This window comes from Parasteatoda tepidariorum, chromosome 5, assembly GCF_982258835.1.
Source record: "Parasteatoda tepidariorum strain Cologne lab strain chromosome 5, Ptep-v5.0, whole genome shotgun sequence".
In the NCBI taxonomy this organism is placed as follows: Eukaryota; Metazoa; Arthropoda; class Arachnida; order Araneae; family Theridiidae; genus Parasteatoda; species Parasteatoda tepidariorum.
Genome location: NC_141759.1, coordinates 100,512,109 through 100,800,466, shown reverse-complemented (window position 1 = coordinate 100,800,466; position 288,358 = coordinate 100,512,109). Strand labels below are relative to the sequence as shown.

General features: G+C 30.5%; 9 protein-coding genes and 2 long non-coding RNA genes across 16 annotated transcripts; 7 read left to right on the top strand and 4 right to left on the bottom strand.

The window, feature by feature from the left end:
• Window positions 1–26,913: 26,913 nt before the first annotated feature.
• LOC147809910 (uncharacterized) lies at window positions 26,914–30,590 on the bottom strand. Its single transcript, XR_015433878.1, has 3 exons — window positions 29,688–30,590; window positions 29,040–29,178; window positions 26,914–27,022 (listed from the first exon to the last, which is right to left on the bottom strand). It is a non-coding gene; the product is annotated as an uncharacterized LOC147809910 (long non-coding RNA).
• A 1,700-nt stretch (window positions 30,591–32,290) lies between these two features.
• On the top strand, window positions 32,291–51,027 carry Bet5 (blocked early in transport 5). Of its 2 annotated transcripts, none has more exons than XM_087164637.1 (5): window positions 32,291–32,581; window positions 39,160–39,262; window positions 40,546–40,616; window positions 42,861–42,999; window positions 50,791–51,027. In XM_087164637.1, exons 2-5 carry the CDS (start codon window positions 39,164–39,166, stop codon window positions 50,917–50,919), a joined length of 438 nt encoding a protein of 145 aa, XP_087020763.1. In that variant the 5' UTR covers window positions 32,291–32,581; window positions 39,160–39,163; the 3' UTR covers window positions 50,920–51,027. The 2 variants fall into 2 exon arrangements, with proteins under 2 accessions (XP_087020763.1, XP_087020764.1); XM_087164638.1 differs by having other exon boundaries at window positions 32,378–32,581; window positions 39,163–39,262.
• A 9,675-nt stretch (window positions 51,028–60,702) lies between these two features.
• Window positions 60,703–63,771, top strand: LOC147809908 (uncharacterized). The gene has a single exon (XM_087162929.1). It carries the CDS (start codon window positions 60,703–60,705, stop codon window positions 63,769–63,771), a length of 3,069 nt encoding a protein of 1,022 aa, XP_087019055.1.
• On the top strand, window positions 63,768–66,201 carry LOC147809907 (uncharacterized). Its single transcript, XM_087162928.1, has 4 exons — window positions 63,768–64,357; window positions 64,460–64,974; window positions 65,114–65,787; window positions 66,187–66,201. The coding sequence occupies exons 1-4, from the start codon at window positions 63,768–63,770 to the stop codon at window positions 66,199–66,201; spliced, it is 1,794 nt and encodes a 597-aa protein (XP_087019054.1).
• A 21,875-nt stretch (window positions 66,202–88,076) lies between these two features.
• Window positions 88,077–176,257, top strand: LOC107443472 (blocked early in transport 5). 4 transcript variants are annotated; one of them, XM_021145238.4, is made up of 3 exons: window positions 88,077–88,209; window positions 137,258–137,304; window positions 171,483–173,099. In XM_021145238.4, the coding sequence occupies exons 2-3, from the start codon at window positions 137,292–137,294 to the stop codon at window positions 172,565–172,567; spliced, it is 1,098 nt and encodes a 365-aa protein (XP_021000897.1). In that variant the 5' UTR covers window positions 88,077–88,209; window positions 137,258–137,291; the 3' UTR covers window positions 172,568–173,099. The 4 variants fall into 4 exon arrangements, with proteins under 4 accessions (XP_021000897.1, XP_087020760.1, XP_015909081.1 ...); XM_087164634.1 differs by lacking the exons at window positions 88,077–88,209; window positions 137,258–137,304 and adding an exon at window positions 148,154–148,343; XM_016053595.4 differs by lacking the exons at window positions 88,077–88,209; window positions 137,258–137,304 and adding an exon at window positions 150,693–150,890 and having other exon boundaries at window positions 171,483–175,498.
• On the bottom strand, window positions 141,883–150,186 carry LOC147809906 (uncharacterized). The gene is made up of 2 exons (XR_015433880.1): window positions 150,005–150,186; window positions 141,883–142,172 (listed from the first exon to the last, which is right to left on the bottom strand). It is a non-coding gene; the product is annotated as an uncharacterized LOC147809906 (long non-coding RNA).
• Window positions 176,258–177,957: 1,700 nt separating the features above from the next.
• Window positions 177,958–203,198, bottom strand: LOC107440608 (thioredoxin-related transmembrane protein 2 homolog). The gene is made up of 9 exons (XM_043049092.3): window positions 203,049–203,198; window positions 199,473–199,533; window positions 197,022–197,141; window positions 193,233–193,309; window positions 190,580–190,686; window positions 188,430–188,495; window positions 185,302–185,431; window positions 181,509–181,660; window positions 177,958–178,264 (listed from the first exon to the last, which is right to left on the bottom strand). The coding sequence occupies exons 1-8, from the start codon at window positions 203,196–203,198 to the stop codon at window positions 181,556–181,558; spliced, it is 816 nt and encodes a 271-aa protein (XP_042905026.1). The 3' UTR covers window positions 177,958–178,264; window positions 181,509–181,555.
• A 132-nt stretch (window positions 203,199–203,330) lies between these two features.
• On the top strand, window positions 203,331–218,948 carry LOC107440590 (coiled-coil domain-containing protein 43). Its single transcript, XM_016053568.5, has 5 exons — window positions 203,331–203,886; window positions 206,115–206,205; window positions 209,427–209,571; window positions 214,297–214,340; window positions 215,774–218,948. Exons 1-5 carry the CDS (start codon window positions 203,725–203,727, stop codon window positions 215,959–215,961), a joined length of 630 nt encoding a protein of 209 aa, XP_015909054.2. The 5' UTR covers window positions 203,331–203,724; the 3' UTR covers window positions 215,962–218,948.
• A 3,615-nt stretch (window positions 218,949–222,563) lies between these two features.
• LOC107440581 (uncharacterized) lies at window positions 222,564–237,311 on the top strand. Of its 2 annotated transcripts, none has more exons than XM_087164631.1 (6): window positions 222,564–222,902; window positions 227,362–227,516; window positions 230,032–230,266; window positions 231,183–231,262; window positions 234,546–234,628; window positions 237,077–237,311. In XM_087164631.1, exons 1-6 carry the CDS (start codon window positions 222,811–222,813, stop codon window positions 237,251–237,253), a joined length of 822 nt encoding a protein of 273 aa, XP_087020757.1. In that variant the 5' UTR covers window positions 222,564–222,810; the 3' UTR covers window positions 237,254–237,311. The 2 variants fall into 2 exon arrangements, with proteins under 2 accessions (XP_087020757.1, XP_087020758.1); XM_087164632.1 differs by having other exon boundaries at window positions 222,686–223,100.
• On the bottom strand, window positions 237,258–249,765 carry Cox11 (Cytochrome c oxidase copper chaperone COX11). The gene is made up of 6 exons (XM_043049090.3): window positions 249,627–249,765; window positions 244,849–245,171; window positions 242,740–242,895; window positions 240,654–240,779; window positions 237,841–237,882; window positions 237,258–237,443 (listed from the first exon to the last, which is right to left on the bottom strand). The coding sequence occupies exons 2-6, from the start codon at window positions 245,149–245,151 to the stop codon at window positions 237,303–237,305; spliced, it is 768 nt and encodes a 255-aa protein (XP_042905024.1). The 5' UTR covers window positions 245,152–245,171; window positions 249,627–249,765; the 3' UTR covers window positions 237,258–237,302.
• Window positions 249,766–249,852: 87 nt separating this feature from the next.
• LOC107440567 (DNA excision repair protein ERCC-6) lies at window positions 249,853–283,911 on the top strand. Its single transcript, XM_087164623.1, has 19 exons — window positions 249,853–250,624; window positions 252,505–252,619; window positions 255,702–255,804; window positions 257,758–258,381; window positions 259,818–259,962; window positions 262,162–262,296; window positions 263,269–263,421; window positions 265,057–265,192; window positions 266,246–266,416; window positions 269,289–269,465; window positions 270,666–270,782; window positions 270,853–270,948; window positions 271,955–272,173; window positions 275,294–275,404; window positions 276,424–276,638; window positions 277,478–278,004; window positions 279,041–279,163; window positions 280,428–280,611; window positions 283,313–283,911. The coding sequence occupies exons 1-19, from the start codon at window positions 250,062–250,064 to the stop codon at window positions 283,767–283,769; spliced, it is 4,371 nt and encodes a 1,456-aa protein (XP_087020749.1). The 5' UTR covers window positions 249,853–250,061; the 3' UTR covers window positions 283,770–283,911.
• The last annotated feature ends 4,447 nt before the right edge of the window (window positions 283,912–288,358 follow it).

Genomic DNA, 288,358 nt, shown 5'->3' with positions numbered 1-288,358 from the left:
AATTTTGATACAGGACTGACTGATTGAGCCTATGCCTGCCTGACTGATTGAGCCTATGCCTTCCTGACTGATTGAGCCGCTGCCTGCCTGACTGATTGAGACGCTTCCTGCCTGACTGATTGAACCGAAGCCTGCATGTATGAACAAGAATAAATCTTTTTTAAACATTTTCTTTAAATGCATTTTGCATTATTATTATTTAGGAAGTTTTGGCTAATAGATATAGTAATAAAATGGATTTTAATACAGGACTGCCTGATTGAGCCGATACCTGCCTGACTGATTGAGCCGATGTCTGCCTGACTGATTGAGCCGATGCCTGCCTGACTGATTGAGCCGATGTCTGCCTGACTGATTGCGCCGATACCTGCCTGACTGATTGAGCCTATGCCTGCCAGACTGATTGAGCCGATGCCTGCCTGACTGATTGAGCCGATGTCTGCCTGACTGATTGCGCCGATGCCTGCCTGACTGATTGAGCCTATGCCTGCCAGACTGATTGAGCCTATGCCTGCCTGACTGATGGAGCCGCTGCCTGCCTGACTGATGGAGCCGCAGCCTGCCTGACTGATTGACCCGATGCCTGCCGGATTGATTGAGCCGCTTGCTGCCTGACTGATTGAACTGAAGCCTACGTGTATGAAAAAAAAATATTTCTTAAGCATTTTCTTTGAATGGTTTTTTCATTATTATTATTAAGGAAGTTTTTTCTAATAGATATAGTAATAAAATGAATTTTCATACAGGACTGACTGATTGAGCTGATGCCTGCCTGACTGATGGAGCCGCTGCCAGCCTGACTGATGGAGCCGCTGCCAGCCTGACTGATGGAGCCGCTGCCTGCCTGACTGATTGACCCGATGCCTGCCGGAGTGATTGAGCTTCTTGCTGCCTGACTGATTGAACCGAAGCCTACATGTATGAAAAAAAATATTTCTTAAGCAGTTTCTTTGAATGCTTTTTTCATTATTATTATTAAGGAAGTTTTTTCTAATAGATATAGTATTAAAATGAATTTTAATACAGGACTGACTGATTGAGCTGATGCCTGCCTGACTGATTGAGCCGATGCCTGCCTGACTGACTGAGCCGCTGCCTGCCTGACTGATGGAGCCGCTGCCTGTCTGACTGATGGAGCCGCTGCCTGTCTGACTGATGGAGCCGCTGCCTGCCTGACTGATGGAGCCGCTGCCAGCCTGGCTGATGAAGCCGCTGCCTGCCTGACTGATTGAGCCGCTGCCTGCCTGACTGATTGAGCCGCTGCCTGCCTGACTGATTGAGCCGCTGCCTGCCTGACTGATTGACCCGATGCCTGCCGGATTGATTGAGCCGCTTGCTGCCTGACTGATTGAACCGAAGCCTACATGTATGAAAAAAAAATATTTCTTAAGCATTTTCTTTGAATGCTTTTTTCATTATTATTAAGAAAGTTTTTTCTAATAGATATAGTAATAAAATGAATTTTAATACAGGACTGACTGATTGAGCTGATGCCTGCCTGACTGATGGAGCCGCTGCTAGCCTGACTGATGGAGCCGCTGCTAGCCTGACTGATGGAGCCGCTGCCTGTCTGACTGATTGACCTGATGCCTGCCGGATTGATTGAGCCGCTTGCTGCCTGACTGATTGAACCGAAGCCTACATGTATGAAAGAAAAATATTTCTTAAGCATTTTCTTTTAATGCTTTTTTCATTATTATTATTAAGGAAGTCTTTTCTAATAGATACAGTAATAAAATGAATTTTAATACAGGACTGACTAATTGAGCTGATGCCTGCCTGACTGATTGAGCCGATGCCTGCCTGACTGATTGAGCCGCTTCCTGCCTGACTGATTGAGCCGCTTCCTGCCTGACTGATTGAGCCGCTTCCTGCCTGGCTGATTGAGCCGCTTCCTGCCTGACTGATAGAGCCGCTTCCTGCCTGACTGATTGAGCCGCTGCCTGCCTGACTGATTGAGCCGCTGCCTGCCTGACTGATTGAGCCGCTGCCTGCCTGACTGATTGAGCCGCTTCCTGCCTGACTGATTGAACCGAAGCCTGCATGTATGAACAAGAATAAATATTTTTTAAACATTTTCTTTAAATGCATTTTGCATTATTATTATTTAGGAAGTTTTGGCTGATAGATATATTAATAAAAGGGATTTTAATACAGGACTGACTGATTGAGCCTATGCCTGCCTGACTGATTGAGCCTATGCTTGCCTGACTGATTGAGCCGCTGTCTGCCTCACTTATTGAGCAGCTGTCTGCCTGGTTGATGGAGCCTCTGCCTGCCTGAATGATGGAGCCGCTGCCTGCCTGAATGATGGAGCCGCTGCCTGCCTGACTGATGGAACCGCTGCCTGCCTGACTGATTGACCCGATGCCTGCCGGAGTGATTGAGCTTCTTGCTGCCTGACTGATTGAACCGAAGCCTACATGTATGAAAGAAAAATATTTTTTAAGCATTTTCTTTGAATGCTTTTTTCATTATTATTATTAAGGAAGTTTTTTCTAATAGATACAGTAATAAAATGAATTTTAATACAGGACTGACTGATTGAGCTGATGCCTGACTGACTGACTGAGCCGCTGCCTGCCTGACTGACTGAGCCGCTGCCTGCCTGACTGATGGAGCCGCTGCCTGCCTGACTGATGGAGCCGCTGCCTGCCTGACTGATGGAGCCGCTGCCTGCCTGACTGATTGATTCGATGCCTGCCGGATTGATTGAGCCGCTTGCTGCCTGACTGATTGAACCGAAGCCTACATGTATGAAAAAAAATATTTCTTAAGTATTTTCTTTGAATGCTTTTTTCATTATTATTATTAAGGAAGTTTTTTCTAATAGATATAGTAATAAAATGAATTTTACTACAGGACTGACTGACTGAGCCGCTGCCTGCCTGACTGATTGACCCGATGCCTGCCGGAGTGATTGAGCTTCTTGCTGCCTGACTGATTGAACCGAAGCCTACATGTATGAAAGAAAAATATTTTTTAAGCATTTTCTTTGAATGCTTTTTTCATTATTATTATTAAGGAAGTTTTTTCTAATAGATACAGTAATAAAATGAATTTTAATACAGGACTGACTGATTGAGCTGATGCCTGACTGACTGACTGAGCCGCTGCCTGCCTGACTGACTGAGCCGCTGCCTGCCTGACTGATGGAGCCGCTGCCTGCCTGACTGATAGAGCCGCTGCCTGCCTGACTGATGGAGCCGCTGCCTGCCTGACTGATTGACCCGATGCCTGCCGGATTGATTGAGCCGCTTGCTGCCTGACTGATTGAACCGAAGCCTACATGTATGAAAAAAAATATTTCTTAAGTATTTTCTTTGAATGCTTTTTTCATTATTATTATTAAGGAAGTTTTTTCTAATAGATATAGTAATAAAATGAATTTTACTACAGGACTGACTGACTGAGCCGCTGCCTGCCTGACTGATTGACCCGATGCCTGCCGGAGTGATTGAGCTTCTTGCTGCCTGACTGATTGAACCGAAGCCTACGTGTATGAAAGAAAAATATTTCTTAAGCATTTTCTTTGAATGCTTTTTTCATTATTATTATTTAGGAAGATTTGGCTAATAGATATAGTAATGAAGTGGATTTTAATTCAGGACTAACTGATTGAGCTGTTGCCTGCCTGACTGATGGAGCCGCTGCCTGCCTGACTGATGGAGCCGCTGCCTGCCTGACTGATGGAGCCGCTGCCTGCCTGACTGATTGAGCCTCTGCCTGCCTGCCTGACTGATTGAGCCTCTGCCTGCTTGTATTTTTTTACTAGAGTATTATATGAATATTGAACGTTATCAAAATGTTTACACTTTTCTTTCACTAAATTGCTGTTATGAACTATTATTATACGGATGCTTTCTATGCATTAGAGGGACAGTGATCTGCAGCAGCAAAGTGTGTAGGTGTGACTCGGAAGTTTCGTAATGACTGATTGAGCGTGGGGCATGAAATGGAGGTGGTAGACGGCCGTTCTGCTTCGTCTTCATGTTTCACACTCCTCCAGCCGTTTCGGAACTTCTCGATTCACGCGTGCAAGTTTAAGCTGGGAAACATTGTACTCGTTCAGGGTCGAAACTTTAACGTTAATTCTTTTACATTGCATCCTATTTCAATTGTAGAATTTAAATTTAAAAGCTTTTCATTAATGCACTATTTGCGGTAATTAAGCCAGCCTGACTGTCTGATGATTGATAGAGCCACTGCCTGCCTGACTGATTGAACCGCTGCCTGCCTGGCTGATTGAGCCGCTGCCTGCCTGGCTGATTGAGCCGCTGCCTGCCTGGCTGATTGAGCCGCTGCCTGCCTGGCTGATTGAGCCGCTGCCTGCCTGACTGATGGAGCCGCTGCCTGCCTGACTGATGGAGCCGCTGCCTGCCTGACTGATGGAGCCGCTGCCTGCCTGACTGATTGACCCGATGCCTGCTTGTATTTTTTTACTAGAGTATTATATGAATATTGAACTTTATCAAAATGTTTACACTTTTCTTTCACTAAATTGCTGTTATGAGCTGTTATTATACGGATGCTTTCTATGCATTAGAGGGACAGTGATCTGCAGCAGCACAGTGTGTAGGTGTGATTAGGAAGTTTCGCAATGACTGATTGAGCGTGGGGCATGAAGTGGAGGTGGTAGACGGCCGTTCTGCTTCGTCTTCATGTTTCACACTCATCCAGCCGTTTCGGAACTTCTCGATTCACGCGTGCAAGTTTCAGCTGTGAAATACTTGCTTGTAATATATATTTGCTTATATTATATACTTGCATATACTCGCTTATATTACATACTTGCATATACTCGCTTATATTATATACTTGCATATACTCGCTTATATTATATACTTGCAAATACTCGCCTATATTATATGCTTGCAAATACTCGCTTATAATATACACCCATCTAATATATGCTTGCATATACTTGCTTATATTATTTAATTGTATGTACTTTCTTATAATATATACAAGTATATAATATATACTTGCATAGACTTGCTTATAATAAATGGGGGTGGTGGTGGTGGTGGAACGTATTCTTCTTGGGCCGGAACTAGGCTAGACCTCGTCCAGGAGACCGTTCACCGACAGAAAATTAATCGGATCCTTCAAATTAATCTATGATCTTATAAAATATACTGGCTTATAATGTATACTTGCATATATTCGCTGATATTAGATACTTGCTTATTATATATACTTGCTTATAATATATACTAGAATATACTTGCTTATAATATAAACTTGCATATACTTGCTTATAATATATACTTGCATATACTTGCTTATAATATATACTTTCTTATACTTGCTTATAAAATATACTTGCATATACTTATAATATATAACTGCATATACTTGCTTATATTATATACTTGCATATACTCGCTTATATTATATACTTGCATATACTCGCTTATATTATATACTTGCATGTACTCGCTTATATTATATACTTGCATATACTCGCTTATATTATATACTTGCAAATACTCGCTTATATTATATACTTGCATATACTCGCTTATATTATATACTTGCATATACTCGCTTATATTATATACTTGCATATACTCGCTTATATTATATACTTGCATATACTCGCTTATATTATATACTTGCATATACTCGCTTATATTATATACTTGCATATACTCGCTTATATTATATACTTGCAAATACTCGCTTATATTATATACTTGCAAATACTCGCTTATATTATATACTTGCAAATACTCGATTATATTATATACTTGCATATACTAGCATATAATATATACTTGCACATAATTGCTTATAATACATACTTCCATATACTTGCTTATAATATATACATGCTTATAATATATAATTGCTTATATTATATACTTGCATATACTTGCTTTTAATATAAACTTGCATATACTTGCTTATAATATATACTTGCATATACTTGCTTATAATATATACTTGCATATACTTGCTTATAATATATACTTGCATATACTTGCTTATAATATAAACTTGCATATTCTTGCTTATAATATATACTTGCATATACTTATAATATATACTTGCATATACTTGCTTATAATATATACTTGCATATACTTATAATATATACTTGCATAGACTTGCTTATAATATATGGGGGAGGTGGTGGTGGTGGTGGTGGAACGTATTCTTCTTGGGCCGGAACTAGGCTAGACCTCGTCCAGGAGACCGTTCACCGACAGAAAATCAAACACCATCTGCGGATCCTCCAAAATAATCCATGGGCTTATAATATATACTTGCATATATTCGCTGAAATTAGATACTTGCTTATTATATATACTTGCTTATAATATATACTAGAATATAGTTGCTTATAATACATACCAGAATATACTTGCTTATAATATACATTTGTTTACAATATATACTTGCATATACTTGCTAGTAATATATATTTGCCTATATTATATACTTGCATATACTCGCTTATATTATGTACTTACATATACTCGCTTATATTATATACTTGCATATACTCGCTTATATTATATACTTGCATATACTCGCTTATATTATATACTTGCATATACTGGCTTATATTATATACTTGCATATACTCGCTTATATTATATACTTGCATATACTCGCTTATATTATATACTTGCATATACTCGCTTATAATATACACCCTTATAATATATGCTTGCATATACTTGCTTATATTATTTAATTGTATATACTTGCTTATAATATATACAAGTATATAATATATACGTGCATATACTTGCTTATAATATATACAAGTATATAATGTATACGTGCATAGACTTGCTTATAATATATGGGGGTGGTGGTGGTGGTGGTGGAGGAACGTATTCTTCTTGGGCCGGAACTAGGTTAGACCTCGTCCAGGAGACCGTTCACCGACAGAAAATCAATCGGATCCTTCAAATTAATCTATGATCTTATAAAATATACTGGCTTATAATGTATACTTGCATATATTCGCTGATATTGGATACTTGCCTATTATATATACTTGCTTATAATATATACTAGAATATACTTGCTTATAATATATACTTGCATATACTTTATTATATTATATACTTGCATATAATATATATTTGCTTATACTTGCCTATATAATATACTTGTATATACTCGCTTATATTATATACTTGCAAACACTCGCCTATATTATATACTTGCAAATACTCGCTTATATTATATACTTGCATATACTAGCATCTAATACATACTTGCATATACTTGCTTGTAATATATATTTGCTTATATTATATACTTGCATATACTCGCTTATATTATATACTTGCATATACTCGCTTATATTATATACTTGCATATACTCGCTTATATTATATACTTACATATACTCGCTTATATTATATCCTTGCATATTCAAGCTTATATTATATACTTGCAAATACTCGCTTATATTATACACTTGCAAATAAATACTCGCTTATATTATATACTTGCATATACGAGCATATAATATATACTTGCATATACTTGCTTATAATATATACTTGCATATACTTGCTTATATTATATACTTGCATATACTTGCTTATAATATAAACTTGCATATACTTGCTTATAATATATACTTGCTTATAATATATACTGTCATATACTTGCTTATAATATATACTTGCATATACTTATAATATATACTTGCATATACTTGCTTATAATATATGGTGGTGGTGGTGGTGATACGTATTCCTCTTGGGCCGGAGCAAGGCTAGACCACGTCCAGGAGACCGTTCACCGACAGAAAATCAAACACCATCAGCGGATCCTTCAAAATAATCTATGGGCTTATAATATTTACTTTCTTATAATATATACTTGCATATACTCGCTGATATTATATACTTTCATATACTTGCTTATAAAATATACTTGCATATACTTATAATATATACTTGCATATACTTGCTTATATTATATACTTGCATATACTCGCTTATATTATATACTTGAATATACTCGCTTATATTATATACTTGCATATACTCGCTTATATTATATACTTGCATATACTCGCTTATATTATATACTTGCAAATACTCGCTTATATTATATACTTGCATATACTCGCTTATATTATATACTTGCATATACTCGCTTATATTATATACTTGCATATACTCGCTTATATTATATACTTGCATATACTCGCTTATATTATATACTTGCAAATACTCGCTTATATTATATACTTGCAAATACTCGCTTATATTATATACTTGCATATTTAAGCTTATATTATATACTTGCAAATACTCGCTTATATTATACACTTGCAAATACTCGCTTATATTATATACTTGCATATAATATATACTTGCATATGCTTGCTTATATTATTTACTTGTATATACTTGCTTATAATATATACTTGCATATACTTGCTTATAATATATACTTGCATATAATTGCTTATAATATATACTTGCATATACTTGCTTATATTATATACTTGCATATACTTGCTTATATTATAAACTTGCATATACTTGCTTATAATATAAACTTGCATATACTTGCTTATAATATATACTTGCTTATAATATATACTTGCTTATAATATATACTGTCATATACTTGCTTATAATATATACTTGCATATACTTATAATATATACTTGCATATACTTGCTTATAATATATGGTGGTGGTGGTGGTACGTATTCCTCTTGGGCCGGAGCAAGGCTAGACCACGTCCAGGAGACCGTTCACCGTCAGAAAATCAAACACCATCAGCGGATCCTTCAAAATAATCTATGGGCTTATAATATTTACTGGCTTATAATATATACTTGCATATACTTGCTTATAATATATGGTGGTGGTGGTGGTGGTACGTATTCCTCTTGGGCCGGAGCAAGGCTAGACCACGTCCAGGAGACCGTTCACCGTCAGAAAATCAAACACCATCAGCGGATCCTTCAAAATAATCTATGGGCTTATAATATTTACTGGCTTATAATATATACTTGCATATACTCGCTGATATTATATACTTGCATATATTCGCTGATATTCGATACTTGCAAATACTCGCTTATATCATATACTTGCAATTACTCACTTATATTATATACTTGCATATACGAGCATATAATATATACTTGCTTATATTATATACTTGCATATACTTGCTTATAAAATAAACTATACTTGCATATACTCGCTTATATTATATACTTACATATACTCGCTTATATTATATACTTGCATATACTCGCTTATATTATATACTTGCATATACTCGCTTATATTATATACTTGCATATACTCGCTTATATCATATACTTACATTTACGTTCACCGACAGAAAATCAATCGGATCCTTCAAATTAATCTATGATCTTATAAAATATACTGGCTTATAATGTATACTTACATATATTCGCTGATATTGGATACTTGCTTATTATATATGCTTGCTTATAATATATACTGTCATATACTTGCTTATAATATATACTTGCATATACTTATAATATATACTTCATATACTTGCTTATAATATATGGTGGTGGCGGTGGTGGTGGTGGTGGTACGTATTCCTCTTGGGCCGGAGCAAGGCTAGACCACGTCCAGGAGACCGTTCACCGTCAGAAAATCAAACACCATCAGCGGATCCTTCAAAATAATCTATGGGCTTATAATATTTACTGGCTTATAATATATACTTGCATATACTCGCTGATATTATATACTTGCATATATTCGCTGATATTAGATACTTGCAAATACTCGCTTATATCATATACTTGCAATTACTCGCTTATATTATATACTTGCATATACGAGCATATAATATATACTTGCTTATATTATATACTTGCATATACGAGCATATAATATATACTTGCTTATATTATATACTTGCATATACTTGCTTATAATATAAACTATACTTGCATATACTCGCTTATATTATATACTTACATATACTCGCTTATATTATATACTTGCATATACTCGCTTATACTATATACTTGCATATACTCTCTTATATTATATACTTGCATATACTCGCTTATATTATATACTTACATTTACGTTCACCGACAGAAAATCAATCGGATCCTTCAAATTAATCTATGATCTTATAAAATATACTGGCTTATAATGTATGCTTACATATATTCGCTGATATTGGATACTTGCCTATTATATATACTTGCTTATAATATATACTAGAATATACTTGCTTATAATATATACTAGAATATACTTGCTTATAATATATGGTGGTGGCGGTGGTGGTGGTGGTGGTACGTATACTTGCATATACTTGCTTATAATATATACTTGCATATACTTGCTTATGATATATACTTTCATATACTTGCTTATAAAGTATACTTGCATATACTTATAATATACTTATAATATAATATACTTGCTTATTATATATACTTGCTTATAATATATACTAGAATATACTTGCTTATAATATATGGTGGTGGCGGTGGTGGTGGTGGTGGTACGTAAACTTGCATATACTTGCTTATAATATATACTTGCATATACTTGCTTGTAATATATACTTTCATATACTTGCTTATAAAATATACTTGCATATACTTATAATATATACTTGCATATACTTGCTTATATTGCTTATATACTTGCTAGTAATATATATTTGCTTATATTATATACTTGCATATACTCGCTTATATTATATACTTACATATACTCGCTTATATTATATACTTGCATATACTCGCTTATATTATATACTTGCATATACTCGCTTATATTATATACTTGCATATACTCGCTTATATTATATACTTACATATACTCGCTTATATTATATACTTGCATATACTTGCTTATAATATATACTTGCATATACTTGCTTATAATATCTACTTGCATATAATATATACTTGCATATGCTTGCTTATATTATTTACTTGTATATACTTGCTTATAATATATACAAGTATATAATATATACGTGCATAGACTTGCTTATAATATATGGGGGTGGTGGTGGTGGTGGTGGTGGTGGAGGAACGTATTCTTCTTGGGCCGGAACTAGGCTAGACCTCGTCCAGGAGACCGTTCACCGACAGAAAATCAATCGGATCCTTCAAATTAATCTATGATCTTATAAAATATACTGGCTTATAATGTATACTTGCATATATTCGCTGATATTGGATACTTGCTCATTATATATACTTGCTTATAATATATACTAGAATATACTTGCTTATAATATATACTAGAATTTACTTGCTTATAATATATACTTGAATATACTTGCTTATAATATATACATGCTTGTAATATATACTTGCATATACTTTCTTATATTATATACTTGCATATAATATATATTTGCTTATACTTGCCTATATAATATACTTGTATATACTCGCTTATATTATATACTTGCAAACACTCGCCTATATTATATACTTGCAAATACTCGCTTATATTATATACTTGCATATACTCGCTTATATTATATACTTGCATATACTCGCTTATATTAAATACTTGCATATACTCGCATATATTATATACTTGCTTGTAATATATATTTGCTGATATTATATACTTGCATATACTCGCTTATATTATATACTTGCAAATACTCGCTTATATTATATACTTGCAAATACTCGCTTATATTATATACTTGCATATACTAGCTTATATTATATACTTGCAAATACTCGCTTATATTATATACTTGCATATACGAGCATATAATATATACTTGCATATACTTATAATATATACTTGCATATACTTATAATATATACTTGCTTATTATATATGGTGGTGGTGGTGGTGGTACGTATTCCTCTTGGGCCGGAACAAGGCTAGACCACATCCTGGAGACCGTTCACCGACAGAAAATCAAACACCATCTGCGGATATTCCAAAATAATCCATGGGCTTATAATATATACTTGCATATATTCGCTGAAATTAGATACTTGCTTATTATATATACTTGCTTATAATACATACTAGAATATACTTGCTTATAATATAAACTAGAATATACTTGCTTATTATATACACTTGTTTATAATATATACTTGCATATACTTGCTAGTAATATATATTTGCTTTTATTATATACTTGCATATACTCGCTTATATTATATACTTGCATATACTCGCTTATATTATATACTTGCTTGTAATATATATTTGCTTATATTATATACTTGCATATACTCGCTTATATTATATACTTGCATATACTCGCTTATATTATATACTTGGATATACTAGCTTATATTATATACTTGCAAATACTCGCTTATATTATATACTTGCATATACGAGCATATAATATATACTTGCATATACTTGCTTATAATATATACTTGCTTATAATATATACTTGCATATACTTGCCTATAATATATGCTTGCATATACTTGCTTATAATATATACTTGCATATACTTATAATATATACTTGCATATACTTGCTTATAATATGTGGTGGTGTTGGTGGCGGTACGTATTCCTCTTGGGCCGGAACAAGGCTAGACCACGTCCAGGACACCGTTCACCGACAGAAAATCAAACACCAACTGCGGATCCTCCAAAATAATCCATGGGCTTATAATATATACTTGTATATATTCGCTGAAATTAGATACTTGCTTATTATATATACTTGCTTATAATACATACTAGAATATACTTGCTTATTATATACACTTGTTTATAATATATACTTGCATATACTTGCTAGTAATATATATTTGCTTATATTATATACTTGCATATACTCGCTTATATTATATACTTGCATATACTCGCTTATATTATATACTTGCATATACTCGCTTATATTATATACTTGCATATACTCGCTTATATTATATACTTGCATATACTCGCTTATATTATATACTTACATATACTCGCTTATATTATATACTTGCAAATACTCGCCTATAATATATACTTGCAAATACTCACTTATATTATATAATTGCATATACGAGCATATAATATATACTTGCATATACTTGCTTATAATATATACTTGCAAATAATATATACTTGCATATGCTTGCTTATATTATTTACTTGTATATACTTGCTTATAATATATACTTGCATATACTTGCTTATAATATATGCTTGCATATACTTGCCTATAATATATACTTGCATATACTTGCTTATATTATATACTTGCATATACTTGCTTATAATATAAACTTGCATATACTTGCTTATAATATATACTTGCATATACTTGCTTATAATACACTGGTTATCATAAATTAAGGAAAATTCACAAAAATCGCGATAACTCAAGAAATTACACATGGAATTTTATGAAACTTACCCACAATATACAACACATAGTAAGGTATTAAACAACATAAAAAGAAATTATCAGACATTAATAGTAGTATAGAAATTAGCACATGTATAAAATAAACAAATTGGAAGTATCGGTTTGCAATAGAAAAAGTACCTTTAATATGGAATATGATTGCCTCTAGAAGCAATACAGCACAAACAGCGATGTGTGATGCTTTCAATTATGCGGTCTATCAGTTCAATAGGAAGTGAGAGCCATTGCTCTTGTAAAGCAGTTGCAAGCGTGGCAAGGGTCTGAGGGGGCGGATTGATGGCAGATACACGCCTCCCTAGAGCATCCCAAACGTGCTCGATAGGATTCAAGTCCGGGGATCGAGCTGGCCACTCCATGCGAGTAATTGTTTCCTGTTGAAGATAATCATCAACAATGCGAGCTCTGTGTGGTCTTGCATTATCGTCCTGTAACAGGAAGCAATCACCAATTGCCCCGGCATATGGGCGCACATAAGCATCAAGGATGTTGTCTCGATAAACCTGAGCATTCACGGTTCCCCTTGGAAAGACATGGAGGTATGTGCGCCCTCCTAAGGATATGCCTCCCCAAACACAGACACTGCCTCTTCCGTATGCATCTCTTTCACGGATGTTTGATGGATGATAACGGGTCCCAGGTTCTCTCCATATCAAATAACGTCTACTGTCACTTTCTAGACTAAACCTGGACTCATCCGTAAAGAGAACAGGCCTCCATTGATCTGACGTCCAGTGGACATGTTGTCGGGCCCACTGCAAACGGTCTCTCCTATGGCGTGATGTGAGCGGCACGCAAATGGCTGGTCGTCTCGCATACAGACCACCTTCGTGGAGCCTTCTGCGCACAGTTGACGTTGACACCAACCTTCCGGTGGCTGCAGCAAGAGAGGATCTAAGATGTGTCGGAGTAGCGGTTCTATTCCTGCGTGCACTTAATGTCAAATATCGGTCATCGGCACTGGTCGTAACAGTTGGCCGTCCTTGACTGAACCTCCTAGATGCCGAATCTGTGGTTTGAAATTGCCTCCAAAGTCTATGAACCACAGATGGACTCACATTTAGCCATCTGGCCACTTCTGATTGACTCTGCCCTGCCTCTAGTCTCCCGATGGCTCTCCATCGTAGTTCTTCAGGCAAATGATGCCTAGAGGTCATTATTACGAATTGGCTATCTCAGATTTTCAATGTCGCAGTCACAGTAAAATTTGTGTGCTTTCTCTCAAACTTGGACTTTTATGCTCCAGGCAGATGACGTAAGCCGAGTGCAGCGCCACTAATTTGCATATTGCAATTTTACTCAGCTACTCTTAGTGGACAACATATGCAAATTTTGCACGGTTTGGCTTACTTTTGAAAGAGTTATCGCTATTTTTGTGATTTTTCCTTAATTTATGATAACCAGTGTATATACTTTCATATACTTGCTTATAATATATACTTGCATATACTTATAATATATACTTGCATATACTTGCTTATAATATATGGTGGTGGTGGTACGTATTCCTCTTGGGCCGGGACAAGGCTTGACCACGTCCAGGAGACCGTTCACTGACAGAAAATCAAACACCATCAGCGGATCCTCCAAAATAATCTATGGGCTTATAATATTTATTGGCTTATAATATATACTTGCATATACTCGCTGATATTATATACTTGCATATATTCGCTGATATGAGATACTTGCTTATAATATATACTAGAATATACTAGCTTATAATATATACTTGCTTATATTATATACTTGCATATACTTGCTTATATTATATACTTGCATATACTTGCTTATAATATAAACTTGCATATACTTGCTTATAATATATACTTGTATATACTTGCTTATAATATATACTTTCATATACTTGCATATATTTGCTTATAATTTATACTTTCATATACTTGCATATACTTGCTTATAATATATGGTGGTGGAACGTATTCCTCTTGGGCCGGAACAAGACTAGACCACGTCCAGGAGACCGTTCAAGGACAGAAAATCAAACACCATCTGCGGATCCTCCAAAATAATCTATGGGCTTATAATATATACTGGCTTATAATATATTTGCATATACTTTCTAATATTATATACTTGCATATAATATATACTTGCATATACTTGCTTATATTATTTACTTGTATATACTTGCTTATAATATAAACTTGCATATTCTTGCTGATAATATATACTTGCATATACTTATAATATATACTTGCATATACTTGCTTATAATATATACTTGCATATACTTATAATATATACTTGCATATACTTTCTTATAATGTATGGTGGTGGTGGTGGTGGTGGTGGTGGTACGTATTCCTCTTGGGCCGGAACAAGGCTAGACCACGTCCTGGAGACCGTTCACCGACAGAAAATCAAACACCATCTGCGGATCCTCCAAAATAATCCATGGGCTTATAATATATACTTGCATATATTCGCTGAAATTAGATACTTGCTTATTATATATACTTGCTTATAATATATACTAGAATATACTTGCTTATAATATACACTTGTTTATAATATATACTTGCATATACTTGCTAGTAATATATATTTGCTTATATTATGTACTTGCATATACTCGCTTATATTATATACTTGCACATACTCGCTTATATTATATACTTGCTTGTAATATATATTTGCTTATATTATATACTTGCATATACTCGCTTATATTATATACTTGCATATACTCGCTTGTATTATATACTTACATATACTCGCTTGTATTATATACTTACATATACTCGCTTATATTATATACTTGCAAATACTCGCTTATAATATATACTTGCATATAATATATACTTGCCTATGCTTGCTTATATTATTTACTTGTATATACTTGCTTATAATATATACTTGCTTATAATATATACTTGCTTATAATATATACTTGCTTATAATATATACTTGCATATACTTGCTTATAATATACACTTGCATATACTTATAATATATACTTGCATATACTTGCTTATAATATATGGTGGAGGTGGTACGTATTCCTCTTAGGCGGGAACAAGGCTAGACCACGTCCAGGAGACCGTTCACCGACAGAAAATCAAACACCATCTGCGGATCCTCCAAAATAATCCATGGGCTTATAATATATACTTGCATATATTCGCTGAAATTAGATACTTGCTTATTATATATACTTGCTTATAATATATACTAGAATATACTTGATTATAATATACACTTGTTTATAATATATACTTGCATATACTTGCTAGTAATATATATTTGCTTATATTATATACTTGCATATACTCGCTTATATTATATACCTGCATATACTCGCTTATATTATATACTTGCTTGTAATATATATTTGCTTATATTATATACTTGCATATACTGGCTTATATTATATACTTGCATATACTAGCTTATATTATATACTTGCTTGTAATATATATTTGCTTATATTATATACTTGCATATACTCGCTCCTGCAAGATTGATTGAGCCTCTGCCAGCCTGACTGATTGAGCCGCTTCCTGCCTGACTGATTGAACCGAAGCCTGCATGTATGAACAAGAATAAATATTTTTTAAACATTTTCTTTAAATGCATTTTTCATTATTATTATTTAAGAAGTTTTGGCTAATAGATATAGTCATAAATGGATTTTAATACAGGACTGACTGATTGAGCCTCTGCCTGCCTGTCTGATTGAGCCTCTGCCTGCCTGCCTGACTGATTGAGCCTCTGCCTGCCTGCCTGCCTGACTGATTGAGCCTCTGCCTGCCTGCCTGCCTGACTGATTGAGCCGCTGCCAGCCTGACTGATATAGCCGCTTCCTGCCTGACTGATTGAACCGAAGCCTGCATGTAAGAACGAGAATAAATATTTTTTAAACATTTTCTTTAAATGCATTTTTTAATATTATTATTTAGACACTTCAGTTTTTCTTTTAAAATCAAGTTGATCAGGAAGTTTTGGCTAATAGATGTGGTAATAAAATGGATTTTAATATAGGCCTGACAGATTGATCTGCTGCCTGCCTGACTGATTGAGCCGCTGCCTGACTGATTGATCCGCCGCCTGCCTGCCTGACTGATTGAGCCGCTGCCTGACTGCCAGACAGATTGAGCCGCCGCCTGTCTGACTGAGTGAGCTGCCTGACTGATGGAGCCGCTGCCTGTCTGACTGATGGAGCCGCTGCCTGCCTGACTGATGGAGCCGCTGCCTGCCTGACTGATGGAGCCGCTGCCTGTCTGACTGATGGAGCCGCTGCCTGCCTGACTGATGGAGCCGCTGCCTGTCTGACTGATGGAGCCGCTGCCTGCCTGACTGATAGAGCCGCTTCCTGCCTGACTGATTGAACCTAAGCCTGCATGTATGAACAAGAATAAATATTTTTTAAACATTTTCTTTAAATGCATTTTGCATTATTATTATTTAGGAAGTTTTGGCTAATAGATATGGTAATAAAATGGATTTTAATGCAGGACTGACTGATTGAGCCGATGCCTGCCTGACTGATTGAGCCGATGCCTGCCTGCCTGACAGATTAAGCCGCTGCCAGCTTGACTGATTGAGCCGCATCCTGCCTGACTGATTGAACCGAAGCCTGCATGTATGAACAAGAATAAATATTTTTTAAACATTTTCTTTAAATGCATTTTTAATATCATTATTTAGACACTTCAGTTTTTCTTTTAAAATCAAGATGATCATGAAGTTTTGGCTAATAGATGTGGTAATAAAATGGATTTTAATATAGGACTGACTGATTGAGCTGCTGCCTGCCTGGCAGATGGTGCCAATGCCTGCCTGACTAATTGAGCCACTGCCTGCCTGACTAATTGAGCCGCTGCCTGCCTGTCTGATTGAGCCACTGTCTGCCTGCCTGACTGATGGAGCCGCTGCCTGCCTGACTGATTGAGCCTCTGCCTGACTGATTGAGCCTCTGCTTGCCTGCCTGACTGATTGAGCCTCTTCCTGCCTGCCTGACACATAGAGCCGCTGCCTGCCTGACTGATTGAGCCACTGCCTGCTTGTATTTTTTTACTAGAGTATTATATGAATATTGAACGTTATCTAAATGTTTACACTTTTCTTTCACTAAATTGCTGTTATGAACTGTTATTATACGGATGCTTTCTATGCATTAGAGGGACAGTGATCTGCAGCAGCAAAGTGCGTAGGAGTGACTCGGAAGTTTCGTAATGACTGATTGAGCGTGTGGCATGAAGTAGAGGTGGTAGACGGCCGTTCTGCTTCGTCTTCATATTTCACACTCCTCCAGCCGTTTTGGAACTTCTCGATTCAAGCGCGCAAGTTTCAGCTGTGAAACATTGAACTCGTTCAGGGTCGAAACTTTAGCGTTAATTCTTTTACATTGCATCCTATTTCAATTGTAGAATTTAAATTTAAAAGCTTTTCATTAATGCACTATTCGCGGTAATTTAGCCAGCCTGATTGACTGATGATTGATAGAGCCACTGCCTGCCTGACTGATTGAACCGCTGCCTGCCTGACTGATTGAACCGCTGCCTGCCTGACTGATTGAACCGCTGCCTGCCAGACTGATTGAACCGCTGCCTGCCTGTCTGTCTGATCGAGTCTCTGCCTGCCTGACTGATTGAGCCGCTGCCTGCCTGACTGATTGAGCCGCTGCCTGCCTGACTGATTGAGCCGCTGCCTGCCTGCCTGACAGATTGAGCCGCTGCCTGCCTGTCTGATTGAGCCGCTGTCTGCCTGTCTGATTGAGCCGCAGCCTGCCTGACTTATTGAGCCGCTGCCTGGACTTATTGAGCCGCTGCCTGCCTGTCTGATTGAGCCGATGCGTGCCTGACTTATTAAGCCGCTTGCTGCCTAACTGATTGAACCGAAACCTGCATGTATGAAAAAAAATATTTTTTAAGCATTTTCTTTGAATGCATTTTCATTATTATTATTTAGGAAGTTTTTTCTAATAGATATAGTAATAAAATGAATTTTTATACAGGACTGACTGATTGAGCCGATGCCTGCCTGACTGATTGAGCCAATGCCTGCCTGCCTGACTGAATTAACCGCTGCCTGTCTGACTGATGGAGCCGCTGCCTACCTGACTGATTGAACCACTGCCTGCCTGACTGATTGAGCCGCTTCCTGCCTGACTGATTGAACCGAAGCCTGCATGCATGAACAAGAATATATATTTTTTAAACATTTTCTTTAAATGCATTTTACATTATTATTATTTAGGAAGTTTTGGCTAATAGATATAGTAATAAAATGGATTTTAATACAGGACTGACTGATTGAGCCGATGCCTGCCTGACTGATTGAGCCGATGCCTGCCTGACTGATTGAACCGAAGCCTGCATGCATGAACAAGAATATATATTTTTTAAACATTTTCTTTAAATGCATTTTACATTATTATTATTTAGGAAGTTTTGGCTAATAGATATAGTAATAAAATGGATTTTAATACAGGACTGACTGATTGAGCCGATGCCTGCCTGACTGATTGAGCCGATGCCTGCCTGACTGATTGAGCCTATGCCTGCCTGACTGATTGAGCCGATGCCTGCCTTCCTGACAGATTGAGCCGCTACCTGCCTGACTGATTGAGCCGCATCCTGCCTGACTGATTGAACCGAAGCCTGCATGTATGAACAAGAATAAATATTTTTTAAACATTTTCTTTAAAAGCATTTTTTAATATTATTTATTTAGACGCTTCAGTTTTTCTTTTAAAATCAAGTTGATCACGAAGTTTTGGCTAATAGACGTGGTAATAAAATTGATTTTAATATAGGACTGACTGATTGAGCTGCATCCTGCATGGCTAATGGAGCCCATTCCTGCCTGACTAATTGAGCCGCTGCCAGCCTGTTTGATTGAGCCACTGCCTGCCTGCCTGACTGACTGATTGAGCCTATGCCTGCCTGACTGATTGAGCCTATGCCTGCCTGACTGATTGAGCCTATGCCTGCCTGACTGACTAATTGAGCCTCTGCCTGCCTGCCTGCCTGCCTGCCTGCCTGACTGACTGATTGAGCCGCTGTCTGCCCGCCTGACAGATTGAGCCGCTGCCTGCTTGTATTTTTTTACTAGAGTATTATATGAATATTGAACGTTATCAAAATGTTTACACTTTTCTTTCACTAAATTGCTGTTATGAACTGTTATTATACGGATGCTTTCTATGCATTAGAGGGACAGTGATGTGCAGCAGCAAAGTGCGTAGATGTGAGTCGGAAGTTTCGTAATGACTGATTGAGCGTGGGGCATGAAGTGGAGGTGGTAGACAGCCGTTCTGCTTCGTCTTCATGTTTCACACTCATCCAGCCGTTTCGGAACTTCTCGATTCACGCGTGCAAGTTTTTGCTGTGATACATTGTACTCGTTCAGGGTCGAAACTTTAACGTTAATTCTTTTACATTGTATCCTATTTCAATTGTAGAATTTAAATTTAAAAGCTTTTCATTAATGCACTATTCGCGGTAATTTAGCCAGCCTGATTGACTGATGATTGATAGAGCCACTGCCTGCCTGACTGATTGAACCGCTGCCTGCCTGACTGATTGAACCGCTGCCTGCCTGACTGATTGAGCCGTTGTCTGCCTGACTGATTGAACCGCTGCCTGCCTGTCTGTCTGATCGAGCCGCTGTCTGCCTGACTGATTGAGCCGCTGCCTGCCTGACTGATTGAGCCGCTGTCTGCCTTACTGACAGATTGAGCCGCTGCCTGCCTGACTGACAGATTGAGCCGCTGCCTGCCTGTCTGATTGAGCCGCTGCCTGCCTGTGTGATTGAGCCGCTGCCTGCCTGACTTATTGAGCCGCTGCCTGCCTGACTGATTGAGCCACTGCCTGCCTGTCTGATTGAGCCGATGAATGCCTAACTGATTGAGCCGCTTCCTGCCTGACTGATAGAACCGAAGCCTTTTTTTCAAAATCAAGTTGATCAGGACGTTTTGGCTAATAAATGTGGTAATAAAATGGATTTTAATATAGGACTGATTGAGTGAGCTGCTGCCTGCCTGGCTGATGGAGCCGCTGCCTGCCTGACTGATTGAGCCGATGCCTGCCTGACTGATTGAGCCAATGTCTGCATGTATCAACAAAAATAAATATTTTTTAAACATTTTCTTTAAATGCATTTTTCATTATTATTATTTATACCCTTCAGTTTTTCTTTTAAAATCATGTTGACCAGAAAGTTTTGGCTAATAGATGTGGTAATGAAATGGATTTTAATATAGGACTGTTGGTGCTTAAAAATATGCTTTGTATTCCAAAACTTTCTCGCAAATTTGCTAACAGGTTGCTTAAATTTGTATAAAAATATAAGTTTATTTATTTAAAACTATTATGTATAAAATTGCATTGTGCTTGATGTAGAGTTAAAACGTGGATTTTGAAAATTAAATATGTTTTAAAATTTTTCTTTAAATGCTTAATTCAGTATTATTATTCATAGTTTAGTTTTTCTTTTAAAATAAAGTTGTAATTGTTTTCGTATAATTTCATGCATACTTGTACTAGAACAAAACTGTTAATATTCCTTATTTTAGTACTGTACTGCTCTGATACAAAATTTGTTAACTGCTTTTATGTTAAAATAAGGATTAAAACAAACCATGACAAAGTTTAAGTCAGATTTCTTAATAACAAAAGAAAAAAGTTAATGTTGAAGGTGTGGAAAAGCTTCATACTGTGTATTTTACTAGTTTCTTTTCGAAAATGGCAGTCAGCAAATTTTGCATCTAGAAAATTTCAAGTCTATAGTTATAGCTATTTAATAGTTCTTGAGTAAATGAGAGATAAATAATTTTCAGGTAAACAATTTCATTTACTGATTTTATTTTAATTTTTAAAAAATTCCCGCAGTGAAGTTAAAGTTGCAAGTTCGAATTTTGGATTGTCGTTTTGTTTATAAGTATATGGGCAAATCTCTAGAACCTTTAACCTATGGTGTCTTTAAGCTTTTCTTATAAATATATAACATAATAAGGGAAAATATTAATTCTAATAAAATTACAGGAGTAACTATGCATTATTAACTTTAAAATACGTTTAGTTTTGATCGCGAATAACTTGCTTTTATCTTTCATTTCTTACTTCAAACCTACATTTGACAACTTTTCATGAGTGTTGCTTAGAGGGTTTAACATACTTTTTATTTTATTTTTTTTTTCATTATGTATTCCGTTTAAAAAAATCTGAAAATCACTAACGACGTAATTTAGTAGCTCAGCTGTACTATCATATTTTCTTGAATGATATTTTTCGTGAATATTGGCTTTTGCAAACACTTAAAGTTTGCCGCGAAATTTTGGCACGTCAAACCGTAACCATCGAAAATTGAAAAAAAAGGTGTACAATCCAATTCTGCGAGTTTTATGTTAGTGATATTCCAAAAGCTTATTTAAAGTAGAACAAACTTGTATCATTATTATAGATAAATATTTTTATTTGCAGTAATTATAAATTAATCGAATTTATCACAAACTGTCATTCGGTGAGGTAACAGCAACGATGTCAAGACCGTAACCCGACGCAGATCTAAAAAGTAAATGTAAAATCAATCAAAATTTTGAGCACACGTTTGTCACTGCCTAATTTATTTTCTGTGTTGTGTGCATCGCATTGCGTTGCATCTGAGTAAAGTTTTCGATCTATTCCGTAGGTTGTCCAGACCGTAACCCTGTCAAACCGTAACCTCAGGATTAATTAATTGAATTTAACATATCAGAAATTAGTTTTTTCCCTATGTTTTGCTAATTGAAGATATTTTTTGACTGAAAATAATTAAAGTAAGCCTTTTTATACATTTTATAACAATTTAACTTAATATTAAAATTTTTCAATTTATTTATGATACTAATTATTTTTGATGAAAAATAAAGGGTAAATATGGAAAATTCAAAAATTTTAATTTTTTGTTTATACTTATAAGGGCATCAACATTTTCGATGTTCACGATTATTTTCTGATGTTTCATACATTCTGGACAATTCTGGAGATGTAAAAATAGTGTGCCTATATTTTTTTTTTAATTTTTTATTTTTTTATCAAAAGTTAAAGGTTCTAGAGATTTGCCCATATGTATACAAGGGAGATTGGAGATTTGCATGGAGATTGTATGGAGATTTGCCCATATGACAAGCAATTTTGACTGCATCAGGATCGGTCAATCCACATGCCTTAAAATGATTTTTAATTCTCTTCATTCTTCGGGGGAGGCCGTTTTACTTTGCAGGACTGATATACGCCCACCCCCGTAGTGGGCCAGCATTCAAGGTTTCGTGGCCAAAATTAGTATTTCGATAAAATTTGTTTCAAAATTTGAGAGTTTTTATTAAGGGGTTTTTATGTGCAGGTAAATTGAATTCATAGTTGAAATACACTAAAAATACCCAAAAAAACAAAATGGCGGCTGAAATATGGCGAGCAAAAACAAAAAATAATAATATAGTACTTTTAAATAATTAAATATAGCAATGAAAATATAATAATTTTCGTAATTTTATATTAGAAATGAAAAGCAAATTATATTTCCGAAGTGATCTTACAAAATAACGCGAATTAATTAAAAAATAACTCGAAAACATGAAAAAAAAAACATAATTTTTGTTTTTCGGTATATTTAGTCCGCCTTTGCAATACAAACGAAATGGGGTAGGTTTTTTCGAAAGAAGAAACATCAAAGAAGACAACAACAAAAAAGTTTAGCTAGTTACCTTGTGGAACTTTTTGGAATTAACTTTCGAAACTCATTCAAACATTGTAAAATGTCAAATTATAAGATATAAACTATAAGTTTGTCAAGAGTATTAACTAATCCAACAAATTGAAAAATTGTACTATAATTTCGGACTAATTACTCTGATAAAAATATAACACTAAGGTGAAATTCCTATATATATTTCTGAAATGAAACTTTAAAAGTTACATTTAAAAAACTATTTGTAACATATTTTTCATTACATTGTACTCTCGTCCGTCCAAAAAGTAAATTACAATGTTTGGAATGATTATGAATTATTAATTTGGACTATATTAAAACTGCCTACACATATTTGAGTTGAAAATGTAATTTTTGACTTTTGGCCAAAGATTATGATCTTCTGGCTCACAGTGCGCGGGTGCATTGACATTTCCTTTTAATACATTCGTCGGCGTTTAGATTCGTGCAGGCGGCAACATTTATACGCATATGCAATTGTGAGGTAAGTGAATGTACTAACTCTGAACAAGCTTATACAGTAAAGAAAACTTTAAGAACAAAAAAATTCTTTTTTGAAAACGAACTTAATGAATCAATACACAAAAAGAGTTGATTAAAATATCGATTCCTTCGTTTATCTCAGATCCACTATAAATCAGACGATATCATTGAGAGTCTACCATGTAAAAGAATATGGATGGTTGACTGAATGTAAACAATAACAAACTTCTTAAAACCAGAAGAAATTTAGAGAACTTCCAGTGTATCTTACCTAAATAGCAAAATAAGGTTTATTTGTCACTCGGCAAAAATCTTTTAATGCAAATCTAATAAAAAATTTTATACGGTTTACATGTAAACTTTCTAACCTTAAAACGAGATCTGAGATAGTCTGCTGTATTCTATTCACTTTACTGTTGTATTACGCTGTTCCCCAGTCCAAAGCCTTGGAAAACAACCTTTTATATAAAAACCTTCAATCGAGGTTGTCTTAGGGTTTTAAAGCATGAAAAAATCTTTAAATGAAGCCAGTCTAATGGTGAAAACAATCTTAAATCTAGGTAATTATAAGGTTTCTTTTCGCAGCGTTTTGTACTCTCAAATAAAATCCACCTTGTCATAGAATTCGATCCTAGCGCTCGTATGACGTCTGCCAAAACATCATTCTGGACATGACGCCACTTTTCCATGATTCTGCACGCTTCATCTGTTATTAGTTTCATATTATATTCTTTATAGCTTTTAGTTCCGTGTGAAAATTATCTTTTTCTATACCATTTATGTGTCCGTTTTCATAAACACACATTTTCAGATCATGTCCATTTTCTTAATCACATATTTTTAGCTGTGTCCATTTTCTTAAACATGCAATTTGTGCTGTGTCCAGTCTAAGAAGTTCATCGACAGGAAATATTTCCCTTTCTTTTTAAATCCATTTAGTGATTACGTGAAAACCTTAAAAGAAGGTTTTCGCACAGTATAGTTTTGCAGGACATTAGAAAACAATAAAAAATTTAGGAATTTCGTTCGTTTATTTGCTTTGTCTTAAGTGAAGTGTTTTGCATACAATATTTTTAATATTTTTGTGCAAAATTTTTATATTTGCATTACCTCGTTTCCTTGGAAAAAGCCTTTATCTTTGTATTTCTGTTTCCCTTATGAAAAAATCGAGGTATAAATGAGGTATAAACAAGGTATATTTTAAAGGTATAAAGGAGGTTGTTATTTAAATACGTCGTTGAGGTTGAAAGGGGTGCAAATGAATACCTCAAAACCAACCTCAAATATACCTTAAATATACCTCCAGAGGTATATATGTTTCAACCTAAGGTGTTTAATTTTACATCTGGGGAGAGGTAGATATTTACTACTTTAAAGTGTTTCATTTTCAACCTTAGGTTATTACTTATCAGCCTGAAGTATATTTTTTTACACTTGCGGAAGTATTTTTTCAACAACCTAAGGTGTGTCATTTTACACTTCAGGTTATTATAAATCAACCTCAGGTGTGTTTTGTTCGACTTCAGGTAATTATTTTTCAACCTCAGGTATCTAATTTTATGCTTGTAGAGGTATATATTTTTCAACCTATGGTGTGTCATTTTACACTTCTGGTTGTTATAAATCAGCCTCAAATGTATTTTGTTCTACCTCAGGTAATTATTTTTCAACCTCAGGTATATAATTTTATGCTTGTAGAGATATATATTTTTCAGCCTAAGGTGGGCCATTTTACACTTCTGGTTGTTATAAATCAACCTGAAGTGTATTTTCAACACTTGGAAAGGTTATTTTTTATTAGCGCCATGTGTTCCATGTTCTACCTTGAGTTATTATTTCGTAACTTCAAGTATATATTTTTCTATTTTTAGAAGTATTAATTTATTTTACACTTCAAGCTTATGTAGCTCAACTTAAATCTGTTCTTTTTAGCACTTACGAAGGTGAGGTGTTATACGGACCACCTAGTTTATTAATTTTTAGACTCACTATATAAAAAATATAATATATATAAAGATATTATTTATATTATATGAAGAATAATGTATATCATTATATTTTTTTCACTAGTAGAGATCATTTATCAACCTGAAATTTTTAATATTAGACCTTTGGCAGTAATTGCTTTTGTTAAGCTATAAAAGAAAGTTCCAAATGCATAATTCTTCTATAATTTTGATAGATTGATTTAAATCATCTTAAAATAACACTTATCCAAATTCTACAGTTAGTAAAAATTATTTATGGGAACTCATACTTATATTTTTAGAAGATAGTTGTCTAAGGTGCTTGAATTTTTAAAGCTATAAAACTACAAATTTAAATAATTAGTCAGCTGAAATTCAAAGTACTACTTTTATTTAAAACTAAAATGTCATTTTTTTACAAACCAACAAAATTATTTTAAAAACTGTTTCCGTCTACATGTTGAAACTTGTAATTATTGGAAACTAAAAGAAAAAAAAATGAATTAGTAAGAAAGTCATATTTACAATAATAGTGGCAGGTTTTAAAATATTAGAAATTGTTTTTTTTTTTATGATTTAAATTAACTGGATGAAATTAATTTTCTTTTTCAGATAAATAGTATTACTCTTCTGCTATTTCAACTCAATCCTCGTAGCTAAAAAGCATGGTATGTATCACAGCCACAAGATAAAATACACTGAAGACAGTATAACCATTAACAACATATACAGAAATTCAAATATACAGGGTGTTTATAAAGTCCCGGACTAATTTTGATGTTTAATAACTCATAAAATAATAAAGATAGATTAAAATTAATAATATAAATGGTTAGATAGACTCAAAAAGTTTCATGACCCTTGTCAATGAATTTCCACGTGTGCCCCATTCGTCGCATGGAGAATATCAAGTCGATAGTCAATTTCACGCCAGGTAGCGGCAAGCATGTCGGCATCCACAGAGGGTATTGCGGTTGCAATTCTGGCTTTTAGGTCATCAATGTTCGACACGATCCTCCTGTAAACATTGTCCTTTATAAATCCCCAAAGAAAAAAGTCCAGTGGCGTTATATCAGGTGATCTGGGTGGCCAAGGGATTGGACCTCCTCGCCCAATCCATCTTCCTGGAAAATGGTCATTCAAAGAACTACGAACGATGATACCCCAATGAGGTGGTGCACCATCTTGTTGCAAAAAGACATGTGGCTGAAGCTCTTCTAGTTGTGGAAATACGAAGTTTTCCAACATGTCTAAGTATACGCCTGATGAGACCGTCTTTTCTGTAAAAAAGAAAGCTACCTGGCGTGAAATTGACTATCGACTTGATATTCTCCGTGCGACGAAGGGGGCAAACGTGGAAGTTCATTGACAAGGGTCATGAAACTTTTTGAGTCTATCTAACCATTTATGTTATTAATTTTAATCTATCTTTATTATTTAATGAGTTATCAAACATCAAAATGGGTCCGGGACTTTATAAACATCCTGTATAATTCCAATCTTATTATGCAATTCTAACACTTTTTATTTTTCTATACATCTGTAACATTATGGTACTTGTAAGTTTAATAATTAGATTTTCTATTTTGTCTTTTTTCAAAAATCTCTTAACTCAATAAACCTAGTCTATATTTTTAAACTTTTTGTCAGACTTCATGAAACTAACAGCTTTTTTTTTAAATTTTTGACGTTGATTCTGAAAAGGACTTACGTTATTGTCAATCACATCAGAGTTTCTTAAAAAATAGTTATTTTAATATTTTTTAATCTATGTAATCAAGAATCAACAATCGTTTAATAAATTAAAATTTTAAAGTTATGTACCAATTTTTATTCTTTTTTTACACTCGAATAGAACAAATTACAAATTGATAAGGAGCATTTATTTTAAAGTTGTGAGTAATTTTATGTGAGGAAAATGTCTAAGAGAGAATGATTTGAAATAATACTTTTAAAATAAATTGAGTATAATATCTCCTATATAACTTATAATACCGAGCAGAATAAAACTAATAGTTAGTTGTTACAAACACTTGTTTAAATATAAATACACATCCCATAGGATTCAAAACAATGCATATTACTTTCAACCATATATGTTTTTATTTGCAATTGATTTTATTCAATTCAGGATCAAAACTGCATACTATACTGACTTATTTCTAAAAAATTTAAGATTTCCGAAATTCGCAAATTTTTGAAGTAGTGAACCCTAAACAGCTGCATGAAAATGCTCATAACCTTGAAACAAATTGTCATATAAACTTGAAATCGGAATTAATTTAATTCTGCTCAATATTCTAATAAGTAATAACAATCTGCTTAGTAAATAATTAACGTGGGCAAAATGCGAGAAAATAACATGTAGTGAAAATAGCAGTTTTGTGATCAAACATGAAGAAGTGAGCTAGTACAGTTACTAGTTTTCAATCATCAAATATCTAGCAAACCATTGTTATCAACAATTACATAAATTCTGTAGTTTATTAGGAGAGATTACTTTTTCTTTTAGTTACAAATTCAGAACTATTTCCTAGGGGAAGGCTGAGTAGCTTGCTAGTCTCTTCTTCTGCGCCGCTGCGCATGTGCTATTTACAACCTAGGTCATCTCAGCAATATCAGGGAACTGTGGATAAGCTCTGTAAATATATATATAAACTTTGTACATATATAAACAATATAAACTTTGCAACAAATATCCAAAGATAAGCATACAGCTATAGTAGAATTTCAAAGCAAAATTGCTATTCTAAAAATCTTTCAATTTTCAATGACTTATTTATAAGAGAAATTCTGAACATTTTTCTCAATTAATCAGCGTGCATACTGCTACGTTAAAACATATACATTTAAGCAAAATAAAAAGAATAGTTCTATTTGAATAAATTACAAACAATAAAATATACTGTGCATAACCTGCTATAACGATTCACCAGTAACGTTATCCTAAACAGCGACGAAAAATATTTCGGTTATTCTCTGTTATTGCTAAGCCTACAACGATAGCCTCTAAGAATATCCTCCAACTTAAATTATTTAAGATCAGGAAGCGTGGTTAAAACAAAAATAATAACATTTAAGTTTAAAAATTGAAACACATTTGATTAAAAGTGATAAAACTAAATTAATAAATGTCAAGCACACTTACCGAATTTCAAATAGACTTTCGATTGTCAACACACACGCCATTTACCGGTTCGCATGGAACTCTGGGAGGTGAGCTAGTTAATATGAAGTGCACTTTAAACAACCTTAAAACAAGCTTAGGTATAAATAAAATGACTTCATACACCTCAATAAATACCTCACTCTCTTTAGTTGAAATAAAGTATATTTTTTTATACCTCATAAATACCTCACTATCGTTAGTAGAAAAAGGGTATATTTTTTTATGCCTCGTAAATACCTCACTCTCGTTAGTTGAAATAAGGTTGATTTTTTTATACCTCATAAATACCTCTTTTGTTACAAGTGTAAAAAAAACAGCCTCGTATACCTTAAAAATCACTTTATCAGTCTGGATGATTTGAAGTGAATTTAAAACAACCTCAAAATAAGCTTAGGTATAAATAAAATGACTTCATATACCTCAATAAATACCTCACTCTCGTTAGTTGAAATAAGGTAAAAATTTTTATGACTCAAAAATACCTCTTTTGTTACAAGTGTAAGAAAATAAACCTGGTATACCTTAAAAATCACCTTATCAGTCTGGATGATTTGAAGTGAATTTTAAACAACCTCAAAACAAGCTGAAGTATTTGTAAATCAACCTCGTACACCTTAATTACAACCTTTACAAGGTATAATTTTTATTGCTGTTTTCTCTGCAACCTTAAATATACCTCAAAACAACCTTAATACCTCAAAAATACCTCAAATCAACCTTAAATATACCTTAAATTTTCGTAAGGGTTACCTCATCATGACAACTCAAGGGCGCCGGCAGCGGGGTGCACTTGCACTCCCCTGGCTTTGTTTTTTGTATTTTTAACAATTAAAGCGATACAGAAAAACAATTTTGTTATAAAAAATTTTTACTAAAAATATTTTTTTTCAAAAACAAATAATTGATACATAACAATTAAAAAATTGTTTAATCAAACAAGAATTGTAATCGTCTTGTTTGCTGTCCAAATCTGTTTATAACTTTTTCAATAAATTCTGAGTCGTCTTTGATTCTTTTCTAATGTACACTGAGCATGCTCAAACTTGGCAGATATCTAAGCTATATTTTGAAATTTCATTTAACAAAATATAAATAATATAATATTTTTTATTAGTTATTTAGCTTAACAAAGGTGTATAACACAAACTGACTTCTCACAACTGTAAAACTTCATCAACACAATAAATACCAATGTTAAGCGTGCACAAACACGTTAGTATACGAAACTACTGTTTGTAGTTATTTGTGTCTCAAAGTCAGTAGCTATGCCAGCGTCATCAATACAGTTTCTGGTTTCAAAATTTGCAAGTACAAGAATTTCGTACCTTTTTTAAAATATCTTGTTAACAATGAAGAAATGTATCTTGAAGAAAATTAACAGATGAAAGTATATGTAATAACAAAACAAAATGCAATAGCAGAACATTTTAATTTTTTTTTGGGGGGGGGGCTTGTTTGTTAGAGGGTTGCACCCCCTTTTATATTATTCCGCCGGTGCCCTTGTGACAACTATAATAAAAAGGTTTACCATTTGCTTTTCTTTTTTACCTAAGTGACAATATTTTTCAAAAGAGCTTTAAAAATAATTTTTAATCCTTTTAGGATGAAAGGTTTGAAATTTCAACATTTTTGCTCTATTGAAAAATGCTTTTTAGTGCAAACATTTTCGTGACAATGAAAAAAAAATTTAGTAAATGGCTGCCGTAAGGTTACATGCTTTCTGTGCTATCTCTTATGTAATGCTTACTAGGTGATTAAAGAACAGGCTTGATATTCTATGAAGTTTTATTATTGTGATATTTTTATCAAATTTGAGTGAAATTTTACCATTTATAAGAGTTTTCTGTAATGAGTCATGATGTTTTCTACACTAGGGAACGCTGCAGGCTCGGTACTGCCTAAATTTCCAGGTTACTGTTTCCGTTGTATTTTAAAGCCATTTGGCATTGTTGTGTTTTGAGATTCTTGCAAACAATGTATTTGATTACTTATAACTTGTGTTTCCAGTGCTAACAATACTTTGTTTACCATGCTAAAAGTGTTAACACTAACGTAAGATGGTGCACAGCTTGCAACAAGAACAAACAGTAATAAACTTATGGAAAGAGGCCAAATCAAGGCTGCTAAAAAAGCGAGTTATTCAAAATCTAGCAAACATGTCACCTTTTTTAACAATATAGCTCTAAATAACTAAAACAAATTTTTACTTCAAACTCACCAGAATTACATAATAACATTAATATCCTATGAAATACGGCAGATTTGAGCTCAGAAATTATCTAATTTACTTCTTTTATTGAAAATAAAATTATCCGTTTGAAAATATCGCCTCACAGAATAACATGTAGTAAACAGCTGCAAACTTTCTAACCGGAACTAGAGCAGGCATACAACTCGAGATTGTTATTGTTTACATTTCTACGGAAAACACCATCCATAGCATCACGGAAATTTTAAAAAATATTTTTATTTAATAAAAAAGGAAAATATCGTAGTACATTCCTACAAAACTGAAAAGAAGGGAAGGGAGAATGGCTAAAGACATGAAACCGGTCTCTCCCCAGATGGCGTATTCGAGCGTTGTGATCGCAAATTAGCTTACATTTTTTATTGATAAATTCAATATAATTTGAGAAAAAGACTAGAAGAAATAAGTAGTCAAAAACGTTTCAATTCACTAACTGTAAATAAATCAAATACAATAACAGATACTCCTTAATTTAGTTTAGATGTTAAGTAATAGACTGTTTTCTATTAATAATTTTTCAATTTTGTAATGGAAATTAGGTGATTGGAATTCTCTAAACAACTTGCATAATTCTGTGCCACAAAAGTATTTATATATATATATTGAATTGCTAACAAGCTTAAATGTAAGATAACTCATTTCTACTATTTGTGACTAGAACTTTTAATAACTAAGAATAATTGTTTAACAATATAATAAACTGTAAAACCTTAAACTTTAGACCGTTTGCTTTTTGGGAAGATATTTTAATAAAATATTGAAAATTAATTCATTGAAATCTGGAAATTCTATATCTAATCTATAATTTGTTTGGTAAAAATACTTTTGTTTATTTTTATTTTCTTGCAATAGGGATTTAGGATAGCATTTTTGCTTTAAATAAAATTTATATTGGTTTTATTTTAATGTAATAAACATTGTTATTCCTACAAAAGACATGTTTTTTTTATCCTTTTTCTAACCTTTATGTTAAACTTTGTTGCCAGAGGTAATCATATTTAATATTACTCAGTAGATGATAGTAACTTTTTAATATTGCCCCTTTTTGGGGATATTTCCGTATCGTGATCTGTTGCGCCAACTACAATCGCCAAGGTGCGAAATATATTCTAAATTTGAAATATTCTTGGAAAAAAAACTTGTAGATGCCTGGGGATGACTACAAGTTATACCTTTCGAGTTGGTCCCTTTCAGTGATGTTTTTTTTTTTTTTTTAGTTTCTCGTATGACACTGCCCGGAAGTTTCCAAGATTTGGCGATTATTCTGCCACAGATCACGATATGGAAATCTCCCCTTGCTTTTATAATTCAACATGTGTGAACAATCATTTAAAAGCAAACACTTGACATGAAAGATAAATTTTAACGATTTTTGCATTTTCTGAAGAATTTTTTTTTTATGTTGCCTGTTACCAACTTTTCAAAAATTAATTAGTGAAGCTTTAATAACTGCTTCTCTGTTAATCATATTTGAACTATGGTGTATTTAGTGTAAAAAGTTTACACATAGTTGTGAAAGAAAAATTTATTACAAGGGTATGTCCAGGCCAAATTTACTACCGTTTAGCTGTACCTTCATAAATTCAACTTTAGGGAAACTGGTAGTTTCACAAAATACGTTTTATTAAAATTTTATTTTTCTATACCTTAAGAAATGATAAATCCATATTTTTAGCATATTGTTGTGTTGATTTTTTAATATAATTTTTAGTTTTCACAAATCGTACCTAAATTTTCGCAAGATAGGTACCTCTCAGGAAAACCTAGACAGACCCCTGAATTATGTTAAATTATCCTGTTAGTTACTTACAAGTTTCCTTCAAATCTAAATTTTAATTCAGTCCTGATGTTGAGTATTGCTAGCCATATTCAAAAATTAAATTAATCACCAACAATGATCAATTATTTTATTTTAAAACCATTTTTTGTTTCAAAAATGCCTAAAATTTTAAAATCACACAAATGATTTTTAAACATTGAACTTTTAAATCATTAAAATATTAAGGTAGAAGATAACCTATACAATTGAAATATTCTCAGTATTTTAGAATTTTAAAAAAAAAATTAAAATAATTTCAAACTATTTTTACATGAAGAATGAATTTGAAACATAGGTTTAAATTTCTATTGAGATACATTATTCTAATTTAAATAACTCACAGGAGTCTGTTTAGAAGAAATTTGGGTCGTTAACGGACCCTTCTCAAAATATCTTTTCATAAAAACGGACCCTTCACAAAATATTTTAACTTAAAAACGGACCCTTCACAAAATAATTTATCCTTCAATCGGACCCTTTACAAATTTGTTTATCTTCATTATTGTTTTGTTAATCGAATAAACCCTTCCCAGGGCAGAAAACAAGAAAGATGGATGTAAACGAATTATGTTTTGTCTTCGGCAGACGATTCTTCCATTATTCGTCCGAAATGAATATTCTGCGTTCAGCAGTATAGGCTAAATATCAAATGTTGCATCTCTAATTTAGAAGCAGCAATTGCTGTTTATTTTTAAAAATTTAATTTTTTTATTATAATTTTACAGTGCCGAGCATAATTTTGTATCTATTTACAATTTAAAAAGTCCTTGAAAAAGTCTTTTTTTGCAATAACGGACCCTATTTGCACAAATTCACAAAAGCGGAGCCTGGTTGAAAGAATGTGACTTAACGTTTATTTTATATCAGGGTTGGCAAGGTTTAGGACAGAATGGATTAATCCATGGTTTAAACCGTCCTGTCCAAAACCCATTTGTCCAAAACTGTCTTAAACTGTCCAAAACCCTTTCACTCAAATTATGTCACAATTTTATCTGAACAATATTTAAGAGGTAAAGTAAACATAGAACTAATAACATATTGATAATTAAATCTACTACAGAATATTTGTTTTTAAAAGTATAATGTTTTATTAATATTGTTTGACTCTTCAATTTAAACATTAAACAAAGGAAGATTAATCAGTAATCAAGTTCAATTGGTCCTCTCATTCAATAGTGCATAACTGAAGTTGGACCTTGCCATACATGTTAAGCTATTAGGGACTAAGTGCTTGGTTAGTCATAAACAGGTTTATTTACCTATAGTACTATTCAAGAATACTGTTATTTCATTCATGTTCAATTCTTTTAGCATAGTGGTGATACATCACCAGTGTCAGTAACTGAAACTGATGTTATGCCCTTCAAAACTGTTAATACATTTTTCAGTTATTTTGTATTTTCAATTTAAACTAATATATTTAAAATTAAAAACAATTTTTTTTTAAAATAGATGTCTTTTTTATCATCCTGTGATGCAGAAATTATAACATTTCTTTAAAAAAATATTGTGAAAAATAAAAGGTTAATTTTGGAACAAATTTAGTATTTTTTTTAAGAAAAATTATTATTTTTTAATATTGCCATATTTATCCTTATGCAAAAATATTGGTTATCAGTATTAAAAGCATATTTATATTTAAAGGATTAGGTATTCACTTTTGTTGTTCAATGAATTATGGAGATTCAAAAATTATAAACCTTTTCCTATTATATTATATTATTTTCTTTTGATAAGTTAAAGTAAATTGTATAAAAAATATCAAATATTTATTGATACATATAATTATTTTGTGTACAATGGTTACACCTATAGAATTTTTTCCTTTTACCAAAGTTCAAGGTTTTGGACAGTTTTACCCAGTTTAGGACAGTTTTACCCAGTTTAAGACAGTAAAACCCATGTGTCCTGTCTAAAACCAGTTAAGGACGTCCAAAACCCCAACCCTGTTTTATATTCACAAATTACGAGTCATTTTTTCACAATTTTACAAAAACGGACCTTTCACAAAATGTCTGGACAGACCCCTGACTCGGGTTTTTTTTTTATCCCCTTCAAAAATCGCTCCTCTTTTCCAGGCCACCTTTCTTCTACTTTTGTAAGTGAGGGATTCAACTTGTACATCTAAACACCTCTAAATGGACTATATTGCTGCACTGCTACTATTATCTTAAAGTTGACTTATCAGATTTTATTGTTTCTCAATTTCTTTTATATTCCAAAAAGAAGATAGGGTGTATTTTGAGCCCTATGGCAGAATTTTTTCGGGCTTTCTGCTACAAACTTTCTTAGCATTCATATTTTTCTTTAAGATACTTATAATTATAACAATTACTGAACATTGTGTTTACAGAAGAAAATGTAGTAAAGTAACTGAAACATTGTGTTTGCAGAAGAAAATGTACAATAAAAATTTTTAATGGTAAAAGTAATATTTTTTTAAATTCTAATATTATGGGAGTTTTGTCGCATTTTGTAAGTGGAAAAATGCGCTAATTATTTTCCCTTTCAGAATTTTGTAAATTATTTCAAAAATTAATTGATAAATTAAAATCTGTACATAAATTTAAAAAATCATAATATCGGTGCAGTATCTCCAAAATAAAGATCGACAATGAGATCACGGAAATAGACTCCTTTTAAAAAAGAGATACTGAAATAAGTGTGTGTAAAACATAATTTACGTTTTTAAAAAAAATGGAAAAAGAACATCATTTCTAGCAGAGCTTGAAAAAAGCCCGTCCTCGGCGGTCAAAAATTCCCCTCGGACAACAAATTTCTCGAATCCAACGTCTGCGCGGACGGCCATTTTCCCGTTAATGTTCGTTTTGCTATCTCACAAGAGTTTAGCACCTCACTTCTAAAATAACCCTCTAATCTAGAAATACAGCAACTTACTGATCATATTGGAATTGATGTTTTCTCTGACGGGGAGTACTGTAGCGGTTGAAAGGGGCTTTTCAGCAATGAACTTACAAAAAAACACATTGCGTACTGGTCTTAAACAAGAAGCATTAAACGCAATTATGAACATCTACCTAAATGGAAAACCCCTTTCAGATTTCTGTGCAGAAACCTCTGTTAATCATTGGCTTGATTGTGGAACTGGCAAACGTCATATTTGATTCATTTAGAAAATGCAGTACCCTCGGATAAATTGACATTTCAGATAACTTGACTTTTGTCATTTAAATTATTTCATAAAAGAAATACTAGGTTTTACTATTAGTAACCTAGTATTTCTTTTACTGTATAATGTAATGTTAGTAATAAGTACGAGAAAATGATATTTTTATTTATTTAGAAGCTACGGGTTAGTTTCAAAGGAGGACGGGTACATTGTTGGACAAGCCGTCCTCGGGGACGGGTAAAATTTCTGAGTTTTTTCGAGCCCTGATTTCTTGAGCAAACTGTTTTAAACTTTCACGATTTCTGAATTTTTTCTTTTATATTGTTAAATTCTAGCTGATGCCTGTCATTACAGGCTTTTTTTAAGAAACCTGAAAGGAGAATAAAAAGATTTGTTCTTTCCTCTTTGATTTGCAAGAAAGACTTCTTTGAAAAAAAAAATTTTTAGAAAAATAAACTTTTTTCAAAAAATTTATGCAGAAGCAAAACCAAAATTTTTTCCTTCCCAAATTAAAAATCTTTCTGCAAAAACTTTTTAACGTTTGACGACTATGTTGCCGTGTTGGCGCAATTCTGCCTTAAGAACTTTGGGATGTTTAGCAGGGCTGATTGTGCTCCGGAAAAAATCCGGATTTCCGGATTTTTCTCCAACAGTGATCCGGAAGTTTCCGGAGATTGAAGGTTCAAATGTTTAAAAAATCATTGATCACAGAAGTTTCCGGAAATCAAATTTTCAAAGGTGGAACTTAAAAACTCAGTTTATTTTATTTGTTTGTAAGGGAGAGCAAGAGGGATACTTTATAAGCTTATATCCATGATTAATATTCATTTTTTATCAGTAAATAGTTGTTATAATCATAAACTCAGGAAAGAAAGACATATTTGTAAATTTTAATTACTTCTCCAGGTCATCATAAGAATGTGTAAATGGTATAGGTATATGTAAAATTTTAAATGTATTTTAAGTAAACTAAGAAATATTGAGAAAAAGGGGAAAAAAATCCTTGTTTAAATTTTTTTCTATTTAAACTTCTTTTTTTTTTAACTCAAGAAATATTCCAGAATTTTGGCTTGGGCTCACAATCACCCCTGGTTTAGACTAAAGCAAAAAACAAGGTTAATAGAGCTCAAATCAAAGTATAAAATGAACATACTATAGTTTCAGTGATATAAACGAGAAACTTTCTCAGTGGGGTCCGCCACATCCTGACCCCACGTCTCCCAAATAACTAAAATAATTTCTTTGGCAACAAGCTTTTTCAATATATTATTCTACCTTTTCTGTTTAAATTATAAGCCATTAGGAAAAAAAAGTCAAAATTGATAGTTATTTCCTTGCGAGAATTAATTGATGGTATTTTAGAGTCAAAACTCAAAGACAATATTAATGTATAAATCTATTTAATGTTAGTAATGAAGGTAACAATATAAATTTACTTATTACTTCAGTGTTTATTTCAAAGTTTGTTTTGTTAAATTATAGGAATTATAATTTAAATGATTTATATCCTTAAAAATTTTACTGAATTTCATTATTTAATTGAATATTTTGCTCCTTAGTTCCAAAAACACACGCATATGTCGCATATCACTAAAAATCAGTCAAGTATGTCTGGTTTTTTTATTTTGCAGAAAAGGCAATAAAGTCAAATTTTGTATAGCTCACTCCTAAAATTTTATATCATTTGTCAGTCTCTATTTCTTAATGTTGTTTGAACACCAAATGATAGTGGAAAATGATAGTAGAAAGACAAACACAAAAAAAAAAAGTGGTTTAACCAGTAGGGGCTGAGAAGCAAGCTTTAACAAGATAAGAAAGAGACAGGGAAAAAAACATGTGCCAAGGTGTTGGCAGGAACCCAATGGTGCAAAAAATCGAAAATTAGCATTCTGATTATTAGGAAAGGAATAAATTAGAACAAATTCCAATATTTTGAAATACAATCAAATTTATTTATTCCTTTTTTTTTTTGTTGCACCTTTGGGTTCTTGCTTTACTTACTCCTATCCCTATTCTTTTGTTATCTTGTTCAAGCTTGTTCTTCTGTCCCTATTGGCTGGCTCAGATTTTGCTATCATTTGTTGTTCAGACACTGAGGAAGGTTCTTGTTTGTAGAACTGAAACTATAGTAAGTCCGTTTCTCCACTTTTTTTGTGCTTTATTCACGTTGATTTTTCCTTTAGTCTACTTTTAATCTCATATTTCTTGATCGCCAAGAAGAGTTGCCCCATTCTAATAAACTTTGTTTCATTAGTAGAATGACAATCTACAACTTGTACATTTTCAACTCTGCTGGTTCCTGCATCTATTATCATGAATGGCTGAGAAGAAGAGAAGCTGGCATGTCTAGAGACGAAGTAAACTTTTTTTATTAACTTTCAAGTGAACTAAAAAGGAAAAATATAATTTTATTTTTTATCAAAACAAACACAGGGCACATCAGTAAGGCTGGACCCAGATTTTACAAGCCCCTTCCTCGAAACACAAAAAGTCTTATTTTTATATTGTCAAATTTTTGAAAACTTTTTATTCTGAGACCAGGATAGCCTGGTCTGTAGGGCCCTGGCCCCATGTCCAAGAGATCGTGGGTTCGATCCCCACCGGCCGAAAACTCCCCGTGTAGTAAATGGTGACTGATGCATGTTAAATCTGTCAAGTCACTAAATCCTCCGTATTCCTATAACAAATCAATACCTCGGAGGGTACTAATCCAGGGGTTTCCTTGTCTTCTGTGTTAGTGTTCAAAATTGCAAGACATTAGAAATGGCGGAGTTGAACATTAATAGTCGTAAACACAAAATTAGGTCAGCTGTTCAACTACGGTTATAAAAAATAAAATATAAAAATCCTTTATCCTACCGTAAGTAATCCTTTTTTTTTTTTTTTTTTTTTTTTTTTTACCTGTAGTTTACCGTGAATGACCAAAGGCAAGAGAATGTAGATTTTAACAAGTGAATCCCCAAATATTAGTTATACCCAATTTTTTTAAAAATTTATTTGTTGATATTATTATATTTAATATCTGCTAAAGATGGATTTGGAGAAACATCAGTGTTCGGAGTACTGGTTAAATGCATATTGGGCAGTGGCACTTAACTAGACCTATTACATATTTCGGTCATTTACCAAAGCGACTTTGTGAAGTCAACAGCCACCAATTTCGGTCATTCACAGTAACATAGATATAATTGAATTTTAAGCTAACAACAGAGACTAATTTTAAGATAAGCTATTTTAAAAAAAAAAAATTAAGGAATTTTATTTGCCTCTTAGCAGTCTTTGTGTCCCTGAACAAAGGTCCCCAACTCCCCCACCCCCTTAAATATGGCGTTGTACATCAGTTTCAAAAACTTTGGAATGAATTTTCAATACTGGATGAAATGATACGCCTTACATTTTTTGTATAAGGTTTGACAAAAATAAATTTTCTTTTTTTTCCCCTTTTTATCCATTTGAAAAATCTTATTTTTAAAAATTTATCTTATTGCATTTTTAGTTTTGTGTCTGTTTATGTCAAAAATTCGACAACATTTTTATTAACAATGGAACTATTCTTTTTCCTGGCTATACAAAAGTAAAAGCTTTGCATCAAAGTTAATATATTTCTAATGTAATTTATTTTAATTCTTCTTATTTTCAGGAAATGAAACTGATGTATGGATTAATATTTTCTCTTAAGTCATTTGTCCAAAAGTTGTCTCCAGTGGATTGGTAAATATTTTTATTTTATTTATTTATTTTATTTATTATTATTTTTTTAAAAAATATAGGCGCTGTTAACAGGGGGAGAAGGGGCTACTTGCTGCGTTCTCTTAAAATCTCTTTTTAAGTTCTGCTCACTATTCGAGACTAATAACAAAAGTTTTCATACATCATCATTGGTTTACATTCAGCTAAGTTAAAAAATTAAAAATAATGAATCTTTTATTGAGATATTTGAATAAATGTAAGAAAAATGCCCTTTTTTTATATGTGAAATTTTGAAAGCTATATTTTAATTTCGCCCTCTCAAAAATAGGGTTCTTGCAATGCCTATGGGGAAAATATGTGTAGATTGTAAAAATTTTAATTTATACTCATTATCTGAAATTGTGCTATTGTTGATGGTTTATGCTTATTTGTTTCAAAGCTTTCATGCTACTTACTAAAGCATATTTCTATCTGTTGAATTACATACTATTTATTTGAACTAAATCAATTAAAAAATTCAGTTGTTCAATGCGCATAATTGACTGGCTGTGTGCGAACAACAAATACTGATATATCATTAATTAATGTAAATGACAGAATTTTCTTATAAAATTAATATTACGTCAGGGCCGTAATATAACAGGGCCCATCCGCCCGTCCTTGGCGGTCAAGACTTCCCAGCGGACAACAAGTTTGTCGAATCCGACGTTCACTCGGACGGCCAGTTTCCCGTTAATGGTCGTGATATATTTTCAAGTTTTGTTATCTTACAAGAGTCTAGCGCCTCGAGTCTTATCTTACCTTACTCCTTATCTTACAAGAGTCTAGCCTAGAAATACACCAGCATTCTGCGCATGGTGGAATTTATGTTTTCTCTGTCTGGGAGTACTGCAGCGGTCGAAAGGGGCTTTTCACCAATGAACTTACAAAAAAAAAAAAAAAAACACATTACATACTGGTCTGAAACAAGAAGCGTTAAATGCAATTATGATTATTTACCTAAATGGATAACCCGTTTCAGATTTCTCTGCAGAAACCTCTGTAAATCATTGGCTTGATTGTGGAACTGGCAAACGTTAGATTTGATTCATTTAAAAAACGATGTACTCTCTGATAAATTGACATTCTAGATAATTTGACCTCTGTCATTTAAATTATTTCATAGAAGAAGTAAATCATTTCATGAAAGAAATACTAGGTTACTATTAGCAACCTAGTATTTCTTTTATTACTGTATAATGTAATCCTAGTAACTACTAATTCATTGTGCAATTTAATTTACATAAATGTTTGTAATAAATAAGAGAAAATTATATTTTAATTTATTTAGAAGCTACTGGTTAGTTTCAAAGGAGGACGGGTACATTGTTGGACAAGCCGTCCTCGGGGACGGGTAAAATTTCTGAGGTTTTTCGAGCCCTGTATTACGTGATATGATTGAGATGAATATATTTTGGTAAAATACAAAGAGGGTGTTATGTTAACATATTTTTTATTATTTAAAATATAATATATGTTTCCATAAAAAGAAAATTTCAAATATGTATTCAAAATTTTTTTGCTCACATTTTTTGAGTGTAATGAAGATTATTTGATAAAAAATAATGAAAATAATTTATGAAAATATTTAAAAATGTGTGAAATTATAATAATAGCTGTAGCAATAATGGGAAGAAAAAAAGACTGGTAAATCAACTCCTTTTTTTTTTTTTTTTTGTTATATCTTAAGACAACCCACTTAAATAAGAATTTTATCAGATCCTTTTAAATGGGTGTTATTAAAAAAAAAAATAAAAAACGTTGTGCGTAGAAGCATCCAAAAGCTACTGTTTTTTAAAAAGTGATGACTTTTTGCAGATTTAGCTGACTTTTTCCTCATATATTGCAGTATGTAATAAATTAAGTGATATATTTTAGCACTTTTTCTTTTTTTTTAATTCATGGAGAAAAGGGGTCCTTTTTTACGTCTGTATTCACAAAAATGCATGAGTAAAGAAAATTGAAGCATGAAACTGAGTGGATAGAGTAAAAGCGTATGTTTCCCCTTAGAGTTGTTTCAATACAATCGGACTCCTCTTGGTCAATTTTTTGTTGCGGTGATAATGTAGAATTTCGGAATTGTTGAATGTACAATGGTGGAAATGTAGAACCATCTTGGCTTGCAATAACATGGCTAAAAATAATATTTTTTACTGATCTTGAAATAATACTTCTTTGATCATTTAAAATGATGATTTATAATTATTTTCTATATTTTATTTAAAGCAAAGAAGGATTCCTGAACTATCGTACCAGCAGGTACAAATTAAATTTCTACGAGACTGGAACTGGACTCAAACTGATTATGAACACGGATGTGAACTCCACAAATGTTCGAGAATATCTACAGAAAATATACAAGGAAGTGAGTCAATTACATTTAAATGGTTCTGTTACGCTTGCATATTTTTTTTTAGCATATATAATCTTTCAAATCTTTGGCTGTTTCTATATAAACATGCTATACTCTGTCCTGATTAATTTCAATTCCTCTTTTGGGGGGGGGCTTTTTATTTTTTTGCTTTTTTGGGGGGGGGGATTGCCTGGCTATTTTATTTTATAACCGTCATTGAACAGCCGACCCAATTTTTGGGTTTACGGCTACTAATGTTCAACTCCGTAGCCTTGTAATTTTGAACCCAATCCGGAAGACAGGAGAACTGCTGGATCAAGTATTTGGAGAAATTTGTGTTTGTGGAGGACTTTTTGATGGAACTAACCCACATTTTCGTTACATGGAGAAGAAGACCACGAGAAGCTCCCACGGTTAGCCTGGCGGCAAGGGCACTCTAAACCTTGATCCGACTACCACTGAGAATATTTCGCGTCAGCACTGTCGTCGGTGCGAGCCGGATGCGGAATTCGTATCGACCGACCATCGCAGGGATCGCACCCCGGTTCACCTCATTGGAAGGCAAACGCTCTGTCCCCTGAGCCATTGCGACTCTGAATACCACACTGAGAATATTTCACGTCAGCACTGTCGTCGGTGCAAGCCGGATGTGGAATTCGTATCGACCGACCATCGTCGGGATCGCACCCCGGTTCACCTCATTGGAAGGCAAACACTTTGTCCCCTGAGCCATTGCGTTTAAGATTGCCTGGTTAATAGAGGACTGGGCCCACGTCTTAGAGGTCGTGGGTTCGGTCCCCACCGGAAGAAGACTCCCTGTGTAGTAAGTAGTAACTGATGCGCCTTAAATCTGTCGAGTCACAAAGTCCTCCGTGTTCCCATAACAAATCTTACCTCTGGAGGTACTGATCCAGGAGTTTCCTTGTCTTCTGGATTGGTTCAAAATTACATGGCTACGGAGTTTAACATTAGTAGTTATAAATCGAAAATTAGGTCGGCTGTTCAATGATAGTTATAAAATAAAATAAAAAAAATTAAAGTTCTTAAAAACCAGATTTATTATGGCTGCTAGTTCTTATAAATTTAGTTGTTATTGAGAACAGATTGTCCTACTTTGTTTATAGCTACCAATGGATTTTCCTCTATTTTTCCTCAATTTCTGGTTTCAACCAAAATTCTTTTTATATCTTACTATGTATAAAAATCTAATGCAGTTTTCCATTGTTGTGCGTGCATTATTATTGGCATAAATACCACTACTTGGGATCCAGATTTTCCTTATTCATTTTCATATTGTTTTGGTTGCCATCAGCATAAATTAATAATAGTCATAAAGGTATTGTTTTTCTCTAAATATTTTTGTACCCCTAATTTATTTTCCTGTACTGCTATCATTACTGTTTCAATTCAAGAGTTTAAATCTAAGAGAATTGTTTTTATAATTATTATAATGCTCTCTAATCTTAAGTTTATAATAAAATTATTTAGAAAAGTAGTCTAATTTTATTAACAGTTTTACAATTATTTTTGTGCGAATAACATTAATATACTATTATAAATTCCTTTTAAAGAGATCTGTTAAATGATTTAGAACTTCAGCTTCATGCAGAATGAGATGCAAGCAAAAACAGTATTTAACATATTCTTCCGTCTGGTTAGCGAAAATATTAAATGGGGTTGTGAATTCATTAAATTTGTTTGCACAATATAATATTTCAACAATATAAATTCTATTTTAAAAAATGATTACTACTTAGAAAAATTACTTCTGTTCACCAATAGGTAATTATAGTATTAATAGATAATATTATTAGGATGTGGAAGCTCAAGCAAATAGAATTCCTTTAAGTACATATATATTAAGTGAATAATTTTAACTTTTATAGAAAAACTGTTTTCTGCCAAGTAATAACAATTATTGTGAAGCAATCATCAGGCTGTGAACAGGAAATTTAACCCCCTGCAGGGTATCCGCGCACCTGGAAAGTCATGAATTTCGGTATTGAACAAAATTTGTCATGAAATGTCATGATTTTAACTATTTTTCATAAAGAATCATGAAAAGTCATGGATTTAGGTCACCAAAAAATAGAATTTTTAAAATGGAATCTACCCCCCCCCCCTCCCCTAATTATATAGTGTTCCGAATATCTGAATTAGTGACAAAATCCCCACTCACAGTCATATTTGATTAAGACATAAAATGTTTTTATCATGTTCTTTAAAAATTATGGTGTTCTTTCAAGAAATGAAAGAAAAAAAACATCATTTCTAGAACGAATTATCTTTTAAACTTCTGTGATTTCAGATTTTTTTCTTGTTATTTATTCTTTTTTACTTTATCAGTTTTAAATTTTGGTTGAATCAAGGCAGTCATTGGTGAATTTTTTTTATTTTGAAATGAGAACAGAAAAATCAGAAGTGTTTCTTTCCGATGAACAAGAAAAATATCTTTAGATTAATTCTGCAGAAAAAAAGGAAGAAAATTATTTGCTTTTGTATTTTTTTCAGCTATTTTATTGCTTCAACTCTTTCTTTACTCTGTTTTTTAAATTTAAAATCTATAAATATGAAGATGCAGAGTATAACAGTTTTGGTTATACCTATCATTTCAATGAATGTTATTATAATGCTTTTTTAAATTTATTGTTGTGCTTTTGTCGGAGAAAATAGTAACTTCGTTAAGTCATGTAAGTCGTTAAGTAAGCTCCTAGTATTTTAGAAAATCCCTGAAGATTACAGAGTTCTTGAAAAAAATCCTTATAAAAATGATTGTATAACTTATTATATTGTTTGCTTAGAAGTTAAATTGAGTAATATGTATTGCTAAATTATATGGCAAAATTAACGGTTGCCACCAACCACATAGAAGCTATAAATAATAAATGGTGATAAAAAGTTGTCTGCCAGTCTTCACTTAGTCGCCATTCTTATGTCAAAAATGCACCCCACATGCATTTTTTTATGCACCCCATTTCCTAAAAATGCACATGAGATGCATAATAAATATTTTTTTAAATAAATGTGAAATTATTATGAATATTTCATGATGTTTTGAAGAATGCATTATTTCACACATGTCTCTTAAAATGTTTCTTCATTTTATAAATTAACATTGTAATATTTAGCATATTCTGAGACATTTTTCAAAAAGAAAAAATTCCTTATCTTACATTGTCAATATCAATACTTTTTTTAATCTTTAGAGGATTATAAACAAAGGTAATACCGAGGCCTACAGTAAGTGATGATCATTCATAAACCGATTAAATAACGTATCAACTGCAAAACAGCTTTTAATGAAGATAAATAGCAATCCCAGAGTCTATTTTATTTTATTTATTGAATAGCTGACCCAATTTTTAGGTTTTACGACTACTAATGATCAATTCCGTTGCCTTGTAATTTTGAACCCAATCCGGAAGAGAAGGGATAAATTTGCCTTCGTGAAGGACTTTTTGATGGAACTAACCCACTCCCACTCTTAGCCTGATGGCAAGAGGACTCTATACCATGATCCACCTACCACTGAGGATAATTTACGTCAACACTGTGGTCAGTGCGAGCTGGTCGACAAATTAGTATAGTCAGGGAAAGTTACAATTGTTTACAAAAACTTGGAAAATTCCTATATCATACCTGGAAAATGACCAGTCTTAGAATGTCAATAACAGTAATCAGTTATCGAAATTTAATTTAAATAATTCCAACATCTATTAAAATTATTTTATAAAATTCCACTTTTTAGTGAAACTTTTGCATGTTTCCATTCTCATTCTATTATTGCTCATGAAATCTAATATTTGATATTACAAATAAAAAAAATTAAAGTTTTCTGATGAAAAATTGCATGGTATAGATAAAATATGGTATGGATTTTCATTAAAATTTACCTAATATACCTGAAAAAGCTAGGGAATTTTTTTTTTTTCTGAAATTGAATGGGAACCCTGTGAAATTTCTATTAAGAAATGCTTATTAAAATAGTTACTCTTCTTTGTTGAGAATTTTATTAATTTGTGTTATTAAAACATTTTTTAATTATTAAGCATTTTGTAACTTTTCTTCATTTTTCTTTAATTCTAAAATTTTTATTTATATATTTGTGATAATATTCTATTTTCAAATTAATTTTTGGGATTATAAAAAGTTTGGATATGAATGTTATTCAAATATATGTTACAGTACCACTGTCTAAAATGAAATTTATATTATTCCCTTTTCAAAATTATGCATTAAAAAATATAATAAACAATAAAAGAAAATTCTTTATAAAGATTAATTCTTATTAAAGCTGATCTAATGGAGAAAAATTTCCTATCTATTTAAATGTGTAGTTATTAGTGTAATACATTTATATTTTATAATGCACTATTCTTTTATTATATTACATTTGATTATACATTATATTATATTTGAAAATACAAAATACTCTCTATGTCTCGAAGTTGAAAGGGAGCTAGAAAAATTTCGAGAGAGCTAGTTTTCGAAATAACAAGTTCAGAACTATATATATTTTAAAAAGGAAAAAAAAAAATTTATTCTAAAATATTACTCTAAAATATAGAGTCATGAAACATAAGAATAACTACTATTGAATGTGTGTGTAATGATAGTTAACTATAAGTCTAAATACGACAATGATAATTGTATTTTTAAGAGTAAGACAAGAACAATTATGCATTAAATAGCAAAGAATTGGTTTACAATTTTTCCGAAGAAATTCATTTTCAATTTCGAAAAAAAAATTCGACATCGCAAGGTTTTGAGAAGAAACCCTTCAACATAGGAATTCAAATTAACATTAGGTGTGGATATATAATGCCAAGGGAGATAATATTTTTTTGACACAACAAGGTTTTCTAAGCATTGAAGTTCGAGATATCGAGAGTATACTGTAGCACTTAAGTAAGATGTGTTATTTTTGTTTCTAAACAATGTTTTTTTCTTCTTTTCTGTAGATATTATGTGTGCATTTTAGCTATAAAACACTTTCCCTCATGATGTAAGGGATTTAAAACTTTTTATTAATTACTTTATGAAACTGATATTGTAAGAAATTATTTTGCTAAAAATGTGCATCCCTTACTACTCTATAGTATTTTTATAAACTTATTTTCTTTCCTTTTTTGAAATTAAATTTGCTAGCTGAAATTCGTAAATTGAGTTACAGACATTTTACTATTCCATGCTAAATAATGATCTGCCTCATCCCCTTGGCAGAATAGCAGTGACACGGCGACATTGTTGCAGAATGTTAAAAGTTCTTGCAGAAAAATTTTTATTTTCAAAAGTAAAGAACAATTTAGTTTTCTTTCCTACAGAAATTTACACATATTATTTGAATCATGCATTTAGATAATCACTTTTTGACACTCTCAATTTACACCAATGATATCGTAAATCGATGTAATGTTTCGATTGTATTTTCGGCAGTTATTGATATTGATTTTCCCCTGGTTTTTAAATATAACGATATATTTCAAACAATATAAAAAAAATTCAAATCGTGTGTTTGAGTATTTACTTTTTAAGGCAGTGGTTCTATTGAATTTTAAGCAGTTATTGCTTTTGATTTCTCCATAGTTTTTAAATCCGATATTTTATATATTATTTATTACAACAACCTAATCTCAAAATGAAACTCGCATTTGAGGAGTCCGATTCGCGTGGTTTCCTCGTCGATCTTTTTTTTTTTTTCCCCAATTGCTACTACGGAATTCATGATTTTTAATTATTTTTTTTCTCATGTGCTGATTATTTACAAAATACAAAGAAAAAAATTATTTGCTCGTTCCCCTACCCCCAGCAAAATTGCGAGAATGTCACCCATAATATTAGAATAAAAAAAATTTTAATGAAATTAAAATATATATATATATATATACTTTTTTTGTAAACACAGCGCTTTTATTATTTTAAATAAGTAACATATATGTTTGTTATTATTAAAAGTATCTTGCAGAAACATATTAGTTCTAGAGAGTTTTGTCGCAGTTAACTCAAAAACTACCGTAGGGTGCCACATAAGGAACTCCCAAGGCTTCTAATTGTCAGAGAGGGAAGCAGGACACAAAATTAATATTAGTCCATTGATCCAAGACCAATTAAATTTCACTCAAACCACCATAAATTATTTTCAGTTGATTGATGTGAAGTTGATGTTTTTTTTTCACATTTGGTCTGTGTTTCTGTCACAAAAGTGCTCATTTCATAATAATTGTGGCATAATGCATTCTCCATATTGTAATTTTCCATTTAAATTCACTTTATTGACTTTTTTTTTCAATTAGTCTTATAGAGTAGAGACATGTTAACGAATCAGTGAAAATGAGTACAAACAAGTAAAATCTTTCAGCTACTGATCCTTCAAGCAAATGATGTTAATCTCTACGTCTGTTTTTTCCCCCTTACTTAAAAAAGACATTGAGTTGTAGAAATTGACATTTAATTCAAAAATTGAGACAAGTGAGTGAATGACATATAGGTATATTTCAGTTACATAAATTGGAATATCATAACCTTATTGGTCATCCCCGTGGCAGAATTGCGACGACACGGTGACATTGTTGTAGAACGTTGTTGAGTTTTTGCAGAAAGATTTTTCTTTTGCGGAGGGAGAAATTGTGGTTTTCCTTTCTACATAATTTTCAAATTCTAGTTTACTATCGTTTAATTTATTTACGAATTTTAATTTGTGTAATGATTTACAAAATTCGAAAGAGGAAATAACTAGTGCATTTTTCCGCTTACAAAATACGAGAATAAAATATTAGAATGGAAAAAATATTAATTTTACAATTAAAATTTTTTATCCGCTGTTATTCTATACATGTTGCGTAGCGTTTTTAAAAAGTACTTAAAGGTGCTTATTTTTGTTTCTTAAAAGCTCTTAAAGGTGCTTTTTTCATGATGATTTTTAAAAAGTGCTTAATTTTTCCTTTTCGAAAATGGGATTTTTTCCTTTACCGTATCAATTTTCACTGCGTATTAAGCGAAAGCGTGGTTTTCACTTTGTTCTATTAAACGTTTTCACAAATCATTCAACCACAATCCATTTCGTCGTACCGTCGGCCCGCAACGTATGATAGCACCCCAATCATGTTACATGTTTGATGAAATACTTGGGAGTCTGCTTGTACGTCTACAGAGCTGGATTCGGTGATATTCTACCACTTTCCTGTGCAACTCTGCTGCAGTTTGCAAGATATTCTCCATTTCAGACCTCATTTTCCACCCTCTAAAATTGAACCGAAAAATCTTGATCTTTTTATCATGGCTAATACAATCAAGAAAAGAATTCTTTGTCAGAAACTAGTTATAGTTATTTTATTATGTAAAAACTATTTTACATTTTGTTAATGTATATAGCGCTTAAAAATATTTTTTGAATGCTTAAAAAGTATTTAAAAGGTGCTTATTTTTTGTTGCGAGATTTGGCTGCGCACCCTGCTGTACCTTCTATTTTAAACACAAAGTTTCTGTTACTTTAATTTAGTAATTGTTATGATTAAAAGTATCTTAAAGCAAAATATTAGTGCTAGGAAAGTTTATCGAAGAAAGCCCAAAAAAATTCTGCCACAGTGTTGGTCATTAAGATACATTCTAAAATCTCACTTTCCGTCCCATTAAAGTCATAAAACAAGCATGAAATACACTGGGAACTGGAAAATAGCCATTTTCCTGATTTGTGAAATTAAATAGGAATAAAATAATTTTTCTCTGCACCTATATGATTGTTGGGGTACCTAGATATGCTTCACTTTATGAATGAAAGCAATAATTTTTTATATTATTTTGCAGGTGTATGTTGAGTATGTGGTGAAAAATCCTGAATGTAAATTAAATAAAGAAATTGTTAGTGAGGTGTTCAAGTCAAAATTAGACAAATTAGTAAGAAGTCTTCCCATCTTTAATAATCGAGTCATCTGAATCATCAAATCTTTGTCATTCTGTAAAAATAATCTTATATAACACATTTAATTATGTTATTTCCATATTGTTGTGAATTTCTTCTAATAAATTTATTTGTATCATTCATCTTGAAATGTCTTGTGAATCTCTCTACTGATGATTTCTTTGTAGGACAAATAGTGTGTATTATATTTTCATATTTCTAATGCCATAAATTTAAAGAATAAAATGCTTAAGTTATCTTCTTTTTTTTTAAATCAAATCTGCCGAGTCTCCTGTTTTATAATGAAGACTCCTGTATTTTACCACTATCTCCTGTTTATCTGTACATTCTCAAATTTCTCCGTATTTGTTGAAGAAATTAAAAAAAGGAAATAATTAGGCGATAAAATATCCGCTGATGGCAAAAATACTTCTCATATTCCTCAACAGATGGTGCTATTGCCGGTACTGCAGTATGTTGAGTGGTGGTTCAGGGCATAGAGCATTTGCCGTCCAATGAGGTGAACCGGCTTTAAATCCCATGACTGGCTGCTACGAATTCTACATCTGGCTTGCACTGACCGCATTGCTGATGTAAAATATCCTCAGTAGTAGGCGGATCATGAGTTAGAGTCCCCTTTGCCATCAGGCTAACCCTGGGAGGTCTTCGTACTTTTCCTCTTCATGTAATGTAGATGCAGATTAGTTCCATCAAAAAGTCTTCCATATACGCAAAGTTCTCCTAATACTTGATCCAAAAGTTCCTTTGTCTTCTGGATTGGGTTCAAAATTACAAAGCTACAGAGTTCAACATCAGTAGTTGTAAACCCTAAATTGGGTCGGCTGTTCAACAACGGTTATAAAATAAAATAGATTAAGTAATTATAAAAAATGGTTTAAAAACCTCTTCTTTAGATTAAGATTTATATACATATTTTTTACTTCGCTAAATGTATGTCCTTATATTATTTTCAATTTTGAATTTCTCTTTATACTTACATAATTATGCATAATGTATCAAAACTTTACTCGTAGCCTAAAAAATGTTGTTAGTGAAATCTCCGTTATTTTATTTCTACAATGTTGGCAGATATGAAAAATAAATTAATTAATTAAAGCAAAGTGAAGCGAAACGAGAAATTTTTTTATGTACGTAAATCTAAGGGAATCATTTTTCACAATAACCATTCTATTGAACTGTATATCTGACTAAAAAAGTTACTTTTGCCATTTGTTCAATAAGTACTCACTTTTAAAAAATTTTTAAACGGCCATTAATTTTTTATTTCTTACAGAATTATTATAAATCAACAGTATATTAGTTTATATTTTTTATTATTGATCAGATTTTTATTTTATTTTAAAAAATACAGAAATCAAAAAACTTAAGTTATTTTTTGAAGCTTAAGACATTCTCCCTTTTAAATTTATTTAAATAAATTTTTTGATTTTTCTGAAAAAAGATATTTTAAGTATTTACTTTTGTACGTATAATTAAAGCTGAAATATTGTTAATAGTAATGATATATTTAAAAATACATGTTTTTTTAATATGCATGCAATACCTATAATGTATGCAAATGTGCAGTTTAAATACTATAAGGAAAATGGAATAGAAGTATATCAATATATAATGCTGATAAATAAGCTTTGTGTATCAAAAAGAAACAAAAATGATTTTGTGAGGCTATCTAGGGGGTTGTTGAGCGAAACGAGCTGGGGGGCAAGGCTCCCTTATTATGACTTCATTCATTTTGTGATAAGTTACAATTTTGAGTAATAATCATAATATCCATTCAAGCCCTATGTTTTCTCATGGTGCATAGCGTTTTTAAAAAGTCCTTGAAGGTGCTTATTTTCGTTTTTTAAAAGTTCTTTTTTTATTGGGTGTTTTTTAAAAGTGCTTGATTTTCTCTTTTCAAAAACGAGATTTTTGTTCTTTACCATGCCACTTTTTTTGTTCTTTGCCACTTATTACGCAAAAGCGTGTTTTTTACATTTTTCTGTTCAATGTTTTCACAATTCATTTTACATGTTTGATAAAATACTTGCGAGTCCGCATGTGCGTCTACTGAGCTGGGTTCTGTGAGATAGTTGCACTCTCATGTGCAACTCTGCTGCAAGATGCTTATTTTTTGTTAAAAAATTTGACTAAGCACCCTGTTGTTTGTCTAATTGTCATAACCTTCTTTCAACCTCTTGGACGCCGTATCATGATATACACAGGTCTCTTGCTACTGATAATACATATGAAGTAGGTGTAATCAAATATCGCTATTGATAGTGATAATTCAGATTAAATTCTATAATATCGCGACCATTATCGATAATATATCTAAAAGAATGGTAACATACCATCGCCAATATTATGCATAACGATAATTATTGAATAACGATATTGTGAATGCTGATAAATTTTGTAATGAAATATCAGCCAATATAAAAATGATAAAAATTAGTTATGTTAGGAAGAACTCGCTGTATAAGAAACCCACTTGGTTGCAGTGAATGTTTTTAGTGGTCCTGCTCGAACTGTTATTTTATACACTTATAGTGAACAGCTAAGAGAATGGTAGTTCGTTTATAGTGGACTCGATTCGTTATAGTTGTTCGTTTGTAGTGGACTCGATTCGTTATAGTTGTTCGTTTGTAGTGGACTCGATTCGTTATAGTTGTTCGTTTATAGTGGACTCGATTCGTTATAGTTGTTCGTTTGTAGTGGACTTCGCCGCTTCTTTTATAATTACAGTTGAACCTCTATTTAACGAAGTCTCTAAATCCCGATAATAAGTTCGTTATATGCAGAGCCGTTTTTAAGGATGGGGCCCCCGAAAAGTCTTAAATCTCATTGCATTAATTGTTTGTTTATTTTTAATTCTAACTTATTTATTGCTTATAACTTCCCCAGATCCCACTTTTTTTCTTCTTTTTTTAAAGTTTTATTCCGAGCTGGGCCCCTCTGAAACCCATTATTCTTTTTTAGATTGTCGGATGCTTTTCAAAATCTAATCGAAGTGCTAACAAATATAAAATAATTGTTTCTCTTCACTTTTCTAACCAAAAGAGCAATAAAACTCTCTTTCCACTGATGAAAATATCCCCACTTTCGTAGCTGCTACCCACAGAGTTGTCAATTAGCCTCCTCACTTTACACTGAAGGAAAATGCTTTCCTGACTTCGGAAATATCAGATATCCACAGAAACACTCTTTTGTCTGATTTCTGGTCATAAATTGCATGGAACAAAAATTTCTAGGGCTGTAAATAGGGAGAGGGTCAGTCTTGAGATTTCCGTTGTGTTACGTACGTTAGCGTTAAATTGGGCCTCGTTCAAGTCTAATTTTTCTTTCTTACAAAATTTAGATATTTTTTCTAACTTATTATAAAAGCTTTTTTTCACCCTTTAATCACCCTTAATGTTTCAACTAGCCTAATTGTTTAATTTACTTAATTATTGTAATTGATTTTACTTTGTTATTTTCCAAATTTATCGTACATGAATCCGTGAACTAGGAATTTCTATATCAAATTTTGGTAGGAAATGAAGAAGACATGAATTTTTCACCTTTGTAGGTAAGCAATTTTTTTTATTAAATCAACTTTGGTTGTTGTTAGGGAAAACATGGAAGGTTTGTGCAGTTTTTTTTTTTTTTTTGTATACATTTTTTAACACAATTATCTAATAGCTTATAATATTTGCTCCCAGTTTACATCAATATTTTTTACTTAAATTAGAAACTTGTTCAAATTAAAAAATATGTTTTATAAAAAAATTTTTAAGAGCTAAAAAACTGGGTTAAATCTTCTTACCAAAGGGTAATTTGACCCACTTTGTTCTGAAGGATAAGTATTTAAAGAACCAACAAACCAATTAGTAAGTGTATAAAAATGTGATAAATCTGTTTAAAGAAGCATCAAATCTAATAGTTATTTACTGATGAAATTTAAGAAATATGAAGCAACATTGTTAAAATGAATTGGGTAAACTAACCAGTGAAGTAACACTTAAGCTTCGCTTGCCTTTTAAAAAATCATATTAATATCAAATTTCGTAATTTTAGTTAAATGACAGTGTCAACATATTTGCTACTAATTGCAAATTATGTAAAAGAATTTTAGAGAACTTACATAATACTGTACTAAAGTTTTGGTGGTTCAAATTACAAGTAGTAAGAAGACCAAGTGAAGGAACAGCTCTTACCAGTAAAGGAACACTTAATTTTGGTTATTTTTTAATGCTCTTTATGAATTTATATGCCATACAAATTTCTAAAAACAAGCCTATAAAACAGGCCTATTCTAACATACAAATACTTGGAAAATGTTAACTTTTTTTGTAATCATGAATTGAAAAGTAAAGTTTCAACATATTAACACATACTGCTCATTCACTGGGAAATCTATGCCCAATAAAGGAACGTGCCTGTTCCTTTACTGGTTAGAAGTTGTTTTTTGTATTTTTAACATACTTTTGATGCAAAACTTCACTAAAGGTACAAGAAAATTTAAGTTTTCTTTTTTTCATTTTCATTAACTTCGAAAAACCCCAGTAAAGGAACACTTGTTCCTTCACTGGTTTTTCATCGTTTGATGATCCAGTGAATAAACACCCCTTATCTCAGTACTTGATTATGCTATGATGCTTAAAAAAAAAAAAAAAAAAAAACGTAACTTTAATAGCTATATTTTGAATTCTTATTTTCACAGTGAGAAAAATAAAACTATTACAAGCAATTAATTCCACTTCAAACATATAAATACAAACACTCACCTTATAACTTTTTCAAAGAAGCAAGGTGTTGCAGAGATAATAACAAATTTAAAAAATTTTCCAGAGACGTCTATTTAACCAGGTAATCCAAAACATTGCTAGATGACTTCCTATTGTTTGGCAGTAAGCTATTGTTACCAATCAATCTAAAGAAAAACTTTCAAATTCTTATTTTTAATCAATATATATGAAATGTTCCTTCACTGAGTAGTGTTCCTTCTCTGATTGGTTTACCCTATTAAGGTTAATTCAGTAATTTGAACTATATGGAGAGAAATATATCTTTTTTATTTATTTATTTGGTTTTTATTTTTAATATTTTGTGAATTTTCTTTTTTTTTGTTTGTTTATTTATTTAAATGGAGGCCACTATTCAATTCCCTCTTTGACAGGCCGGTCTGCCAAAATTCTTGATTTGGTCTGTTCTGGATGAAATTGAGGTAACAAATGTGATTTTATTTTAATTTTACTTACTGCTAATCGACAGAAACAACATATGATTTTGTTTGATAGAGCATTGAAATCAAATGATCATCGGCTAAACAAATGTTTAAACATGAGGGGGGGGGGGATTTTTAAACCTCCTCTTTGACAAAATTTTTCATGCTTCCCCTAAATATGAAATATGTTTAATTTGTAGTATTATATTTCGTACACAAATTAATTTATTTAGTTAGCTTGTGATTTTATTGTTTATTGATCATGTTTGTTTCTGGTTTTAACTCCTTGATTTTTGTTGTTATTATGAGTTTAAAATTAATAAGGCTTCTAGATCTTTTAATTAATAGGACTTTTAAATCAAAGTCGAAACAACTTTTTAAAATTGTAAATCGAAACAATGTATGAAATTTTGACACCTTTGTTTTTATTTTAAACGTGTGCATTTAATTTAATGAAATAAAAATAAATGAAAGAAATATAAATAAATGACTGGATAAAATAAAAAAACTTCGTTGTCATATCATCTCTTAAACAATTTGAGTATTAATAAATTATTTAAAAATAAGCAAATTTTTAGTTTCAGGGGTAAAAAAGTTTTTTGATTTGTTTTAAAGGTAATTATGCCCCATTAATCGATCATGAGACTATTCAATATCTGTTCCTAAGAATCAGAATTCTTTTTTATTTTACTTTAATATTGTAAAAATTATGTGTTAAATACTTTCATGTTATATGCTGCAGTTTTAAATACTTAAAAAATGACTGAAATTGTCAATTTAAAAAAAATTATTAATACAATTGAACATGAATTTAAATGACTCTACACGTTTTGATTTGCTATCTCATTTTATATTATCACAGTATTTAAAGCAGACAGTTGTTTGTGGGTGTGTGGATGATATAAGTAAAAGAGGCATACAATAAAATAAATAAATAAAATTTAGAAAAACACTTTAATTTCAGTTAATGCCCTCAATATTATATTTTTAAACTTCTCTCAAAAATGTAGAAAAAAATAATTGCCGCAAACAATTTGCTATTAAGTAAGAATGAAACAAGAATGATATTGAAGTATGCTGAATCATTAGTGAGACAGGTGGGATGAAAGGCATCGATACCAATTTGATTGAATATTAAAACTGGAAGGTGTTTCTAAAATCCGGAAATCTATCAGGCTTTAATTTTTTTTCTGTCACAAAATTTATCAGTTCCTAATCGTTAGATTTCAATATGGGTTATATTGACAGTCGGGGCCCCGGCGTAGTTTCGGCCCTGCTCACTAACCCTCGTGGTTGCTTCTCTTTAATCATTGCAGATTAAGAGGAAAAACGGTTTGGTTCCATTTTTTTTCTACAAAAATTACCATTCAATTGCCATTTACATTTTGAAGATGACTAAACTTAGGCAAATCAATAAAATTTGTACCAATTAATCAAACCAATCAACTCTCCTCCGAATGAGGTGCACCGAGTTCGAATCAAAGAATATATAAGTGAGAAGAAGACCAGCTCTCATAGGCCCCATGTAAACCTGTTGCGGAGGCAACGGTTACCTCCATCGAGGTGTGAAAGTATTGCTAGGAAAACAATCTGCCTCCTAACAGAGGGTCCCTCCGTCCTTACCCCGTAAGCAACCCCATTCCTCTCCGCTCCCAACAAACACCTTTCTCCTTGTCTCCCCCCACTCATGTAAACAGCTAATGTAAAGTGACTCAAAACCCGTCTGCTTTTGTTCTTTACAGACTTATATGGTTTTGAAAAAGGTTTACTTATTAAACAAGAAAAATATTTACTTGTGACGAATTCGTTAAAAAATAAATATAATTTATTATTTTAACATAGGTGTATAATTTAATATTCTTTGTTCGAACCCCAGTGATAGCTGGCCGATATGAATTCTACACCCGGCTTACACCGACCACTGTGCTGACGTAAAATGTCCTCAGTGGTAGACGGATTATAGGTTAGAATCCCCTTGCTGTGAGATTAACCGTGGGAGGCTTTCGTGGTTTTCCTCTCCATGTAACTCAAATGCGGGTTAGTTCCATCAAAATGTCCTCCACGAAGTCAAAAATTTCTTCCAATACTTGATCCTGGAGTTCTCTTGCCTGCTGGATTGGGTTCAAAATTACAAGGCTCCGGAGTTGAATATTAGCAGTCATAAACTCTAAATTGGAAGGGCTGTTCAATGACTGTTATGAAATAAATAGCCAGCGATAGCTTGGTTGGTAGATCTATGAACTCGTGTTCGTGAGAATGGGAGTTCGAATTTAGCCGGCCGAATAATACCCATATATAAAATGGTGACTGGTGCATGTTAAATCTATCGGGGTCACAAACTCCACCAAGTTCTCATAACTATTCAATGCCTCTGGGTACTGATCCAGGAGTTCCTTGTCTTCTGGATTGGTTTTAAAATTACAAGGCTATGTAGTCTAATACTAGGCTATATATTGGTAGTCGTAAACTCAAAATTGAGTCAGTTTTTCGACTGCGATTATAAGAAATAAAATAAAACTAATAATCAAATTGTATTTTCTTGTATTCTTTCTAACTCCTTGCATATTTTATACACACCAGCAAAGCAGAATTAACGTTAAGAAGATGAGAAAAAAGTTCGCAAAAAATCATTTAAAATTGCAAATAACATATTACATATATTCAAAATTTATATATAAAATTAAAAAAAATTCAAGCATTATTTGGCCCAGGAGAATTATTTAGGACAATTAGGCATAAAATAGTGAGAAACAGCAATCTCGAGGATAGATTTCCTAACATTGACATTTCATTTCGAATTTTTTTTTTTTTTTTTGTCTCTCATCATAACTAATTGAACGTTCATTCTCCAGACTAAAATTAATAAAAAATGAGTTAAGAAATAGTATGACTCAAGAAAGATTGAGTCGTTTGTCAATTATGATCATTGAATATGTCTAACAGGAAATTGATTTTGATGATGTGATAGAAGACTTCTCCTCTCAAAAAGCGCGTAAGGTATGTTACCTTGAATGTTCTATTAATTGTTAGATATACACGATGCAGTTTCGATATTCTACGCTACAATTTCCGACATCATGTATATAAACTTTTATAATTAATTTATATGTCTTTTACTCTTAAAATTAAAAAAAATTTATTCAAAAAAAAAAAATTTTTTTTCTAAATTTACTTATAAAGGGCCCCCAAATAATGACAGACCCTGGGCCCCTATAAACCTAAAAACGGCTCTGCTTATATGGAAAATTCGTTAAATAGAAAATTATTTTTTGAAATACTTAAACATAAAATGGGTTTTAAAATCATAAGCACTAGACATAATTAAAATAGCAATGATACACTTTTATCTTGTAAACTAGTATCTACTTTTTTATTTTTTAAATCTTAACCATAAAAGAAATCTGCATGGAAAACAAGAATAGAGAGCAAACTATCATCCAGTGTTATACTACTATCATGCTACATACATTTTCTGCTAAAAAAAAGCTAAATTTATGTATAAAATAATAGCTGCATTAAGTTATCTTATAAAAGCTATTTTAAGCATACATTACCTCATGCGTTCTTAAATTTAATTGCTACACTTCAATCTCAAAACAGACCTCACAAAAACCTTATTTTTTTGTAAATACAGTCTGAACTCTATTTAACGAAATCGCTAAATCCCGATAATAAGTTCGTTATATGGAAAATTCGTTAAATAGAAAATTATTTTTTGAAATACTTAAACATAAAATAGGTTTTAAAATCATAAGCACTAGACATAATTAAAATAGCAATGATACACTTTTATCCTGTAAACTAATATCTACTTTTTTATTTTTTAAATCTTAACCATAAAAGAAATCTGCATGGAAAACAAGAATAGAGAGCAAACTATCATCCAGTGTTATACTACTATCATGCTACATACATTTTCTGCTAAAAAAAGCTAAATTTATGTATAAAATAATAGCTGCATTAAGTTATCTTATAAAAGCTATTTTAAGCATACATTACCTCATGCGTTCTTAAATTTAATTGCTACACTTCAATCTCAAATCAGACCTCACAAAAACCTTATTTTTTTGTAAATACAGTCTGAACTCTATTTAACGAAATCGCTAAATCCCGATAATAAGTTCGTTATATGGAAAATTCGTTAAATAGAAAATCATTTTTTGAAATACTTAAACATAAAATAGGTTTTAAAATCATAAGCACTAGACATAATTAAAATAGCAATGATACACTTTTATCTTGTAAACTAGTATCTACTTTTTTATTTTTTAAATCTTAACCATAAAAGAAATCTGCATGGAAAACAAGAATAGAGGCAACTATCATCCAGTGTTATACTACTGTTAAGAATTGCCACGAGGCGGCGCTCATATCATATAACACATTATTATTCAGTTGCCATTCAACTCTAGAACAGAGAACATGCTCTTGTTACTCAAAATGATCTTGTCAATTTTATGTTATTAAGTTGTAAATAAATGTTTATGTTTGTTACAGTCCGCTACTTTATAGCTCAATATATCACGAACACTAAACAAAAAGTGGTCATCGCCGAGCACGAAGACAAACCGAACGCTTGTGGAAATTGAGTACGAAATCGAAACGAACAATGGCTTTGGAGCAAATAACAGTATTTAACCGAAAACGGGGTTATATACGAGGACAATTGACAAGGATTGAAAATGCACTTCAGCAAAATACTGATTTACCTGTAGACAATACGGACATCACTCAAAAATTATCAACTTTGGATAAACTTAGAACAAAGTTAGAGGATCTACGCAGCGAATGCTATTCTACTTTGTCGGATGAGGATTTGCCAGATTTTGAAGAAAGTTTAGATGGGCTGCAAATTGACCTCGAAACATGCGAGGTAAGCTTTCAAAAACTTTTAAATCCAAATTCTAATTCAAATGAAAATAGTTCGTCCTCTGGTAACTGTAAACTAAAATTACCGTCAATTAATCTTCCCGAATTTTCAGGTTTATATGTCGAATGGTTGTCATTCAAAACGCAATTTATGTCTTTAATTGACGATAACAAACAGTTGTCAGAACAACAAAAATTGTTTTACCTTCAGTCGGCACTTAAGGGTAACGCTAAACAATTAATTACGGTAAATGATACGTACAACAGTTTATTCGAAGCATTGAAAAAACGATTTGAAAATACACGGTTGCTAATTATGAGTCATATTGGTGAAATATTTAATTTTTCTAAAGTTAAATGTGAATCTGCGCCTAGTTTAAGACAGATGCTCGATAAAATTGAAAGTAATTTGCGATCATTAAAACAACTAGAATTAGAAACGAACCCTCTTTGCGAAGCAATATTAATTTATATAATTATTCAAAGAATTGATATTGACTCACGTAAATTATACGAAATGGAATTGGGTTCGGAATTACCGAGTTGGGAAAAATTTACGGAATTCTTAACTAAAAGATGTCAAGCACTAGAAAATGTAAACAGAAATTCAGGCGAATTTAAACGGGAACCAACCCCGAAATTCAAAACTCTAATGGTGAAAAACGAAAACAAAAATAATTGTTTATTAGGATGCATGGAATCCCACCCTATTTTCAGATGTAAAAAGTTTATCGATTCTAACGTAGATGACAGATTAAAATGTGTTGTAAGGAATAAATTATGCTTTAATTGTCTCGGATTTCACACAATGTCTAAATGTAAGAAAATTCATTTAAAATGTAAATCTTGTAACAAGAATCATAGTACAATGTTACACGGAGCGAACTTTTTCTTCGATAGACAAAATCAAAACAAAAATACGGGTGTGGCGCCAATGAGCAGGGAAGAAAGAAATAATTCAGTTTCGGAACAAGAAGTTACGCAATCACAAATGCAAAATGAAATTAATAACAAACCGCAAGAGGCACCATGTTTATATTCTTTTAATGTAAATAAAAACGTTCTTCTTTCTACAGTGAAAGTTAAAATATTGCAATCGAACGGAAAATATTTGCATTTGACAGGGCTATGCGATTCTGGAAGTATGAAATCTCTTATTACAGAAGAGGCAGCTAATTTATTGGGTTTAAAAAGATCGCGTTGTAGGTCAAATTTAATTGGATTGAAAAATACAGTATTTCCGATCACTGAGAAGATTTATTCGCGTATAAGTAATGATGAGGAATCATTTAGTAAGGAACTCGAATTGTTAATTTTGCCAGAAATAGCCGGAAATGTTCCTTCGGAAGAAATAAATATTTCTAATTTGAATTTACCCGAAAACGTTAAGTACGCTAATCCTAAATTTTATTTACCGCAAAAAATATCGATTCTTTTAGGAGGAGACGTATTTTATGAATTGTTAAAAGGAAATCAAATTCGATTAAGGGGTAATTCTATTATTTTAATTGAAACAGTTTTCGGGTGGATGGTTACAGGTTCGATCCCCTCTACACACCCACATGATTCCAAATGTTATTTCATACAGGACAATGTTGATGAAGGGTTAAATAAATTTTGGGAATTAGAGTCAATTGGGATAGTTCCAAATGATAATACAGATGAGGAAAGTACTGCTTTAGCTCTCTTTAAAAATTCTGTAGATTACAAAGAAGGGAGGTATCAAGTTGGGCTACCATGGAAACATGATTTTAGGGAATTAAACGATAACTTAACTGTAGCCAGAGGACGGCTAGATCATTTGATTAGAAAATTTGAGAGACGCTCAGAACTGTATGAAGATTATCGTGAAATTCTGAAAGACTATGAAAATCAAGGCATCATAGAGAAGGTCCCAAAAGACAAAGTACAAACAGATAAACCGCTATTTTATCTACCATTTTCCATGGTTTACAGAGAATCAGTCAGTTCTAGTAAACGAATAGTTTTTGATGCCAGCTCACATGAAGAAGGTGAACTTTCCTTAAATGACTGTTTATACGCAGGACTTAGCCTAAATCCCCTGATATTTAACATGCTTATATTTTTTCGTTTGAATGCTGTGGTGATCTTAGCAGATATCGAAAAAGCGTTCCTTCAAATATCGTTGAATGAGAAAGATCGAAATGCAGTGAGATTTCTTTTTCCAAGTTCAAACCCGGCCATAAGTGAGCAGTATGACATAAATATTTTTAGATTTTGCAGAGTTCTTTTTGGTGTCAACGCCAGTCCCTTCTTGCTTTCTGCCACAATTAAGGAACATATCAAAAAATATCAAGAGTTGCATCCCGCTACGACGAATATGCTCAATGAATGTCTATATGTCGACGACTTCATAGGAGCTCTCGACGACGTAAAATCTGCCTTTCAGATGTCGGACGAAGCCAAGAAAATTATGGCAGAAGCAAGCATGAATCTGTGTAAATGGAGTTCAAACAGCAAGGAACTAGTACAATTATGGAAAGATTGCGGGTTCGAAACCCATCCCATTCATTCGGAAGCCAATCCTATAGCCAATTTACACAAAGTTCTAGGACTGCCATGGCATGTGCATGAAGACTACATCTCTGTAGATCTGAAAGACTTGCTTAAATTCGATGGAAAAGAAAGCATTACTAAAAGAATTGTTTTAAGAACTATCGGAAAACTGTTCGACATATTGGGTTTTCTTAGTCCGTACACAATAAGACTCAAGTGTTTACTCCAAGACTTGTGGCTTAGAAAGTGTCCGTGGGATACGTCATTTCTAAATTACAAGTTCCTAGAATGATTCTAGACTCCAGTCTAGATGATGCCAAGGTACTTCAAATTCATGTATTTTCGGATGCCAGCCAAAAAGCATACGGAACAGCAGTGTACCTAAGAGTGAAGTACTGTGACAAAATCACAGTTAATCTTATAGCATCAAAGAGTCGTGTTGCTCCATTAAAGAAACTGACTCTTCCAAAACTAGAACTAATGGGTGCATTACTTGCAACCAGACTCGCCAAAGAAATAGAACAGATTGTAAAACGAAAAGGATCCCCAACAGTTCATTTTTGGACAGATTCCCAGATCGCATTGTTCTGGATCAAAGGACCTCATAATAAATGGAAACAGTTTGTTTCCAATCGAGTGAAAGAGATTCAAGCCCTTAGCAATCCTGAATCTTGGTCACACGTTCCCGGTAAACTTAACATTGCTGACATTCTTACGAGAGGAGTTAGTGCAGAAGTTCTTCTGAAAAATGAGGCCTGGTGGTCAGGTCCCGAGTTTTTAAGAAAAGATGAGATTTCAGTGTTTGAGTGCTCTAATTCCATTGCTGAAAACTCTTACCTTTCAGAGTTAAAAAAAGGTTCCTCTGTTGAAGAGGATATGTGTTTTGCTTTAACTAATCAAAATGTTATGTTTTATAATTACCTACTTAAAATTACCAATAATTTTTCTAAACTTGTTCGTATAGTTTCATGTATTTTTAGATTTATCTATAACTGTAAAAATCCAAAGAACAAGGCAGGTAGGTATTTAGATTCTGAAGAATTGAACAAATCCGAAACTTTTCTCTTAAAATTTGCCCTAAGTGAATATTTAGAAGAATTGAATGCTTTAATGAAAGGTGAGAATGTGAAAGGTAAAAGTAAATTGTCTTCTCTTAATTGTTTTATTGATAAAAAGGGTCTTATACGTGTTGGAGGTCGAATTGTAAATTCAAGTGTTAATGATTATACTAAACATCCAATTGTCCTTCCAGCAAAACATCCCTTAACCTATATGATTGTACATTATTTTCATTTGAAATATTTACATGTCGGAGCACAAACTTTGTTGTACTTAATACGTCAAAAATATTGGCCTGTGAACGGCAGAAATTTGTGCAGGTTGGTAATACACAATTGTGTTACGTGCACAAAAAACAAACCAGTTTTAGAGCAACAATTAATGGGTCAGTTACCTAAAGAACGAATCGAACCTTCTCCTCCATTTACCATAACAGGTATTGATTTTTGTGGACCATTTTATATAAAATTTAAAGGACAAAGGAAAGGTGTTTTAAATAAGATATGTTGCAATTTATGTATGTTTCTGTACTAAATCAATACATTTAAATTTTGTAAGTGACTTAACATCAACAGGGTTTATAGCTAGCTTGAAAAGATTTTTTTCTAGAAGAGGTAAGGCCTCTAAAATTTTCACTGACAATGGACGAAATTTCGTGGGTGCAGACGCTGAACTGAAACGGCTTTTCAAAATTATTAATTCACCAGATGAACCTTTGGCTCAATATTTTGCCGAGGAAAAAATCGATTGGCATTATAACCCCCCAAGATCACCAAATTTTGGAGGATTATATGAAGCCGGCGTTAAATCTTTTAAATTCCACCTAAAACGGATAGCGGGAAACTCCAATTTTACTTTGGAAGAATTCATTACAGTTTTAGCAGAGATCGAAGGAGTATTAAACTCCAGGCCATTGACTCCATTGTCAGCTGATTTCGAAAACTTTGATACCCTAACACCTGGGCATTTTCTTATTGGGAGACCCATCACTTCCATTACAGAACCCCAACTTGCAGATATCAATGAAAATAGACTCAGTAAATGGGAAAAGATTTCTAAAATTTCTCAAAAAATTTGGAGACTTTGGAAGAGAGATTATTTAAGTAATCTCCAAGAACGCCACAAATGGCAGTTCAGTAAGGATAATGTTAAAATTGGAACTTTAGTGTTGGTGAAAGAAGAGAATTTGCCAGCAACTAAATGGTTAACAGGAAGAATTGAGGAAATATTTAAGGGAAGTGATGGGAAGGTAAGAGTTGTAAATATACGTTTGCCACAAGGCAATATACTTAAAAGATCAGTACGCAAGATTTGTATTTTACCTATATATTAATTCTTGTGTTAAATTTTTCATTATAATTGTAAAGTTGAAATTGAGATTACTTTTATATATATTTGATGTTTTGTATGAATATTGTCAATTTTTCATTTTATTATGTAATAAGCATTGTAATTAATAATGATTGGATTTAAACATCCAATCGGCGGGGAGTGTTAAGAATTGCCACGAGGCGGCGCTCATATCATATAACACATTATTATTCAGTTGCCATTCAACTCTAGAACAGAGAACATGCTCTTGTTACTCAAAATGATCTTGTCAATTTTATGTTATTAAGTTGTAAATAAATGTTTATGTTTGTTACAGTCCGCTACTTTATAGCTCAATATATCACGAACACTAAACAACTACTATCATGCTACATACATTTTCTGCTAAAAAAAAAGCTAAATTTATGTATAGAATTATAGCTGCATTTATTATTAAAGTAATTTTAAACATACATTACCACATGTGTTGACAAACTTACTTTACCACATGCGCTCTTAAGTTCAATTGCTACAGATAAAACCCTTTAATTTTGTCCGAGTTTTTCGTTTGAAATGCAAACAAAAAGGGATTTTACTGCTTTCACTAAAAGTTAAGTGGCTTCGAAAATCAATTCAAGGTCATTTCCCCCGCAAATTGCGTTAACAAATTTCAAATGTTCCGAAATATTTTGGGAAAGTGAATCTGAAAGAAAAGTTCGTTTAATGAAAAATTCACTTCGCTATTTGGAAGTTATTTTACGAAGAAATTTCCAAAATGTTCTTAGTTCCTCGGGGGAAAAAGAATCGCAAAACGGAAGTTCGTTAAATAGAAGTCCGACTGTATTTAAATAAATTTAACGAAAGTTTTAGTCAATATATAAGTTCAAAGGTCAACACATATGTTTTTAAAGCTAAAAGTATATTCTTCGAAAGTTATGAAAATAAAAAACAAAAAGATAAACGTCTACTGAAATTAAAAACATAAGCTACGGTACAGAACCCGTTATCCGGAAATCAGAAAACCGGAACGAAATTCGATAAATTTTCCCGCCATTTCTTAAATAAAATTTCTTTTTCCTCATAAAATTTTAGGATTTTTCTTTCTTTTTTTAAAGATGTTTACCTTACCATCATTTTGAAAATAATCATTAGTGTATTACTTCATCGTTTTTTCTTCTTTTTAAGATTATTTCCAAATATATATATATTTTTAGTTGGGTTTAACACTAAAAAGACGGCTTTTTGTAGCGATTCAGAAAACCGGAAAAATCAGTTATCCGGAATAGCGATGGTCCCGATCGTTCCGGATAATCGGTTCCCTACTGTAATAAAAAATTTATTATAGAGAGACATTAAAATTTCGTTTTAAGAAAAAATTTGCTGCAGTGAAACTTCTTCATTGTATGCGGACTCTACATATTGCGTTTGTTAACTATTTATCAAGCAAAGTATGTTCGATTACAATCACTTTTTCCAACTATTGCCAGGGCCGGATTAAGCGTTCGCAGGGCCCTAAGCCATTCAAATTTTGGGGGCCCTTAGATTAAATTTTTTTTCTCGTATATTTTTTATTTATTCAAATATAAACGTATGTATGTATCTTTTCATTTAAGAAAGCATATTTAAAATAAAAATAAATAATAATAATTTAAGTTTTACTTTATTTTATTATATTAGAACTAAAAAATAATCATAACATTTTGAAAAATCATTGTTTTTCTTAATTTTTTAAAAATTTATTTTCAAAAAATCCATCTAGGGAGCCCCTAATCATTGGGGGCCCCAGGCCATGCCCTAATGGGTAATCCAGCCCTGACTATTGCAATGGTTGGGTCATATGGGGCAGTTGTCCTGGTCTCCCACAAACCAGGGGGGGGGGAGTCCCAAATCAAGTAGAAAGTCTATTTTACGTTTCCTTCTTTAATGAATTTTTTTTTTAAAACAAAATATCAATACTGTGTGAAATCCATCAGTTTTATGTTAGCTTCTTCATTAATCTATCGTATGAACACAAGAAGTCTATATTTCTTAAATACATGCTTTCTAGGGCGGAATTCAGCTAAATTTTCGCAATGACGATGGACATATTTGGCTAATCAAAAGCCTGTATTTTTACAAAAATACGGTCTTCTGATTGACTTAATTGAGCCATCGTAATTGCGAAAAATTAGCTGAATTCCGCCCTACTGTCAGCAGGGATATGAATTTTTCACAGCTAGTTGACAATCAGTTATCCCATGGGTTGACCATTTTATGCATCTTTAATTCAGTTAATGGAAATAAAATAATAAATTATTTAAAATAACATAGCTTTACATTTTCTAATTATAAATTTAAGTAGCATTTTTGTCAAATTTTAGCTTTTCAGATGTGCTATATCCTTTTAATGATGGACATAGAATTGTCAGAAAAATCAATAAAATAGACAGAAAATTGGAGGGGAGGGGGGGGGGGAATTTCTATAATGAGGTAAAAAATGTAAGTACTTCCATAAAGATTGGTTCTTCATTACTGAAGTAATGAAGCAGAGGTGGGCCCCCAAAGAAGTGCCCTGGGCCCCGATGGGCTAAGTCTGGCCCTGATAATACACATAGGATAGGTGTATAAAATATCGGCAATATCGCGATCAATAATGATAATTCAGATTGAATTCGATAATATATCAAAAAGAATAGTAACAAGTCATCGCTAATATTATACGCAACGATATTATATTATGAATGTTGATAAATTTGGTAATGAAAATATCAGCCAATATAAAAATGATAAAAATAAGTTATGCTGGGAAGAATTCGCGATATACAGTCTAACCCCGCTATAAGAAACCCGGGTGAGCACTCCGTTACAGTGAGCGTTTATAGTGTCATTTTATACACTTATAATGAACAGCTAGTTCATTATAAGTGAGAAAGGTTGTTCGTTAATAGCGGACTCGTTTATAGCGTGGATATTTGTTCATAGATTTTGAATAGTGAGCCATCACGTTTATAATGAACTTACTAATGGTTCACCATAATGAGGACTGACTGTTTCATCAAATATCGATGTTAAAATTTGGCACTTATAGGTTAAATGGACCCATGTTCGTGTTGGCGGTAACTCAGAAAAGCCACTACATGGTCTATATAACCGATAAGTACCGTTTCTTGTGTATTTTGATGAACAAGTGATTTAAAAATTACTAGGAGGCTACGCCCCCTGCTCGCTGCCGCTCGCCAACCCCCGGAACTGCTTTTGCAGTTCATTTCGGATTGCTTCGCAATCCGATGCTCGCTTTGCTCGCTCATTGGATACGTTCTTAACGTCTAGCTTTTGTATACTTTTTTGAACACTGAAGTTCCGAAAACTTTTCACTGTAGAAAATTCTAAACCTGTGCATTTCAATATTAATTTGAAATTGCAAACAGTTCACATATTTTTCTTAATCACACTATTCTAAATTTTATATAATATGGATTAGCCATATGATGCTCACTACGTGCTCTTGCGCGCCGAAGCCTATCAATTAAAAATGAAAACTGTTGCCAACGCGAGAAAAGAAATATCATCGGTTTTATTGATACATACGTATTAGTGTTTTATATAATATAGATAATCATTATATATTTGAATTAAATATATAAGTTTGCTTTCCATTCTAAATTTTTTTTTTGTCCTTTTTAAGGATTAATTGAAGATAAGTGTCCCAAATTTTGATTTTCCGGCGGCCACCCTGGATTCCTTTTTCCGTTTTTGCATGGCCGCTCATCGCGGTCAAGTTTACGGTTACGAGGAAATTGGGAACACTTTTTAACCGAAGAAGCGGAGAAAATTTCTCGTTTTATACATTTTTATTGTTCACTTCTCTCATCGAGACTGACTGTTTCGGTGACGTCACTTATTTTCAATGAAAGAAAGTGGAAAAGAAATGGGAACGTGCTATTTTAAAAAATTAGTATTTTGGAAAGAGAATATGCACTACTTATTTCTTCATCATCATCATCGCATGTTTTGGGGAAAATAACCGTTACTTCATATAACGGTTACTGTTACTTGATATAACGGTTATCGTATTGTAACGGCATTTAAAATAACATGTTACTTACTGATGAGAGAAAAGATACGATGTTTGCCTTTTATTAGCGTCGGGGGCACGTGGCCCCTTTCCTCAACAGATTTTCAAACTTTCAGTATTTTTTTTAAAAGTTATTTCTTTTCTAAACCCCAAAAATCTAGTTTTTAATTTAAAAGTATTAAAGATTAAAAAAATTTCTATAGTATAAAAACCATTCAATGACTTTTTTTTTTTAATTTGTTATAATTCGAACGTAATGATTTCAATGAAACGAAATACAAGTATTATCGTTTTCGATTATAATTGTAGTAATAGCTATTTAATTTAGTTTATGCACTGTGATTTTTGTATCTTATTTATAATGATTAATCTGCACTTATCCTTGCAGTTGATAGTTTTCCAATTCAATTTCAATTTACTAAAGTTTGTCTAAACTCCCCTAGCCATTATTCTGGACCCGGGGCAGTGACTATGGTAACAAGGTATAAATTTGTCAAGTATGGATGTGGGATCATTGTTTAGAACGGGGTTTAGCTCGAGTCGACGAGGGAAAAGTAATCTTTTTACGGGAAAGCTACCCTCCCTGAGATGCGCTATTCTTATTTCCATAGCAGCAGACAACCTCTTACTTTGTGGCGGGAGGAGTTCTTACCGTAGACAAACTATAGGAGGCTCCGTCCCCTACCTGCTCCGCTTATTCATTTAAGTTTTTTGTTCTTTTCAAGTCGATATTTTTTTTAAAATATCACTTTCTTAAAAAAGTGTGTAATAATTTTTTCAAAGAGCATTTTGTTAATCTCAGAAAAATGAACGATTACTTGGATGTAAAAAATAATCAACTTGAAAAAGAAAAAAAACTTTAACTTAGGATTGTAAAATGTGTGTCACAATAGGAGGTAATAGGCGAGAAATAATTTTACCTCTTAAGTATATCTAACGATATCCAACAAAGAATAAAGTATACTTTGTACTATACAAAAAAAAAAAAAAAAAAAAAACGTGATTAAAGTACAACTGAAAGTACATAAAGGGACATACTATAGTTTCAGTTCTATAAAACAAGTCCCGTAGTGAACTGACCTTTAAGACACAGTTCCCAGCCTATCACAGAAGTCAAGCATCACTGGCTGCGGTCAGTGTGCGGGTGGGCGACCACTTGGATCAGTCTGCGTAGGGACAGAGTGTGTGCGGTATTGGTCCTCGTTAAACTGTTCTACCGTAAAGTGCTCGACTTCGCATGCAGGTCGTCGGGCTACCGAAGCGGGAGTGCTATCCCCTCTGCAGAGGATCAAAATTGTGATGGCATGTCTTCGGATCATCCTCAAGGATGTTTCCCAGACGGTCGCCAATAGCTCATTGGGCAGCTCTAGTGCGGTTTAAATGAATAACTACAACTACTATAAAACAAAAACCTTCCTCACTGTCTAAACACCGAATGATGTCATCATCATTTGGTGTTCAGACACTGAAGAAGTTTCTTAATATATTTTAATATTAAAATTTATTTTTACTAATTATATTATAAAATGTAATTTTTAATAAAATATTATCTATTTTTTAACATATGCTATTTTTTTATAATACTATTATAATATGTTTTCAGGGTTAGAATTCCCCAGACGTAGGGCCAACCGCTCGAGGTTTTCGTGTTTTTTTTTTCTATCCTTGTAACGTAAGTACGGGTTGGTTCTATCAGCAAGTCCTCCTCTAAGGCGAGTTTGTCCCAATTCTTGATCTTGATCCAGGAGTTCCTTTGTCTTCTGGTTTGGGTTCAAAATTTCAAACACTGATAGCGGTAACGTTAGAATTGAATCGGCTGTTCAACGCTGCTATAAAATGAAATAAAATAAAATACTCTTTCCGGGTGTAAAGCTTATTATAAATGAAATATTTACAAGTAATATTTTATCACAGTATACATTTTTAAAAAAAATCATTTGTTTAAAAAGTACCTTTTTAATTGATGTTTGAACATTTTTTAAGCTCATACGTATGCAATAAAAGTATGCTCATTTTTCAAGCGTATGCAATAAAAGTATTTAAAAGTATGAAACGTAAGATATCCCTTCCGTAAACTTTAAACCAAACCTTGTATATCTTCTCTCTATATATAAATATTGTATATGATGTCCGTATGAATATTCGCTAATAAATCGAGAATTTCTTTTATTTGGATGGTGTCCTCCCCCCCCCCCCTACAGTTAGCAAATTTTTATGGGTTGATTTGTAAACAACCACCATTTTCAGGCTTCCTGTACATCGGACGCAGTATCGAAAATACGAATATAGGATTTGCTGAAACCCATTGCTACAGATATATAATATCGTTTGAACGACTTCACCGATTGCCTTAGTGTTTCTTGTTACAGATTACTAATATTTTTTTGATCATTTTATTTTTATAACCGTCGTTGAACAACCGACTAAATAATTTGAGTTTACGAATACTGATGTTCAACTCCGCAGCCATGTTATTTTGAACCCAATTCATAAGACAAGGGAGCTCATGGATCAAGCATTGGGAGAAATTTTGCCTTCGCGGAAGAGTTCTTGATGGAACTAACCCGCATTTGCGTTTCATTGAGAGTAAGGTCACGAGAACCTCCTTCGGTTAGCCTGACGGCTCTAACTCATGATCCGTATGCCACAGAGTATATTCCACGTCAGCACTGTGGTCGATGCAAGCCGGATGCGAATTCGTATCGACCAGTCATGGCTGGGATTCGAACCCAGTTCACCTCATTAAAAGATGAACGCTGTAGCCCCTGAACCATTCTTTGGATCATTTTAACAATATTTTCCATTTTTCTACATTGAGTTGCTCGCATGAAAACGGGTTTTTCAATGTCTCAACATTGCGCTGTCGTAGAAACAGCATCGTTACAACAAGGTTTTTTTTTTCTTCTTTTTTTAAAAAAAGAGAAGTTGGCGACTTCTTTAAAAACTGAAATGCGTAATTATAGCTCGCGGGGCTCATAATTTAATTGGGTTCTTGCATTTCAAGAAGAAAAAGAAGAAGACCTCACACATATGATCGATGACGTCAAATTCAAAATGGCGTATTAAAGTTCTAGATAAGTTAGAATGTTAATTAGCAATACGTTAATTAAATACAGAGCTGTTATCGCACATCAAATTCGTTGAAATATAATTCTTTCTCGTCTACTTCTTTTACTTAACTTAGATTTATTATTTGTTTGTGCATTTAAATGTAACCGTGATATATTTTGGTTTTGTGTACCTGGCAACTTCGATACGTAATTAGTTTGTTTATGTTACACATGGCTTCGTTCCTGTCTTTGTGTTAAGCCTCTGTGCAAATATATAGTGAAAGAATTGAAATCTTTGTGAAAGAATTTAGAATATGTCACTTAAGAGAATTGATACTTGGCAGCTCTATTTGAATAGAAAGAACAGTTGGTAACGTTAACAAATGCCACGTTTCAACTACCAATCAGGATCGAGATACCCACATTGCGTCACTTGCAGGTATTCCATTGCTGAAATGAAAAGGTGTGCTAGAAACAAATATCTAAGCTAACATAAGTTACACTATATTTACCGTTACAGGTAATTTAAAAAAAAAAACATAAACCTATCGTAATATGATTATTCTTATTCGTAAAAATGGCGTTTCCGGACGTTTAAATTTTAACTGTTTTTTTTTTTTTTGTGTTGCTAAATATTAATAATAATTATTATCTTTTTTAGACATAACTTTTTAATACTCGAACTGTATATTATTATGCTTTAAATGAAAATATCGTAAAATTTACGAATAATCCAAATTTTCAATGGTGAGACACCATTGAATCCACTCTTACTGGAGTAATGTAAGTTTATAGTTACTTCTAATCTTGATTTTTGACTATATGATTATAAATCTCGAAAGAGCCGCTATGGCTCATGGGATAGAGCGTTCGCCTTCTGATGAGGCGAGCCGGGTTCGAATCCCAGTCGATACGAATTCCGCATCCGGCTTGCACCGACCACAGTGCTGACGTGAAATATCCTTAGTGGTAAACGGATCATGGGTTAGAGTCCTCTTGCCGTCAGGCTAACCTTGGGAGGTTCTCGTGGTCTTCCTCTACATGTAACGCAAATGCCGGTTAGTTCCATCAAAAAGTCCTCCACGAAGGCAAATTTCTCCCAATACTCCATCCAGGAGTTCCCTTGTTTTCTGGATTGGGTTCAAAATTACAAGGCTACGGAGTTGAACATTAGTAGTCTTAAACCCATAAAACTGGGTCGGCTGTTCAACGACGGTTATAAAATAAAATAAAACATAAATCTCGAAATACTTGAAATTCCACTTATTTTAAAAGGTGGACCAGCTGGTTGCGGGAGGTGACTGGTTTAATTAGTTTTAAACTTAATCTAATATATAATTAATTTTAAAATAATGCATAATTAATTAATAATATTTAATTAATACGCATCTTATTATTATTAACATTTTTAAAAAAAAATTATATTGAATTTCTATGGATTATTTAACTAAATTGTGTAGTTACAATAAAGATAACGAGTACGGAAGTTAACGTAAAAGTGCGAAATCTCCCTATTACTGTTCAATAATGCAGTAAAATTTGTTCAATATTGTTGTTAAGTTCATTTAGAGCAATCAGCTTGAAGCTTTTGTAATACTCGAAAATTTTGAAAGCTTCTTTTTTCTATCTCTTTTATTCAGAATAACTTATTTTTAAATTTATAAAAGAATATTTTACAACTATTTACAAAGAGCATTCCTACTGAGTCATTTTTTAGTAGGGGCAACACTTCAAACGATTTTTTGCATAATATTAACTGAATCATTTATTTATATTCAAAGCGAAGCAAACGATTTTATTTTCCTAGTTTCGTGCTTGTTTAAAGAACTGTTTTTATTTGCCTTACAGAAATGTAGGTGAGTGGTTCAGAGTTAAAAAATTATATGCGTTGGGCTGTTCAGCAATATATAGTAAATACGTCATTAAAATCTTGTCTCTTACAGTAAAGATCTCGCACTATGCGATTTCTCGAAGGAGAAACTCCATGGCATAAATTCTAACAATTATTTTAGCAGTGCATGGTTCTTTGAAACTGCTTTCAGAAAAAAGCTTTTCTAATTGTTTTGAAAAGTGAGTGAGAAAAATCGGTGCCGTTGCATATTATCTGAGAGAAGATATTTTGAAAAAGAATTATTTATTTGTTGCGGTAAATATATTACTTGATTTTTTATGAATTTTCTCTTAGTTTTTATTGTTTTCTCTTAGTATTATGAATTCGAAATCTATTACTTATTAAATTTTATTTTTTGTATAGAATTATCTTTGGACAAACGAATGTTATAACTGTGTGCAAAATTTTTTCAATTTTCTTAAAAAGTTCTCGAAATATAGCGAAATACGCAGAAAGTAATATTAACATTAAGGGGTTCAAAATTTGGATTGCTCTCCTGACCAAACTATGGGGACCATATTTTCCAGATTGCTGCTACCCCCTATATTTTGAGAGTCAGAAATCCGAATAGTAAAAATTCGTAATATTCTCTACGTCAGAAATATATTGAGCTATAGTTAGTATGAAATATATATTCTTTCTAACATATATTCCCTTTCAGTTATGACTGTTGTTTCGTTTGGGAAATTTCTAAATTTCTATTCGCATATTTTTGAAAAAATATTCTTGTTTGCTTAAATTAAGGAAAATTGCTATAAAACTGGATTTTATTTTGTGCGAAATTATGATAATTTTTTTTTATCCAGAAATAAAAATTAGAGTCAAATATCTGAGAGGAATTTTTATGTACAAATGAATTCGACTCTTAATCAATCATTTTGAGATATCTCATTGTTCATTGTTAGGTGCAAATCAAAAATTAATATTCTTAATGTAAATCGAATGGTGCGTGGAGTGCACAGATTTATTCGTATGACAGAAAAAGATGTTTCAAAGAGGAGCATTAATGCCGTAAGCGCGTGTACACAATTGCCAGTTATGACGTCATTAAGCGTGATTTAGTTTTCCCTTCTTCTGCGTAGTTTATGTCTTTTGATGTGAAAGCGTCGCACAGGAATGGAATGTCCGTTACGAACATCGAGGGAGGAAGAATTTCTTTTCTTTTGGCGGTTATTTATTCCGGCCGTAATTTTTATGTGTTTGTTGCCGCTAGGATTCTAGAATTGTTCTCCCTTTCGTTTGAACAGCGGCTGCTGATTTAGAGATGCTCTAATTGGGCAAGTTCTCGCACTATATTTATTAGACTATTGTGCCCTCCTAAACGCCCCCTTTGCCCTAGAAGATGGCTCAAGAAAAGGACATATAATAGATTCGAAATGGTTTCTACATGTGCTTCTTGAATAAATTGTTCCCTCCAGGAGGAACAAACTGTTCCCTATAAATTCGAAAAGGTATCAATTTTCTCAAAGGACAGTCAGCATTTGTACAACTCTTAAATGGCTATTCCGAATTTGTATTTATTTTTGCCTTATAATCTTACCATGGAACTCACTCTTTATATATTAATAACTATATTATTAATAAGGAATTATCATTTATTATTGATCTCTCAACGGAAAAATAATATTTAAGAAGACTCTATAGCTCTGGATCATCGGACGGAAAAACTACATTTTCTTTGCAGTTAACTACTTTTTTACAAACGTAGTTAACTACAACTACTTTTTTTTTTAAAAAATGTAGCGACTACGAACTACTTTCGAAACGTAGTCACTACTTCGCTACTTTTAGAAGACAAACTTAACTTGAGAATTTAATTTTTACCAATATTCAAAATGATTTTGAATAAAAAAATTGATTTGGTTAAATATGAGGAGTTATTGAGAAGTTTTAATTCATGTTTACATGAATAGTTTTTTTAATTCTAAAGCACTTTTTACGAATTTATTCTTACTCTATTACGAACTCTAAGCTAAAGAAAAATTTATTTAAAAAAATGCTAGAAAATTATTAAATATCTGTGATTTATGTGATCAATACTTTTTATATACTCCAAGAAATAAAATAAAGTTAGAAAAACAAAAAACGGACCACGCTGAATAAGTTTTGATCTAATGCTCGGATCTTCACGATCTAGGACTCAATCTTAATGGTTTGAGGGGGTGACCGCAGATTTACTTATTAATTAATGCAGACGATATTTTAGGATCCGAAATCAGACACAAAAGCGCACTTTATAGTTCCTGTGAAATCGAATTTTAAAAAACCCAAATATTTAAAATTCGATTTCTCAGAAACAATTCGACCGATTTTTCCGAGCATCACATGTTGATCTTATTAACGAAGCATCCTCATTGCGTATGTTGAGGGACCCGCAAAGGACCAATCAAATATGAAATCTTTTTTGCATTTGAACTTAGTTTCTTTACTTAACTAACATAAAAATTAGTTGCCAGGAATAGCTACAATTTACTGTTTTTGTTTTTTTTTTTGTAGCGCACTACACTACAAACTACGGAACAAGTAGCAACTACAGTAGTTACGCTACTTGTAACGCTCTACTTCCGACCATTGCTTGGGAGAAACCCTTTATGGGAAATTGTATTTCACTCACATAATTAACTCGAAGAATAAAAAAAATTGAGTTCAAGTAAACCCAGAGTTAATTAGGAAGTTTTAAATGTTGAAAACTGCGTCAAAATGCGCCGATCACTGATCTAGTGGTTACAGTACTGAACGACAGGGCCAGTGGTTCGAATCCCTTCGTAGGCACATGGATGTAACTTTCTCTCTGTTCTACGTCCTTTTGTCCCACAGTGGACTGATCGTAAAGACACGGTTCCCAGTAGAACACCGAACTCAAGCATCACTGGCTAAAGTCAGTGTGCGGGTGGGTGACCATTTTGATTAGCCTGGGTAGGGACCGAGGGTGCTCGGTATTGGTCCTCGTTAAACTGATCTACCTTAAAGTGCTCGACTTCGCGCCCAGGTCGTCGAGCTACCGAAACGGGGGTGCCATTCCCTCTGCAGAGGATCAAAATTGTGATGGCATGTCTTCAGATCATCCTCAGGGATGTTTCCCAAGACCGTCACCAATAGGTCATTGTGCAGCTCTAGTGCGACGTTAATAAAGCACTTACCTGCCTATGTCCTTTTTCTTCTGTGAGATAGTGTGAATGTAATCCGTTCTTGTAGTTGTAGTTAATTTACGTCGCACTAGAGCTGCACACCTTCGGTCCCTACGCAAACTGATCCAAGTGGTCACCCACCCGCACATTGACCGCAGCCAGTAATGCTTGAGTTCGGTGTTCTACTGGGAACCGTGTCTTTACGATCAGTCCACTGCGGGACGTGAATGTGCTTGTGGATGTATGACGTGGACGCCGTGGCTTAGCCACTGATTTCCATTGGGTAACCATAAGAGAATAGGCCAATGGAAAATAGACCTAAGGGCCCGCCATTAAAAGAAAAGTACCCTTACCCACTGAATAATTTGTTTGCTTTGAAGAAAAAAAATTCAGCATTTGGCTCTTCATAGTTTACTCTGGATTTGCCTAAACTCAACTTTTTCCATAATTTAATTTTTAAATTACCAATGGATGTAAAAACAAAATTGGCAGTGAAGGTTTTCTTTATCGGTATGGCGTCCTCTTCCTTCCAGGGGCCTCCCTGGCCGAGCGGTATCGTCGGTCCAAACGCTCTGTTAAGCGTGGAGGTAGCGGGTTCGAATCCTGTCGTAACCCTGGATGTATTCTTTGTGATGTCTTTCTCTGAATTGTTCTATCTGTATTTTCTACTTGACAATGACTTATAAGCCTATATTGAGCACACAAGTCAGCAAATGTATGTAATTTCAATAAATCAATCAAATCCTCTTCCTTCCATTTCAACTATCGAAGGAGAGGATATTATAAAGATGCTTTAAACCATGTTTATTGCATTTCTTTCTAAAAATAAAAATCTAAAGATGGTGTCGCAGTTTTCCATTGTTGTCGATACATTTTTATTTGTTGGAAAATCACATGGTAGGATCCAGTTTTCCCACATTAATTTTCATATTGGCTTGGTTGTCATCAGCATAAAATTGATGGAAGCCATAAAGTTATTACTTTCATATAAATATTTTTGTTTCACTAATTTAAAGGTTAAAATTACCTGTACTGTTGTTATTCCGTTTTTGATTTTGTTTGATTGCTAAACTAAGAGTTTAAGATTGTTTATTATTATTATTAGAATAATGTAATTATACGTTACATTTTAAGATAAAGTTATTTAAATCGGTGTCTGATCTTATTAAGCGTTTTTTACAATTATAATTTTTTGGTCCCGCTTTCCTCAATAGTGGTACAACAAATTTCGTTTGCGTTATTCTCGTTTCTTTCTCGATTAACTATTAATTTGCCACAAATAAGACCGTGATTTAATTCTCAATGTTTGACAAAAATATTCCAATTAAAAATGGTGATTGTGGAACGGGCCGCTCACCCCCCCCCCCCTCTTAGTTATTAATATTTTACTTTTTTAAAACCGTCGTTGAACAGCTGACCCAATTTTTGGGTTTACGACCGCTAATGTTCAACTCTGTACCCTTGTAATTTTGAACCCAATACAGAAGACAAGTAAACTTCTGGATCAGTACCCCCAGAGGTATTAATTTGTTATGGGAACAGAGGACTTTACGACTCGACAGATATAACGTGCATCAGTCACCATTTACTACACGGGGAGTCTTCGGCCCTCTGGGATCGAGCCCACAAACTCTTGGACATGGGCCCAGTGCCCAGCCAACCAGGCTAACCCGGCCCTAGTGTGGTAATATTTTATTTTAAAACCGTCGTTGAACAGCTGACCCAATTTTTGGGTTTACGACCATTAATGTTCAACTCCGTAGCCTTGTAATTTTGAACCCAATCCAGAAGACAAGTAAACTTCTGGATCAGTACCCCCAGAGGTATTAATTTGTTATGGGAATCCAGAAGAAAAAGGAAATTCTGGATCGAGTATTGGGTTAAATATGCCTTCGTGGAGGACTTTTTGAGGGAAGTAATTCGCATTTGCTTTACATGGAGTGGAGAAACACCAAAACCTCCACGGTTAGCCTGACGTCAAGAGGACTCTAACCCATGATCCAACTACCACTGAGGATATCATGCGTCAGCACTGTGTTAGGGGCAAGCCAAGTTCGGAATTCATACCGCTAGTTATCACTGCAATTCACCTCATGCGAAGGAGCACACTCTATCCCCTGAGCCACCACGACTCATAATTATTAACAATAATTTAATTAATAAGGATTTTAAAGGTTGAAGGATAAAAAAAGGTTTTTATATTTTTCTTTTTTGCTTTGGACGGGGACGCTTATATCATAAAATTGATTCTGTAACTGTAAAAGGAAAATAAAATAAATAAAAAATGAAAAATAATACATCTCTCACACACAAATTGTTAAATAGAACTTCAGTAATGGTTCTTGTTTTGCACCGTAAATATGTGTGTTTCTTTTTTTACCTACGTAATCGTAATGAGCCTTCGAATAGGCAGTTAATTTTTTTTTTATCCAGGTTCTGGCTAGTGATACTTCGATTGCACGTTCTGATTACGTTTCACCAACAAAATGGAATAAAAACAGAAGAAAGTTGTTGAATACCCAACCCTTTATTAAGCACCGCTGAAGCGCATCTTCTTTTCGCCAAAAAGGAATGTAGGACGTCGGAGGAAGACGATCACAGAAACACAAACAACACAACTCAACTCGTTGAAATGAATATTAAAAGGAAAAAAGAAAAGAAAAAAAACACCCAAAGAAGAAGAAGTGAAGGGTTGGGTATCTTTTGGAGATCGGGGTCGCAGGTAAAACGAAATGGTACGAAAACCTAGTTGTTCAAGTGGGCCGACCTCAATTCCTTTTTTCAATGTCAGTTTTAGAGGAAGCCAAGCGATGGAAGATCGATTTCTGAGACGGGACTTAATATTCTTCTTCTTTATATTATTATTATGGCCGTGACCGAGAATTTTTTTTTTTTCTCTTCTGAAAGATAGAACTAATTTGGATAATGTGCGCGTGAATAGATATCATATTACCGTACTTTGTCGGATATGTTTTGTATATTTGAGATATTGTGTTTGAATTGAGACCTTTTTTAAAAAAAATCGCGTGGTAGGAACCTCGGGGTTTAGATGGGGCTCTACCCTGCTCTCTTTTTAGAAAAGAAGGTGGTACAGCACCCTTCTAAAATTAAAAATTTTCACTCAATATTCGTGTAATTAAATTTACAGTTAAAATAAACATAATTTTTTTTGCTTTTATATATATAATGCATCCACTATATATATATAGTATATATGCCCGGTGTATACAAATTATATAATGCAGTAAAACCTCGATATAACGAGTACGGCGTATTGCAAGAAGTTTGTTTTTGCGAAAAATTGTGCTGCCAACTGAAACTTACTTAAATAAATTCCTATCGGGTTTTTTTATTGAAACAGTTTGGGAAAAAAAACATTTAATTATTTGTGATTTTTTTTCTTCTTTGAAATTGTTAAAAAAAAAACGCTCCATCATTTCTGCTATTTGTTCAAAAATTGTATATCGATAAACAATAAAAGAACATCCTGAAGTCCCTAATATATCTTGGCCTGCAACACACAATAATTACGAATGATTGATAAATGATGTTGCTATTCCAAACCATTCAGTAAATTCTGTACTTACCAATGATCTTGATAAATGATGCTGTTATGCAAACCATTGAGTTAATTCTATACTTATCAATGATCTTGATAAATGATGCTGCTATGCAAACCATTGAGTGAATTCCATACTTACTTTGTGATCTTGGTAAATGATGCTGCTATGCAAAACATTGAGTAAATTCTATAGTTATCAATGATCTTAGTAAATGATGCTGCTATGCTGCAAACCATTCAGTAAATTCTAGACTTACCAATGATCTTGATAAATGATGCTGCTATGCAATCCATTGTGTAAATTCTATCCTTAATGATCTTACATCTCAGTGCGTCTTCCTGACCAAATATGCATTCGTAAAGCGGAGAATCTAACAGTGATAAGCATGGAGCAATTCAATCACCTCCTTTCACATCCGAACCCCAAATTACTGATTTAAAAGACTAATCATAATTAAGATACACCCCCTAGCAACAGTTTTACCTTGGCCCAGCCAGTTGGATTCAAAATTGACTCGATATGGATCCTATAAGAACATGCACCGAGGCACCAATATTGGGATGTCTAGATTCTTTTAATATTGGTCCTAGACTGGCCTATATTGGGCCTACATTGGCTAAGTAATGGATATAAAATATCGGGTAAATCTGACAATTCTATATAGGACCGATATTGGTTGTAAAGTGGCTGTAAAATCTTAGGTGAATTGGAAAATTCTATTTAGGGCCAATATTCGAGAAATAAAGACCCTTTGAACCCCTAATGAGCCTAAAGATTCATGAATATTGGCCCAATGAGGACCGAAGTTTATTTTGATTCTAGAGCTTATTGCTAAGTACAGACCACAAATGGCTGCATAAAAATTGAGCATGTTTAAAGCCTAGTGAAATAAGAGAATGTGAGAATGTTAGGACATTAAAAGAAGATCATTTATTGTGCTCTGAATCCCAGAAGGTTTGAAAAGCGTTCATGGAATAAAACAGTCGTTTTGTGCTGAAAACGTGAGAATGAAAAAAATGCAAATGCCATTTGTTGGCTTCCTAGAGTACAATAGGGGTTATGACCCCGAGGGCGATGCAGTTTCCAGATGTCGTTGCATGCTTTGTACAACAGTATTCAGTAGCTGTTGAGGCAATTTGATCCATTTCTCTGTCCGTGCACGGAAGAGGGTACCTTTGTTTATTGCATGGTATTCTCGACCCGCAACTCTCCTCCCCAACGCATCCCACACATTTTCAATGGGATCAGATCTGGGGAAAGTGCTGGCCATGCGAGGCGTTGAATATCCTCCTTCTGGGCACACTCCTAGACTGAGACGGTTCGATGACGCGTTGCGTTGCCACCCATAAAAACAAATTTTTCTCGAACAGTACCACGGAACAAGCGATTATTTGTCAAAAGAATATCATTTATGATTTTATGAAATTTTTTAAATCCATGTGAATTCCTTAATGTTATGATCTTCATAAGCGGTCATTTTCATGAGCGTCGTTCATCGCTGAGTGTCAGAATTAATTTAGGGAAAGAATGAGTATCGTGAAATTTTCCTAACAATACAATTCAGAACTTGCAACTCGAGAAGAATACGATCGCTGAAACAGAGACACGTGACCTATGACCTCAGCGTTAGCTAATCGTTTATAAACAAAATGGCGTATTAAAGTTGAGCTAAGTTTTTCACTAAGTTAGAATGTTAATTAGCGAAGTTATTAAACACGATGCCAAATCGCATATCAAATTGGTTGAAATAAAATTCTTTTTCGTGTATGTTTTTTACTTAACTTGGATTTATTTGTGATTTGTTTATGAATTTCATTGTAACCGTGATATATTTTTGTTTTGTGTGCCTGGCAACTTCAATGAATAATTAGTTTTTTTTTATCTTCTACATGCCTTCGTGCCTGTCTTTTTGCTAAGTAAGAATTGAAATTTTTGTGAAAGAATGTAAAATGTATCCCTTAAGAAAATTGTTTCTTGACGAGCTTGTATAATAGAATGTAAAGAACAGTTATTAGCGTGAAAAATGTCATGCTTCAACAACCAATCAGGATCGAGATACCTAAACTACGCCACTTGCAGGCGATTTGTAGTTTTGAATCCGACATTTAAAACTACATAATTGTCAGTTTTTAGATTTTGTAAAATTTAATTTTATCACAGTTTAAACTGATGAAAACTGGTTTTGGTAATGCTAAAAAACGGTTTTTATGTCAATTTCACGAGAACAAAATTCTTTATCAATGATTTACCAACAGATAAGTGTATTTAACTACGTTATAAAAACTGCTTAATGCAGAACTGTATTTGTAAACTTTTCTCAGAAAAAAATTTATATTAGAATCTAAAATACTGTTCTCTTTATTTCTGAAATTCTAGTTGGGTAACAGCCTCGATACATTTTACATGTATTGAACGATACTGCTAAATAGAGTAAAAATAAACCACCAGTTTACGTGTAAAAATTAAATAAAGAGTACGAAAAGCATATTTCGAATTTTACTCTCCCCTTTGACAGTTGAGTTCGGTAGAGAGGCTTCGTGATCCTATTGTTTATAATTCTTGGTTCAAATGGGACAATATAGACAAAAATTATAAAAGCTATCATAAACCCAATCATTAAAATGAAAGATTAATTAGAGTGTTTCTCCCCGAATGTACTCAAGTGAATAAGAAAAAAAGAAATCAGGATGTTCCAGTTTCAGTTTCCTTTCTAAAAACTTTTCGTTACCTTTAAGGGTTTGTCGATTTGCATGATGACAATTATTATAAGATTTGCATGAAGTGGTATTCGAAATAGAGCGATTCATCTTCTCCCGTCAGCCACCAAGAAAAAGAAATCTTTCGCCGCCAAATTTGGCGCTCAATTCAGACAATTCGATTAGATAATAGATAGGTTATTATCTGTAGGTAGAAACTATCGATTTAGTCACTTTATAGAGATTAAAATGTGGGTATTTTATATCTTAAAAGATAAATATATGCATCAATATAAAAAATAAAATTGCGCTAGTAAAAATATATCTAAAGTATACTGATAGCGGGATTTTTTAATAAAAGTAACACTTGTATACTTACACATTTTTCAATCTTTCTCAAAAAAATACCGAGAGAATCGTTTTATAAATTTAGAAATGTTTTGGTTATGTGATTTCTCATACTCATCAATGAAGTTTAAAGATTTTAGAGGTTTTAAGAACCAATAATAAATTACAAACGGAAAATAGTGTTTTTGATCACCCTATGCCAAAAAATGTAGCAATAGATTTGTTATTTTTGACAATTATTTTGGTTATTATACGCAGTAATTGCACAAAATATTTCGTAAACCTAGATTAAATATTTATGAAAATATAGACATTCTAAAAAAAAAATTAACTTTTTTCTTTCTTGCATTTTTTTGTCATAAATTTAAAAATATCCAATAAAATTATATAAAATTTTTAAGGCAATTTGAAATTAATAGTAAAATTATTGCTTTAAAATTTGAGAAAAATTTGCTAGAAGCTGCACAAGATAAGAGTGATTAAAGTAGTTATTTAATATTGAAATTTTAAATTTATTTTATTTAATTTATAATATTTAAAAAAATAATTTTGTTTATTTTGTAGGGAATCGTATTTGGCAACTAATAAAAAAAGTTCGATTTGAATATCTTAAAAATTTAGAAAGTTTCAAGCAATTTTCAAAGTAGTTTTAGACCTTTTTAAAAGAAGGCTAAAATGATTAGGGGTTTTCCAAAAATTTCATTTTGTACCATTATGCAAAATTTAGTAAAAATGACATCGACATTGTAGGGAATCATCCCCCATAAAAGTATCTTTTTTTAATGCATATTTTCTTTCCTTATACTATTATATTTCGGTGTATGAACGTTTATTGTAAGGTATTATCATTCGTTATTTAATTTTTTCTTATGATACAAAATAATATTTGTAGAAAACCCCTTATCATTTTGAGTTTCTATTAAAAATTACAAAACCTACTTAGAAAATTGCTTGACATTTTTTAAATTTGTAAGATATTTAAATCGGACTTTTTTCATTAGTTGCCAAATATGATTAACTACAAAATTATGAAGAAAAAATAATGTTCATATTTTTCTACGCTTGCGCAGTATAAGAGAACTATTTTAATTACTTAAATATTACGCAGTTCTCAAAATAGATAAATAAAAATTTGTAATTAATTTTAAATTCCACCAAAAATTTTGTTTAATTTTATTAAATATTTTTAAAGTTATAGCCAAAAACCATAGGCCAAAAAAAATATTTTTTTTTATAAAAATGAGTATATTTTCATAAATATGTAACCTAAGTATAAAAAAGTTTGGGCTGTTATTGCATATAATCACCAAAATAAATATTGAAAATGACAAATTTATTGCAAAATTTTTGGGCATAGGGTGATCAAAACTATTTTTTTCTGTTTGTAATTTATTGTTGGTCCCTCAAACCTCTAAAAGCTATAAACTTCATTGAAAAATATGAGAAATCGCATGATGTAATGACTTCTTTTAGCATGATGTGAAGACTTTTTAAAGTCTAAGACTCTATTTACGCGACAATTGCAGATTGTATTGGTTTCAAATGAAATTTGAGCGCTATGGTTAGTCGGAAAGTGATCCAAATTTTGATAGACGATAAAATTACTTTCTCTTTCTTAATCTGGTTAAAAAATAAATAACTTTTAAAATTTTATTTTATTTCATCCTTTTCTTAATTTTAATTTTGTGCTTGTTATTTTGTTTCTGTCAGAAAGAGATCGAAATTTCGAATGGAAGAACATTTTTTTCTTGCACCATTTAGGTGACAATTGTAGGTTGTGTTGGTTTCAGATGAAATTTGAGAGTTCTGATTAGTCGGAAAGTGATCTGAATTTTTGATGGACGATAAATTCTATTTCGTGATAAATTTTGAATGGATCAGGAAATAATTGAATCTTTCATTGTCATGAAGATTTTAACCCTTTAGCCAGTAGGTGGTCAATATTTCCCTCTCACAGACCCAAAAGAAATGTGAAAAATTTATGAAGACTTAAAGAAAACTTAAAGAAACATTTTTAAGAATTTTTAATTTATTTTAAAGAAATTATATTTTTATGTTTCAAAGGACTGCACTATTTCCCCTAAATTGCCGTGTTGGCATTGATAAAAGAAAAAGAAAGAAATGAACTTAGAAATACACATAAATTATGTCAAATTTATATGAAATTATTATTTTACATTTTTTGAAAATGGTACACTAATAGGTAAAAGAAGTGTTTTTTTTAAAAAAAGAAATGAATTTGGAATTATATATAAATTGCATCAAATTTATGCAAAATTATTATTTTACATTTTTCGAAAATGGAGACACTAATTGATAAAAGAAGAGGTTTGAAGAAAAAAAGAAATAAATTTAGAAATGTATATAAATTACATCAAATTTATGTAAAATTATTATTTTATATTTTTCGAAAATGGTGACACTAATTGGTAAAAGAAATGGTTTTTTTAAAAAAGAGAAATGAATTTAGAAATACATATAAATTATTTCAAATTTATATAAAATTATTATTTAACATGTTTTGAAAATGGAAACACTAATAGGTAAAAGAAGAGGTTTGAAGAAAAAAAGAAATGAATTTAGAAATTTATATAAATTACATCAAATTTATGTAAAATTATTATTTTACATTTTTCGAAAATGGTAACACTAATTGGTAAAAGAAATGGTTTTTTTAAAAAAGAGAAATGAATTTAGAAATACATATAAATTATTTCAAATTTATATAAAATTATTATTTAACATGTTTTGAAAATGGAAACACTAATAGGTAAAAGAAGAGGTTTGAAGAAAAAAAGAAATGAATTTAGAAATTTATATAAATTACATCAAATTTATGTAAAATTATTATTTTACATTTTTCGAAAATGGTAACACTAATTGGTAAAAGAAATGGTTTTTTTAAAAAAGAGAAATGAATTTAGAAATACATATAAATTATTTCAAATTTATATAAAATTATTATTTAACATGTTTTGAAAATGGAAACACTAATAGGTAAAAGAAGAGGTTTGAAGAAAAAAAGAAATGAATTTAGAAATTTATATAAATTACATCAAATTTATGTAAAATTATTATTTTACATTTTTCGAAAATGGTAACACTAATTGGTAAAAGAAATGGTTTTTTTAAAAAAGAGAAATGAATTTAGAAATACATATAAATTATTTCAAATTTATATAAAATTATTATTTAACATGTTTTGAAAATGGAAACACTAATAGGTAAAAGAAGAGGTTTGAAGAAAAAAAGAAATGAATTTAGAAATTTATATAAATTACATCAATTTTATGTAAAATTATTATTTTACATTTTTCGAAAATGGTGACACTAATAGGTAAAAGAAGAGGTTTTGTATTTGTTTATATTCATCGTAAATGGCGAAAGAGTAGCCAATTCTGGCAACCGTAAAAAAAGTGATCAAATCCGAAAGTAGGTGTCACACACCGGTTGCATGGCGCTCTTTTGACCGCGAAAAAGTTTCACTCTTTTTCTAAAAGTGGTTTAGAACGAACGTCAACTCGTTTTTAGATTGTGTTTTCCCCCCGCCGCCCGGAACAAACACCACCGATTATTTGGAATTTTTATATCATACGACATGAATATTCATCGTTAAGACAAAAATCATTGGTGAGTACCATTTTACAATTAGTTTGTTTCCTATTCTTTTCATTAAGGAATTTTTTTTTTTGGAAACTAATTAAAATGTTTCTGAAACTTGAAAACTTAATGAATTTTAACAAATATCATATGCAAAACCTTAAATGCGGGAAATATATTCGTTTTCAAAACTGCTTCGAAATAATTAGTTATAAATGAAGCAAAAAGCAAAAATTCTTAATTAAAAATTCTAATTAAAATTTCTAAAATTATGTTTGCGATTTGGCAACAGATACCACGTTCCCCCATAACTGTGATCAGTTGTTTCAACATAAATAATTAAACTTCTATTGAACAATGACAAAATGCAATAAATTCTTCACCTTTGGTGCAATTTTTTCTCCTTCCCTTATTTAAATATAAAATAATATTCCAGGTAAGGGAGGTGGAGAGTAGGTGCTGCAAAGATGCACTTGGCAATATGTATTTTAACTAATATAATTTAAAATATATATTATATATTTTATTGACAATATATTTTTATATATTATATTATAATCACGTTTCAACTTAACTTTAGATATGTTAACTCACACTTTAGATTAAAAAATTTCAATTCTAGATGGGTATTTATTAAAGGGTGCACATAATTTGTGTGCATGAGTGAAAAATCAATTTCCTTTTGCTGAACTTGCAATTATGAGTTTGCAATTGTTTTCTAGCTATAATAGTTACATCTTGCTGATATTTTCTCAAAAAAATTTTTTTACTTTCTTTAAATTTTCGTCATGTGTTGATAATATCTGGACGTTAATTTCGGTTACCTTTCTGAACTTTTTTTTTAAATGCTTGCATTCTTCTGCATGTATGTATTTATTAAATGCATGTGTCTATTCAATACATGCATTTGTTTTTGCTGATATTTATAAAATCAATATATGGATTCTTTTGAATTATTGACTGAATACCATGCATTCTTTTTTGCTAGTATTCCTTATATGCATGCATTTTCTTATGTTAGCTCTTTTGCGTGTATTTATTAAATGCGTGCATTCTTTTTTTACATGTACTCAATACATGCATGCATTTTTTTATGTTAGCTTTTTTGCGTGTATTTATTAAATGCGTGCATTCTTTTTTGCATGTACTCATTACATGCATGCGTTTTTTTTTTATGTTAGCTCTTTTGCGTGCATTTATTAATTGCGTGCATTCTTTTTTGCATGTACTCATTATATGCATGCATATTTTTATGTTAGTTCTGTTGCGTGCATTTATTAATTGCGTGCATTCTTTTTTGCATGTACTCGTTATATGCATGTATTCTTTTTTCGTGTAAGTTCTTTTGCATGTATTTATTAAATGCGTGTTTTCTCTTTTTTTTTTTTTCTTTTATGATGCTACGGCTCTCTGTGGGCCCCGGTTTTTTGAACAATGTTATTTCGAACCTGTTTTCTCTTAGCCTTGGATTTCCAGTTACTACTATTCATAATTGTTCGATCTTTCGTTATATAATCTAACCATCTTTTAACTACTACTCCTGGATCTTGAATTCAGAGGTTTCCAATTTAAGATTTCACCCATTACTCTAATTTTGTGGTGTTTAGTTCTCACGTGGCAAAGGGTGAAACCCTTATCCAAAAACTCCTCCGGGGGTAGGTCGGTCACTATTAATCTTAAGATTTCACCCAACTACATATTTTCATTCATAGTCTCTAAATGGACCATCTATGCCGAGTGTCTCGATTTTTTTTAAATAGAATTTGTTATAATTAGATGATTAAGTTCATTATAGTTTCTAATCCATTGTGAATTACTTATTTGTACCAGTCTAAAGGTTCTACTTAAAAATTTTCTTTTAAATATTTATAAGTTTTTTCATCTTTATTGCTCCAGGTTACATTATCATAAGTTACAATAAGCCCGATAACTGTTTTTTGAATTTTACATGTATTTGTTCGATGCATGCCTTTATTAAATACCTTTTTACTTATATTTATTAAATGTATTTTTTCATTTGTGCGCTCATTTTTTAAACGCATTTATTCTGTTCTGCGTGTAATTTTTAAACACATGCGTACTTTTTTGTGTTGTTATGTCACTTAACGAAAATACAAAGCGTTTGAGTAGCGAGGGCTCATGGGATAGAACCTTTAGCCTTCCAATGAGGTGAGCCGGGTTCGAATTTCAGAGATGGCTGGTCGATACGAATTCCGCATCCGGCTTTCACCGACCACAGCGCTGACGTGAAATATCCTCAGTGGTAGACTGATCATCGATTAGAGTCCCCTTACCGTCAGGTTAAATGTAGGAGGTTCTCGTGGTCTTGCTCTCCATGTAACGCAAATGCGGGTTAGTTCCATCAAAAAGTGTTCCATGAAATCAAATTTCTCCCAATACTTGATCCAGGAGTTCTCTTGTCTTCTGGATTGGGTTCAAAATTACAAGGCTACGGAGTTGAAAACAAGCAGTCTTAAAAACCCAAAAAATTGGGTCAGCTGTTCAACGACGGTTATGAATTAAAAAAATTTAAAAAAAACACAAAGTGTTTATTAAACCGTCAAATTTTTTTTTTAAAGTATATGTATTTTTAATTCTTAACATACATTAAAGAGACTTTAAAATTAAGAAATTTTGATTGATGATGAATGAAAATTGTATAAATATTTAATTTGTCTTCAGAATATCGTTCGTTATTTTATTTAGTTCTTTTAAAAAATATATATATTTTAAAATGTTAAAATCGCATATTTTTCGATTTCTAAATAATTCATAAAAATAGCATTCCTTCAATAGACAGTTATGAATCAGGGGGTAATAGAGGTTAAGGTTAAACCTTAACTTGATCGACGAAATCATGAACATCGGTTATGTGGTCAGCATTTCGCATCAACCGCCTTTACTTTCCAGGAAAGCTGACAGTTATCGATCCAAATATGGGTGAGCTTTAAGTCGCAACCTGAGATCGAATCCTAGTTCTCTTTAAAGAAAACTAAATAGTTTAACCACTGAGCCATTGCGAACTAAATAATTCATATTGTTTTAGTATGAATTTGATAAACATATATTCTGTTTTGATCTATTGATTCTTAAAAAAAAATTATAAAAGGGGTAAGATATGGTAATTTTAACTGAATAGCGAGATTAATAAATTTGTTCCAATAATTTATGTTTCATAAAGAATGGAAAAATATGTTTTTTATTAAGATTTAGACATTTTTTTAAAGTAAAATGTGTGATTTTAACTTTATTTTTTTTAAACATTTTTATTGCGTTAATGACTGGTGATGTTGTTGCAAATCAAAATACTTTATTTGAAATTAATAGAAATATATTCCCAAATTCAAGCACTTATCTTTTATTGTTTTTGTAGGTTTATTATATTGTCCTATAGCGTGTTTTTTTAGAGAAAATGTTTTTAACACATATTTTTCCTGACAAAAGAGGTTTTAGGGATGATTAATACAAAACGATTCGATAAATATATAAATTTTTTAATACTAAATTATTAGTTCTTTAACTTTTTCAACTGAAATCGTTTATTGAAATAATTTCAATACTATCAGAAGTATTAAAGCTGCTTAACCTTATCATAGCAGTGTTAAGTTAAAATAAAATTAGAAAGTTATAGAGAAGAAGGCGGATTTTTTTAAAAGTAATGCAGCATTTTTTTTTCCTCAATTTTTATTTTATATTTTGACTTTTTGACATAAAATCTTTTCTTGTAAATGTTTTGAAAAATTCCCAGTACATGGAAAGATATTCATGATTTTACGAGATTATTGTTTGTTGTTATATTATTGTTTGTTGTTATATTATAGTTTGTTGTTATATTATTGTTTGTTGTGATGGATTAATATTTATACACGTTTTTATATTATTGATAAAGCAATTTTTAAAAAAAATTAATATTTTGCGATGTTACAAAGTAACATCAGATTTTTCTAAACACTATTGAATCAAATTGTAGTTAGTTTTATCAAAAGATATATTTCTACCGTTTTTTAAAACCATTCAAAAATTAAAACTTTCTTAATGTTGTAAAAATGTGAACTGTTTAGACAATTTATACATTTTAAAAGAATTCTGAAATATTTTTTAATCTAGCAAAGTCTTGTAGAACTATGATCCAATCTTAACGCTCCTGAATAAACACAAAACACGAATCTACCAACAAAAAAAAAGATGTCACATGACAAGCTTCTCTTTTGGCCGAAAGCAAGCGATAACTCTGATGTTTAGAAAGAAGAAAGATTTGTACTTGCTTTATTAGTACTAAAGTACCAATTCTGAATTAAATGATGTTAACGTTATTGTTCCAATATTTTGAGAAGTATTACAATTCAATTAACAGTTGTACTGAATTGGCCTATTATAGGTTAAATCTGTGGTCATGGAACAAAAGTATCAGGATCTTTTAATTTGAGTAGCATTTTATTTTGATGTTATATTCTATTTGTCGTTAAGAAACAGAAGATCGTTGCGAAGCAAATGGAACATTCTATTTCAATATAAAAATTAACTTGTTCATCCGAAATTTTGATTGTTCTTCAAGCATTCTCATTTTAAAAAAAAGAACATGCAACTTTGTTATTAATAAACCCTAGTAACAATTTTACCTTGGCTCCAGTTGGCTTCAAAATTGGCTAGATATGGGTCCTAAAAGAACATGCACCGAGGGACCAATATTGGGATGTCTAGATTTTTTAATATTGGTCCTGGAATGGCCTATATAGGGCCTACATTGGCCAATATAGAACCTATATTGTCTAAATAATGGATATAAAATATCGGGTGTGAATCTGACAATTCTACATAGGGCCGATATTGGTTGTAAAGTGACTGTAAAATATCGGATGAATCGAAAAATTCTATATAGGGCCTATATCGGAAAAATAAAGGCCCTTTGAACCCTTACGTAGCCAAGATTCATGAATATAGGACCAATGAGGGCCCAAGTTATTTTGCTGCTAGGGAAGCAAAGGGATCTTTGGCTTTCACCAGAAGGAAATTAATTGTCACAGTCTTTATATCGCAGTCTTTACCTGTAAATTGCTTATTTTACTCTAACTCTTTACTTTTATTCGTTACTCTTCCTTTCTCTTAAAGTATTTACTTGTAAATATTTATTTATACATTCTCGTATTATTCTTCGCTATTATTTTGATATTGATGGCTATTATTATGGTATGGTATACTTTTAATCAGTAAAATATGCAGAGAGAGTAAAGGCCCGTTTCGTCCAAAAGCAGTGAAAATATTTTAATGAAATTACCGATCATAACTTAAAAAACCAATTAAACTGGAAAAACTTTAATAACTTGTTTTCAATTAATTTGCTTGTATTTAATTGCCGTGATTATATTTTTATTAATAATTAATTTGGGAAAAAAATAATAGTTGTCAAAATTTAATATTATATGCTTTTATAGGTCCCAATCGAAAATATGTCCCATTCTCTGAGTTTCAATGTAACGAACTTGTATATGTTGTATATGCTTGAGTGTGTGTGCATATATATATATATATATATATATATATATATATATATATATATATATATATATATATATATATATATATATATATATATATATATATATATATATATATATATATATATATATAAAACTTATATAATCTTAAAACTTATAAACCCGATATTTCGAACGGTGATGGTTCAGGGGATAAAGCGTTCGACTTCCAATGAATTGAACTGGGTTCGAATCCCAGCGAAAGCTGATTGATACGAATTCCGCTTCCGGCTTGCACCGACCACAGTGCTGACGTAAGATATCCTCAGAGGTAGACGGATTTTGGGTTACAGTTCCCTAGCCGTCATAATAACCTTGGGAGGTTTTCGTGGTTTTCCTCTCCTTGGGGCAAATGGGGGTTAGTTCCATCAAAAAGTCCTCCACGAAGGCAAATTTCTCCCAATACTTGATCCAGAAATTCCCTTATCTCTTGGATTGGGTTTAAAATTACAAGGCTACGGAGTTAAACATTAGTAAGTCGCGCACCCAAAATTGGGTCGACTGTTCAACTACGGTTATAAAATAAATTTTTAAAAAGGAAAAGAAAAAAAAAAACGATATTTCAGTCAAGAGATTTTGTTCCTAAATCCATTCGATTTTTCTGAAGATGCATCCAAACGAGTCTAAACATCTCACGAACATACGAATATTTTTCGTTGAAACTGACATTTCGAGGCGAAATTTCGTTAAGATATGAATGTAATTCCGGCAACTGATACCATTAATTTTATCGCTGATTTATTTTGTAAAGTGCGCAAAATATTTTTCCTTTCTTATTTTTTTAATATTTTGTTCCATTCTGAAACTTTTTCAATGCCCCTTTCCTCTGAAACGGAATTAATTCCGAAGCGTTAAAGTGAAGGTCGGAAACACCCATCCTCCGAAACTCGGTTTCTGGGTCCGATTTCTCCCCCCCCCCCTCTTCCATTGTTTTCCAACTAACAATAGGAAAAATCTTCACTGGATTAGTAGAACAATTTCCATGAAGGTCGAACGAATAGAAAAGTGTTGTTCCGCTTCATCTGATAAAATCTATTCTAATTCCATATTAATCTTTATTAAATTGCATTCTTTAACAATATATGTATACATATATATAAATAGATTATTCGGTAGCTAGTGTTTTTTAAATAAATCCACGCTCCTTTCCTATTTCTCAAAGGCTGAGTACATTTTCTTTTATGATTTTACTTCTTAATTAATCAAGGGTTGGGATTAACCCGCTACAAAGAACGAAACGACTGTAAATCGCTACCTTTTTTACGTAGTTACTGTTTCAATACGCCACTTTTTGTTTAAAGTAGTTTAGTATTGTATATATCAGGGGTTTCCAACTAACATGAAGCCGGGGGCCACAATTAAAAACACAAATCAAATGGCGGGCCGCAACTTTATCAAAATTTTATGTAGGACTCCTTTATGTTTGAAGGAACATTAAATATAACTGTCAGATTTTTACCAAGTTGTACAAAACAAAAGTATTGAATTACAAATTAAAATAAGTAGATTTTTAAAAATATTTAATTGTTATGAATAATATTTCTAAAAATATTAAATAAATAATAAAAATTCGGGCTACATTAACTTTAATGTGCACCTATGTATTAAACAATTGCAACAGATATAAAATTGTTAGGAAATAAAACTTTAAAAATGTTGGTATTAAAACTTACATAGTAGCACACAAAATATATTCAATGGGAAAATTGAGGTTTGTCTGCTGCAACTACCAGAGAATAGATATTTATATTTAAAATTTACAAATGTGTGAGTAAAAAGTTTCGTCCAAAATGAGTGGTTTCAAAAAGTTAAATCGGAGAATTTCTTCGAGAAAATTTCTGATACGCACATGCTAAAATATATTCACAAAATACAAAAAAAAATGAAATAAAAAAAGAGCAACATACACGATTATTTTTGTATTTGAATAAATATTTTCTTGGATACAAAACCTGAGAAATAAATTTTTTTGCACCGTTGGAATGTTAAATTTCGCAGAAACGAGGAAATTAGATTTTTATTAACGAGAAAAGTATTTTAAACCCATGTATATTTTTTACGAAAATAGTCCGCAAAAAATGACAAATTGGCTAATTTTAGTTCGCGGGCCGGATGCGGCCCCCGGGCCGCCAGTTGGAAACCCCTGGTATATATAGTTGTAACACTATTGTATTGCAATCATATTTATTCTGAGAATAGTTGATTTTATGAAGCGACTGCTTTTATAAATCGGAATATCCACACTTATGAACAAAATTAGACTAAAAGTTAAAAAGCTAAATAGAAGTTGTGATTGCCTTTAGACGATCACTGGTTACCCATTGGTCAAATGCTTTTTCTTTCTGCATAGACTCCGTTAAACGCCACAACATTACAAATCATGGGTTGCAAGAACTGTCTCAATTGATGTTTGTCGTTGGATTGGTTTTCAAATCCTGCCTATGTACGTGTTTCAAGACGTCACAAAATACTTTTCCTTCTTCCAGCATTCATATTTATATTAAAATCACCGTCGCGCCAGAAATTAGAAGTTAATAATGTAAAGAATGTAAAAATACTTTAAATTATTATTATGTAAATACATTAAAGATGCCTGCTAGTGAAAAGAAAAAGAAAAACAGCAACGGTCGCCATAGCAACGCATGCAATGACGACGCATGCGCACTGTTTACTATTACTCTTGAACACAGTTGAAAAGTGTGTGCACGCCATCAAATCTAAACCAAGACCCATTTTTCGAATGGGTAATAAATTACTACATTACTGCTTAATTTTTTCGGAATCTACGCTTGACATTCTAATTAAACATGATCTACATTTCTTTTAATATACAAAGAGGTTTTGAAATATTAGCATTTTGTTTGATTAATAAAATTAAAGATTCAACATAGTTTAAAAGTTTTTTTCAGCATTTAAGATTTCTTTTTCTAAATCTCGTTTTAAAATATCAAGCTCTTTTCTGGCATTCATTAACCTTATTGAATGAGTGATAATAGGCATATTATGACTATTCTTTATTCGTTAACGGAGTTTTTTGAACTCTCATCGTTCAATTTTCCTAAAAGATCCACTCCTGTAACTTTTTGTTGGTTGGAATTTGTTATTTATATGCTCTTGAGAAAATAAAAAAGATCTAAGTTATTATTTATTTTAAACATATACCCTACTAAAATTAAATTTTAAAATGGTGATTAGGATTATATAAGGGAATGGTTTTAGCATATTTTAATATTTAAATGATTCCGTTCTTGCAGACAGGATCTTAAAAAGCGACTGACTTTGTAATTTAGTGATTTTTTTTAATGGCGATCTCATCACTTATTTTAAAAAAAATATCCCTAGTTTGTAACTGTCAACTGCTTTTAACATTAGTAAAAAGAGGTTGATTTTATTATTTAGATTTTATTAATGGCGACCTCATTACTTATTTATTTTATTTTATAACCATCGTTGAACAGCCGATCCAATTTTGGTTTTACGACTACTAATGTACAACTCCGTAGCCTTGTAATTTTGAACCCAATTCAGAAGACAAGGGAACTCCTGCATCGAATATTGGGAGAAATTTGCCTTCAGGGAGGACTTTTTGATGGAACTAACCGGCATTTGCGTTACATGGAAAAGAAAACCACGAAAACCTCCCGCGGTTAGCCTGTCGGCAAGGGGACTCCAGCCCATGATACCACTGAGGATATTTTACGTCAGAAGTTTTAAATTTTAGTTTAACTTTTCATTATTTAGATTTTTTTAACAAACGATTTTTTAAACGATGATGGAAATCTTTTCCGATATATTAAGAATTTTTTTTTAAAAAAATAAAAAATGGGTCGCAAAGGCTTCTTTATAGGATCGGGGAAAAACAGTTCTTGATAAATAATGTTTTTTTCTTAAAAAATATTAAAATAATAAAAATATGCATTTGTTACTTTAGGATATGCAATTTTTATATTATACATTTGTGTGTTACCATATGTCTGTTTTTCATTATTAAGTTCTAAAAAATAATATTTTTATCTGTTTAAACGGACAAAAACGAATCGGGACGGAGAGCAGCAAAGTTTATTTAGCGTAAATTACGCAAAAATCAAGATATTTTTTTTAAAAAAAAGAACTAGAAATAGACAAATGTATAATGCAACTTAACTATGTTTCTAGAAATGCTATTTCACAGTTATATAGGTATAATTTTGACAGAAAAAAATCCATTTATGACTTTAGATACCGCTTGCTAGATTTCTCTTTTTCTGATTAGGAGACAATCTTGTATTTTACATGTTTCGATAGAGATACTGCCGGAGGGTAAATGGCAATCAATCATCAATTTATTTATAAAAATGACACACCAAAGATTAAAAGCATGTTTTACTCAATAATTCCTCTTACACGTTACAAGGCGTCAAATACGCCAAAAATCGTTGAGTGAAAACGGGAAAAAATATTTTATCCTGTTGGGGGAATGAATCTTTCGACCATGTCAACCTTCATCTATCAAAAAGTGCCTCAAAATTGAATCGTGTTAGTCTTTCTATACTAGTGAATTGATGTTTAATAATCGTAGCGATAGTTACGCCACAATACTCCCCCACCGAAATTTTATCAGGGATAGAATTCTGTGAACTGATACCGCTATTTGCAGTATTTGCGAAGGAGCTGGAGAGTTGTATTAAGTTCACCGGATTTTGAGTACTTGTGACGAGAGCTGTATTACATTCACCGAGTTTCGAGCGTTTGTCGTGAGAGCTGTATTAGGTTGACGATTATGTGTGTGGTTTCTCCTCTGTTGTTATTAGCAGTCAAGTGTATGCAGGATCCCGTTGTGTGTAAATAAGACTGAGAAACAACAGCGCGAAGAGAACAATGACGCAGTCACAAATAGCAAGTCAACTTTTCACTGTGTACCATCCAGCGAAGTAGACGCGTTCACTGAAATGTGAACCTCACAACCTATAAAAGATTCGTTAAAATATTTAATTAGAGGAATGCAGATTTTTCATTGTTTTATCATTAATAATCCTAAATTATGTTTAATGTTCAATCAAAACTAACATAACCTAAAACCAAGGACTGCAGTTAAATTTGCAGTCATTGTCTTGCTGTATCTAGTCTAGTTATGAATTTGTTTTTGTGTATATGTGTTTCTGTGAATGGCCGAAATTGGTGGTTGTTGACTTTCATCGACTATGTAATTGTTGACATTCACAGATGAAAGTCGACATTCTCTTGATTTTGGTCATGCACTGTAACATATGCATAAGGTGAACTACGGAATGATAACTTAAAAGAACAGCTATAAAAGTTGAAAATGGTTATTAGGGAAACACATTTTTTTTTATCAAAGAATGTAGTTATTTTATTTTGATTTGAAAAGCGCTGTAAGAAATAGTATCGGAATATTTATAAATGCTTGTTCGTTTCATAATTTGTTCAATATATTGTTACTAGAGATATTATTTTTTTTCTTAAAAAAAAATGCTATTTCTATTTTAATGGCATTTTACTTGAAATAATTTCATAAAAGCAACCTAAAGATTAAATAAATTATGAATAATAAATATTAAATAAATATCTAATTAATTAAACAAATATTACATCGCTGCTTTTCCTTTGTACAGGTTTGATCAGTTATAATTAAAATCCTCCGATTGTCCAAATATCTTCTTGGTCAGAAATTCTTTATTTTCTCTATCAATAAATAAAAAATTATCTATGTGCATTTTAATAGAAGGACAAAGGGGTGGAGAATTCATTTTTTAAATAGGGTCTCGCTTTTAGTTTAAAGTATCCAGTAATTCGGAAGTTCTGGGTGACCTAAAGAATCCATAATATCCAGGAATCTCTGTTAACTTTTTTATTCTGACTTTAGCTAAAACATTTAGGAAAACGTTTTCGTATCTATATATTGATTAAAAAAAAGAATGATGTCTTCTTCCCTGTGTGTTCTCCCTCATATACCAAACGATATTTGCATGCATGATGCGTGTTCAAAGAGCTACTGTTCGAATGTGCTTCTAACAAAGAAGATTGGCAGTGAAAAGAGTGAGGTCGGTCGCTGACTTCTTTTTATAAATAAACGAAAACTGTGTCGTTGAACAGGTGATAATCCTCTTTCGCTCTTCAACTGATTCGATCAATGATGAATCTTCGGCCCCGGAAAGAGGAAAAATATTTAATAAACGTTCTCTCATTAGCGTTGCCACATACTTAAATAGTTTCCTATTGCAATTCAAATCCGCGTCTTCCATTGAATATTTTTGTCGCTTTCTTACTATTCATTTTTTTTTTCTATAAGAGTGGTTAAAATGAATTATTCAGATTGTGCACAACCTAGTATGTTATATTGATGAATAATTGTTTCCCACAAGAATACCTTTTCAAATGTCTTATTTTATTGAATAGCTAAACTTTAAATTTGGAAATTTGAAAGCGACTTTTATAAGAGGGTGATAAAGATTTTTATTATATCGTTTTCATCTGACGTTTCGTAATAATCACTTTGTCAAACGAATTTAATAGTTTATTTTTCAAACGATTATTAACGATTAATATTTTGATTATCTATCCTTATAGAAATGATTAACCCTCGAAATTATTCTTATTCTACTATTAAAGTGGAATTTCTGATATTTTTGAATAAATAATGCATACTCATCAGTGTTGGTAAAATTCATAATTCTTTAAAAAAATTAGATTTATTTGATTAAAAAAAACTTTCTTGCAATTACAAGCCGCCATTTTTTTAATAGCTAAAAAAGTAGATATTTCTAAATAAAATGTTTCAAAAGTTAGGAAGGAGCAGAACAACCAATTTTCACAAATTCACAAAATTGTGAGTAGAACAGAACACTTCACAACAAACTCCTGTAATCTAGATGTCCTATCATATATGTTGAGATTTTTTTCCCAATTTTTTTTAAACCACTTTCATCAAATTGAAAAATAAATATTTAAGTCTTTATTTTAAAACCACGAAAAAAAAGTAAATAAGGAGATAACTAAAAACTACGGTTTCGTAGTTGCTTTACTCACCTTAAATTGTTCTAAAGTCATTGTTTTTTCTTGACAATAAATTGAGTGTTTCATGAAAATCAAATACGATTCAATTTAAAGATGCCAACAGTTTTTATTCTACTAACATAAATAATTTTAATTTTACATGTTGCAAGCAAACTTAATTAATTTACTATGATTTTTTTTCCTTGTACAAAATGCCTAAGATTTTCCTTATGTATTCAAATTTAAAAATATAAGATTTTTAGGTTTTTATGTTAATCTTTAACATTTGTACTTTAACCAGATTTATTACAATATTTGATACTGGAAAATATATTTATGTGTAAAAGTGATAACTTTATTTATTTTTCTTGATGAAGTTTGACAAAGTCAAAATTTATTTCAAAAGGGCTAGAAAAAAATATGCAAATTACACATTTTTGCAAGTTCCTTATAATAACTGCTTTTTAATTTTAAAAAAAAACTGTCTAGTTATCTTTTGCACGAAGTTTTTAAATTTTTGATAAGTCCTTAAAATTTTGGACTCCTTGGATTTCTTCTTCTGATCTCTGTATGAACCCTGAATTATCCTTTTCCTCAGACCCTTGCTACCCTTGTAACTGCTTAGCAAGAACAATGCTTCCATCGGAACAGGTAGACCTCATTTTTGAAAGCATCAGACATCGCTGTATTGCTGCTATAGTGGTGTTCATACTCTATACTGGAGATACTTTTTCTACTTCGAACTGACACATCTGATTTATTCATTTCATACACAAGATAATTTCTGTAACACCATAATTTTCTAGTTAATACTTTTTATGTTGTTTTATACAGTATTATGTGCACCATAATGTGTGCCAGTTTCATTCTTGAAGTTGAGATGATTTAGTTTTTAAAACACTGCACTTTCTTAGTAAGGAACAGGGATAAGATCCCCAGTAGCGTCTTGAAGTCCAATCAGCTTCATACAGATGTTTACCGGCTTTTCTAAGAAGTAAAGACATTCTGTGCACAATGTTGACCACATTGCTACAATTCGAATAGTGCAGCTCTTCAAAATCTCTTTGTATTAATTTCGAAATTGTGAACTACCAGCCCACAGCGGGCTGTTGCGGGAATGCTTTACTTTTTTTAGCAATTGCAGAAAGGTAGTTAAATATCTACATCACAAAATGTTAAAAAAATAAGCTAATATTATCGAAATATTTCAAAAAAAGGTCATAAAGGAACACCACTCTATGCTTTAAACTTTTCATTCGGATTCATGATCAAAAAGCGTAATCGAGAACAGAAAGGGATGATTAATAAATCATTCCGGGTAAATACCATTCTGAATTTTATTAATTTTAAGTTGATGACAGCCAGCCAACGATTTACCTGCCTTAATTAAGGATCATATCACATTTTTTTTTGTTCGTTTTTTTAGCCACTAAGAAATGCACCGACAACAACCTTTTTAGATATGTTTGTAGAGAAATAAAATATCTGAATAATTTATTCACTTGTAGAAAAGGTAAGGAAAAATCTGTTTGGAACAATTAAGAGAAGAGAGTGATAAATAGAGCAGCATCTTCCACAAATGTAAACAAACATTGTGGGAAAAAGTGTGTCAAGAGGCAATCGTCCCTTTCAGTGTTAATGCTCTCTTCCGCACGATGAACTGACTGCCTATTCCCTCAAGTTGAAGGTCCTCTCATCCATCCATCCCTCCTAACCTCAATTCAACATCGGATACACTCTCAATCACCAGGAAAAGTATTGTTCCCATTGCTGCGAATTAATACATTTAAAACGATTCGGCTATTTTTAAATATACACGAGCAGCTTATGTTTCGTTTTAAAATCCCCGCTCTAGTACTGACCGATGACCGTCCGTTACATAGTCCTATTATATGTGTGTTATGTTGAAAGCCTGACATTTGGTAAATCCTAGATTTTACAGGTAAAACCTACGATTTACGAGACTTCCATTTTGCGGATATAATCGCGTCAGCTATTTTACATGTTTAGATTACATTTAGAAGAGATTACATTCCCCCCCCCCCGGTTTTTTAATGAAATTTTTTTTAATTTTATTTTAATAATTTTATTCTTCCCTTTTCATTATTCTGTAATTTTTTCAATGTTTTCTCTTTAATTTGAACTTTAGGATAAATATTATTCTTTATTCAGAAATATCGCATTTAATTATAATAAAGGATGCGTCCTGATGAAGACCTTTGCTTTCTCCCATTAATAGTTTTTCTATTTTATATTATTTTATTAATTCTTTGTTTATATATATATATATATATATATATATATATATATATATATATATATATATATATATATATATATATATATATATATATATATATATATATATATATATATATATATATATAAGTTACCGTGGTGAAATGTCAGAAATATTTGTTATATTTATTCGATATTTTAATATCTGCTGAGGATAGATTAAGGAGGTACGCACATCAGTGTTCGGTGTACCGGTTAAATGCACACTGGGCAGTGGCACTTTTATAACCGTCGTTGAACAGCCAACCTAATTTTGGGCTTACGACTACTAATGTTCAACTCCGTAGCCTTGTCATTTTGAACCCAATCCAGAAGACAAGGGGACTCCTGGATCGAGTATTGGGAGAAATGTAGCCTTCGTGGAGGACTTTTAGATGGAACTAACCGGCATTTGCGTTCCATGGAGAGGAAAACCTTCTATGGTTAGCCTGACGGCAAGGGGACTCTAACCCATGATTCGTCTACCACTGAGGATATTTTCCGTTAGCACTGTGATTGGTGCAAGCCGGATGCGGAATTCGTATCAACCAATCATCGCTGGGATTCGAACCTATAGGTTTTCGTAGTTTTCCTCTCCATGTACCCTAAATGCAGGTTAGTTCCATCAAAAAGTCCTCCACGAAGGCTACATTTCTCCCAATACTTGATCCAGGAGTCCCCTTGTCTTCTGGATTGGGTTCAAAGTTACAAGGCTACGGAGTTGAACGTTAGTAATCGTAAACCCAAAAAATTAGGTCGGCTATTCAACGACGGTTATAAAATAAAATAAGCTGGGTGGATTTAATGAGTACGGAATCCTAGTCCTTCACCATAACAGTTTATTATCTGTAAATGATAAACAGCTATACATAACAGCCTATTATCTTATAATCAGATAAAAAAATTTCATCAAAGAAATTCTAACATACTCCTACAAGCCATTGAGAATTGATATTAGGATGCTCTTTTAAAAAATGTGTCGTTGCCTCGACCAATGTACCGATCTCATGGCAATTTTGTGTACTTCTTCTAGATAGCATTGGTGAAATAAAGGTTACATAGGTTTCAAATAAAAAAGAAATTTTCGGCAGATTTATCACGAAAAAAGAAACGAATTTCGGTAAAATTTGGACTTAATAAAACAACTGGAAATTATTCTTCATTCGATATTTAGTCTAATCCATCTTAATGTCTTGTTCGAACAAAATTTCAGTAAGATGAACAAATTGGTTTTTGTGAGATCATGTAAACCAATTTTAAAAATAAATAAACAAACAATTTAATTAATAAATTTTTTTTTTTAAATTAAACCTCTTTAAAAAAAAATTCTTTCTCTGTTTTCCTTTCAATACTGTTTTTGTATTTTCGTTTTTGCGAAAACTCTGTTTTTCTCTGGGGGTAGGGGGGGTATTTAAAACTTTAGGGGAATATTAGGAATTAATTTCCAAATGAAACTGTCTTTGGAATATTCTACATATATTTTTATTCTACATAGATTTTGACTATTGATTTTTTTTTTTGAAGAATTTTGTAGTTTGATTATCTAAACAAAAAGTAATCGATTCGAACACGCATAAAAAAAAAATTAATTTTAAAGGACTTGTTTTTTCGTTGCCGTATGTGCTTGTTTTTCAATTTATATGGCAAGAAAAATTGTTAAGTGCACATTTTCCTGTTTCTATATTCTTAACAAGTTCAGAAAGGCAATTCATTTGAACTATTTAATAGTACATGGAAATTTGATCATTGGAGCAATTGTTATTCGGGATATTGAAAGAGCTAAAGTGATATTTTTAAGAATTGTAGAATTAAGATAACCCGTTAGCCCCTAATCTAATTGTTCAGACGTATACATGTTAACTTAAATACAAATGCACTGAAAAGTTCAAATATGTCCATTATTCAAATTCTTGATTGCGTGGATGACTTATTAAGTTAGCGACATGTGGCGAAATCAATCGAATTTTTCATTGTCATTTCTTCTCATCATAGAACTTCAAAGTGAGCATACATTCTCTTATAAGTTGACAATAAGAATATCCAATACATTTAAATAACTATAGGAATATCCGTTAAATTAATGTAAATAAAATATTGTCATTCTTATTTCATAGCTGCGTTGTTCTTCAAATTTCTGGTCAGTGTGGTGTTGCGTGTAATAATCAAACTAAACACATCCAGAAAATCAGGATATTAAATAATCTTCCCTCTACATAATTGGAATTCTGATAAGTTTGAGTTTTCTTCTGCTAAAAACACTCTTCATATCCCGACTTTGACTTCTGGGAATCGTTCCATGTTTTGAAAAGTTTTAGTTAATGATCTTATAATATCCCATTCTATTCTAGATTTTGAAATCTATTTTAAATTAATCTTATTCCCCCTTTTGTTTGTTATCTCACTCAAGTTTGTCCCTCTTCCCTAAGTAGTAGAACCACTTCTTTTTTTCTTTTTGCAACGTGTTCGTCTCGTGCTTTTGTCATTTTGTGTTTAGACACTGAAAGTCCATATTTATAGAACCCAAACTATAGTATGTCCATTTTTATCTCATTATTTGTGTTTTATTCATGTGTTTTATTAACCTCTTAATTTTTTAAAATTTTTATTAACCTCTGCTATCATGTTAAAACATAATTGCTTACGATAATTACACACTGTACTAACTGCCTTGGTGGCTCTGTAGTAATAAATGAATGTGAAACGTGTGGAAATAAGGTTAAATGTCTAGTAAGCACAAATTGAGTCCTCATTGTTAAAGTGGTAAGCATAAGCCAACTGAAATCAATTGCTAAAGAGTAAGCTGTAGTTTTAAGTTCAACTTGACCTCCAAACCAAAGTACTATTCTCATCTAAAAATGAATAAATTAATACAGTACTGCCGCGAACGCAACAACCATGTCTAGTGCCGAAGGACTATTTCATGTTAGCTAGACAGTAGATTGATTTTCGTTTATTGTCTTTGTATATTTGTATCATTTGCAACCCTCTCTAGGTGTTCCAGATAGCGTTTGCTACTCCATGTTCCTATTATTATTATTATTTTTAATTCTTTTCGTATGTGCATTTTGGCCCCAATTCTTTGAAGTACACTGTACTTTTTGCGATTCGTACTTCATTTGGTAGCAGTGGCGTGCGGAGGTGTGTGAATACCGAGGGCATTAAATACCCATGAAAAGGCATTAAATGTAATAATCTTTGTTGTGGACTAAAGAAAAAAAGAAAGTTACGTATTAAGTGAAAAGGACAAAACATTGGAAGGGTATAATTCTATTTTCGAAATTTATTATTCACATCAAAATGTTCTTCTTTTTTTTTTTATAAATATTTTTTTAAAAAAATCTTTAATTTTAACACCGTAAAACTTCTGAGTTAAATTTGTTTGACAGTCATATTTCATTCCTCATAAAGTTCTTCGTTCAGGCCATGTATTTATCCGATGAAAATGAAAATTTCTAATAAGAATTATATTAGAAATCTAGTACCAAGTTTAAAGTTTCAGTGTAATTAGTTTTCGATTGGTTGCCATCTTTTTGAATACCTGGGACGTCCTCCCCTCTCTGCACGTCACTGATTAGGCACTGGACGTATTATCAAGCTAGATTTGCCCGTATTACCCGGTTAGACATACATTTGGTTTAAAAAAAAGGTTGAAAATTAACCGTATTACGTGTAACTCGAATTCAACAATAATTACACAATTGTAACGATTAAGATGATTTTATTCCATCGTGGTTCAGTGGTAAAAGTAAACTGAAACTTAGGAAGTGCAGAAAAAATAATAATAAATTGTTTGCGCTCAGCGCTATCTGGTGTTATAAATCTTGATAGCAAAATCATCTACAACGTGTTCAAACTTACATTTGGTAAAAGAAAAAACAAATTGAATATTAACCGTATTACGCGTCTGAAGTTACTTTTGGTAAAAGAAAAGAAAAAGGTTTAAAATTAACCGTACTACGCTTTCAATCTTGCATTTGGTAAAAGGAAAAAAAAAAGATTGAAAATTAATCGTATTATGCGTTCAAACTTACTTTTTATAAAAGAAACGAAGAGGAGGAAAATTAACCGTATTACGCGTTCAAACTTACTTTTGGTAAAAGAAAAGAAAAATTGAAAATACCCGTTCAAACTAACATTTGGTAAAAAAAAAAAAAAAAAAAAGGTTGAAAATTAACCGTATTACGCTTTCGAACTTACTCTTTTATAAAAAAAAAAAAAAGAGAGAGAGAAAAGGATGAAAATTAACCGTATTACGCATTCAAACTTACTTTTGGTAAAAGAAAAGAAAAATTGAAAATATCCGTTCAAACTAACATTTGGTAAAAAAAAAAAAATTAAAAAAAAGGTTGAAAATTAACCGTATTACGCTTTCGAACTTACTCTTTTATAAAAAAAAAAAAATAGAGAGAGAGAAAAGGATGAAAATTAACCGTATTACGCATTCAAACTTACTTTTGGTAAAAGAAAAGAAAAATTGAAAATACCCGTTCAAACTAACATTTGGTAAAAAAAAAAAAAAAAAAAGGTTGAAAAATAAACCGTATTACGCTTTCGAACTTACTCTTTTATAAAAAAAAAAAAAGAGAGAGAGAGAGAGAGAGAAAAGGATGAAAATTAACCGTATTACGCATTCAAACTTACTTTTGGTAAAAGAAAAGAAAAATTGAAAATACCCGTTCAAACTAACATTTGGTTAAAAAAAAAAAAAAAAAAAAGGGTTGAAAATTAACCGTATTACGCTTTCGAACTTACTCTTTTATAAAAAAACAAAAAAGAGAGAGAGAGAAAAGGATGAAAATTAACCGTATTACGCATTCAAACTTACTTTTGGTAAAAGAAAAGAAAAATTAAAAATACCCGATCAAACTTACATTTGGTTAAAGAAAAAAAAAAAAAAAAAAAGGTTGAAAATTAACCGTATTACGCGTTCAAAATTACTTTTGCTAAAAGAAAAGAAAAATTGAAAATGCCCGTTCAAACTTACTTTTGGTAAAATAAAAGAAAAGGTTGAAAATTATTCGAGAAGAATTTCGTTTACTATTTTTCTTCCCACAAGTTATCTATATTTTTTATCCGTTTATTTATTTTTTTTTAAAACCAAAACAAAGTTAGTGTTTTAGGGCAAAGGTAAATAATTGAATAATTTACCCGGACGCACGAAGCGTTAAATTATTTTACTGACTTCAAATTATTTTATTTTCTGCCCACCTCTTTACCTGATGTTACAGAATTTTCTTTTACTCATAAGAGCCACAAATAATAATAAACGCAAGATCGGCTTCGTTTTTTTTCTTCCCCTTTTGGCGGTATAAAATTGTGCCGTTCCGCATCAACGGGGAAGAGGGTCGGAGAGGGGTTGACCTCGAAATCTCCTTCTTCCCTTCACTTCGGAGAAATGTGGAATTCTCCGTAAAACAGATCTCATCTCTTTGAAATCATTCAAAAGGAAAAAAAGAGTAAGAGTTCCTCATTTTCATGGATGCTTTCATTTCATCAGCCTACATATTTCCACTAATAGTGAAACCTTAATTTCGATTGTTTAGAGCAGACGATTCGCAATTTTTATTCGAAGTGATTGAGCTTCTTTTTTCAGACCCCGGATATTATTAAAAAGACTTACCAATAAATAAAAAAAAAAAACTGCTGATTATTTTGAAAATGTTAAGTGGAAAGAATGAAATATTCTATAAAATTAATTTCTTCTACGTGTATATGTTACTGCGAATGACCGAAATGGTGGTTGCAGTGGCCCCCACCCCCCCCCAAGCTCTTGGGCGCATTCATCCCCCCCCCCAAAAAAAAAAAAATTTGCTAACTTCCGGACGACCCAGCACAAGTCCAGAAAATTTGGAGCGAATACGGCCATGAGACGCATTGAGCTTTCTGTTGTGATGTCCACATCCTCGCTTAAAACTTTTCAGCCTATTGAAAAAAAAACTTTATTAGTTGCAGTAATACATGCAAAAGTCAGAATATAAATGTCTTGTTTATGTTCGAAGTTATGAATTTTTGAAGTTGTAAAGATAGTTTTGGAACACCCTGTATTTTTGTTAACTTATGATTTTAAAATATGATTCTTAAGGAAAACACACACGGAAAAAAAAATTTGTTTGTAACATTTTTGGGGAGCTAAGCTCGGGCCTCTTAGGTATATCATTCTCTTATTTTTATTTCTATCTATCTTATCTTTCATATCTCTTTCATAGTTTATTAGATGCATTGTTATAGAAAAAATAAATACATGTTTCTGCATTTTGCTAACTTTTTTATTGGTATTTTACATAAAGAATTTCTCATAAACAACCGAAATATTGAATAAGTTATGAATTAGTCTTTGAATATAAATATAATTATTCTTCGTGAAAAAAAAAAAAAAAAAAAAGTCCTAGCTTTTGTAATCCTATGAGGAACCCCATGATTCCAAGGAACATATTTTGGGAACCTCTGGTTTAGAGTGATGCCAATTATCTTCATTTTATATATAAATAGATATCCAAGGCCTGCTCTAAGTATTCATCACCAAGCCAAATGCCATAAAATAGTATATTGGGCGAATAAAATTGTGTTTTGGTGAAAGTATTGGTGAATAAATTTTTCCACTGGTACGAAAAATATATATAAATTTTTTTTTTTTTTTAAGATTTGCATTCGGCGAAAACTTTCGAAAATTGGCGAATACTTTTAATATTTGTCTAATTTACTGGCTAATAATTTGAAATGCGCGAGCCCTGTGATCGATCCTTTGACTTTTTTAATTGAAAGTTAATCTTCAGAAATGACGAAAGTAGCAAACACTTCAGTAATGAGTGTCTGAGATTCATTCTTAATGATGATCCAAAGATAGTAGGCAGATTTTGCTTTCACCATAATGCTAATCTTATTTTCTTCCCTTTTTTGAATGTGTAGAAAAGTTTTCAAACTTGCTCTGCGATACTCAAAAAACGTGGAAATCCTAACGCTATGCAAAATCTCTGTATAGGAGGGCAGATGGTGGTAACAATCACCCGATCTCCGCACCACGCTTCTCAACCACAGACGTGCTTTGATCTATTTCTGTACACATTTGTATCTCATGACACCAAAATAGAAGAATGTTTCTGTATCTAAATTGGCAGCACTTTAGCCATACGTAAATCTGTTTGATCGACTGTTGCCTTTTGAAATATTAACACTATAAAATTTAAAAAATAAATAAGCAAAATTTCATCTGAAAGAACATCACATTATGGCCTCTGAATCTATGCCTACTTTCTGAGTATTCTTTAAATGGTAGGGCTTATAATATATAGATAGAATAGATATAGATTATATATAGATTATCTATCTCTAACAAAATAATTTGAACACTATAAAATTTAAAAAATAAATCAGTAAAATTTCATCTTAAAGAAGATCGCATTATTGCCTCTGAATCTATGTGTTCTTTCTGAGTATGGTTGAAATGGTTGTGCTCATTGAACTTTTATAAAAATAATAGGACTGTTGATATAGTAATATCAACAGTATCTATATCAACAGTACTATATCAACAGTACTATATACTATATGAAGTGCCTGTTTAGCACTTATTTACAGTTACTATATCAACAGTACTATATACTATATCAAGTGCCTGTTTAGAACTTATTTTACAGTTACTATATCAACAGTACTATATGCTGTATCAAGTGCCTGTTTCGCACTTATTTTTCAGTTACTATATCAACAGTACTGTATACTATATCAAGTGCCTGTTTAGCACTTAATTTACAGTTACTTTTATTATTCATTAATACTCCTATTTCATTTTCAGTTATTCGATTATTTGTTTCTTTTTACAACTGCATACAAATAAGTCCTTTTGAAAATTACGTCTGATTAAGTAAAAGCTGTAAAAGGTTCTTTTATTTTGTTAAAAAATTGCACTGTCACTTAGACAAAATTTCGAAGAAGGAAAATAATTTCTTACTTTAAGGAAAATATAAATGATTTACCAATAGAGGATTATACTAATGCTTTTATTATTAATTCTATAGCTGAAATGCATATTATTTTATTTTTTGTGAAGCAAGCATTGTAAAATTATATTTCTATTTACACTGCGTAGTTTTTGAGAGAAATATTCTATTTAATTCTTGGATAGCAGAGCACATTTGAAACAGTTTGTTGTTCTTTCCATAGATGGCGATAGTATCGCTACGTGATACATCTGAGAATCCTTCTTCGAATCATTTCTTTACTATCATAACTTGCGATCGATGTCTACCTATGCTATTGCAATAGGGGGTCGGACTTCACGAACATTTTTAGGACTCCATAACTTATAAGAACTCTAGATGTCTTTGTCTTATGGAGGACATACATATAAATAATGCATACATATAAATCAGATTAAGTAAAGAAACAGTACAAATTTTTAACTTTACTCAAAAGTCTAAGGCATATCAAGTTAATTAGCAAGGAATTTTTGATCTTAACGAAATTAATAACACTGACTTAGTAAATTTTATAATGCTGCAAATATTTTCTTTTTTGTGAGGATAGGACTTTCTCAAAAGGAGACTCAAATATTACGTATACACAAGAAGGAAGGAAGCGCATGAGAAGCTTACGTAAGATGCTAAAATCTCCTAATTTTTCTAAAAAAAATTAAAATGAAGTGGGGGAAAATCGCAATGAGAAAAGGGCAGGAAACAATTTCTTGAAAGTGTTTCAAAAAATTTAAAGTTTGTAGTTAAGAATTTTGATCAAAGAAAGAAAGCATAAACGATTCTTAAAAAATATTTTTCTGATAAAATGAATTTAAATGGAAATTTTGTTTGCAAAGTGACATCTTTAATTTGAATTTAATCCCAAAATAAGATGATTACAGTTAAAGTCAAAGATTAAACAAAAAACAAGGGATGAATAGCGAATATCCTTAGTAAGCATGCAATCTGATTTGCTTATTTCTGCTAACTACAGGTGAGTCCAAAATTGACAAAAACATGCTTACTTAATATTTGATTGTCCCTAAAAATACCCGGGTTTTTACAAACCCAGAGTAAATGGCCTCCAAAGTTTGTAAATGGGTTCTAAATTCTTACCTATGTAACTCGAATTTTTAAAAAAGGAACATTATTTTCTATTAATTAAAATTGATCGAAGGTTAAAAAAAATTCGAAAGTTACAAGTGTTTCGTAACTGATGCTTCGAAAGACAGAAAACTCATCCTGAACGAGGAAATAAAAAATAAAAAAATGAATAGAAGAGTTTAATTCGCACTTGTTGTGGACAGCAGACATGACGTCTTTTCATATTTCCGGATCATGTGACTGATTACAACTGCATCTGGCAATAATCGCATAACACGGATCTCAGCCACTCATCATCCAACACAGCCAGAACCCGAAATAAAAAAAAAATTAAAAAAAGAACAACTTTAGAGATGATTTTTCCTCCTTAACGTCGTCTCCTTTATTCAATTTAATGAATGTTGGCCGTTTCGTTATATTAAAAATATTGTCTATATTTCGTTGTCATTCCTCCTAATTTTGAATTAAAAATTATTAATCTTTTTATTTTCATATTTCATATCTGGTAAAAAAATGCGAACTAATAAATGACATCATGAAAAGTTTATTCGAGACACGTTTACACACGTTTGAGATCAATAACTTCGTGCACATTATTTGCAATAAATTATTACTGAAGTCATCAAGTATTTAAAAATTATTGATAATAATTAATTTAATTAATTATAATAATAATTAATTTCATTAATTATAATAATAATTAATTTAATTATTATTATAAATTATTATTATATTTAATTATTATAATTAATTATTATAATTAAAAAAAATTTCATTTAAAGTAATTTTAAAAAAAAATAGATTTAAAATCAAGAAAAAAAAGACAGGAATAAATACCCTCTTTCCCTTAAGATTAATTTCGGAGAATTGGGCAAAATGTACTTTGGGCGATACATACAAAAAGTCCGAAATTTAAAATGTTTCCATATAAAAGCATACTTTTTGCTGCGGATAATTTTAGTTACAAGGTTCTTAAAATTTATATGATTAAAAAGGATTATTTTACAACACAAATAATATAAGACTTAATAATTTCGACACTTCTTTTCCGGTTTCAGCTTAGCTAAAATAATTCCTTTAAATGTTTTGATGTCCGAATATGTTTTGAAACTGTGTTCACTACTTTTATTCGTAGTTTGTAGTGTAAACTGCGACAAAAAAAAAACTAGTTAGTAGCGATTTTTAATGACTACTCTTAAAGTTAATTTAATTTAAATAAAAATAAGGAAGCTAAAGTTCAACTAATTTTTTGTTTCTGGTTGTAAATCTTTTGAGAATGCATCAGCGAACATTATTAAAATGTCCCGGAATATATTGCCATTAATTTTTTTTTTCTTTTTAAATTAAGTTAAATTAAGCTTAAAACACTCAGCGAATTTACTATTATTATTAATTTTCCAGCATTTCTTGAAATAAATATTCGTTGCCAAGAAAAGCATTAAAGCAGAAAATATTCATAAAATAAAAAAAAAGGTTGTTTTAGTGTTCTTAACCATTTTTTAACGATTTTTTTTCTTTCAATATTAATTTTTTTTAGTTTGAACATAATTATAAATTCGTCGCCTGAAAGTAAAATATTAACTACATTTCAAATCTTGTTTGTAATCGCGACATTTAAGAAAATTGGTTTTAATTAACTATATTTCTAATAAAGTAGTTATTAACAACAAAAAATTTACTTTTTTAATGTACTTCAAAAATTTGTCTCTTAAACGTAAAATAATAATTACATTTCAAATTTAGTTTGTAATCACTACATTAAAAAAAAAAAATTGGTTTCAAAGCAGTCACGTGATATAACAGGAATAATTTACATAACAGTAGTGAAATTGTAATTCACTGTTATTGGGATATGACTTGTCGAATTTTTAGTCAACGTTCTCTAAGCTAATAGTGAAAAATGGCACAGCGTGAAGAAAAGCATCAGTTTTTTTAATATAATAAAGCATTTGTGATCAAATTTTTTAATAACTAAAAAATATTCCAAAGCTGCATCGTTTAAGTTCATGAAAATTTGCAAAATTTAAATTTTATTCATTGCTTTTAACGATTTTCTTTTAAAATAAAATAAAAAAATCTCACCGGTTTATTATTTTTTCTAAAAAAAAAAAAAAAAAAAAAATTATTTCAGCTATTTGTCTGTTTTGTAGTCCAAACAATTCTTTTGACTAGTAATTTTTTTTCTGCATAAGAAGAAATAGGTTTTTGCACTTGGAAAATGAAATGAGCTGCAATAATAACTGGGTTGATTGTTATTGCATTAATAACTGGGGTTCACGCCAATATGGCGATATGGCTACAATTATCGGCAAATGTCGCCAAATGTTCTACAAATGTCGCTAAAATCATATGCATTGGCGAGAAATGAGCCTTCTTCAAATATGTTTGGAACTTACAAAAGATTAACAAAAAATGTTTTTTTGCATCGAATTTCATGCATTTAAGAAAAATTATTGTGCTAATATTATTGTTCTATGTGTGGTTTGGAATTCACATTCGTGGTATTCAAACGGAATAACAGAAAGTGCCTGCACAAAAATGTTTAAATTTATACGTTCTTATTATATAAACGTTGAAATTTTAAATTTACATGTTGTGCTAAGATTTGCTTTCATGCACTGGCAGTATGATTGTTCATCAATAAAATATTTTTTGCTCTTTTAGAATTAACTTTATTTGAAATTTCATAATTTTAAGATAATTGATAAATATTTAATGTAATATTTCGTTAGTTCTTACTTTTTCTATTTTACTCATTTATTTATTTATTTGTTCTAGGCATTTTAATCTCTATGTTGAATCTATTTACCAATATTATTTAAGTTGGCAAAATGGGTCTTGTTTTGGATTTTATGGCGTGCACACTTTATTTGAACGTCATCATTTTCAACTGTGTTGAAGAGTTACTAATAGTAAACAGTGAGCATGCGTCGTCATTGCATACGTTGCTATGGCGACCGCTGCTGTTCGATAATAATTTTTTTTTTAGAATACTTTTTTTCTTTTTCTTTTCACCAGCAGTCATTCTTAATGTATTTACATAATAACTAGGAGGCTCCGCCCCCTGCTCGCTAATGCTCGCCAACCCCCGAGAATTGTTACGCAATCCTATGTGGGTCGCACGCCGTGAACCATGGCTCGCTGCGCTCGCTCGCCAATGAGCACGATGTTCTAGCACAAAGACATAATATATTATCATCAAAGACATAGTATTGTACTTATGTAGAAGAATTCTACCAATGTTCTTACTGGCTTTTAAAAAAGTATATTAGCTATTTAGATTGTACATGGTGAAAAAATCAAAACATTAGCTAAATAAGAAACATATTAGCAAAATAAATTATCAAATATTGCTTCACTAATATTCTGCATTTTAAAGCGTGAAAATTCAATGCATAAATAAACGCGAAATATAAAAAAATTCAATGCATTCAATACAAACACTTAAACGTTTTTTAGACGTTTAGGTAGCTCCCAGTAGAAAAATATCAATTCAACAGCGGCCTTTTAAAGCATTCTCACTTCAATTAATTAATTAATTCCAAATTGAGTTTAAATTAAATATTGTCATGTTTTTAGTGCATGAATCTGAATTGAACAACCTGATAATGCTCACTCTGGTTATTGTTATCTGGTTGCTCACTACGTGCTCTTGCGCGCCGAATTCAATCAATTAAAAATGAAAACTGTTGCCAGCGCGAGAAAAGAAATATCATCGGTTTTATTGATACATACATACATACGTACGTATTAGCGTTTTATATAATAAGACTAGGAGGCTTCGCCCCCTGCTCGCTGGCACTCACCAACCCCCGGAACTGCTTTTGCAGTTCATTTCGGATTGCTTCGCAATCCAATGCTCGCTTTGCTCGCTCATTGGATACGTTCTTAACGTCTAGCTTTTGTATACTTTTTTGAACACTGAAGTTCCGAAAACTTTTTACTGTAGAAAATTCTAAACCTGTGCATTTCAATATTAATTTGAAATTGCAAACAGTTCACATATTTTTCTTAATCACACTATTCTAAATTTCAGTTGTTGAGAAAAGTAACTGTTGTAAGTTTTGTTTTAAAGTCTTTCCCACCAGAGGGCTAAAACCATGTGTTGTAAAACAATATGAAATAGTACTGAAAGCCGGATGTAAAGCATCGGCATTTTTTAATAATTTAATGTTAATACTCAGCAATAAAAAATAATAACAGTTTACTTAAGGTGTATAGAGATAGCATTGAGCTTATAAGGCCACATCATTTTCAGTAGCTTAGGGCCCTTTTAAGCTCAAATCCAGCCCTGTATAATATATTATACAATAAAATTTTTTAAACTTAACTTTAATAAATACTACATTTTAATGCGTACCATTAATTATGTAATTGTAAAGTTAAATTTTTTTCGACAGTTTGTCTATCTTATTACGTTTTTGAACTACTAAATGAATATCTAGGTTAGGTGGTCCTATTGAACTACTAAATGAATATCTAATTAGGTGGTCCTATTGGATCATTAAATTTTCATTGATGGAGTGACCCTTATTAATAACAGTGAACGTTAATTTTAGTAAGTTGTATAAAAGAGAAATAAGGGTGAGTAATATATGAGCGGTCTACAAGGGACGCGTTTGTTTTGTAGTGGGTGGTCATATTTCTGAAAAATAGCATAACTTAGCCGCTGGTCGTACTCACATTGCTTTATAAAAATAAGGGGTTAAAATTGTAAGCGGGAAACACTGTTCGTTTTTTGCTTTTTCTGTAATAATAACAGGTATAAATGAAAATGTCTTCCATTTAAAAATATTTTTCGTTCAATATTGTTCACTTACACAGCAAAAAAAAAATTTTTTTTTTTTTAAATTGTAATTGTTTTTTTAAATTGTCATTTTTAACTCGTTATAACATACAATTTTTGTGTATTTCAAATTAGGGTTTTAACGGTGATTTGAAAAATTGCCGTAATAGTGAAATACTCCTAATATGACATTGTATCGGATTTTCGCTGTATTTCGCACGCGAATTTTCGAATTATTGATCTGATGTTTACTTCTCCAGAAATTTTATTTTATTTTATAACCGCCGTTGAACAACCGATACAACTCTGAGTTTACGACTATCAATGTTGAACTGTGTAGATATCTAATTTTGAACCTAGCCGTGTAGACAAAGGAACTCAAGCATTGGGACAAACTAGTCTTCGTGGAAGACATTTTGATGGAATAACCCACATTTGCGTCACAAGGAGAGAAAACCACTAAAATCTCCCCCGGTTTACCTGACGGCAAGGGGATTTTGACCCATCATCGGTTAACCACCTCCCACGGGAGATAAGTGACGTCAACACTGTACTGGTGTGAGCTTGGAGCATAATTCGTATCAACCAACCGTCGCTGGGATTCGAACCTGGGTCATCTCACTTGGAGTCGAACGCTTTATTCCCTTAGCTACCGCAGCTTCACCAGACATTTAACTCAATTCATATGAATTCCAAGTCATATTGCAGATTTCGCTTCTGAGACATTTAACATTTGGGACTCCATTCATATGGATTCCAAGTCATACTGCAGATTCCGCTTCTGATACATTTAACATTTTGGACTCCATTCTTATGAATTCCAAGTCTTACTGCAGATTTCGTTTCTGAGACATTTAACATTTTGGACTCCATTCTTATGAATTCCAAGTCTTACTGCAGATTTCGCTTCTGAGACATTTAACATTTTGGACTCCATTCTTATGAATTCCAAGTCTTACTGCAGATTTCGTTTCTGAGACATTTTACATTTCGGACTCCATTCTTATGAATTCCAAGTCTTACTGCAGATTTCGTTTCTGAGACATTTAACATTTGGGACTCCATTCATATGTAGTCCAAGTCATATTGCAGATTCCGCTTCTGATACATTTAACATTTTGGACTCAATTCTTATGAATTCCAAGTCTTACTGCAGATTTCGCTTCTCAGACATTTATCATTTTGGACTCCATTCTTATGAATTCCAAGTCTTACTGCAGATTTCGTTTCTGATACATTTAACATTTTGGACTCCATTCTTATGAATTCCAAGTCTTACTGCAGATTCCGCTTCTGAGACATTTAACATTTTGGACTCCATTCTTATGAATTCCAAGTCTTACTGCAGATTTCGTTTCTGATACATTTAACATTTCGGACTCCATTCTTATGAATTCCAAGTCTTACTGCAGATTTCGTTTCTGAGACATTTAACATTTGGGACTCCATTCATATGTAGTCCAAGTCATATTGCAGATTTCGCTTCTGAGACATTTAACATTTTGGACTCCATTCATATGGATTCCAAGTCTTACTGCAGATTTCGCTTCTCAGACATTTATCATTTTGGACTCCATTCTTATGAATTCCATTTAACATCTTGGACTCCATTCTTATGAATTCCAAGTCATACTGCAGATTCCGCTTCTGATACATTTAACATTTTGGACTCCATTCTTATGAATTCCAAGTCTTACTGCAGATTTCGTTTCTGAGACATTTTACATTTCGGACTCCATTCTTATGAATTCCAAGTCTTACTGCAGATTTCGTTTCTGAGACATTTAACATTTGGGACTCCATTCATATGTAGTCCAAGTCATATTGCAGATTCCGCTTCTGATACATTTAACATTTTGGACTCCATTCTTATGAATTCCAAGTCTTACTGCAGATTTCGCTCCTGAGACATTTTACATTTCGGACGCCATTCTTATGAATTCCAAGTCTTACTGCAGGTTTCGTTTCTGAGACATTTAACATTTGGGACTCCATTCATATGTAGTCCAAGTCATATTGCAGATTCCGCTTCTGATACATTTGACATTTTGGACTCCATTCTTATGAATTCCAAGTCTTACTGCAGATTTCGTTTCTGAGACATTTTACATTTCGGACTCCATTCTTATGAATTCCAAGTCTTACTGCAGATTTCGTTTCTGAGACATTTAACATTTGGGACTCCATTCATATGTAGTCCAAGTCATATTGCAGATTCCGCTTCTGATACATTTAACATTTTGGACTCCATTCTTATGAATTCCAAGTCTTACTGCAGATTTCGCTCCTGAGACATTTTACATTTCGGACGCCATTCTTATGAATTCCAAGTCTTACTGCAGGTTTCGTTTCTGAGACATTTAACATTTGGGACTCCATTCATATGTAGTCCAAGTCATATTGCAGATTCCGCTTCTGATACATTTGACATTTTGGACTCCATTCTTATGAATTCCAAGTCTTACTGCAGATTTCGGTTCTGAGACATTTAAACAAGTCTTACTGCAGATTCCGCTTCTGAGACATTTAACATTTTGGACTCCATTCTTATGAATTCCAAGTCTTACTGCAGCTTTCGCTTCTGAGACATTTAACATTTTGGACTCCATTCTTATGGATTCCAAGTCATACTGCAGATTCCGCTTCTGAGACATTTAACATTTTGGACTCCATTCATATGTAGTCCAAGTCATATTGCAGATTCCGCTTCTGATACATTTAACATTTTGGACTCCATTCTTATGAATTCCAAGTCTTACTGCAGATTCCGCTTCTGAGACATTTAACATTTTGGACTCCATTCTTATGAATTCCAAGTCTTACTGCAGATTCCGCTTCTGAGACATTTAGCATTTTGGACTCCATTCTTATGAATTCCAAGTCTTACTGCAGCTTTCGCTTCTGAGACATTTAACATTTTGGACTCCATTCTTATGGATTCCAAGTCATACTGCAGATTCCGCTTCTGAGACATTTAACATTTTGGACTCCATTCATATGTAGTCCAAGTCATATTGCAGATTCCGCTTCTGATACATTTAACATTTTGGACTCCATTCTTATGAATTCCAAGTCTTACTGCAGATTTCGCTCCTGAGAGATTTAACATTTGGGACTCCATTCTTATGAATTCCAAGTCTTACTGCAGATTTCGCTCCTGAGACATTTAACATTTGGGACTCCATTCATATGGATTTCAAGTCCTATTGCAAATTTCGCTTCTGAGACATTTTTTATGGCCATTTTTTTAAATAAATTTCCATGAACTTATTTGAATAAAAGAAATTTAAACTCTTTCTAATGATTTTTTTTTCTTTGAAAAATCTAGTTTCATAAAATTCATATTCAAAAATCAAAAGAATGTGTTGCGTGAGTCTTCATGGCGTTTGTAACATTTTCGCGAAAGGACAAATAACAGAAGCAGGATTCCGTCCCCTGATATTTCAATAAATTTTAAAATAAATCTTTCAAAAAATATTACTTGAATTAATCATCTGATAATGAAAAAAAAAGTAAAAAGAAAAAGAGAGAGAGAGAGAGAGAAAAAAAACTCTATTATGATAAACTGATACCAACCGAGAGATTTAAAAAAGAAAAAGAAAAAGAAAGAAACTGATAAAAAATGCTCTGGCAGAGGGGATGTTTGGAGGAATGAAAGAAGAAAGCGCGAGAAGATCCCGGAACCAGCCTTGACACGGATGTTTGCATTTGACGTCATCTTACCTCTTCTCCCCTACCTCTTGCGATTGATATTACTATTCGAATGTCAATAATCTATTGAATTTTTTAAATAATCATTTCTCTTATCGCTTTGCTTCTTTTATCTTCTGTATGCTTAGACATGAACGTCACTTAGCCCATTTAAATATGGATAAATGGTGCTGTAAGTTTAACACTTTCTACTGAGTTCCATTTTAATATGAATCGATGAAAGTTACCTAAATCGCACCTCCTTTGATTTTTAAAGAAGTATTAAGGGCAGAATAAATTAGGAAACTTTATTCACGCAGAGATCCAGGTATTCAAGACGCTGTGTGCACGCGTTTATTTATTTAAGTTTATTGGTTGTAAAAGTTTTTTAAATGTTATTTTTAAACACCCTGTGTAAGGATGTAGCAGATCTAATGTTGTGTTCATTTTATAACATGCAACAGATAATTGTTAAACAAGTTGTTTTGTTCTAGTTCTATACGTTTCGTTGGTAACTGGGGAGATTTTCGTATCGTGATCTGTGGCAGAATAACCGCCAAATCTTCACAACGCCAACGAAAAACGTTTTTTAAAAAAAATATATAAAATCACAGTAACAGACCAACTCGAAAGGTATAACTCGTAGTTACTTACCCCTGAGCAAAAATCTACAAGTTTTTTCTTTTAATTGCCAGTTTAAAATCTATTTGGCATTTTGGCGATTGTAGTTGGCTCGACAGATCACGATGCGGAAATATCCCCAATAGTTACCTAACATTTGGGGTTAGGAATAACACTTTGTTTAAAAAGTGATGTAGTCCTAAATCGTACCGGTACTATTTAGGATCTTATTCTAGGGTCCACATCTGCAGTGCTTGCGTTAACGCGCTATAACTGGTTTTTTAGCGAATTCTTAAAGGTCAGATGGAATTTCGAAAATCGTTAAAATGCTCTGGACTCTAAAAAATTTTAAGGGAAAAACGCTAAAAATTTTGCCAAGTGGCAATTACTTCTGCGAGGAAAAGAGCGCACCTTTTGCGCATCACTATATCCTTTAGATGCTCAGTTTACATGACATCAGTAGTATATATTGTCTTGTTAAATATGTCTCTTGTTAAGCATTAATGAAACTTCTCTTGATAAAACAAAACCATTTATTAATCAAACTTAACAAAATACACGATTAGAGTGTTTATTTAGCAACCGCTGTCGAACAACTGAAACAAGAAAAAAGAGGTAAATGACGTCTTATATTTTATACGAGAAAAGTCGGGACAACTTCAAGTGTTTGTCTTCCAATGAGGTGAACCGGGTTTGAATCTCAGCGATGGCTGGTCGGTACGAATCAGCATCCAGCTTGCACCGACCACAGTACTGACGTGAAATATCCTCAGTGGTAGACGTATAATGGGTTAGAGTCCCCTTGCCGCTAACAGGGGCGGTTCTCGTGGTCTTCCTCTCCATGTAACGCAAATGCGGGTTAGTTTCATCAAAAAGTCCTCCACGAAGGCAAATTTCTCCCAATACTTGATCTAGGAGTTCCCCTGTCTTCTGGATTGGGTTCAAAATTACAAGGCTACGGCGTTGAACATTAGTAGTCGCAAACCTAAAAAATTGGGTCAACGAAGGTTATTAAATAAAATAAGAAAAAGTGCAAAGGAAGTACAATATAGCAGCGCCGCCACACAATGCATAACGGTGTGCAAGCCAAAGTGCGCAAGTGCGATAAGTGCGCAATTCGAAGAACTCAGCACTCCATGTAGAGGCGAAATCAAGCTCACAAGAGCGATACGCGATAGCAGAAATAAGGTAACGTGATGATAAGCGTCGGGATACGAAGTCGAGCGTTTATGCGAAGCCAGCAGTAAACGTAACGTCACAATGCGCCGAAAAAAAGCCTAAAAACAGTGTTCACCACAGGAAGACAAAACCAAGAGCTTACGAACGATGAGCGGAACCAGAAATACGATTAAGTGACGTCATCGGCGGGAAAGTATGAAAATGCTGTCGATATGGGTTTATTTTCCGGGTAAAACTGACTTTTTTGTGGATGTTCCAAGTACACACGAATTTCGGGTTGCTATCAAATCGTTTACCATTTCTTTCGCAGAATTATCGCATTTGGCAAGATGGTGAATGCAATCGCGGGTCTTGCCATATATATGTAACATGAAAAGCTTCAACTAAACTTTTTATGTTATTTCTTTTTTGTAAATCTTTTTCTTATTTTATTATTCGAAACGAAACTCTCAATCTCACATTTTAGTATTCACATCCTGTTTTTTAATCTATTTTTGGTTCAAGTATGCATTTATTAACATTTTAGCGTTTATCCCTCTAACTAACTCGTGGGAAAAACTTTTTCCCTGGACTTATCTAACAGACTAATTACAATTACTAAGATTTCCCTGAAACGAAATATTTTACGGATTTACTTTGCAAGATTTTCCCTAACTTTTATTGAGGAGCACAACGATTTTGTGTCACTTGGATATTCATTCTCTCATTATGATGGGTAAATAAAATTAACTTGCTCTTTTTAAAATTCTGCGCCTGTTTGTCTTGCTCGCACGACTGTAACCATTAGATATATATAAACAGGATATCCTAAAATTCATGGTACATATGTTAGGGGGTAATAGAACACAGCTAGACGAGCGCAAATCACCCTACAATCCATGGTCCGATCGCAAGTCGAAACGCGCAATAATCGCTATTAAGTGGCTGTTCAGTAGCTGTTTTAATTTGTTCTGTGGACTACTGATAAGACGGAGTGCAGTGGCGTAGCGAGGGGGGAGCAAGGGGGGGCATCATGCCCCGGGCGCTACTCACAAAGGGGTGCCAAATGGTCAGCAAAACAAAAAAAATTATTGGATAATTTTTATTTTTATTATAATTTATTTCTACAAAATATATTTTAAATTTAGTGCCAGTGAAATATAATAAATGTTAATTCGTAAATAAAATGGAACACTAATCAAACTGTAATACTATATTCATAATAGAAATGACACGTCTTTTTTAATGGCTAGGCTGACTCGACCTGTGTCTGTCAGTCAGCACTGCATCTACGCTGTGTGGTTACATATATTATCTCCAAATATTAGCAGTGTACAAAGTGTTTGTATGTTTGTGCAGTGTATAATACAGATTTCAATGGAATATAACTCTTTATCGAAGAATGTGACTGCAAAATGTTACTCCGTAGTAGAAAAGAAATTGAACTTAAAACTCTATTAGAATCTCTTACCTTTATAATCCCGTATGGAGAAGATGCTTTTCCAAGCCTGAGAGTGGCACTTCAAATACTCTTGACTATCTCAGTATCAATTGCTAGATGCGAATGGTCATTCAGCAAATTAAAATTAATTTTGACATATCTACGATCAACGATGGGACAAGATCGCCTAAGTGACCTAGCATTTTTAAGTGTGGAAAGAGAAAAATTTGTAATGATCAACTTTGATGATATTATTGATAAATTTGCTTCATCAAAAGCGGAAAATTTATACATAGTAATTAGTTTTATAATTGTATTATAATCATATTATTAAATATATGTATCTCCTTAGAGATAATAAATATTTACTTTTTTATTGTTTTAAAACTGCGTGTTTTTAAAATATTTCTTTATAAATATGTAAAATAAATAATAGGTATCTTATGAACTAATTCTAGATGATCATATACATTTCAAAATCTAGTCTTGTTTACTTAACTACATTTTTTGTCTCAAAATTAATGCCTAACTTGAGTCTATGACTTTATTTATTTAACTTTATTTATTTATTACTTTGTGAGTATATTTTACTTATAATATTAGATGGTTTTCGAATGTGGGGGGGGGGCGCTAAAAAGATATTGTGCCCCGGGCGTTAGTTAAGCTCGCTACGGCACTGACGGAGTGTACTCACATCAGGACGATGACAAGATGCATTTCACGTACGGAGCTGCAGAGGAAGCTCAATGATTGTACGGAGAACGTTTTAGAACAAGGCGCGTCCCTAACGCCAGGATATTTCAACGACTGCACAAACAAGTCTGTGAAAGGGATTCTTTTTCAAGTTGCATGCATAATACTGGACGTGGTAAGAGTGTAAGAACGCCATCTGCAACAATCGACATTTTGCATCGTATCAGCGAGAGGCTTGAATCTGGCAAGGCGAAACTGTACGAAGTCTTTCGCGTACTAAGGTGTGGCGTGTGCTGCGAGATGAAGGAATGCATCCCTACCATGCGCAAAGAGTTCAGGACCTGGAACCATCGAATTACCAGGCACGTGTCAATTTTACCTCGTGGTTTCTCTAACAGACGGCTATGTATCCGGATTTTTGTGCACATGTGTTTTTCACGTGACGAATGCACATTCAGACGCAAGGATATTTCGAATATCGACAACTATCATGTGGGGGCAACTAAACACTCGTACGCAATACGTCTCCACGTTCGTTTCAGCGACGTTTCGCTCTAAATATTTGGGCCGGAATCGTGCACGATCATTGTGTGATGCCATACCAACATGTTTGAATTTAGGTTCATATTTCTGTCTTTGCGCATTGCCAAAACCGTGAATTAAACCATGTTTCAGCAGAAATCATGCGACGCATGTGGTTTAATCACGACAAAGCCATCAGCCCATTACAGTGAGGATGATCGTAACGCCTTAGATATTATGTAGTCGAGGCGGTCTAATCAACAGGCTGGTCCGCTCATCTGATTAGTCATATCAGGACTTTTTCTTCTTTGGTCATATGAAGAGCCTCGTCTACGACTATAGTCCCATAGATTCTGCTGAACCTTCTTGCCCGGATGTCCATTGTTGCTGACACGATAAGAGAGATGCCTGGCATTTTTGCCAATGTACAGTGGTCACTCATTCGACAGGGCGAAGACTGTAAAACCAGCGTAAATGTTGGCCGCCGCGATTTAGAGCAGTTTCTGTGATGGGGGACTTAGTGTTGTGTAATTTCATTTTATTGAATAAAATGTTTTATCGGTTGTTTTTTTTTCATTCCATCCCAGGCTATCCCGCTCCCAAAACATTACGTATTTATTTTGATTCAATTACCATTATTATTTGGATTTTTATATGAAATTTGGAAAACTGATATCATTTGTTTAGTTTTTTCCTGCTTGTAATGTAATTTACCAAAAATTCAATTTTTATAATACGACTACAATACTTGCAAACGTTTTATGGGATATTATAATCCTCTGTTTGGCATCGGACTCGAAATTTTATTTTCAAATTTTGAAATCAGAATATTAATTTAAAACTTAATGTTCCATTTTTGGAACAAGGTTCTATTTTTAGATTTCAAGTGCTGTCTTGAGTTGCGTTTTTGGCCTGAGTTGCGTCTTGAGTTTGCATTTCATTCAGTTGAATTTCAGATTAGTAATGATGTTTGAATGGGAAAAAGCGTAATATGCAGTGCACAAAAAAAAGAAAAGAAAAAAAAACCACCCTGAATAACTTTCGATTTGATGATCAGATCTTCTCTTTCTAGGACTTAATCATAATGGTTTGAGGGGGTGACCTCAGATATGCTAATTAATTAGTGCAGACGATATTTTAAGTTACGAAATCAGACGCAAAAACGCACTATCTCTGAATATCGATGCCTTTTTTTCGACGGATTTGGATTTCTAACCACAAAATATAGGAGGTAGCTGCACTCTTTGAAATATGGTTGCAACAGTTTAGTCAGAAAAGCAGTTCAAAGTTCGGACCACTAAACGTTAATTTCATTTTTTGCATTAATTTTATTTTTTGCACATTTCGCCATTGACTCGATTGGAAAATTCGTTTATCGAAATTCCATGCAAAAAATAACTTTTAGTAAATATTTATTCTTTTATTTAACAATAGTCAAAAAATTTGAATTGTAAGGTATACATTTTTTACATGGCGAAATACAAAATTTGAGCGAAATCGGTCAAATAGTTCTGAGAAATTAAAAATTTTTATTAAAATTCGATTTCTCAGGAAATATTCCACCAATTACGCACAAATTTTGAATATTGTCGTGTAAAATTATATTCTTTAACAGAATGAAGTAAAATGGCATACCTTTCAATTCAATTTCACTATTATTGTTAAATAAAATAATAAAAGATAATATTTACTAAACGTTCTTTTTTTTTTTGCATGGAATTATCTTTGGATAAACGGATTTTTAAATCGAGTGCAAAAATGTTTCAATTCGCTTAAAAAGTTCTCGAGATTATGGTGTAATGTGCAAAAAATAAAATTAACGTTAAGGGGTACGAATTTCGGACCGTTTTTCTGACCAAACTATTGGGACCAACTAGCCCCATATTTTAAAGTTCAAAAATCTGAAGAAAAAAATAAAGTTATGTTTATTTAGAGAAAGCACGCACGTATAGCATAGTTCTTAAAGCATAATAAGCTTTCATCATTTCTCCCCAAAAAGTGAGATCCCGCTAAATTTGTATCGGTAAAGCATAACTCTGATTGTTTCTATTATTTTGAAATAAATGTGTCATTAATTGTCCAGCGAAGTGACCCACAGACCCAGAGGAGGAGGAGATGACGAAGGGGGGGGGGAGTTCCTCCCTGCGTCTGTTTACTCATCCCGAAAGAATCGTCCTTTGTCGGGGGGCGGAAATGGCCTTCCGGTGACGAAATTTCAGCCCCACCGGCCTGTGACGAAGAAACAACTTTCTCTCCTTTTTTTTCTATTTCAGATATTGTTCCCATCAATACCCGTGGATTCTCACTATTTCGTAGATTGCTATCTTCCAACGAATTTTTCTTTTTAACTTAATATTCCAATTTTCTATCTTCTTTCACGGGAACGACCAGAAATTATTCTTATCGTTTTCTCTTGTCTCCCCCCCCCCTCCCTCCGAAGTCCCTAGTTGGTAGACATTTCATTGGTTTTCATTGAATATGTATCCAAACTCCATTTTGTGGGACAATTTCATAAATGTATCATATGCGCGCACGGATCATTTTTTAGACAAATTATTTTTAAGCACTTAATCCCTCATAGGCGCACATTCCAGCTCAAAACCCCATTGACGTTTTAAAAAATGCATAATGAGGTCAATTTTTAAATATTCATTGTCTCGAATTAATGACGATTCTAAAAATGCAGCAACTTGGTGCAAACTTAGTAAAGAAATTAACTCTGTTCTGAATGCTGTTTTTCGTAAAATAAAATACAAATGCAGAGTATAGAGCGTTCGTCTTCCAATGAGCCGAACCGGGTTCGAACCCAGCAATGGCTAGTCGATACGAATTCCGCACCCAGCTCGCACCGACCACAGTGCTGACATTAAATATCCTCAGTGGCAGACGGATTATGGGTTAAAGTGCCCTCGCCGTCAGGTTAACCGCTGGTTTTCGTGGTTTTCCTCTCCATGGAACGCAAATGCCGGGTAATTCCATCAAAAAGTCCACCACCAAGCCGAATTTCTCCCAAAACTTGAGCCAGGAGTTCACTTGTCTTCTGGATTGGGATCAAAATATGGAGTTCAACATTGATAGTCGTAAACCTAAAAAATTAGACCCGCTGTTCAACGACGGTTATAAAATAAAATAAGTTAAAGAGAGCCGTGATTTCTCATGGGGTAGAGCGTTCACCTTCCAATGAGGTGAACCGGGTTCGAATCCCAGCGACGGCTGGACGATACGAATTCTCCATCTGGCTTGCATCGACCACAGTGCTGAGGTTAAATATCCTCAGTGGGAGAAGGGGTTAGGGTAGAAGGGGTTAGAGTCCCTTGCCGTTAGGCTAACCGTAGGAGGTTTACGTTATTTTCCTCTCCGTGTAACTCAAATGCGGGTTAGTTCCATCAAAAAGTCCTCCAAGAAGGCGAATTCCTCCCGAAACTTGATCCAGGAATTCTCTTGTCTTCTGGATTGGGTTCAAAATTACAAGGTTACGGACTTGAACATCAGTAGTCGTAAATCCAGAAAATTGAGTTCACTGTTCAAAGACGGTTATGATGAGTAAAAGAAATATCTAGAAATTGCTAAAAATTTTAGAGAACCCTGGATCATCTATAGATATAAGTGTGATCTGGAAATCATTGCGATAATTGAAAGGGAAATGTATATGTGATTACGACATTTTCGTTGCACTTGATGTGAATTCTATTTGTCTAAGAATTTTTTGATAAGCAGCTCCTCACCTTGCCTATTTCTGTCTTGTTGAGTAAATAAAAGAAAATTGTTCTAAATTACGTATGATTGGTTGCACAACAATCTGTCTTTTTTTCTTTCTGATTAATGTTTGCAGCAAATAGCAGATTTCATTCTAGACGACCAGATATCAATAAGACGAGAGATGTAAGCAGGTGAATGTTCTAAAGTATAGCTAATGTGCGTCGCAGGGTTAATCATTCCGTTGAAGAAGAAGAAGAAAGCATCCATCTAATCCAAGACGGAAGAGAACAATTTGGGGGGCTGGACATTTGTAAAAGACGAATGAGAATTAATAGTGTGGGGCGATAATTGGATGTCGTCTCTTTTTCGGCTCTTTTGTGGCTTCTTTTCCGGCAATTGACTCTTTCCTTGGCATCACGCCCACCCCCACACAGGCCGCTCTTTGTCTGCAAATAGGCTTGTTTTTCAATAAAGACCAATAAAAAGCCTTCCAACTGACGATTAGTGTTGTGTGGGGAGGGGGGGGGGTAAATTGTTTGGATGAATACCAATAAAGAGACATCAGCCACATACAGTTTATGTATGTAGAACAAAATCAAGGACAATTCCATTGCAGTTTATCCCTCGAAAATGAGGAAACTGGACTTTTCTTATAACTGCGACCACAGCTGACCACTTTTTGTTTTATGTAACCACCCTCGTTTTAAACATAATCCGATGAAGAAGAAAAAAAAAAAGCACCGGGACACACGCTAAAGGAGCGAACGAGGAGCAAGAGTTATTCATGAGGCGAATTCGCATTCATCAGGATGTCATTTCAGTAATTTTCATCAGGATGCGCAGGAGTGATGTGCGTATGTTTTGAATGCAAATTCGCCTTTTGTATGCCTCTCGCTTCCCGTTCGCTCCCTCACTGAGTGGTCTCCGAAAATGAAGAATTTTAAAAATTCAAATTTATTTACTTTTTTGCTAGTCACAATTTCCTAATTTTCGGGGGGTAACTTCGAACTTCACCAAAATAAATCATCGAACTTTTCTTTTCTTTTTTTTTCTTCAGAAATTTATTAAATATGGTCTTTTAAAAGGGAAAGTTGATTTTTTTATTTTTTATTAACGAAAGTTTTATAGCTTCCTAACTATCACACAAGTAAAAGTCCGTCTTTTCAGACATAAGGAAGCATTGCTGCTAAAAAAAAATTAATTATCCTTCGAGTAGTTTTTCTTTTGCGAAAAAGCGAGAAAAAAATCGATTCAGATATTTTTGAAATATCCCTATAATATAAATTACGCTTAAACAACGATATTTTTTTTTAAAATATAAAAATTAACAATATTTTTAATATATCCACAATGGCTTTGGGTATAGAGTTCTCGTTTCAATGTGGTGACCCAGGATCAAATCTTGTCGTCAGACTAACCATGAGAAGTGTCCGAAATTTTAGAGAGGTTGCCTCTTCATGTAACGCAAATGCAGTCTAGTTATATGAAAAAGCTAGTTTGTCGCTATGCTTGGTCCTGGGGATCCATTGTCTTCTGTGTTGAGTTCGAAATGAGGAGGTCACTTGGTTGATTGCAGTAAACCCAAAATTGGGTCAGCTGCTCAACTCCCAGTTACAAAATAAAGCCAAACAATTTTAGTACTGAATTACAGTCCCACACAATATTGATTGCAGAATTATATAAGTAGGATTTCGTCAAAACAAAATTCCTGAGAAATTCTAGAATAACTCACGCTCAATTTCTTCCATTTTTAATGGCTGATTACCTTGTATTTTATTTAATGACCGTCGTTGAACAACGGACCCAATTTTTTGGGCTTATGACTACCAATGTTCAACTCCGCAGCATTGTCATTTTGAACCCAATCCAGAAGACAAGGGAACTCCTGGATCAAGTATGGGAAAGGAAAGAAGAAGAAAAAAAACATCACAGAAAAGGGCCAACTTGAAAGGTATAACTTCTAGCCACCCCCGAGCAAACATCTACACAGGTTTTTTTTCTTTCTTAAATTACAAGTTTAAAATCCATTTAGCATCTTGGCGATTGTAGTTGGCGTGACAGATCACGATATGGGAATACCCCCTATAATTTTGTAGTAAAAGTGGAAGACTAATAACTTTTAACTCTATATCTTTAATATTGTCGCTACTAGACCGGGATAGCCTGGTCAGTGGGGTGCCGGGCCCATGTCCTAGGGGTTCGTGGGTTCGGTCCCCGCCGGTCGAAGACTGCCCGTGTAGTAAATGGTGACTGATGCACGTTAAATCTGTCGAGTCTCAAAGTCCTCCATGTTCCCATAACAAATCTATACCTCTGGGGGTACCGATCCAGGAGTTTCCTTGTCTTATGGATTGGTTCAAAATTACAAGGCTACGGCGTTGAACATTAGTAGTTGTAAACCCAAAAATTGGGTCGACTGTTCAACGGCGGTCATAAAATAAAATAAAATATATCTTTAATATTTTGACGGTGACTTGGAAGTTGATCGTAATAGCAAACTTTTCGTAATATGCCGAATTCGTTATATCAGGCTTCTACTGTAATTTTCCCCCTCTGATTTTTATTTATTTATTTTATATTTATTTGAGTTTTGTAAATGAATGCATGATGATCCATTCAAAGAATTCGATTGTTTAACTGAGATAAACAAAATCATACAGCCTTTATTTTGTCTGAGTTATTCATTTCTATTTTAGATATTGATCTAGTGATTCGATCAATAAGATAGGACAAATTAAATCGAATCAGTAAAGTGCTGATAAAAATCAACTGATTCAAATCAATAAGTTATTGGAATTAACTGATTCAATACTACAAGTGGTTAGAATCACCAGATTTGAACCTGTAAGTGATTAGAATGATTTATGTTGGTTTCAGTGCCATTCATAAAGGTTCCATCAAAAAAATTTGATGATTTATGTTGGTTTCAGTGCCATTCATGATGGTCCAACATCATTTGATGATCACTATCATCCAACATTTTCCATTATGTGTTTATGGTTTTTGATATGCCGACAATCCATCTATCACTTCCATCATTCCATAATGGAAAATGCTATTTTAATACTATGATGGTTAACCATCTAGAGAAGTTTGATTCTCATGGACCAACAATCCATGATGGTTCTAACTATACATTTCCATGATGGTTTAATCGGAATTCTTGTTTGTTCTCAGGAATTCGGACCATCATAAATCAGTCAGAAGTCCTAAATTGCAATGATGGTTGGTCATGATCATTCCAATATTTCATGACAATGGAAATTCGTGATGGTCCATAGTGGTACAGCAATACAGTTCCATGATGGCTAAATAGAAATTCTTGTTGATTTAGCAGAAATATACAATCAGGACAATTTGCTTTTTTTTAATGTTGGACCATCATATATCAGTCCGAATTCCTACATTGAGGTGATGGTTACTTATGTTGGTTACCATCAAAAAATATAATGGTTCATGATGGAATTATTGATGGTTACCTTCAGGATTATGTTGGCTTATCAACGGGAAACCATCAAAATTTTTGACTTGGGTAGAACGAACTGATTCGAACCTGTAAATTATTAGAGTCAACTGATTCGAATCAGTAAAAGATTAGAATTAACGGATTCGTATTAATAGGTTATTTGAATCAACAGATTTGAATCTGTGTCGTGATTTGATTTGTCCAACTCAAGAGGTGAATGTAAAAACGGAACTCAAAAACGTGTAAAAACTTCATTTAATTCCTTCTTAGTTACCTCACTTTTTTGAAAAAAAATTTTGTAACCATTTTTTTTTTTTTTAAATTTTACTTTAAGAAAGTGCCAAAACAATGAAGAAGAAGAAAAAACTTGAAAACACAAGTTGCAATAAATGGAGTATTTGAAACACTAACTTTTGAACACTAAGGAGAAGTGTTAAAAAAAAGCTGGAACTTAATTTCAGTGTCGTGCTTTGCAAAGGTAAAGAAGGTGGAAGGGGAGGGGAGGGCTATCTATAGAACACCTGCTAGACATTTCCCAGATTCCATTGTTCGAATCACTAATTGATGGTAAAATGGATTGTTAGGAAGAAACAGGTGTTTCAGGTAGCAGCTATAAAAATACAATCGATAATATTCTTGATTTTTTTTTTTTTTTTTTTTGCCATATAATAAGAATATCGAGGTTTGTAACTACTGCTATCCATATAAATTTCTTGAAATCCTTGTGAAAATTTTCAATATTCTGTGGTCCTAAATGATTGTTTGACAAAAGCATTGTGAGTGGGGGTGTTACTAACACTATGATAGTGAAATTTAAAATAACCAAAAGCTCACTTCACGTGATGTCAACGGTCACGTGATATTGCAATCAGACGGTAGTTGTGAAGCATTATTTAGCAGAATTTATATTCGCATTTCGATCTTAGTTTTTAATGCTATTTTTATGTTTAGGAAGTGAATTAGCGTGTCGATCTATCAGTGATTATTACAATATAAGAAAAACGAGATTAACAAGATAAATAAAGTTTTTTGTTAATTGCTTTTGCTGAAGTTTGTTATGAAATGTAAAATGTAATTAGAAGTTGAAAATTTTTTTAAATAATATTTCAATTTCACTCATTTCCGAATCAAAATTGATAACTAAATTTGCGACTAAGACAACCAAGTTTTATATAGCGCTATGCACCAAAGATCAGAGCAAATCTGAGAGGAGCTATGTGTTCTACTAACATATTTCAATTAGAAATATTAACAACTGTTACTGTGAATGTTGACTTCCACTGGTCAACAATCTCATAGTCACTTTGGTAAATGTCCGAAATATACACTAAGTGTAGTTAAGTGCCGATGCCCGGTATACATTTGCCCGGTATGCCCTACATCAATGTTTTTTTTTAAGGTCAAGTGTCACTGCCCAGTATGCATTTAACCGGTACTCCGAACAATGATGTTTCGCCCAATCTATCCTCAGCAGACATTAAAATATCGAATGAATATAATAGTATCAACGAATAAATTAATATCAAATCGGATATAACAAATATTTCGGACATTCACCAATGCGACTATGTGATTGTTGACATTCATTGGTGAATGTCGACATTCTCTTGATTTCGGTCATTCACGGTAGCATAATTGCATAGTTTCAGATTTGCGTGTAAATTAATTGATGCAGACTATTGTATATATTTAATGATATTTGAAAGAAAAGTTATATTTGTGACAGATTTATTTCTGATTAATTTAAAATGCACTGTTAATATAGTATATATTTTGAAATTTCATATCATTATTACTAATATTTCTTTTGTATCGATATGAAAATTTTCAAATATCATTCTTCCCCTTCATATTTAACTCTAGAAAGACTGAAACTTAGTATATATACCTATATTACCCAAAAGCAGTCAAAATGACTGCATTGTAAAAGAATAAATAATGTGTAAAGAAATTTCTTTAAAATTAATTTTTAATATTTTTTGTATTATTTATAGTTATATAACAAGTTATTAGTAAATATTAACAATAAAAAATACTTCGCTTGGAAAAAAAAATTATACATTATTGTTTGTAAATTTTTTGCAATTGAAAAAGCAGTTAAAAACAGTCAAAATGACTTCCTTGGGCAATCTATTGTTAAGTATTGCACTTTATTTTGTCCGTTCATCAACGTAAACTATTTATTATTTATTGAAAACGATATAACAAAGAACTTTCCACTCTTATAAATGTATAAAATACGTTTAATAAATTACATTCTTTATTTTTAACTAACCTAAAGTATTAATTGCTTTTCTGTTCTCATTTAAAGAAAAAAAGAAGAAAAAAAAAAAAGAAACAGTCAGCTAAATTATTCATACTCTTAACTTTTGAAATTACAATTAGGTGATTTGAATTAGGAACCTTTCCTGATGTGCGACAACGCTTTTTGTTATTCATGATTATTTTTTTCCCTGAGATAAGCGCATCAACTGCTAATAATGATTTAGGAAATATTAAAGATACTAATTCATAAAAAATAAAAAAATCACTTTTTGGTTTTATCAAAAAGCCTTTATTTGAGACAAATTAATAAGTCGTATAGTAGTATATAGTTCGAAACAGAGATGTTTGTGTGGTTATCACGTGATACATCGTGGTGTACACACCTGATTAGTTATAGTTTGTCTTTGAAAAGAACTCCCTTCTCCACAAAGCCGTCAGCTGCAATGGAAACGGGTAGTTCATTCAAAAAGATTCTTTTTTCTCTCCGATTCAGGTCAACTTCTATCTTAAATATTGACACAACAACCCTACTTGAAATATATTTTGTCTATGTATAGAACTCCTCTAGCCATTCGTCTGTAGTGGTGGCGGTGACTATAATTACGAGATTTAACTATTTCAAGGAGGGGTGTTAAGACAGATTATGGATCTGTTCCTTGAGAGAAAAGAAATCAAGGGAGAAAGAAGCTCCCCTCTTTGAGATTCTTTCTATAGACAAACTATAGTTGAACCTCGTAACCATAGTTCCCACCACTGCTTCAGATGAATGGTGAGGGGAGTTCTTTCCATAGACAGACTATATAACTTGAGTCGTATGTTATTTATATTGAGTCTTATGTCATTTTTACTTATTTATGTTGTTTACTGTATACATAGTAAAGAGGTACTTGTCTCTTAAAGGGACCATGTGTTAGCTATTGTTTCTCAGTGTTGTCACCCTATAGGTCCCTATAACTGATTAGGGTTGCATTCAAAAATATCGAAATTATACATTTATGATATTTTTCCAATTCAAATTATATTTAAAAATTTTTTTTCAATATTTTCGTTACCCAAATAAAATTTTCGAATTAATTAATTAATTAATTAAAAATATGGAAATTATACATTTATGATATTTTTCCAATTCAAATTACATTTAAAAAATTTTTTTCAATATTTTCGTTACCCAAATAAACTTTTTCAACACAATGATGTTGTATTAAATTATTATTGTTATATATAATAATTGCGATATTGCTTTTTCACATATGTCATCGTTATTGATCGCTATATTATCGTATTTGATAATTACAATTATCGATATTGATCGTGATAATATCGTACTCCATATGTATTTTTATCATTAATGATCGCTATATTATTGTATTTACGCGCTTATGTGTATTATCGTAGTCGGTGACCTGTGTTAACCAGAATCTGGCGCTGTTCCTGGCGGCGAACTTAACTTTATGGTTCTTTTAAGAACCAGAAAACGATACTTTTTACAAAAATATTTTTTGTGTTGCCACATTTTATGTATTCCTGGTCCTATTTCGGAATATTTTAGTCACGCAATTACCCTAGCAGCAAAATAACTTGGGCTCTCATCGGGCCAATATTCATAAATCTTGGTTCAGGAAAGGTTCAAAGGGACTTTATTTTTCCGATATTGGCCCTATATGGAATCTTTCGTTACACCTGATATTTTACAGCCACTTTACTACCAATATCGGTCCTAAGTAGAAACCTCAGATTTACCCGATATTTTATATCCAATATTTAGCCAGTGTAGGTTCTACATTGGCCAAAGTACGCCACTCTAGGACCTACTTTTTATTTTTATTTTAACACCGTCGTTGAACAGCCGATCCAGTTTTTGGGTTTACGACTACTAATGTTGAACTCCGTAACCTTGTAATTTTGAACCCAATTCAGAAGACAGAGGAACTCCTGGATCGGGAGAAATTTTGCCTTCGTGGGGGACTTTTTGATGGAACTAACCCGCATTTGCGTAACATGAAGAGAAATCTACGAGAATCTCCACAGTTAGCCTGACGGCAACGGGACTCTAACCCATGATCCGTCTACCACTGAGGATATTTCACATCAGCACTGAGGTCGATGCAAGCCGGGCGCAGAAATCGTATCACTCAGCTATTGCCCGGTTCACCTCTTTGGAAGGCGAACCCTCTATCCCCTGAGCCATCGCGGCTCAGGTGATTACATAGGTGATACAATGCTCACCTTGCAATAAGGCGGCCCTGGTTCTAATCCTAACGATAGTTGATAAATTCGTGAACTCTTCCCACCTATCCCTAACCGTAGTAGATGCTTACGGTTTTCATCACCGCGAAACGCAGACACCGGTTAATTAGCTCAAAAAGTCTTCCACAAAAGCAAACGATTCTTTCATTACAACTTTAAAAAGTAAAGTCCTTCATTACAATTTAAAAAAATTAATTATTTTACAGCAGTATTAAAAGTTTATTTCTTCTTTACAGTTTAAAAAACTTTTTTTTTTTACTTCTTTTTTAAAGAGTTAATTTCTTTATAACAATTTTAAAATTTTTATTTTTTTACAAAAAAGTTAATTTTTTCTTTAAAATATTAAGTTTCTTTTTGCATTATGTTTTAAAAAATTTTTTTCTCCAGTATTTAAAAAATATTTTTAATTTTTTTTACAATTTAATTTTTATATTGCAGTTACATTAAAAAAAAGTTTTTTTCTTTTTTTTTTAAAATGTTGATTTTTTTCCAGCAATATTAAAAAGTTTATTTCTTAATTCTTATTATAAAAAAGTAAATATCTTAATTGCCTTATGTATGTACTCTCTAAAGTTTCAACTATGAGTTAAATAAGGTGAATTGTTTTTGACTTTTTGTTCTTTTTTTCAACAGGCAGTGTCATTTTCTTCTGACATTACGGACGTCGATGGATCATTCGAGTGAGTTTAATTATTTTCAGTTCGTTATGCGTTTCAGTGTGAATTCGAAACAAATAAATACATAAATCTATTCAACTTCTTTCTCGAGTTTTATTCTGTATTTTCTTAATTTTTTATTTTCTATTTTTTACTTAATTTTTTTTTAAATTTTTGTTTTATTTTGCATTTTTACTTAATAACTTCTATTTTCGTTAAAAAAATTTTTTTAGTGCTTCTCTCACTATTATATTGATACATTTTGCTTTGATTATATAAATACAATATTAGAAAGCATTATATTTCTCGGATATAATCATGTGAGCTGATCACGAGATTATATCTTTTCCTTAATTTATTTTCCAATTTTTTAAAAACATTTTTTGAAATTTTTTATTTTTTTGTATGTTAAAATTTTTTTTAATAATCTTTTCCTTTTTCTTTAAAAACTCTTTTTGTCTTTTTCCACGTGTTCTTTATATTTTTATCTTATTTTATCAGTTTTATGATCTTGCAGCTTATGCTCAGTAAATAAAACTTGTTATTATTTTTAAATTTTTCTTAACTTTTTTCGCTAATCTTTCTTTTCTTTTATATCCTTTTTTGTCTTTATTGAGTTAGATATCCGTTTATTAAATATTTATATAAACATATATTATTATTAAATTGTTTTTTTCATAGATGGCAGCTTTAAAGTGTAATTTGCCTTATATATTTTTCACCAATTATTTTTTACAGTAAAGCTAAAAGCTCATTTATTATATTTTTTGGTCTTATTTTTGTTAAACATGTTTAATTTATTTCACTTCATATCGGTAAGTTTGTTTTCTGCTTTTCATCTTGAGCTCAATTAAAATTACAGTTTTTAAAAAAAAAATTTTTTTAGAGGCATAGAAGCATTATAAAAAGTTATTTTTATCTTAGGATAATGATTCTTTATTTTGAAATGTCTCTTGCTGTCATAAAGGAATGCGCCCTGATGAGAACCTTTACGTTTTCCCATAAATTTTTTAGCTATATATCGAGCATATTTATGTAGAACATATTTATGTTCTAAAACTATGTATATATGGCTCCAAAACTTAGTGCATATGGTTTCAACATGATGTATTGTTCGTTCACCAAGAGTTGGCACTTGGCTCCATCTCCTCGAGAGCAGAGCTCATTTCAGTTTGGGAGTAAGAAGAGAAACATCTCCGCACTTGAAATCAAAATAACCCTTAATGCGCGCCAAAACTTTGCTCACTTACTTCGCTTTATCATCTGCTATTATACCTTTCGTTTCTCTAGTCAATTAAATATACATAATTTAAATTTAAAAACTGCTATTTTCCCAGCAAAATGTTTCAAAAGGGACAAACTATTCACTGAAAAGAGAGAAATATCACAAATGACGCGAAATATCATCAAATTTCTGATATATTTAATGTTAAAAAAATGCAGATGAAGTTTGCAAAATAAATATTTTTGCCATACGATCGCCAAACAGCAACCTTATTCAAGATTGCTCGCAACATTCACCCAAAAATAGCGAAATAGTATCGTCGGATACCACGTGATGAAGGCGGAGCCAAGTGCCAACTCCTGAAGACCGAGTTTTATATATATATGGTTCTAAAACTATGTGCATGTGGTTCCAAAACTATGCATGTATGGCTCCAAAACTACGTGCATCTGGTTTCAAAACTTTGTATATATGGCTCCAAAACTATTTGCACATTGTTTCAAAACTATGTATATATGGCTTAAAAACTATGTGCATATGGTTTCAAAACTATGCATATAGGGTTCTAAAACTATATTGAGTATGGAGTGTTGAAGAAGAAGAAGAGAGGAAGCGAGATGCAGGCAAGTGTGTATAATCGGTGATAGGAAGGGTGCATTTCCGATGTTCCGCTCTCATCTTCCTAAAATCATCTCCGCCACTGAAGCATCTCCCCTCCTTCCGCCGACAACGACCCTTCCCAAGGACTGACACCACACAACACTCGTTTTGGGTGAAAAAGAACGAAAAGTGGAAAGAAAAATTAAAAAAAAGAAAAAGAGAATAAATTCTGGACATGCCTGGTTTTAAGATTTGATGAGAGCAGAGCAAGTTAACCGAGAAACCCCTTCTCGACTCGTTTATTTCTTAGGTGTGGAAGAGGGGGTGACAAAACGTTCCACTGACGTCCCACAGGAAACGATTTTCGAAAGCATTATTTCAAATTTTTCCTAAAAACCAAATTATCGTTTGCTTCTTTTTTTTTCTTATCGTCTGATTTTTATGGGCTTTATCGAAGATGGAGTGTTGATAATGCTCGATTTTGAACCTTAGAAGGGAAACGCAAAAGTGCATGACTCCAATCTTTTATTTTATCTCTCTGTCTTTCCTTTCTCATTTTCTCAATTTTACTTTTGCTGTAATTTTATTCTACTTTTAACTTAAAAAATTGTGCAGTATCTTAGAAATTACATATCGACGAAATAAAGAAAAGTCATTCGAAAATTAACGGTCGCTACAAAACGGCAAATGGAGTGTTAGAAATCGGCTGCCAGTCGCCTCCCGAAAGTCACTTTTTATGAAGAAAATGCACCCCATACTATTTTTTTTAAATAAATATGGAATCATTATAAAAATTTCATAATATTCTGAAAATTGATTTTTTTTTTAATTTTAGAATTTTCTTCATTTTAGAAATGAAGTGTTTAATTTTGACCATATTATGAGAAAAGCTTCGACGGAAATGCCTTACATTATTAATACGATCGGTTTTTAAATCGTTTAATATGTTTAATTTTTGATAAAAAGGGCCACACGTTCCAAATAGTGGCTATTGTTAAAAAGTACTACTAACTATTGGACAGACCCGAAATTTCCTGATTTTGATCTATATTTATTTGTTTATACTTTTTTCTTTAAAAAAAAAAGATCAAATTTTTATTGTTTACAAAGCATTAAACGTGTCGGTGCGGCACATTTAAAACTAAAAATATAATTTACTGATTAAATTTATTATTTGTTTTTTTTTTTTTTTTTTTTTTGGTTTTTTTTCCTTACGAGGTGCTTGGAACTTTAACACTTCTCATATAATTTATCGAGATCGAATCGAATGATGATCGATGATAATATCGAGATCGAATAATGACTAAATTGTTAATGATTGGAATTTTATGCACTATAATGTAATCTTACAACTTAAATACACTAATTAATTAGTGCAGAAGATATTTTTTGAGTTACAAAATCAAACAAAAACATGTTTTCGTTGAATAAACTTTTTTTCTTTTTGTTTGAAAGATTCGGATTTTCCACCTTCAAAATATATGTTAGGGAAGCCGCCACCTGGAAAGTAGGGTTCTAATAGTTAAGTTAGGAGGTCGGTCGAAAGTTAGAATCTATTTTGTTCTATTTTTCTTTCTGTTCTATTTTTGTCTAATTCTTGAACTCTTTAATTAAATTTCAGAACTAGTTTATCCTATTCATGCAAAATAAAATTATTTTTTACTTTTTAATTTCACTATGATATAAAATATTTTTAATTACAAATACGTTTCATATGTTCATTTTTCGACTATTCTAAGCTATGTACTTTTAAATGACGAAATCCAAAATTTTAGCGGAATGTATCAAATAGTTCTTAAGAAATAAAAATTAAAACGTATAGTTTTTTTTCAATTGTTAATTCTTATTCTATTTTAAATCTATAATAAACGTGCAAGAGTTTCACTGTTTTCGGAATTTTGTGTTTGAGCAGTGTTTTGAGAGTAATTTATAATTTATTTAAATTTTGATGCATACAAAAACTCCAGAAGTTAAAAATAGCTCTAAAATTCTACACTACTTTTAACTTGTTGCAGTTGCCTCCACCTTCTTCTCCAAAAACGTGTTCTACATCCTTCAATGACAATTGATGTCTTCAAAGAAAATTAGCAAACGATTATAAAAATCGTTTGCTTAAACAGTTATTTTATATTTTGTAATAAATGACTTATATATACACTTTTAACGCAACTTTTATTATGATTATTTATATATATAAATTTTATTTAAGCAATTATTCATTTAGGCAAAAATTATTTAAGGCAAAATTGGGTATACTATAGCCTACGTCACAGGTTGTGTTATTCCTACTAAATTTAACCCATGAACGGCATTTTCTGCGAGCCTAACTTCAAGCCACAAATAAACAAACGAAGTGTTTGATCGTTTAAATAGCTGCTCGCCAGATTTTATTGCATTATAAAGAAAAGTAATTGATATTCGATTTTTGATTAATAATTGATTTATGTGGATAGTGGCATTTATGTGGATAGTGGCATAGAATTTAGCATTGCGTCATGGTAAATGTTATTCCTACTAAGTGGAAATAGTTGTGTTTTTTTTATATTATACCCAATTATTATTACTTTTTATACGTATAAATTTTTCCTATTCTATAAGATTAGATGGCAGCTCTAATATACATTGGAATTTAAAATGGCAGCTCTAATATACATTGGAATTTAAAATGGCAGCTTTAATTTTCGTTTCAAACGATGTTTTGAAATACATTTGATGAAGAGAGCAACATTTTGTATTTCTATTTAAGGATTGATATTAAGTTACTTTAACTTAGTCGCCTCGTTTAATTGAATGAATACAAAGACTTGTAAATGAAATTCTCTGTTTCGATTTTTAATGGCTTCTTCTATGTTATTGATGAGAAATGTCCGAGCTATTCCATTATTTTATAAATGGGTTGTCCTTCACTTTTGGCTGAAATCGGATGAAAAAGCGGTGTGGGTGGGTGGAAGAGAGCATCCGGTGGGAATCTTTGGAGTGGATCGAAGCGCAAGAAGTCCTTCGTCAACCGACCACAACTCCTTCTTTTCCATCTTCTTCTTTTCTTTGCCATCCTCCCCCGCTATAGCTCAAATTAAATAAATATGTCAATAAGCTCACGTTTACACGATCATTGTTGATAAATTTGTTGATCTAATCAATTCATTTCATGTATACATTTTCTATTTTTGATACTTTCTTCAAATCGATTTCATATATTCATATATATATATATAATATATATATATATATATATATATATATATATATATATATATATATATATATATATATATATATATATATATATATATATATATATATATATATATATATATATATATATATATATATATATATATATATATATATATATATATATATATATATATATGGTGTAAGTAAGAGATCAAGAGAATTTAAGAATTTCCAGACTCGGTCGATTATTGCTAGAACTACTGGGCCAAATTTAATGAAATTTAATATGTACATACATAGATACAATACAAAACAAAAAAAAACAATTAAACAATTGTAATACACGCGCATGATAATGCGTAGCACTCGTTGGTGCCGGAAGGTATGAAATTGCCACAGGACAATTCAGGCCAATTGCCACAGTAAATGATAAACTGCGTTATTTCAAGTACAAAATCGCGCTGCAAGGCCTGCATATCTGTAAGAGGGGACCATACCCCCTATTGACCCGTTTTTTATTTATTCTACAACTGCTGTTTCATACTTTCCGACTCCAACGAGTGTTACGCACGATCATGCGTGTGTATTACAGTTGTTGAACAGTTGTTTGTTTTGTATTGTATCAATGTATTTACACATCAAATTTCATTAAAATCGGTCCAGTAGTTCTAGAGACAATCGACCAAGTCTATAGAACACAAGTCACAGTAAACAAAATAAAAACAAACACTGAAATAGAATATATATAAAAAAAATGAAATAAAAATTAGAGGTAAATTATTTACTGGTAAACAATTTCGTTAATTAATTTTATTTTAAATTTAAAACAATTCGATAGTACTTTATTTACGTCGCGCAAGAGCTGCACAATGGGCTATTGGCGATGGTCTGGGAAGCATCCCTGACCCTGAGGATGATCTTAAAACATACAATTGCAATTTTATCCTCTTCAGAGAGAATGTCTCCCCTGCTTTGATAGCCCGATGACCTATGCGCGAAGTTGAGTAGTTTAAAGTTAAAATATATATATATATATAAATAAATACAAGAAAACACAAAGAAAGTTAAGAAAAACATGTCTATAATTTTTCTTTGTTTTATTTTTCATTTTGAACTTATATATATATACTAGGAGGCTCCGACCCCTGCTCGCTAACGCTCGCCAACCCCCGAGAATTGCTACGCAATCCTATGTGGTTCACCCCGTCAACCATGGCTCGCTGCGCTCGCTCGCCAATGAACACAATGTTCTAGCACAAAGACATAGTATATTATCATCAAAGACATAGTATTTTATCATCAAAGACATAGTATTTTATCATCAAAGACATAGTATTGTACTTATGTAGAAAAATTCTATCAATGTTCTTATTGGCTTTTAAAAAAGTATATTAGCTATTTAGATTGTACATGGTGAAAAAATCAAAACATTAGCTAAATGAGAAACATATTAGCAAAATAAATTATCAAATATTGCAGTTACTCACCTAAATTCAACTAAATGTGTATAATAAATTAGTTAATGCTAGAAATTCTGAAAGTTTTAGAAATTTTTTTTATTATTTAAAAATATAAACTTTAAACCCTAACTTTTCCTTGTGAGATAATAACCCTCAAAAAGTCTTTCATTTTCAAGAACACAAAAATTTGTTTTATCGCCAAATGAAATATTTTTTGGTGATCAGCATTATTGAAATCAATTTCTATATTAATTAACATTTGTGATAAAGTACATAGCATTTTAGAACAAAATAAGGATGTTTTACATACAATAAATTAAAATGCATGGCAGTTAGCATTACCCGAGAAATACCACGTAGAGATGGCCATGCTGCATTTCTAGTCGGGGAGTTTTGATTTTGGCAATTTCCCTTACCTACTGCCGATAGAAGTTTCAATTAAATTTTTTCCCAAAAATTTTTTTTTCTGCAAAGCAATACACTCTAAGAAATTAACACTAAGCATTTAGAATTTCTTTGAAAACACAATTATAGATTTGGCATCTTGGAGCAATTACTGAAAGGCTGTCAAATGACTTAACTCTTGACAGGCCAACATAAAGTTGTCCATGATCAATTCAACAGAGGCCTTTTAAAGCATTCTCACTTCAATTAATTAATTAATTCCTAATTGAGTTTAAATTAAATATTTTCATGTTTTCAGGGCATGACTCTGAATTGAACAACCTGATAATGCTCACTCTGGTTATTGTTTCCGTTTTTAAAAGCGCTATATGTTGAGCCAGTTTAAATTATATATTATCATGCTTTTAGGGCATGAATCTGAATTGAACAACCTGATAATGCTCACTCTGGTTATTGTTTCCGTTTTTAAAAGCGCTATATGTTGAGCCACCTCAGCGGGATTTGGCATGTGACATTTTTAGCAGCAATCATTGGTCGATTTTCTAACGTTGCCATTCGGGGAGTTGTAATGAGGCTTTTTTTTGGTGCCGTGTAAGAGAAATATATATATATAGATATATGCAAAACTGGCAAATCATGTTTTTTTAAAATAAATGTTAATTTTCTAAAATAATTAAAATTGCATAATTAAAAATATCCTTATAAATTATAAACTTTAAATTAACCAGTATAATATTATTACCCTGCGCACGTTCATTTTAAGGCCAATCAAAGGTAACTAACAAATCAAACTCGCTTCAGTACTGCAATAAGAACGTGCCATAAAAGATCCCTCTATTTAGGCTTCTAGCTCTATTTGCGCTACTGTCTTCGTATTTTGTAATCTGGAAATCTTATTGCGTAAATATGTTAAAACATTCTTGAAAGATCCCGGTACGTGTAAGCTAATTTGAATTCGCTATTCGCTTTATAGATTTCGTTTTGTGTTTTGTTCTGTATATATATATATATATATATATATATATATATATATATATATATATATATATATATATATATATATATATATATATATATATATATATATATATATATATATATATATATATATATATGTATATATATATATATATATATATATATATATATATATATATATATATATATATATATATATATATATATATATATATATATATATATAATACAATAAAAAGACAGTAAAGAAAGGAGGAATTTGCAAAGAAAAACTAAAAATTTCAGATTTATTAAGTTTCATTAACTGCACATAAGTTGATAGTATATAGAGCCCATAATATGAAATAAATATTCAACAAGAACAAGGTAAGAAATAAGAAAAAGGCAAAAAAATGTTTCAAAGAAAATGGAAAAATAATCATGAAAAAAAATAAATAAAATTTTCAAATATAATTAAAATAAAAAAAGCCAGGAAGCAAAACAGCAAAAATATATAATCTTGTTGTCAGCTCACACCATTATAATCGCAAAATAGTGCTTTCTAATAATGTATTTATATAGCCAAAGCAAAACATATCGATACAATAGTGCAGTGTTTCCCAAACTTTTGAATTTTGTGTACCATATCTAAATTTTTTGTAACGCTGTGTACCACTAATAAAAAAATGAATGTATTTTTTACTATAAAAAATTGCACAAAAGTTGAAAGTCACAACTGGCTGTTGACACCAAAAATTATTGACTGTTAACTCTATAAAAAATAGCCAATTGAAAAATACGTAATCGTAAATTTTCATGGCTAGCTTTATTTTTAAATAAAATTTTGAAATTTTGTTTGTTACAAGATATTTCGCATAAGAACGCGTACCCCCCTAAACTGTTCCCGTACCCCTGGGGGTACGCGTACCAAACTTTGGAAAGCACTGCAATAGTGTAAAGAACAAGGAGAAAAAAACTTGTACGAAAATCTTACAAATGAAGCAAAAATTCAAGAAATATATGAATATATCTATATCAAAACATGTATAGAGTCAATCAATAATGCTGAATTAATTTTGGAAATAGGCATTAAGTGAAATAAAAAAATAAGCTATGAACTAGAACGCAAAATCAATAGAAAAAATGTACTTCTGCTTTGAACATCAATGATACTTAATTTTGGTTGTAGGTACTACTGGTATTATAAAAATTGATGCAATTTTAATATATACAGTGCGCAAAAGAAAAAAAAAAGTTAAGGACCACTTTGAATAACTTTTGATCTAATGATCGGATTTTCACGTTCTAGGATTCATTCTTAATGGATCAAGGGGGTGACCTTAAATATGCTACTTAAGGCAAAGTGCAGGCGATATTTTAAATTACGAAATCAGACGTCTTTCTGACTCCCAAAATATAGGGTGTTGCTGCAATCTGGGTAATATGCTCCCAATAGTTTGACCAGAAGAGCGCTCCAAAGTTTGGACCCCTTGATGTTAAATTTAATTTTTGCGTGTTTCGATACATCTATAAAACATTCTGGGCTAATTAAAAAAAATTTGCTCTCAATTCTAAATTCGTTGGTGGAAAAGTAATTCCATGCAAAAAATAATTTTTAGTAAATATTTATTGTTTATTATTATTATTTTTATTTTTTTTTAAATTACGGCCGAAAAAATTTTGAATTGTAAGGTATACAATTTTTTGCATCATTCTAAAGAATATAATTTTATATAATTAGAATACAAAATATGAGCGAAATCGGTGGAATGTTTCATGAGAAATCGAATTTTAAATATCTGACTTCTTTTGAAATTTAATTTCTTTCAAAAGTTAGTAAACTATTCATCTGATTTCGATTTCAGGAACTATTTAAAATTTTAAATATTGAGTTGCCTTGAGCAAAAGTATTATTCCAGATGATACCGAATACAGTTAATCTTTTTTTTTGATGGGTTGTACGACTACTTACGTGTTTTGCTTAATCTAATAACGTAAAGCCACTGAGAAGAGTAACGAATAATAAATAAATAAAAAAATATTGGAATTATTTTAGATTCATTGTTTGTGCCGGTATTTGTGTCACAGTTTTGTGCATGATTTTTAGTGTTGCTCATTTATCGATTCTTTTTTTTTCCATCCTGAATAAGGAACGGGTATTCGGCTATATATATATATATATATATATATATATATATATATATATATATATATATATATATATATATATATATATATATATATATATATATATATATATATATATAAGTTGGAAAACAAAATAATGAAAAGATAAAATTTTGTCATCAACTCACACGATTATATCCGCAAAAAAAAGTGTTTTCTAATATTGTATCAAGGCATAATATTATAACATAAGATCGAATATTATATTAATACAATATTAGAAAGCACCTTTTCTGATGATGGAATCGTGTGAGCTGATGACCAGATTATATCTTTTCATGATTTTGTTTTTCGACTTTTTAATTTTTTTTAAAAATAAAATGCTGAAATACTTCTCAAATTATTTTATTTTTATAATTTTTTTCTCTTTTTTCATAAACCTTTAATATATTTTTTTCATGTTTTCTCTATATTTTTAACCTGATAACTTTTACCAATAATAGTATGTACACCTGATTAAAATAAGAGAAAAAAATGAATAAATATAAAAATAAAAAAACTGCCTTTCCAAATTCTTTTCTCGCTACCCCTGTGTGTTTATGGTCGTTATTTTTATTGGAACGAAGCTTAGTCAAAGCATTTAACAAAATCTGAAAGAGGAACATTGTACATAAAAGAGCAGGGCTCTTTTCTAATTGGAAAAGGTGCGCACAGTAAATAGATGGAGGCAAACCAATACCTAACTTTTACCAATCGAACAAAGATGATGAGAAAAAGAGACAGGAGGAATTCTAAAAGAGGGAAGGGAAAAGCTATAAATTCTATTCTATTCTTTTCGAAATAAAAGAACACCATCCCCAGGTGCGTGGAATGTTTAGGGGGTGGAACCGGAATTTCCGAGAAATGCTTCCTCCACTTTGCATTTCACCTTCAGAAAGACATTTGACTTTTAACCTGCATGCTCTCAACTTACTAGTATTTCTTTTTCTTCCTGCATTTTATTTAATATTGATAATTATTCTTTTTGCACAAATGATGCAATGTAATTTGTTCTAATGAGTGATACAATTTTGTTCAAAGTATTATATTTTGAGATACTATCAGCAATCAAAGTAAGTTATTATAAGTTCTATGCATGGCCTCTCGAAGACATTTAATTTTGTGATGTTATTTTGTTAGTTGTTTTGTAGTATTTAATATTGCACACACGCAAAATTCTTTATGCTTGCATATATATATATATATATATATATATATATATATATATATATATATATATATATATATATATATATATATATATATATATATATATATATATATATATATATATATATATATATATATAGAGGGTATCTGCGTTGCTGAAAAATCTCATTTTTAAAATGGAATTAACCCCCTCCCCTCCCAATTTCACAGTGTTCTGAATATCTGAATTTGTAGCAAAATCTTCACTCATAGTCATATTTTGTTAAAATATAAAATGTTTTTATCCTGTTCTATAAAAATTATGGAGTTCTTTCAAAAAGAACATTATTTCTGGAGCGAATTATCTTTGAAACTTCCGGGATTTTAGAATCTTTTTTATCTATTTATTATTATTATTTTTTTAATTCATTAATTTAAAATTCTAGTTTAGGCTTTTTATATTACACTTACTTGTAAGAAGAAATAAGACGGGTTTAAATAACTATATATATATGTCTATATTTAGTTTTATTGCTTCAACTCTTTCTTTACTCTGTTTTTTAAGTTTAAAATATATATATATATATATATATATATATATATATATATATATATATATATATATATATATATATATATATATGTGTGTGAAATGAAATTGATTCCCCAAGTAAAACAAATGCAACAACGTTTATCGTTAGTAAGTTTAAAATTTCAAAATCTTATAATTGGTTTAGATCTAATTTCAATTTCAAATTTTTATTATTATCGCTATTTTAATTTCAAATGGCTATGAACATTTATTTCAGCATACTTTCTTTGTATATTGAAAATACATTTTCTAAAAGCGACTTTTGATTGCAAATTATCGCTATTTTTACAAACAATAGTCATTTAACAACCAGGGCAAAAGATTACATTACTAGGTTCTTATATCCCTTCGCAACTAGAGTTTTCCTTTTTATCACTCTGAAAAAATGTTTGGGAACCTAAATTTGTAAAAAGATTTTTTTATTATTATTATACTGCTTTATGTGTACTATGTTCTATTATATTATAATTGAAGTAAAAAGAAAAACAAAAGGGAAACGTAATTAATAACTTGGTGGTCTTATTTTTGTTTGCTCTAAAGTATTAACTAAACATGTATCTTTTGATTAGAAAAAATTAATGAAACAAAACTCTGAAAATAATTTAAGAAAGAATGTGCATATTTTTAAAAATAACACTCTGGCATAAGTTTATAAAACATCCACAAATATTTTATTTGCAATTTTCGCGAACTTTTTAATGACAGCAATCTGTGCTGATATATCGGCTTACACTTTCTATATTCGATGATCAAATATATGGAAAATTAGATGTAGTTGAAAAAAGAAAACGATTATTTAGATTTCATAAATATGGAAAATTAGATGTAGTTGGGAAAAAAACGATTATTTAGATTTTTGCACTTAATTTAAATCTGTTTTCTGAACAGAAATATTCTTAAAAAATTTAAAATGAATGAAAGTTATCACAATATAAAATCAATAACTTTAAAATTTGTCATTGGAGAAAGGTAAATAAAACTGAAGATATTTACCTTTCTCGAAATGACAACCACATGGCTCATGTGCAGGCATTCTTGTCTAAGGCCTTGTCATAATTTATTTCATAAAATTAATTTAAGCTGCTATTATGTAATTATTACACTTTTATTTTATTTATAACATTTATGCTTATGGTGGCAATAACATTTAAAAATAAAGCAGGACTCCTTATCTAGTGCAGGTGTTCCAAATTTTTTCATGTCTATGAAATCCGAACAGATCGACCTTCTTTCGAAGCTACCGCGATTTTAAAACCGAAATATGTAAAGGCAAATGTGCGCGTATAAACTAATAAAAGACTATTTTATTGTGAAAAAATAAAAATAAAAGAGGAAAAGAATATTGTGAAATTTTTTTAAATCTTTTTATCATAAGTAGTTTTAATGTAGGTTTTTATGTCTAGTTAGGAATTTGTTTTTGAGGTAGATAAATAAGATAAAAATGACTAATGTAAGTCAAATTGTGATTTTTGTTGAAATGGAAATTTAAACGAAAAGAGCTTGAAATTTTTGTAAATGCATGTCGTTTTCATAATTTATTCTATACATTGCTATTATACATAAATGTAATAGAAAGAAATTTCGCTGAACACGTTCATGTAGAAAGAGATGAAAAAAATAGATCCCGAGTCGAATAAGAGATGGCGCTGCTAATAAAGTTAGGAGAGAATTTCTATTCGCATTTACCGTGTGGCAGAAAGCTAGATGACAGTCAGCGAATGTTGATGTTTCGGATCGGTTTAAATGGAATGCGAAATCCTGCAAGTTGTCGTAGCATGTGCGCGTGTTTTGTTCCATTCCTTGGATATCTTTAATTTGTGCATATAATATAGGACTATGCATAGACCAGAGACGACAGCCCTCGATCTTAGGGCTGATGGTAAGTTGAAAAATATTATGCTCATTTTAGTAAATATATTTTTTTATAATAAATTAACGAATGTAGCGCTGTTGATTCAGCTGTACTGGGAGTAAAATATCGCCAAAACGGCGACGGCCTTGGCAAGCTTTTTGAAGCAAGGTCACGGCGAATTTACGTCATTCATTAGAAATGATGCTACTTGTTTCAGTGCCAATCAGTTATGGGATGTTTGCTGCAAAAACTGATTCCTAGTTTCATTTTAAATTATGACGCATTGATTTTTATTTAGTTTATTCGGAATTCCGGAATTCTTTGCTGGTTTTCCCCCTGCTGTTCTCCGAAAAGCAAGGGAATTTATTAAGGTTGCATTTAAAACAGAAATTAATAAATATTTAGTAAATGTAAGGAAGATATTTTAATGTGGGCTTCCGATGTTTTTACCAATTTTTCTTTAAAAAAAAACACACTCTAAAATTGGGTTTATTTGATTCAATTCTAATTGTAATTTTTTTATAATAGGAATAAACAGGGGTCTACGAATTGGAAAAAATTTTGGTAGCCAGCAAAAATTTCTGGTAACGATTAAAAATATTAATTTACCTCGTTTCTAGTTTTTTTTTTTTTAATTTGGAAATTTTGTTGTATACATACATCTATGCGCAAATGTAAAATATTTACGTTTGGAATGCGTATTACAACACAATGAAAAATCCTAAATTTCGTAAAAGAAATTTCAAAATAATAAAAATTTATGAATTTCTAATTACATGTAATTAATAAAGTTTAATAGAGCGTTTTTTTTTAAATTTTTTTTTATATTTTAAATTGGACTTTGACAGAACATTCTGACTTCGAAGAACACGAAAAATTTCAAAGAAAAATTCCGAAATAAGAGCTTTGCACATAAGTTTCGCGATTGCTTTAGGCATTAACAGATGTTTATTTTTATTTAGCTGAAATAAAATTGAATCGAAAGCGTTTTTCTGTTGTTTTTTTCTAATGAGACATTAATACGTCACAGAAATTTCGAATCGCGCATTTCAGTGATCATTGTTTGCTAAGCTAGAGTTTGCGCCGATGTCATTGTAAATTCGTGCGGTTTTTCAACAATTTTCATTACAGATTCTACATAGTTTTCAGAAATACCAATATTTTTGATAGAAAATTATTACAAGGGAATTTCGTATCGCACATATGAATAACAATTCTTTGTTGCACCGTTTTTATCGTGAATTCACAATGTTTTTCGAACCACTTTTTCTTTCGAATCATTTTTTCGTAAAGTAGAAATCCAGATATTTTGAACTATTACTTCTCATTAACTATTACTTCTATTGACACTCTTACTTCTCATGAATCTCGTATCGCACATTTGATTAGCAACTTTTTGACGTATGCGTCCGATTTGCATTTCATATTTTTTTCCCCTGTTGTTATACTTAAGGATTTTTGAATAATTTTAAAAAATTCTGATCGTTATAAAACGAAACGATGACGAATCGTGATTCTCGAATCGTGTAATGAGGAATGCACAACTGTACAAAGATAAGGAATAATAATTTTAGTCTGTTGGAGGTAGGAGTTTCTTTCTATTTTATGGAAGATTTTTTTCGCCTCTAATTGTTGAAGGCACGGGTAAGAACAATGAAGAGGATTCGCTTAAGCTATATTCTCTGACTTATATTTTTTTTTTATAAATATTAAAATATTAATAAAAATATCAGATCATAATTAAAGAGCCGTGGTGGCTCAGGGGATAGTCTGTTCGTCTTCCGATGAGGTAGGTAAACGGGGTTCGAATAGCCGTTATTGGCTGGTGGATACGAATTCCGCAACCGGCTCGCACCGACCACAGTGCTGTTGTGAAATATTCTCAGTGGTAGACGGATCATGGGTTGGATTCCCATTGCCGTTAGGCTAACAGGTTTTCGAGGTTTTCCTCTCCATGTAGCGCAAATGCGGATTAGTACCATCTAAAGAAAGTTCACCGCGAAGACAAATTTCTCCCGGAGTTCCCTTGTCTTCTTGATAAGGTTCAAAATTACAAGACTGCGGATCTGTGTCGGGATAGCCTGGTTGGTAGAGCGCAGGTCGTAAGTCGCAGGTCTGGTTGGAGGTCGTGAGTTCGATCCCCGCCGGTTAAAGACTCTCCGTGTAGTTAATGGTGAGTGATGCACGTTACATCTGACTAGTCACAAAGTCCTCCATGTTCCTATAACAAATCATACCTCTGGGGATACTGATCCAGGAGTTTCCTTGTCTTCTGAATTGGTTCGAAATTACAAGACTACGGAGTTGAACATTTGTAGTCGTAAACTCAAATTTGGGTCTGCTGTTCAATTACTATTATATAGGTCATTATTAAAAGGCTAAAAATATAGGAGCCACTAAAAATTAATTGGTTGCCAATGACAATCGTATTGCCGCACCTTGTGAATATGCGTATTTATAAATATGTATATTTATTGAAATTTGACGTATAGGTAACATACGTCAAACTTCAATTTTAAGCATTTCTAAAATAACAATTTAACCATGACAACGTTATTTGTAAAATAAAAACATCCTTTGCAAAGGGTAAAATTATTTCCATGTTTTTTTTTTTTTTTTATCCTTGAGTAAAATGTTTTTATGCTTATTCATAAGAGGAAAAAATATCATTCTACCCAAATGCCAGGATTCCGAAAAATCTTTTTTACAGTCAAGCCGAATTTTTTTATTGTTAAATGCGTCATTTTCTTCACTTAAAAACCAAGTCTTGCTTTCTAACTACAGCTTTACACATGTACTTAAATGTAACTTTAACATTTAAGTACACCCTACTTAAATGTAACCATATCTTATTTTAGGGGATAAGTTTTTGTTAAAGAATCATTGCTTTGATTACTTGGAATTTTTTAATTGTTCACATTTATTGTGAGAAGGAATTACAATATATAATGAAATATTTTTTAAACTATTTTTATAACTAATTTAGTTGTAATTCGGTAAGTAAAGGAACATTATGCGTTTTATAATTAAATAGCGTAGTGGTAAATTTTTTTGAATTTAAGAAAATTCAGCTCATTAACTTTATACAAGTAAATTGAAGTTCGATACTTTGTATGACCTGCCACAAATTGTCTTTAAGTGTGAAAATATTAAAATTTTTTCTTTGCTAATTTAAGTATCGATTAAAATCATTTTAGAGATTAAAAACGAGAAAAGTAATTTTTAGTAAATATTTATTATTATTTTATTTAACAATGGTCGAAAACATTTTGAATTGTAAGGTATACAATTTTTCGCATCATTTTAAGGAATATAAATTCACATGATAAAATACAAAATGTGAGCAAAATCGGTCGAATAGTTCTTGAGAGATCGAATTTTAAATATCTGACTTTTTTGAAATTTAATTTCTCAGGAACCATTCAACCGATTTCGCGCAAATTTTATATTTTGCTACGTAAAATTATCTTCTTTCAAATGATGCAAAGAATTGTATACCTTACTATTCAAAAAATTTTCGACCTTTATCAAACATAATAATAAAAAATAATAAATATTTATTTATTTCTTTTTTCATTATCTTTGGGTATACGAATTTTATTACTGTGTGCAAATTTTTTTCATTTCGCTTTAAAAGTTCTCGAGATATAGCGAAATACGCAAAAAGTAAAATTAACATTAAGGGGATCCAAATTTTGGAGCGTTCTCCTAACCAAACTATGGAGACAACTACAAACTGTTTTTAAATGTGACAATATTAAAATTTTTTTGGCTATTTTAAATATCGTTTTAAAACATTTTAAAGATTATAAACGAGATTTTAAAAATTAGAAAACAGATTTATTGTGCGAGATGTACACGGACTGTAGCGGTATGCATAGAATTTTTCAAGCAGAACTCTTTAATTTTTCATGCATTTTATGAATCGGACATGACCGATCTTGAGTTAAAAGAACGCTCTTTTTCTTTTCAGTAGAACTTTTTCTTCTAATCTAATATGCTCCATTCTTCCAAAGCTGAGATCGTCCAAAAAATTTCAAATTCTCTCTTTCAGAAAACTAAAAAAATACAACTAAAATATAATATTTTTTTTATTAAAGTACAATTTTTAATTTTTTTTTCTCAACGCTATGAAAAATTATAATTATCTATTATTTATAGAGAATTATTATTATTTCTATAATTATTAATATTAATTATTTTTTGAGAATTCATTTTTAGAAGACTTAACACTAGAGTAAGACAATCGCCTTAAGGTGCGTGTTATACTTAAGTTATCTCAAACAAAAGAAAAAAATTAAAGTACAAACCCACCACCTAAAAAGAAAAATATTATTACTATTTTGTCAAACTTAATCGAACTATTTGTTATTTTGTACTTCAGAGGATGTGATTTGCTGATATTTTTGGTTAAAATATTAAATCCTGCACCAAAAAAGTGTTAAAAATAATATCCCTGCTGCAATGTTAAAGAATATATTTTCTAAGTATTAAAAATATCCCTTCAAACTGATTTCCAGTTATAAAAAGTAAAAAAAAAAAAAATTTAAATATTTTTTAAAAAAATATCTCAGAGCTCCGTACAATAGCTGTGCTGTCTAGCCTGTGGTATAGAGGGCAAAATTAGGAAATTTTGTTACTGCCCAGCTATCACTTGTAGCATTTTTAACGGGGACAACTTTAACATGTGGCCAGTTTTTAAAAATCAATGCAATGAAGCATTTTTCAAAATATGATAGACATTGCTATGTTTATCTCTAACTGTACTTATTAAATTTTAGTCAATAATTATAAGTACAAATAAAATGCGCTTGGGGTGCATTTTATTGGTATTCATTAAATAATAATAAAATGCACATCAATAATAATAAGTTGTATTTAGTTATTATTTAATTTAAATAGACAAGTATAGGGTGACGAAAAAAATTGGCGACTATAAAAATTTTTTAAATCATCTTTTCGTTAGAATTAATCGCCTGTGTGCACTTATGTTTCGAACACTATAACCAAGTATAAGAAATTCTACGGAGTCGTTCTAATTTTATATATTTCTATTTCTGCATCAGTTCTTTTCTTATTTCTGAAAAAATGTGGAGTGATGATCATGTTTTGTTCTTTTAAAAAAGTCGAATCCATGCACCTGTAGATAAAATGGGAAGGTTTTGTGTTTCAAATTGAGACAAGAGTAATAATTTTTGTATTTTGTTTTTCATTGTTACTTGTTTATAAAACGTTGGTTTTTGTCGCTAAAATTTTTTTGAAAATTTAAATTTAGGATCTCGTTATATTTAAATGATTCATTTGGAAGAAATTATCATTTTGCTACTTATGTCTTTAAAAATTTGAATCCATGACAGATGCTTTCATACGATATTCACAATTTATCAAAAAAAAAGTTGTTTTTCTTTGTTTGAGAAATAACATACGGCTTTATATATGAAAAAAAAGCGAAAAAAGCAGTGATTTACAGTAAGACGTGTGTTGTATTGTTTTGTTGATAGATTGTCGTTTTTCTTGCTTTTTACCGGAGAAAAAGCGAAATTTTGCGAAACCAAGGAAGTGGGGAGGGGGATAGAGTGTGGGAGAACATCAATTTATTCTTCGATTGTTTGATAAAATACATAATGAGAAAAATATTCTTTTTTTTATCGTTTGTTTTTTTAAGTTCTTAGCGGTGGGTCTGCTTTTAGCTCGCTTTGGGTCACTGTTTTACGATAGCGAATATTTCTACACTCTTTCCGTCTTTCATGTTTATGATTCGGTGGTATTATGCGAGAGATATGTTTCGTAAATATTTTACTTCTACATTAGGTCTCTATTGTACATCGTCTCTATGAATTGCTACGTATACTTTTTTTTTTTTTTAAAGCTCAGTGCAGTGTTAATTGAAGGGCTTTTTAACAGTCTTATAAATCGTAATAGTATTCTATCTGTTCTTGTTGTATTCTAAATTCCGGGGACAGAATTATATCTGATGATGTGCAACAAAATTTTGTATCGTCTGCAGATATCGTCAGGAACAAGTAAACGAATTTCAGTAGTTAAATTATTACTGTTTTCTTTTAAATTTAAATGACTTATTATTTTGTCTTGCAAACTAAAATTGCAAGAAAGGAAACTTTAATTAGTTTTATTAATTTATTAAAAAGGAAAAAAAAAATTCATACGAAGTTTTCATTGCGACTAGGACATAAATTGTTTCGCAGGGACGTGGGTTTCAATACTGCTCCAAACAGCAATTGTTCTGCTAAGTGCGTCATTTATTATTTTAGATTTTGATTTCTTTTTCCATTTTTTTATTGTTTGCATTGCGGTCCAAAATTTCCCAAATTCTTCGAATTTTTTTTAAATAAAAAAAATTTATTATAGAATTTTTTTTGTTAATTTTTTAGTTGAATACACGACATTTAATAAACATTGATAAAATTCCGACTTGAACGTTAATGGATGTTTGGAACAATGTTTATTTTAGTCAGAATTGCGAATGTTCCTTCCTTTCATAATTTATAAAACAGTTATTCTTCCCCACTTTGACTATACGTTGCAGAAGAATTGGTCCGTTCATTCTAAACCTGCATTCTAAAAGAATTAGCGTCGCCCAGTCTAATTGTGCATTCTAACCTGCCACGCTGTTAACTGGGCATTCTTAGCTTTCCACACTGCAACTGCATTCTAAGCCTGCCACGCTATTAACTGTGCATTCTTAGCTTTCCACACTGCAACTGCATTCTAAGTATTCCACACTGTTAACTGTGCATTCTTAGCTTAACACACTGGAACTGCATTCTAAGCCTGCCACTCTGTTATTAACTGTGCATTCTTAGCTCGCCACACTGCAACTGCATTCTAAGCCCACCTCACTGTTAACTGTGCATTCTTAGCTTGCCTCACTGCAACTGCATTCTAAGCCTGTCACGCTATTAAATGTGTTTTTTAAGTCTATTACTAAATCTCACGTTGACTACCAAACAGACGAAATTTTTTAAAAATTTTAATAAATTCATCTGTTACACTTCAGAACTGGTTTTTAATTTGCGTTTGCTCACCGCTTTATTAAATAACTTAAGTCTCAGCGTTGTAGCTTTCAGCTCACCGTCGATTTCTTAGTTTTGCACCAACAATTTCATATGCAAAATGACCCGCTTTATTGTAATTATAAATAACATTTACGTATGCAAATTAAAAAGTGCATATCTAGTCATTTTTATTTTCAAACATTGATGAACTGAGATTGTGCAGTAATATTATTTGCAAGATTGTAAAGTAGCTGGTTTTAGTAAAGGAGAAAGTTCGTAAATTCCTTTCTACATTGGGAGGGGGGCAGGGAGGATTATTGTGTTATGTAAAAAAAAAAAAAAATTCCAGCAAGATAGAGAGGTTGCCGAGAAAAGAGAAAGAAGGAACGGGTCCTCAGCTAATGCCCGGGGTTCTTTTTCAAGCTGGGTAGGCGCCAATAGCTGACATCCGGGTCACTCTGTGGGTCAAAGTGAGCGACACGACATTGCCCCCTTCTTTTCTACCCCCCACCCTTCTAGGGGTTGCCGTGCTTCATTTTTTCCCCGTGCTTTTTTTTTCCCCTTTGAATCTTGGAATTCTTTTCAGCGCCCGTTTCATCTTTTATTTATTTATTACTTTTTTATTAGATTTTTTTTTTTTAAATATTTATTTCATTTGAGGTGATTCAAGGCTGTTCTACATAAACCCGGGTAAAAATAAGGGTTGCGTTTTTCTCTCTCAACCTTAGGCCGATGACCCCTTTTTTTTGTTTACCTTTTGTAGTTCTGCTACCCGCTGAAAGATTTTGTGAAAGCTTTTATAAAATATATGATAAAACTATGTTTATGGTAAAGAATTTTTTAAATAATAATATGAGATTTATTAGCGTTACAGAAGTAGCGCCACTTCGTTTACAAGGGACGCATATACCCCCTCCCCCCAATGAAAATATTGAGAAAAATGGAAAAAGTTTTTTATACAAATTATCAATTTTTTTTTAGTTTCAAATAAATTCAAATAATTAAAAGTATTTAATTTTCTGCATCTATGTTATTAAGTTTACTGACTAAAATATTTAATGCTTTAAAGACTAATGTTTATATAAAAATTACCATACTTGCTGCTAATATGACTAAATATGCGTGCGGCCCTTTTTTAATCTACCTGCTGTGCAAGTGGCCCTATTCTCAAAAAGGTTGTGCACCCCTATTGTAAGGGAAATAATTTCGTTTTTTTTTTTACCGCCAGTATAAAAATGAATTATATTCCTTCACTACCAACTTCGTGCTTTAGCCGCAGAATCATTACATAGTTTGACAGCTGATATATCAAGACTTGAGTGTGAAATGTTCGATTGATTCTATTCGGCAGTTTTTGGTTGGTGTCTTTTCAAGTATGCGAAGTGAAAAGCAGAATTTTCTGTATATTTTTACTTTTTTGCTTTCGAGAAGGTAAAAATGATGTTTAGGCAAGAAAAATATCCGATGTGCATGGAAAAGATGTATTTTATTTTATTTGGGTCGTTTAAACAACCGACCCAATTTTTGAATTTACGGCTGCTAATGTACTTACGACTCAGTAGCCTTGCAATTTTGAACCCCATCCAGGAGACAAGGAAACTCCTGGATCAAGTATTGAGGGAAAATTTGCCTTCATGGTGGACTATATGATGGAACTAACTCTCATTTACGTTACACGGTGAGGGAAACCACGAAAACCTTTCACGGTTAGCCTGGCGGCAAGGGAACTAGCTTATGATCCGCCTACCACTGATAATATTTTACGTCAGCATTGCGGTCGGTGCGAGCCGGGTGCGGAATTATGTTTCGACCAGCCATCACTAGGATTCGAACTCAGTTCACGTTGGAAGGCGAACGCTCTATTCCCTGAGCCACCGCGACTCACTAATTTACGATTGTTTTTTTCTTCTTTTATAACCTTCTTTGAACAGCCGACCCAATTTTGGATTTACGACCACCAATGTTCAACTCCGTAGCCTTGTCATTTTGAACCCAATCCAGAAGACAAGGGAACTCCAGGATCAGTACCCCAGAGGTATAATTTGTTATGGGAACATGGAGGATTTTGTGACTCGAGAGATTCAGTTACCATTTACTACAGTCTTCGGGGATCGAATCCACGACCTCTTTGACATGGGCCCAGTGCCCTACCAACCAGACTATCCCGGCCCAATTTACGATTGTTCTTAAAATTATTTATAATATAATAGTATTTATATATATATAAAAAAAATTAAGATTTCTAGTCGCGTTGTTAGTGAGATTCCTTTTCCCGCCCTTAACGTAATTCATTAGCATTTAGTATACTCTCTTAGAATCTAAAAGTAGGAGAGGGCTTATCATTATTTCTGCACCTGCACAGATACATACCTCCTTCTGTTTCGAATCACCTTCAAAGGAATTCCTTGCTCACGTACATTACCTATCCATTGTTAGAGTTTCTGCATTTTGGAAGTTTATGGAATGTCTCTCTTCTTTTCAAGACTTGGTGGGAAAATTCTTCTTTTTGGCCTCTTGTTTGCAGGGGTCTGTTTAAAAGAAATTTGGGTCCGTTAACGGACCCTTCACAAAATATTTTTTCATAAAAACGGACCCTTCACAAAATATTTTTAACTAAAAACGGACCCTTCACAAAATATTTTTAATTAAAAACGGACCCTTCAAAAAATGATTTTTCTTTTAATCGGACCCTTCACAAATTTATTTATCTTCATTATTATTTTGTCAATCGAATAAACCCTTTCCAGGGCAAAAAACAGGAAAGATGGATGTAAACGAATTAAGTTTTGTCTTCGGCAGACGATTCTTCCATTATTCGTCCGAAATGAATATTCTGCGTTCAGCAGTATAGGCTAAATACCAAATATTTGTATGTTGCATCTCTAATTTGGATGCAGCAATTGTTGTTTATTTTTTAAAATTTAATTTTTTAATTATAATTTTACAGTGTTGAGCATAATATTGTATGTCTTTACAATTTAAAAACTCCTTGAAAAAGTTTTTTTTTTTTTGCAATAACGGACCCTATTTGCACAAATTCATAAAAGCGGACCCTGATTGAAAAAATGTGAGTAATTTTTTCACAATTTCACGAAAAACGGACCTTTCACAAAATGTCTGGACAGACCCCTGCTTTTACATTTAAGACATATATATGTAAAAGGTTTTTATTCAGGAGATTTTTTACTTACTCCCTAATTGTATTTACTTTTAACGTTATTGCATTACAATATTGACCAATTGATACACGAACGTAAGCAAGTGCAAACCGGTTTCTTTCGCGTAAAAACACTAAAGCCGTATAGTATCACCTGATTATTAAGATTTTACATAGAATCTTATAGTGTGTCTAATAATCTAGCAAGATACTGTAGATGATATTACTAGCCCGTACTCATTTTCCCTAATTCGTTTACGTGTCGTTATTAGACTTTTTTTAAAAAATTATATTTATTTATTATTTTTTTTTATTCTCAGAAGTAAATTTAAATGAAAATTATAATTCAGTGAATGTTTAATGTCACAATTATGATGAAGTATGCTATTTTGTAACAAAACACGGACTAAAACAGGAAACCGAAAATTAAAAAGCCTATCATCCCTTCACATTGTTTGCTGATTCAAGGGACTATTGATAATTATTTTATGCGAATCCTAGTCGCATTCTTGTGGTCTAATTTCAAGCCCTGATCCATACTTTAATCCTTATTCGTACCCATGCATGTTAACTGTCAGGAATTTTCTTAATGTTTATGGAATTGCAGAAAGCTTTTAAAATCAATTGAATAAATTAAAGAATTGCCAAATAATGAATCGTACAGAGATGCTGTTTTCTTGTTACTTTCTCAAATTTCTTTGGGTTTTATGAAAGTTATTAAACAAGCGAATTCAGTGTCTCGGTACTTTTTATACGGGCCCCATATTTTTTGGTACGCATATACTTGAATTTTATCTCTAATTTTTTAAATATTTTTTTAATATTTATCTTGATTTTTAATCGTAAATAATTCTCAACGATTGTTTATTATTATTTTATATTACAAAGGAAAGAAATTGAAATTTTTAAAAAATTTTTTCCGTAAGAAAAAACCCCCTAAAGAAAGCTTAATAAGAATTTTTTTTTCTGCTTTTCCCATCATTGCGAAAAACCTAAGAAGAATTATTTATTGTTACAGTTTTTTTTATTTTTATCAATCAATAATAAGAAAATCAATATGAAGAATCTCAAATAAGAAAATATCAGATGAGATCAAGAAATCAAAAAATTTTGAAAAAAATCAAATAAAAAATTTAGTTAACCGGACTGAAAATTTTTTGCATGCAGCGATTCAAATAAATTAGTGCAGCATTAAGTTAGTCTCCATCTACAATTTTTATTTTGTATAAATTAGATTGTTATTTTTCCAAAATATTGCAATTTTCATTCATTGGTGGCTCAGGGGATAGAGCGTTCGCCTTCCAGTCCGGTGAACCGAGTTCGAATCCCAGCAATGGCTAGTCGAAACATAATTCCGCACCCGGCTCGCACCGACCACAATGCTGACGTAAAATATTTTCAGTGGTAGACGGATCATGGGAGTCCTCTTGCTGTCAAGCTAACCGTGGGACATGAATCTCCATGTACCACAAATGCGGGTTAGTTCCATCAAAAAGTCCTCCACGAAGACAAATGCCTCCCGGTGTTCCCTTGTCTTCTGGATTGGGTTCAAAATTCCATAAAAAATCAAGGCTACGGAGTTGCACATTAGTAGTCGTAAATCCAACAAACTGGGTCGCCTGTTCAATGACGGTTATAAAATTAAATAAAATGTTCATTCGTTGTTAAAACTAAATAAAAAAAAAAGAGATAAAAAAATGCGATGACATTGAAAAAAAAAGTGATTTCATTAAATAAATAGAAAAAAAAACAATTGTGACATCATTTGAAGTGAAAGCAATAAAGTGCAGATAGATAATGAAATGAGGAGGAATGATGGAGCGGTAATTGCGGTGGTCCAATAGACGGAAGTAACGGAAATAGTTGAGAGGGGGAAAGAGCACAGTTCCGGTTCGCCCGGGACCTCCTTCAGCGGGGTTGCCATATTTTGGCTTATTATCTCCCTCCTTGCGACATTATTATAATCTTTCCATAGAAAAAATTGAAAAAGTTTGAAAAATTTTATGTTTTGCTGGAAAAGCATTTGTAAATGCAAATATGAAAGTACCAATTTTGTCAGACCCGCAGAGTAATGGCAAAACTTCCAATTCATTATTGTAAATGAATCTAAACTGGGGTATTATAAGAAGAAGAAAAAATCAAGAGTATTAAAAGCACGCATGCGATCATTTACTTTAATATATTTATATCTAAACAGCTTGAGTTATATGTTGTACCACTGATTTTGCAAAATTTACAGTTACATGTTTTTGGCAATTTCTCCCTTGTCAGCGGAATTAAATAAATTACATACCCCTACCATGCACACGTATAAAAAATCGCAACATTCTCTCCTTGTTATGTTTGCTTTTACTGTAGTAATCTAATTTACGGATTATATTTAATAATATAAGTGTTGCATAAAAACAAATTATATTTCAATTCATTTTTATAGAATTTCGAATAGAATATTCATCAGCCAACTTTTGTTCTTTCCCTTCTGTGATCAATAATCTTGATTTCTAACACTCCCTGGGACAGTGTTTCCCAAACTTATGACTTTTGTGTACCCTTTCTAAATTTTTCGTAACGCTGTGTACCACTAATACAAAAAGAAATGTATATTTTACTATAAAAAAATTGCACAAAAGTTAAAAATCTCAACTGGCTGTTGACATCACTAATTATCAACTGTTAACTCAGCAAAAAATAGCCAATAGAAACATACGTAATCTAAAATTTTCTTTGTTTTTAAATAAATATTTTTGAAATTTTTGTTTGTTGCAAGATATTTCGTATAAGAACGCGTACCACCGGCTAACTGTTCCCGTACCCCTAGGGGTACGCGTACCACACTTTGAGAAACACTGCCCTAGGAAAACAATTTTTTTTTCTCCACTTTTCTTTTTCCATTTAAATAATTTTAATCAAAATCCTTTAAATAATTTTGTTATTTTTGCATTTAGAAAATTGAAAGTAAGGTGATTTTAATCTCTTTTGTAAGCATTGTTCATGCCTCTCCACCACCTTATCATCTAAAATAAAAGAAATCACAAAACCGTCAAGTGCGAATTTGATATTTGAACTGCCCTTCTTCAAAAAACATAGATAAGAAGTACTGAATTTTCATATAATTTAACATCATATAATATGAGCGTTCTGATTAAGGTGTTAAAAATTTTGATTCAACTATTGGGAGTGTATTTTGAGCAGTGGCGTACATATTCTTAGGTACGCCCTATCTTAGACTTAACACAATAATTTTAAAATTATAAATATGAGACAATAACACTATGAAGAGACATTCGGGATTGGCGAGATGTTAAAATTGCTGGTAATTTTAAAACTTAGGAAATTCGTAGCGATAACCACGGAAAAAAGCGATTAAAAGACTATATTGCGTTAGATTTGGCGCGTTCAAAAACGTAGATGCAAAATACAATCGGTTTTTATATTAAGGATTAACTTTTCAAGAATTTCTCATAAAACATCGAAATAAATTGATTGATTCGATAGAACGTGTATTATTGATGACAGTGTTTCATATGTTATGCAAATGTGTTCAGTTTTTTAGCTTTGCTTAAAAAAAATTTAAAAACGAGATAAACATTATACAAAATGACCGAAATGTATTTTTAAAAAAAAATCCCTACTATTAGCAACTTCGGGCGTTTTAAGCTTGCAGTAGAATAATCTGTTACGCTAAAGCGCCAGAATTATTTTATTCAGGGCAAACAAGACAAGGGAGCTTATAAGCCGCCAATTCCGAAGTTATTCAGCCTTTCAAGGTATTTTAAAACCACTTGTGGCCACTAACACAAAATTTGTAAATTTAAATCGGGAGTACAACTAACTTCTCGCCGTTTTCCAATTTATTGTGAAAAAACGGTACATTATCTTTCATTCAAAGTATTCTCCATTATTAGACCCTACATTTCCCCACCCATATTTCGAGAATATCCTCGAATCGACCCCTTCATTGGTTTCTTCAAATGATGTAGATTTCTGCTCAGACAGACTATATGCTATTGACCGGAATAGGTAATCATCTGAAAGGGCAAGGTCTGGTGAATACAGCGGGTGGGGTAGGACTTCCCATCGAAGTGTCAGCAAAAATCAGTCTCATGGCTTCAGTTCGTATGGAATCCATCTTCCTTGTTTTTGGATCATTCTCAACGATTTTAAACGATATGACATTGCTTGCTGAGTCACTTGTAATGTAAGAGCAAGTTCTTTTTGCGTTTGAGACGAATCTTCATCCAATGATTCTTCCAATTCCTTCTCTTCGTATAGTTTCGGCCTTCCACTGCGTTCTTTGTCTTCCAAGTCAAACTCATATTTTTTAAACTTCTGAAACCACTCACGACAACTTCTCTCACTTAAAACAGCCTCACCCTATGCTTCTCCAAGCAATCGATACTCCTCAATTGCATATTTCTTCAAATTAAAGAAGTAAATCGAAAGTTCCTCTTATTTGGCACAAAACTTGACATTCTTGCACGAAAATAATTACGTAATGCTACTACGGAATCACTTTTACTTAAAGGTAATGTTGTTGCCAGATGAACAAACTTACAATAAAACGTTTAACATCAGACCTTCTTGTAGTGCCATCTTGTGACGAACGGTGGGAACTTATTTGTACACTCAATATATTTGTTCAACAAAAATCTTAAAAAAATGAGAAAATTGGGTCCTATTTTTCAAAGGATCTGAAAAACTTAAGTATGTTTCTCGCTTCAATTTGAGTTTAGACATTAAATAATTTATTTACATCTAAGAAAGAAACAGCTTCTTGTATTTACTCTTACTCCTATTATTAATGATAGAAAAATCGTTTTTCAATAAATACTAACGGATTTAGTTTTTTTAATTTTACTTTTGAAATTATTGAGGATTGTTTTAATAAATAAAATTATATTTCTCCCTGGTTTTAAACAAGTATTACAAATTAACTATATTTTTTATTACCGGGCAGGGGGAAAGCCATCTCTCTTTTATACTTTTGTTTATCAGACAACATTCTCAAGGGTTATGGTTAAGCACACCGTTTTAAATTGAATGTTCTGCCCCTCCTCCCCATTTCCCAAAACTTAAAAATAAATTTCTCTTCGAAGAAAAAAAAATTAATTTTAACCGAAATATTTGATCTATTTACCGAATAATATCTCTAGGAATGACTTCTAAAATACAATTTTTGAAGTGTTATTTTCCGAGAAAAGCTCTTAAAAAAAAACGAATATACAATCATTTTAGGTTGATTGTTATGGAAGCTAAGATTTCACGCCGTTGAAATTTATTTACTTTTAGAGACGGTAAAAAACTTGATCCGGCAGAAATTCCCAGAAGTGGCACCGTTTTATTTGGTCTATAGTCTGATATTTAAACTTTTTTGTTATGTTTTGTGGCTCATAAACCATTAAGATTTTTTGCGTAAACACCTATTTTTTCATCCCTACCCATACCCCCATCCTCTTTCACCCCACCCCCCTTCGTGGATTTAAACAATATTAATCGCCTGCACATTCCTTATTTATTAAAACTTGTTTAGAACCTTTGTCTCAAAAGGTTATTAGAGGTGCATTTAGGAAAAATTTTGCTCCCTTAACAAATTATTCTATCGCAAAAACAAGCCAAATTATTTTATCTTAAAATTGGACCCTTATCAGGGGACTGTTTAGAGGAAATTTGGGTCCGTTAAGTAAATATCTTTTCATAAAAACGGACCCTTCATAAAATATTTTAACTTTAAATGTGGACCCTTCACAAAATAATTTATCTTTTAATCGGACCCTTCACAAATTTGTTTATTTTCATTATTGTTTTGTGAATCGAATAAACCCTTTCCAAAAAGGGGGGAGGGAGAAAGACAAATGTAAAAGAACTTAGTTTTATCTTCCTCAGACGCTTCTTCCTTTATTCGTCCGAAATGAATATTCTGCGTTCAGCAGTATAGGCCAAATACCAAATATTTGTATGTTGCATCGCTAATTTAGTAGCTGCAATTGCTGTTTATTTTTTAAAATTTAATTTTTTTAGTTATAATTTTACAGTGCTGAGCATAATCTGTATGTCTTTACAATTTAAAAACTCCTTGAAAAAGTTTTTTTTGCAATAACGGACCCTATTTGCACAAATTCCCAAAAGCGGACCCTGGTTGAAAGAATGTGACTTAACGTTTATTTTATATTCACAAATTACGAGTAATTTTTTCACAATTTTACAAAAACGGACCTTTCACAAAATGTCTGGACAGACCCCTGATTATATATATAGTCGGACCTCTATTTAACGAAGTCGCTAAATCCGGGTAAAAAGTTCGTTAAATTGAAAATCACCATTTGAAATACTTAAGCAACCCAAAACAGGTTTTAAATTCATTAACACTAGACATAAATACAAAAAGCAATTTATACTCTTGTAAATTATAATCGACTATCGAATTGTTTCAAATGATTTTATCATACGAAGATTTGGTGATATCTTCATAAATTCTGTCTTCATCACAATTTATTGCTGTATTGTTTTTATTTTTCACGGTGTGTCCTAAAATCTCCGATTCAGTTAATGTTTCTGTGGTTGTAGCTTTAGAATCGATAAAAAGAAAGTCATTCCGTTCTGACTAAGAATCTAGTTTTAGCTAAACTGTTACTACGATCTGTAACATCATAGTTTCATGCTATAGAAATTTCTGTTATGCTTTCTCGTTCTTTGGCATAAATTTCTGTATGAAATACAAACAAAAAGGGAAAGGGGTTTCACTGCTTTCTCTAAAAGTGAAGAAGCTGCGAAAATCAATTCAAGATCATTTCCCCCATAAACTGCGTTAACAAGTTAGAAATATTCTGAAATAGGAAGTAGTCAAAGCGGATCCCAAAGAAAAGTTCGTTAAATAGAGAAATCTACTTCGCTATTTGGAAGTTATTTTACGAAGAAATTTCCAAATTGTTTTTGGTTCCTCGAAAAAAATCGCAAAATAGAGAAATTTGCAAAATGGAAGTTCGTTAAATAGAACTTATATATATTTCGTAAAATCTATACCTTCACAAATTATTTCAATGTGAAATTAGACCTCAACAAGTTATTTTATCGTAATATCAAACCACTCAAAAAATATGTAAACATAAAAACGAAATTTAATGTAAAATCGGACCCTTCACAATACATTTTATTTTTAAAATAGGACCTATAATATTTTTTTTTTTTTTAGAAAAACTTAATTTTTTTGGACGTTAGAGCTTTATTTTCACACATTTATAAAGACAGGAAGGACACTGACAGAAAGTATCAGATACTTATAGATTTAGTAAATTACGCATTAGACATTAATAGCAGGTTGAGTACTTTAAAATTGAAGTAAAGCTTTTGTTTAATACTGTATATAATATCTTACACTTATCTGTAAATAGCTAGCATAAGCGTCTCAAGGTTATGAGATTTCTCCACTCCCCACCTTTTCCCTCTTCGTTTTCAGAAAATTCTTGAGTTTTCTTCATGCCACTACGTTACAGTAAGAAGTTTGAATATATTAGTGTGGGGTAGGGGACAAGATTTACCAAAAACATGGCGTATTGCAGTGGTTGGAAAAACTACATTATTTTTGTAGTTTAGTATATTATTTTGTTATAGAATGGAGAAATAATACCACTATAATTAATTAGCATTTTGAAATTTAAAAAAAAAAAATATTTCTTCCGATATTTGTAACTTTATGATGTACCGAAATTCCCTTTTTTCTACACTTTAAATTTTAATTTGCTAACTGAGGTGAAACCGAATTCACAAAGCAGGATTAGGACACTATACCAAGGTAGAAACGCCTCATTGCAAATTCTGTTTTACCTACATTAATAATTTAGAGTATAGAAAAAAGTGAGTTCAGTTTCAAGATGCAAACAAATTATTGCAGGATTATGCAGTAGGAAAGTAATTCTGTCATTTATTTAGAAAAAAAAATCAGAATTTGAAACTACCCGAACACTCTTTTTTTTATACTTTAAATTACTAATGTAGGTAAAACATAGTTTGCTATGAAGTGTTACTTCCGCTGTATAAGCGCCCTCTTAAATTGGACAAAACCGGTGGAATTTTCCGTTAAGTAGTAAAAGTGCTCTTATTAAATCAAAAAATAATTTTGTCACATCAAATTTCCTGTTTTTGGGTGTTTCCCTCTTTGCAGAGAAGAAAGGATGCTCCCAATTGGTAGCATCCCCCTGGTTAATAGGTCCCTTCCTTTCCCGCTTCACAACTTCCTCTGATGTTGCCAGGAAATGTATTTCATTAACAGCTTCCTTCTTTCCCTGATGGCCCTGATTTTTATTAACTTATTAGTGGTTATCTACACAGATCCAGTGAGAACAATCAAGTAGTTGCTGCTTTTTCCAACTTTCAGTGCATAAATCAATTACCTTCTGCCATTTTGGATACACTATCTAATAAACCAATTATTGGAGACGAGCGTTTTTTGAAATAATAATTGTATGGTGTTTTTAAAAATGTGGTGGGATGGAGGTAAGTGATAAACATTTGCTGCTTCTTAATCTGTTTGCACGTTAGCACATTGGTGTTCTTATTAAAACTCGGCTTATCGCAATTGTCACTAATTCATAAATGTCTGGTGAAGAGCTGAAAAAAATTATGTTTAATAAATTTTAGCAGATCTATTGAAATTTCAATTTCTGTTGAAATGAAATCCATTATATCTTCTTGTTTTGAATTTTGGTACAATTCGTTAAAAATTATCACCAAGTTCGAGGGGCTAGGCCGTCCAGGCGACTAGCTTAATCATTCTAATCTAACTTTGTATCATTTTATTCTGCTACCTACATTTGAATTAATGCCAGCCAGCTTGCCTGACTGTAAAGCCAATTGTTGCGTGTTCGAATTCTGCTCAGGGCATGCATATTTTTCTCCGTGTGTCGTGTGAATGTGGTCCATCCTATGAACGGGTCTGTGTAAGGATGGCGTGGGTAATGTTGCTCACCCCCGTAACTTAGGTTTACAGGTGCCCATCAGGTAACGTTAAATGAACGATTCTGGCATCTTCCGAGGAATAGGCAAAGGGAAAATAGACTGAGTTGAATAGGAAAAAACATCAAAACTAATCCCTTTTACTTTGCCAGAAAATTGTATCACTAAAACTGAAAGACAATGTTAATGTATACATCCAATTTAATGTTTGTATTAAGGAAAACAATAATATACCTACTGCTTTAGTATTTATTTCCCAGTTTGTATTACAGTACAGAACCCGTTATCCGGAAATCAGAAAACCGGAAAGCCAAAAAACCGGAAGGAAATTCGAAAAATTTTCCCGCCATATTTTAAAAAAAAAATTTTTTTTCCTCATAAGATTTTAGGATTTTTCTTTCTTTTTTGAAAGATGTTTACCTTACCATCATTTTGGAAATAATCATTAGTGTATTACTTCATCGTTTTTTCTTCTTTTCAAGATTATTTCTAAATTTTTTTTTTTTTTAGTTGGGTTTAACAATAAAAAAAACGGCTTTTTGTAGCGATTCAGAAAACCGGAAAAATCAGTTATCCGGAATAGCGATGGTCCCGATCGTTCCGGATAATCGGTTCCCTACTGTATTATATTATGGATGTTGCAATTAAAAAATTAATTTTTATAAAATATTTGTTGACTTTCATATATTAATTTGATACTGCAAATAGACACAGATATGACCCATGCCACTGAAAAATCAAGTATGTCTATCTATGTAAAGCCAGTTTTTTTTTTTTTTTTTTAATTTTATTTTGCAGCAAATTTGATAAAGTCTAGAAGTTTCTAGAAGCTAAGAATTTCAGCTGAAATTTTTTTAACAGTCCCTGATTATAACAATAAAAATTTATGATGTTTTTCATGTAAACTTAAAAAGAAAAAACAGGGAAACTTAGGTTGCGATAGAACATTTATAAGGAAAGAGATACACCTCACTTAAAACTACTTTCAGTTTTGCTTAACTTGCTTTGTTTATGTTTGTTATCCATCACTTAGCTCCAGTTTGAGAATTCTAGCTAGTTAAAAATGGTCTAAATGTATGAAATATCAATTGATAAAGAAGTTTAATAATGAATACTTTTGAAAAAGACATTTAAGGCTAAGACGAGACATTTTAAGGTTAAAACAAGCTGTTTTGGTTAACATAGATGCATATGTATACGAAATATATTATAAGAAATCACAATGTGTGACAATTTCTTTCCCTGTTTTTTAGGATTTAATTTGTTTGCATGTTTTGAGGGGAAAAACCCATTTGTTTTGATTTGTTGACAAGAATAACTAAATTAGCAACATTTCACACAATCTTCTAAAACATACGAGCACTCACATTTATTTGCAAACTTACAAGTCAAAAAGATCATATTCTTAAATATAATCTTATTTTATATGAAACATAATGTGGAAAATATGTTAGATTAATAGCAAATATGGTTTTAAATATGATTTTTATTTTGCAGGTATGGAAACTAATATCACATTGTGGCAGTTTCTTCTTGAGTTACTCTTGAGCAACCAATACACACATATCATCACATGGACGAACAACGATGGCGAATTCAAGTTGCTAAATGCCGAGGAGGTGGCAAGGCTGTGGGGTTTACGTAAAAACAAACACAACATGAATTACGACAAATTATCTCGAGCTCTCCGCTATTATTATGACAAAAACATCATACGCAAAGTATTGGGACAAAAGTTTGTTTACAGATTTGTGTCTTTTCCTGAAATTGTAAAGACAGAAAACAAAATTCCTTTTCACGTTAAAATGGAAACTATTAACAAAACACCATTCAGCAGGCAAACATCTCCACCGCCTCCCCAACATGCCCACAAAAGTCCACCGTACGGTCTTCCCAAACCCGAACCGCTTTCACCGAAGAGGCACCACGAATTGTACGACGGAAATCGTGGTTTACCCAGCACACTCTGGTTGTTGTCTGATCCCCGACATTTACCGACCGATTTGAGGAGAGAACCCAAAAGGTCATTCAGCGACGAAGACGACGATTTTCCGTCTCCTCTGGTGGATCACGATGAAGGATCTTGCGAAGAAGGACCCAGAGACTTATCGACAACTTCCAAACGCATCAAGTCAGAGACTGAAACGAGTGATTCGTGTCACTCTCCGTCTGGCTCGTCCTCTTGTAGCGGAAGTCCCGCTCCGTCTATCGGTGGTGGCAGCACCGGTTCTGGCACTACCATTGCAATTCCCAGACCCAAACCAAAGCCTCCTCCAATCGGGCCCATTTCGTCGACCGTGGCTTCTTTAGGCTCCTTGCAGACGCCCATTGTGACATTTACGAGCCCTTTCCTCCCACAAAGCAAGACACCTCTTATGACACTACCTTTTTGGAGTCCTTTTCCTTTACCCAGTCCTCGAGGATACTCCGCTTCGGGAAATGGCACTCACTTCCAATTCCCAAGTTCTCACATGGGACTCACTTCCTTTCCACCACTAAGTCCCTTTCTGGGACATCCCTATTCCCCATTTGATCCACAACTGCTGCTCTCACCCGCAAAGTCTATCCCTGTGCTTCAGTGAAAAACAGTGCTTTGGATGGCAGTTCTTTCAAAGACTATTCACAAACTGTGCTAAACTTTTATCTTCTACCTCCAGTGGCCCTTTTTCAGCACAGTATTCTTTTGGATAATTATGCAAGAGTGACAGACATCCACAAACAGTGCTAATTTCTATTTTTCTGCCTAGAGTGGCCTTTTTAGCTCAGTAATTTTCGGATAGCACAGTAGTGATATGATGGCAATAAAACAATATGCAGATTCTTTTGACACTTCACGATAAGTAGCGTTCTTTTTTTTTTTTTTTTTAAATAAATTCTTCATGTGTTGGGGGTTTATGCAAGTTCTGTGATATATGGAATAAGGACAATCTAAAAAAGTTTTCTTTTAAAAAAATAATAAGTTCGAAGTGCAAATGAACAGAAATTTTATAACACTAGTCGCCCATTTAGTATTGAACTGTGTAGAAATAAAAAAAAATTTTTAGACTGTGGGCCAATTTTGCAAAATGGGATTGTAAATTGTTCATTCTAATAAAAGCAAAAGACTTCGCTAAATTGTGAATACAACAGTAGCATGCTGCTTTAGCCGCAACACTCTATTTTTTGAGATTGTTTTATTATTAAAGTGTTTATTGTGACCTATTTTTTGCATCTGCTCTGCTCAAATGATCTATTGCCTTTGAAAATTCAGCAAATTTTTATCAATAATTGTGCCTTATGTCATCATTAAGATGCATATATTTTATAGAAAATGTTTACATTGTTACCCTTTCCTAAAAAATAATATATTTGATACATTATTAATAATGTAAAAATAAATAACTTTCCGGCAGTTGTATAATTATAACCATATTACTGCCACAACTCACGAGTATAAGTTCTGTTGATTCTCAAATGAGGTATTTAATTCAAACTTTTATTTTATCTTATTATTTCATTATCAATCATTACTGAATTCTTTTAATGAGAAATAATAAGCATGTTTTTCACTTTCATACATTTTATGAATAAGGCCCATGATATTCAAAGACATTTTAAATTAAAATTTTTACAAACTAATTTTCAGTTATAAAATACATTTTTATTTTATTTATTCAATTTAAACAGTTTTAAATGTATACTACTCTTAAATATAAAACATATATATTTTTCCTATAAAAACCAATTTATATAATCAAATTACATCAAGCTATTCAACATATTTAATCCATTAGTTATTATACATATAAATTTTAAACCAACATCAAAGTAGTTAAGTAATATTCAGTGATGTAATCATCCAATTATAAAATGCTATGTTATTCAACAAATCTTATGTAGAATGTAATTCTTTGTTAATAATAATCTTTTTTTTTTGTTATATTTCCTGTTTGCATCCTAAACATATTTTTAAAGAAAAACATGTATGAAAAAATACTATACAATGATTATACATAGTTAATGTTGTTAAAAGAAACATTCCTATTTGTGTTATATATGCAAACATATTTTATAGAAAGTAGTTTTTATTGCTCAACATATTCAAAGTGCACTTATCTTTGTAGTCTCAGGAAAGGCTGTTCCATATAAAATATAATTTTCAAGTCAATTATAATTGCAACTTTCTCTGCTTTTTAAAAAGGAAAATAAAATTCCCTGACAATTCCAGGTTTTCCCTGACCCGTGGCAGTTCTGTAAGAAGGTTTTTATTTCAAAGAATTCATATGTGCCTAGGAGATAAGTCCTGAGAATAGATTGGGTGAAGTAGAACTCTTCTTTAAATTCTGACTCTTAAAAAATGAGAATGAAAGAATAATTGTACTCCAATATATTAGATTTAAATTTAAAAACTGCAATATTTAAGTGATTTTAAAGTACAAAGAAACTTAACATTACATAAAAAAATTCTGACTAAAGTTTCAATATAATTTTTTTTTATGTTCATTATTTACTTAAATCTATAATTAAAGAATGTATAAATTATTTTTTTATTAAATTAACAATAAAACAATCTTAATATTAAAATTCTGGAGTTAGAAAAAAAAACTTATTTTAATTGACTTTCTATTAGAGGTTTACTTCACTTTTAAGCTTTACTTAGGAATTTAAACAATGTGTAATATAATACTATCAGTGCTTTTTCTCATATTATTCTTTATCTCTCATATTATCTCTCTTTAACTTTATTTAGATGCAGTAGTAAGTTAATCCTTTATTTCTCCTTACTGCAGAGTAAAGCTAACTCTCCTTTGTTTTAATGTAGCATTGCTCAAAGTTAATTTTTTTGAAATTTCCCCTTAAAGTAGTGCATTGTTAATATCTTCTACTTGAAGCAATAAGGAGTATAAAAAAAATCTAGTTAAATAGGGATAATTTTTGGAACTTTCCTGAGATTTTTGTTAAAATGCACGAAAACAAAAAAGAACATTTTTTGATAAAATCAGGGGGTTGGTATGTATGATTTTATATGGAACAACCTATAACAGTTCATTTTTAACTTTAGTTTCATCCATTGCATTTTGTTAAGGGATTGATTGTAACTATCTGTGCAATAATTTTCATTTTGTAGTGTTGTCTATTTTGTTGTAGAAACCATTTCAAGGATACTGCTACTATATTACCCTCATTCCTTGAGACTATTAAAAATATTACCCAACAATAAATAAATTTAACTGCAGGACAGGTTCTGCATAGGAGTTACCAACCCTGGTGGTTGTAGCTTTGTTTTCGCTTCACAAACCATTTTGAAGAACCTAGTGGAAGAATATGTAAGTGTGGAATTTATTCTGTTAAATAAGCAGAGGTGTGAACCATTACAATCTATCCCGAATTATTACCATTTAACATAAAAATTATGATCAAAAATCATAATAAAAATTATGATTTTTGATAATTTTCATAATAATTTGTTAAAAATAAGTTTTTATTCCTTAACTATCAAGAGTTATAAAATGGTGTGGTTTGCAGTAAATATTTTTTTAAAAAAAGTAACACTTAGGTGTTATATTTTTTATTAAATAAATTCACGCATAATCCCTTAACTATCAGGAGTTATAAAATTTTGTGGTTTGTAGCAAGTATTTCAAAAAAAAAAAAAAAAAAACTTAGGTGTTACTTTTATTAAATAAATTCACGCATAGGCATATACCTTAAAACATTAAGTAAGTAATAAAAACACCTTAAAATTTGCACCAATTCGAATTTCGTTAATGTTATATGTATTTATTGTACCCCAAATTACGGATAGCTAGTTTGACACCTCTAAATAAGGCGATGAAAAAGCTCATTTTTCAGATTTGTCTAACATATTCTTCCATTTAGCTGTAATTAATTGTAATGGCTAACAATGCTCATTGTATATTTCATTCAAAACAATATTTTTTAAAATATTAAATAGTCACGAATATGAGTTTGTATTCCAAAAGGTCATCCAATTGAAATTGAAACTAGGGAAGAATGTACAAATTGTAATATAAACTTATTTTAAACGGTTTGCCAGTACTTCTGAAGACAATCAGAAAAATGTACAGTGTATTTCAGTACTGGTAGAACTGAGTGTTTGTTATAATGAGGTGCAATAGGAGCAGTATTCTCTCTCATATCAAAAGGTTGTTGTGTACAGTCAAATATTACAGATTCTATTGCATATACTGGACCAAAAGCGGCCTTCTTGTATTATAAGTGTCTTTCCTCATTAAAAAATGCTGTTCAATAAAATGTATAATTATATAAAATCTAGTCGTTATTATTACACTATAAAAACATGGCACGCATTTTAAACATTTCATGATTTCGCAAAAATATAAAACCCATCCTTTCATTTTAGGTACTTTTCTACTTTAACCCTATATAGCGAAATTCTTTTCTAGTAAAGTTACATTAAAATAATTTTAAAGTTAAAGATAATTTCAATATAAAAGCCATGGCTTTAAATATTTTAAAGAGCACATGAACCCTGTTAAAATAATAATTTACAGATGTTTGCTGCATAAGATTCTGATCAAAATAATGATAAAGAAAGATCCAAATGTAACACATTATACTTAATGGTAAAAACCCCTGTGGCAGAATTTTTTCGGGCTTTCTGCTTCAAACCTCTCTAGCACTAATATCTTTCAGCAAGATAATTTTAATAATGACAAATATATATGTTAATTTAAAGTATCAAAAGTTTACAAACAAAAAACCTATTTTGGTAAAATTAATTGTATTTAAATATTTTTAATAGAATATACAATATTTGTTTTATTCTAATACTATGGATTATTTTCTTTGTAGGAGAAAAACGCACTAATTATTTCCTTTTTCGCATTTTGTAAATCATCATCACATAAAAATAAAAACTAATTAAAAATCGAGAAATCTGTTGCGGTAACTACCGAAAAAAAAGATCGACAACAAAATCACAGGAGGACTCATTAATAAGAGGTCACTCTGTGTTTTGTTTCGAGATCCGGTTTTTGCAATGAACATCATATTAAGAATATCGGACTTTAAAGTACCAAAATCCAAGAGGGCTCTTAATAAGAACACAACAAATTTTATATACTAAATATAATTTTTTTTAAAAGTTAATTTTCTTTTGACTTTGCTTAAGTTTACGTTTTTGCATAAGTTAATAGGTTTGCAAACTTTTCTGGAGGAGATTTCCCTAACTTTTCTAGGTTTTCCAAAACCACATCTATAAATTCACTTTTTCAAGAATAATTTAAATTTACTAGTAAGTAAATATTAAACAATTTAAATACAAAGACAAAAATAGAAACAAAATTTTAAGCTTTTAAAGCTATAATGAAACTAGTATTTTTTTTAAACTTTCACTGAAAAATAAAATCTAAATTAAAAGCAATAAAAAGGATAATTAAAATGCACATGAGTATTAAAGTAGAGTACTATAATTTATTTTTTACATGATTTTAAGTGTTTTCTATAAACATGTACAGTGCAAGAAAAAAAAATCCCTTTAATTACTTTTGATCTCATGATTGGATTTTCACATATCAAGACTCAACCTTCATGGTTCCAAGAATGCAAATTAATTTGTGCTGACACCATTTTAAGTTATGAAATCAGACACAAGAACATACCTTTTCTAAATAAATATACTTTTTTTGTTGGCTTTGGATTCCTAAAATTCAAACTTTTGATTAAATGTGTTTTTCCCACTGCTCAAAACTCTTTCGTTAGATAAAAGGTTTGGAGCAGACTAAAATAATTGCAGAAAAGAGTGAAATACATTTTTTTCAAATTTAAATAAAAAAAACTTAGAAGAAATTTTTTTGTCCTGGTAATCAATATATGATATTTAACTAATTTTTAAAAATTGGAATTATATGGAGTGGGAGAGACAGAAGGGCACTAAGATAAGCAGTTAGAGAATCTCTAATTTACTCGTTTATAATAAATCATTCTAACAAGTTCAAAAAGAGAGCTATTTGTTGTAATATATATTTTTTTTATTTAAAATTATTAAGTATAAATACACATAATTTTTTTGTTGACAAAAGAATGATAATATTTATTGCACATAAGAGTTTGAGATTCATAAAAGAAAAAAGTTATCAAAGTAAGACAAACATACAAATAGAAAAAGAGAGTAAGTTCTCACAATCAATTTGTTAAGTGAACTACAGGTGTAAAATGAGGATATACCTTCTTTGCAAATCATACAGATGAATGGTTGAACTGAATCCATTTAAGAAAAAGACATGTTTCTGCTTTCTTCATCTTTCATAGTCACTCTAAAGTAAAATTAATTATATTATATGAAAATGAATTACAAAAACCAACAAACAGAAAATATGATAAAAACAAACTATAAAGCAATCACAAACTGAGAAGCATCAGAGGAATTGCTTTCACAAGTTTAGTTTATGTTAATAAGGTCAAATTTTTTAGACCTATATTGCGGTTCCAATATTTTTTTTAAACAATAGTAACATCTTAATTTGAATCAGTCAATTTATAAAAACAATTTTTAGGTTTAATCTAGAGCAGCATAATTATCTGACAATTGACAAAATTATTAAAGTTGTTTCTTTTTCTAATAGTTTATCATGAAATTGCCGATCTTGTGCAATAGCAGTAATTTAAAAAAAAAAAAAAAATATTCTGTAGATTTTTACTTACAATATTTTTAGCAAAACAATTAACTTGACAATATAGCAAGTTTAACCTTTTAGACAACATTGTGCTTAAGCATATCATTCCCATACTAACATTTTTTATGACTATTTTTTCAACAGTATTAGGGTCCATAGCCAAATCTTTCAACAAAAAATAGCACATTTTAAATACTTTTTTAGCATTAAAAAATATTTTTAAGTACTACATACATTAATAAAATCAAAAATTTTTTTAAAGACTTCACATGATTATGATAAAATAACTAGTTTTTGAGAAATAACTCTTTTCTTGATTACATTAGCCACCAAAGATAGAGAGATTTTTCGATTCAATTTTAGAGGATGAAAAATGAAGTCTGAAATTGAGAATATCTTGCCAAAATACAGAAGAGTGCAAGAATCTCACCTAACGCAGTTCAGTATACTCACATGCAGATTTTCTGGTATTTCATCAAACATGCAACATGATTGGTGCTTTCATACGCTGCGGACTAACAGTAAGCCAAAATGCATTCTGTTTGAATGAATTGTGAAAACATTAAATAGAACAATGTGAAAACCACGCTTTTTCATAATGCGTGGCGGAAATCAACACAGTAAAGAAAAAAAATTCATTTTCTAAAAGGGAAAATTATGCACTTTTCAAATCACAAATAAAAAAACCACCTTTACGTGCTTTTAAAAATTGAAAATAAGCACCTTTAAAAAAAGCTATGCACTATGAATGGATTAAAAAAAGTAGTTATTTCAATAAAAAAAATTTTAGAATGCTTTTTGATCTTTCTATACAAAATATAAGATTTATAGGGAAAATAGGACTTTTTCCCCTGAAAACGTATTTTTAAAAATAGAAATTATTGTATGCATTCTTTTAAACAGTTTTTCAAAGATGAACTTTTTTTGGGGGGGGGGGAATAAAATACATAAAGATAAAAAAAAAAATTCATTGTTTTCCCAGTTACTAATGTAACAATTGCTTTGGTTTATACTTTAACAGGATAATGTTCATAATTTCAAATAAATGATTTATTTGTTCACAATTGCTAATGGATTTCAATTAAAAAGTCAGGGTTCTGCAAAAAGAAGTTTTAGATTATTAGAGTAAAAGATTATTTAGGGTTCTGTAGCTGAAAAAAATGGGAACCACTGTATAGAGAATACAGAATTAGAAAAAACAGGTGGAAATGGCCAAAAACGATCGGGAAAAGATGTGGATTCACAACGAAATTGTTAACAATTAAACCCGGAAATTTGTGCATCATAATTATGTACTAGAAAAATCAGAGTTTGAAACACAAATTGGAAAGCGCCAAAAAACTATAATTTAATTATAAAAGTTATAATGGAATTGTCCTAGGGCCGGGGGGTAGGGCACTGGGCACATATCCAAGAGGTCATGGGTTCGATCCTCGCCGGCCGAAGACGCCCTGTGTAGTAAATGGTGACTGATGCACGTTAAATCTGTCGAGTCTCAAAGTCCTCCATGTTCCCACAACAAATCAATACCTCTGGGGGTACTGATCCAGGAGTTTCCTTGTCTTCTGGATTGGTTCAAAATTACAAGGCTACGGAGTTGAACGTAAGTAGTCGTAAATCCATGAAAATGGGTCGGCTGTTCAACGACGGTTATAAAATAAAATAAAATGGAATTGTCCTGAATCCAAATAATTTGAAATTTGAGCATTAGAATTATGTACTAAACATTTTTTAAAGTAATAAATAGCAGTCGGAAAACTATAATTTAATGATAAAAGTTATGTAATCGCCCTGAATCGAACGTGTCAAATAGTGATAGCTCAAATCGTACTCACATCGTAATAAAAATATAAAGAATTTGAAAAACTTTACGAAAGGGGCTGAAAAAATAGTAAATAACTAGTGAAAGTACAATCAGCAAACAATGAAATTACGATAGAATCATCACAAATCAAACACGTCACGTACTCCCAGATCGTAATACAGTATTTATCAATATACCATATCAACGTTAATAGTACCGTTTGATAAACTAAGTGAAAGAGGCTGAAAAAATTATAAATAACTTCTGATAGAACTATCCTCAAAAGAAGCGGAAATACAATAGAATCGTCTGGAATTTTACATGTGGAAATTTTTTTTATTAATGGCTGAGTAATAGCGCTTCACGCTCTTAAGTCACAAGTCTTGGGTTTGATCGTCGGTCTGGGCAAGATTGACTCAGCCTTTCATCCCTTCAGTAGGTCGACAAGATGAGTACCAAGCATGCTTGGGGACTAAATGCTGGGAATTCCACTTTCCAATAACTACCCAACCGGAACAACTGTCCCTGCACCCCAGAGCCCAAGGTCAAGAAACTGAGATGAGCACAGTAGGCTTTGGTGCTCTATGCGCTGTCGCATTATTGAGTTCAGTAATGCGACAATTCCCAGTTTTCCCTGATAATTCCCAGTTTTCTCTATCGTTGGATACCCAGATTGAGTTTACTTGCATTTATAAATGCAAGAATTTAGTAACTTGGTTACTAAATTCTGTTAATAAAAAGTTATAAGCTAAAGGAACTTCTTTTTACAAATCACACCTAATATTTTAACATCCCGAAGATAAGACATATAGCCTTTCCAATTTAACATCCTTATTTCAAATCGCGTAAAAAAGAGATCTTTTAAAGGGTCGAATCAACAACATTAAAAAAAATATACACATCAAACAAATATAAACAAGGGTGGAGGCTTTGTCTCAAAATATCGGTCATAACCTTTAACACCTTACACAGTAAAATCTAAAATTAATAATGTTTAATAATAATGCTTGAAATATAAGACATTTTACAAAATATCATTAAATTTAAAACTATATTTTTAAATCAAAAAAGTTTGATTACCTGTTTCACAGATGAAAGACAAGTCTGATACAATTAGAATAATAAAACTAATCAGTTTTAGAGTGATCATCTTCTTTTTTGGGTTTCCTGATTGGATTAGCTTTACATTCCTGATACAAATTATTTAAATTAAAGCCAGCAGTAACATTTTCCTAGGTGGAAAAAATACCTTTGTCAGGATCAACAATTACATAAATAATAGTCAGGAATAGTATAAAGAATTAAAATATATAATTTAACAAAATTTCACTAAGTGATAAGAGTTAAAACTTCAATGAATCAATTGGGGGTTAAACTTAATAACAAACTTTACAAAACATAGGGTCAAACTTAAATTTACTACTTATTAAACCTTCAGATTATAATAGGGTTTGCACTGTAAGGTAAAATTAATAGTCATCACTATCTACAGGACTACTAAATATAAAAAGTGGGAATTAAAAAATTGCCCAGTCTATTAATTGCCATTTTTTTCAACAAAATCAAATTACTTTATTTCACACTTGTTTTTTTTTTATTTCCTCAGACATAAAGTCATTAAAATATTTAGATGTGTTTACTTTCTAAATTTAAAATATATTTTAACTGAACAATAAAAAATAATATGGTTTTCTGATTATCTTTCGTTTAATAACTTTTTAATGTTTCCTTTTCAATGATTTAATTATTTTGTTTCGCATCAATTTAGATTCAACTTATTTTAAACTTTTTAGAATTTTTGTGAAACTGAATTTGGTTATCAAAAGTTTAATTTGAGTCAAGTTAGTTTCATATTACATTTTTAAAAAATTTAGTTTACATAATCTAATTAATATAATATCACTATTATGATCACAATTATACCAGATATTTTTTGGTAATGAATAAATTGTACATTTGTTAATTTTTCTATTGCATTATTGATTCAAAATCACTAACGCTAAATTTTACATAAACTTGGATAGGTCAAGATAGTTTTTTTTTTCATTTTAAAAATTGTTTACTATATTTCAAAAATATTATTAAACAGAAATTTCTTACATTAATAATCTCAAAAGTTTTTTTTTAATTGCTTAGAATTTTCAATTTTTGAAAAAGTGGCCACTTTTAAAAATGCAACTTCTGGTCACTGGTCAGAAACAAAATTTCTTAATTTTGCTCTATAGCATCCACTCAATTTCAGAAGTAAATGTCACAAAATTTTCCAGAAAGTGTCATGAAAATTTCAGACTGCAATTTTTATCAAACCAAAAAGATTTCCTCAGAAATATAAAACTTTTTTTTAATTCAATAAAGATCAAAACCTAAGTTTTGATTTTAAAAAAAGTGCCAAATACAGTCTAAACTTATTAAATCAAAACCGTTTAGCATGAAATATAGCTTTACATGAAACACATGTTTACTCGTGTGTCAGCAATCAATTGTTATTGTATTTTCAGGGGTAATTGCAAGCCAACTCAAAAATTCTGAAAATTTGAGTAAAATCATTAATAACGCATTTCAAAAAACTAATGTCGTTATAAATTTAAATCATTGATTTTTTCAAAATATGAAATTCTAAATAAATTACTTAAATTATATTATACAAATAATTTAAATGAATAATTATGTATAAGTTGACTTTTATCTCTAATCACATTTATTATTCTACCAGAAAGAATATTTACAAATGAAAGAGATGCCAAGTATTCTAGTTCTAATATTTTTAAATTAAATTTACTAGAATTTTTAAACATAAAAGTGATCAATGATTTCCGGAAACTTCCCGACCGCAATCATCCGGAGTAAAAAATCCGGATTTTTTTTTTCGGAGCACAATCATCTCTATATTTATCAAAAAAAAACGAGAAAAAAATAGAAGGAAGATCTTTATTAATGGAAAGATGATGCAGTTGGTAGTGTAGATCGCCTAATTGAAGTAGATAGTAAAAACAGGATAACATCATAATAAAAATTTTATTTTTTTGCAGACATCGAGTTGTTAAATAAAAAGAACGTTCTCCACGCGACATATTAAGCAAAATAATGAATTTTGCGTAATATAATTAAGGCCATGGGAGATAAATTTCCCACAACAAAGTCAAATTAAAAGTAATCAATGCTTTGTAGTACAGGAAAGATCCATTATAGGTGCATTATCAAAAAAGAACAGTGCCAAAAGAAAAGCCAATTCAGCCAACCTCACAATATCTCATGTAAATATTGAAATAATTTGGCTGAAGATTGAAAGGCAAATAGTTCGTTGGAAATCAAAGTAAACCTAATAACGTATACGCTAATGTTGACTGCGGTAGAAAAAAGTAAAATAGATTTTGATGTTCAGTTGTTGTGACATTGAATAATTCGTTATACACTTGCACTAAAATAAAAAGATAGTCACTACATTTAGTGAGAAAAGCATTCGCTCTTATTATAAATTAATTATATCATTTATTTATTTAAAGAGGGATTAGGAAAAATGAAATTTATAAAATAAAGGAAATTTAAAAGCTAGGTAATATGTAATGTCTTATAGTGGGATCATGAGTGGGTTAACAGTGAGCTAGTCACACCAGTTTTAATATCCAACATATAACAATGGCGCTAGAGAAAACTCCAGTGAAACTTTATTTACTTCTAACCCTGATGCTATGTACAGTGCATAAAATAAAAAACAGACCAAACTAAGTAAATTTTAATCTAATGATCAGATCTTCACGTCTAGGACTCAATTTTAATTATTCAAGGGGGTGACCTCAAAAATGCTAAATAATTAGTGCAGACGATAGTTTAAGTTACGAAATTAGACACAAAAACGTTCTGCTCTAAATAAACATACCCTTTTTTTAAATTTAAAAATATGACTATTTCAAAATTCGATTTCTCAGAAACTATTCAACAGATTTTGCTCAAATTTTGTATTTTGCCATTTAAAATTGCAATCTTTAAAATGGTGTAAAAAATTTTAGACTATACAAATCAAAATTTTATCGACTGTTCTAAAATAAAATAATAAATATTTACCAAAAGTTATATTTTGCATGGAAATATCTATGGATAAACGAGTTTTATAACAGTGTGCAAAATTTTTTTCAATTCACTTTAGAAAGTTCTTGATATGGTGAAATATGCAAAAGTAAAATTAACATTAAGGGGTTCAAACTTTGGATTGCTCTCCTGACCAAACTACTAAGACCATATTTCCCAGATCGTGGGCTACCATATTTTGGGGGTCAGAAATCCAAATCCTTCAACAACAACAAAAAAGAGATGTTTATTCAAAGAAAAAATGTTTTTGTGTCTGATTTTGCAACTTAAAATATCGTCCGCACTAATTTATTTAGCATATTTGAGCACCCCAAATCACAATTAAGATTGAGTCCTGGATCGCAAAGATCCGCTTATTCGATCAAAAGGTTTTAGGGTGGTCTAATTTTTATTTTGCAAGCTGTACAGGCAGCCTGTAATTTCACTCTGTCAACATCTTTGTTTTACTTTTTTTTCCTATTGATAACTATTATCTCTTTTTTGCCCCTGCATATTACTATATGAACATGCGTTAAATGAGCTGAAGCTAAACGAACAACAAGATTTAATAAACAAAAAGCTTCAACTCTAATGTTCTTATTACAAAAAAGGAGTACAATTGTATTAATAATTGATAGATGTCATATATAAATATCTGGAATGAAAGTTTGATAGATTATTTTAAATTAATAAATGTCTTTTGACAATTAAATTTCAAGTCAAAGACATAACTAGTTACATTATATTTAAAAAATAAGTTGATTCATACAGAAAAGTATACTTCCCTATAAAGGAAAAGTTTTATTACCTCTGAAAAGAAAAACTTTATCAGTTTGTAGTTAGCATCCACTGTTGGTCTACGGCACACTTCTTTGCCTTTTTGGAAAAGAATAACAGTCGGAAGTTGTTTTGAAAAGGCAGATGTACTCACATGGAATCTATACAAACAAAACAAAAAAATTAGAACTTGTATTCTAAGCTGTTCTTTGAAGGCTACGTGATGCTTTTTAACAAATAATGTACTATTTTTAAAATTATTTTAACAGATACAGTCAGATCTATATTTAACAAAGTCGTTAAGTCCCGATAATAAGTTCGTTAAATAGAAAATCACCTTTCAATAGATCTTACACAAGACAAAACAGGTTTTAAATTCATTAACACTAGACATAATTAAAATAGCAATTGATACACCTTTATCTTGAGCAAAACATTATCCGGCGTTACACTATCATGCTACATACATTTTCAACTAAAAAAAGCTAAATTTATATATAAAATTATAGCTGCTTTTATTATAAAAGTAAATTTTAAACATACATTGCTACATGCGTTCTTAAGTTTAATTGTTACTGATTAAATCCGTTAATTTTGTCTGAGTTTTTCGTTTGAAATAAATAGAGAAAGGGACTTTACTGCTTTCTCTAAAAGCTAAGTGGCTTTGAAAACCATTTCAAGGTCATTACCCCCATAAAACGCGTCAACAAGTTTGAAATATTTCGGGAAATAGGGAAAGTGGATCTCAAAGAAAAGTTTGTCGATAAGTAATAGACAATTCACTTAGCTATTTGGAAGTTATTTTACGAAGAAATTTCTAAAATGTTCTTGGTTCCTCGAAGAAAGTCTCAAAATGGAAGTCCATTAAATAGAAGTTCGACTGTATTTATGTCTATTAAATTAAGCTTCTGTCTATCTTCAACCAATGCCTTCTACAATATGGGCAAAATGTGAATGGGAAAGAGGAGCCACAGTTTTGTGAAATTTTTAAAATCTAATTTTTTTTTTAAAAATTATTTTAGAACTGTATTAATTGGACTCATGAAAATAAGCAAAAATTGAGAGTTATTGAATTATTTTCAATAATTTTCATATAGTGATTTCCACATTGGTAATCCATTGCCGAAATTAACAGTTTTTTTTAAAAGAAAGTTTAATAATTCTTTTAGATGCTTAAGCTATTTATCTATTTTAAAATCTAGACAATTCTTTTCTGGATTACATTAACATTAAATAAAATAATATACAAATAGTGAAAAATCATATTAGTTATAGTACTTAAAGTTTTAAAATACAGTTGGAATTATACTTCACGAACTTCTATTTTGCGATTTTTTTCGAGGAACCAAGAACATTTTGGAAATTTCTTTGTAAAATAGCAAAGTGTATTTTCTATTTAACAAACTTTTCTGTGAAATCCACTTTCCTTATTTCCCTAAATATTTCAAACTTTTTAATGCATTTTATGGGGAAAATGACCTTGATTTGATTTTCAAAACCATTTAACTTTTAGAAAAAACAGTAAAATCCCTTTCCCCTTTTGTTTGCATTTCAAACGAACAAACTCAGACAGAATTAATGGATTTTATCAGTAGCAATTAAAACTTAAGAACGCTTGTGGTAATGTATGTTTAAACTTACTTTTATAATAAATGCAGCTATAATTTTATACGTAAATTTAGCTTCTTTTTTTTTTTAGTGGAAAATGTATGTATCATGTACTGGATAATGTTTTGCACTATTCTTGCTTTCCATGCAGATTTCTTTTATGGTTAAGATTTATAAAATAAATTAGTTTACAAGATAAAAGTGTTTCAATTGCATTTTAATTATGTCTAGTGTTTATGAATTTGAAACCTGTTATGTGTTGTTTAAGTATTTCAAAAGGTGATTTTCTATTTAACGAATTTTCCAAACAAACTTATCATAGGGATTTAGCGACTTCTTTAAATAGAGGTCTGACTGAAAGGTATACAATTCAAAGCTAAAATATTAACCTTGTTTCGAAATAGTATAGATAGTTTTGAAATTATAGTTACATATAATTATTATTTGTTTAAATCGTACAATATAGTATTCATTAAAATAGTACATATAGTTAAAACTGTGCTTTGAATTTGTAAGTTTTTCAAGCTTTTCTGAAGCCACTATAGTATCTTAAAGATTTTTTAAAAATATGTAATAATTGTAATGTAAGAAGGAAAGAATGAATCGAAGGGAATGAATGAATGCATCAAAGGAAAGGAATGAATTGCTATTGAAATAAAAATTTAAGCTTAAATTGAAGAGTAAAGTTGAAAACACATGATGTGGAATAAATTTTATACCACTGAAGCTTCTAGGATAAGATAGGAACCCTTTAGCTTTAAATTCATTCAATATCCAAATTAAAAGCTGAGTGTGGAACATTTGTTAGGATAACTGCCTCCTACCTGGTAGGTCTAAAGTTTAAATCTTCCTTAAACTAAAATTGTTTTATTACATTTTTTATTTAAAGAATATAAAATAAATGAAAATATTTTTTGAATTCATAGTGGAATCTTTATCCATATTCCATTCTAAGTTAAATTTCTTCTCTTGAATTGAAAAACATAAAATACTAAAAATAATTTATTAATTTTAAACTTTGTTCACATCTTTTTGTATGTAAGTACAAATAATCAAAAAAGTATCAAAATAATAATTGAGAAAAAAGCAATTGTCAAGTTCAAATTCTGTAAGAAACAAACAATAATAATAATTTTATTTCAAAAAGAATTTTTTATAACTTTTGAATTTCACCTATAAATTTTCTTTCACTAAAAAGCAAAATTAATACTAAATAAAAAAATACCCATTTAATTCTTTACTTTGAAATACAAAATGAAAATATAGCATTTTTATAAAAATATTTTCCTAATTAATTTTCTAAAATTAAAAAAAATAAATAAAATTATTAGATGAGTTATAAATCAAAGATTTTAGTCAAAAACAGTGGAAATGTTTTACAGAATTACATGAAAAGAACAATAACAGAATTAAAGAATCTGACAATTACACAAACACGTGTAACCTTTTAGAAAACTGTAAAAGCTAGTGTAACATAAAAAACATAGATATTAGAAAAACAAAATTTTAAAAAAAATTATACTTCAGTTAGTTATTAGATGAAAATATTACTTTTCAGCTACTTCAGGGAATCTAGTGGCATCTAATTTTCCAAACTTTAAATTATCAAGTCCATATCTGCAAAAACAACATTGATTTTTATGGAAGCATAAGATTATTTGTAAAGAATAATATCTTATAATGATAAATATATAGCTGCCATCATAAATTGAAAAATCCATCAAATTTTACAAATTAATTAATTTCAATATAATTCTTGCATAATGTATAGGGAATTTTAGGGATTTTTATAGACATCAAAATGGAAAAACTCAAATATTTTCTGGTCATGATTGGCATTAAATATGTTTAAAAAATTGGGAATTATGTTTACTCATAATTTTTAAATAGTAATAGGCATTTAATTCCTAAGAAATAATTAAGATTTTTTAATTAATTTAGAAAGGGACTTTTGAATAAAAATAAGTTGAACAATTTAGAACAAAAAAAGTTTTTAACTGATTTCTATAAATGAGGTTTGTTTCATTATATATTAGTAATACTTGTTTAAATATTCAAACAAGCAATGATCTATAAAAAAATTCTATTTCAATGGGGATTTTCTTTAGGAAACTTACTCAATTTTAGGGAATTTTCAAAAATGTACAAAAACCTGGAGAATTTTTATAAAGCCAATAGACCAAGAGAAACTGGCAAAATCCAGTAGAGTAGGAAGATATGTAGATAACATCTATACCATGTCCAAACTTAAAACTTTCAGCAAACACAAAATCTCAATAAAAAACTTTTTGCACGCAATTATAATTAACTCTTAAACACTGCAATATTAAATAACTCCATATCTTAACTAGTTTCAACCCTTTCTTTGTAAACTATTTTGAAGAAATTTAACCATCACTGATTTTTTTAAAAATGTCTAAACTTTCATAAAATTTTATACTGATTATCATACATACCAGCATGCCTGAAAGTCAAATGCAGTGATGTAATCGCAGGAAAAGTGCGACTGTGTGAAGCAGAGAAAGAAATTCTTACATCATTCTTTGCTAGATTGACCAGCGAGTTACGATTGTGGAATTGTGACCTTTCTCTTTTTTTTTCCTTCTTTATAAGGAGTAATACTAAATAATTTTCTGCAGTGTTGAAAAAAGTTGACTGCAGGGTAAAATAAGGCAACTTTGACCTTTCTTGCTTGCAATCAGTCATATTAAAAAATGTACATGATAGGGACAAATTTTCCGTGAACAACATATTATTCATATATGTCCTTATATATTATATATATTTGTCCAGTTCGTGAAAATAATGTAATAATATAGATAGATTGATGCATGAAAATTTATAAGTTTAAAGTTTCATGCATAATAATACTGTCTTAATTACATTATTGTAACTTTTACTGCTAAACAATCACCAACTATATTTTCACTTTCAAAGTATTTGATTTTTAAAGCATCATCTCTTGAAGGAAATCATCAAGGGCAAAAAAACAAACAAACAAATAGTTCAAAGAAGAAAAAAAAGCAAATTATCCAAATAATTTTCAACATGAAGATGGGAGCCGTAGTGGCTCAGGGGATAGAGCATTAATCTTTCAATGAGGTGAACCAGGATCAAATCCCAGCGACGGCTGGTCAATACGAAATTGGCACGCGGCTCGCACCGAACACAGTGCTGACACAAAAAAACCACAGTGGTAGTTGGAATCCCCTAGTCATCAGGCTGACCATGGGAGGTTTTCGTGGCTTTCCTCTCCATGTAATGCAATTGTGGGTTAGTTCCATTAAAAAGTCCTAAACGAAGGCAAATTTCTTCCAATACTTGATCCTCGAGTTCCCTTGTCTTCTGGATTGGGTTCAAAATTACAAGGCTACAGAGTTGATCATAAGTAGCCATAAACCAAAAAATTGGGCCAGCTGTTCAATGACGGTTATAAAATAAAATATGAATAAGGGATTTTTATGTCCACTGTAAATCTTAAAGATAAAAATAACTTTGTTTGCACCATTTTATACCACAGTGAGTGCTCAAAATGATTTCACAATTCAGATTTTAAGTAACAAAATGTTTATAAATATTATATATTTTATTTTTAAATTTAAGTCAAAATAATACTTGTCCTCCCTCAAAATCAAATTCATGGTCATATAGTGAGACAAACAATAGAACATACTTGTAATTTGCTTAAAAAGAAATCTTACTTGACAGACATTTCAGCAAAAACAGGTGCAAAATTCACACAGTTGGAATTCCATACAGTGTAGAATGTTACTAACCATGTAACTCTTGTATCCCTTTTCAGCTCATCCTACATATAAAGAAATTTGGTCTTGAAAAACAAATTACATAATAGACTAGAAAACAAATCAGAAAGGATAAACAAAAAAAATTTATGAACTGAAAGTTTGACCACTTTCCAAGAAAAATGAGATAGCAGACACAAAACTGAGAAACCCATAAAACAAAGTAAGTACAATAAAACAGTGTTTTCCATATAGAATAAATACTGAAAACAATTTTATTTGTTACACTTTAAACAAAAACAGAGTAGCCACTAGGACTGGGCTATAAATCGATGCATCATGAAATATCGATTTAATGCATATATGGGCAAGCCGATATAATGACTTTTGTTTTAGGCAATGCATCAGAAATCTGATTTAAGCAACCGATAGTGATTTTAATTTTCGATGCATCAGAAATTTGATTTAAGCTGCCAAGAGTGACTTTCATTTTCAATGCATCAGAAATTTGATTTAAGCTGCCCTGCCGAGAGTGACTCTCGCTTTAGGCGATGCATCAGAAATCTGATTTGTCGTCATGTAAGACAACGCTCGTGTTTAACGATTTAACATGTGCGAATCTCGTGTGAGAATCAGCGGTGAAATAGAACGCTATGCATAGTTTCGTCATGCGCCATTTTTGTCTTAGGAGGTTCACTTGAAGATTATTTCCAGCTGGACTTACATAATTTTGTGATTGCTGTCCACTTTATTTTGTCGGGATTTAACGTTTCTTGTAATTTATTCACTCAGTGAGACTTTTGCTACTTAGCGATCGTTTCATTGCGCATTATTTCGAAACTTCTTCTTCTTCTTTTTTTTTGTCTGTCTCTCGGGATTTAACGATTCTTGTCAATTATTTTTAGTAGACCTACTGTTACTTGGCGGTGATTGTTGTGCAATCGCTGTTATGTTAAATTTTTGTTCTGCAATCAATCTATTAATGAGAAGAAAATATGAATAAAAAAAAGACACTTCATTGTTTTTTCTTTAAATTTTTGTTTTTCATTTTAAGCTATACAATTTAATAGGGGTATATTGTATTTAATTTTTTAAAATTTATTTAATGCGCGTGAGTATAAAAATTTGATAGAATTTGATTATTTTTAAACAAATAAATACTCAGTAGTTTTTAATTATGAAAAAAATTTGGCTATTAGTTAAAACAAATTTTTTTTTTAATTGAATAAAAAGTTAAGCAATGTTTTGATGCTTTTTAATAATTTAACAATAGTACTTAAATTTTTCTTTTTTAAATTTTTCTTAAAATTCTTTCAATACTTGTTTGTATCATAATTTGTTAGATAGTCAGTATCATTTTGAAACAAATAAATCCTTAGTCTATTTTATTTTCAAAAAAAAAAAAAAAAAAAAATATCATAATAATAAATAAATAAAAAATTTTATCTTTACATTCATCAAGTATAGAATTAGAGCATTAGTTAATGCAACTTTATTAATTAAAGTAAATACATTAAACAATGTCTAACAATGCTTCAAAAGGGCGATTTTTTTCAACAAATAATTTACAAAATGTTTTACTAAAGTAAACATTTCTTTTGTTTGTTTTTTTCCTTTTAATTTTTAATGCATGTATGTAAAGTATTTTGTTATTTTTATTATTATTTTTAAACGAATAAATCTTAAGTCATTTTTAATTTTAAAAAAAATTAGCTTTAATTAAAATTAGCCAAGCTTATTTTTTTAAAAAAAAAAAAAAGCTTGGGTTTGTTTTTACTTAATACATTTTTTTTTGTAATATATTTATTCCTTTTATTTATTTTTGATAAATTTAAAGACTTCTGAAAGATAATTTTTGAACATAAGCTAAATCACCATACATCGCTATATTGCAATGTCTAACAGACGATGCATCACATTATAAAATTTCTTACATTGCCCAGTCCTAGTAGCCACTATAATCTGTAAAAAAAATTTTTTTATTTTTCCTGTACATATTAAATATAACATATAAAGAGGAAACATACAATCACTGTGCTCTTGCGTGAGCAGTATTGGGCAGAAAAAACTTGAGAAAAAAGGAACGTGGAACAGCTGATGAACATACTTAAAACAAATAACGCTATAGTAAATGAAATAGTTTAATACAGCTGAAATATCATCCTTAAATGTCACACAGACTGTACTTTGAGTAGTTATCATTTTTTAAAAGACGAAAATAAGAAAAAAAAGTCCCTGCATTTCCCTAGATATTTTAGGTGATTTTTAATTCCCCTGTATTTCCCAGGTTTTCCTTGTGGAGTGGCAACCGTGAAAAAACCCATGGCCTATATACATTGATTTAATTATCGTTGTAAGGAGAAAAAAATAGCATCCACACGTTTTAAAAGTGATACATGCAATGTTTAACAAAAATGAAACTACTTTCTATGTTTTGAATTAACTCATTGAATGCTTCTGTCAAAATATATATCTCATTTCCGTGTTTTGTAACATTTAATTTAAATCAGAAAAATAATGTAAAATTTGAATGCTGCATAGTAGGTATAGAACTATTTTTTCCTTTTCTTTCCTCTTTAAAACTAATGAGAAAGCTGCAGTAAAAATATACCTCTAAATTGGGTCCAGTAAAATAGACTACATTTTCTGGTCCTTCATATGTAGGCTCTGGCAAAAGCAAAAGATGAACTAGAAACAAAAGAATAGCTTTAGACAGACAGCAGTTTCAGAAGGAAAAAAAACTTTGTGATTACTAAAACTAAATAAAACATTAATTACAAATTATATTACAGTAAAACTAGTAATATTAAATAAAATATGGTATCGGTCATTGTTAAACTGTTGAACTGTAAAGTGCTTGACGTTGCGCACAGGTCCTCAGGCTACAAAAGTGGAGGAGTTATCCCTTTCGCAGAGGACTAAAATTGCAATGGCATGTCTTCGGATTATCCTCGGGGGTGTTTTCCAGACCGCCAATAACCCATTGTGCAACTCTAGTGAAAGTAAATAAAATACCTACCTACATTATGTAAAATTAAATTTAAAAAAATATTTTAATAAAAATATTCAGTTACTTCAGTTTCAATTTTTATGTATCTTCCATAAATAATTTTAAAATGTCATTTCTTATTAAACTCTCAAGTAGAATCAAATCTTACTAGGAGGTGAACTACTTGGCATGGATGATTTCTTATTAAATAATCAGAACTAAATATTTTGAAATAAAATGAGACTAATTTATAATCAGTAAATTGTTAACTGGACTAAAATCCTTCTAAATAAACTATATCATCATCATAGTTGGCCAGACAGCCCAATGTAGGCCAATGCCTTCCTCTGAAGATTTCTCAATAACAAATTCCGATTTATTTCTTATCTCCAATTCTTTTCACTAGTTGCAAGAAAAACCGCAAAATCTTTCTCTCAAATATTGTGATACATATTTTCCTCCAGTTTTGTCATTGTCCAAGCTTTAGAAGCATATGTCAAGACATGCCGGGCAAAAGTTTTGTAAATTAAGAACTTTGCCTAAAAAAAACATCCTAGATTTAACAAATCTTCTTAGTCCACAGACAGCCCTATTTGCCAGATAGAGTCTGTTTCCAATTTCAGGAGACAGTCTGTTATCAATAGTAATTATTGATCCTAAGTAAGTAAAACTCCTTGCTGTTACAAATTTATAAGAATGAATTTTCAAGATAGGGGACTCTGTTTCCTGAGAATAACATGTATATTGTTTTCTCTATATTTATGACTAAGCCCATTCGACTATTCACACATAAACTATACAAAGAGATTAATTCAAATTTTTGAAACAATTAATCTCCATCATACAAAATTTCATTTCAGCTCATAAAATTGATCCTCTATTCCCTTTAACAAAACTTTATCATAAGAAAGTTTTTAATCAATTAATATTATATAAGAATCCTAAAAATTCTGAAGCAACAAATTATTTAAATAACTTTCGCACAATTAGTGGATGGCCTCCTGTTCAACTTTAGAACTTGTTCAATTTAAGAATTTTTGCAACTTTAGAATTATTGATAAAATTTCTTGATCAAAATAAGGGAGAAGAACATATTTCCGCAGATCCCAAAAAATGTAGCTTGTCAGTAATAATGATAATTAGGGTGGATTTTCACAATGAAGTTACAGTAGGTAATAGACTGCACTTGTAGGCATGACACAAGACAGGCAAATATGGTTGATTAATAAAATACTGTACATCGCTTACAAATCTGTTTTTTATCTTCTGAGAATTCAATTGATAAATTGCGTCACTACTGGATCAACTTGTCAGAAAATAAGGCATTTAAAATTGTTAAAATTATCTTGGAATAACGGAATATACGAATCTAAGTTGTGATTGAAAATAGATTTTTCAAAAACAGAATTATGCATGAGATTGCACAAAAAGAAAGAAAAACATGAAATAAAAAAAATTAAAATAATGTACCAGAAAATTATCAGAAGAATTTAATTTTTTACCTTTTGATTTTTTTTTTTTAAACCTTCATACAAATCAATTGATAAATTGCATCACTACTGGATCAACTGGTCAGAAAATGAAGCATTTAAAATTGTTCAAATTATCTTGGAATAACGGAATATACGAATCTAAGTTCTGATTGAAAATAGATTACTCTACTACATAAAAATTACGCTATTAAAATAAACATGAAAGACTTTAATAGCAAAACTAACCATAAAAACTTCAGTTTAACTGAAAAAAAAAACTTATTAATTAAAACTATTTAAATGGCATCCCTTAACAAGCCACATTGACTAGACCAAATTGACAGCATCTGGATTCAATCTTTATAAATCCATGGTTTAAAAGTTTCATTTTATTAGAATTTATATGTTATACATTTTTGCAAAGTGTATCATTTAAAAATTTCTGTTAAAGTGATTATTTTTGCAGGATCACCAGTTCAAAAGACCGAGATTTGATGTAGAAGAACAGTGACTTGTAAGCCACAAGTTTGAAAGACCACAGGATTCGAGAGAAAGATGAAAAGAGATTAAAAAATGGATAGTTTAAGTTTTTAATATACTTTGGCAAAAATTGGATGTTTTTTCCCCCTACTTTATTTCAGAATTATATTTCACATAATAAGTGTTGTTTAACTTCCCACCTCAATGTTCCTGATTGGTTATTGAATGGTTATAAAACAATTGTTTACTGGCATATCATAAGAAAAATCGATTTCAGGTTCGTAAAATTTATGATTTCTTTTTGTTAGACAAGAAAAATTTAGCTAAAGAAATGCCTATGCATATTATACCTTGCTTCAATATTATTTCTTCGGTGTAATAAATAGACCTGTATAATATATATGAGAGTGCGAATATTGTTTGCGGGAAATTTGTCACCATCAAAACTGTTTTTTTCTTCTTTTTACTATTATTAAGAAGAAAATTATAAATCCACCTCTTCAAAGATAGTTTGTCTTTTTTAAATTCACAAGGGGAAAAAAGAGATTAATTTTCATGCCATTTCCTACCAATGCACACTCGATTTAAAATTATAATCACAGGATTTAAAATCACACATCACAATTCCTGTTTACATGATTTAAGATTGCTCATTGTGTTTCATATTTTCAAAGGATTTAAAATCTGCCATTATGATTCGTGTACAAATGACTTAAAAATTATACATCGGAATTCGTGCTCAGGCGATTCCGGCAGTTTTAAAATCAAATATTGAGATTTGCATTCACATGATTTTAAAATTCAAACATCAAGATTCATGTTTACATGATTTTAAAATTAAGTGTCAAGATTTGTATTAGCGTGATTTAAAAAACACACATTAAGATTAATATTCTCAGAATTTAAACAAATAAATAAAATCTCGTACAGATTTTTTTTTATTAAAACGTTGATAACATTCTGTGGATAAGTGCTTCCAACATACTTTTTTCTTGCTCAAATTTCAGATATTTTTTCAATTATTTAAAAAGTGTTTTTGCGCATAGCATTTTTGAATTTCCATTTTCAGCTTCGCTGGCCTTATGCTCAACCCTGTGGTATAAACTTATAAAAAGTTCTACAAAAAATTTTTTTTTTTTAAAATCCATGATTTTCAAAACGAATTTTGCCAAAATGAGGAGAAGATGAAAGAGTTCAAACTAGTTACAAGAGTTAATCACTGCATGCAGAAAGTTTTTCATTCTACCTAAGTCTGGCAATAGGATTTTTTTTTCAAATTAAATGTGACTTCTAAAAATCTAAATATTCAAATAAATATATTGTTATAAAAAAAGCAACTACAATGAAACATTATAAAATATTTAGTGGTAAAAGTATTGAATTTTATTCTGTACAACATTGCACAAAAATAATGTATATTCTATGGTACATTAGAAAATGCAAATAAATAAATACTTACCTAGACATAGAACTGAATAAATAACTCCAAAGCGGGGGTCAGTGTAAAAAAAGAGAGCTATATTTGCCAATTTAGCATACATGCAAAAAGAAGACAAATACGGAATCATTTGAACAGCACCTAAAATAAAATGGACAGAACATTTAAAAAAAGGAATTATTTCATAATAAAAACTAAAATATCACCAATCAATTATCCAATGCTTAATTAAACGACACTTCAGTTATCCGACACCAATTTTTTCTGGCGCGATTATTATATTAGTATAAAAAATGCCCATATCTGACTTTTAAAAAACGACAACTAAACAAAAATGCAATGCTAATTTTTTTATTAAACCATTGCATTGTTGCTTATGATCCAAAAATAAAATTCAATTGTTGCATTGAAAAGCTTAATTATTTTTACTACTTTTTTTCAAATAGTTTTGCTCATAGTTTAAGATTTATATACTTAAAAGTCCTCCCAATTATCCAATGAATTCAATTTTCCAATATACCCTATATACAATATACACGAATTTCAATTTCTTTGATGTAATGATTTACAAAATTTGAAAAAGGAAACAATACGTGTGTTTTCTCTCCCATCAAAATCCGAGATAATCCCTCATAATATTGTACCGCGTCCTCATATTGTCATATTGTACCTCATAATATTGTACCGCGTCCCTGATTATCCTGAGTTGCCTCGGGTACGTATAAATTGCAAATATTTATCATCACGAGAAAACTCAGTTGCAGCAGAATTTGCCAGTACATTTTATTTTATCAAGTTTTTACTCAGTCGGAAGTAAAAAATATAATCTGCTGTGAATGGAAGATTGCTAAGTTTTATTTCGTAGTTTTGCTGTTGAATATTGGGACTGAACATGTGATTTGTGTGATTGTATATACAATAGTTGTTGAATTTACATAGCAATGAGAGTAAAAAAAAAAAAAAAAAAAAGGTAAATTCCTTCACTGATGTTTGAAAAGTATCACTTTCTGTTGTCCCTTGTTTTAAGAACTATCATACAAAGACTAATATGTAGCTTTTTTCATTTGCCTGATATAACTCGGGATTGTAAACTGATGGTAAATTAAATGTTTCTTACTTATGAAAAAAAATTAAAATTTCAACTTAACACCTGTGCATTATGTTTTTTTTTAGTTCCATGTGTTTATTAATAAAATAAAAAAATATGTTGAATTTTTGTATTTTTTTTTCTCTTGAAATAATAGTAAGGGAAGGGGTTAAAAAAAATTCTTACATATATAATTAAAAAGTATTGTACTAAATTAATATGGAGGCTTTATTTTATGGATACAAAGCAATTCCGTTACTTTAAATTAGTAACATATATATTTGCTACTATTCAAAATATCTTGCATAAAGATATTAATGCTAGGGAGATTTGTGTCAGAAAGCCCCCAAAAAATCCCACCACATTTAAGGATATTTTGTATGAATTAAAAAGCAGCATTATTTACGGGAAAATAAAATATTAAAAATTGAGAATTTGGTCACTCGATCCAGAATTTGTAAATTTCTCTGCATTTCAAAGAAAGTCGACATTTCACTGTGTGTACAATGTTTGTTCAACAAGATTAATAAACTTATGATGGCTAGAGAAGAGAGCAAAACGTTTTCAGTTAGAATAATCAATATGCAGGGGTGATTGTGGGACAGAGAGAAAAACCCTGAAAATTTTCTGTGCAAAAAATCGAAATCAATTTATATACCCTACATGTTTCATATTTAACATAACTTTTTGAACAAACATTTATAATTAAATGACCTACTAATGCAGAATATCACACCTTTAGAGTATCTAATTCAAGAAAACGATATTGGGTTTTAAAATTTCGTGAATATGAATCGCGATATTGAATTTTTATTTTTAAATCGCATGAATACGTATCGCAATACCGGATTTTAAAAACACGTAAATGTAAATTGCGATATTGCATTTTTAAATCAAGTGAATATGCATCGCAATGCATATAGCTTTTAAATCAGGTAAATACGGGAATCGATGTTGGATATTAAAATCGCGTGAATAAGAATCCAAATATTAGCAGACTCCAGTGTGTTTCCAAATATCTAAAAAGGTTAAAATTTGCCAGATCAGAAGAATAAAATTGCCGAAACAATCACGTAAGATGTAATTCCTCATACAATTAGCAAAAGAAAGTATGTAGACGTCTCGTTAACGGGATTTAGAAAAAGCTTGAAAAGTCTGCAACCAATGGTCTTGATTTATGCGGAATTCTGTGATATTTGCACAAAAATTGCATGCCCCGCTCCTAGTTTTTAGACCCAGAAGAATGATACCGGAATGAAAACCCGGAATACAATCACCTCTGAATATGTTTCCAGTCTTAAGAAAAAGTATAATCAATATAATGCATTACATAATATTTTTTAATAGAAATATGTTCATTAAAATCAATACTGAAATATATTTACCTCTCTTTTTAGTTCTTAAAAATACAATGACAGCAAGGAATATAAGTATTTCTGTTTCTTTCTAAAATATAAACAAAAATTTAAAGCCATAAAAAGTACATTCACATAAAAGTAGATTTTTGATAAAAAGTTATCAACTAGACAAAAATTTTGGGTTGGAAAGTTTTCGACAATTGACAGTTTTATCTGATTTTAACCCTGGTTTTATCGTCATGTTAGAATCCCCTTCTTGACAAAGTTTCTGACAAGTGCAAAAAACCCAAAATTTTGATGTAAGGATAATTATTAGCTGTAATATTTAAGTATTTATAAATAAAGATACAGATAAAATTACAGAAAATCAATCATGTTCTTGAACTATTTTGATATAAATCTCTCTTCTTGTTTTGACAATTACTGTCAAAAACCCAAATTTTGATGTAGAAAATATTAAATAATTATAAATAAAAATGCGTAAAATTGAAATTTATCCAATCTGTTAAATTATTGAAAATAAAAATACAAAAACAATTAGCTTAATAAAAAAACACTCAACATTCACCTTATTCATTATATGTAAAATCAATTTTCATTTATACTCAAATTTTAACTACTTATAACTTTTTTCAAAATATTTTTGGAAAATAAAATACATCTGATTTTACACAATTCTTGAATAATGCATGCGTTACAAAATAACAGAAATCTATATATACATTGAATTAGTAATAATTTATTAAATTAAATTTAAGATCCCACTTCTAAACTAAAGGAATCCAACCAAAAATTTCCCCAAGACTGCCTGAATTTCTTCCCAAGTTTTGCTTCTGCTATCAGACATATTCTGCTTCTCTGAATATAATTAATAACAACAGATATTGAGAATCAATAAAAAAAATTATACCTTGAGATCAGATAATTATTGACTAACACTTTAATTTTATCTAATTTAAAAAATCTGCCTAAATTGTAACGTTAAAATAAATATTTAAATTGATAATAACTTGGTAACTCCAATTACAATGTTGATGGCCAAGGATAATATTTAACAACTCATAGCCATAACAGTATCATTATCCAAATAGTTATAATATGGGTCCTAAAACATTAAGATTACCATTAGAAAAACAAAAAAGTATTTAATAGATAGCTTCAATAATTTTGGCTACATTTTTTATACATGATATATAATGTCAGTAATAATTATAGTAGTATATAATGCAAGTAATCTGCATGATTAATATCTAATAAAATGCATCTAATGTCAAAAAAAAAACGTCTCTCAGGCTTTTGAATTTCAACAGTTTAAGACACTTTTTGACAGGTTCTTGACGAGTCTTGTTAAAAACTAGTTTTTGACGTCAAAAACCCAATCCTAAAAAATTTAAATACCTAGAATTTATTACATCTCAAGAAGACTAGGCCTAAAATAAGTGCAAGTTAGAATACTGGAAGAATTCTATAACTTGAAGTTCTTAGAGCGCTCATAAGTCTTCTTTCAAAAATAACCAAAAAAGTTTAGCATAATTTAATTTTAAGAAATTTCATCCTACAGATTTTGTTATAAAAAATGGTATTTTGTTGAATCAAAATGCTTTGAAACATCTTTTAATACATAAGAGTTTCTAATGCAAGTCGACTTTACGTTTTATTTTTAACTTCTTCATTAAAATTAAAATGAAATATACATTTAGAAACTGACTGCATTTGAAGTAGAATGGTCAAACTAGATCAAGCAAGAATGTTCCCTAAATTTCCAAAAAAAGTCAATCAAATTTCATTATTTTTAAAGATATAAACTTTCTCTGATGTAGTTCGCTATTGCGATAGAATTATTTAAAAATATTGATGAAATGTTTATTATTAGATATAGAATAATAATGTCATTTGGAAACTATGGACTGGATCATTTGAAAAGTCTGCAATCAAACCTGTTTATACTTCAGCAGCTGAAGGAATTTGGAAAGCCTTACAAAAACTCTGCGTTACGAAACTCATCTAATCTTCTGATGTCACTAGTTTGAAAAGAGTTAAATCAAATTTACACCATTTCTGAAATCTAGAACTGTGTCTTGATTATAGATGTAAAATACCTGGATTTTTATAACTTGATGCAAAAATCCTAGGTAATTACCCTGGTAAATACCCAAAATTCATATATACCTGGGTTTTTATTAAATGCTAAAATTATGTTTATTGCTGATTTAATTTCACTTTCTTCAAATAAAAAGTGCATTAATCAAAAACAATGATATGTTAAGGGGACACTTCAGGTTCAAAATGATTTTTTTTAAATATCAACCAATTTTAATGAAAATTTCATAGATTGTGAATAAAGCATTTAGGAAGATATTCCCAAAATTTGAAGCAAAAATATTAATTTGTTGAAAAGTTATAATTTTTTTAATAATTTATCCGCAAGTAAAATTACTAAATGTTCCAATATTTCAAAATGTTTCCTGCGCATGAGTTTTTATCGTAGCTGTATGAAACTCATTTATATTACAGTTTGAATAAGTATAAATAAAATTGGATATGTTTGAACAACTTAGCACTTAATTTTAAACAAATAAAAAATCAAAATATCATAGTCTTTATATAATTTTTAAAAATTGAAATTTAAATTACAATTTAAAGTAATTTAAAAAATATTCAGTGAGTATTCAGCTTTTATTTATATCACATTGGTTACGGAACATTAGACCAATCATATATATGAGAAAAAAATAAAGATTTATTCAAAACTCATGCGCAAGGAACTTTTCGAAGTTTGAATATTATCGTAAAAAACAACATTGAGAAAAAACAGTTTAACTATAAAAACAGACAGTTTACATAACCTTGTTTACAAATCTTGAAATGCTTATAACTTTGCAAAAAATGACTGAAATTGAAAAATTTTTCTTTTAAATTGTAGCTAGATATAACTATTATTTTTTGAAACAAAAATTGAAAAAAGTATAATTTGGTCGATTTTTGGGTTTTTCATCGTGAAGTGTCCCCTTAAACAGGTGAATGTTAGTAATAAGTGTACCAGGTCTGGATTACCCACTAGGCCATGGGGCCCATTTGGACCCCCAATCATTAGGGGCCCCCTTAAAATGGATTTTTTGAAAATAAATTTTTAAGAAAAACAATGATTTTTCAATATGTTATTACTTTTTAGTTCTAATTTAATAATATAAAGTAAAATTTAATTTATTATTATTTATTTTTATTTTAAATATGCTTTTAAAATTAAAAGATATATAAATACTTTAATAGTTGAATAAATAAAAAAATATAGGAGAACAAAATTTAATCTAAGGGCCCCAAAAATTGGAATGGCCTAGGGTATTCCAGAAGTTCCCTAGTTTTCTTGATTGGGCTTAAAATTAGACGGCAACGGAGTTGACCATTAAATAGTTGTAAACTCTGAGTTGGGTCGGCTGATTAACTTGTCAGCTTGAAAAATAATATCACATTAAAAAAATATTAAATTTTGCTAAGACTCAAATGAAATACGATGAAGCGCATTGTTGCTTTTTCAAACTGAAAAAAAAATAATAGTTAAGAATCACTATCTGAAAATAAGTTTATCATCTAAAAATAACTTACGAACTCAAGTTCGCACCCAGATTTTGGGTATAATATAGAGCAGAATGGTTGTACAAGTTTGGTGAACACATACGTAACAGCCAATACAACATTAAGAATATGATGTGGATGAATAAGTCTTTTTAATTCTTTGATAGAGAGAATACTCATTTTGCTCTATTTATAAAAATTTAATCAAATAGATCGAATACTTAATTGAAATAACTTTGGCCGAAGTCAAATGCCTGGCCTTGCGCTAGTTTGCAAAGGAAATGCTTATTTTTTCGAGTGTTATGAGCCGCAGAGAAACCCGCATAAATTGTTATTTATAAACGAAGAAGTCAGCACCCAAAATTAAATATTCATATTTTCAGTTTAAAATACAAGTTTAATATTTTTAAAATTTTTAAAATATTTTTTTGTTTTGATTGCGCCTATTAAAATTCGATATTTTGTATAGAACATCTGTAATATTTAATAAATAATTCTAAATTGAGTTGGCATTACTCGGGATTGTTTCGATTTATTTTTGTTGATGTTGACCGATTTCAAATGAAATCGAGAAGATTGCATGGTAGTGTACTTGTAATTATATAATGAAATAGAATGACTAATTAATGATTAACATATTAATAATTCGAAAATTAGCATTTTACGCATATATTGATTGCTGATACTTAAAAAAAAAGAGAACAGCATGTCTGTTTTAGATTCATTTAATAGTTGGTTGACTGAGAAACTTGGGAGCTATGACATCGAAGATGAAGTAATGGGATCCTATATTAGTAGTATTATCACAACTGATGAAGCCGATGCTGATAAAATAGATTCCTTGAGAGACATATTACTTGATTTACTGGTAAAATTGCATTTTATATTATACACACATATTATTGTAAGTTCAGCTGGTAATTATAAACGTAAAAGAAATGTCGGTTTACAAATGACAGACAGAATCATATATATTTGTTTTAAATTGTTTATCTGTTCCTTTTCTAAGTATTTTGAAGTTTTTTACTTATTTAGCTCAAAATTATTTCTTAGATTGCAATATTTATAATATTGATAATACTGATCATAACTTATAAGTATGTAATGTATTGTTCTAACATTTATTATTTTTAAAGCAATTAATTGTTTTTGTGTGTGGTTCCCTATCGCCAAGTCTTGGCAACTTCTGGGCAGCGGCCAGCGAGAAACTAAAAATAGACGTCACAGAAAGGGACCGATTCAGAAAGCTATAACTCATAGCCACCCCCAGGCAAACATGTACATGTTTTTTTTTTTTTGATATTTTTAAAAAAAGTTGCAAGTTTAGAATCTATTTGGCACCTTGGCCATTATAGTTGGCGTGACAGATCATGATATGGAAATATCCCACTTTCACTAAGATTTAAATTTTCAATCACGAATTAAAAAAGGGAGAATTGAATAGCTTTGTGTAAAACAATGCAAGGTTCATCATTGATGTTTCATTTTATTTGGCAGAAAAAGTGTTTATGTTTTTTGTGTCAATAAGTCTTTGTAATAACATAGACTTGAAAGCATTTACAATATAAGTTGAACATTTTTGTAGCATTTTTTAAAAATCTGAAGTGGTAGACTAAAAGAAAAACTTAACCTATCAATCATGAATAAATTAAACATCTTTTTTTTCCAACATTTCTGAATGATTTGTTATTGCTTTACAATTAGCCTATCTATTAGATTTCTTCTCTTATATATATTAGGTATCTTACTTTAGAAAAATTTCTTAGACTCCTAAATTTATTAATTTACCATTAAAGACCTGTTTATTAGTAAAAGATAATGATTTTTGTTTATTTTGTCCAGGTCTGAAGTGTTCACTGAATAATTTCACTGAACTGTTTTTCCTTTCAAGAAAATAACTTCTATTTATTTTTATTTTTAATTAATTTAACATTTGGATCTGATTCAATTTTGGGGAGATTTCCGTGTCATGATCTGTGGCTGAATAATCGCTGAGTCTTTGCAACTTCCAGGCGGTGGCCCACTGCAAACTTAAAAAGAACACATCACAGAAAGGGACCAAGTCAAAAGGTATTACTCATAGCCACCCCCAAGCAAACAATATATATATTGAAATATATTTTGCACCTTGCCGATTGTAGTTGGTGAGACAGATCATGATATGGAAATATCCCCTCAATTTTTAAATAATTCAGAAGTTGAAAAGCAAATCATAAAATTTTTATTAAATTAATTACTTTGTTTCATTTTAAATTGAATTATTAAGTAAAATTGGACATTATTAAGTGATTTATATTTTGTGTTTAATGTTGTGTTTAATGAATAAAAAATTAAATATTATTTTGAAGTAATTTAAAAATTAACTTGAATATTATTTGCAAATGTAAGATTAATTTTTTAATAGATAGTTTTAAGTGTAATTACTGATACAAAAGGGCATTTAAAAAGAAAATGTTGCTAAAATAAAATAGTTAATATAATAAAAGTCATGTGACATATAGCATTGTGCAACTATCAAATAGGTTTTAATAACTATAAATTAATATTCATTCTTAACCTCAATTGTGAGTGATGTGACTTGATTGATAAAACTTGTCATATTGTAAGTTAAAGGGCAATTGGAAATAAAAATTTACCTTTAGTAGCCATTAGATGCAAATTTATAGGTGACCATTTTTTGCATTAAAATTACTTAACACTAAGAAGACTGAAACTTAGTAAGTAGAAACTCAGTCAAAATGACTAGATTATGAAAGAATTGCCAATGTGCAAAGAAATTTGTTTAAAATTAATTTTTAATATTTTTATATTATTTACAGTTATATAACAAGTTATTAGTAAATATTAACAATAAAAAAATATATGTAGTACAAAAAGTCACAAAATTCTAAGAAATTGTGTCATCATAAACACCATTGTTTTTCTAATTGAAATTAAAAAGCAGTCAAATAGTACTAGGATCTTAGTAAATATAATTTTTTTAAAATATTTTTTCAATACTTTCCTCATCACACTTTCAATATGCATTGTTATTATTATTATTATATACATTTTTTTTTGTAATATGGTGAAAGTAATAACGCTTGATATTTTTAGAATGGAGTAGGTGTAGAAGAATTGTGTTCTGAGATAATTAATAAATGGAATGAATATCATGAAATCTCTAATTCAAAGAGTGATGAAACAGGTAAATAAAAGCTGTTCTTTTGTTATTCGTTTTTCTAAGTGGGAGAACTGTGAAATTTGAAATAAATATTAATAAATTTTTGATCCGCACATAAAAGCTATTGTTGACGCTAGTAAAGCTTAATTAATTTTAATTGTGATTATAAGTTCTACTGTTTAAAAGTGTAGCATCAGGCTTACTTTTTATTTTTATAAAACTGTTCGTTTATTTTAAGTTTTATAAATAAGTGCATATTTATTTCATTATGAGTATATTTATATATAAATGTATATATCAAACTTAAAAATAAATTAATAGTTTTGTGTCCCTCTTATGCTGCGCCTATGATAGTTACAGGGATGAAAATCCTCCTTTTTGCCGCTAATTTCTTCTTTTTTCTTTTTAGAAATTTGACTCAATTCATGGGTGATTGTATTCCTGGGTTAACCCGGAATTCCGTTTTTTTTCCATCATTTTTCTGGGTTTAAAAACTAGGAGGGGGCATGCAATTTGTGCACATATATAGCAGAATTCTGCATAAATCAAGACCACTGGCTGCGGACTTCTGCGAATCAAAAACTTACAATCCAACAAAACTTTGAAGCTTTTTCTAAATCTGTTAATGAGACGTTTACGTGCAATCTTTTGCTAATTAAGTCTTGCGTGATTCTTTCGCCAATTTGGTTTTAGTGGATTTTTACCTTTTTAAACATTTGGAACCACGCTGGAATTGCTAATATTTGGATTCTTATTCATGCTATTTTAATATAGAACATCGATTTTCATATTTACCTGATTTAAAAGTTATGCATTGCAATTCATATTTGTGTGATTGAAAAGTCCAATCTCATGATTTAAATTTACACGTTTTTAAAATTCAATATTCCGATTGTATTCACGTGATTTAATAATTATGCACAGTGATTCATATTTACGCGATTTGAAAATTTACTGTCACAATTAACATTAACAAAATTTTGAAATCCAATATTGCGATTCATATTCACACAATTTTAAAATTTAATATCACGATTCTTATTCCTGCAATTTAAAACCTAATATCGCTATACTTGTAAGAAATAAGTTTTTCTAGAAATACTTATTCTAAAAGTATGATATTCTGCATTAGTAGGTAATTTAATTACAGTTGTTAGTTCAAAAAGTTATGTTGAGTATGAAACATGTATGGTATATAAATTGATTTCGATTTTTTGCACTTAAAATTTTCAGGGTTTTTCACTCTGTGCCACAAATCACCTCGTCAATTTCCTATTTTTAAATTATTTTTTTCCCACTTTCGCTATTTGTGTTAACAAAAATTTTGGATATCTGGAATAAAATTCGGCATTTTGTGATTACTGCGGCATTTTGTTACAGCATTACATTTACTTCTGTTTTGAAATGAAACTACCTGAAAGTCCGAAGCAATAACAGTTGAAAATGCCATTGATTCTTTCGTGTTTAAACGAAACCTTTAATCACCCATTCAAGGTTTCGTTTAAACATGAAACCTTGAATGGGTGATTCAAGGTTTCGTGTTTAAAACAATATAGCGTTAAAAAATCAAGATATTGAAAACCATGTATAAATCCGTAGCGATGATAATTAATTTAAATGCAATCATTGAAACCATGTGTATTTACAGGGGAATCATTAATAATTGACTGCATAATAAAGTGATCCTTTATATGCATGATTCACGGGAAGCAATGTAGCCTTAAAAACCGGGAGGAAACAAAGCAAAAAAAAATTATTTAAATACGGGAAAAATCTATGGCAATAAGTGACGAAAATGCAATTAATAAATCTGTGGGTTTCCGACTAAATCTTTAATAGTCAATTGTGATTCTTCAAATACACAAATGGAAGTATGCCAAGCAAAATAATATCCTATCAAATTATTGAGATTTTAAAAAGCATTTGAAAATTTCTCTTAATATCTGCCAAAAAATTGTTTAACAACGCAGATTCTTTGTGGAATCATTGATTGTTGAGTGGGTCTGGTGATAGTTACTCAAATGCATGATTCGGAATTTGTGGTGCGTTTCAATACCATATTTAAATATTAAGGTTTTAAAAACCATGTGGAAATCTAGGTAGCAATAGCTGTCAAAATAGCGCTTGACAAACCACATAGATTTATAGTGGATACTAATTGTATGTGTCAAAATAAAAAGTGTTTACTCAAATGCATTATTCAAATTTCGCGGTAGGCTATACAGTCTTATTAAATTATTTGCATTGAAAACTATGTGGAAATATGTAGCAAAAACGTTATTGTCATACAAAAGTGAATAAAATGTAGAATTTATCAAAAAATGAATTCTTTTGTAAATTAATTTCTTAATGAATTGTACTGGTAATATTTAATATAATACCAGTACAGGTATTATATTACAGTAGGTGTAATTTAATATAATATATTATATTAAATATTACCAGTACATTTCAGTAAAAACTTCACAAATGAAATTAATGATAATTTTTTTTAAAAAAACAGTGAAAATTTCATAAGTTATGTTTTACGTTATTCATTCTTATAAGGGAGTATAACAGAAAAATCTTTCCAATTTTTTTTTTATTGTTATTATTATTTTGAAATTACGTGTTTTTATGCTTGGAATAAGGTATAACAGGGCTTGAAAAATTTCAAAATTGTTACCAACCTGCTGGACAGCATGTTAATCTATAAAATACATGGTTGAACATAACCTCTTTTTTTGAATTTAATGCCAATAAAAGCTTGAATGAAACAATGAATGACAATAAGCAAGGAATGTAACTGTCCATTTGAGCATCCATTTCTACTTACCCATGTTAACTAGAGAGTTATAAATTCGGAATTTCCTTTTTTATTAGTAACTAATTTGTATTTTTTAAATAATTTTTATCTCATCTTATTTATTGCAACGTAATCAGTAACCGAATTTTAAAGTTTGAGGCTTTTAGTAATTTTTTTAAGTTGGAACTTTTCAAAACTTAAAACCTTGAAAAAGTTTAAAAAATTAGCCCTGTTAAAAAACAGTGCAACAGTGTTCTACTTGCAACCTTTGAAAAGAATATAAAGTTTTTTTTTGTTTTTTTTTGCGAGAAGTTTTTTTTAATGAACATCCTGAAATGAGCTTTCTGGTTATGCAAATTCCAGATAGTTCTGCTTTTACTTTATTTTATAATTTTATATTTTTTTTAATGATTATATGCCTGTTTATTCTCTCACATGTTTTTGATTTTTTTTTTCCCAGAGCAATTTGATCTTGGCCATAAAGTTGCATTGATTATGGGAAAACAAGTTCAACCTGTCCTCAAACCTGTCAACCGCTCTAGTGAGGAGGAACAATTGAGAGAAGCTATTTTGACTCGCTGCAGATTTGTATCATCAGATGAAGAGTAAGTTCTCTTGAGACCTCTTTCACGCTTTTTTGTTATAGATTCTATAGAGTGTAACCTGTTAAGTTGATCACCTGTCTTAAGTAGAACTACATTATCTAGAACTAAATTTATTCTTTACAATAAAAAGGAGCAAAAACTTTGTACCCTAGCCACCTGTCTAACTTGTATATTGAACAGTAAAATAAATCAACTTTGTCTAATATTATCAAATGCTATTCTAAACCCTTAGTAAGTTAATCTCTAAAAAACTTTTTTGAAAAATATTTTTATGCATTTAGGTCTCTAAATTTATCTCTGAATTCATGAAATGTTTTTGAAAACTAACTTAAACCCCTTTGGGAGTAGACCCTATTGGGATTATATTTAAGTTTCTTTTACGTTATATATAGCAATGAATTTATCTTGTATAACATAATTTTGAAATACTGAAATGAATATAATATTAAGTGTCCTAATTGCATTGGTTCTAATGCAATGAAATTTTAAGAGTGAACTAAAGATGATGCTATCGATGATTTATTTCTAGATTTGAAAGGTAAATTAGAAGAAAAAAAACTCATCTCAAACAAACAAACCTCTTCCAATCTTTTAAAGCTAACTAATTTTTAAGATATAAAATTAAATGTAAGCTTTAACAAAAAACATAATTGTTTAATTATTCAAAATAGCTTTATCATTCATAATTGGTAAATTTGTTTTTACACTTAATTATATCAGTTGCGATCATTTTTATAGGGGGTAAATTTTATTCATTGATATATCTTTTCAAGGCGTCTACAGTAGGGTTTTTCCGCACCAAGTAAATGACACTGACTGAAGTGATAAAGTTGTCAAAAAATTGTGTATCTTCGATAAGAAGTTTGAAGTCAATGGAGGTAACCTCTAAGAAACACCAAACTCCATTAACTACCATTTTAATGTGGAACAGAGAGTGGTCGTTCCCGGGAGGTTCTACTGTAATACAGTCAAACCTGTTTATCTCGAATTTCACGGGAAAGGCGAAAAATTCGAGATAAAGAGGCTTTGAGTTATACAGGTACTTTAAAAAATTAATTTTAAGAAATTCTATTAAAAGTGCTTAAATTGTTTTTAGTAGAAAAATATAGGAATTTCTTTAAATTAATTGTACCACATACATCTATTTACATAACAGTTTTTTAACATACATTAAACACTGAAAATAAATTTTTGAAGATTTCTGACGTATAACGTTATTTGTTTCGATTATTCTTTTGAGGTTAGAAAGATCGCAAATTCCTCAAAGCCAACATTTTCCTGGGATTCAAGAGTAGTTTATAAAAATTCTACAGCTTTTTCTACTTTTGCATTCACTTTTGATTCATCAATATGATCTTCAGCTTCTTCCTCTTCATCTGATATTCCTTTGACATTATCTATGAACATCTGCCAATGTTCCTCATGTTGCCAGGCAGTTGTCCACTTGTAAAAATCATCAAAATTAATGTCAACATTAAATCCAGATTTTATTGCATTCCATTTTGGCAAATCTGGAACTGCATTTTCAGCTTTAACATTTTCTTCTTTACTGATGCCTTCATCCTCTTATTCATCATCTTCACAGCTATTCTCAAAACCAGCTTTTTAAAACCCTTTTGGATAGTTTTTAGAGAGGCATTTCTCCAGGCAAAACAGCAATTCTGATAGTTTCTAACTTGTTTCATCTACAAGTTTGCATACCAACTGTTTTCTATAGCTTTCTTATCTATGTTGAAAAGCTACTACAGTAGGGAACCGATTATCCGGAACGATCGGGACCTTCGCTTTTCCGGATAACTGATTTTTCCGGTTTTCTGAATCGCTACAAAAAGCCGTTTTTTTTATTGCTAAACCCAACTAAAAAAAATTTTTTTTTTGGAAATAATCTTAAAAAGAAGAAAAAACGATGGAGTAATACACTAATGATTATTTCCAAAATGATGGTAAAGTAAACATCTTTCAAAAAAAAAAGAAAAATCCTAAAATCTTATGAGGAAAAAAAAAAAATTTTTTTTTTAAATGGCGGGAAAATTTATCGAATTTTGTTCCGGTTTTTTGGTTTTCCGGTTTTCTGATTTCCGGATAACGGGTTCTGTACTGTACTCATTAACCCCTCACTTACTACCAGAATCATTGTATTCCTTTCTAGTTAAGGAAGTTCAGGGATAGTGATTGTAATTCCAAGAAACACCCCCAACCTGTTCATCTCTACTTCCTGTGGATTCCTGAAATTCATCACTGTCTACGAGTTCTACTGCTGAAGAAAGTTTCGACATTTGTACTCTATTATTAAAAATTCGAGAGACGGAGGTTTTGAAGAAGAAAAATTCGACATAAACATAAAAAGTACAGTGATTTTAGACAGTAAATGTAGGGAATTTTAGAAATTTCGAGATAAAGAGGTTCGAGATAAAAAGGTTCAACTGTATTAATTTTGTGTACTAATCTTGATTCACTTAGGCAATTAATATCATTTTAATGTAGAATAAGTTTTAAAGTAATGTTAAAAAAAATAGATCCCTGGTTTGTACAATCAAAAGTCTGTTAACTCATAATTTTATGCCGTAATTGTACAAGTCGCAATTGTACATGCTTGCCACTTTGGCAGAAGGTGATAATATTTTCAGGTCTATGGCCAGAGGCAACACCCGCTTGTTTATTTGGGTTGGAGAGTTTTTCTCATTTATCCAAAATGCAAGAATGTTTTCATTGGAAGGAGTAGACACTCCTTCCACCCAAGGTCACCACTCTACAGGGAGAACATGGAATACCTGGAAAATACAGGAAATTAAAAAAATCATCAAAAATAGTCGAAAAAATGCTGGGAATTTTAAATTTTTCTTCACAAACTGAGAAAATGCAGGGAATTTTATTTCTTAATTTCGTCTTTAAAAAAATGCTGGCCTCTCAAAGCGCGATCTTTTAGATATTTAAAGATGATAGTTCAGCTATACCAGTGCTCGAAAAAACTCAGAAATTTTACCCGTCCCCGAGGTCGGCTTGTCCAACTATGTACCCGTCCTCCTTTGAAACTAACCCGTCGCTTCTGAATAAATAAAAATATAATTTTCTCTTATTTATTACTAACAATTATATAAATTGCGTCATTAATTAATAGTTACTAGGATTACAAATACTAGGATAACATTATACGGTAATACAGTAGGCAGCCGATTATCCGGGACGATCGCTATTCCGGATAACTGATTTTTCCGGTTTTCTGAATTGCTACAAAAAGCCGTTTTTTTTTAATTGTTAAACCCAACTAAAAGGGAAAGAAAATTGGAAATAATCTTAATAAGAAAAAACGATGATGTAATACACTAATGATTATTTCCAAAATGATGGTAAGGTAAACATCTTTAAAAAAAGAAAGAAAAATCGTAAAATCTTATGAGGAAAAAAACATTTTTTTTTAAAATGGCGAGAACATGTATAGAATTTTGTTCCAGTTTTCTGATTTCCGGATAACGGGTTCTGTACTGTAAAAGAAATACTATTTTACTAATAGTAAAACCTAGTATTTCTTTAATGAAATAATTTATTTCTTTAATGAAATAGTTTAAATAACAAAGGTCAAGTTATCTGTCAATTATCATGTCAATTTATCCGATGGTACTGCGTTTTTTAAATGAATCAAATACGACGTTTGCCAGTTCCACAATCAAGCCCATGATATACAGAGGTTTCTGCACAGAAATCTGAAAGAGGTTTTTCATTTAGGTAGATGTTCATAATTGCGGTTGATGCTTCTTGTTTAAGACCAGTACGTAATGTGTTTTTTTTTTGTAAGTTCATTGCTGAAAAGCCCCTTTCCACTGCTGCAGTACTCCGAGACAGAGAAAACATCAATTCCACCATGTGCAGTATGTTGCTGTATTTCGAGATTAGAGGGTCATTTTAGAAGTGAGGAGCTAGACTCTTGTAAGATAACAAAAATTGAAAATATATCACGAACATTAACGTGAAAATGGCCGTCCGCGCAGACGTTGGATTCGAGAAATTTGTTGTCCACGGGGAATTTTTGACCGCCGAGGACGGTCGGTTTTTCGAGCCCTGAGCTATAATATACCTCACTTACTCTAACAATATTTGTTTTAAATGTGTTGCTGTTCCAGCAATTAAAACTAGTATAGTTTTCATAATGAAAGCTCAAACAAGAGCATAGTGATTGTGTGTTTACTTTTAATATATTGTAATACTTAATATATTGTTAAAAATGTACAGTGAATTTTTTTTTCTCCAGATTTGAGAGGCAACCATGGATACACTTTTCTTTCTATTCTTTGCATATTTAGTTCAAGTATGAAACTGTTGTCGCTGAAATCTCTAGGAAAAGCATTTTGAAACATTTAATGCGACAAGAGTTACTCACTTGATATTGTCCTCCAATGGTACAAAGGTTGCTTTATAGAGATATTCTACTCCTTTAATATCGTAATAAATATATGTATTTAAATTTATCGTTTAGTTATTTTAGGCCCAAAATTTATAAAATACTTTTTCATGGCCATAACAACTTTAATTGTAATGGCCATTAAAAAATTTTTAAATAGTTGTATTACATCTTTTTTCATTTGCATATATTTATGTCAAAAACAGTCTGGGAAGGCTTTAATTAATATTTTAGTTGACTGAATTCCAAAATAATGCAAAACAATTGGCCAGCATGCTCCCAAATCCATTTTTTCATGTTGATATCTAATACTTCGATGAATATTATAGGGACTGTGACTCGGATGAAGGAGGAGCCTCATCGTCTTTTCACCGTATCCTTTTATAATCATTGCTATTTTGTCTCCAATAATTTGTGTCTTGATAAGTTTTCCTTTTTCAATTATTTTTGATTTTTGTAAAAGTGTTGTTAAGGTAATTAATTTTTCATGGTTTCTGGAAAACATACTTTATTTTGAATTTTTTTACAATGTACAGTATGCAAAATAAAAATTCGGTCACTCTGAATAACTTTACTGTCAAACTAAATATTCTCTCCAACCACAAATTCTCAGGTAATTGCAAAAACATTTTCTTTGTGGATTAGCAGAGAGGTGATTGGAGCAATTCAACTGCACCTGATTCCATTTTTTTTAACTTACTAGCTGTAATTTATATACTCAATTTACTATTTAATCAAAAATATTGGGAGTTAATAGCATATTTTTATTGGCTATCAATTTTTAGTTTATTATATTAAGTTAGCTCAAGTAAAATCAATGTGGATTATTTTATGATGTAAGGGATTAATGTTACAAACTTAATATTTTAGAAAAGTTTATTTAAACCTTAATCCACATCTGTTGATACTAAGCTTTTAAAGTGAGTTTTTTTTAATAAGCCTAAATAACATAATGTCAACAAAAATTAATCATATTAACTGTCTTTATTAACTTAGTTGTTCAGCCTCACTATCTTACTGCTGTTTTTATATTGTGACATTTCAAGAATTAATGATACAAAAAAACTTCAAGTATAATTATGCTGGATCAATTCATATTATTGAGGGAACAGCTAAGTATTGTGAAAAGTTTAAAGGCATGCACTGAAGATATAGCTCTGTTTTCAAAATACCCATCCTGAAACCTAAGTTCATTCAAAAATTATAAACAATGAATCGCACAGGATTCCAGACACTCCCAAAATCTGATCTAATTCTGTTTTTCCACTAAATAGTGTTAGAATTAAAAATGTAAGCTGTTTCTCTTCTAAATCTCACTTACAAAGTATCCACGTGTAGAAATTGTACAAAAAAAAAATCATTATTGAAAAATCGAAACAAATATCTTACTCTGTAAAATCAAAAGAGAATATAATGCTCTTAAAACCATTAATATTGTTTGTCTATTCAATCAATGTAATATTCAAATTTAAAATAATATTTGTATTTGAACAGCTCAATTGCATTTCAATTTCAACATTTCAATTGCATTACTGTAATATTTATACTAGTTTTAAGTATCAGTTATTAAAGTTTTATCAGATCTGTAGAGCATATTCAACAGATCTAATTTTAATATATTTTACTAAACTTTAAAATTCTAGCTTCTGCTCAAAATCAGAATATTGAATAATGGGGTTGCATTTTTCTTTTTAGTTGTTTAGAACTTTAATGCTAGTTTCTAGCTATAGTTTCAATGGTTTTTAGATTCTTACTCGACAGATCTGATTTAATTATCTTTTACTAAACCTTAACTTGAGATGCTAGCTTCTGCTCAAAATCAGAATGTTGAAGCCGTCGTTCAAGCAGAGAAAGAGAGGCGAGAAACTTTGAAGTCAGAAGCGGATAAAAAGAAAGCTACGGATAAAGTGGGCAGAGAAAAGCAGAAACAAAAGCAAGATGAAAGAAGAGAGAAGGAAAGGAAACGAACACAAAAGCAAGAAAGAAGAAGGTAGAATACTGCTGTTCCTGCGTGTATGTTGTTTGTGCCTGGAAATCGTTGTTTTCTTCCTAAACTAGTTAATGTCCTCTGGTAGTTTGTTATTGTAATTAAAAATTCATAAATTTGTTTCAAATAAATAAGTGAGGTTGCAATGTAGGCTACTGAATACATTTCATAGATGAAGAAAAAGAAATTTGTTGAAAGATATTGAAATTAAAAAATGCTTTTGTGAAGAATTCATGCATTTTATAAATGTATATTTCACCTGTACTGAAAATTTTATTTTAATAAAATCAAAGAAAAGCCAAATCTTGATATCTTAAACTCAAACAGGGTTGTTAGATTAATTAGGGAAAACCTGGAAAATACAGGGAATTTAAAAATTATCTAAAATAACAGGGATAATGTAGGGAAATATGAGCTTTTCCTTAGAAACTAGAAAAATACAGGGATTTTGTTTCTTATTCTCGTCTTTTAAAAAAATTTAACCACTCGAAGTGCTATCTATGGGATATTTAAGGATAATATTTCAGTTTTATTAAACTAGTTCATTCATATGCTCAGCTGTTCCTTTTTTCTCTTAAGTTTTTACAGCTATTATAACTTGTACAGTTAGCCCAATACGGATCATGTGTAATTATGTTTTTCCTCTTAATATATTGTGTAGAATATGTATAGGCAAAAAACACGGGATTTTTTCCAGATTTGAGTGGCGGCCCTGTCAAAGAAAGGCATTCAAAATTTCATAATATCAAAAATTCAAGTCAAATTATATTGGTATTTACAAAGTTGCATAGCAGATGCATTTACTTTAGGGGTGAAAAACAGCTATTTCAAATAATATCTATGTTTGTGCTTTTTCATTTGAATGAATGTTTTACTTAAACTTTAATTTTTGTTTCTTTCTCTTCTAGTGTATCTTTAATACTGTAGCCTCTTAAATTTCCGTTTTTTCACATGCACTACATAATGTTACACAATTGTATTCAGTAACTTACTCATCATAAGTATCAGTTTGTTTTTGACTCATTAAATAAGCAAGTTTTTTCTATCTTATGTGCAGATCTTCTTATCTGTAAATGCATATCTTACGTGTCTACATCTTTAGAAATAAATGGTTTAGGCAACTTTATTTTTAAAAGAGGTATGTAATATTTTCAATAATCCTTTGTGCATATTGATGTTAAACCTGTGAAATCAATTGAAAAATTACTAACAACTGTCCTGTCTGAAAACTTAGTTTTATTTGGAAGGTCTTAAAAAAAGAGGTATTCTTGCAATGTTTTTTATTATTATTATTTATTTTGAAACTTTTGTTGTTAATTTACAAATAATCAAAATCGCTTATCTTTTTTTTACATTTAGAAAAGCTTACAAATAATTAGGTTGGCTTAGTTTTCAAACAAAACTTATTGTTCACTGCCATTTATAAAGATTAAAAAAATGAATTAGTAAAAACAATAATTTATGTACAATTTATATATAAAAAGTAATCTGAGCACCTGTTTATCTTGTATATTGACTGTTGAAATATGTGAAATTTGTCTTGAAATGTTATTAGTGCTATTCTAAACCCTTCATATGAAAAAACTGTTATGTTTTGATTCAGGGTGAAATGAATATAATATTATATTTTGCAATTGGATATATAGGTTGACCAGAAAAAATTCCCCAAAAGTAAAATGAAACGACAAAAAATTTGGTGAATAAATGTGTTGGATTCAATTACAACATGCACAAAGCATATTTGGTTGCTATTATTTGTAATACCTAAAGGTGAACAATCTATGCACAGTACAGCAGTTTCTGAGATATTGTAGTTCTTTGTTCCTGTAGTTCCCTTCCTTATGGAGGGACTTTTTTCTGGTCGCTATATGTGTTCTTGTGTACTGATATTTTAAGGAATTATTTATAATCAATACCTGGCTGGCATTCATTAACAAAATTTGCATATTTATTTTTTTAACTAATTAGTTAAAATATAATTGTATTTCATTCTGTTAATCTAATATCTGTTCCTAATATTCATTGGCATTTGATAAATAAAATTTTGTAATCGTGTTTGAAAAATTAGACTACATTTATCTTTATTTTGATTGGTAACATCTGAGCAGTATATGGATAATATTAAATGAGAAGTACTAGTAGGAAAAAACAATGTCTCCCTCTACTCCATAAGTTGATCACGAAAACAATGCACCTCAAGTAGTCATCTTGCACAAGTTTTATAAAACTAGTTTAAAGTTAATTAAATGAAATTTAATAGTGTAAAAGTTATTTTGAAGTTTTTTCCTTTACCTTTTTTGAAAAGTTACTATTTACATGTTATTTATTTCAGTTTTATGCAGAATTTCATAACTTTTGCATTGCAAATTAAATGGAATTTATATTTTCGTTTAAATTAATATGTATATATATTTTTCTATCTAGATAAATTATTTGAATTGATTTTTAGTGAACTGCATTTTCTGTTTTAAAAAAATAAAATTAGATTTTGTTAATAAATGCTCATAAATAAAATTATTTGTGTTTACAAGTTTAATTATAAATTTGAAGAAGATTGAAAAGTTTTAATTTCTTAAAAAATTCATTGAATTAATTTTTTTCCAATTCTTGCTTTTAGATTTTCACTCATTTGATAATGTTCAATTATAAACTGTTTAAAAAAAATATTTTACTGTTTAATATATTTTTTTCCTCATTAGTTGAAAGAAAATAGGGTTTTTTTCCTGCTGTGAAAAAAAAAAACTTGTACTTCAAAACTTATTTACTTATGGGTACTTCAAAAACTATGGGAAGAAAATAGCTTGGCAACTATGGATAGGAGAGCTTGTTAGTGGATGAAATTCCTTTTAATTAGTAATTATGAATTGTTGTGCTTTTGTTGATAAGAGTTTGACTTCTGTGTATTGAATACCATTTGGCATTGCTATTGTTTTATAGATAACGATGTTTTTAATGTAATTGTTGTGTAAATAAAAGAAATGAATTAATTGTGAATATTTTGTGTCTTAATTCATTTTTCTCTATATTGTATTACAAGAAAACACTATGCCTATTATTTTATATAAAACCAGTTCATAACAAATCCCACAGTGCAAAAAATTAAAAATTCTGAATTACCAGCACATGAGATAGTAATCAGATATAATTTTGATCAAAATTAATTCTATATACCTGTGCATATCCTGTCATCAAAATTTGTTCATACATACACAATTCCTATTTTAACAAATTTGATTTAATATACTTTGAAATACCACTAAATTAAAATAGTTTAAGCATACATATAGATCTTATTGTGCTTTGAGTGATGGTGAATTAAGTATTTGCCTACAATATCACATCAACAGAGCCTGACTAAGGTAAGAGCATATGGGGCAGTTACCCCGGGCTCCCACGTCATAGAGAGGCCCCAAATCGAATCGAGAGTTTATTTTACGTTTCCTTCTTTAATGAACTTTTTTTAAACAAAATATCAGTACAGTGTAAAATCCATCAGTGTTATGTTAGCTTTTTCATTAATCTATGGTATGAACACAATGCATGTTTCGCAAATCCGTGGCATTTTTACATATCGCAAAATGCGTAATGTTTACAAAAATACAGGCTTCATATTGAATTAGCTGAATTCTTCCCTAATGTCAGCAGGGATATGAATTTTTCACAGCCACATGACAAACTTAACAACCCAGCAGATCACTGAAGTCAAGCATCACTGGCTACTGTCAGTGTGCGGGTGGGTGACCACTTGGATCAGTCTGCGTTGGGACCGAGGGTGTGCGGTATTGGTCCTCGTTAAACTAACCGTAAAGTGCTCGACTTCGCGCGCAGGTCGTCGGGCTACCGAAGCGGGGGTGCCATCCCCTTCGCAGAGGATCAAAATTGTGATGGCATGTCCTCGGATCATCCTCCGGGATGTTTCCCAGACCGTCGCCAATAGCCCATTGTGCAGCTCTAGTGCGACGTAAATTAACAACAACAGACAAACTTAACAATCAGAAAACTGCTTTCGGCATGATGGACATAGACTTGTCAGAAAATCAATAAAATGGACAGAACGATATTTTATCTGACCATCGGAGGGGGGGGGGGACTTTATAGCTATTTTAGGTTTTAGTCAATTTTCTTGTTATCTATAATGAGGTGAAAATTTTAAATACCTCCATAGCATTCGGTTCTTCATTACTGAAGTAGTGCAGCAGAGGGGGACCCCCCAAAGAAGTTTTGCCCTGAGCCTGAATTAGGCTAAGTCGGGCCGTGCACATCAATAGTTATTTTAATACCACTTGGAAAAAGGTGCCTAAAAGTTGGCAAGTATGCTACTTATATTTTTAAGCCTATAAGAGCATTCTCCAAAAATATGTCGCTTATTCCTTACATTATTCTAAGAAATTTCCTTGAATGTCCACTCATGAAATTTTTAGAAGGTTTAGGTGTTTTGAACGAAATTAAATTTTTTAAAGATGACCTATAAAACTATTACTAGACATATGCTAACATTTTTCATAATTGTCATTCTTTTATACGAAATCAATTTTAAATAAATCCTACAGTGCCAAATATTATTTTTTTTAAAAAATTCGCATGACGTTTTAAGAGGCCTCTACTCCTGCTATCTTCGATTTTAAGTTAAATTTTTGATTTCATTTCCTTGATATTTTTTGCGCTGAACAGTACCTCAAGAGTGGAGGGGGTATATATATATTAGTATTAACTGGATCTCTAATTAACAAGAATTCTTGCCCGCAATTTCAATTTCATGATTCGCATTGTTTTAAATTAAAATTATAAAAGAAATTGTTTACGTGTAAATTATTTATCGCTCATTTAATGGTATTTTTTTTTCTATTCTGTTTCCCTGTTTTTTTATTTATTTATTCTGTTTGCTGTGGCATTTGAAACCAAGAATTTTCACATCGGTCAGCAATAGGGACGCATATTTCCTCTGCGGAGGGAAGGGATGAGTAAGGGATAAGATTTCACCGCAGAAATTTTAAAGCTTGCTTGAAATATACATTTCTTTCTTCTAGAATTCAGGCAAAAAAATTTATAAATTTTCCTATAGTTAATTTAATTCCACAAGAATTAAGAAAAAAACCATAATCTTAAAAGGGGCTGTGTTCTGTGTTTCTGTATTTATAAAATGTGAGGGGATTTAAGCCCCCTAAGTAGTCCCTGAACTTTTGATAATATTCGACGGCACAATATCTTTTGAAAAAGGAGGGAGGTAAAGGGTTCTCATCTTTACATAAGGAGAGCTTGATTATTTTTAGAACTTCTATGGAATTTTATCAAAATTTATAAGCGAAAAAAAAAAGTTATTTGTGTCTGCAATTTAAATCTACACATTTGTCAGTTTTTATATTTTTTAAAATTTAATTTTATTGCATTTTAAACTGATGAGATTTGGGATGATGCTAAAAAATTCTTATAACGTTAATAATAAAAAAGTTAAAATTAAGACATTGTTGCTTATATATCTATATATATAATTCCCCTTAATACTAACCTATAATTTTCTAACTCAATCCGATGTTATATTGTAACATACTATACTACTTTACCAAGTGAAATAATTACAGACAAATTAAAAGCCCCACAACGGGACAAGATATTGTTATTAGTTAGATTACAGTAAACTTACAAACGTTGTACATCTATTTTGATTCAATGTATAATATTTGAGTTTCATGACAATGCAATTTATTGCTTCTCCTTTTATTCGCATCAATAGATGTCCTATACGTTTGATACCAGAAAACTTTCTCATTTTTTTAAAAATATTTCTTTCTTTACGTTTACGTATGGCGAAGCTACGTGTTATTATTTCGTTTCTTTCATAAGCGTTACTTCCCTCACTCGTTATTTTTACGCACTTTTTATGCGTTACTTTTATGCCGTACTTTAACACATTTACTTCTCTCATGCGTTTATTAACTTTCATGCGCGTTTTTTACTTTTTCTTAAGCTTTGCTTTTACACGTTTACATTTTTCACGTGCTCTTGCGCGTGACATTTCTTCATGTGTTATATTTATAAATTTACTTTTCTTATGCGTTACTTTCTTAACCTGTACCTTTAATTTAAAAAAAAATTACACACTTTTATATCTTAAACTTTGTCCCGCAGTGGACTGATCGTTAAGTCACGTTTCCCAACAGATCACCGAAGTCAAGCATCACTGGCTGCGGTCAGTGTGCGGGTGAGTGATCACTCGGATCAGCCTGCGTAGAGATCGAGGGTGTGCGGTATCGGTCCTCGTTAAACTGTTCTACCGTAAAGTGCTCGACTGCGCGTGCAGGTCGTCGAGCTACCGAAGCTGGGGTGCCATCCCCTCTGCAGGGGATCAAAATTGTGATGGCATGTCTTCGGATCATCCTCAGGGATGTTTCCCAGACCATCGCCAATAGCCCATTGTGCAGCTTTAGTGCTACGTAAATGAAGAACAACAACTTTACTTTTCCATGCATTAATTTTACGCCTTCGTTCATTATGTATTATTTTCACGCTTTTACATTTCTTGTGAGTTAGGTTTTAGCGTTAATTTTTTTGTTGTTGTTGTTAATTTACGTCTAAACATAACCCGAAAGTCTTACAACGACTTTTCAAATCCTTTCCGTTAGCGCCATCTGTGCTTAGTTTTGCATCATTAACCATACGTAGAAAGTAAGGATGAAACACATTTGATATGCTGATGAAATTTCTCCTAAGAAATCTGAACTAAAAACAATAACATTCCTGTGCGCGTGGAAAATATTGTGCTTGTGTTTTCTGAATGATTACTGGTATTTCGTGTGTCATTTTTAAAATTAGTTGCGAAAAATTATAATCTACCAAGCATTTATATTTATTCTAAATAATGGGTAGGAGAATCCCTAAAAGTAGAAGGCACAAAAAGCTTAAATTTGTTGATCCTGAATACAGAGGACCACAACCACGGACTAAGAAAAAGTTTGTTCTACTTTACGAATTATTATTGTTGACTTATATAGTAAATTTTTGATTTTGGAATATTACAAGCTTTTTAAATAATTAAAAAGCATTTTCTGATTGTTTTACGCTGCGGGGTTAATTATTTTTATTCAATATACACATTAAAAACTAACTATTGCGGCAGATTAATGATTAGCAGTTATTAGTTAGTCTTACGTAAGTAGACTCAACCATTTTTTAAAAAATTTATTTAACTTTTATGTGTTTGAAAAGTAAATAATGCAATAGAAAAAGTTGGTGAAGGTCTAAATTTTTTTGGCGACTTTTCGATTGCGTGCATCTTACTTAAAAGTATCTCTTTATGTTATTTGGTAAGAAACTTATTATTTCATGATTATATAAGAATTATAAACATTTAAATTCTTATAGTTAACCCTTAAATGTTATTTTTTTTAAATATTTACTAATATTCCACCTGTACTGATGTTTAAATGTGTTGAAGTTTGGGAATAAGTTGTAAAATTAAAACGCTTTAGATTATTTTTTTTTACCTTTGTTTCAGTAAAAAAAAAGATGCTATGTCAGAATGTTTTCGAGCTCTTGAAGAAAAATTTTTCTTTTAAAAAGTAAAATTTTTTTTTTTTTTTTTGAAAAGTAAAAAATGTGAGTTTTTTTCCTACAGAAATTTACATGTATAATTTGATTCACCAATTTAGATAATCACTTTTTGACGCGCTCAATTTATGTCGATAGTATCGTAAATTGATATAATGTTTTGATTATATTTTGGGCAATTATTGATATTGATTTTCAGGTGGTTTTTAAATATCCCGATGTACTTCAAACAATATGGAAGATTGGAATTGTACATTTCAGTATTTACTTTTAAAGGCAATGATTCTATCGATTTTTTGGTTGTTGTTATTGATTTCCCTTTTTGAAGAGTCTGATTCATGTGATTTCGTCGTCGATCGTGTTTTGACAATTACAACTACAGATTTCATGATCTTAAATTTTTTTTTGAATAATAATATTTTTTATTTTTATTGTGAGGATTATTTACAAAATGTGAAGAAGGAAATAATTTGTGCGTTTTCACCCCAACAAAATGCAAAAATATCAACCATAGTATTAGAATAAAAAATTATTGCATGTTTAATTAAAAATATTATAGTTTTTTTTCCTCGTAAATGCAGCGTCTTAGTTATTTTAAATTAGTAACATATATGTTTGTTATCATTAAAAGTATCTTGCAGAAAGATATTAGTGATAGAGAGTTTTGTCGCAGATAATTCGAAAAAATTCTGACACAGGGTTTTAGATAATACCTAATAAATTCCCTGTGTTTTGTTCAAAGACTACCTAGGACAGGGGTGGCAAACCTTTATACACCAACGTGCCATTTTTTCTAAAAAATTGTTTGATGACGTCATAGATGTGCCGTCAAATAATTTTGACTTCGTGATTATTGGGAAAATAATAATACTAAATACTATCAACTCAAAACTCTTAATTTACATTGAGAAAAAAAAAAAAAAACATTTTGCAATGTCTCAGTTATACGCGTAATTCAACTTGAAGTAACATCAGTGTGACTTTTGTTGTTGCAGATTAGATGACAAATAACTTATATTAGGTTGTAAGATAGGGGTGCACAACCTGCGGCCCGCGGGCCAAATGCGGCCCTTCGACTGCTGAAGTGCGGCCCGCGAGAGCTTCTAAACACAATAAAAAAATTTTAATCGCACCTTTAAGTCATCACGTTTTGACACAATCAATTTTAACAGATTCTTTAGTAAATGTATGTTTAACGCGCTTTCTTGAAGCGGAATTTATCGTAAATATAAATGATATTTTTTAAACAGTTATTTCCGCTATTCTACGTGATTTTGAAAATTCCGAATTATTATTACGACGCGAGTTTCAGATCGCAAATTTAAATAATCACTTTTTGTGCACTTTATTTGTGACGATTTCATCTTAAATCTAAGTGACTTTTTATCTTTTTTTTGCAATTCTTTCTTTTTTTCAAAAATTTTTCTCGGCAGTTATTGCTATGCGTTCCCACGTATTATAAAAAATTTCAATTATTCTGTTACGACATGCAAATTCTAAATCATGCATTTGACGCGCTTTATTCGTGCTGAGTTCAGCATAAATATATTTTTTCCTAATTATTTCTACACTTTTCCTCATGATTTTGACGATCCCGTTATTTAACTATGATGTTATTACGACACGTGATTGTTAATCACGCAATTAAATAATCACTTTTTGATACGGTATTACGGTACAGTTTTATGTAAATCCTAGTTATTTTTCCTTCGTTTTTATTTCCGCAACGAATATGATTTGGTCGAATGTGGTAATGAATTGTGATTTGATCAAAAACCAAATATTCGGCAAAATAAAAGAAGAAAAAATCTATTGAACGCCGTACACTTGGGGCCAAATAGCAAAATCTTTTAGCAGTATAGCAACACTGAAACTAAAATTTCAATGCTCAGAATAATATTTCCATATTCATAAATTAACTCTAAAAAATAAGGCCAATCAAGAACGTTTTTGAAAATGTCGCAAAGCGAAACAGAGAACATAAAAATCAATCTTAATTTTTGAAAATTTTTTTTAAAGCTGAGCATCTCAGTTTTTCAATTACCAGAAAAAGCCAAGAAAAGAGAATTAAGTCAACAGAAATGCTATTAAAAATTACTGAGTTATAATGAAAACGTCTAAAAAAAGCTTTTTTTTTATTTAAAGAAAATAAAAAGATAGAAAAAATGTTCTTAATTTTTTAAGTGAAAATCTTATGCCGAAAATCTCAATTTAAATTTTTCTCATTGCCATAATTTTAGAAGAAAAAATATTGCTATAAAATAAATTTTATTTGTAACTTTATTTTTAAAAAAAATGCTGAGTCATAATAAAAATGCCTAAAAAAAGAAAAACAGAAAAAACAAATTTTTCTTAGTTCCTGAAACAAAATTTAATACTGAAAATCACACTATTCTATGTTACTGGTTATTTATATTACAGAACAGGGAAAGAGTGATAATAAATTAATAGTATGAGACGTTCTGTTAAAATGCTGGGTAATAATAAAAAACTGCAAAAAATGAATCCTTCTCAATTCTCAAAGTATCGAAAAAGTGACAAAATTGACTTGTCTGATTATAATTTTTTTTTAAAAAAGTAATATCTATAAAAATTCAAAAATAAAAAAAACTTAGAAAAATACATTTCTAAAAAATATTCTGCCAAATATTTGACTGATCATTCAACCAACTGAATCTTTCACAGAAGGGCCAAATACTCGTTACATCCCTCCCTAATTTAAATGCAATGTTATTGCAACTTGAGAAATTCATAAAATGGCAGAAAACGTGAATTTTTAAACTGCTCACTGTTTGTAGTTTAGATTTCAATTTTTTGTTGCTTAAGTGATCTTTTTCGATAAAAAAAAAGGAAAATGTTTACGATATAAAAAATCCAATAATTAATAAAATAAAATAATAAAGTACATTACAAAATAAGCATTGAATTTTATTTTGAACTATCAAAGTTTTGTTTTTATTTTAGGCTTTTGTTTAAAACCTATAAATTTTCTTCAATTAAAATATTTAATTTTAATTTATATTACTTAATTACAACTAAACTTTTTCCTACTTTCATTCTGTGGGCTTTGCAGTTTATTTTTAATTTATTAGAATTTAATTCTAAAATGAGTTTTCATATTGCATGATATGATAAAAAAAAATATTTCTTTTCTTCAATGTTTATTTATTTTGATAAATCTATTGTTCATATGATAAAAACAACATTTTTTTTTGCAAAAAAAAAAAAAAAAAGTATAAGTTTTTTTTATTTTTGAATGAATTCTAATAATGGAACACTACTAAGTTATTGGTATTACTAAGTTTATTGATAAAAAAAATGGAACGCTAATGTTTAAATAAACATTATTACATTTGTCATTAACATGTCTAAATACATGTGCGGCCCTTCGTTAGCCAACCTGCTGTGCAAGTGGCCCTTCACTCAAAAAGGTTGTGCACCCCTATTGTAAGATGTTAGTTTAAGCAGGACTGTTAATTTTTTTGCTATTTATTTATTGTTAGCTTGTTTTTTATGGTTATTAATTGCTTTTTTTAGCATTAATTGATAATTTTTTATTAATAATTGTTTATTATTTTGTGTGTTTTTTGTGAATTTTAATTTAATTGTTACATATGCTTCATAGTGTAATACCATTTGTGTAATAACAAATGTGATCGGTGGCGTGCCCGAAATATTGTGTCGGGTGCCATTGGTTCGCCATCCCTGACCTAGGACGTTAAAAGCCTGAACCCTGAGTAAAATTTAAAAAAAAATTTTTTTAAAAAGGAAATCATTATCGTGTTATCGCACTGGTATTATCTAAGTGTCTAATTCTTTTTGTTTCAATATCAGTTAAAATTAAACTGTATTGTATTTATAGGCATTTGCAGTTTAATGAACCACCAGTTAATGGAGATGAACAGAAAGCTCCTCACGGTATGGAAGAATTCATTAGTCTCAAAAATGCAGCAAAACTAGGAAAAGTTAAAAAAAGAAAGAAGAAGAAGAAGACATATAAGAATGATTTTATTGTTGGTAATATTTCACTTATATCTCTAAAAAATCTAAGTATTTGAGAGGAATGTTTCGTCTTGATCTAGAATTTCTCATATTAACTCTAGGTATCTAAATTACTCTAGTATTTGAGTATTCTAGTATTGCCCACAGATTAAATTAATAAATTGTGAATTATTGTGTGATGAATAGACCATGAATTAAATTGCACACATTTTTTTGTGACTCTCATGTGTTAAAATTGTAATACAGTGAACTCGCTACTACGGTATCTAATACAACAGTGTTTCCCAAAGAGTGGTACGCGTACTTATGCGAAATATCTTGTAACAAACGAAATTTTCAAAGAATTTTATTTCAAAAGAAAGCTAGCCATGAAAATTTATGGTTACTTATTTTTATATTGGCTACTTTTTGCAGAGTTAACAGTTAATAATTAGTGGTGTCAACAGCCAGTTGTGATTTTTAACTTTTGCGCATTTTTTTTTATAGTAAAAAATACATTAATTTTTTTATTAGTGGTACGCAGCGTTACGGAAAATTTAGAAAGGGTACACAAGTTATAAGTTTGGGAAACACTGTAATACAACAATAACTCTCTTCATTACGATAATGTTTCATGGTCCTGATAAACTTGCATATGAATTAATGTTATTTTCCTCTCAATATTACGATATTCTCTGAAGCAATAAACCCCTGTAATATGATTTTTTTCTAAATTTCAACCTTATTTTCTCCATTTATTATTAGTTTTCAAATAATGTGAAAAATCTAATTTTATCATCTTTTGCCGTTTTTCCATCATTTATTACAAAAGAAGACTCACTGCTGACCACCTCCAAAAAAAGCTTCCATTCTTAGAATTGCCTCCCTTGTCTCTTGAGAAGTCACAGATGTAATATTCCTATCTGTTTTCATTTCCTTCATGTTAAAAGCTGATCATGCATGAGTCACAAATGACCACAGGCATCACATAAACACCTGAAGGAGGATTTTTTTCTGAAGAGGGTGGGTGGAGCACCATTCACAAACAAAAAACATTTTCATGCTTTGGATTCAATGCATACTTTGTTGGCTGACTTGACAGTAAAAAAATTAAACAAATAAAAATATCAGATTATTTTCAATGAAAACTGTTTTCAGGTATGTTCACGATCTTATTTTCTGAATTTATTTATATTGTTTCTAATATTTAACCATAAATAACATTCTACAAATTAATTTATTGTATAATATATAAATATAGTTATAGTTAATACATATGTAACATTAAAATTTAAAAAAATATCTTGTGTCCTTTAAGTATGTAGGCCCTCTATATAACCATATATCCCTCTACAACAATATACAGTGAATTCGCGATAACTCGAATCTGATAGGACTGTCAAAAAACTTCGACATATCGGAAGTTCGACTTACCGTTAGTTTCGGTTTTTGACTTTCAAAATATTGTCGGATTATTTAATTAATGCTTATTAATTACAAATCTTCTAAATGCTTACAATATTTAAGATCATTTTTCTGACAAGCCATTTACATAAGACTGTTTGAAACACTTTATGATACCCTGATCCATGGGTTGCAACTTTGCTGTTGTGTTTGGCGGGAGAAACTGCAAGTTTACTGCTTTCAACTTAGGTAGATCACTATGCGCTGTGCATTTATCCATAAAGAGTATCACTTTTCTTTTTTTAGCGAAGAATTTCCGATCCAATTTTCTTACATAGCCTTCAAATAAAACTGATGTCATCCAAAACTTTTTGTTAGACTTGTAATCCAAAGGATACGTTTTTACATTCTTGAAGCATCAGGGATTTCGGTATTTTCCGATAACAAGTAAGGGCAATTTCTCTGTCCCAGACGCATTTCCTCTAACTAGGACAGTCAAACGTTCCTTGCTCATTTTACCCCCTGAGCAGTTTTCATCCATAACATAGTCTTATTTGGAAGACATTTAAAAAATAATCCCATTTCATCAATATTGAAAACATCATTTTAACTGTATCCAGTAAATTTGTAATCCAGTACTGTATCCAGTATGTAAGTAAATTTGGTAACGTTTCATTTAACCACTGTTCACATACTTCAAGAGGGACAGCTTTAGCTTCTCCATGAAGAGTGCGAAAGACTGTTTGTGTGTTGCAAAGGAAGGGGCGAGATAACAGCTCCTAGGTTTTTTTCTTGCTTAAAAAGATCCCAAAAAAATTGAGTTAAAGGGAGTAAAATTCGAGTAATCAAGAATAATTAACATGAAATTGAAGATAAAAGGGTCGGGACCTCATAAAAAACCGAGTTATAGTAATATTCGAGTTATCGTACTTCGAGTTATAGCGAATTGACTGTATTTATTTGGTCCCCAAAATATTGTTGTAGCGAGATTTTATTGTATTTCAACTATGAATTTAGTTTTTTTATTTACTTTTAAAATATACAGCTTGTTCCCCTTTTTATTAAAAATTCCAGTCTTAGAAGATTTCTGCAATTTTCATCCATAATGGCTTCCTTAACAAATTTAAAGTATGCATTTATTTTTCAGTGAAAAATGAGATTGTTGAAGATAAAGGTGGTGTTGGAGCTGCAAAAATTCTGAAACAGAGCAAAAATGAAAATGAACATCAGTTTATCAATCGACTGCAGCGAATGGCTGACAAAGCAATAGCAGAAGCAAAAGTTGAAGAGAAATATAATATTAAACTAGTCAGTGTTGATAAGGATGGAAATGCTAAGTATAAATCACTGGATGACGAAAACAATGAAACAAAAAAGACACAGTAAGTGTGCAACGATAATCATATTTTTAATTTTTACAGATGCAAGGGTCCCACATGCGCAGAAAATTATAAAAAAAAGTGATGAAATCTACACTATCTGGCCAAAAATATTTATATCCATCGTTGAACAGCCGACCCAATTTTGGATTTACGCGACTACTAATATTCAACTCCGTAGCCTTGTAATTTTAAACCAATCCAGAAGACAAGGAAACTTCTGGATCAGTACCGCCAGAGGTATTGATTTGTTATGGGAACATAGAGGACATTGCGACTCGACAGATTTAACATGCATCAGTCAGTCTTAAGCCCAAAATATTTTTGCTTTAAATATAGGTAACTTCCAACGTAAGTCATGATGGTAGTTGCCATTTAGTAATTAAATAATAAAATTGGAAATGAATTAAGTTTCTACTACTTCTTACATTTTTAAGTACATGTGATATCTTTGCATATGTAACTGGAAAAGTTTTGTATACAATTCTGAAAATTGACAGGCAACAAATGAAGTCATTAAATGTTTCACGAATTACCTAGTCATTGTATATAATCTCAAACATGCATAGCATGAAATATTTTTATTTCTTAGTATTATTCAGTTGATTTATTAATATTAGTTGAAAGTAATATCTTGGTCTAACAAGTAGGTTCACATGTTATTTTTTTTTCTTCAATAAGAAAAACATACTTTTATATTAATTCCCTTGCATAATTAATAATAAGCTGGCAAAGATGTATGGGTCATTGCCTGGCATTATTTGCTGCAATGTCTGCTTAAAATAAATGTGGGTTTCATAACAAAATTAATTAATTATATAAAGAAAATGTAACTTCTTTGGAGTACAAATATGCTATGAAAATAAAAAAATTTATATATTCCTTCACAGTTTGTACAGCATTAATTTTATTATTTTAGAAAACGCAAGAAATACAGAGAGAAACTTAAAGAGAAAAAGAAACTGAAAGTGGATGATAAAGAGTTTGAATTTAAGAAGGGTAAATTTTGTTTTAAATTAATATTGAACTGTATCTTTAATTGCAAAACTGCAATGTATATTGTTATACAAAATATTTTTTTATGTTTTCTCAATTTTCACAAAATACATATTTTTAATTTTAATTTTTTTCCTTCAAAAGTTTCCACAGGACTCTGCTAAACTGTAAAGACTTTAAACTCTCTTTAACTGTTAAAGACTACACACTTTTAGCATATAGAAAATTAATATCTAACAGAGGTGTCAACTGCTCGGGAGTCAACGAAATATTTTAAAAAACGGTAGAAAACTACAAACTAAAATTCGCTGATTTTTGGTTAATTTCGCCAACTTTTTAAAAGGCTCAACGCGGCTTAGCTGAGATAAAATGGCGCATTACGTAAGCCTATAAATCGAGTAAAAGCTCTATAAATCGAATTTTCTAAACCCTAGAATCATACATTAAAAGACTACCACTCGAAAATATTTATCCTCTGCCCAGAGTTGGCGTCTCTGATCTATATTTTTTAATTGATATTTAATTTTAAATATTTTACAATTAAAGTTCTACAATTTATTAAGCTAACATTAAAAAAAGTTTTAAAAATTCGTTATCATTATCTATTCAAATTATATCTACAAAGCTTTTAATTTAAATAGTTTTGACTCATAAAGCAAAAGTGTTCTTTTATGATATATCTAGTAAAAACCAGATACCAATTTAGTTTTAATAATCTGTTATAATTTTTGTCATTTTCTTAGTTGTTCATTATTCACATAAAATTTCCCTACAATGTCGTTCGAACAGTTTAAGACTGGAAGAATAAAACTATTTTTTATTCAATTTTTAAGACATTATTTAATAACACCTTTTTTAAATAAATTAATCATAATATTTTTGCATTGCTTAATTGGTCTATGGGCAGAAAGTGCAGTTTAAGAGGGTTTTAAACAGAGCGGTTTTAGATGGGAGGATAAGTGGTGAAAAACCTTGCTAATCTTAATATGAACATGTCATTGGGACAGCTGTTCAATAACAGATATAAAATAAAATATGACCATGTTCTTTCTTAAACACTGTTTATGCATATTGAGTAATATATTGCTAAGGTGGCAAGAATTCATTTACTTATAGAATCGATCTTAATTTTGTCAAGTGGTTGAATTTTACTCAAAAGTTCAGACCTAATTTACCTTAGAACTTGAAGTATTGCTTTAAGAACGTTAATTTTAGCATTTTTCAGGCAAAATCATTCGCTTAGAAGAGGGCTTTTAAGTAATGAATCCTTTGAAATAAAATTTATTGGAATCACCCTATTGTGATCAGGAAATTTTTCATACTCTAAAATTTATTAGCCACTGTATTTGCAATAAGATTGTAGATATAATTTTTATTATTTCTTTCTTTTAGTTTTTTTTGTCATTAATTTGAATAATTTCATGTGTTAAAATTCTATTGTTGTATATCAGCATTCATAGTTCTTCTGAAATTTCGAATAAAAACATTTTGCCCCAATTTTTATCGTTTTTACCACATTTTTTTATTGATATTTGTGTGCTTACAACATCCAATTTTCTAGAAATACAAAATAATCAATTTGGCGAATTTAAAGTTTTGGATTTTGGATCCAAAATCTTTTTTTAAAAAAAATTAATAATGGTATTAAAAATTGCTAAGTTTGATTGCTCAAACTTAGGGATCATCTACTAATTACATATATACATGATTTAGACTTAAAGTCATACTTGCGGAATTCATTGTTCTTTTTGGGAAATCTGTCATATTATGAAAATTTAATTTGATTAACTATTTCACAAGAAATTAACAGTTTCACAAGAGATTAACAACTTTACATTATGAAATTTTTTTAGCGAAGAATTCAAGAGTCATATGCTTATTTATTATTTTCAGCGGATGCAGGAACATGGAGAGATGTGTTTTGTAATTATTAATTAATCTCTTTCAACTAATTTTTTTAAATTTAATAATTCTTATCAACAATTCAGTAATCATGGAATTTTTATTGGTGAATTGATTAATCTTTTAAGTACACGTATAAAAAAATAGTAAGTAACATATTAACTGTGTTTTCGTTTCGATATTATTGAAACTCTACTTTCAAATTATTTGATTAAACAAGTCTTTAATTCGGTTATAAAATTTAATTACCTATTGGTATGAAGGAATAGAAACTAATTGATACTGGTTATTTTTTTTAATGCAACAATATTAAAAAAATTTTCTGTATATTGATCTCAAATTATTACAAATTGTTCCATTAATAAAATTATACTGGAAACTGTTGAAACTTACTATTCTAAACAAAGTATTTCCTAAATTAAAAATAATATATTTTATTATTTTTTTGAAATAAAATTTACCTTTATTACTTTAGTTGAGCATATACATGCTTTTTTTTTTTTTTTTTTAGTTTGTGGTTTATTTATACTGCTCCAAAAATTTTTCAATTTTTTTTTCTTTGGCTCAGTACTTAGCTAGCTTTACATGAAATAATTTTTATATTACTATAAGAAAGATAAAAGTATAAAGTAATTAAGTTATTTTAACTAACTAAATTACAATTGTAATATTATCTAGTATTCTATAGTTGTAGTAAAATTCTATTGTTGTATCATATTGAATAGTTTGCATATTACTCCAAAAATTATAAAAATATATAGTGATTAAGTTATTTTTAGTAGTAATATTTTTATTATATTGTATCCAAATTTAATTGTTGTATTACATGAAATAGCTATTATATTGCTCTAAAAAAATGAAAAACTATATAGCTTATTTAGGTTATTTTAACTAATTAAAATTGCAATATTTTTATTTTATTATTGTATTGCATAAAATGACTTTTATACCAAAAAATTAAAAATATCTATGGTAATTTATTTTTACTAATTAAAATATTTCTTTTCTATCCTATTAAAATTCTATTGTTATATTACATAAAATAGCTTTTATAGTACTCCAAAAAAAGAAAAATATATAGTAATCAAGTACATATTACTAATCACAATTGTAATATTTTTATTTTATTGTTGTATTATATGAAATAGCTTTCATATCACAAAAAAAAACTACTGTTGTTAAAAGTTGTTTTTATATGTTAAAACTGTATTATATCTTAAACACATTCATATTTCTATTCTATTAAATTAAATTACTTTAGTTTAAATTTAAAGTATGATAATTGATTCTGTGATATGAAAATTAAGATGTTAAAATGTGTGTAGCTACCAGTCTTAAATTATTTTCATGTTTTAATGAGTTTCTCATCTTTGCTTACATGTAGATCATATACCATTTGGGGATGTTGTGATGGCACCGCCCACTCTATCTGCTAAATCCAGAAGTGCCTTTGCATTGCCAAAAAAAGTAAGTATAAAAGTATTCACTTATTATTAAGAGCCAGGGAGATGACCCAGGTTTAAATTTCAACAATGGCTTCCTAATTAGTTTCCTACTACTCAGGGGTGATTGTATTCCCGGGTGTAGCACAAGATTCCTGGTTTTTCCTATCATACTCCCAGGTCTAAAAACTAGGAGCAAGGCATGTGATTTTCTACAAAATGCACATAATTCTGCGTATTTTAAGACTATTGATTCGCGGACTTCCATGAATCAAAACTTATAAACCGACCAAAGTTCCATAATCTAAAATTTGAGAATTTTGCTAAAGAGACGTTTTCATAAATGTTATTCTTCAGCCAATTTGACTCTTAAGAGTGTCAGATTTTTGACATTTTTAATATTTGAAACTACACCAGAATCCGATATCACAATATTCCCGTGATTTTAATATCAAAGATACATTTAAGTTTCAATTTTGAGTTATCAATTTTGATGCGTTCGATTTCTGACGATTCCATCGTAACTTCACATTGTTTGATCATAGCTTTTTTTTAAAGTTATTACAATATGCGAATGTAAGTTTTGAATTATCACTTTCTGGCATGTTTGATTCCCTACGATTCCATTTTAATGTCATGATCATGGGTGCCACTCTTCAGTCCCAGGGACTGAAATCAGTCTTGAGAAAAATCAATAGACTAATAAATTCTATCAATTAAATAAATGTTTCATTTTTTTTCATTAGAAATTTTTAATTTTTTTTTTGACGAAATAAAGAAATATTGTATCTTAATGAAAACGTATGATATGGTATTGATGTCAGGACTTTAATTTATCTTCTTTTTGTCAGCTTCACTAAATCTCATTCTTTAAAGTCTTGACAATTGGGATTGACTGAACTTTATCTACTTGTATAATTAAATTTTGTACTATTAACGAATCTAAGTCTGCTCTAGTTTGCTTCCTCCACCCTAACCCATCGTCATGCTGGTCAAAGTTAAATCAAGATTATTTTTTAAGAAAGAAAGAAATTATAGTGCTAGAGCGAAAAATTAGTAATGGTGAAGTGAAAAACAGGGATACGAATGGTTTCCGATTGTTCAGTAATAGTTGTTAAAAAATATACAAGGTTGGCTATTATTTATGTTTTGTTTGATAAAAAAACATAAAATAAAAAATTAGAAAAAATAATCAAATGATTGATTTAATATGTAGGCTAATAACAAGGAAAGGTAAATTTTGGTGTCAGTGTGCTATAAATTTCTAAAAGTTTCGTAAGCAACGCTAGACAGTATTATTTGGTCCAAAAATGAGTTCAGTCTTGAAATTTTTTTAGAGTGGCACCCTTGGTCATGATGCTTAAGGATAGTTTTTCTTTGGCAGTTATGTATCATTTTTTAAGCCCTTTTCGCGTGGATATTTAAATTCTTAACATGATATTCGAATTTGAGTTATCACTCTTGACACGTTGGATTTGTGATAATTCCATCAACCTGACTGTTGGGGGATAATTTTTTCATCTATCATTCAAACTTTTTTCACGAGGTTTTCCAATCTCCAATACTTTTGTGTGCTATGTTATGGCAAGTGAAATTTAAATTTCGACACATCAATTTCGCAATGATGCTGTGGGTAGTTTTATCATTTTAATTTCATAATGAAGAATAAAATTTCAACGCTCAGGATTGCCACTTCACGGCAAGAATAGGAAAAATCTGGTAAATACAGAGAATTTAAAAATCACCTAAAATAACAGGGAATTTTGTTTCTTATTTAAAAGATGGTAACTACTCAAAGTGCAATCTATGGAATATTTAAGGATGATATTTTAGCTATATTAAACTATAGCATTATTTGTTTTAAGTATGTTCAGCTGTTTCTTTTTTCTCTAAGTTTTTTAACAATTATAACTAGTATAGTTAGCCAAATACTGCTCATATAAGAGCACAATGATTGTGTATAATATGTACCAGGAATTTTATTTCCTATTTTCATCTTTTAAAAAATAGTAACCACTGAAAGTGCAATCTATGGGATAATATTTCAGTTATATTAAACTCTTTAAATAACTTTGGTGTTATTTGTTTAAAGTATGTTCAGCTGTTCCTTTTTTGTCTAAGTTTTTTTTAGCAATTATAATTAGTATAAGTTAGCTCATAAAAGAGCAGAGTGATTGCATTTTTCCTCTTTAATATATTGTGCATAATATAATATGTACAGGGAATTTTTTACTTTAGTGCTTTTATTAGAATGTTGCTCTTTTTAATTGATAGTAAATTCATGCATAATTTCATCATTATTCTATACCTATATACAATTAAGTAGTATTTATTTATTAAAATCGCTCCAATTTGAGTTCCGTAAAAGCTAACTGTATATCTATTTCTGTGTTATTGTATTTTTGATTGATGATACCTAGATTAAAAAGTTGTTTATATAATCATTTAAATTTTCTTCCTGGTGGCAAAAAAGAATCAAGAAATACAAAAGCCTCAAAATGACAGGACTAATGAAGCACAGAGTTCTCTGGTGACGACTAAAATGAAAGATATGACTCCAGACAGAAGAAAGGAACTTGAAAACGAGAGGTCCCGAGCTGTTCAAATGTATCGCTTGTTGAAGAGCAAGAAATACTCTTTAAATAGTTAAAACAAAATCAAATAATTTATTCTAAACTTTGTGATAAATAAACAACAGTTTACATAAATGATGGTCTTGGTAATTGCATTCCCTGCTTTGCTTCAAAAAATGTGTATGATAATATGATGTCATTAACGTGTTCTAAGCGTGGATCTTCGGCGTAATCAGGATCCAAGTAAAAAAATACAGGCATATCCACCTGAAAATATAGATTTTGATTTAAATGAAGAAAGTTTAAATTGAGTAATTCAATGCAACATTAGCATTGCTACTTCAAATATAAAAAGAAATACATATATTTCACTGTAATTTTTAAACATATTTCAAGGCTACAATTTTGTCTGCCATGCACATCATTTTAGAGACAATTGTCGAGATGTCGCCACATTGGTGCGAACCTTACTAATTTTCATTTAGAACAAATATTAGCATTAAGACCTACAATGCTTTTATTACATTTATTTATGAAATACTAATACAGTTAAAAATACAATGTTTTTTTATTATTTTTAAACCAGACAATATTATAATAAATTTACACTATATTTAAAAATATAGTAATAATATACAGATAAAATATAAGATAAAATTTTTACCTCTTCATGGGGATTTAATTGTTGCTCTTCAAAACAAAAGCACTGTAAAAATAATAATACCAATCTTTAATTAATGCACAAAAGGATGCCAGTTACTGCAGTTTATTTATAATTCTTGTTTTTTTTTTAATAGCATCTTATTTCAATACATCTTTTTTTTAAATTTATAAATGATGTTTTATTTTTAATTTCTATAATAAAAAAACCTATAGGGCCACCACCAACGCTGCTGTTTTGGGTATTCAACTTAAAGTCATATCTTTCTTGAAATTACAAGGTTTGTGAAAAAATATGCAGGGATTATGATGAAATAAAAAAAATTAACATTTGATCATTTATTGACTGAACTTCAGAATTGAAATTTGGAATGCTGAAAGGACCTTAATTTGTTTATGAACTTAACATAGAGTTTTTTTTCTATTCACGATTCCAATTTTTCATGGTTCTTTTAGCTTTTTCATTTTAAATATCAACTATTTTTCCATTGTTGTAGAAAATTTATTTTTCCCTCATAAGATCTTTACTTTATAAACTCGCACTCGAATAGATGTCAATCAAAAGTAGCAAAAACGGAGAGATTACGTGTTGCTAAATATAAATCTTAACAAATTAGTGAAATTTAAAAAAAAAAAAAAATTATAAAGAGTGTTAAGAACTATTTTCCAATTTTGAAATAAGTTTCGTCTATGAGTAAAATTACTTATTTATTTTTTATCGAGTCAAACATTTTGTGTCCTTAAGGTTATTTATAATTTTTTTAATGTTCAGATGGTTATTTTTCAGACCTAGATAATTGTCTATTTTGTTATGATTAACATGTAAACACAACATTTTAATATAAAGTAATTGTATAATTTGAAACCAAAATATTCTGTGTTTTTGTGGATAATATAGAGCTTATAAACTATGATGAAAAAGAATCAATCATGGGGTTTGGAGAGTGGAGCCTCCTAGTGGAGAAGAAAAAAATTACTAGTTTTACAATAAAGTTTAATATTGATTAAAAAACTTCATTTGCTTAAAAAATAGATGATTATTCTCAAGACTTTCTAGACGTGAATGAAAAGAAAAAATTACTTCGAAATGTAAAATGCAAAGTTGCAGATAAAAATTGGAAAATTAGGGGGAGAAAAACTGCAATAGCCAAGAGTAAAAAAAACAAAAAAAACACACACACAAGAAAAGCCACAGTAGCTAAGAGGGGCAAATCAGTCTAAAATGTATTTCCACACGCTATGGAAAGGTGATGAGGAACTAATGTCATTAATAAGGGAATCAGCATTCATATGAATGAAACAAGATTCCAAGGCATCAAGATAAGCTGATGTGACTAGGGTGGAAATAATTTTGATATTCTTAAAATAGAATTTATGCCCAAGATTGCAATAATATGCAGTGGTTGATTATTTATCATAATTTTGATAATGGACTTATATATTGCATTCTTTAAGTCTAAATTTTAAAGCGTGTCTGTTATGTAACCAAGGTTGAACTGGCAAGGTATGTGGTAAATGCCCCAGTGATTTCATAAATTGATTGGATTTTTTAAGAAACTTAAGTTAAATTGCGTTAACAGTCCTAAAAAGGAGTTAAAAACCTAAATGGGAGAGGGTATTAGCAATTTTATAATAAATTGGAGAAAAAACGGTAACAATTTCACAGTAAGGACTAGAAGAAATGGTGTGTTGAGTTTAGGAAGAGCTGAATCAACAGTTAGCGAGCAAGATTATTTATTTAATAAAGTTAATTTGTTTGCAAGGTAAACTTTCTGATATTTCTGATTGTCAATTTTAATATCATTAATTATGTTGAAGGTTATTTTAAAGCATTTAAGAAAATTTTAACTTGGAAATATTTCCTAATATCAATAAATTATTATAATTATAGATTATTTATAAATATTATTTCCACAAAAAGGTGGCATCCTGTTGTAAATATCAAAAACCAAATATCTAAACATGAAACAGAAAATTTATGTTATAAAATTTGCCTCAGATTTTTTTGTTTTATTTGTAAGCAAAATATGTAAAATTTTGAGAATCAATATATGTATAAAAAATAAATATATAAATTGCATGAAATGTCAAGAAAATTATCCTCATTATTGCATTTCTTAATATACACAAAGATAAGTAACATTATTTATATGTTTATGAAACACTAACATACAGATTATTTTAACACTATCAAAATATTTAAAGAAAATATATATGCAACTGATGACTGCACAGAAACTTATGACCATAAAAGTCACTGTGTAGTTTGTCTATAGAAAGAAAACCCCTAGCCACGAAGTCTAAGGTCGTCTGCAGCTATGGAAATGAACAGAGAGAGAAGCTTCTTTCTCCCTTGATTCATTTTCTCTCAGGAACCCGAGCCAAAGCCTGTCTTAAATAATGGCCCAAATAGTACTTAATATAGCTAAACCTCGTAACCATAGTCATCACTTGGCTAGGGGAGTTCTTTACATAGACAAACTATATGCCCCGTTGAGTGCCTTCCCATTGGCTGTTCACGCACATTTGAACTGGTACTTTTATTTATGTAATTTTTTTTCAGACGTTCTAATAATTATTAACAGAAATTGTTTTTAATGATTTGGTGATCAACTTGATAACTATTACTGAGCTTTTTCAAATGTAGTTTATGACAATAATTATTAGATAACCTAAAAGAAGGATAACTTTGATAAATAAAAGTATATTGTCAAGAATAGCCAGTCTATAATAAAGAAGTTTAAATGCAGCCATTTCATATTTAAGTCATCAGTTAAAATGCAGTTCAAGAATATCCTGTTCGTGAAGCATGTTTACCTGTATTTTGTTAAAATATTTGCCAGCCTCAAAAGGAAGGACGTTATATGTTGCCACTCCAGTGATAGGCTTGTCTGTAGGATTCAAAGCTGAGTAAAAAGCCAAAGCTGTCTCACCTGGTGCAACCTGCATTAGAATTAAACTTGTTATCAATAAATTGTGCATAGTAATTCAATGAAACTTCTCGAGAGTGACCACTCTCTGTTTCACAGTAAAATGGTCCTTAATGGAGATATGTCATTCTTAAGGGTTACCTTCATTGACTTCAAAATGTTATCAAAGGTACATGATTTTTCGCAAAGGATTTTAATTTTACTCAGTGTTGCGTAAATGCCACTTGTGTTGGCGTCATGAAAACTGGATCGATGAATAAAATTTAGCATCAATAAAAAAATTTTTTTATTGATGTAATTACGCGTAAAAATAAATTTACCAATTGATAGAACTATTTAAAATAAAAAACAATTATGTTTTTTGTTTCAGTTAGCATTTATTTTTTATATCATAAACATTAGTTAGCTTTTAAAAAATAAAAGGTTTGTTTGTTAAAAATGATTAGTTTTTATCTAAAAATTCTTTATTTTTCTTTTCAAATTTAACTTTTAGTTCTAAAAATAAATCATTGATAATTTCTTTATTGCACACTGACTGAAACAAGAGGTTGTCAATTTCTTTCAAAGATCTTAAATAAAAGCTCTCTAAATAAGAATCACTCACAAATATTTTTAATTCATTTAAATCTCCTTATTTGTTTTAATATTTTTTGTCTTGATATTTTTTCTTGTATCCTTATTTGACCTTTTCCGCATTTGGTGCGGAGGTTTGCCTGGTTGCTGGGTGAGGTTTTGATGGTCTCTCCTAAAGGTTTTTTTCAATGCAAAATCTATGGATAAAATCTGTGCCTCCCAAAAGTGCTAAGAAATAGAGAGGTTGCTACACAGAGGTGGTCTTTCCTGGAAGTTTCACTGTACAAACCTCATTATAACAATATAATTAAAAAAAAATGGGACATTGAATATTGTATAATTTATACATTTCTTTTCCTGCATCAAGAAATAAAGGTGTTGACAATTTATGTTGCTAAAACCACTAAAATTTAATTTGGAAAAACCATAAAATAAACTAAACAACAAACAATGTAAAGGGATGCTATGCTGCTTTCAGTTCATGGTGTGTAGTTCAGTGTTTCGGATTGTGATTTTGTCACAAAATAGCATATTTCATCATAATTGTGAACATTATACAATTTCCGTATCATAATTTTCCATTTAAATTAACTTTATGAACATTTTTTTAAAAAATCTAATACAAATGGACAAGTTGGTTGTCCTTTTGGCTCAGAGATGAAATTATCTTAATTTCTGCCCCTGAAAAATATTACAGACTGTTTTTAATGAACATTAAATTTATTGTTTACGAGTTTGCCTTTTTGTTATCTGATATTGTTGGCTTTTCTTACCTATTTCGTTGTTTCCTAATTCAATGTTTTATTTAGTTATTTTTGATTCAATGAATTTCCTTGCAGTGCTCATGGTAAAAGAATAGTACTGTTATATAAATACATCTCATTACAAATAATAGTATATTCATTAAAACATTTTATTAATACTAACTAATTTGCATAAATCACTCAGCAGTGGGAATTAACATTCCACAAGAACAGTAAAAAAAAAAAAACCTATTATGCGCCTGATTGAAATTTTTTGTATTAGGAAGATTGTATCTTTCAAGAGTAACTCATAAGTAGTACTTAACATAATTTGTTAGCTTTTTCACCAACTTATCCTAACACGTGTGATGATATATGGTAATATAACTTGATAAAAAAAATCTAATTCAAAAGTCAAATGAATAAAAACAGTCATGTTTCATATCACTATGATTACAAACGTTTTTGAAAACATTCACATTGCATTATTTATGTTATAGTTTGTTTATTTTTTGAAATATAATTTGATAAAATGCTTTTGCTCTAGCACAAAGGTGTTTCATTTTTGCAGAGTCTTTTCACGTTTTCCAAAAATGCTACAATGGCAGAAACCGTGAGATAAACTGCATTTACATAATAAAAATTATAATTTATTACCGTTATGAAAGGTTGTTGTGGTTTAAAATTCCATCTCATTGCAGAATTAACATCTGCATTGAACTTAACAACAATGTTGCGGTGCTTGGCTACTTTCATTTCAGCTATTCTGTCTCCAACATCTTCAACAACTGCTTGTCCACCTTTACCAGTTGTCTAAAAAAAGGAAATAATAATTATAATTGCACTTTAGTTAAGGACATAATTACTTGAAAAAATATACTCATAATCATCTACAAATATGCAAACGTAAATAAATATTAATAGAGAAAATTGAATTAATAAATAATAATAAAAATAATAAAATTATAAAAATAATTAAATTTGAATAGAGCTATATTGTTATGGAATTGAAAGCAACATTCAAATCTTATGTTAAATTTTACTACAATAGCACAAGCTATGATTCGTATATCTGTGTTGTCGATATACAGATGGCAGTAGTATCATGTACAAAATGTATAAATGGGTAAGTGCGAGCCGTGATGGCTCAGGAAATAGTGCTTTCCAATGAGGTACTCGGGGGATAGAGCCTTTCAATGAGATGAGCTGGGTTCAAATCCCAGTGATGACCAAAATTCGAATTACGCACCTGGCTTGCACCGTTCACAGTGCTAACGTAAAACATTGTCAGTGATAGATGGATCATGGGTTAGAGTCCCCTTTCATCAGGCTAACCCTGGGAGGTTTCTCTCTCCATGTAATGCAAATGTGGGTTAGTTTCATCAAAGAGTCCTCCAAGAAGGCAAATTTCTCCCACTAGTTGATCCAGGAGTACCCTTGTCTTCTGGATTGGGTTCAAAATTACTAGGCTACGGAGTTGAACATTAGTAGTTGTAAACCTGAAATTGGGTTGACTGTTCAATGACGATTATAAAATAAAATGAAATGTGTATTGCACCGGCAGGACTTTTATTTGTGTTGAGGTTATTCATCTGAGAATGTTTCTGATATAATTATGACCACAAGACCAGAATCAACAGATTTTGAACATGGAATGATAGTTGAAGCTAGACGCACGGGACATTCTAACACATGGGATATTCTAGACATGGTTATTTCTGACAAACAGATTAATGTTCAAAGAATGGTAAAACATTATGTTTTGTTTAAAACATAAAAAACTTGAACTGTTGATAACACAAGCAATACACTAAATTTAAACAAACATTATGAACCAGATACTTACATGTGCTCATAGCACGGATTAAAAAAAAACTTCTACAAGGCCAGAGAATTGTAAAAACTAAACAGTGAGAGTGAATGCAGTAGAGACTTATATTCATTTACAACAAAGGTAGAAAACCCCAAAAAAATGTCGTCTGCATATAACATTATAATTAGTAAGTAGAGGCAATTCTGAATTTAGTTGTACTATGCTTGCTCCCATAGGGAAAAATTAAGAATACCACAGTAGTTCAGACAACACACATCATGGATCTATCTTATTGATAAACATTATGAGGCTATCTTTCATTTGTCATGGTTTAAATATAAAGACACAAAACTGTAAGCATCCAGCTATAAAAACTTAGAACTTGATTGTATTTCAAACATGAACAATGGGATATTGGTGATGGTCTGGGAAAAATCCATGATGATGATCCAAAAACATGCCATCACAATTTTGATTCTCCAAAGAGGGTATGCCCCCCACTTTGCTAACTCGACCACCAGTGTATAAAATTGAGCACTTAACACTAGAGCAGATTAACGGGATCAATATTACGCACCCTCAGTCTCTTCGCAGGCTGATTAAAATTGTTGCCCACATGTTCATTGACCGTAGCCACGGCTGCTTGACTTCGGTGATCTACTGGGAAGTATCTTATGGTCAGTCCAGTGTGGGACAACTGAAATGTAATTTGGCCTATGAAACCAGATTGCATTTGGGCCAGTAGTTACTTATTTGGATTCTGTTAGAAAGGTTAGTGGAAGATAAAAAATAAGTTTCTCTTTTATTAGCCTTTTCTGCAAATTTTTTAAAATAGTTACTGATCCTTTGGACCAATGAGAGAATATTCCTAATTTTTACCCCCAAAATATACCATTTTAACAAGCATAATAAATAAAAAAAAAGACAACTTTTTAGAAACTAATCAATATTACTTGACAATACAGTCTGTATAGAAGAACAGAAGAATAAGTAAATCCTCCCACTAATATAGTAAATGCTGATAGATAATAGAAAGTGTTTTTATTTTTTTGCTCAAGAGCCTCATGGTATTTACTTCTGAAGAAGACATTTTGAAATTTAGTTGATTTTTTTGATGTGATTTTTGCTAAAGAAGAAAATTGGTTCAATAGAGTTCTGTTCACAAATGGCTGATAACAGCTCGTTCTATTTAAAATGGTAGAAGACACGAAAGAAGGAAGCTTGATGTTTCTAGTATGACGAATAACACAATACATTGCCAGGCTTTTCAAATGACCTAAAAACAAATAAAGTTTTAAAAAAAAAATCATTACAAAACTATAAAATTCCATATACAAATAAGTCATTTTCGTTAGTATTATATGTTGTTCTCTTAGGCCTTATAGACAGACTTAGATAAAATGAAGGAATTTCTGTGAGCAATTTATAATATAACTCTCACATTAGTTTCGTTTCTTTCGTTATTATTTAATTCTGACAAAATTTGTTCAAAAATCGCTGATTTTCTTAAAAAAAGTGTTTAATCTCTATAATGTTTATAAAACTGATTATTATATATTATATATACTTATATATTATATATACAGAGATTATTATATATATTACAGATACAATGATTATTATATATACCGGCACATATTTCGTTCTCAGTTTTTTGAAGTTATAAAACTAGTAATTGACACCAAATTTTCTGTTCTATCTGAATTTTTAAAATCGACTGCAGGATAGTATATGGAAATTTTGAATGCTTTTGTTATTATATATACAGGGGTCTGTCCAGACATTTTATGAAAGGTCCGTTTTTCGTGAAATTGTGAAAAAATTACTCACATTCTTTCAACCAGGGTCCGCTTTTATGAATTTGTGCAAATAGGGTCCGTTATTGCAAAATTTTAATTGTAATTATTGCAAAATTTTAATTGTTTTAAATTGTAAAGATATACAAGATTATGCTCAACACTGTAAAATTATAATTTAAAAAATTAAATTTTAAAAAATAAACAACAATTGCTGCTTCTAAATTAGCGATGCAACATACAAATATTTGGTATTTGGCCTATACTGCTGAACGCATAATATTCATTTCGGACGAATAATGGAAGAATCGTCTGCACAAGACAAAACTTAATTCGTTTACATCCATCTTTCTTGTTTTCTGCCCTGGAAAGGGTTTATTCGATTAACAAAATAATAATGAAGATAAACAAATTTGTGAAGGGTCCGATTAAAAGAAAAATCATTTTGTGAAGGGTCCGTTTTTAAGTTAAAATATTTTGTGATGGGTCCGTTTTTATGAAAAGATATTTTGTGAAGGGTCCATTAAGGAACCCAAATTTCTTCTAAACAGACCCCTGATATATATAATGTTTTTATTATGTTTTGAATAATATGAATGTTTTTATTATTAAAAAACGAGTCATGTTAAAGTCTCTGCTATGATCACAAATTTACTGCGAGCAGCATTTGCGTTTTCATGTAATATGCTTATTACATGAAATTATGTCTGCCTATTATGCCTATTATGTCTACTTATAGCATCCATAATAGGCATGTCAGCAAATTTTGTTATTATTTCCCTGATCATCCAGAATTAACTCGGGTACAAGTATAGTGCAAATATTTATTATTCCAAGAAAACTCGGATGTAGCAAAATTAGTCAGTACTTTACTTGGCCTGAAGCAAAAAAAAAAAGTAATAATAATCTGCTGTAATTGGAAGTTTACCAAGTTTTGCTATGGATTGAAAGACTTCACACGTATTTTGTGCTATTGTATGATGGTTGTTGAATTTACATATGGAAAAAAAGAATGAACAAAAATGGCATATCACTTCTTCGGTGTTTAAAATATATAATTTTTTGTGTTGTCCCTTGTTTTAAAAACTATCATTCAAAGACTTATATTTAACTAATTTCAATTGCCAGAGATAACTCGGGATAGTAAACTGATGGTAAATTAAATGTTTTTCATACATTCAAAAAAAAAAAAAAAAAAAATTAAATTTCAACTTAAAACTTATGCATTATGCTTTGTTTCATTTACTGGTATCTATTAATAACATAAAAAAATTAATTGATTTTTTGCATTTTTTTCTCAAAAAAATTGGTAAAAGTATTGAAGCTACAACATACTTACTACAGACATATGTTACGTTAATTTGGGTGTAGAGAACTTAAAAAAAAAAAAATCAATACATTTTATCTCAGAATTAGATATTAAGTTTTTATATAGTACCATGTTGCAATCTTACTGGCTTGAGGGCTAAGTACAAAATATGGTAATTCAATTAGTTCAACTTTTTTATTTAGTTTAAACAGTTTTTATTTGGAAAGTATAAAATTTTTTACATTATCTTAAAATTAACATAATTTTAAATCACGAAACCCAAAATTTAAAAGAAATTAGTCGGTTAAGTTCTATTGAATAATAATAAAAAATAAAGAAACAATTATTTACTAATCTGTATTAGTCCCTTAATGTGTGCACTTGAGTTAATTTCGAGTTCGCTAAACAGTTCAAACTATAACACACTTTAGATTATTTTAGTGGGGTTGTATTTTACGCAGCTGTAATTTTCGCACTTGAATGTAATCAAGAATAGAAAATAATAATGTGAAAGTTAAGAACACAAATCGTTTCATTGATGTTTATCTTTTACAAAGGATTGTCAACATTTGTTCACTCAAATAAATAAATAAATAAAATAAAAATTAAGCGATATTTAAACTTCAGAATTTTTAAATTCCATATTTTTTTACCGTTTTTTTTTCCTTTCAAAAAATGTATGCATTAATTAAGCAGAAAATTTACAGTTTCAGTTATACATTCTTAAATTCACGATCATCATTAGATAAAATACTAAACTTAATAAATCATTAGAAAATGATCATTAGATAAAAAGTTATTCAAGGTTATAAAATTCTTCAAAAATTATTTATTCAAGTTCATATTTAGCATTCACATAAGATTGTAAGCTATGGCGTTTGTTCACCCAAAAATTTAATTTTTTCAAAATCCAAAATTAAATTAAAAATTCTGATTGATTCTGTATTTTTTTTGCCCTTTTAATTTTTAAAAAATGTGTGTTAATGGGTTAATTCATTAGAAAATTTATGGTTTCAGATTTATACTCTAGAACTAGTAAGATAGTCTCATAGAAAATGATAAGTAGATCAAAAGATACTCAAGGTGTTTTTTTCTTCCTTTATACAACTAAATTTAGACTCATAAAGTAAGAACTAATATAAAACAAAGCATTTGAAAAAGCATTTAAATTTTTATTTTATTTCTATTATTAAACAAATTTGGTTCAAGGAAATAATCTTTTTTTATTAAATAAAGTTTAACTTTTCCAATCTTTAAGTAGTCATGTTAAAGATTTACTGCAACATCCAAAAACTTTGTAAAAGTCAGGAGTCTCTTAGAAGAATGTTTAGTCCTAAAAAGTTAAACTTACATCCACTGTAAATATAAATAAAAGACTTCAAAAAATTCCATATTTTTCTTTCTCTATTTATATTTCTCTTTCAGAAAACTGTAGAAAGCTATATTGTCACTTAGTTGAGTTGTGATTATAGGTGATACAAAAGATCTTTTCTCAAAAGTATTTATTTAAAAGTAGTTTCACTTAAAAAAACTTAAGATCCTGGAACTCCTAGTAAGATATGAGTTCTATGGATTTACACTACAACCACTTAAGAATTTATAGTTTTAGAGCTTGTGAATGAAAAATTACTTTTAAAACAGTACATTCAATAAAGAACAATGTATTTAAAACTTATTATTTTACTTAAAGATAATATTACAATAAGAACACTGTGTTGTCAAAATCCTCCCTTTTGATTATTAAGAAAGTGCCTTACCTACCGAGTTTTTGTCAGTTAAGGTAAGTCATTTAAGAGTTTTTTTCTTTTGGATTTCAGGGCTTTACATATATTTTTTATTGGTTGTGCCAAATTTCTGAAAACAATTTAAAAGCAATCAGTTTTTAAAATGAGGAGATTTCTGTAGCGTGATCTGGGTAGCAGAATAATTGCCAAGTCTAGGCATTTTCCGGGCAGTGGTCGGCGAAAAAATAAAATCACGGAAAAGGACCAACTCGAAAGGACAACAAATCGTAACAAATTCCAGGAAAACATCCACAAGATTTTTTCCTTTCTTTTTTTTAAAAATTTGCAAGTTTTAAACCTATTTGGCACTTTGGCGATTTTAGTTAGAACTACAGATCATGATACGGAAATATTCCCTTAATAGTTAATTAACATAACTAGAAATTTGATAATAAAAAATTCTTAAAATAATTTTAGAATTAAGGATTTACTATATCAGTAAACTACCAGTTGTTTTCATTTCTCAAGAAATTTATTTTTCCTTCCAATTGCTGCATTTGGTTTTCTTAACATAAAAATGATATATTAAATAGCTTAAAAATTAATAGCATTTTTAAACTAGATTGCAATTGTGTTAAAAAAATTGCTTTAATATTTCTTTTCCTATAAGAGTTTCTTAACATTGAATTGGAAGAAATCTAATTCTACTGGTGCATTTTTCTCATTATAGAAATTGCATGCAATGGTCATTTAAAACCCCTGCATTAACAAATAAAACTTTAAAATAGTCCTTTTTTTAAAACTAACAGCCTGATTTTGTTATGTAACAAATGCGTATTACGTCAATATTTATTTCTATAAATTAACAAGCAGAATTGTATAATTCACGAAAGATAACTTACGTTTCTACTAAATTACACTGGACCACTAAACTTCTTTTGAACTTAAATTCAATTATTTTTATACGTAACTTTTTAAGTCATATTTTTCATTTTATGGTTTGTTTATTATTGTCACCAATGATGATATCCGCTTCTGGCTGTTTGTTTCTGCCAAACTTAAGGCTCATTAATCTCAGCATGCAAAATAATCTATTCCACAGACGTACAAAAATAGGCAGCTAAAATCGATTTCTAACCACTGTTTATATAACCGGATGCGGTTTAACAATAACAAGTAACAGCAAGTTATAAATAAAGTGTTTTAAAAGAAGCTAACCTCTTGACTTCAAATTCTTTTTTCAGTTATTTACTTCATAGATCCAAGCATTGTTTTCCGATAATCTAACTTTTCTTCTAAATAGAATTGTTTGTTGTGTTTAGCAATATTCAAACAACATGGAAAGTGAACAAAATGTAGATGATTATTCTTCGATGTTGTTACCTATTACAGAAAACGAGCAAATGATAGATTGTGATTATGATGATTCTGAAGGTGAAACTACAATAAAAGTACCTTTAATTGATCAGTTAAAAATGTGTAATGACGTAATTACAGATACTGATGAATGCTGCGAAACAAAACTGAATAATCAAAGTGCTTATGTAGAGTCAGAAAACGATAAGGAACTTTCTAAAAATGATTATGAACAAGTGATGAGCATACCCTCTTCTTCTAAAAGTTCCATAGGCATCCTTTCTACAAACAACATTTCAAATGAAGATATCTTTAGTACACCATCTTCCTCTAAAAGTTTCCTTGCATACAGAGATACTATATCTTCTGTACCCGAATCACAGCAAAATAAGGAATTACAGGATTTGGGTGTTAATGTATATGATCAATCAGAGTTAGAAAGTGAGATTATGAATCAAGTTGATAAAGCATTCAAGTCTCAGGAGGAGAAAAGGAGGGTATGTGATGTGAAAAAAGATCTACAATCAGTTCAGGATGATATCAAGTATGTTTTTTCTTCTTTTACTTTGATTTATTAACAAAAGAAATCAGGTCTGTGAGGGATATTTCTGCATCAGTATCTACTACACTTCGCCTTATGTTAAAAAATAATGTTATTTGCTCAGTGGTGTTTCTATTTTATGATCTATGCCAACTACAATTACCAAGGCACAAAATTAATTTTAAACTGGAAAAATTTAAAAAAAATTAATTTAATATGTAGATGGTTTTTTTTAAAAAAAAAAAAGTATTTGCAAGTTTAAAATCTACTTGGTACCTTGGCAATTGTAGTTGACGCGATAGATCTCAATACGGAAATATTCGCCTGAGTGGCTATGAGTTATACCTTTCAACTTGGTCTATGTTGTTTTTGTTAGTTTCTTGTAGAGTACTACCACAGAAATGTCACATAAATTTGACAATTGTTCTGTTGTAGATACTGATATAGAAATCTCCCTGATCTGTTAAAATATCCTTCAGGAATATTCAAATTTTTGCCACCACTTAATTATCGTCTATTTTGTTATTTTTTATTGAAAAAGAATGTTTGTTTTTATGTTTATATACCTTAGAGACATATTATCCGGAAAAATCTATTTTCCGGACCTCTTGAAGTCCGTCGATTCCTGATATGGGACTTTCGACTGTACATTATTTAAGAGTCAATGGCAGCAAACTCTTAACAGTGTTTGATTAGAATAACTATGTTATTTGAAAATGTGAAATCGATGTGTGGTTTGTACTAGTTTATAAGTTTAGTGTTTGATTTAATAATTTTATACTGTTATTTTAACAGTTCTTTATGTAATTATAAAATTCGATTCTACTTTATGCCTTAATTTAACATTGGAAAAAATTTCAGAATTTTTTAGAAAAAAATCTTTAACTTATTTTTTTTCAATTGTTTTTTAATTTTCCCTTATTTAAAATAGATAAATTGCAGTGAAATCAATTCTATTTAAAATTGACTGCAATTATAAACTGCTTAAAAAATTGTTTTGAAGTTTCATTTTGAAGTTTCTTCTATTTCTTCCACTAGGGTTGAAAGAAACTTATTTCTTCCATATAATTTCTTTTCTATATTTTTTCCCGCATTTTTTTCCCCACAGTGGAAGAAATATACCTTCCCTAAATTTAATTATCTCATATGTTCATATATAATGATTGAATAAAAACTAATATTATACTTGGAAAGTTAGTTTTCTTAATGTAATATTGTGATCAGTCTCAGAGATCAGAAGCGGGCATTTTTATTCACTTTTAAGTATTGTGGTTACAGAGGGTGATAAATTAAATTCACAGAGCTCAGAAGCTTGAGAAGATCCGAATGAAACTTTAAATATACTTTTTGTAGACCATTGGTTTTGTTTTCATCATGAAAAATAGTTTTAAATTTTGCCAACAAATGGTATACTGCTATAACATTTATAAATAATGCATTAACTAAGCATACAGATAAGAATATTAACTATTTTTTGATTCTTGAAAAGTTATCTTTTAATTTCGCTGTTATCCAAATCAAACTTTAAATTCTATTTGAAGAGGAAGTCAAAGTATTTTTTTCACTTGATACCTCAACCTCCTCTTCATATAGAATTTGAAGTTTCATTCGTATTCCTTCAATAGGACCAGAATATTTGATTATGGTCTGTTTGATTTTAACTTCTCTCCATACCTCTTAGGGCAGTAATTTTAAAACAGAATAAAGATATATGATTCTCCTGCTTGATTTAATAAAAGCCTATCTGTATTTTCTGCTTTCTAATATGTTTGAAATACTTTAAAAAAATGTTTTGATTCTTTGAATAAGTGATACAAAACTTTATCATACCACTATTTTTAGTTGTTCAAATTTGCTCTTATGTATCTATAATTTAATGACAGGTCAGTTAAACAACGGCTAGTACATATTGAGAAAGCACTGTCTTTAGCTCCTAATGTGTTGACATCTGCAGCAAAACGAGAGTTAGCTGCTATCAAAAAGGAAAAGGAGAACAAGGTATGCATTATTTAACATTTGAATGTTTGATGGTAGATTTTCTTTAATTCCTCATTACATTATTGTTTTCTCAGGGGCAGATTTGATACACTTAAGAGATTAAAAAAACTCTTTTTAGCTGAAAAGAGCATTCATATCTTTAGCTATAAAAACTTGAAAAGAATAAAAATAATTAAAAAATGTCTTATTGAGCTTTATTCATTATTGCATATCAATTGTGTACAACTGTGATTGGATACTGGAATGGCCATTTATTAAATTTGCTTAATTCAGATCTTGTTCTAGAGTTGATAGATCAAAACCAAAATTACCAAGTTTGAAGTCAATCATTTTACTGTTGAATTAGAATAGTTTGCATTCCCTTCAATCAGAAAAGAGATTCTACTTATTTCATGTGACCTTATAAAGAATTCTGTTTACAATGAAACCTTATTTATTAAGAAACTAAATTATAATTTGAAATACTTGTTTCATTTTATTCATTGAAATATGTTCTATTAAATCTAGTTGCTAAATTTTAACCTTTAAAGCATTATAAGTCCTTAAAACTTCTTCAAATCTGTTCAAAATTTTTTATAAAAGTTTGTAAGATTCTAATTAGTTTCTTAATGAAATATAGATAAAAAGAGGAGTATGTTTGTAGCTATATTTTTTGGGAACATGAAAAGTAATGTGTTATGATTTTCTTTTTTATTTTCAGCTGTCACTTCGGGTTTTTAACAGTTTAATACAGGGTTGGGTTTTTGCCGTCAAAAACTGGTTTTTGACATGACAGTGGTAAAAACTGTCAAAAACCTACTGTTTTCTTTAAACTATGGCATATAGCAGGCAATATATTATTTTCACATAATTGCCTTTATAAATAAATGATGTAAATGATTGCTATTGATTTTGCAACTATATACATGTATTCTTATAGAAGGATATACATTCATATAGAAATATTGTAATATACTTATTGAAAATAGTGATATTTACTTTTATCATTATAACTTGATTTGCAAAGGATTCAAAATTTTGCACTTTTTAATTGTTAGAAATAAACAAACAAACAAAAAAGCTTGGAACTACTAATAAATTCAAGAACTAAAAAGAAGAATTTAAAATTTGGCATTTCTTAAATATTAGAAATAAGCTAAACAAAGCTTTCAAAGCTTGTAACTACTAACAAACTCTAAGTCAAGAATGACTTGACATTCTTCAGTAATGTAATATGCCAAACAAAATGATGCTTGGAAATGTTGAAAAATTTGTTTAGTATCCTAATATTTTACTTCAAATAGTATGTTTTGATATAATCATGTTGGGAAAATGCAAGAATCTGTTCTGAAATATCTTTTAACAACTTTTTTTCTAATTTTATTGCCCCCAAAAATGAATTAATTTCAAATTATAAGCAGTTAAACTCAAAAATACAGTTTTACCAAAACTATGGGTTTTTGACAGTTTTCGACGTTTTTGACAGAGGGGGTTTTTGACATGACGGTAAAAACCATGGTATAAACCAGTAAAAACCGTCACGTGTCAAAAACTTGCCAACCCTGGTTTAATATCACTACCCTCTTCTTTTTTCTTTTAATAATCCTCAATTTATACAAAATATTATAATGGTCAAGGTTGGGGTTTCGGACAGGACACACAGATTTTACTGTCTTAAATTGTCTTAAACTGACTAAAAATGTCCTGAACTGTCTTAAAGTGTCCAAAACTTGAACATTGGTAAAAAGTAAAAATTCTATAGGTGTTACACATAATAATTACTAGAGCCGGGATTTGGATGACCTAAAAAACCTCAATTAATGCCCTTAAAAAGTTCAAAAAATGCCCTTACAAACTGCAAAAAATGCCCTTAAAAGTGCAAAAAATGCCCTTAAAATGCGGAAATTGCGCTAAAAATGCCTTATGACATGACTTAAATAGAAGTAAAAATATTGAACTAAAACAATGTTTTACTCTTTAAAATTATTATGAGTCGTTTCAGAAAATATAAAGCAATGCAATACTTGTTCTACGTTCATTAAAGTTTGAAAAATATGTTTTATGTTCTACAATAACAAAAAAAAGAAAAATATATTGACTCCAAAAAATTTTCATTTTGTACAGAAACTTAAATGAATATAACAACTTCCGTCTCATAATATTACTAAATACCAGAATTACAGTGGATTATTAAATTTTTTTTAATATTTTGAAATGTAAACGAGCGTCTCTTGTCTGAAAGCAAATTTTATACCAGGAGAAGCTTCTTTCAACGTCTACTGATGTTATTGGTGCGTACTTGAAAAGGATGGTCACACTTACTGACAATTCTTCTTCAATTTGAAAAGATGTTGCTTCATCTGTTAATATCCTAGAGATTTTCTTCATTGTTTGGAAGCCAGTTGGAAAATGGAAAATATGCCCCAAAATTTAAAGAAAATGCCCTATAAATCTCAAAAAATGCTCTAAAAGACAAAAAATGTCCAAAAATGCAAAAAATTTAAAAAAATGCAAATGTCATCAATATCCGGGCCTTAATAATTACATATATTAATAAATATTTGATACTTTTTATACAATTAACTTTAACTTACTAAAGGAAAACAATATAACAAGAAAAGATTTATAATTTTCGAAGCTCCACAATTCATTGAGCAACAAAAGTGAATACATTATCCCTTAAATATGAATATATATGTTTTTAATACTGATATATTATGTTTCCATGTAAAGATAAATAATGCAATATTAAAAATAATAATAAACTTTTTTATTAAAAAAAATAGTCTTCATTTTGTTTCTTGTTCAAAAATTAAAATTTTATTTTTCACAATATTTTTTTTTTAAATTATGACATAATTTGAGTAAAAGGGTTTTAAATGGTTTTGGGCAAAACGGATTAAACTTTGGTATTAATCCATTCTGTCCTAAACTTAGCCAACTCTGATTATGGTACATATGATTTTGTCTATTATAATAGTTGTTGGTTTAAATTAAATTCTATTTAATCACATTGGCAGGTTTTTCCTTTGCAATATGCTAAAGTATATTTTAATATTTCAAGTTATGGATAAAAAATAATCATGCTTTTCTTTAACTTTAGCTTAAGCACTTAAAAAAACTGGAAGCAAAGCATCGAGCATTGCAAGCCTGTGTCACTGGGGATGTTGATGAAGTTAATTCTGCTTTGCAGTCTAATCTTGAGGGTAAGACAATATTTGTTATTGTTTTGCTTTATATGTGGTTGTTATGTTTTTGTTCTAACGTTAATTTTCTAACTATGTTAAAAAATCATAAGGGCTGTTTTGGGTTTTCAACTTAACGTTAAATTTTGTTTTGATGCACAGAAACTATAAGATTTAAAAACTTGAAATTACTAAGGTGTGTAGAAAAGTGCAAGGATTACAATGCAATTAAAAGAAACTAGCATTCATTAATTTGTTCGAGAATTATTAATTGCTGAACTCTTGTTGGAAAAAACACCCTATGAGCTAGCTCTACATGCCTCAGAAATGTTTTGCATTACATTTTACTTTGCTACTTAAAATCTATAAGACTTACAAACTTGAAATTCCAAAGTTGTATAGAAAAATTTACAAAAAGTTTGATAGAATCAAAAAATTATGATTTGATTATTAATTTCAAGAAATATTAACTTTTAAACTTGAAGTTTAAAACAAACAACATCAGAGTTAAAATTCGGTTTGCTGATAGAAACATTTTGCATTTTAATGAGAGTTTTTTTTTTCGAAATTCTTAATTGTTTTAAAGTTATTACAACTTTGAGTACTTTCTCATAATTTTGTTTAAGCTTTTTTTCTTTAAATATTTTTTTCTGTTCATTGTTCTAGAAATTTTATTCTCCCCCCCCCCACAAGATCTTTATTTTATAAGCTGGAGTAGATGTCAATCAAAAGTAGCAGGCTTAAGAGAGTACATGGATATAAATTTTAATGTTTATTGTGAAAATCTGTGAAAAAAAAGACTTAATAAATAGCGATAGACACTGTTCCCTGATTGAATTGTTATAAGTCTCTTCAATAAGAAAAATTACTTCTCCTTTAATTCTTCTTATTGAATCTCAGAATCTGTATTAGTTAGAGTAATTTTTTTCAAGTACAGATATCAAGTCAGATGGTCTATTTCGTTTCAATTAACATAAATTCTGCACTAATTGTATATTTTGAACTGAAAATATTCCGCGTTTTTGTGGAAAAAAGTATCATTTAAGAAGAAACAAACAATTATGAATACGAATCAATTGTAGAGGTTGGGGAGCAGGGAGCCATGCTTTCTAGTCTATATAAATAGTATATGACGACACTTAATGCCTATTTTACAATATCATTCAGCACATATTTTTGGATTTATATAAAAGTAAAAATTTTGTGCTAATTATTGATGATAAGATTTCTAAATTGTTTTAGTGATAAATAGTTCTTGTATTTCATTTCTGTTAACAATCTAAAAAAAATTCATTGGAATTACCCCCCCCCCCTCTTTTTTTTTAATGAGCTTGTGGTTTACAACTTATAAGATGCCAGTGCAGTTATTAGTTTGGCTAAATTTTTAAAAATATTTAATTAAAATACTCAGTTTTCAATACTTCTAATAAATAGTTACTTTCAAAGTAACTTTTTAATAATAGTTACTTTTTTTTTCCTATGGCATTATATATCCATTTAATGTTAATTTGAATTCCTATGTTGAAGAGTTTCTTCTCAAAACCTTATGTCCAATTTTTTTAACCCATTTTTTATTAACGCTCTGATGGATATTTTTCATTAATTTTATTTTTCTGCTATTGTCAAGGGTTCTTAAAACACCCCAAAATTAATTGTAATGCAATTGGAGTAAACACTTTATGTTGAGAAATTTTTAAACTATTAAATTTTTTTTAACGTAAAGCGGTTATTGACTTAACGGTTAATGGTTATTATCTTTACTATTTACATTTGAGTTGTGATATTGAGGTTTGAGTGCACATTTATCTTCTTAGGATATATTTTTATTAGATTATTCCTAATTTATTATTTTTTTAATTATTGTAGACTGGAGGTTTTGGGGTACAAGATGATATTCATATTATCTCGTTGTTAATTGTATGCATTTTACAATATGTTTTTTTTTTAATTATATTTACTATTATTATTTTTTAGGAGAAGAAATGGATGAAGAGACTTTATATCATTTACAGAAAGTATTTTCTGTCAAGGAAACAACAGAAGAACAACTGATTCGTACTGGAGAAATGACACCATTTGGCACAATGTTGCCAACTGGGTCTGCTGCTTCTAGCCAAAGAAATGAGCCGTCACGACCCAGTATTTTTCTACCTGAAAATGAGCTTACTGATTTTGATAAGTTTTTACTCACGGAGGCTGAAAGTCACCAGATCAAAAAAATGTCAAAATTGCCTCCTAAAAGTGTGACTCAGTCCTCTTCAAAATCACCTAGGCCGTCCTTGAGTGAGCCACCCGGTTCATTTTTGTCAGATGATTCTTCTGGTTTAAAAACGCTCACTGATTTGAAAGCTGTCAGCAAACGTAAAAAGAAGCCTAAAGTAAAGCTAGGTTCGAAGCATGCAACTGGTTATGTTAAGAAAGTTTGCCATTCTCGCAGCCTAGTAAAAAACTATAAGAGTGACTCAGAATTGAGTGATTTTGCAGCGGAGGAGCGTGACAACGAGATTGTAGACGATGCTGCCAATTACTCAAGTGATGACGTGTATATACCTGGCGGTAAAAATGAAGATGATTCTGACTCATCGGATGATAAAAAGTGTAAATAATTGGTGTTTTTGTTATTTTTAGCAAAGTAAAAAAGAATGACCCATTTTAAGACAGTGGTAATTTTCTAATTTAGATTTTGTTGTTTGAATGTATGGTTCATTTTAACTAGCAATATTTTGGCATTAGCACTAATCATTTAATAAAAATAATGATATATAATTAGATCATATAGTTATATGAACGACTACTTACTAAAGTAAAAATTTTGCTGTGAGTAAATTAAACAAAGTTTAAAAATATAACTTAATATTCAAGTATATTGTGTTGTGATATAACATTGGAAAATAATTGTTTAATTTCTTGCGTTTAACATCAATTACCATTCTCTGACGTGCTCATGCAGACTTGCCTTGTGCCCCAAAATCAAATAACAATATTAATCGATTCGGTTGTGCTGTAATTTGGATTAGAATTATTTTTCATTTAGATTATTACACGCAATCTAATAAAATAATTCATTATTGAGAGGAATTATAAACAATCCTCCAGGTTTATGGTACCGTACTGCACGTGCATTATCGTTTACTCATAGCTAAGGAAATGTTGTGAAACATAGTCAATAATGAGAGACAAATTAGTATTTTAAATAAAAATGTATTAAAACAAAACTCTTGACTACTTTGAAACTATATACATAAACAAATTCTACTTAATTCAATGATTTGAACACATTAGACATTCACAATTCGGTGCTTAAGTAAAAAGACAATTTTTATAGTTAGACAAAATATTTTAGGAAAACACTTAGTATTTAAACAAAGTTTTCTAGATTTAGAAAGGGAAAATTTGTTAACATGCGACCCAGCCACTAGCCAATGTTATGAAGCAGATTAAAAGTATTAAAAGAAATTAAAATACTTATTTGCAAAACAAATATTGGTCTGTGATATCTTGATTTTTTTTTTAAATTTAATGTGCTGAGAATTAATATATAACAGTAAGTTCACTTACCTCCATATTCATTAATTAAGATATATCCTTAAGATTTATGAGGTGATCTGTTGACACAGTCAGAAAAGAAAATACTGAAGAAGATTGTTTTCTTTACATAAATGTGGGTAACAGTAAAGGTTAGTGTGGGGTCAATAAGAGAGGTGGATACTGAGGAGCCATTTTATCCTTCATTAATGGTTCGTCCATTTGATCCTTTCTCATTAATTTTATTTGTATTTATGGAGACAGAATTTATAAATTTGTTTATTTATCAGATCAAGTTAATGACCAATTTATAAATGTATATATATATATATATATATATTAATGGAATAATGTTAAGAATTTCTTTATTATTATGTGTGAAATTTGTCAGATAATTCTCAATCCTTATGTATGTAATTATTGGTTCTGCTTTATATTCAGATTTATCATAAAACTTTTAAAAAATCAAATTTATAATATAATTGAAGAAAAAACTTTTCTTAATCTAGTTAACAAGAAATCCAAAGGTAAAAGAAAATCTGCCTCTCTTAAAAAAGAGACAAACAGCTCTGAATCTGATTCTACACCAACTCCTAAAAAAGCAAAGAAGTTTATAGATGATGGAGATAATGCAGCATATATCAAACGAATCAAGTAAGTAAATATTCATCTTCTATTAGATTTAAAAATTATTTTCTTTGAATTCATTAGAAAAAGTAAATAAATCCCCTGACACTCTTCTTAACTTATGGAGAGTTGTAAATGCCGATTCCCTATTTATAAGTCACTAAGTAATGTTTTAAATAATTTCTTTCATTAAAATGTATTTTATGAAACTTGATTCCCAAATGTCAATTTTTAAGGCATTATTATAGTAGTTTAAAGTTATAAAGACCGTAAAGTTTTAGGATACTTCTTGCTTAGATAAAATTTGATAATTGATTAACTAATTTTAAATTAAAATTTATGAAACTTGATTCCCGAATATCAATTTTTAAGGCTTTATTATAGTAGTTTAAAGTTATAATGTATAGCAGTTTAAAGTTATAAAGGCTGTAGTAAAGTTTTAGGGTGCTTCTTACTTTGATAAAATTTGATAATTGATTAACTAAATTAAAATTTATGAAACTTGATTCCCAAATGTCAATTTTTAAGGCTTTATTATAGTAGTTTAAACTTATAATGTACAGTAGTATAGTAGTTTAAAGTTATAATGACTTTAGCAAAGTCTTAAGGTTCTTTTTGCTTTGATAAAATTTGGTAATTGATTAACTAATTTCAAATTAAAATTTAGGAATTAAGTTCTATAAAATACATTTTAATGTATGAATTGAAAGAAAATCTTTTCTAAAGTATTAATTAGAAATCACATAACAGTATTTATAACAGAATTATACAGCTATATATTATATTATATAAGCGTAACAGTATTTATTAACAGAAATGGAATGTTAATGTGTGTTCTCACTAGTTTTAATTTGCTGAACCAACCAGTTTCTCAAGTAATAATTGTCTCTTATGTGAACTGAAGTAAAATGTAATTTTTAGGTTTATTTTTTTAATTGGTAATTTTTCTTTCTACTAAATGTTTAGTATCGATGTAATCATTTATATAATAATAACTTAGTGCACAATTTTATGTCCACACATTGTTATTTGTTATCTTAAACTGTCTGGAATTTATTGTTAACCCATTGCGTGTGCCATTCCATGATTTTTGCCTTTTTAAGAGAAATCGGCATGGTTAATAAAGTTATACAGGGTATCTGTGCACCTGGAAAGTCATGAAAAACCATGGAAAGTCATGAATTTTGGAATTGAACAAAATTTGTCATGAAATGTCGTGATTTTTAAAAAAAATCATGGAAAGTCAAGGATTTTGGGTCGCCAAAAATGGAATTTACCCTCCCCCTCCAATTTCATGGTGGTCTGAATATCTGAATTTTTAACGAAATCCCAACTCACAGTCATATTTTATTTAAAAAAAATTTTTTTTTTATCATGTTCTTTAAAAATTATGGTGTTTTTTCAAAAAATGAAAGAGAAAACATCATTTCTTGAGCGAATTATCTTTTGAACTTCTGTGATTTCAGAATTTTTATTGTTATTTATTTATCAATTTAAAATTCTATCTGAAGCAAGCCAGTTATTGGCAAATTTTTTTGATTCTGAAATGAGAGCAGAAAGTCGGGAGAGTTTCTTTCCTTTCTGATGAATTAGAAAAGTATCTTTCGAATGTAATTCTGCAGAAAAAAAAGGAAGAAGAAAAAAATATATGTGTTTTTTTTCTGAGCTATTTTATTGCTTCAACTCTTTCTTTACTCTGTTTTTTAAATTTAAAATCTATAAATATGAAGATGCAGAGTATAACAGTTTTGGTTATACCTATCATTTCAATTAATGTTATTATAATGCCTTATTAATTTTATTGTTGTGTTTTTGTGGAGATAATAGTAACTTTGGTAAGTCATGAAAAATTCTTGGAATTAGTCATGGAAAGTCATGAATTTGAAAATCTGAAATGTTGCAGATACCCTAGTTGTAACAAAATCCAACATAGCTTTTTTTTTTCTTCCAAAATGTCTCTAAATCTAATGGAATTCCATTAACGTTATTTAAGAAAAGATAATAATGTAACTTGGCTTCATGAGATCTATGACCAATAAGCTGGTAAAATATTAACTGCATGTTTTTTTTTCCTTTTTTTTTAATCCTATATGCATTTCTTTAGATATCTGCCCCTTCCAGAAATTTTGTGAAACCCTGTATAGATAGTGCAATACCTAATATAAAGTTATTATAGTTTCCTAAAATTTATTGCATTTACATCATAATCAATATTTTGTATTTCAGAGAGTTTGAAAATTCTGAATTGATTAGAAAACATAAGAGGATAATGGAAGATGACGATATGGACTCAGATGAGGATATTACTGAATTTGATGAAGACTATAAAATTCCAAATAAAATATGGAACAAACTCTACAAGTAACTAATAGTTTATGTGATTTACATAAAAATCTAAAGGGCTTTTTTCCGTCACATATATGTTTGCCAATGAGAATTTTTTAAGACCATAATAAACATACCTGCCAAGTCTCTTGTTCTTTAACAAAGACTCCTGTATTTCATGACTATCTCCTGTTTACCCATATATTCTAAAATTTTTCCGTATTTGTTAAAGAAATTTAAAAAAAATATTTTTTTCGCGATAAAATATCCACTGATGGCAAAAATACTTCTCTTATTCCTCAACAGATGGTGCTATTGCCTGTACTGCAGTATGTTGAGTGTTAATAGTTTAAGCCGTGATGGCTCAGATTATAGATCGTTCACCTTCCAATAAGATGAATTGGGTTCGAATCCCAGCCATGGCAGGTCCATACGAATTCTGCATCAGATTTGCTCTGACCACAGTGCTGATGTGAAATATCCTCAGTTGTAGACGAATCATGGGAGTCCGGTTTCGTCAGGCTAACTGAGGGAGGTTTTCCTCTCCATGTAATGCAAATGCGGGTTAGTTCCACCGAAAGAGTCCTCCACAAAGGCAAATTTTCCCACTTGATGTAGGAATTTTCTTGTCTTCTGGATTGAGTTCAAAAAGGCTGCTAAGTTGAACATTAGATATCGTAAACCAAAAAGTTGAGCCGGCTGTTCGACGGTTATAAAATAAATAGTTTAAGTAATTATTAATAATGGTTCAAAAATATCTTCTTTAGATTAAGATTTATATACATATTTTTGTACTTCGCTGTGTGTAATTGCTTATATTTTTTCCAATTTTTAATTTCTCTTTTTGATTTACATGATTATGCATAATGTATCAAAACTTACTCGTATAGTAAAATCTCCCTTATTTTATTTCTCCAATTTTGGCAGGTATGAATAAACTTTCCTTCATCCTTTATGAATTTACTGTCTTCCTAAAGAACATTTAAGTCTCACTTGTTTTCTCCACAGGTACCAACAAACTGCTGTACGTTGGCTCTGGGAACTCCACCAGCAGAACTGTGGAGGCATCATTGGTGACGAAATGGGGCTTGGAAAAACTATTCAAATGATAACATTTTTAGTTGGACTTAGTTTCAGCAAACTGCGTACTCATGGTGACATGTAAGATTATTTTGATTTATTAGTTTTAATCATTTATTTCAGAGATGAAAATCATTTTTGCATTAATATGTCGGTTTATTATTGTCAGCTGTCCGGTCTCCTCCTTGTTAAATTTATCTTTAAAAATTTGTTTGTAAGCCACTGCTTTGATTTCATAACCATATTATAGCAATATTTCACCAAATATCGACTCATCACTTGTCATACTCGTACTCTTCCTAAGTTCAAAAAGTAGAGAAAACATGGAAATAAAAAGAGAAGAAAATTAAAAAAAGGAACTTTTGATAAAAATTCGGAGAAAAAATGAGGATATAATCTCTTTATCAGCTCACACAATTATATCCACAAAAACTAGTGCTTTCTAATATTGTATCAATATAGCCAAAGCAAAATATATCAATACAGTAGTGTGAGGAGCATTAAAAAATTTTTTGAAACAAAATAGAATAGAACACATTAAATTATAAATATCACATAAAAAAAAAAACAGAAAATAAAATGATGAAGAAATTATATCTTTATTTATTTTTTTCCGAATTTTTATTAAAATGTTCTTTTTTTAAATAATTTTTTTCTCATTATTCTGTAATTTTTTCCATGTTTTTTCTACATTTAGAACTCATTTTCTTAATTTTTTTCTTTTTGTCCTTTTTGTATTTATTTATTGTGTTTGAAGAAATTTTAGCATTCATGAGGGCCTTTACTGCAGCTATTTTACATGGTGAAAGACTACCTTTTTTACCATGATGAAAATGTTCCAATTAATTATTTATACACTGCAGATAAAATAAACAAATAACTGCGTGGAATGAAACTGCAAAACAAATAAGCACATTGCATAAAGCCACAAAAACACATCTACAACTGACACACGCAATAACGCGACTGAATCCGGTTTGCACTTGTTTACGTATCTTTATCAATTGGTTAACATTGAAATGCAATTCATTAAAAATAAATACATATAGGAAGTATATAAAAAATGTCTTGAATAAAAACCCATTGCATGTATGTCTAATTATAATATTATTTAAAGTAAACTAGTGCAAGACATGCAATTTTTAAAAAACTTCAGTGCATCTAATAATGAACTGTATAGTAGTGATAAAATCTAAAATATCTGAATAACTTTCAATTTAATGATCATATTTCCACATATTAACATGCAATTTTAATATTTCAAGTAATTTTTTATGCTAAGTCTTTAGTACAGATAACAATTTATGTTATGAAATAAGTATTCTTTCTTTAAATAAGCATGTTATTCTTAAAAAATTCTGACTTTTCACCCTACGAATTTTGGGGGCAGCCATAAGCTGGAGGATCTGGTTCCAATAGTTTAGCCATAAGAACAGTTAATCACTTTATTATTAACCTTATTTTTTGTGTAATTGACATGCCTGGACTGCTGCACTTTTGAGCAAGGATTGAATTGACCAATTTATGACAATTATTTTAGCATTTTGTGAACCAGTTTTCTTCAGAAATTAAAAAATTTAATTCAACTTCTCCATTAGTAAAAATTCATTTTATTTTATTATAACAGTAATTTGTTTGAATTATTATTTTTTTACTTTATTATTTATTTACTTAATTTTTTTTACTTATATTTAAGAGCAATGTTGTTATTTGTAGTTTTAAAGGACTAGGTCCTGTGGTCCTAGTGTGCCCTGCAACAGTGATGCACCAGTGGGTGAAAGAGTGTCATAAATGGTGGCCACCCTTTAGAGCAGTTGTTCTTCATGAGAGTGGATCTTTTTCTGGAAAAAAGGTAAATATTGTCAAAGGTATAATAATAACAGAAACCAGAAAATAAAACTCTGTTGTTTCAAAACACTCTTATGTTTTCCTGTCAAAAATATATTATCAATCTGTATATAATAATGCAATCGAAACAAAATTTCATGTTTAATTCTAAAATGATTAAAAAAAATTCTGATTAACATATATTTTGAGAATACTCTATTATTTTTCCCTATTTTAAAAAAAAATATTTATAAATGTATACATTTCTATTCTATCATACAATTAAATCTCTAAGAGAGGATTTTCTCCTAATTGTTGTTTTTAATATGAATAACTGGAATGCTTTACAGAATAACGCATGAGCTACAATTATATAAGTAATGTTTATGTGGAGGGTACAGAACACAGAGATGATTGTGCTCCAGAAAAATCTGGATTTTCCGCTAGCCGCGATCCAGAAGTTTCAGGAAGTCCAATGTCCAGAAGTTTAAAGAAATCATCAATCACATTTATGTCTAAGAATTCTTGTATATTTTATTTAAAAATATTAGAACTAGAATTTATACTTGTCATCGCTTTCGTTTGTAATTTTTTTTTAAATAGTAAATGCGTTTAGAGGTAAAAGTAAACCTCTATAAAATTATTCATTTAAATTATGCTATGTGTAAAATATTCAGAATTTCATGTTTTGAAAATATCAATGATTTAAATTTATAAAGACATGTGTCATTAAGGATTTTACACAAGAAATTTTCAGAATTTTTGAGTTGGGCTCACAATCAGCCCTGAGAACACTTACGAGAATTTCTTATTTCGAAGCAAAATATCATGTTCATTATACAAACTTATAAATGTTATCTTTAAAACTGTAATTTAGCAATCACCTGTTAGTTTCAAAATCTAATATTTGAGCATAATAAGTGCAGTATAAATTCTTCTTAAAATCGTAATAAAGGACATAGAATATCATTTTTTATATTCTTGCATTATAATATTTACACAAAAATAAGCATATCCTGTCTTAAAAAAAGTGTTGCATTCTGTCACGAAATAATCAATGTTTTAAACGCTTCATCAGGATGCTTTGATACGCCATGTAAACAAAAGCCATGGAATATTGATCACTTCATATGCAGGTGTCGTCCAGCATAAGGACACCTTAATTGAATATGACTGGCACTATGTCATTCTGGATGAGGGGCACAAAATTAGAAATCCAGATGCTCAAGCTACTCTTGCCGTAAAACAGGTATGTTATTTTTTATTTATATACAGTATACCAGAGGTCGCCAAAGTGGTCTATATAGACCCCCAGGGGTCTATTTAACATAAGCGGGGGTCAATCTGAGCCAGGGGGTCGAATGGGAGTCGATCCGCTCCGGAAGGGTTGATTGGTCGAAGGATTATCAGTATTTTTCAGATATGTGACAATTAGAAATAAAAGAGGAAGACTTGGAAATATATACAGGTAATCTTCAAAAATTGAGCGATGATTTTAAACTGCGTTTTGTTGATTTGGAAAACATTGACATCCCTGATTGGATTATTATGCCATTTTCTGCTCAAATTAAAAACGTGGACATCAACCTGCAAGATGAGCTTGCTGAATTATTATGGGGATTTGAAGCAAAGACGCTTTTTAAAAATTTAACAATAAGCAAATTTTGGACAAATATAAATATAATGCAAAAATATGTAAGACTTTACGAAATAGCTCAGCCATTTATGATAGCATTTCCAGCCGGTTTCAGTCACGTAAATTCAATTTTAACTAAGAACAGAAATAAATTAAATGTGGAGTTTCGAGGGGATTTAAGATTAAATTTGACCAATTTTGAACCCAATGTAACGAACCTTGCAAAAAAAAAAAAAAAAAAACACCAGGCATTAATTAAGAAGCAATAAATCCGTAGTTACTTTAATTATTATTTCTACTTACTTATAATTACTTATTATTTCATAAATATTAAGGTATTTATATTTCAACGTTAATATATTTTGCATAAAACTATTGCTACACTATGTACTATTACTTTAATAAATGTTCAAAATCATAAAATAAATGTACAAACACAGTATCTAATAGAGTTTTATTTTAATTAACAGAAAATTACTTTTATGGGGGTCGATGGAGATTTCGAAAAATTATGTAGGGGTCGATGATCAAAAAAGTTTGGCAACCCCTGCAGTATACTCTCTCGATATCTCAAAATTGAAAGGATGCTAAAGCAATTTCGAGCTAACTAGTTTTTGAGATGACAAGTTCAGAACTAAATGCGTTCTAAAAAGTAGAAAAATATATTCTAAAATATTACTCTAAAAAGCAGGGTTTGTTGATTTAAATCAGCTTGATTTAAATCAAAATATTTTTTTTTTAAGTATTGATTTAAATCAGCTGATTTTTTTTATATATATATTGATTTAAAAAGTTGAAAAACAGTGTTTTAAATTATCGCTACTTTTATTATTTTCTTTTCTTAGTTTAAAATTTATTTTAAATAAATTGCTGCATTAATTAGGTTTAGTTAATAAAATTACTTTCTTTCTTGGTGTGTTAAATTTCAACACATTTGAAATTACATATTTAAAAGTCTTTTGATTCTTGAAATTGAAAGTAAAGATTAAAGTAAACATTTAATGTCTTAATATAGACTTGCATACCTGTAGAAAGTAAGTAATAAACATGAATTTTTTTTTACAAAAAAATAATGTCCATTAAAATTCTACCTTTTGATTGAAAAAGCGGGGAATTAAGATCGACATTATATTTTATTGGTGGAAAATGTATATTTTTAAAGCTTGAGGTTATCTTAAAAAGAAATCACCCTAATATGCCACAAAATAGGGTTTAAATTCTCTATTTCATCTAGTCTTTAAATTTCAATCATGCATTTGTTTTAAAATGGTTGCTATGCATTCAAAGCTATGTATTATAATGAAACATTGTTTTAGGTAGTTACAGTTTCTAAAATATTGTTATAATATAGTTTTAATATTAATTTCATTTTGTTTAAACATTTATATAGTTTTTTTAATCATAAATCAAAGTTCTTACAGTGTATTAGAATACATTTAAAAAAATCTGATTTAAATTTTTAAAAAAATTTGATTCAAATAAAAAAAAATATGATTTTTTTTTCTCATTTTTTTAAAAAAAAATTTAAAAAGTCACGAATTTTTCTGAAAAGTAGAGTAATGAAACATAAGAATAATTACTGTTAAATATGTATGTATTGTAGTTGACTTTAAGAAAGTTGACTTTAAGTCTAAATATAACAATTATAATTTTATTTTAAAAATTAAGACAAAAATAATGATGCATTTAATATAAAATAATTGGTTCACAATTAACTTTGTGATTTTTTCGAAAAAATTCAATATCTATTTAAAAAAAATTGACATAAGCTTTTGAGAAAAAACTCTTCAACATAGGATTTCAAATTAACATTAGGTGGATATATAATGCCTGCCAAGGGGATTCTTTTGTTGACATAACAATGTTTTCAAGCTATTGAGAGTATATAATTTTATTAATTTTTTCTATAAAATTTGACTGTAATAAATTTTATATCCAGAATCTATTTAAAAAATATATTGCTTAGCTGAAATGGTGAAAGTACCTCTCTAAAAATATGAATTTTGAGTATTACTTTAAATTTTATTTGAACTATTTAACTGTCTTGACTGTCCTCATTTTTAAAGTTCTAATTCTTGAATAAGCTTCAATGAATAAATTGATCATTAAATAAAGCTCATATGCTTTTGAAAAAGTTCTTTTTTTTTTACCCTTTTCTACATATTAATTTCTATAATTTTGAAAACCACTTATGATGTTGTAAAACTTTTTGATATTTTTTATTGTCATCTTTGAAAACAGTAATAAATTGTTTTGGAAAAAGTAACATAATTTTAATTGCAATAACCTAGAAAATGTGTCAAAATACAAATGCATTTTTTTAGTAAATACTAAGCATTGTTCTTAGCATAAATTACTACAAATTAATGGCTGGAATCATAAATTTGTTCACCCCAGAACCAATTTAAATGAGGATTTAAAAAAAATTCATTAATAAGAGAGCACTTAAAGGGATTTTGTTTTAGCATTTTTATTTGTTTTTCAGTTTAGAACACCTCATCGAATCATATTGTCTGGATCTCCAATCCAAAATAATTTGAAAGAACTGTGGTCTTTATTTGATTTCATATTTCCTGGCAAACTTGGCACCTTACCAGTTTTCATGCAGCAGTTTTCTGTGCCGATAGTTCTTGGTGGCTATTCAAATGCTTCTCAAGTTCAGGTGACTCTTATTTATTTTTTACATTTGTAAAATTTACTTGAACTATTCACTCTTGAACTATTCACTATTTGTTTATTTTTTGAATTAATCATTTATACAAAGCATCATCTAAATCTTAATCAAAAGCTGATTAAATTGGTTTTTGAAGTTGAATTCATTTATTTATATTGTTTTCTCTTAGTTCACCTTACAATACAGCATTTCATTTTTGCCTGTATGAAATAATATACTTTCTTTTAACAGAAGTTAAATACAACAGTTGTTATTAATAGGTAGATAAAACAACAAAAGTTTGATAAGTTCTTTATATTCAAGGAATACAAAAATCAGGATTGGGTTTTTGACAGAAAAAACTAGTTATTAACTTGACATTCCTTGACTTGTTTTTACTGGAACTGTTAAAAATCAAAAATCTTAAGTGTATTATTTTAAACATAGAGTACCGTTGAAAATAATTATTAAATACTTTTAATGATTATAATGATTAGCACTTAATTATTCATAGTAATTAAGTATTAATTCAATTTTATACATAAAATACAATTAACAGTATATTTCAATAGACAATTAAAAGTAATTACAATTTAGTAAAATAGTATCCTAGAAAATAGTAAAATTGTATTTTAGAAAGGAGTAAAATAGTACTCTAGAGAAATATTTCTCAATAATATTTCTCTTTTTCATGGTAAAATAGTGTCCCATACTTCTGTTGTGCAATTGAAAAACAATGTAAGTGCTACATGATAGATTCCGAAAAAGTGGCGTAGCATTATTTTCTTTTCATTGAAATGCTATGAACGCTAAAATAAAATTTCATACATCATATTTTTATTTATTTATTTTATTTATTCATTCATTAATTCATTTATTTATTTTTTGTAATGTGTAGCTATCATACTAAAATACCAAATACATAAGAAGGGCAACATAAGCTACAAAAAAGATTTTGTGTTGCGATTTTTATGTACTTGGTATTTTTGTATGATAAGATATACATTACAAAAAATGAGTGAATAAATAAAAATAAAAATCTGATATATGAAATTTTATTTTAGCCTTCATAGCATTTCAATGTAAAGAAAACAATAGTTAATGCACTTTTTCAAAATCTATCATATGTAGCACTTACATTGTTTTTCAATTGCACGACAGACTTATGGTTTTAGAATTTATTGACAGTTTACAAATTTTTCTGCTTAGGTCCAAACTGCTTATAAGTGTGCCACCGTGTTACGAGATACAATCAGACCTTATTTACTGAGGCGAATGAAATCTGATGTGAAAATGGCTATTAATCTTCCTAATAAAAATGAGCAGGTAACTCTCTGCACATTTGAATGTTGTTTAAGTTTATCATATTTGGCATTAACATGAAATTTCATTGCAGGTTTTGTTTTGCAAGCTGTCAGTAGAACAGGAGGCATTATATAAAGGTTACATTAATTCTAAGGAAGTTGGAAGCATTTTAGATGCTAGGTTACAGGTTGTTATTCTTTTTAATGTATATATTATAGACATTAAGATATAGTTATGATTGAACGGGGGTCTTTTCAGGCATGTGATTCTTCCATTAATTTGCAGATTTCCATGAATCTCACGACCGTTGATTCGCAAATTTTCCCGAATGAATAGTTAATATTCTGACAAAAAATTTCTCAGAGTTTCGCTATTCTAAAATTAAATTTCATAAATTAGCCTCAATAACGAGACATTTATTCCATCTTTACTAGTACCCTCTTTTTTTGCTTTTCTTCCTAGTTTATCATTCACGATCCATGAGCTTTTTTTTACACAGGTTTGTTAGTGAAAAACGCAATTTCAGATAAACTTCAAGAACACGAAAATAAAAAAAAATTCTAAAAATTCTATAGTAACTTTGGTTAGAATTAATGAACTACTAAAGCAAGAACAAAAGTATACAATTGATAATCTAAAAAGTAATTCCAAAATGGCAAACATTTAAAGGATTGTTCCCCGAAAAAGTACTAAAAAAACTAAACATTGGGAAATAAATCAGATAGTTTCTTCTTCTAGCAATCACATGCCTGTCTTTTGTTTAGTACATCTTTACATTTATAAGAAAATATATTACATTTGCATATCTTCTACGGACATATGCTTTTTTCCCTTTTTTTAAGAAATGCATTTAAAATGTGGTTTTACCAACTGTGTTTTGTAAGCAATTTTTTTGTATCACTTGATTATAATACACATTGGAGAAAAAAAATTTAACACATTGGGGAAAAAATTCAGGTAATTTTTTTTCTAGCAATCACATGCCGGTCTTTTCTTTAGTACATCTTTACATTCATAGAAAAATACATTCTATTTATGTACCTTCTATAGACAAATGTTTTTTTTTCGTTTTTTTTTTTTTTTAAATATCTATTTAAAATGTGCTTTTAACAACTGTGATTTGTAAACAATTTTTTGTATCACTTGTCTATAATGGCTTCTATGTAATAAAAATATTTTTTTAAATGCTTTAGGTTTTTGTGGGCCTTATTAATCTCAGAAAAATTTGTAATCATCCTGACCTGTTTGATGGTGGACCTAAAATATTCAAAGACACTGACGAGTCACTCCTCGGGGTAGAGGACCACTACGGATATTACAAGCGATCTGGAAAGATGATTGTGGTTGAGGCACTGCTTAAATTGTGGCATCAGCAAGGACACAGGGTTTTGTTATTCACTCAAAGTAGACAGGTTTATTAAAAATTTATCTCCTTTTCATCGCTTAATTCCCTTACACTTAAAATTTTGGAAGGTATAACATTTTTTTAATGATTCAAACTCACCCCCTAGTGAAAGAAACTGTTTCTTGTGTATAGTGTGTAGCATGATAAGAAAGCCAAATTGTGAGAATTAGAAAGAGAGGAAATGGATTGTTAAAGAGTCTAAATTGTATTCCCTTTCTATTACAATAAGATGCATAATTTTTCCTTGCCTATGTATTATTTTTCTTGTGTGTCATTTCAATACTCATTTTCACACATTATACTTTGAATCATATATTCATTTTTTATAAAATATATTTTTTTACTCTGCAGGATGATGTTTTTGCTATTTTGAAATGTGCAGCAAATCAAAATACATTTGTTTAGCTTGAAAAGGAAGGAATTTTTTTTAAAAAAACTGGGTAAAAATGTGTATTATATCTCAAGAGTGATTGTATACCAGAATTCTGGGTCTTTTATATCATTCTCCCTGCCTAAAAACTAGAAGCTGGGTTTGTGATTTTTCTGAGAATATTTCTTAAAATACAGCATTTCTCAAGACCATTGGTTTGCAGACGTCTGAGAATTAAAAACTTACACAGGGTTGCCACTCTACATGGAGAACAGGGAAAACCTGGAAAATACAGGGAATTTAGAAATCACCTAAAATAACAGGGAAAATGCAGGGAATTTTGATTTTTTCCTTGCAAACTGGGAAAATACAGGGAATTTTGTTTCTTATTTTTGTCTTTCAAAAAATGGTACCCACTCAAAGCGTAATCTATGGGAAATTTAGCCATGATATTTCGGCTATACTAAACTATTTCACTTACTATAACATTATTTAAATATGTTCAGCTGTTTTCCCACCAATTAAAACTAATAAATATAGTTAGCCCTATATAGCTCACAAAAGAGCACAGTAATTGTTGTTTCCTTTTAATATATTGTGTATAATAGTTCAGGGAAAACACAGAGAAATTTTTTTCCAGATTTGAGTGGCAACCCTGTACAATCCGACGAAATTTTGAAACCTTTGCTAAGTCCCATTAACGAGACATTTACATACACTTAATTCTTCTGAGATTTTAAATATTTTTGTGTGGCAGAGTTCCGTCATTTGAATATTCGGAATTGTGCAGAATTCTGCTAATATTGCAATTCTTATTCCCACGATTTTAATATCAAGCATCGATTTTCATATTTACCTTATTTGAAAATTACGCGTTATGATTAATTTTCACTCAATCTAAAAATTGTACATCGCAATTCTTACTCAAATGATTGAAAAATCCAATATCTCGATTTGTATTTACGCGATTTAAAATTGAATATCGCAATTTGCATTTTCTCGTTTTTAAAATCCAATATCGTGATTTATTTTCATTCGTAAGTCATTTCATTATAAATGCTAGTTAAAAAACTAATGTTAAATATGAAACATGTTTGGTATATAAATTGTTATCTTGATATCTATTTTGCACATAAAATTTTCAGGGTTTTTCACTTTGTGTCACAATAGCCCCTGGTAAATAGCAAAGTATATGATTAAAAACCTTTTAAAATTAGACTGGGTTTTAAAGACATTTTTTGTTTGTTTGTTTAAATTGATATAGTTTGACAAGTTAAAGTATTTGTTTATATTTTTTCCTAAAAGAACTTGCATGTTTTTTTTCCATTCAAATTTTGGTTAATTCTTGAAATCTGTTGTATTGTTATGTTTTATATCTGAACTTCCTTTGTAAGTACGTCATTCTCATCAATGTCCCCCTGATTCTCTTTGCCCCCTTATGCAATCTTAACGGGGCTCCCACTGGGTCAGAGAAACTTGGAATTGTTAGGAAATATTACAATGTTAAGCCAAATCCTGGAAAATCTTTCAACACACATATTAAGTAACTAAACTCTTGATATCGATGAACAGCCAATAAAGTTTAAAATAAATAAGTTTTAACATCTATTTTTATTATTTTTTCTTATAAAAGGCTGCAACATTGTTTAATTTTTTAGATTAATTAAAATCAGAATATTTAATAAGTAAAAGCTACTCTGTTTTAAAAAAGTTTCCTTTAAATTTTTAATTAAATATTACAATATTTATAGTTCGTAGAATTAATTCTTCTTTTTAAATTAATTTTGATTCATAATTGCAAGTAAGATTTATGATGACTTTATTTGTGAGACTCCAATATTAAACTATGGTACTTTTTTATGTACATATAAAAAAAGTATTTAAAAATTTCATTTTGTATTCTGAAAAATTATGATTTATTAAAATATACGATGATTATATTTAAAAAAAACTTATTCAAAACTGCAATTAATTTACGAAATTTTTTAAATCTATAATAATCAATCAAAAAAATCAAAATAGGCTCAATATAAATTTTTGCATCGATGATTTTTAAAAAAAAATTGATTCAAACCATGATTTCAATTGAACAATCCTGAGAAGATATTCAAGAGATCATCCAGTATTAAAAAGGAAACCCACTCAAGGCCAAAAAAGGAAAGATCTCGTGAAGGAAGTTATGAGCTTAAAGAAAATGGGCCTAAACCTCCTCCTAAAATATGCCTAAATATAGACCTCCTTTTCAGGCTGATCAAATCAACTGAAAAGGAAATGTTTCTTTAGCTGCGATTGAAAAAAATCAGAATTATACTTTACTTATTTTTTACTTCAAATCAATCATAATAATTTTTTTTGATTAAGAATATTATTTTTTTTTATATTCAAATCAAGCATTGTGAGTTTTGATTTTGACATTAAATGTAAATAATTTCCCTTTGATAATATGTTTTGAAATCCAAATTTTTTTGGTAACAAAGAGGAAGGGCAGTTTTAATAAGTAGTTTTTATGATAACCATCACCATTAAAAAATGGAAAAGTATTTATCATTTTTTATTAATGTTTTTATTGTGTTGATATAGGATATTCATTTGGGATCTATGTTTTTATTTAATTTATTTTCCCATGTTTTTATTTTGTCCTATAATATCCCCCCCAAAAGAAAATCCTATATTTTTTCCTAAATAATCCTTTATTTTTTCTTAAAATTAGTCTCCTGACCTCTCTGAGTGAAGTTTTTTTTAAATGTTTCTTTTCAGATGATGGAAATTCTGGAATTATTTATTAAAGATAGAAAATACACATACATGAAAATGGATGGAAGTACTTCTATTGGTTCCAGGCAACCATTAATAGCAAAATTTAATTCAGTTAGTATATTTCATCCAACATATGTCAAGATTTTTAAATTTTTTTTATTTTTATGTAATAATGTCATTTTATTTTATAAGTTTTTTTTGTAAACATGTTTGTAAACTTTATTTTCAAACATATATTTTGAAACAATTCATTCCTCTTTAAAAAATCAAACACCTGTCATAAAAATATTTGGAGTGAATCTGTAGCTCTGTCATAACAATTCTAAATTTGTCTGAAAACTCTCTATGCAATCAGACAGAAACTGTCATTGCAAAAATTCTGCTTAATTTAACATACATGTGGCAAAATTTGCAAACATAAGATCCTTAAAAGTTATGCATAAAAACTTCATGTTCTTTATATTTAAATTGTATTTTGAATTTTACATACTGACACTAAGAAGAAGAAAAAAAAGTGAATAAATTCCGATACAGTTCAGCCAGTACTCAAGTAGCAAGATTTTTAAAAAATGTTCTTTGTAGTGTTCTCTTATTTCAGCTTTTTAACTTTTATACAAAACAACTTAGGAGATGTTTTGAAAAATAGTTTCAGCAACTTCTTTGTTTGTGTTTTAAAAAAACAATGGTCTACTATAGTTTGTCTAAAGTAAGAACTCCTGCAGACATTCGCCTGGACCTGTGGCGGTGGCTATGGTAACGAGGTATGACTATTTCAAATTGGGGTGTGGGGTCACTGTTTTGGAGTGGTTTCGGCTCAAGTCGGTGGGAGAAAGGGAATCTTTTTCTTCGGTCTATTGTGTTAGTCCTAGAGGGAAGCTAACCTCCCTAAAATGCACCATTCTTGTTTCCATAGCACCAGACGACCTCAGACTTTATGACGGGAGGAGTTCTTAGCTTAGACAGACTATACATATGATTTGACATTACCTTTAATTTATATTAAGTTTAAATTCAATCTCAATTAGAATTCAAAATCTTTGATCCTTATCTGATTTTCATATGAATAAACCAACTTTGCATTTTCACAATGTAAAAAATTTTACTAATTTATTTTACTTTCAAAAAAATAGGATCCTAGTATTTTTGTGTTCATACTGACTACTAGAGTGGGTGGACTAGGAGTTAATTTGACGGGTGCCAACCGTGTCATTCTCTATGACCCAGACTGGAATCCAAGCACTGATGCACAGGCCAGGGAGAGAGCCTGGAGGATAGGACAGGAAAGAGAGGTCACCATATACCGTCTACTGACATCTGGTACCATTGAAGAAAAAATATATCATCGGTAAATTATTTATCTTATATTTTTTTCTCATTAGTTTACAACCCCTATTTTGAAGACTTTATATTATGCAAAATTAAATTATAAAATTTAATTGTTTTATAGTAGCAGGAAATGAAAAGAACTTTAAAGCATTTTGTGCTCTTTTATTGTAGATGAGCAATGCTACTGTGCAAAACTTTGTAATCTTCAAAACATTATTCTGATTACCTTAATTACCTAAACTAGTTCTGGTTTCTAGCAGACAGACTATGAAATTACATTCTACTAAGTAGGATGATAAATTTGCTATATTGATGTATTTTTGAATTCATGGCATAAGTGTTGGTAAATTTGTTCTACTGTATAATCTCTCTAATGTTCTTTTTCTTAAAAAAAAAGAAGAAAAAAAAAACAACTAAATAACTAATTTAAAAAATAATAAAATAAAATGAAACTAAAAATTAAATTATATATTTAATTATTTTTTTATAATAGCGAGAAATAAAAAGAACTTTAAAGCATTTTGTGCTGCTCTCTCTTTTACTGTGGATGAGTTAAGCTACTGTACATAAGTCAGTCTACAATCTGTAGACAAAAACAGTTTATTCTGGATATTTAGCTACCACAAATTTAGCTTATTGTATTATTCAGATATTAAGCTTTATTTTGAACAACTATTCTAAATCAAAATAGTTTTTCAAAATAAAAGAAAATATTTTGATTTAATCTTTTTATTGCTATTCTAACAGTATGTGTATTTGCTTATGATCGCAAGCTCGCTATGACAACAATTTCATCTCTTATTCCAAATTGTCATTATGAAAGGCTTTAGGTATACTCATTTTTTCTCATTTATTTAGGCAAATTTTCAAGCAATTTGTCACCAATAGAGTTTTGAAGGACCCCAGACAGAGGAGGTTCTTTAAGAGTAATGACTTGATGGAACTCTTCACTTATCACGAAATTGGACCTCAAGGAACGGAGACCAGCGCCATATTTGCTGGAACCGGATCCGAAGTGAAGGTGAACAAGAAGAAGCCTCGACCACCCCCAGAAGACTGCCATGCTTCTTCCAAAGAAACAGCCGTCATTCCATCCAAAAAGATGGAACTTTCTGTCACATTTAGTGATAAAAAAAGGGAAGAAATGAAGAATCTCGCCAAAAAATTGAGTTTAGGACTTTTAAATAAGCCAAATAGTGATGATTCCGAGAAAAAATTGAAAAGTGCTGAACCTAAGGAAACTATTTGGAATGATGTAAAGGTACAAGACAAGCACATTAAAAAAAGTGTCAAAAGAGAAAATCATGTGAAGAGAAATGATTTCCACTCACATAATCCATCAAATAGTAAAACAAAAGAGAAGAAAACTAAAAGAATCATAGCAAGTAAATTTTTTTTAATATTCCTAACAAGTTCTTTTTATCTACAATAATTACAGAACTAAAATTAAATATACTGCACTAGTATGATTTGATTTTTATTTAATTACTTACTTTTTGAAAAATATGCACTTAAAATGAATTAAAGTTAGCAAAAAAAATAAATGCATACTTTTGTCTTCTTGCCTATTAAAAATATGTCATCACTAAAATTCAGCAATACTGTTTGAGCTGTTGACTTATTCAACATTTAATAAAAAAATAAAATTATTGTTAAATATTTAAATCAAATAGTAAAACTAAAGAGAAGAAAACTAAAATACTTGACTATTAATTAAGGATTCTTTGATCAAAACAGAAATCTCAAAGTGTTTGATTGCATTTACTCTGACTTCATTTTGATAAAATTTAAATTTAATTATTTTATTCTTTAACCATTACAACTTCATCCACAAACTTGTTTCTTGTTGTCTTCTATTTTTATTGTACTGATAAAATATCTTGTTAAATATCTTAAAATAAATTCTTGTTAAATATCTTAATAATATTGTTAAATAAATCTTGTTTAGTATATAATAGTGTAAATTGCTTTAAGTCTTAATTAGTACTTAAAAATTTTAAGTGGTTGTTTTTAGTGTTATTTTATTTTAACTATTTATGTTGACTGAACATAATTTTACATAAAACTTATTTTTAAATTAAATTTGACTAATTTTCAATTACATGAATAATTGCAAAACTGTAACTGAATATATCTTCATTATAAAATATTGTGTAAGGAGACAAAACCTTTTGATTACTTAGTAATAAAATAAAGAAACAATGCTTTTAATTTCAAGCCTTTAACTTCGAATTAGTTTAAAACTTAATAAATAAAAAGAATAATATTAAAAGGAGGAGATAAATAAATATATTACTGATAAATGCCATTATAACTTGTTTTTACAATTAAAAGTATTTTATTCCGTGTAAAGTATAATTTTAGAGTCTTCCTTTTGCTTAAATTGATTTTTCCTAAACAATGAAAACTTCTTCATTTTAGAAGTCGATGGGGAAAAAATTGATTTTGTTGTCAAAAAGTCATTTTATAAGCCTCCAAAAGATGATGATGAGAAAGATATGAAACAAGATGATTATGTACTCAGTAAACTGTTTAGGAAATCTGGTAAGTTCGAAGAGTTACTTATTTATCCTAATTTTGTAAATTGGCTTATATTGTATAAATATAATTATAAATTTTTATCTGATATTTGAAAAAAAATAATAATATTGCTATTGAAAAAGAAATACAGTAGTATATGCGCCTGCATTGTATTCCTAAAACAGCATCATTTTCTTTCCGTTACAACTTTACAAGAGAATATAATGTTTCAAAGTATTAAAATGAATTTAAAGGAATTCAAATTTTATATGTATATAAATAATGTATATATATACTGAATACTATTTGAATAAAAAATAAGCTAAAATTTTTTTCTGGTTTTAGTATTATAATTAAGAATCAGAGTTTGATGCAAAACTTCAGAATTGGAACTTGATGTGAGATTAATAATTTAACTCAATATAAACATAAAATCTTTACATGGTTCCCACGGTTCTTAAAAACTGCTTAATTTTTATTTTGAAAAACAAGGGCCCATAAATGTACTTAATTTTGGTACAAGGTTTTTAAAAGTCCTAAGTTTTTTCAGTATCGCTATACTTGATAGGAATAATTTTTTCAATCTTACAAAAATATTTTTAAATAAAAGTCATTCTTTTATCTCATCTTTAAGAATGAGACCATGCATTGAGGGTACAGCATTTTAGAGAGACAAAATTTTTCTTTTTGGCATTACTGAATAGTTAGCATGATTGGCCCACAACTAACTATGTGATGCATGTCTAGCAGCGAAACATGAAAACTTGTTTTAATAATGTTTTCAATGTTTTTCCCAAATTTCTTTATTTATTGCTTTTTTTTAATGTATGAGAAAATTTGCAAATCTTAGTTTCTGCTCTTAATTTTGCTCTTCAATTTCAATGAAATCATTAAAAATGGAATACAGATTGGTCTCATAGATGTTAACATTTAACAATCTGAAAATATTTAAAAAAAAACTCAACTTGGGTTTGCAAACATTGCCTGGTCCTAATTTGGCAAACCCTGTTAATTAATACAATCATATCAGTACTTATATTATAATGAAAAAAAATTATTTTTATTTATTGTCTTTTTTTTTTAGGAAAAAAAGGTAAATAACTGTCACTGTCCACTGGTCGTATATTCGATGATAAACAATTATACTATTTTTACAGTCTTTATTTTTTCGAAAGAGTGCTTAATTTTATTCAAGAAAAAAATCCTTAATTTTTGTTTTCTTTAAAGAAAGGTAATCTTGCTTTAATTTTTTGCCAATGTCCTGAAAAATGTTTCCCATCTCTTAAAGGTGTTCATACAGCTTTAAAGCACGATAAGATTGTTGAGTCATCAGATCCTGATTACATGATTGTGGAAGGTGAGGCGAGCAAAGTGGCTAAAGAGGCCATCAAAGCACTGAGAGAATCAAGACGTCTGTGTGCAAGAGCTGAAGAGGGTGTGCCCACCTGGACAGGACAGCATGGAGAGATGAGGTACTTTAAAAGGACCGTTGGGGCCATTCAAATATTACCTAAACATGTTTTTCACAATTTTATACTCTGAGCGGTAGTGGCTCAGGGTATAGCGCATTCGCCTCCCAATGAGGTGAACCGGATTCAAATCCCAACAATGGCTGGTGGATACGAATTCTGCTTCCTGCTCTCTCTGATCACAGTGATGATGGGAAATATCCTCAGTGGTAGATGAATCATGGGATAAAGTCCCCTTGCCTGTCAGGCTAACTATGGGAGGTTTTCGTGATTTCCCTCTCCATGTAATGCAAATGCAGGTTAGTTCCATCAAAAAGTCCTCCACAAAGGCAATTTTTCCCAATAGTTGATCTGGGAGTTCCCTTGTCTTCTGGATTGGGTTCAAAATTACAAGGTTGTGGAGTGGAATATTAGTTAAAATGAGCAAATTGCAAAATCCTCCTCCCTGGTAAGTGCTTGCCTTTTATTTGAACGGCCCCTTGACAAAAATGCTAACTTCCTTAACTTAACTCTTTACAAAGTTCTAAACTCATAAAATAGTTATTGCATGAAACCTGTTTTCGTAAAATTAATGACAATTTTACTTTGTTTGCATTGGGAGGGGGGGGGCAGAAAAACCTAGAATTCTGTATCTTTTCTAACAACCAACAATAGACAATTTTAGCAATTAATAGAACTTGCAGTTTAAATAAATTATGGCATCCTAAAAATTAACTTTTATTTTGTCCATTTTTTTTCTTAAAGCTATACATTTTCTTAAAATAGGACTTTTTGACAAATTATCTTAATTTGTTTAAAGTTTTAGATCAGATTGGTTAAGAATTGACGTTTTTTGAAACAAGCAGAAAAGTAATAATTGATGAAAACAAAAAAGTCGTAGAAATTTAATACTTTATTATGTAATTTCTCTATTTAGTCATTCACTCGTTTCTACTTCCACGCATTACATTTTTATACTTAGAACTCAAATATTTCTTGCATTGACTGTCATTGATAAACTAAACAAAATATGTAAGAAACTGTTGTTGATAGTGTATCTTTTAATCCACATGGCAGAATCACAGCGACATTGTCGCAGAACGTTACAGAGTTATTGCAGAAAGATTTTTCTTTTGAAAAGTTAAAAATTTACTTTTCTTTTCTACAGAAATTTGTACTTAATATTTGAATCATACATTTAGATAATCACTTTTTGATGTGCTCGATTTACTCCGATAGTATCATAAATCGATGTAATGTTTTGATTGTATTTTTGGCAGTTATTCATATTGATTTTCACTTGGATTTTATATGTCCAATATATTTCAAACAATATGGAAAATTCGAATCCTGCACTTTTTAAGGCAATAATTCTGTGGAATTTTTGGCAGTTATTGCTATTGATTTTACCATAGTATTTAAATCCGATATTTTTTATACGATGTACGAACCAAAACACGAATTTTAGGAGTCCGATTCGTGTGATTTTGTATTCAATCTTTTTTTCGGCAATTACTGCTACGAGTTTCATGATTTTGCATTTTAAACTTTTTTTATTGAGATGATTATTTACAAAATGCGATGAAGGAAATAGTTTGTGCAAAATGCGAGAATTTCATCCATAATATACGAATTAAAAACTATTACAACTTCGATTAAGAAAATATATATATGTATTTTTTTTGTAAACAAAGCTCTTAAGTTACTTTCAATTAGTAACATATATGTTTGTTATTATTAAGAGTATCTGCCACGGGGCTTTTAATAATTTTTTGCTTTTTCTATTAGTCACTGTTTTTTACCTTTTTAGTGTATGTAGTATCCAGTAATTGAATATCTTAGATTGAAAGCTTTTATGCATTAAATGTGATCCAAGAATAGTTTTTTTCTTTGATGTGTACAGCTAGGATAAGGTTTATTCAAGGACTAAAACAGGGCTGACACTCTGCAGGGAGAACAGGGAAAACCTTGAAATTATAGGGAATTTAAAAATCACCTAAAATAACAGGGAAAATGCAAGGAATTTTGATTTTTTTTTTTTTACAAACTGGGAAAATACAGGGAATTTTGTTTCGTATTTTTGTCTTTTAAAAAATGGTGACCCCTCAAAGCGTAATCTATGGGATATTTAACCATGATATTTTAGCTGTACTAAACTATTTCAATTATTATAGCATTATTTAAGTATGTTAAGCTGCTTTTCCAGCAATTCAAACTACAGTACAGAACCCGTTATCCGGAAAACCAAAAAACCGGAACGAAATTCGATAAATTTTCCCGCCATTTTTTAAAAAAAAAATTTGTTTTCCTCATAAGATTTTAGGATTTTTCTATCTTTTTTGAAAGATGTTTACCTTATCATCATTTTGGAAATAATCATTAGTGTATTACTCCATCGTTTTTTCTTCTTTTTAAGATTATTTCCAAAAAAAATAATTTTTTTAGTTGGGTTTAACAATAAAAAATACGCCTTTTTGTAGCGATTCAGAAAACCGGAAAAATCAGTTATCCGGAATAGCGATGGTCCCGATCGTTCCGGATAATCGGTTCCCTACTGTAATAAATATAGTTAGCCCAATATAGCTCACATAAGAGCACTAAAATTGTTGTTTCCTCTTAATATATTGTATATAATATGTACAGGGAAGACAGGGAATTTTTTTTCCAGGAAACATTTAAAAAGTAATACACATTTCAATCAGATGCTTCATTTTTATCATTTTAGACCGAGATTCGGACAAAAGAAAAAACTGCCAATTGCTTCTTCTCAGGGAGAAACAAGTACCAAGTCTTGCAGTGAAAAGAAGCATTTATTTGACGGAAAAAATAAAAATGCTGATACGGCTCCATCTTCATCGGATTTATTGTCTGCCATAAAAAAGCGTAAAGTAGTCTTTGGCACTGATGCTCCAAGTGATGATGAAAATGAATCAATGTCATCGCTTAGAAGACTACCAGCGGGAACGGAACACGACGATCTGTTGGTAGACATCCGAAACTTTGTAGCTTTTGGTGCATCTGTGGACGGACAGGCTAGCACTCAAGAAATCGTCGATACATTCAAAACGAGGCTGCCTATTCACCAGACAGCGGTTTTCAAGGCCCTATTGAGCAAAATTTGTGATTTTATTAGATCATCTGGCGGAGAAGGAATCTGGCACTTAAAGAGTGAATTCCGATGATTGCTGACAAAAACTAGGGATGCTCCAACTAGGAATAATAAATATTTATAATACAGTCGAACCCCGCTATAGTGAACCTGGGATATACAGGGCATCTGCGCACGTAGTCAGTGTTTTCACTAGAACGCGAGAATCTCGCATATTTGTTTCCTTTCTCGCATTAAAAAATGATTACCGCGAGAAATTCGCGCATTTATAAATCAATATCAAAATTCGCGAATTCCTCGCATTTTGGAAAAAGCTTCGAATTACGTCATTTGGAATAAAATCCGTTTCACTTTTCTTCCTAGATCTTTCATTATTTTCAACATCTGCCCCGTTATCTAGCTTCCCTATTTATCAGTATTGTTCAGAACCTTTTCGAACAACAGAACACAACCACGGAACCACTTTCAGAAAACATTTCTTTGTAACCACGTGTTTACCGTAGGTAAGGTTTCTTCATGTAAAACGTTCAAATTTTTTATGTGCTAATGCAAGATGGACAAATACCTTGTAAAGGCAAAATCTTCTATAATGATGCACAAAAAATATTCAATGCTTTAAAAAATAGATGTTAAAAATGTATTATAATTAAGGAAACTATTTTTTTTTTCAAGAGTTTTCGTGTTTTTTTTTAAAGTTTTTAGAAATTTAACTTAACTTTTTGAAATCTCACCCTGTTTTTGAGAAAGGGTGAGAAATTCTCACCCATTTTTTTTCTATGATGAAAACACTGTAGTAAGTCATAGATTTCGGTATTGAGCAAAATTTGTCATGATTTTAACTATTTTTTAAAAATCATGGAAAGTTATGGATTTAGGTCAACGAAAAATCTAATTTTTAAAATGGAGTTTACCTCCCCCCCCAATTTCTGATATTCTGAATATCTGAATTTATAACAAAAACCCCACTCACAGTCATATTTTATTAAAATATAAAATGTTTTTATCATGTTCTTTGAAAATTATGGTGTTCTTTCAAAAAATGAAAGAAAGAACATAATTTCTGGAGCAAATTATCCTTTAAACTTCAGTGATTTCAGATTTTTTTTATTTAATTTATTATTTATTTATTTTTATTTTATCAACTTAAAATTCTAGCTGAAGCAGGCCAGTAATTTAGGAAATTTTTTCATTCCTAAATGAGAACAAAAAAATCAGGAGTGCTTCTTTCCTTTTAGATGACCAAGAAAAGTATCTTTAGAATATAATTCTGCAAAAGAAAAAGAAAGCAATTGCTTTTGTATTTTTTTCCGGCTATTTTATTGTTTCAACTCTTTCTTTACTCTGTTTTTTAAATTTAAAATCTATGAAGATGCAGAGTATAACAGTTTTGGTTATACCTATCATTTCAATTAATGTTATTATAATGCTTTTTTTAATTTATTGCTGTGTTTTTATCGGTTTTATTTATTTAATTCATTAATAGTTTTTTAAACAAGTTATGTAAAATCACAATCCCTATTTTCAATACTTCAACTATCATATGATAAAAGATATTTAAAAAAAATTTGGATATATAGTGAACCAACACCCACACATTGCTTATAGTGGACATATTACTGAATCCTCACATGGTTTCTATAGGAGGGTTTGACTGTATTTATAAAAACAATGCTTAGCCCCGTATTTATAGCCAAAAAAAGATGGGTCTTCAAAAAAACTAATACCCCAGATTTTTGATGATAACAAAGCCTTGTTATGTTATTATAAATATCCCGAAACTCCCTTACTCTCCTCTGTATTCTTTTCGTTTTTTGAGGAAAATGGGGGTTCGAGGGGGAGAATTGAATTTCTTCTTGACAAGTAAGTGGTGCATGCTTTCAAATATATCTTTTTCTGAGAAACTCAAATCTGCAATAAAAAAAATGGATGTTCCTATGTAAGATTTTAAAGTTGTCCACCCTCTGGTGTTGAGGTTGAGATATCAAATTTTTAACATTGAATGCATCTAAAGAGAATATGGAATGCTAATTTTTCTTAGAACATTTTATTCATAACATTAGTAAAGTTTTAACAAACATAACATTAGTATAACATCGATAAACATTACCGGTTGTTCTGCGACCAAGCTAACTAGTAAAGAGGTCGGAAAGATAAGTGGCAGTTCCTCACCAAAACTAATCTTAGCCCATAGAGGGCCAAGGCCTACTATGACCATTTCAGTTTTCTTGACCTTTGGGCTCTGGGGTGCGAGAGCAGACGTTCCGGTTGGGTGGTCAGCTCAACGCGGTTTCTCAACTGCGGAGAATGTTTATCAAATGGCTGATTTTGCTTGAAAACCTTAACTCGCCAAGCTGGCAGTGTGAGTTGCGAGCATGGCACATTTTTTAAAAATATTTGACACATGTAATTTTAGATTTTTAGTCAAAGGTATATTTTAGATAATTTAATGTTTCCTTCCGTTTTTTAAACTTTTTATCATTTGAGAAAAATAATTACTAAGCTAGCCAAACTCCTAAAAATTTGGAGCATCCCTATCAGAAACTGATGTCTTTCAAGTCTGTGATATTCATTTGTATTTGTAAATTAAAAAAAAAAAACTGTATTTGTAAATAAATAAACAGCACCTCATATTTTTAATACCAATTTGTACCTGAAAATTTTCATATTTTAATAAATCATGAAGTTTCCTAATAATTGCTGTTTTGTTAATTTTTATTTTTTTAAATTAGATTTTAAGAATTTGTTCAACAAAAAGGTGAATATAATCTATTTACTCGCATTTGTGTTGTCCTCATTCTTTATCTTCAAATAATGTCAAATGATATTGACATAATGACATTATACTATATGAACTTGTATGGTGGTTATATTAGCTCTCTAAGGTTTAAAACGATGTTTTTTGAAATTTATTTATTTGTTTCAGAAATTATTTATTTTAAGAAGCCAACCACATTGCTCTATTTTTTTTAATAAAAACAACCCCCTTAGTTTAGTGTATTTTATTAAAGTGAACTCACTAAAGAAATGTTTGAGAGTTTTTTTCTCATCCCCCGATTGAGCCTACTTAGGAGGACGCTATACTGCTGGAGAAACCCTTCATGGAAAATTCTTTTTCACCTAAATTTTAGTATTAGTAACTTGAAATATAGAAAAATTAAGTTCAGGTGAACCTAGATTAAACCATAGAGTTTCAAATACTAAAAAAAAATTTCAAAATATCAAAGTGCAGCCAAATTATGATTATGCAATGGAAGTTATCCTGCAATAATTAGGTTACACTTTGATATTCTGAAGATAAATAATCTTTGCAGCATTTGAAACATCATGTTTTGCTATAGATTTACGTGGGTGACCACTTGGATCAGTCTACGTAGGGACCGAGGGTGTGCAGTATTGGTCCACGTTAAACTGTTCTACCATAAAGTGCTCGCCTTCGCGTGCAGGTCGTCGGGCTACTGAAGCGGAAGTGTCATCCCCTTTGCAGAGGATCAAAATTGTGATGGCATGTCTTCGGTTCGTCCTCAGGGATGTTTCCCAGACAGTCGCCAATAGCCCATTGTGCAGCTCTAGTGCGACGTAAATGAACTACAACAGCTATAGGTTGACTTGAGCACACTTTTCTTTAAACTTTTAAATACCAATGTAGGGTTGGAACAGCTGTGCAAATTGTATAACCATCGTTGAACAGCCGACCCAATTTTGGATTTACGACTTCTAATGTTCTTAGCCTTGTCATTTTGAACCCATACTAGAAGACGAGGGAACTCTTGGATCAAGTATTTTTATTTTATTTTTTATAACTGTAGTTAAACAGCCGACCCAATTTTTATGTTAACGGTTTCAAACGTTCAACTCCGTAGTCTTGTAATTTTAAACTCAATCCAGAAGACAAGGGAACTCCTAGATCAAGTATTGCAAGAAATTTACCTTCGTGGAGGACTTTTTGATGGAACTAACCCGCCTTTGCGCTACATGGAGAGTAAGACCGCGAGAAACTCCCGGCGGTTAGCCGGACCTGAAGGAGACTAAGCCATGATCCATCTTCCACGGAAGATATTTCACGTCAGCACTGTGGTCGGTGCAAGCCATAGCTGGGATTCGAACCCGGTTCACCTGATTGGAAGGCGAACGCTCTATCCCATGAGCCATCGCGGATCAAGTATTGGGATAAATTTGCCTTTGGGGAGGACTTTTTGATGGACACGGTCCAAGTTCTTGAATCCGAGAAATTTCTCTGTCCAAGAAATTGGATGATTCGTCGACACCATCCAAGTTCTTGTACGTCACTGATTGGTCGGAATAAAAACTTTCACATGCGCATTGCTCATATTCAACATTATAAAATCTTACTTACATGAGTATGAAATTACTAAATAAATTCAAATGAAATCATATTAACCCAAATAGACCAAAACAGATAAATTTTTTTGAACTAAAATATATGAAAACAGACAACAAAATGAAATAATCTGATGCCTTCTTGTTGACGTCACAAAACCTAAAACGCTGATTGGTTAAGGGAGGAAACACTTGGATGGAAAATAGAACATGTTCTACTATCGTCTAAGGACTTGAACCAAGTACTTGGATGATCGTTTACACAATTCAAGCTCAAAGCAAAACAAGTTTCCATCAATATCAATCAATCTTCGTCCAAGAACT

Excerpts from the sequence above, each read along its gene's own strand:
- Bet5 (XM_087164637.1), top strand. The coding sequence starts at position 39,164 with ATGACAATCTACAACTTGTACATTTTCAACTCTGCTGGTTCCTGCATC. Across the intron at positions 40,617-42,860 it reads AAGTTGTCTCCAGTGGATTG|CAAAGAAGGATTCCTGAACT; the intron begins GTAAATATTTTT and ends TTTTATTTAAAG. Across the intron at positions 43,000-50,790 it reads TACAGAAAATATACAAGGAA|GTGTATGTTGAGTATGTGGT; the intron begins GTGAGTCAATTA and ends ATTATTTTGCAG.
- LOC147809908 (XM_087162929.1), top strand. The coding sequence starts at position 60,703 with ATGGCTTTGGAGCAAATAACAGTATTTAACCGAAAACGGGGTTATATA.
- LOC147809907 (XM_087162928.1), top strand. The coding sequence starts at position 63,768 with ATGATTCTAGACTCCAGTCTAGATGATGCCAAGGTACTTCAAATTCAT. Across the intron at positions 64,358-64,459 it reads TCCTCTGTTGAAGAGGATAT|ATTTATCTATAACTGTAAAA; the intron begins GTGTTTTGCTTT and ends ATGTATTTTTAG. Across the intron at positions 64,975-65,113 it reads TCCTCCATTTACCATAACAG|GGTTTATAGCTAGCTTGAAA; the intron begins GTATTGATTTTT and ends TAACATCAACAG.
- LOC107443472 (XM_016053595.4), top strand. The coding sequence starts at position 150,848 with ATGCATAGACCAGAGACGACAGCCCTCGATCTTAGGGCTGATG. Across the intron at positions 150,891-171,482 it reads CCTCGATCTTAGGGCTGATG|GTATGGAAACTAATATCACA; the intron begins GTAAGTTGAAAA and ends TTTATTTTGCAG.
- LOC107440608 (XM_043049092.3), bottom strand. The coding sequence starts at position 203,198 with ATGAGTATTCTCTCTATCAAAGAATTAAAAAGACTTATTCATCCACAT. Across the intron at positions 199,534-203,048 it reads CTGGGTGCGAACTTGAGTTC|AAAGAAACAGAAATACTTAT; the intron begins GTAAGTTATTTT and ends TTTATATTTTAG. Across the intron at positions 190,687-193,232 it reads TTACTGGACCCAATTTAGAG|GATGAGCTGAAAAGGGATAC; the intron begins GTATATTTTTAC and ends CTTTATATGTAG.
- LOC107440590 (XM_016053568.5), top strand. The coding sequence starts at position 203,725 with ATGTCTGTTTTAGATTCATTTAATAGTTGGTTGACTGAGAAACTTGGG. Across the intron at positions 203,887-206,114 it reads ACATATTACTTGATTTACTG|AATGGAGTAGGTGTAGAAGA; the intron begins GTAAAATTGCAT and ends TGATATTTTTAG. Across the intron at positions 214,341-215,773 it reads AGCCTCATCGTCTTTTCACC|CTTCTGCTCAAAATCAGAAT; the intron begins GTATCCTTTTAT and ends TTGAGATGCTAG.
- LOC107440581 (XM_087164631.1), top strand. The coding sequence starts at position 222,811 with ATGGGTAGGAGAATCCCTAAAAGTAGAAGGCACAAAAAGCTTAAATTT. Across the intron at positions 230,267-231,182 it reads AATGAAACAAAAAAGACACA|AAAACGCAAGAAATACAGAG; the intron begins GTAAGTGTGCAA and ends TTATTATTTTAG. Across the intron at positions 231,263-234,545 it reads AGAGTTTGAATTTAAGAAGG|ATCATATACCATTTGGGGAT; the intron begins GTAAATTTTGTT and ends GCTTACATGTAG.
- Cox11 (XM_043049090.3), bottom strand. The coding sequence starts at position 245,151 with ATGTATTGTGTTATTCGTCATACTAGAAACATCAAGCTTCCTTCTTTC. Across the intron at positions 242,896-244,848 it reads TATACAGACTGTATTGTCAA|ACAACTGGTAAAGGTGGACA; the intron begins GTAATATTGATT and ends TCCTTTTTTTAG. Across the intron at positions 240,780-242,739 it reads CACAACAACCTTTCATAACG|GTTGCACCAGGTGAGACAGC; the intron begins GTAATAAATTAT and ends ATTCTAATGCAG.
- LOC107440567 (XM_087164623.1), top strand. The coding sequence starts at position 250,062 with ATGGAAAGTGAACAAAATGTAGATGATTATTCTTCGATGTTGTTACCT. Across the intron at positions 262,297-263,268 it reads ATATGGAACAAACTCTACAA|GTACCAACAAACTGCTGTAC; the intron begins GTAACTAATAGT and ends TTTTCTCCACAG. Across the intron at positions 270,783-270,852 it reads TTCCTAATAAAAATGAGCAG|GTTTTGTTTTGCAAGCTGTC; the intron begins GTAACTCTCTGC and ends ATTTCATTGCAG.